Source organism: Rhinolophus hipposideros (genome assembly GCF_964194185.1).
Source record: "Rhinolophus hipposideros genome assembly, chromosome: 22".
Classification (NCBI taxonomy): domain Eukaryota; kingdom Metazoa; phylum Chordata; class Mammalia; order Chiroptera; family Rhinolophidae; genus Rhinolophus; species Rhinolophus hipposideros.
The window spans coordinates 18,545,997-18,796,436 of NC_138068.1; the positions used below are offsets into that span (position 1 = coordinate 18,545,997).

The following is a 250,440-nucleotide window of genomic DNA, read 5'->3' on the forward strand; positions in this document are numbered from 1 at the left end:
CTCAACCTGCCTCCACCTGCCCTGAAAATGTGTACACTCTCCAAGCTCCCACCTGTGCCCCTTTGCTCTTCAACGTCTCCTCCCACAGCTTCAACCACCTTCTCTGCGCTGGCCTAGACTGGACCCAACTGCCTGCTACCCACCTCCTCCGGGAGGTCCCATGCGTCCTAAAAACCCACCGCATGTAAATCAGAACTTATTGTTCCCCTTCCCTACCTGTCCCCCACCAAAGCATTGATCACCCCTTAAGGCCCCCAGCGGGGAAACGTCTGCTCGATCTCCACCCACCTTATCCTGTCTATCCTAGGCCCGTGGACCCATCTTCCAGAGCTCTCTCAAAGCATCCACCAGGTTGACTGGCACTCCCTTGGTTGACCTTGGCTCAGGCCCTCAGGACCAAAAGCCTGGACAGCTGTAAAAGCCTCCTAACAGGCCACTCCACTTTCCAGTTCCCCTCCAGGCTGCTGGCAAAAGTCTCCTCTCAGACCTGTCACTCTGGGGCTTGAAGGCCTCCCATGGGTTCTCTCCACGGAGAAGAGAAAAAGCCCAAATTCCTCTGCACAGCATTTGACACCCTGCCTGGCTTGGCCTTCATGCATTGTTCCAGAATTATTTTCTGTGTTTTCTGCCAATGAAGCCTCAGGCCTGGGTTTCTCAGACTGTGGTCTCTCACCTGCATCAGAACTCCCTGGGGTCTTGGTTAAACATGCAGAACCCTGGGCTCTACCCCAGACAAAATCTGGGGGGTCCAGGCCCAACAGACACAAAGGCCCAAGACCCTCAGTCTAGCCACATCACACACTTTGCCATTGGCTGACTACGCCTCCAGGGCTCCCGCTCACGTTGTATTAATGTTTCCCTTTTCTTCAATGCCCAGCTTAAATGTCATCTCATCTGCAAAACCTTTCCTGGTTCCCCGCGGAGCGAATTCCCCACCCGCTCTGCTGCTGCAGCACCTGCCACCACCTCCATTAGACTGTGTGTGGTTATCTGTTTGCCTGCCTACCTTCCTAGCTAAAGTGACATGGCCACCAAAGCCAGTCCACAGAATGCCTGGAACCCCCAGCACAGTGAATGGCACATAGCAGGCACTTGATAAATATCAATTAATTTGAACTGTAGCTTACGATTTCTTGGCTCCTGGATACTAAACATATTGCTTAATACATTGTTGCTTAATACAACAATGTAATCAACGTTATTACATTGATGTCTGATGGACGCATTTCACCCATCATAGGATGGGTGAAAGCCTGAATGAAGGATGAAATATGCAGATAAAGTGAAGATGCATTTTTATCATTGATTAATATTCTGGAATGCTTGTGTGTGCCTGGGACCATCTCTAACCTGAAGGATGTGTGAATTGGATCAAAGATGAGCCTGGGACTTTTGGTTCCAGATTCCCTGGTGAAATCACCAAAGTTCTGATGGCAATTAGAAACGTCACTATTACCATAATGAGTGCACGTGTCCAATCTTCCATCACAATTTCCCTGTCATCAGCCTTAGGAACCCTCACTCATTGCATCTAAGATTCCACCTCACAGGATCCACAAAGACCCTCCTGATAGTGCTGAAAGAGAAATCTGGTATTTGTTGCGAGGAGCTGGCAGAAATCAGCCGTAGACGCTGAGGCTGGGGCAGGGCCAGCTCCAGAGCAGGAGGGCTTGTCGGGAGGCAGCCATGTGCCCGTTCTAGTCCTGGCTTTCCCATTTACTGTCCGTGTGAGATTAGACAAGTTAACCCAATGGCTCCAAGACTCAGCTTCTTTCCCCGGAGAATGAAATCACTTTGTGCCCCTCACCCTTGTGGTTATTGAAGGAGATCGTGTATGTTATGTGACCAGCACGTACCTTACTAATCATCCAGAGATGTTACTGCTTTACTGCTGTGACCCGGACAACTGGACTCCTGGAAGCGATTGGGTGGTGCTGAATGAGGCTGACCCAGGGGCTGGAGACAGGAGTTAGGCAGGAAGCCACGTCTCAGCCATGGATTAGGGACGGATTCTGGGGTTTAGGGGAGAGTTCCAGCTCCCAGGGTGGGGCTGAGCGTGGAAGCTGATCTTTACTCTGTTCTGTGGCCTGGGTGTTCCAGGACCAAATGATGCAGGGGCAGGGGCAGGCAGGAGGATGAGGCTAGACCAGGAGCCTGAGCCTTGCAGCGACTGCTTCCAGTCTGGAGTGAGGGCTCTTTGGGCCTAACTCTGGAGCCCAGGTTGACTGCGTCCATGTGTAATGGAGCAGCCTTCACTGCATAGTAATCACAGAGGGGAAGTGAAGCCACATAACCCAGCCCTTGAAAATGGGCTCCCATTTCTGATGGGAAGTTGGAAACTGGAGTCTGAGGTGGGCCTTGGGTTTTTCCTGTAAGACATTCAAATAACGGCGACTTCCTCTCCCTGTGTCTGCAGGTCCTGTTGTCACAGATCCTCCAAGCGGGGATTCCCCCTCCTCACCAGGCCATGTTCTTGCCTGATGAGCCAGGCGTGAGAGAGGCTCTATACCCTGGGTTTTCTCCTGGGGATCCTGGGTGGGGGCTGAGTTTGGGATCACAGCCTCCCCTAACTGGAAACACAGCTGAGAACACAGGGAAGGAACTGGGCAAAGAAAGATGGGGGGACTGAGGGCTGAGGCGGGGGTGGCTTGACACACCTAACTACCAGGACCCCTCAGTGTTCACAAGGAACACAGGGATTTCACAAGGAACAAAGCCTGGCAGGTGGGGCCTCTGGCTTTTGTAGCAAAGCCTGATTTCGCCAATGTCTGGGGAACAGCGACATCTCCTGGCGGCTTGCCGCCACAGCTCTCCTCCCTGGTCAGAGAACCACAGGGCAAATCAAGAGACTATCTTCTTAGGTGCCTGACGCCTTTAGAAGCCTGGAACAAAGAGGGTTTAGCCTCTGATTCAGTAGGTCTGGGTGGAGCCGGAGATTCTGCATTTTTAGTAGGCTTCCAGGTGATACTGATACTGCTAGTCTAGGGACCACACCTTGATTAGAAAGCTTTATGCATGTCAATTATGTCTCAATAAAGCAGGAGGGATAAAAGAGAGAAAGCTTTAGAGGATTCCGAGATAAATCGGATCTGGCCCCAGATATCCCACGGGTCCAGGAAAGGAGACACATTTCCACATATAAAACCAGTCAACCACAGGCAAAGCCAGGAGGTAGGAGCAGGGTGCAGGGATGCTTGTCGGAGAGGTGGGACCCCAAAGGGAGAGCTTGCCTGAACGATCAGCTGGGGACAGCCTTCCTGTGCCAGCGTGCCTGGCACCTACACCGCAGCCACCAACCCAGAAAAACAACTTGGTTAACATTCATAATGACTGACTTGGGGCAGCCCCAATGATTCCAAGCAAGGTGACTTTAAAATACTCACAGGAGTAACATTTCTGAGCAACCCAGAGTCACTTAATTGATTCGCTAAGTACAATCAACTTTACCCCTTAAAAAGAGCTTCTCTAACGACCTTCCCCAATGCAGACTTTTCCAGAAAGAGACAAACTTTTGAATCACCATCCAATCACAGTGCTTGGGTAGGACGTGACGTATGAGAAAGGACCCCATTTTACAGAAGAGGAAAGTGAAGTTCAGGGAAGTTAAGTGACTTTGGCTAAGGCTCTCCAACAAGGCCAACCACTCAAACCCTGGTCCCTCACTGTGACATAGTACTCATGAGCATTCATGTGACATCTGCTGCTGCTGACGCCACAAAAAACAGGCCTAGAAGGCAGGAGTGGGGGGTAGGGGTCCAGGGAATCTGGGAGTCTGGGGTCCAGGCCTCCCCTTCCCTGCACGGTAGCTTTGGGCTGGGAAAGCTGCCATCACCCAGGGAGGGCGAAGAAAGCAGCTTTCATAAAGCAGGGTCTGAGGCCCTCAGACAGGCCCCCTTTGTCGACTTTTTCTGCCCCACCCCCACTTCTATGCCCAAGGCCTTTAGCATCACCGTTTTTGAATGGCTGGCTCCAACACACTGGAAATTTGCAATACAAATGCTTGGCTTGTCTGTCTCTTGGTGGAGCCCCACGGCCCCAGCCTTTTGGGGCTTTTTAAAGCCTGCCTTTCTCTGGGGCACTTTCTTTCCACAGCTCGAAACTCCAGCCCCTAGATGGAGGCACTATCACTAATTAACGCTGGGTTAAAAGCCATCTTGGGAGGAGAGCTGTGTGGCAAGCTGGAGCAGGTGTTCCCACCGCCTCTCAGAGGATAAGGACGAGGTGGCAGGAATTGGAGGGGGCTGGGTTTCACTCTCAAGGCTCATTTTGGCTTCCAACCTCTATCCTCTTCTTCGATGGGTTTGAGAATTTACTGCAAATAAAGCTTGTCACCCAAGAGGGCTCCCAGCTGACCTCATCACCACCCCACTTGGCTTTCAGAGCTCAGCTCTGATCATAAGAACTAGAGTAACAGTTACCACTTGCCAAGTGTTATCAAACACTTTACAAGCTTATTTCTGATAGTCACAACAACCTGGGGAGACAGGTATTGTCATGCCCATTGTACAGATGTGGTAACCGAGGCTCAGAGAGATTAAACACCTTGGCCAGAATTACACACTTTGCAAGTGGCAGAGCTGGTGGCAAATCCGAATCCACTTGCCACCCAAACGCATGCTCTTGTTTTAGGCTTCTCTCTGCTCCCATCTGATGCTCTCCCAGCTTTACTGTGACTTTTTCCTCCTCTCCATTCTTATGTCCCTCTTTGAGTGTGTCTGCCCAAGGTAATTACTCAGCTCCTCATGTGCCCACCTCCTGCAATTCTCTGAAGACAAGTACATGCCACCTTCCTCTTAACATCCAAGAAAACATGGTGCAGGGGGAAAGGCCCACCCCACTCCCCTAAGGGCAGAAATGGGACCAAGCCTTTCAGAGACGGACTGCTAATTCAGCTAGCTCTATGTGGGCCTAATTAGGTGCTTAATAGGTGTTTATGGGTGGAAGAAATTAGTGTTTATTTAAGAACTGGTAGGGGACCCTTCCATTACTGCTGGTAGGAAGGGAAATGCTACAGCCACTTTGGAAAGTAGTTTGGCAGTTTCTTAAAAAGTTAAACCTTCACTTACCATATGACCCAGCAATTTTACTCCTACAGACCCACCCAGGAGCAAAGAAAGCATATGCTCACACAAAGTACACACATGTTCATAGCAGCATTATTCATAATAGCCCCAAACTGGATAAACCTAAATGTCCAGCAAGGTGAATGGGCAAGAAAATTGTGGTACATCCACACAGTGGAATACTCCTCGGCGATGAAAAGGAACTGGCTATGACACACAGGTCACCATGGACGAATCTCAAAAACATTAGGCTGAGTGACAGAAGCCTAACACTAAAGATGACATGTTATATGATTGCATTTCTAAGAATTCTTTAGCAAAGGAAAAACTATAGAGACAAAAAGCAGATCAGCTGTTGCCTGGGGCTGGGGGCAGGTGTGAGAATTGATGACAAATGGGCTGAAGGAAACTTTTGGAGGTGATAGAAGGTGTGCTTGTGGTGATGGTAGCACAACTGTGTAAAGTTACAAAAAAATCACTGAACCATAGACTTCAAACAGGAGACTTTTATGGTATGTGAATTTTACTTCAATAAAACTGTTGAAGTTCTTTTTTTAAAAAATGTAGGAGAAGGGGCCGGCCTGGTGGCTCAGGCAGTTGGAGCTCCATGCTCCTAACTCCGAAGGCTGCCAGTTCGATTCCCACATGGGCCAGTGGGCTCTCAACCACAAGATTGCCGGTTCAATTCCTCGAGTCCCGCAAGGGATGGTGGGCTCTGCCCCCTGCAACTAAGATTGAACACGGCACCTTGAGCTGAGATGTCTCCAGGTGGCTCAGTTGGTTGGAGTGCGGGCTCTCAACCACAAAGTTGCTGGTTCGACTCCCGCAAGGGATGTTGGACTGCGCCCCCTGCAACTAGCAACGGCAACTGAACCTGGAGCTGAGCTGTGCCCTCCACAACTAAGACTGAAAGGACAACAACTTGACTTGGAAAAAAGGCCTGGAAGTACACAGTTCCCCAATAAAGTCCTGTTTCCCCCCTCCAAAAAAAAAGTAAGAGAAGAAGAACTGACAGTCCAAGGATGGGCCTTAGGAGATTATCAGCTTGGTGTGGGGCTGAATTTAGAAGTGAGAAACTTTTGTTTGAGTCCTAGCTCTACTACTGCCTAGCTGTGTGACTGTGGATAAGTGGGTAACCTCGCTGTGCCTGTTTCCTCGGTTACAACAATAACAGCAATGGTAAGAGCTAGTGTACAAGACTGACTCTATGCTAGGCCAGTATCGTATGCACTGTCACATTTAACCCTCACCCAACAGCCCATTTTACAGGTGAGGAAACTAAGGTAAGGCCTTCGGCTGGGGTTGAATTCTGACCCCCATGGGCTTCTCCAGTCCACTCTGTGTGTCCCACATCTGCACTCTGGCCTGGTGTCTATCCTGGCTACCCAGCTCTATGTGGTCCCCACCTTACATTTGCTGAGATAACCCCACACCTCCCAAGTGTATGAGAGCCCATTGGCCTGGGAGCTCCCAACTGTTCCATCTGTCTCCTCCTGCTGTGACCTACAAGCCCCCTCTTAGTCCCTGGGGGCATGGCCTTGATCGCTTCATGCCCAGGCCAGCAGGGCCACTCCCCCATGTCACTGCTTCTATAGGGAACATCCCATGTTTGTTCTGTGCTAAGAACATGGCTCCATGCAGACTAAGAAGCAAGATTATAAAATATCATTGTTAGGAGGTTCCTTCCGAAGACACTGGTTCTAACTGTGACCCAGAGAGGTGTCTCAAGGGCAGGCAAAGGAAGTCTCCACTCCTCCCTCTTCAACCAGAGCAGCCCCATATTTTAAATCTGTTTTAGATACTGTGCTTCCGTAGAAGATTTCTGAAGATAGGGCTGTGACACTTTCTATAAAAAGTTTGACAGCTGCTGTTCTCTGCCAACTCTCAACTTTCCAGGTATAGAAACTGAGGGCTTGAGGGGAGACATAACTTGCTGAGGGTCACAGAGGTCCCAGGAGGGCCAGGCCTCGGGACTCCAAGCTTTGAGCTCTTTCCACCACCTCCGTAACAGCCAAAAGGGAAAGCAGTGCTTCTGCCTCACACACTTTTATAGCCTTCTTGAGGATTCTTTAGCTATAGGCTAGAGAAATCTGGAAGCACGACAACTCTCCCGGGGTTTTCCCTCTCTTTCCTCTCACTTCACACATTTCTGAAGCGACTAGAAATTTGGCTGTCTTGACACATGACGACGGATGTTTCCCGGGCTGGCTGTCTACACCAGCCTGTGATTGCAGCAGGTGTAAATCAAATAGAGGAACTTCTTGATAATTGGACAACAAGGGAGATGGGAAACAACTTTCCTCGCTAAGGAGAGAAAAACACTTATCTGTAATGTTGACTCCCCTCGAGTGAAATGAAATTGTACATAGACAAAATGAAATCAGATGAACTTTTTAAAAGGCACATTTATCTCAGAGAGTAAATGAACCTTTGGTGTTTCACTGTTATGAGTGCTCCAATTACTAGAGTAGCAGTATTATATACTCTCTGTTCCTCTCAGAATCATAACTTTGTACTCTGTCTGCTCCTTCAAAGACAAAGGGAGAGTCCAATGTAAGTCTTAATTTATATGGGGCAAACCTCTTTCCCCTATTAGAGCTTGTCAGTGTGATGCTAAAAATGGTCCTTTGGTTGACTTGTGAGTAATTGATTCTCTGACGCTGACATCGCTTAGGAAAATGAAGGTATAAATGATGGGAGCGCCACACAGCCACCGGAACAAACGCTGAGCCTAAGGTCCGTGGAACTGGAGCAGCGCTGCAAAGCAGAGGGAGATCTTTCCGCCACATCTCAGGTGAGAGGGGGATGGCCCTGGGGGCTGGGCTGCATGGGACCAAGAAAGTGGACCTTCTCCCCAACTCAGAGACACCAACTCAAAGAGGCCCACCGCCATTCTCTTTGCCCATGGACTGGTGAGTACATTTAGGTCCCTTGTTAGGGGCCCTGAAACATGCTTTTGATGGTTGGCGCCATTTTGAGGTTGTCTGGGATATGTGGCACCTCAACCCATGGAGAAGTGGCAGGCAGACAGACATGTCCCACGTGTCTGTCGGAGGTGGGTGAGGTTCTCAAGTGTGTAGATAGGCTTCTGGAGCAAGACGTGAGCTGGCTAGATTCCCCTGTCAACAATGGGATTTGGCCATGGAGCAGAAGGGAGCCAAGTGGCTGTGCAAATCAATACCCTGCATTGATCGCTCAGAACCGATGCAGCGTAATTGCCTGGAAATTGATACCAATTTGCTTTCTTGCTCAATTGCAGCCGCACTCCTTCCTCTGGGTTTTAGACACAATTATCTGCCCTTGGAGCACTCCATTACCCCCACACTTGTTCCCTAATCCTGGCTTTAATGCTCCTGAAGTATTTGTGTTCTTCATCGTAAGCCTCCTCCATACCCTTTCTGAAAAAAGGTGGGGTGTCGCTCTTCTGAGTGACAATTCAAGGTACTTCCTTGTTAAAAACTTAGATCCCCTTTGAGTAGCCATACGATTGGTTTGTAAAATAGATCAGGTTCTTAAATTACAAAGCAGAATAGTTAAGAAAGGTAAGAGATTTTTGTTCCCTGAGGGCATTTGCGACCTGACCTCTGTGGTTAGCTGAAGGCAGGCACATCTGCAGAATTCTTGTGGCGTTCTTGCCATGAAGGCTGGCGAAAGGTGCCAACTGAAGTAGGTCAAGTGCCCATTCACCCTGAATCCAGGCTTGTAACCACTGTGGAGAGCTAACGGATGTGCATAATGATGGATAATAAATCTAAAATGCTCTGGGAACCATCACGGAGTAGTGGATGATGTTGGATTTGTGAATTCTCGCTCCTTTGAATGGTCGTGTGGAATGTGTCGGGCAACAGCTATTTCATCTATTCTTATCATAGCATAAGCTGGAAACTTGTTGTTTCCCATCTTTGTCCAATGGGATTTCTCAGCCCTGTGGGTTGGGTTCTCACAGCCCAGAGGTGGCAGTGGTGACCTGACCCACTCCTGGGACAGATGGCTTCTGGCAAATGCTGTGCCTCTTGGTTGATCAGACTATGCAGTTGCTCAGCCTCATTCTGAATGAGCAGTAGGTTCCTGGAATTACTGTGATTTCCCCCCCAAAGTCTGCCCTCTTGCCAGGTTATTTTTCAACTCCTTAAAACCATTGCGTGTGCACAGGGGTGCACCCACCAAGCAGGTGTTCCTGTTTGTCCCCCTTTTTCCTTCTTCAGAGACCCAATGACAAAACACAAAAGCTTTCAGTTTTATCGGGCCCATTTCCCACATGCAGGTGATGAATTCTGAAGGGCCCCATGAACGAGGAGCGCTATGAATAGGATATTGTATCAGGAAGGCTGCTGCAGGGAACAGGAGGTCTGCTGGCCTAGGGATTTTGAGGCCCATTCTGAAGGGCCCGCTCTGAAACTAATTTGATGGAGGACTATGGAAAAAGGCCCTTTTCCTCTCTGGGCTTGTTTCCTCGGCTATAAAATGAAGGTGGTGATACCTGCTCTGGAATGTGAGTGTGAGGGCGGGCTGTGTGGGCCAGGAGGGCACAGGGGCTGGGAATCGATTCTGCCAGCCCTGGGACAGGGGCAGGAGGTGGGGAGGCTGAGGGAGGGCTTAGGCCAAGAGCAGGGGTTTGGGCTTCGCTCTGGAGAAAGTGAGGGGATGGGGCAAGGGCTTCTGAGCAGAAGAGTGGGGTGAGTAGGGGCCTGGATATGCCCAGGTCTCTAAAAGATCAACCTCCAAGAAGGTGAGAAAGCCCAGGCTGAAGCTGGGAGACGGAAAAAGCAGTGGCTGTGTCAAGGGGCCCTACTTGCCTCCAAAGATCTCCCTGCTTAGGAAACTCTGGCAGTAGACCAGGTCAGGAAAGGGGGAGCCACACGTGTTATGGCATGATGAGGACCGAAGGCTACAGATCCTTGGTCTGGGGACAAAAGGCCTAAGTCTGAGGCAAAACACATCTAAAGGGCGTGTCATGTGGATGAAAGTGCAGAAGCTCTGGATGGATGTCAAAGGGGCAGCCCCCCGGGGCAGATGCCATGTTCTCATCTTTTGTCTAGCCCCAGTCCTTACCAGAAGAGTGAAAACTTAACAAGTATTTGCAGGATAAGGGGACATGGATTTGACATGATGAGAAAAACCTCCTAACAAGAAGAGACGCCTGGAAGTAGGACAGACTGGCTCGAAGATAGTGAATTCCCTCTCACTTACTGGCAGCAAATACTTGAGCAGGAACTGGAGGATTAGTTTGGGGTGGGGGTGGGGAGTGGGGCTCATCAAGAAAAGGCTGATGACGGAGGCCTGAACAGCTAGCTGCTCCCTCCAGCTCTGGTGGTGCCGTGGTCTCAGGTCACATGGAGCCATCCCCGTGGATGTTCCCTTGAGTCTCAAGGTATCCTTGGGTTAGTCAGGACCCGGTGTCTGGGCGAAGGGGAATGATGCTGTGAGAAGGCAGGTGAGCCCAGGAAAGGAAAACGGTTTCTTCCAGTGCAGGCACTGCTCAGCAGGACCAGGGAGGAAATGGAGCCATGGGGGGTGATCAGGGGAAAAGGGCTGCCTGAGCCTCTGGATGGGGTCTTTATCCCCATGGCGTGGATATCCTGCTGAGAGCGGGGGTACCATGGGAGATGGGAAGACCCAATTCCTAGGTAGCTGAGTCACACTAGAGCAAGTCTGGGTTGCCTGTGGAGGCACCTCTCCGGCTGAGGTGGGTTCCTTCCCCTCCCTGTCAACTGTTCTTCCCCTAATCGCAGAGCACGGTGTCAGCAGGCCCCAATTAAGGGTCATTACGTGATCTATGAGATAATTCTGTGAGGCTCCCCAGGCTCCTGGGTCTCTTCCAGGGCTCAGCTTGTTTGGTGAAATCTAAGCGTCTGGAGCAAGATTTATAGCCTTCGCTTCCCTCCATCTCCACACAAAACCAAAACAGCACATGACTGATATTACTATCTGAGCAGGTTTAACATTAAATCATCACAGCAAAAGTGTATGGAGAAATTCCCATGGGCCAGGCTACTCACTTCAGGTGCCTCATTTCATCGCATGCTTACAAGGACCCTATGCAGTAGGTATAGTTATCGACTCCATTTTGTGAATAGGGAAACTGAGGCCCAGAAAGGAGAAGCCACTTGTCCTGGGATACACAGCGAATGATGGCAGACCTTGGATATGAACTCAGATTAGTCTGACTCGGAGCCTGAGCTGTCAGTCCGGAGCGCTATGTCAATGTCACACTGCTGGGTGGGGGGGATGACATAGGGGACTAAAGGAAGGTGCTTGCATCTCCTTTTATCTCTTGCTGAGGCATGAATTCCATATTTAATGCCTTAAAGGAAGGGGCAGTTTCACCATTTTCTTTAATTTTCTGTTCAACCCTATCAGGTCAGCAAGGTAGCTTTATCACGCCCATTTTACAGATGGAGAAAATGAGGTCAGAGCTCATGACTGGCAGAGGCTAAACTTGAATTCAGGTCTGTCTGACTTCCAGAGTCTGGGTTCTTTTTCCTAACCTACAGCTTCCAAAAGACAAGGACCAAGTCTTGCCTGGAGCCAAGCCCAGGGCTGGGCACAGCCAGCAAAGAGCATCCCCGTGGCTATGGATACATCTGACCTTCCCTCCTGTCATTTTCCAGGTGCCACCACAGGGGTGAAAAATGCTGCTCTGGGTGTTCTTGCTCATGATCCTCACCCTCAGCAGCGGCTCCTACTGCTCCCCGCCCTCCCTGCCCCTCAGGTAAGCAGTCCTGCCAACAAGACCTGGATTCCCGCCACCCCAAAGCCATCCCTGCTGCTGGGCGGGTGCAGAACTGAGCCATCAACTGGCCCCAGCCATCCCCTCAGGCGGCCCGTACTGCCCATCTCTGGGAGGGGGTCACTCTCAGCTCCAGAGAGGTCACCTTGGGGTCCCACCCCCTCTGGGGATGAACAGGGCAAAGGGCAACAGGAGGACCTTACAGGGACCTGGTGACTGCAGCCTGTCTGTTCCCTTGCCCGAGCGTGCCACGCTGCCCGCTGACTTCTGACTCCTCCCATGTAGGATGCCCCGGTATGCTGATGCCATCTTCACCAATGACTACCGGAAGGTGCTGGGCCAGCTGTTTGCCCGCAAGCTGCTCCAGGACCTCATGAGCAGGCAGCAGGGGTAAGCAGGAGTTCCTGTGATTCCTTCCATACCCCACGTGCACCAAGTTTTATCTCTTCCCTTGCACAGCACCTGTCATTTCTGGACTTGCCATAACAGAAGGGCCCCAATGTCAAACTTTAGCTTACCTCTCACTATTCAATGGTCATTGAACACCTACTATGTGCTTCTCCCTATGCTGGGCTCTAGTAGGAACCATGCCAATGGTAGTTAGTACTGGGTCGCAACTCAGAAACAAAGGCTCTGCACTGGGCCATTTACATACACTTGGCACAGCGTTGGGCACACAGTAAGCCCTGGTTAGTGTTAGCCATTGTTCTTCATTTCTTGTTTGCTCTTTCTAACCACCCTACAAAGTAGGAACTCTTACCCACATCGTCTAGAGCCATTAATAGCTTCTAAAGGACACGCACCAAAGAGTGGCAGCGCAGGGATCCAAACAGCCTGACTCCACATTTTTCAGGTTTTATTTTGAAAAAATTCTAAATTTATAGAGAAATTGCAGCAACCGTACAAAGGACTTCTACATACCCTTCCCTATATTCAGTAATTCCTAACATTTTTATCGTATTTGCTTGCTCTATAACTTAGATGTATATCTACACATACAAAAACACATGTACACCTGTATTACGACTGTTATTATTAACATTAATATTATTTTGCTGAACCACTTGAAAGTAAATTGCAGTCCTCGTGACCCCTTACCCTTAGGTACCTCTGTGGGTGTCTCCTAATACCCAATGAAAGGACATTCTCTTACTTAATCACAGTACAATGATCCTTTAGAGTCCACACTCAAAATTTACCAGTTGTCCTAAAATAGCCTCTATAACAATTATTTCTTTTCCTGACCCAGGATCCAATCCAGGATCATGAGTGGCATTTCGCTGTCATGTCTCTTTAGTTTCCTTTCATCTGGAACAGTGCCTTCATCTTCCAAGCCACTGACATTTTTGTTTAGTAAAGGTCAATTGTTTATGGAATGCCCCTCTTGTTGGATTTGCCTGATGCTTCCTCACGGCTAGATTCAGGTTACACCACAGAAGTGACGTTGTGTCCCTCTCAGTGTATCGTATTAGCAGGCACGTGATGTCAATTTGTCCCATTATTGGTGATGGTAACTTTGATCATTTGGTTGACACAGTGTCTGCTAGTTTTCTCCTCTATAAAGTTAATATTTTTCCCTTTGTAATGAATAAGTAAATGTGTGTTTCATAGCCCATGCTCTTCACTGCTATATAGACTGCCTTCCTAAATTGCTGCCAAATCTAATTCAGTTGGCTGGCAGCATTCATACCAGGTACTGGAATCGGCGTAGGGACACACCCTGCTCTGCTCACTTTGTCTTGGTCTTTCCCAGGCCTCTCCACCTGCTACCCAAATACGAGCCTCAGCTGTTTCTCTTTTTCTAATCAAATAGAGAAAGAAACCAGGAGCAAAGAGCAAAGGTAAGGCCTGGCCGTCAGGCGGAGAGCATGTGGGCAGACCAAAAGCAGATGGCATTGGAGAGCATCCTGGTGGCCCTGCCACAGAAGCAGAGGTAGGAATGCATGCATGTGTGTGTATACATATGTGTATGTGTGTACACGTGTGCATGGGTGTGCACCTAGGGAGCTCAGAGGTTTCCTTCCACGAGGGTCAGCAGGAAAAGGAAAGACTCTCCCCTCCAAAGGCGTGGGGCTCTGCCAAGCAAACTGGAAACGACGTTCCTCCTTACATCAAGAACTGGAGGAAGAGGAGAAAATGTGTGATAACAATTGTATCTTATTCATTACTGTATCTCCAGTGTGTAGAAAGAGGCCAGGCTCAGCGTCTTGTCTAAAAATATGACTGACTCAATAGTTCTGGGAGAGGACCCAGGAACCTGAATTTTAACACATATCCCAGGGGATGAATGATCTGAAAAGCGTGCCTGGATCCCTTGCCAAGTTCACAAAACTATAAAGCCAAAGACCAGCCCCACCCAACACTCTCAGAAAGACGTGTGTGGAGCACTCATGAGAGGGAGAGATGAGAATGACAGTCATTCCCCATCTTTCTGCCCCTCACTTTCCCACTCGAAGTCAGGGAAGATCAGGAATGAGTTTTCCCATCTTACAGAGGAGGAAAACTGAGGCAAAGAAGGGGAAGCAGCTGCCCCCAAGTCAGGGACTGGCATGCCCAAGACCTGCTCTTCTTCCCTGGAGCCCCTGCCCAGAAAGCTCTGTTTCATGGACAAAGTTTTCCCCAAATGACACGACTGTTTGGTGAAACTCTGCTATATTTTTGAGGCCAATTTTCAACTGTGAGTACAAACATGTCCCAGCATGACTCTGCCAGGCATTTCTGGACCTATTAAGCAAATCCACTTCCCAATAGAGCTCTCTCCGTATGCTCCCTCACTCTCTTCCCAACCTAATTAGACACCAAGAGCTCAGAGACCCCAACTACAGTCCTGTGAAGATACAAGCAGTGGCAGGCGACAGGCAGGCTGCAGGAGGGGTGAGAACCAGGCTGCAAGGGAGGCAGAATGCACACCTGGGCTCCAGGTCTGGTTCTGCAGCCAACTCGCTGTACACCGCAAGCTGGCTTCCTCGTTTCCTCCTCTGCGAAAGGAGGGGCTTAGCTCCGACCACCTCTAAGGTCCCTAAGGCTAGAATTCTAAAAATAATGCCTCTAAGAATAATCCCTACCCTGCGCCTCTCGTGCTGGGCTTAAGTCATCATTTACCTGCTTTATGGCTCCCACCAGGCCTCAGCGGGGTGGAGGGGTCCCAAGGAGGGCCACATCCTACGAATGCAGGCTTTGTTTCTGCAGACTAAAAGCCAGAGGCTTCACAGAGCTCCAAGTCACAGAGCTGCAGGAAGGGGCCTGGAGGCTGCTACAGCCATTGTTCCCCCTCCCGCTCGACTGCTGCAAATACCAGGAAATCACTGGTGGGCCTGAGAAAACATAAAATAAGAGAGAGTCCTTCTACCTTGCTAGTATGTAGTAGAATGATTTGGCAGATGGCACACTTCTGCACTTGCCATTCTTCATGTCCGCCTAACAGCCCTGTGAGGTAACTGAGGTTCAGACTTATCCATCCTCCCATCCCTTGAAAACCATCCAATGACTTTCCCGGGCCATGCTCTGGGCTGGGGGGACAGCAGTGATAGGACAGCAGTGGTCCCTGCTCTCATGGCACCCATAATACACTGAGGCAGACAGAAACTAAACAAGTACTGGTATAGTGGATTGTTTAATTTGTGATAAATGCTAAGCGATGTAAGGAGTGTGGGGAATGTGTGTGCCAGAAGGAAGAACTTCATCTAACCCTGACTGGGGATTAGAGACAGGTGACTTCTTCAAGGGGAAGTGACTGGCCTGGGAGGGATCTCAGTGGGAGTGGGTTAGCAGAACTGGGGCTAAGAATGAGGTTCTTTTAAAAATGTATTTTATTAATTTTTTTCAACTACAGTTGACTTACAATATTATATTCATTTCTGGTGTACAATGTAGTGATTAGACGTTTGTGTAATTTACAAAGTGACCATGCCGATAAGTCTAGTACTCATCTGACATCATACGTTTATTACAATATTATTGACTATCTTCCCTATGCTGTACTTTACATTCCTGTGACTATTTTTATAACTGGCATTTTGAACTTTTTAATCCCTTCACCTTTTCACCCAACCTCCTAACCCTCCTCACATCCTGTGGCCATCAGTTTGCTCTCTGTATCTATGATGAGTTTGTTTCTGCTTTATTTGCTTCTTTTGGTTTTTAGATTCCATATATAAATGAAATCATAGGGTATTTGTCTTTTTCTGCCTGACTTATTTCATTTAGCATAATATCCTCTAGGACCATCCATGTTGTTGCAAATGGTAAGATTTCATTTTTTTTATGGCGAGTAATATTTCATTGTATATATATATGTACATCTTTATCCATTCAAGTATCAATGGGCACTTAGGTTGCTTCCATATCTTGGCTTCCATTATTTGTCTTATTGTAAATAATGTTGCAATGAACTAGGGATGCATGTATCTTTTCGAATTCATGTTTTGGATTTATTCGGGTAAATACCCAGAAGTGGAATTGCAGAGTTGTACGGTAGTTCTATTTTTAATTTTTTGAGGAACCGCCGCACTGTTTTCCAGAGTGGCTGCACCAACTTGCCATCTCAGCCACAGTGCGCAGGGGTGCCCTTTTCAAGAATGAGGTTCCTTTTGGAACCCAGACAGTCTTGCCACTGGAACATCCATCCATCACCTTCGTTTCAGGTGTCCTGCCCTTTCTTCAGTCCTTCCAATTGAGTTTTTCTTTCTTTCTGCAACAGGAATTCCCAAGGATGAAGATTCTGCCTGTGTTTTATGCTGCCTGCAGCCAAAGTACAACTGCATCCAATAAATCCTATTTAATTTTTGACCTACTTTTTCCTTTATAAATACAATAAAATTCCCCCATCACGGTCTGCATTTCAATTTTCTTTTATCTGCAGCCTAGTTTTTTATGCGGTTTACATAGTTACATTTCCCAAAGAGGTATCACACGGTATAATAAAAAAAAAAACAGCTAACATTTACCTTGCACTCAGAGTACCAGCTGGGGGCAGCTCCATGGCTAGAATCTCGTGTGTTCCTCACACATTGGCACCCTTCTCATTTCACAGACAAGGAACTGAGGTGCAGGAAGCTTAACTTAATTGCCAAGGTCACGACCAACAGGGAGAGAGAGCTGGGATTCAAACCCAGGCAGTCCAACCCAGAACCAGGCTCTTAGCCGTATTTGTCTCCTCTGGGCCAAAGTCTTCCTTCATCCACTGGTGACTTGTTCATCTAGGAGCTATACCATTTATTCATTCAGCAAATATTCTGAGAGGACCCACTATGTGCCATGCACTGTTCTAGGCACTGGGGACACAGTCACGAGTAAATAGACAAAGCCTCTGACCTCTTAGAGCTTCTATTTTAGTTAGGGGAAGAATAATGAAAACAGATAGATATAGAACATGCCAGATGGTGGCAATTGCAAAGGATAAAAATGTAAGGGGGTAGGGAGTACTGGAGGGCACTGTTTCATCTACAATGCATAGATGTGCCGTGTAGTGTTCAGGGAAGACCTGGCAGATGAGGTAACATTTGAGTAAAGGCCTGAAGGAAGAGAAGGCATTGGCCTGATGAATATTTGGGTAAAGAACATTCATGCAGAGTGAAAACCCAACACAAAGGCCCTGAGGCAAGAGAGGGGAAGGAGGGAGAGCAAGGAGGTCAGTGTGGCTAGAAGAGAGCAAGGGTATGAGAAGAAGGGAAGAAAGCCGAGATGGAGCAGGAGGCCAGCTCAGGAGGACCCTAGAGGCCATGGTAAGGGATTTGGATCTCAGCCTTGGTGAGACAGAAGCCATCACAGGGTTTAAGCCCAATGACATGATGTGACTTGCATTTAAAGTCACTTTGGGACCGGGTCAAATTCTGGATACATTCTTAGGGTAGATAGAACTCATTGGCTGATGGATAGAGTGTGGGGATTAGAGACGAGTCAAGAACGAACCAAAGTTTTTGGCCTGAGCCACTGGAAGGATGGAGTTTTCAGGGTGGGGGAAGAATCAGGAGATGGGTTTAGACATGGGGAGTTCTGAGCTGTTATTAAAGGTCCAAATGTGGACATCCAGTAGGCACCTGCATTTACAAGTCTGGAGTCAAGAGAGGTCTGGGCAGCCAGTTTCGTTTGGCAACTGTCATCATTTAGATGGTTTTTTTAAATCAGGAAAGTGGGATAGATCACCAAGGAAGAAATACAGAAAGAGTAGAGATGAGGTCTAAGGACTGACCCGGAAGCACTCCCACATTTAAAGTCTGGAGGAAAGGTGAAGAGCCAGCAGAGGAGACTGAGAAGGAGCAGGCAGTGAGCTAGTAGGAAAACCAGAAAAAGAGAGAAATTCCAGAAGCTGACTAGAAAGTCTTTCAAGAAGAACGGAGTGAGCTACTGTATCAAATGCTGCCGATGGGCCAAGTCGGTTGAGAGCTCACCATGGACGTGACTGTAAGAGCCACTGATGACCTTGGCAAGAACAAATGGGGTGGAGTGATGGAGGCAAAAGTCTGACTCGAGTGGGTTCAAGAGCAAATGGTAGGAGAAGAATCAGAGCTGGTGATTACAGACCTAGCTGTCTAATATGGGGGCCACCTGCCCACCAGTAGCCACAGGTGGCTACTGAACACCTGAAATGTGGCTAGTACAAACTGAGATGTGCCATAAATGTAAAATAGACACTGGATTTCAATGACAATATGAAAAAAACTATACAAAATAGCTCAAAAATTTTAATATTGATTATACGTTAAAGTAATAATTTGGACATATTGGGTTAAATAACATATTAACATTAATTTCACCTGTTTCTTTTTCACCTTTTTTTTTTTTGAGGTTACAAGAAAATTTAAAATCACCTACTGTGTTTCTCCGAAAATAAGACTGAGCCGGACAATCAGCTCTAATGCATCTTTTGGAGCAAAAATTAATATAAGACCCGGTCTTATTTTACTATAAGACCGGGTATAATATAATAAATATAATAAATATAATATGATATAATATAATATAATATAATATAACATAATAAATATACCAGGTCTTATATTAATTTTTGCTCCAAAAGACACATTAGAGCTGATTGTCCGGCTAGGTCTTATTTTCGGGGAAACAGGGTATGTGGCCTGCATTATATTTCTATCGGTCAGCGCTGGTAGAGATCATTCTTTTGAGAAGTTTTGCTGTAAAAGCCAAGAACTGAAGCCATTGACCAGAAGTATATACGTCAGTGATTACTCAATGTTTTCTATTCACGAGCCATTTCACCTAGGCCAGATATTTCCCCAGATCACCAGCCCTACGCATGACTCTTATTAGAATCTGGGAACTTTCTGGGTGGATCCAAATGTTCTATATTTTGATTTAGGAAATGATTACGCTAGTGTAGTTAGATGTAAAAACTCATTGATCTCATAAGATCTGTACATTTTACTGTAAGTAAAGTAAGTAAATTAAATCTAAAAAAAGTGAAAAGTCCGGATGATGGTGAAGTCTGTTCTGATTAAAAATACAAGAAGAATCGCAGCACTTTAGGGATTATGGGGCCTCAAGAGATAAGCAATGCCAACCCCATCATTTTCCAGCTGGGGACACGCAGTGCCTCCTCCCGGCACCAGAACAGAACCGTACAGCCAATTCGGTTCTTCACGGGTTTAGACCACCTGCTCTCCCTGGGAGCCCCCAGTTTATCCTCCAAGAAAGAATGTAAAGCGTGGGAAAGTCTCAGCAGGGGGCCGCCGGGCGGCTCTGCCGAGGAGACAATACCAACAATGGGGAAACAAAAGCCCCCTCCAGAGGAGAAGGCTGGCTATTGAGGGCCGGCAGTCCACTTCAACCAAGAAAGGCGGGCAGGCAGAGGACCTGCCAAGGAAGGAGAACAAAGGAGGAGACTGCTGAATGGGGCCAGCCTGGAGGCCCTCTTTTCCCCAGACCCACCTGCTCATCTCTTTCCTCCGCCTGTCCTAACAAAAGCAAACACTGAGGGCTCTCTCAACTTCCAATTAGTTTTTCAAATGAAATAATGGCCACCGGGACCCGTAGCTACTTGTGGTTTTCGAGGTGAATGCAATTATAAAGGCAGAAACCATGATGGCAACGATTCCGGTGCTTTGTCACCATTAACGATGACGCTAATGGCGTCTTAAAAGACTTAACCCCTCTCAGCAGAGGTTCTGGGAGCTTCCCATTCCCGTGGGTTTCCTACTTAAGACCAACTGCTATTTTTCCCCGCTAAAGAAATGCTCTAATCAATGGGGGACTCATCGCTTTTAATGATAACAGCTGATGTTTATATTAACTTAAAGTTCACAAAGCAGTTTCCCATGCATTACTTCATTTGCTCCCTACCGCAGCCCTCTGGAGAAAGGGAGAGTAGGGCGCAGACCTCACAGACAGGTGAGAGGTCAGGTGACTCAGCCAGGAGGGGGCAAAACTGGGGACTGATTCCTGATTCCAGGGCAGGGCTCCTGTGTGGTTTCAAGACTCCAGGCCCCTCAGGAAATGCGAGCTGGGGAAATCAAGTGAATTTAAGAGCACAAATAGGGGCAGCAGGTTAGCTCAGTTGGTCAACGTGCAGGTGCTCTCAACAAGGTTGCCAAATTCGATCCCCACATGGGCCACTGTGAGCTGCGGCCTCCACAACTAGATGGAAACAACTACTTGACTTGGAGCTGATGGGTCCTGGAAAAACACACTTAAAATACATAAAAGTTAAAAAAAAAAAGAGAGAGAACAGACAAAAGTGGACCTGGTACAAACTGTTTACTGGGCTCCTGCTAACAACACACAGAAAATAAGGATGATAATATCTACACTAATCAGAGCAACCAGAGTCAACGATAAGTGCCAGGCCCTGTGGCTTGGGTGTGACCTCATTTAATCCTTATAATGGATTCAGGATACCTCACAGGTAGCATCCCTGTTTTTACTGATGGGAAACGGAGGCCCAGAGAGGTAAAGAAAGGTGCCTAAGGACACAGTGAATCAGGGCATTCAGAGCAGCTCAGTTGGGCTTCAAACTGCTGTGGTTACTACTCCTTCAAGAAGGTCCTGCACCACTGTGGTGTCAAAGAAAAACCAGAGATGCACAACAGTTAAAGTGGTTAAAAACGATTTTATTCTGGACTATTGCAACAGGGGAAAAGAGACCTCAGTATAGAACTCGGCTCGACTCGGCTCGATTCCAAAATACAGCAAAGGCAAGTGGGAACTTCTAGCCAAGAAGCAGGGTGGGAATCAGTGAATGGAAAATTACTACAATAAGAAACATCAGGAGTAAAGGGGATTCTGGCTAAACCGACCTAACAGGATTCTTGCTGAAAACAAGCCAGAGTGATCAGACATCACCTGAAGAATGGTGGAGGGTGAGAAACAGGATCAGAGATCAAGGTGATCAGATACCAAGGGTGGGGATTCTGGTTAAACTGACTTCGCAGGGTTCTCGCTAAAGCTAGATTTTACAAGGAAGTTCACAGATGGGCCTAGAGGCTTCGTTTAGGAGCCTGACTCAAGTTTGATCAAGCCAAGAATCTTTGTCAGTAGCGAATAATTTGAGCAACGAATCCAGGGGATTTCATAAGTTATGAGTCAGGCTTGCTGTTGGCTCCAGCCTTCCCAGACCCACTATTAGGCTCCACGCAAGCAGATTCTCCCCTGCAGACTTGCTCCGGAGCTAAGAGCTGAGAGCCCTTCAAGAAGCTCTACCGGGTGGGAGGGCCAGACAGAGAGCACGTGAAGTGTTTCTACCTCCACTATGTCCCAGCATAAAATTCAAGTTCCCTAAAATTTGTCATTGGTCCTAAAATAAAATCTATTCCCTTTGCCACAGCCCTATTTGTTCAGGTTTCCGAGGATACTCTCCTTGCTAACTATAGCCTATTGCACTGGCCTACTTTCAGCTCAAATATGCCAAGATCTTGCCTCCGAGCCTTTGCCTATGTTGATGCCCTGCCTGAAATGCTCTTCCCCAGCTCTGCGAAAGCTCGTTTTTGTCCTTCAGGTGTCAGCTTAGCCTTCCCAACACCCAAGATAAAAATTGCTTCCTTTGAAGCCCTTCTCACATTTATAATCTCTCTGGTCCCTTTCCCCTGTCCCCTCCAGGTTGTAAGTGAACCCAGGGCAGGAAATGTATCAGTCTTGGTCACTGTTGTAGCTCTAGACACAGCACAGAGCCTGGCACGTAGCAAATGTCTTGCTGTTGCTTTATTCTCCAGTTCCCTCTGGGTCTGCAGGCCAGCCCTGAACCAGCCTTGGTGGCCCCTAACCTTGCCACCCTTTTTCCAGGAAGCTATTTCCTGGCCTCCTTTCCTCCAGGCACTGTACTTGTATTCTCAGGCCCTAGTTCCCCAACTCTACACCACTGCTCATCAGGCCTCATCCGGTCTGCCTTCCACAAGTGTACAGGTCTGGTTACAGGTGTGAAAGTCCCAGAAGGGTGGGCTCCTCATGCTCTCATCCCTTCCCCACCCCTCTGAGCTGCTGTGGTCCCAGCATGTCCCAGCATACCTAAGGGGAGACAAGGAGCCACCCAACAGCAATGGGGGACCAACATCACCCTTTCCTCTCAGGGTGGAATAAGCTAACAACTGAAAAAAAGCAAGGCTCCCGTCCCAGATGTCCACAGGAGCCAGGCAGGTATCAACCGAGCGAAGTCAGCAGGTGAACAGCACGTGTGATACGTAGAACTGACACCTGTGCGGGGTGGGGCTATGGCACACGAGTGCAGGCCCCACCCAAAGGGAGCACCTGCAGTTCAGCTCCAGCTGATTGTTCCCATGCAGGAAGCAGGCCCCACGCTGCCAACTCTGATTTTTTCAAGAGAATCCCAAACCCCAAACCTAGAGTTTTGTATGAGCTTTCAAATCAAGTTGTAAATGTTAGCAACCAATTCAACTTAAAAAAAAACAACACTATAAATCAAATAAAATGTAGCCATGGGCCACCAGTTTGCAACCTCTGGGAAAGGTGAGGCCCCTTTCCCATTTTAGAGGCACCTCTGTACCTGCCCACATGGCCCTCTTGCCTGCAGAATCCCACTCAGAAGTAGTGCAGAGTTCCAGCATCTCCTTTCCCTTTTCCTCCAAATCCCAATTTTCACTGCAGTGAAATCCAGCTAAATGGGAAAGGCATCTGAACAAAATTTCTACTCCCCCAAATTCAAAACTGTTAAGATTATCCGCATTTTAGGTTATCTAAATGTATTTGTTAGGTTTCGATAGCCTGTAATAGAATGATGGGCAATGAGCCAAAAAGAACATGACTGGGCCAGTCAGGAAAGATGCCAGGCACTGAGACAAGCCTTCGGATGCATGAAACTCCTTCAGTCAGACGAGGTGGGTACTGTTTTTATCTCTTTTACAGAAGAAAAAAAGGAGGCTCACAGGAGTGAAGCCACTCGCCCACAATCCCTCACCCGAGTAAGTGAGAACCACAGGTTGGCCTGCCACTGACGTCTATGCCCGGACCCACACTATTCGATATTACTCCTCTGAGGGATAAGATAACCTCCCTGTGACGGTGGTCCTGGGCACAACTACAAAAGGCACATTCTTGAGATGTGTGTGATCCTGAGAGCCTGAGACGACCCACGTGATCAGCCTTGTTTTAAGACAATCCCTTCCCTTACCCACCGCATACAGAGACCAAACTTTCCAGGCAAAAGCACAGGCTTCAGATACTAACTGGGCTCCTGTGCAGGCAGCTGGGGAAGAAGAAAGGATAGTGGCTTTTCTAGGCAATGCTCACGTCTGCTAAGAATGTGGGAGGGACCAATGAGAAACACCCGGGCCATTGTGTCAACAGTACTTCCCAGCTAAGTCCTCGTGTGTGTAGGGGTCCCATCAGTCCAAAAGTACTAGAATAAACTCTCAGTCAAGTCTTTGTTCGCGTTACCCTCTTTATTCCCAAACAGATTCATTACAGACTTCAACTTGTCAAAGGCAACATCTGGGTAAGTTACAAATATTCACAGCATCCCACTAGGGCACCATGCCAAAGAAACAGAGTATCTGGGTTTGCAGGTGTCGGCTCTGCGTTGGGGCGACAGAAAAACAAGTGAAAGTATAACCACAATTTCAACTTTCTTTTTAAATAAAGGGTTTTTTTCATTCCTCTTTTCAAACTGTGAATTGTTCTTGACATTCATTTCAGGTTTCAGAATTTCCTTCCTTTTTCTGGAACTAATGTGCTGTTCTGAAAGAAAATGGGGACAAATACAAAATTACTGAAGGTTTCAGATTCACTGTTACAGTTCCTAACGGGTGACAACAGAGAGACCAAGGTCCTATTAGTAAGGGAATAATTGTTTTTCTATTCTATTTATTTATGCCCCATCTCATTTCAGGAAAGAAGGTAAGACAGCTAGTTCAAACTAAAGCTGACGACAACTTAAATAAAAACAATGAAACAAACCTGCCGATAACTAAGAGAGTAGTGTGTGAAAATCTCAGGAGATCAGGTAATTCCAGGCACACCTCTCACAGTGCAAGGCCAAAAAGATAGTGTAAATTTCGACTAGATGAACAGAGAGGATGCTCATCTTCAATTTCCCAGACTCCAGCTCCGCCAACCTTACATAACTTGGAAGATAACTTGGAAGATAATTGTGAGCGCTCAGTACAGAAACGTGCGCCATATTCCTGCCATGAGGTTGTGTTCTTGCCAAAGGTCAGAATCGGTGTCTAAACCTAAGAATGATTCTCAAAAATGGCACCCAGCTCACAGAGAAATTTCAAGAGGGGATGAAAACACTCTGTTTATTCCTTCTTTCCCTCAGGCTGCCTTTCCCTAGACTCCAAGAAGTAACAGGGAAACACGACAATGGAAATGACAATCTAGACAGACACTGTGCCACCAGGAGGGGGCCAGCAGTAGGTTAGTGATTCGGGTGGCTCTGGCAAGCAGAGGCAGGGTGGTGACACACACGCTGTCCTTAGTAGGCAGCTATATCCAGTGATGAGGGCTGATGTCATGACGCCATCTTCCAGAACGGCAGGCTCTAAACCAATTTACTCAACAGTTCCAAGAGTCACACACAGGCACAGAACTCATCCTGGGGGCCAGAGTGAGTACCCCTAATTCCCTGCCAACATTCCCAGGTTCCCAGGTACTTTAACATGTGTGTTAAAATGTTCACGTGGACAGGGCAGCACGAGTATGAAAGAAGAACAGCTGGAAGGACAGTGGCCCCACAAGCCTCTATCTTGGCTAAGTTATACCGGATCAAATGAACACCTGTCCTCAGATCCAAAGCACTTAGCAACCAAGGACTTCCCTTTAAAATACGAGGTCCCAACCTCAGAAGTCCCAAGCATCCAAATGATCGGGTGACCTTCCTCTCTTTCAAGTGGTATGATGTGGGGGTAGCAGGGTGGGGGCGGACTTATCCAAAAATCAAGAAAAACAAAATCAATCCAGAGTTATTTTCAAGAATTAAAAAGCTCAATATTTAGCAGAAAGGACTAGTTCCAAAAGCAAATCTCAGACAGAGCAAGTATAATTTAGGACAAAACTAAATGGAACCACCATGGTGGGGAGAAAGGGCACACGGGGGCACTTGGTGGACTGTGGAAACAGCCTGTATCTTGACTCAGACGCTGCTCACATCACTGAGTAAGTCTGTCAAAATTCACAGAACTGTACTAAAAGGGGGGAGTTTTACTGTATACAGATTAAACATGAAGAGAAACAGAACCAAAACAAATATAGTTTCTTTCTGTGTCGAGGACTAGATGTTCCAGCCTCTGCTCACACATTAGTGAAAGGCTCTACATTCTGTGCTGTTGTTGATTTCTCCTGTTTTCAGAGGATTTAAAATTAGATGGCACTGTTGTTCTGGCAGGCAAAGCCATCTCCACAGCTAGGGACAAGAGGGGACATGACTAGAAAATTCAAATCCTCCTCTTTGTTGGTTTAGCACAGGGGTCAGCACCAAATCCAGCCCACCACCTGTTTTTGTAAGTAAAGTTTTATTGGAACACAGCCATGCTCATGTGTTCCCATAGTCACTTTAGAGTGGCAGAGTTGAGTAGTTGGAACAGAGACCGTATGGCCTGCGAAGCCTAAAACACTATCTGGCTTTTTCCAGAAAATGTTTGCTGATCCCTGTCTAGAGGGGCTGATCCCTGACGCTGACTGGACACTCTCTCCTTCCCTCCCTTCACCTTGCTTCCGTCTCCATCCTTGCACTAGGATTAATACCTGCATGGAGAATGGGTGACATTTCACATGACATTTTAGTCACACAGGGAACAGCCCTGAACCCATACCCTGAGCTCTAGGACCTGGGTTCTGATGCTGGCTTTGATCTGTGGCCAGAAATCTCACCAAACCACACTGTTTGGCCCAACTAGAGGTTAGTGTTACAAATGTCCCAGAAACAGTGACAAGGTGTGCCAGGATTTGCCATGGGACCATAATGTAATGAATGTAGATATCCTGAATGGGAACAACGTTGGATCTGACTTGTCCTCAACTCCGTTCTCCTATAAACAGAAAGGAGTTACTGTCTAGAAAGTACCCATGGGACAGAGGGAGGATGGAGTCACCCATTCAAAGCCTGGCCAAGGTTGCTCTGCTGCAGTTACCCATCAGCTGGGCTAACTCAGGGGGCTTTGGCTTTTGCCCTGGTGCAGTCACATCTGGTCCAGAAGGTGGGAAAATGGCCTCAGAATTCAGCTTTGGCTTAGGGAGGGGTGGGGAGGAGCTAGATAAATAACTGACATGCGGGGGGCGGGCAAGATGGAAAAGGCGCCCTGCTTCCGGGACCAGTCCGCCCTTCATCTTTACCGTAATGTCCTATATTTTGCCAATCTACTGCTCTGCTCTGCAGCGATCCTGCCAAAGGAAAGAGGGGTTGAGAATCAAGAAAAGACAGTGAGAAGAGAAATAAGCTGAAGAAAGAAATGGCAAACACACAACCAGAGCTTCCGTTAGGGTCACTGATTTTCCCAGTGGCAGAGTTCGTTCTAGGACTCACGTTAGACATTCTAGGCGGCAACACTGCGCAGGCTTTAACTTTCTGTACGGGATGTGTGAGGGGGGGAGGAGGAGGTGAGAATCATGGTCTTTCCCCAGAAAATGTACACAATTTTCAGATTACATATTAGGAAGTCCTGCGAAGCAGGATCTACCGTGTTTCCCCAAAAATAAGACCTAGCCGGACCATCAGCTCTAATGCATTTTTTGGAGCAAAAATTAATAGAAGACCCAATCTTATTTTAATATAAGACCGGGTCTAATATGATGCAATATAACATAATACCAGGTCTTATATTAGGGGAAACGCAGTAAATCAGGTGGTTTCCACACCCATTTCCCCGTGATTTTGTTTGCCTTGTGTGGCAACTTCCAGAAAAGAAAGAACTCAGCAGAGCACAGCCTTTTGGCTCCCTGGGGCCTGGACTGGCTGCTCTGAGGGAACAGGGTTCTGCTTAGAAAAAGCAGCTGAGTCCCTGGTGCTTTCTCAGATGCAATGCTCAGTTGCCAAGTTAAGGCTGCTGGAAAGGCAGGAAAAGGAACCAACTGCCACTGCTAGTGCTAAGAGAAGATCTGGTGGCATCTGGATTACTACAGGGACATCCAGGAGCACGGTGGGGCCAGGTCTCCATGGTGAGGAAGACAGAAAGCTCACGATGGAGATTTCAGCAGGGCTGAGACGTGTGGCTCTCCCACCCGCTAATGAATGGCCTTTCTCCGATCTGACCGACTTAACTGGCAGCCACGTTGGAGGCCACACTACTCCCAGCAAAAGTCCTGGAGAGGAGTCAGCAGGGCACATCTGAAAATGCTAACTTCCAAAGGTGAAAACAGTTCTGACCTTTTCTTATTGACCTTTCTGTGACTGAAATCACCTAAGTTCTAATAAAGTCAAATCAATGAGAAACACCTATCTGACATTATATTTGCCTTTAATCCAGGCTCAAAAGTCAAGTTGCCATCATGTTGAGATGTGACCAATGTGTAAACCTAAGATTGTCTGGTTCTTGGGGACGTGGTGTGGGCTACTGAGCAGTATTCCCTGCTGGGGACCCCTATAAAACCTGTGGCAGTTTCTGGGGGGAAGAGCATGGACCTCACGTTCAGGAGGATAACTGGGTGCCAGTGGGGGTTACAGAGGAGTCACTGTCTGCGGCAGGGGAGGAGGGCAGAGCAGGATTCTCTGTGGCAGCGGAGCACATTTTTATACAGGCAGCACATTCACAACTACTGTCTGCCACATATTCTGATTAATCCGTTTTAATTTCACAAAGCAACTATTTTCTCCTCTTGTTCTAATGTGTTGGGGCATAAAGGGCTGTGATTTTAATACATTTAAATTGGACCACCAAGGCCCTTTTCTGATTTAAAAGGCTTCTGTATTGGGCTGGATTACTGTGTCACATTTGCCCATGAGGGTATGAAACCATCTTGCCACACACTGTTGTTCAGAGAGTTGGGGGAGCAGAGCTGACAAAGTATTTCTATTCCCACTCTGGGACCGTGGCCCACCCCTAGCCTTACCTTTTGATTGCCTGCTGGGCCAGCATCCGATTGCCAGCCAGAAACGTCACACTGCCCAAGATGGCCAGGTACTTTAGGGTCTGGAACATGTTGAGTTGAGTCCAGTAGATATACATGAGCCCCAGCATAGCTGCAAAAACAGGCATTATGACAGCCAATTAAATGAAACAGTGACAACGCATGGGGGCAGAACACAGTTTGGAGCGGGAACTGCTGGATCCTGAAAAGGTCTGTGTGTCTAGACTAGCTTGTTTTTTTTTTTTTCTATATTGGGGAATATTGGGGAACAGTGTGTTTTTCCAGGGCCCACCAACCCCAAGTCGTTGTCCTTCAGTCTAGTTGTGGAGGGCGCAGCGCAGCTCAGCTCCAAGTGCAGTTGCCATTTTCAATCTTAGTTGTCGGGGGTGCAGCCCACCATCCTACGCAGGAATTGAACTGGCAACCTTGTTGAGAACTCGCGCTCTAACCAACTGAGCCATACAGAGGCCCTTCCTGAAGCTCAGTGGCAGCTCCGTGTCTTTAATCTAGTTGTGGAGGGCGCAGCTCACTGGCCCATGTGGGAATCAAACTGACAACCCTGGTGTTCAGAGTTCACACTCTAACCAACTGAGCCATCTGGATGCCCTAGACTAGCTTGTTTTATTCCTTTTGTCGGATACTAGAAAAGAGATAACTCAATATACTTGTCTCAGCCTTGGCTACAAAGAAATCCAGAGGTAAAAATCAGACCTCAGCTATTCTATCTTCCACGTTCTGGGCCCACAACTGTTTTCTTTAATGTAGTGGGGCTTTTCTTTTTTTTTAAAGGAGGGCGCAGCTCACAGTGGCCCATGCGGGAATTGAACCGGCCACGTTAGTGCTACCAGCACCAAGCTCTAACCTACTGACCTAACCGGCCATCCCAGGAGTTTTGTTTTTAAACATTACTGTCATATTATATTTGCGACTCATTTTATTTTTCAAATTCTGAATGAAAGCACATAGGATTAAGTAAATAATTTCTTTTTTATTAAAAAAATGTTAAGAATAATTTGCCACTGTGACTCGGACGGAAGCAAAGAGGACCGAGGAAGAAAGCTTAATGAAAAGGGCTCAGGCGTGGGTACTGAGAGCCTGGGGTTCTGGTCTTCAGTCAGGGAGAGGCTTTCTGGAAAGGCTCTGCCCTTCCGGCCACTTAATTTCTCTGAGCCTAAATTCTCTCACCTGTCAAACATGGATCATAATTCCTGCCCTGATCACCACCCCATCAGGGTTGCGATGAGAATCAAATGAGAGAATGTGCACAAAAAAAACTCTGCCAAGAAAAGTCATGGCTCTGAACAAATTTATATTCAGGTTTTGTTCTCAGCCTGACCCAGGAGGGCTATCACTCAAATCCAGGAACTGGGCTGGAGAGAAAGGTCATCCCGTCAATTTTGCCCAGAAGGATGACGGATGAACTACAGCGGGGGTTCTTAACCATTTTTGAGGTCATGGACCACTGTGGGAATCGGATCCAAATTACGGACTCTCTCTTTGCCCAGGAACATACAGATACACATTTGCCTAGAATTTCAAAGGATTCATCTGCAGACCCCTCCAGGAGCCACACATTCTAGACACAAGAGGGTGACCTCTGAAAGAGTCAAAGAAATTAGAAACGAATTTTGAAGTCTTAGTGAAATGTAAGGCACCACGGACTGATCCAATAGTGTCGGAAGTCTCTGGAATGCTGACTTGTGAATGTACTGTCTTGTTACGGTTAGGTCCTAAACATAACAGGACAGCATGTCTGACTATGGAAGGGACGGTCTTTATTACCGTCCAGACACAGCCGCCAGCGTATGTGAAGATCGATACAGTGGGGAAAGATAACCTTTGGAAGCTGCATTAATGCTCTTCATCCAGGAAGATGGTGCGATGTAAAGATACGATAAGTGAGTAATCTCTGGAAATGAACAGGGCTATTAAATGAGGGTAAATGCCGAGTACAATGAAACCCAATATAATGACAGCTGTTCTAAGCTGACGGCCCAAACAGGTTTATCATCATATTAACTGTCCTACAAGGCCAGGAGGAAGAGGGAAATGTTATACTATTAAGTCATTACAGTTAATAGGTTGTGGGTCTACTTACCAGGGCTTTGGCGTGGGCAGGCTAAATGTCAGAGGAGGTTAAGTGGAATTAGCAGCCTGGGGTGCTTACCCGCATGTCCCAGGTGAAAGATAATCGTGCTAGGAGCGAAAGTGAAGTTGGAGACATTGGCACCAATCCGAATCCACTAAACGATGGGGAGAAATAAATTAAAAAGACATTAGAACTTGAAAGGGAGGTAACACCTGGCATGTCAATGCTAATCCAACCAAGAGCCCTAAGGGCTTAGAAGTTGACACATACTTGGCGGACAGGGAATTTTTCCAAGTGACAACTACCCTATTTAAGTCCTCGGGAAAAACTGTTCTCTGTTTTTCTTTAGAAAGGCATTCCTTCTAACACCTGCTCTCCAATGTGCTTAGGTGACTCAAACTTGAACATCATTTTTAATGACAACGCACTTTTCTATTTTGAAACAGGTGAACCCATGAAGCTGAAAGGTCAGAAACTGCATTCACGATGAAGTAACGGGCACCCTTGCAAGTTTCTCGAAGTGTTGGTAAAATAAACCTCCCGGCAGCTGGGTGGATGAATGCTCTTGCTGTGGGTTCCATGCCTTTTGAAATTCTGGTCACTCAGATATAATAACAGATGCCCATACCCTAGGGTCTGGTTTCTGAAAGCTTGTGGCATGCTTTCCAGATTTAGATTCACCCATAATTCCTTTATTTAAATGAATGAATGAATTAGGAACACAGGCAACTTTCCAAAAGCAAGATCTAATGAATTGCCATACAGTTCTCAAAATCCTCTCAAGTTTGAGGATATGTATCTGTTTATAGTTTTTGAAAAGAGACAAAGAAAAAAAAGAGTTGGTAAAAAAAGTATTTCAAATCGTACTTTAAAGTATAAAAGGTAAAAATTTCCTTCCTCTGTGCTCCATAAAAAGTCCTCTCCTTAGAGGTGACCGACACTAAAGGAGAACGCCTTCTCAAGGTTTTTACACAGAGGTGATCATACTAAACATACTATCCTACCCCTGGCCTTCTTCACTCAATAAGACATCTTGGTAATCTTGTCATTTCAGTACATATATCTATCCATTTCTTTAATACGCTGCATATTATTCCATTGCGTGGATGTACCATAACTTATGTACCACTTGCTTTAGAGGACTTGACATTGGTCACGGTTTTATGCTCTGAACAGGGCTGAAGTGCAGGGCCTCTGTACCCATGTGGCTGGTGAAGTAGGTCTTGTGTTTTTCGCACTTGACCGAATCTGAACACCCCCGCAGAGGGTCCCAGTCCCTACACTGGCATCATTTTTAATGGCTATCAGGTACTTTCTCATGACCCTTGTTAACGGAGCGGTGATTCAGCTGCTCCCTTAGTGGGGAATTCTAGTTGTCCTACAAATTTGTGATCACTGGTTCAGGTCACAGCTGCTGGACCCCTTTGGAGCTGTGCTGAGGCCAGAGCACAAAGCCTCCTTTGGAATGGCTACATCTGCTGAGTCTGGCGCCAGCCACATGCTGCCCATGCTAATTACAGCTACTCACCAGAGCAAAGAGCAGGAGCAGGGGCGAGAGGATCAGGGCGGTGAATGTATTGGACACCACGGTGGGGGGCCTCTTCTCAGGCTCCCGGAACAGGTGCTGCCAAAAGAAGTCATCAAGAATATTTAAGAACGTGCCCTTCCCAGCGGGGACTGCCATGTATACTGGGGACCAAAATGCCAATGACAGTCAAGAGGAAACGACTCCCAGAGGCAAAAAAACCCCCTGGCAATGAGTGGCACTGTGGCCTTTTGCCTCTTCTCATGCTGGTTTCTGATCCCCGAGGTCTCCTTCCAAAGACACTACACCAGTCCCCGCTCACCACCTGGCCAGCCCTCTTTGTCCTGGAGAATGCAACCCATCAAGTGGCATTTGCCTAGTATCAAAGAGGGTGCCCAGGTATATGGATGGCTTGGGTGACACATCCAAGGCAGGTCTCTGGATTTCATAATGCTTCTGAGTTTCCAGGGTGGCACTATTGCAGGTTGCTACCCGCACTTCAGTTAGCTAACTGGTACTAACCTCACCCTCTTTTAAAATTTAACATAGTCTCACAGTATGGACAGTTCTACCCATAACTCACTGCCCCCCACCTCCCGCCGCCTCCAGGAAGGAAGGAAGCCCTAAATAAACTTTCTCCCTTACTTGCTCTGCCCGATTTCCAGAACTGAACCAGAAAGCTGGGCAAGCATTTTGTTGCTATTTTTTTGTGTTTTTTTTTTTCTGCTGAACAATTCTACATGACGATTTTTGGGAAGCTCATCTAGATGGTGTCACCTAGCAGAGCAGTGATGGACTGGGAATTGAGAGATCTCTATTTGGGCCCAAACTGATATATATTGGCTGTGCGTCAAGGGGCAAGTTGCTTTAGCAACTCTGCCTCAGTTTCTTGCTGGAAAATTGGGGTGGGACAGCGATGACCGCCCTAATAGGCTTGTGAGGATATTTTAAAGACCAAATGAAACAGGGTACCTGACAACACTTTGTAAGCTGTAACACATGCAAATTTACCATTTTTCACTTTCCTCCAACGTATAAACTTGTGGCTGTCTCTCCTGCTAGCAATGTCCAGCCAACCCAGCTCCATGACGAGGCAGCCCCACATGTGACTTCTTTTCCTCAAATTTTCACCACAGCTCCTCTTTGCCGTCACTGCCATTAAACGATTTCTAACATCGTGGCAACTGCTGCCACCAACTCCATCCTACCAATCAGCCAACACCCTTCATCATCATGGTTTATCGCCTCTGCTATATAACTATTTTACATTCTTAATGTTCTATCAACATTAGAAGGAGTTACAAAACAGAATCCTACTGCTCCACCCTCTGGGCCCTCGTCCTTTTTTCAGTGGTGAAATGTGAGTAAGGAGTCTGCTTGGAACACTTGACAACATTAATGCATCCATAGGATTCCACGTGATTACAGTATGATCATCTCTCCCGATCGCACAATAATCCACCGAGTGAATCCTCCTCAGTTTGCTTAACCAGTGCTCAAACTGTTTGAAAATGATTGTGCTTATTTTGTAAAGTGCTTTAGAAACTTTTCAAAGCCTTTCTTTCCTTATCCATGAACTATTTTAAGCCTCACCACAGTCCTGTGGGCTTGGCTAGACAGGGATGGCTAATATTTGTGTGGAGGGAAGGTAAATCCCAGGAGAGAGAAAGGACTTGCCTCGGGGAGGAAAGCCCAGGTCTCCCACTTGACTTTTCCACCTGTAGGCCCCATCAGCCCTGACTTATGCAGGAGCAGAGAGGAAGAATGCCCAACCCAGCTTCGCTATAGCTGTCAAGCAGTGATCTCAGCACTGAATCCCCTGGATGTTTAGGAAAAACAGACTCAGGCTCTGATACTATCTCCAATTATCTGCTTTCTGGGAGCTGGCCACTGGGCTCTTTGGGGCTGTTTTTTCAGCTGCAGGATAGGACTGATATTTGCTCTGCCTAATTCACAGGGTGATAAAGACCAAACTCTAAAACATCATTTAAACAAGTTATAGCAGGAACCAGAGCCACCATCCAGGGGTCTGCTGCCCTCTCTCACTGCTGCCCCATTTCACAGTTCTCCTCTGGGTTTAGTGGAGAAGCCCCTTGAACTATACCTGAATTTCCTGTTTGGGGGTGAAAAGATTCTTGGACAGGACAGTTGATGGAACATCTTCTTCAGGAAACTTGATGACCACATCAGCCTGAAAAAACAAGGACAGTTTTTTGTTTTTGTTTTTTTAAGGAGGGCGCAGCTCACAGTGGCCCATATGGGGATCGAACCTGCAACATTGGTGTTATTAGCATCACACTCTAACCAACTACCCACATAGGGACAGTTTTTAAAGGCACAGGGGCAGAGAAGGGGCTGAGACTCATCAGCAGGATATACTCCCTAACTCACATCCAGGATTATCACTGACAAAAGATCCAAGCAGTCCAATCACTTCTGATCCATTAGTTGACAAATTCAGGCAGTAAAAATTTCAAGAACAAAATAAGTATTTGTTGAAAATGATTTTTAGAGCAAGAGTTCCAATTCTCTACTGGTCTGGTAAGCCCCACAGAGCTGCTTAATACAAAAACCTCAGCGGGAATTCAGGCTGTTACAGCTGCAATCAGAAAATGCTCGGTGTCCCTGGGAAGTGTGATTTAGTCAACAGAAAAAAGGAAATGAAAATGTGCTCTCATACAAAAAGCAGCCCTAAGTCCAGGAGAAAAGGAGCTTTGAATACAACACAAGAAATGCAGCTGCTCCTTTGTCTCGCAAAGGGGGCCAACCACCATTCAAGGCCTGCAATTTGGCCTCTGCTACCTTTCCAACCTCATCGCCTACTGCTCCTGACCAGCTTCAGGTGCTCCAGCAAAATGGATCCACTCACATCGCACGGAAAACACCTCGAGCTTTTCTGTAGGCTGTTCCCCAGTGACCATCCCACAGCTCCACACACTATTCTGAAAAACCCCTGCAATTCTTCAGTCCCTAGCTCAAATGCCATGTCTTTTACGAAGTTTCCTCTCATCACACCAATCAAAAGTGAGCTACATACCGTGTTTCCCTGATAATAAGACCTAGCTGGACAATCAGCTCTAATGCGTCTTTTGGAGCAGAAATTAATGTAAGACCATGTAGTGTAGTATAGTGTAGTGTGTAAGACCTGGTATTATATCAATTATATTATATTAATTATATTATATTATTATTATATAAGACCCAGTTTTATAATCTAAGACTGGGTCTTACATTAATTTTTGCTCCAAAAGACGCAATAGAGCTGACTGTACGGCTCTTATTTTCGGGGAAACACGGTAGGAGAAAAGTACTATGGAAACTAACATGCTATGAAATTGCTGGTTATTAGTTTATTAACATTTTGCATATTCTACAACTCACTGTCCCACACCATGCAGAAATGTTACGGGAATTCAAATCTTACCCTCACCCCAGTCCCACACCATATCTCAAAGACCAGGGCTTTTATCTCTGACACCAATGTACCCGCCCCCCCATAGTGCTTTGGTGTATCATAACCTCCTTCCACTGTACCGTTACACAAATTTGCTAGAACACACGAGGGCAAATGTATACTTCATTCATTTACTCGATCACTATTTATTCAGCACCTACTACGTGCCAAGCCATGTGCATGCCCCTAAGACCACTAATGCGACAGCACACAGGCCCTCGCCTCAATGTGTACTTATTGCCCTGTGGGTGGCACAGGCAAGGCTAGGCTAAAGAGCCCCGGCCCCTGTAAAGGAGCTGACTGTGTCTGACTGTGGCACAGCCACTCTGGTCTGGGTCAAGGAACATTTAGGCACATACCACATTCCAAAGAATCGGGTTCTTCAAAGTGGCATCTCCAATGATCAAGTAAAGAGTGTAGGTGCCAGATGCTGAGTCAAATTCGATCTTTCTCTCGGAAGTATCCAGTTCAAACTTGTACACATTCTTGCTGTCTGGCTCAGCAACAAACACCACTTCTTGGCCAGTCTTCTGGTTATGGAGTCGGACAAATGTCTGGATGGACCAATAACACAACCTTTCAGCTGATAATTTCAAAAGTCCCTCTGGACCCAATATTGAATCAATGAGGCAGCAGACTATTGGCTCTTCTGGCACAGTGCGGGATCTGGGATGTGCCCGACCTGCCCGGGAGAGTAGGAGTGGCCATTCCACTCTGGTTGATAGCTCAGAGAACAGAGAGAACCGTTTGTTACCATAAGAAATTTAACATAGGGATCCAGCCAATTCTCGACTACTTGGCGGCTGAATGCCCAGTTTGGGGATGATTTAAGCCCTTGCTATTGCTGCAATTTCTTCTTCCTACCAGCCTTTTGGCCACTTCGCTGCCCAATTAACTTCTTCACTAGAGGGTGAAAAGAAGGGAAATGAGGTGGAACTGTAAAAGGTCCATTTTCAATTTCCTAGTGCCTCCAGCTAAAGATTTAGTAGAGGAGGCTTGGGGATTGATAGCAAAGCAGCGTTTTAATCGAGCACAGCAGCCTGGTGTCACCGCGAGAGCCCAGGCTCTAGAGACAGTTTTGGTTTCACTACCTATTAGCTGAGAAGAGCAGGTTATTTAACCTCCTTGTGCCTTGATTTCTTGATCTTTAAGGTAGAAAGATTAACGTCTACATGTGGTGCCTCTGTGTGAAGATTCCCGATAATGTATGCAAAGCATTTAGTGCAGGACCTGGTATATGTTAGCTAGTCAACAAACAGTAGCTGATATTATTATTAATATGAAACCAATCTAATTATCCACTCAATGGTATAAGCAATTAAGGTTTCTGAAATTGGTAGTTACTAAACAGTCACAGGGATGTAAAGTACAGCATGCAGAATATAGTCAATAATATTGTAATAACTATGTATGGTGTCAGATGGGTACTAGATTTATCAGGGCAATCACTTTGTAAGTTATATAAATGTCTAATCACTATGTTATACACGTGAAGCTAATATAATATTGTATGCCAACTGTAATTGAAAAATAAAAAATAATTTTAAAAAAACCTAAGGTTTCTGTGCACATTAGAACTGCAGCAAAACATAATATCCACTCAGAGCTTCTCTTTCAAAATAAAGAATTCACCAAGGTAGGTAGATTGGTTCCATTTTACAGATTAGAAGGCATGTGGATTAAATGAGTCACATGGTCACACAGCTAGTACTGAATCCACAGAAAAAATACAAATCTCATTTGTTACTCTACACCTGGGTAACCAAGAACCACGATCCAAGTATTTAGGGACAAGGGCCCGGAGATGAGAAGCATCCCGACCACAGCAGTCAAGGCCACGAATGAGATTTGGAGCCCAGGTGCGTGATCTTCCTTTGGTCACAGCCAAGCATAGGCAGCAGCCTGGCTCATCTGCAAAATGCCATCTCTACCTGGGAGGTCTCTAAGCCATGGTTTCCAAAACAGAATCCTGGAGGACACCAGTAGCCAGTGAAAGTTACATTTCCTCTCTAACTCTCCCTGCCCTAACCCTAGTCTCACCAGTTTAGTCTCATAATTTCTTTTCTTTGTCGTCTTTCTTCCTTTGGGCTGTTTGGTTGGCGAATGGCCTTCTAAGTATGAGCTGGGACATGCTAAGAGGCTGAGGGGCTGAAAGGTGGTTAGCCTTGGTCTTCACCAAGTACACTGACCCAGGCAGCTGCTCTGGGGCCTGGGCACAAGTGCAGCACCTGAAGCAACAAGAAAAAGGAAGCAAAGGTTTCCAAGCAAATTCACTCACCTTAGTGGTCAGCTCTGAAGCTGCCCCTTGCCATGGACACAAGTCTGTTAGTTCTTGCTAAAGCATCAGAACAAAACACCTAAACCGAGGCCAAGAGGGCCCACATTCTTTCCTGTCTTGAAGCATTCAAAGTATTCATCTGAATTTCCCTTTACAGTATAACGGGGTGGGGCAGGGCTGAGAGCAGTTTTTCTCCATCAAGGGGGATGACAGAGGTAGAGGAGGTGCCTGAGATGACAAGGGACCACACCAGGTTCTGGTGTGAAAATCTTTTAAATAATAATTATCAATACTTTATATATGAATGAAGCCTACTGATACCATAATACGAAGTTGGTACAGGTTAAAAAGCGCTATTTTTCAGATTCCCACATATAGAAAATCTGCTTTGGCCAGAAGGAAAACATGCTTTGGGGCCCACTGCCTAGGTTTTCCTTTTTTCGAAATTATTGTAATATATATATATACATATATATTATTTGTCACAAGGAAAAAAGGCCTCAATTAAGTGCTAATCTACCTTAAATATATCTTCTCAATACCAGCTAATCTTTAAAAAAAAACCATGTACTCCAGGTTTAGGGTTACAACCACTGTGAGAGAGAGCAGAGTGTCCTGTGTGAGGGGGAAAATCAGGGTTCAGAGTGAAGATCTGAAAGCAGGAATTCACAATGTTCTGTAGTCAGTGTTAGACACACATAACAACTCTCGTGTACATTAATGTTTCAGGCCAAGAGAACTGTCTGGGCTTTGTGCTGACCTGGTGAGGGGTGAGTTCGGCACCAGTGCTCACATCTACCAGCTGGAAGAACAAAGCAAAGTTCTGGTGGCTGTCTGCGATGAACGTGCCCTTGGCCTTGGCTGGGTAGGTCACCCTGAAAGAGACATTTATACAGTGAACCTGCAGAGAGGATCTGCAAATATCTAAGCACGGAGTGAAGAATACAAACTTCATCTCACTGCCTAATCCTCCCTCTCCCATAGTAACACTTTTCTGTTCTGGACAGATGCGGAGAATTAATTGTCTGTGGCCTGAGGGCAAACTGGACTGATGAAGCCAGGATTGAGAAAAAGCACGGAATACATTTTTATCAGGGTCTGGGGAAAATCTTAGTGCAGATACTCCAGGATCTCACTTCAAGGACTTAAGAATATCAACTCGACCAAACCAGGCACCAGCGGGGTTCACGTGTTCCACTGCAGACACAGGGGGACGGGAGAGCTGGGCTGGCAAGACCACAAGAAGAAATAACCAGAGGATTGATGTCTGCAGCATATGTGAGCAAGGTTGGGAGACAAGGGGGTAGGAGATGCAAAGGAAGCAAGGGGACTTACAGTTTTTTTTCTTTTTTAATGCTGTATTTTTTTCCTGGACTCTTTCAATTTATTTTTCTGCCTGAAATTGGGTTTTAAAAAGTCATTTTCTCAAAAGGCAGACTTGATGAGAGAACTGTTCTTTTCACAGCTATTTCCTGGGATTTTAGGTTAAGATGGCCCAGGGGTAAACAAGCTAAATGTTTATAGAGCTCATACTTGGAAATATTTTATACTTAGGCTTTATATTTACTTATGAGTAACACCAACACTTCATCTATACAGAACAGTAAACTTTGCAAAGCACTCTCACAGACATTATTTCAGTGGATTCCCAACAGTGCGCTCATCTCCAGTCACTATGAAAATATCCAAGCCTGAGGCAGAAGCGCCAGCCTTTTCACAGGACTTAAAAGGAGTGAATGTTTCACTTCTAGGCTCTGGATAACATCCTGTCTTCAAATAGACCAAAGAGGGTTAATTTACTTTCTTTGGTATCTATAGCAACCCCCGTTGAATAAAGTTGGGGTATGATGATATCCAGAAGTATAGGTGGGCCCCCAAAAATAAGAATTTGGGAGCTGGCTGACAAGTGGGCTTCATATAGTGTTCTGGCCCAACTGAGCAATTGCTAATGGTTACTTAGAAGGTCGTGTTAAAAAAAAAAAATTCTGAGTTCAGCAGGAAAACTGCTATGACTGATCAGTGATGCCTTCCACGGCCTTGAGAAAGGGACTCGTAGCCTAATGCTAGGTCTGCCACCTCCGTTCTAAGGACCTATGAGGCTTCCAACTTTTTTCAGACCCACTGTGGGCCAAAGAGAATTGCCATGAGGCTGCTCAAAGCAAATTCAGGGCTGTGAAGACAGAGAGACTACACCAGAATATAAATTACTACACTGCTTCCTCATTGAGAAAGTTTTGATAAGGTGCTTGGTGACATAGCTGACTGACCTGCAGGCAGTGTTTATCTCACCTGGTAACACAGTTTGCTCAAGGACTGACCACTGGTATAGACAACCCCTGAATCTGCCTTGATGCCAGGCAGCACCCCCGCTGCCATGCCAGTGGAACTACAGCCTCTTTAACTCCGAGTGCAAGCTGGGTCACTGCTGACACAGAAATGACATCGGTAGGGGCTCAGCTCAAGGCTGGCGGCCCCGGGCACAGAAAGCATCCCACCTACCGGGTGGTTTTGGGTGCAATGCTCTGGTCCTTGTCCACAGTGGAGAGATCGACATTTGTGATGCCAACTTCAGTGGAGATCTTAACTCTGAGCTAGAAACACACAAGAAAACCACCAAGGCAAGTAGTGGGTATGCCGGGAATTAATATGCACATCCAAATTTTTCTCTTAAAGGTTGAGTAAAGGCATGAAAACATCCTAGGCCAGGAAGGAGTCTTCAATTGTTTCAGTAAAACTGACCCAGCCAGGTCAGTTTTGTCACCTCTCCCCTCTTGAAAACTAAAAGCAACTCTGTATTTCTTATTCCTTCTTTGGCTTTGGTTGGATGGTACATATTTAAAAAGAAAAAAGGAAGAAAAAAAAAGTGGATCTTTTCACGTGTCCTTTAAAATAAATAAGGGGGAAAAATCCGTATGCAGTAACCTTCAAATAATTTAAATCCACAAGTACTAAATTCTAATGACAGCTAATTGTTTTTGATTGAGTGTTTACTATGTGAAAGACTTTATAAAGACTATCTCATTTAATTCCCCCAAGAACTCTGTCAGGCAGTGCTATTTAGGATGAGGAAATGAAAGATCACAGAGATGAAGCCAGTGGCTCAAGTTTAGATAGCTAGTAAGTGTCGGAGCCAGGACTCAAGCTCAGACATTCTGACTCAAGAGTCCACGTCTTTAGGCAGCTTGCTCTCCAGCTGCCCAGCAACACCTGCTCTGTGCCAAACTGACTAAGTCTGCTCACGAAGACCTAAGAAGCTATGTCAGTCACCTGTACCGTTCACCACATACTTCTGCTTCTCTGTCTGAGTATGTGCTAGAACTGTACTTCCCTGCCCACCTGGAGTCAGGTGTGGCCAATGAAATGAGCAGACGGGAAGGGTATCACTTCCAAGTGGAAGGAAACTTTTAAGAGTCAGAGTGTGATTCTTTTTCCTTTGACACGGACACAGTCAATGTGCAGAGAGAGAGGCATGGGTCCTGAGTAAGGACAGACAACCTGAAGCACAGCTTCCATGGGACACACTAAAGATACCCAGTGAGGGCAGAAAAGAAACTGGTTTTAAGCTACTGAGATTTGGAGTTTTTATAAGTATAAACCAGTCCAAACTTGACTCTTATAGTGTTTGAATTCCATACGTTCCTTATAAACAATTTCACATAGAGGAGTTAGTCGTTGCCAGTAAGCACATTTAAAAAAATTAGATTAAAATAAGTGTAAAATTCCAAAAGAGCAGAAAACATGCTAAAAGTCTATTAATGGGAATTTTTTTACTTAAAATCTAAGTTTGAATGCGCAGATTATACAAACCCAGGGCACTTTTTGTGTGCAAACATCTGTAAGACTTCCAAATATTTGATAAGCTTGAAGGTAATACTTAAGGAAATCCTTGCTAAATCCATTGGTTTATAGTCTGAGTCAGGATCAAGGAATAGAGATAGAGGGCTGGGCAAATAACTGAAGGACAGCTGTGGCATTTTTCTAAAATGCACTATCAAGGTATGACAGCCTCTAATAAAGGGCAAAGAAGAAAAATTAAAAAGGGATAAAGATAGCTATCAAGTAATTTCTTTTAACAGCCTTCTCTTCTGTCTCCAAAATAACTATTTTGTGACAATAGCCTCAGTTATCAGGTTGAATAGGGGTGTTCTGCTTTGCTTAAAAACATAACAACTTGAATGTACAAGATTTATAACCAGAAGCTGTTAAGGATACGATTCTTTCTTATTTTTGAATACACAACCACCTATTGGCAGAATTATATTTAGTATCATTGCTTGTCATTGAGTTTAGGCAACTGGCTGAATTGTGGTGGTAGGGGAGGGGGAAAGTCAGCCTTCAAGTTGAATAAACTCTCAAGGACAGAGCTGAGAGCCTCTCCTTTGGCTCTTTGGGCTCCCTGCTGAGCAAACAGCTTCACAGCTCATACAGAGCTTAGAACCAGAGCAAACTTTGCTACATATAAAGCTCAACCCAGAGAGGCACTGACACCACTTCAATTTGAAGAAAAACTCGAATGGAAGGTTCAAGCAAAGAAATAGCTAAAGAGCTTTGGTCAGGCTACTGACTTGGCAAGACACCTCACTGAGACCACTTTCCCTACACCCACTGGAGCACCTGGAGCACCTACGTACAGGGAATATACAGAGGTGGCAAGATGTACTTCTTGTCCTAAAGGGAAGCATATACGCAAAGTTAAATGATAAGAAACCAGGCTGCTGCTTTAAAGAAGGGATGTACAATGTGCTACAAAAGCACAGGAGGGCTGTGACCCAACCTGACCTGCGGGGATCCCTTGGTTGGGGAGTGGGAAATGTGTAGCCGGAAGGTTAGGCAGTCCTCCAGTTTGGGAAGGAGTAGCAGTTTAGCAATATTCCATGCTATAAAAAACATCTGTCTTCATAGTTCATTCTTCTGCAATCTTCATCAACATTAACCAGGTAATTTTAATTTCCCTCTTTACTTCTGTAACTCATTCTCTTAAGGATTCATTTAATTTGTAAATGTGATCTGGAAATCATTGCCCCATCTAAATATCCATAAACAGGAGGCTAGTTAAATAAATAATGGTACATGTGTACCATGAATTATTATGGGGCAATTAAAAAGAACAAAGTAGGTGTCTGCAGACAGATATGGAGATATTTCCTCCTACTTTTGAATACACAGCCATGAATATTTAACATCACTGCCTGTCAACTGTGTGTGTGTGTGTGTGCGCGCGCGCGTGTGTGTCCTCAAGAAGTCCAACAAGTTGAATAGACCCCCAAGGGGAAATCTAGAAGCCTCTTCTTTGTGACAAAAGCAAAGGAAGCAAAGAACACAACTGCTTATAGACTGATCCCCTTTGTCTAAATAAGGCTATGCATACATTCATTGATATAATGCATCCTTCTTTTTTCCTAAAGTGCACACAGTTAATTGTTAATGATGGATTCCCTCTGAGGAAAGGAACTGAATTGAAGGATGCGGAGAGAAGGCTCTTATATTTCATTACATCTCTTTTGGTATCTTGCATTTCTTTTTTAACTATAATTTTACTCCTTTTTTTTTCAAAATAGGGATTATCTGAGCAATGAGATTGTGTGCCACATACTTCCTTCTTTATACATATTTTTGTATTAAAAAGTACCACCCAATAAATGATTTTTAAAATAATTACTTTCCCTTTCAGCAGATGGCTATATACAAACAGACGTTTAAAGACTTGTGTAAGGCTCCTCATTGTATCCTGATTATAGTGATAAGGAAGCCATCAACTTTAGGGTTTTTACTTAGAATCTTGACTATAAACTTGTAACAATAACATGGTCACAATAATAAGGCCTGCTAATCAAGATTTAATTGTGTATTTGTTCTAAAAACACCATAAGCATTCCCAGACAATACAGACACATGGAATGACAAAAGAGCAAACTGCAGTGAACTCACGTCCTTTTGGGTTTGCTCTCAGCCCTAATTTTTGAAGGGCCCGCTAAACTGGGAAACACTATAGGGCTGTTCTTAAATAGGGAACAGTTTAAAAAAAGTCCTTCTGCTCCTAAAATCTTACTACAAATGAGCCTCTGTAAACATTTAAAAGAAAGGCATTTTTATGCTACTCTTTTAAAGCAAATTGAGAAATAAAAATCATTGTAATTTTTTTCAAAACCCTGCTGTAGAGTTCCAAATAGGATCCCGTTGGTTAGAGGCATCTTCCTTTAAAACAACACTGCAGGATTAGTTTTTATAGTAAAGAAGGGACTTGTTTAGCCACTTTAAATGCAGCTAAGCCTGTTTTACAGTGAATCGTGCTAGTCCTTTTTTGGCCTGTGCTGCATGCCACGTACACCTCAAAAAAATGTTTTAACACCAGGAAATGCAGTCTTTCAGCTGAGTAATAACCCCCTGTTTAGCTCATTACTGCCAAAAATGATGGTACATTAAGGGCAATTAATGCTAAAGACAGCTTCTAAAACCCATGCTTCCCCTGACAGCAAGTCCAATGTCAATGAGTGCTATTACAGGCCTTCCACATCAAACCACTGTGAATGCACTCTGACCAATGTCAAACATGTCTCAGGAGAGTAAACAGGGCCTGCCGACCCGCTCTGAAGTTCTAAGTGTGACTATTACTGAAATTACAAAGTGAAGTTGCATATGTGCCAGAGGTCAGGGGACGCACGCACTGTGTAAGGCTCCTCAATGTATCCCGATTCTAGCATTTGTGTAAACACGCACACATAAAGCTCTAACGTAATGGAGAGAGGAGATTTTATAATGTTTACTCCATTACTGGGAAGAAAAAGGACGGCAATGGCCTCAATGGGGGCTTATTATCATTGCACGAATAACAACTATTAAGTACAAAATAGCAGAAACAGCTAATTTTTCCAACAACCACAGAAACACTTGGACAAACACCAGATTTGATGTTTGCACAGAAAGCCAAGTTGTTAGAGTAATCAAGAAATCATAGTACTGGCATAAGGATAAAAATACAGACAAATGAAATAGAATTGCAAGTCTAGAAATTAACCCTTGCATTTATGGTCAACTGATTTTGGGCAAGGATGCCAAGGCAATTCAATAGGGAAAGAACAGTCTTTTCAACAACTGGTGCTGGGACAACCAGCTATCCACATGCAAAAGAAGGATGTTAGACCCCTACCTCACACTGTATACAAAACTAACTCAAAATGGGTCAGAAACCTAAATCTAAGAGCTAGAACTATAAATTCCTTATAAGAAAACACAGGAGGAAATCTTTATAACCTTGGATTATGTAGTAGTTACTTAGATATAACAAAGCATAAGCAATGAAAGAAAAATAAAGAAATTGAACTTCATCAAAATTAAAACCCTTCGTGCTTCAAAAGAAAACAAGAAAGGGACAAAAAGAACCTACGGACTATGAGAAAATATTTGCAAATCATGTATCTCATATGGAACTTGTACCCAGATTATATAAAAAACTCTTATAACTCAAGAACATAAAAAAAAATGTAATTAGAAAAGAACATAAGAGGTATACATATTGGGAAAAAATAAAAAGACTAAAAAAAATTTCATGGGAAAAAGATCTAAATAGACATTCCCTCAAAGAAGATATACAAATGACCAGTTAGCACATGAAAAGATGCCCAGTATCATCAGGGGAATGCAAACAAAAATCACAGTGAGATACCACTTCATACTCAGGATGGCCAGAATGAAAAAGAAAGATAATAATGAGTGCTGGTAAGGATGAAGAGAAATTGGAACCTTCATACATTGCAAGAGGGGATATAAAATGATGCAGCTTCTTTGAAAAACAGTTTGCAAGTTCTTCAAAAAGTTAAACATAGAGTTATCATACGACCCGGCAATTCCATGCCTGAAAAAATTGAAAACAGGTATTTAAACAAAAACGTGTACATGAATGTTCATAGCAGTATTATTTATAATAGCCAAATAATGGAAATGCCCCAATGCCCATCAACTGATGAATAAAATGTGATGTATCTGTACAATGGAATATTGTTCAGCCATAAAAAGGAACAAAGCACTGACACATGCTATAACATAAACCTTAAAAATAAGTAAAAAAGGCCAGACACGAAAGACTACATATTGTATGATTCCATTTATATGAAATGTTCCAAACATTTCACATGGGCAAATGAAATGATCCCAGGCAAATCGTGGAGACAAAAAGTAGATGAGTAGTTGCCAGAAGTGGGAGAGGGGTACATGTAGGTAGAGTCAGGAGCACCTATTAGTAGGCCCGAGGCTGCCTTTGGGGTGATAAACATGTTCTGGGACAGAATAACAGTCATGGCTGCACAACTCTGTAAATATACTAAGACTGCTGATTTCTTTGTTTTTCATGGGTCAATGTTATGGTATGTGAATTACATACTCAATAAAGCTATTTTTAAAAAGTCCATCTACTTTGTGTAAGGGAAAAGGCTCAACCGTGGATGATGAATTACCCTAGTTATAAGGGAATGTGAGAAAACATCTTTAGCCCATTCCATCCTTTTTTTCTTCTTAGTGGTCGAGATGGAAACTAAGCACTGAAAAATAAATTTGGTCTCCACCTACAGAGTTCCCAACCTAATGAAAGAGCAATACATAAGCAAACAATGGTAATATAACACAGTAAAAACAGTTATAGACAGGTGTAAAATACTATGGCAAAAAAATAAACTTTAAGTAGACTGAAGCCCTAAATACAAGGCAAAAAAAACCACACCTTAACAACTGTTAGAAGAAGATATTGGAGACTATCTCTTTGACCCTGGAGCAGCAGAGGATGTTTAAAAGAAGAAACAAAAAGCACAAATAATCTAGGAAAAAAGACTTGGAAATTGGGCTTCATTGAAATTAACTTTTAAGCATCAAAGGATGCCATAAAGCAACACTGGGGTAAGATACTTGATGCTTATAACTAAGGATTAGTATCCAGAATATGTATAGCTCCTGAAATATCAATAATAAAAAGGCCAATAAAAGAAAAACAGACAAAAGCTATATGACAATTCACAGAAGAGGAAATTTAAATGGCCAATAAACACAAGAAAAGATGCTCAATCTCACTAGTAACCACAGAAAAACATTAAAACAAGATACCAGTTCATATCCAGATTATTAAAAACTCATAATACCAAATATTGGTGAAATTAGGAAGAAAAGAGCAATTTGGCAATACCTAATAGAGCTGGAAGATGAGCATACCCTAGGATCCCACACCTTCACTCTAGATAAACAAAACACGCATAAGGAAATGTACTAAAATGTTCACAGCAGCATTGTTTATAATCGTGAAAATCTACATGTCCAACAATAGGAAAATAATAAAATTTGATTTATTCATAAAAGACAATTGCCTTTGTAATTATCCATATGTATGCATATAGCTCTAGTTCTGCATGTATAAATATGGCTAATTGTCAAAAAATTAATTTGAGTGAAAAGCAAATTGCAAAAGGACACATAAAGTACGATGTAATATATAAATTTTGAGAAGATGCAAATCAATGCAACATAATTGTTTAAAAATCCATACTATATGTGTAGCAGAAATATAAAAACTGGCATTGGAACAATAAACCCCAAATCTGGAGAAAGAAAGAAAAAGTGTTCAAGGAATACAGAAAGCTTCAATTCAATCCATAGGGGTTTTATTTCTTACCCCCCAAAAAAGCAAATATACTAAAACATTAGGGTTTGAAGGAGATGAGTGACTAGTAGGTTTATGAGGAGTCATTATATTATTCTCTGTTCTTTTCTGTATATTTGAAATAGTACATACTAAAAAAATAAAGTTCTATGGACGCTCAGATGTAGGGGCAACACTTCAACTAGACCTTATGGATGAGTACTTCGACATATGAGCAAGGGAGAGGAAGAGCATTTGGTGGAGGAAACAAGAGGAGAAGTCCAAAGGCATGCTCATGTAAAGAATATTTGGGGGCTGGGGGCTGGCCTGGTGGCTCAGGTGGTTGGAGCACTGTGCTCTTAACACCGAGGTCGCCAGTTCGATTCCTACATGGGCCAGTGAGCTGCGCCCTCTACAGCTAAGATTGTGAACAACAGCTCTCCCAGGAGCTGGGCTGCTGAGTGCTGCCGTGGGCTACCGTGTGCTGCCATGAGTGGCCAGCAGTCATTACGACCAGCAGCCATTGTGAGCAGCTAGCAGCCGGCTGCCGTGAGCTGCTGTGAGCAGCCGACTGGCAACCGACTGCCTCAGACGGGGGGGGGGGGGGCAAGGCCCATCACACCAGCATGGGCCAGGGAGCTGTGTCCTCCACAACTAGGCTGAGAGACAACAGCTTGAACCGGAGTGGGGGGGGGGGTGGAGGTGGAAGAAAGGCGGGGGAAATAAAAACAGAATATTTGAGGACCAGCATTCAGTGAAGAGCAGTTAGAGCTGAGGCGATGGGGAAGCACCCACAAGGAAGGCAAAGAAATGTTCAAGCGGAGGAAGACTGTGATTCTGCCATTCTGGCGGCGCTCACAGAAAATGCAAATGAACGGCGAGACTGAAGCCAGTGAAGCTAGTTAGAAACCACCTTAGTAATCTAAAGAATACAGGGCTCTACCTGAGTAGGGACACTGAGGCCGGAGAACGAAGGGCTCATGCGAAAGACATTCAAAGGACTTGGGGACTGACCAGAGTCAGATGTGGAAAGGAAGAGGTTAAGAATGATAGTGACACATGGTTATGGCACTTTAACCTGGGTATGTTACCAAGATTGTAAGAAGAGGTTTCTTGGGGGGGGGGGTGCCTTTCAAATGTGTTCAGTTACAAATAAGGACCCCTCAGGAAGGAAACTAAAATCAAAAGAATCTAGATTTTAAAGGTACGCACAATAGTTTCTACCCCCATTTTGTGTTAGGGAATGTACTAGGATCAGATGTCTCATGCACGAAAAGGTCAGCCATAAGATAGAGAAAAGGCAGAAACTAGAGTGGCAGAATATTATCCTCCTTTCTGCCCAACTTTAAATATAAGTGTGTAATCTACCTATGTTAAGTAATGTCCCACTTTTGAAAAGGTCAAACTTTCCAGCTGCCTTGTCCTTTCATTAAAAAAAGTGAGTGTCCCAGAAGCCAACTTGAGTTCCCCAAAGGCTAAATCTGGGATAAGATGAGCAACAAAGTAAATGATAGTAATGGATCATAACCTACAGAATAAAATGAACACCTGTGAGTCTAAAGTTATAAATAATTGAACAAATGGAGGGGGGAGAAAGGGACAGTTTTTTCTTACAGTACAATTCCAATTAATGAATGTAGAAGGAAAGAAAGAGAAAATCATCTTTTGACAGATACTATGTTGCAAGCAAGAACATCAGGATACTTGCAGAGTCTCAAAAGTATGCCTCCACCAGACACTTAATTACAAAGCAGAGAAACAGCAACTTGCCAGTGGAGAAACCTAGCAGACACCGCCTTAACCAAGTGATCAAGGTTAACATGACCAGCACTGAGATGTATCAACATCATATACTTCCCAATAGGATGCACTGACAAGGGCCGAGCGTCGCTTTTGGAGCATTGTTGCAAAAAAATGCATGGCATGAGGAAACTTGGGACAAACCTAAAGTTGAGGGGGAACATTCTACAAAGGCCTGGCCAGTATCCTTCAAAAGTGTTGAGGTCATGAAAGAGAAACTACCCTCAATTGGAGGAGGCTAAATGGACATGCCAGCGAAAGGACTATGTGATCCTAGGTTGAATCCTGGACCAGAAAAGGGACATTAGTAGGATAACTAGTGGAATTTGAATTAAAGTCTATGTATGGGCTAGTTAGTAATACTGTATCAGTGTTAATTTCCTGGTATTGATAAATAGATTTATTATATAAGATGTTAACACTAGGGGAAGCTAGGTAAAGTGTATATGGGATTTCTTCAGACTATTGCTGCAACTTAATATAGAAATTATTTCAAAATGAAAACATTTGATTAAAAAAAAGAAGTGAGTAGAAAATGACACTGATAGTGAAGAAAAGAGTTCTCAAAAACAGCATATATTTAATTATTCAGGAAAGGTACACTTCTACTCCAAGTTCTCCTGACCCAACAGAGTGCATGACAACGTTGTCAAGTAGACAGATGGAGCAAAGACACAGGGGCAGAAGCACTGAGAAATGACAGCTGAAAGGAGAAAGTAATGTTGTAAAAAGGCCGGCTACTGGAGCTGCACACGGCTCTGCAGCCTTTAGGCCACTAGCTCTCTGTTCACCAGGGAACACTAACTAAATGTATAGTGCAGGGATCCACCCAAGCACAGGCTGGACGACCTTGGACAAGTTACTCTACCCCTCTGAGCCTCATCTATGAGATGAAGTGTCTCCACCCATCTCTTGGGGTTGTTGTAAGAACAAAATAATGTACGCAGAAGCACACTGTACTTCTCATGTCATAGGCATTCACGAAAAGGTTCACACTCGTGATCCTAATTCAGAATAAGAAAAGGCTAAACTATACCCCATAGTTTAAGAAAGTAGGAAAAGGTGTAATTGACCTTAAACATTCATCCAAAAAGGTTAAAAAGTACGCCACACTGCCTGGAAGAGTAAACTTCAATGAGCTGAGAAAACCACGCATGTGAACTACCTCATTCCCACAAAGCATCAGATAAAGGGAGCATAGCTTTCCATGCTTAAAACCACTTGCATCTGCAACACCACTAGTCAGTTAAACATCTGAAACCCAGTTCAGGACGAAAGATTACCAATTTTCTTTTGTTCTTTACCCAGAGAGCCTAACTACAGCACTGTCGTTTGATGCTTCTCCTTGCCTACTTAGCATCAAGCACCTTTCTAAACCTGTCAAGGCCCGCCACAAAAAACATTTTCAGAGTATGTATGCCTCAGTGGAATTGTGGGTGATTTTTATCTTTTCTACTTCTTAAATTTTACGTAGAATAGTAATGCTAACTTACAATGGAAAATGAGTAATTTATAAAATAAAACTCGCTATGATCAAGTTCTTGGCTAAGTCTGTCAAACAGCATATTTTGAACCGATCCCTCTTTTAACATATTCACATTAACTCGGTTGTAAAGTGAAGTGAAAACACCAGACAATTAATGCCATGTGCCTATGTGGTTATTTCCTTGGATATAGTAACATGGCAACAGGGATGACAAGAAAAGCACTTACCTCTACGTTGTTTGCAATGTAACGGTTGTCACCCTCAACTTTGACAGAGAAGTCATAATAACCACTGGAAAACTTTGCATTCATGAAGTTTAGTTCAAAAATATCCCTGTGAATAATGAGCATGATTAGCAAGCACTCATATGGGAAAGTCATGACTATAACAAACGGGCTGCAAAGGGAGACACTCCTTAAAACAGGCCAGCCCTAAATCTCTTCACTTTTGATTATAATGTGGGAAAAACTTCAAAATCATCTAAAATGACTTCTTTCAAGTCTACAAAGTCTTCTTTTCCCTTTGGTTCCCCTCTCAGCCCCTAAAATCCCACCTCCCTGGGGTAGCCTCCCACAATTAAATGTGAATCAGGTGAGTCTACAGTATGATCTCGATTACGTTAAGAAAACAAAGAAGTGAATTCTTAACTGGAACTACATCGTAAAATCCCCAATGTCTTTTACCATTCCACTGATCATTCCTAAAAATGATTTTGCTTTTTAATTTCACATATTGCCTATATATCTTTGACTGTCTAAGAAATACATTTTCTAAAACTCGAAATTCCTTATCTTGTTAACTTACTAATTTAACATTTAACAATGTTTCACATAAAATTGACCTCTAATTTTTAAAGAATTTACAAAACAATAATTTGCAGCCATTAAAAATAAGACTGTAGAAGAATACTTAATCCTATGGGGAAAATGTTCACGACATTGTTATAGCTAAAGCACAATCTTAATTCAACTTAAAAAATGTAGCAAAACGTTAACAGCAGTTATCTCTTTGAGTGGTAGAATTATAAGTACTTTGTATTTTCTTTTTTGTGCTTTTCGGTATTTTTCCTACAATAAACATGTATTATTCATACATCAGGAAAAAACCCCAATAAATATTACATTTAAAACTGGCTACTTATATAACAATGACAAGACAGCGACAACGATAAGATTGTGATACCAGTAAGTCAAGTTTACTTAACCAAAGTGTAGGTAAATTTGGTTTTGTGATCTTGGTAATATCCACATTAAGCTGAGTTATACTGGCTGCAAGCTAACTTTCCAAAAGAAGTATAATACATCGGGGCCTGATCAGAAGATGCTCAGGACTTACCCTACAAGGGTAAAAGGGGTCTTCTGGAGAACCGTGGCTCTGGAAGCAACCGATTTCGCATGTTCTAGTTTGACAGTGGCCTGAGTCAGAGGCTGGGACAGAACATTGGTGACCTGCAACTGGAGATAGATTTTAAAATTATCTGTAGCCACAAAGGCTGAGGGAGTACAGAATTTTGTTCTGGGGTGCTTTATCCATAGGGAGTGAGCTCTGCAGGAGAAGCAACACCTCATTTTAGGAAATTTTCACTGACCTTTGGCTTATTGCCTATCAGAGATCAAAACTAGGAAAACAGACTGGGAATGGGATTGATGATAGAATGTTCCAGGTGGAGGATCTTCTAGATGATCTTGCCCAATGACCTTACTTTTCAGACAAGGAAAGAAGAGCCCAGGGGAAGAGAATGACTGGCCCCAGACCACACAGTTATGTTCCCTTCTTTCGAATCCCGGTGCTACCCATTCTACTGAAGTATCTTAAAAAAAGAAAAATGTTCGCTAGAGAAATACTTCAAGAAGATATGGGTGATGGGAAAACTGAAGAAATGTGGATAACATTAATAACTATCATTTGTTGAAAGTCAACTATTTACCAGATACCAGGCTAGGCCCTTTACATATATCTTCCCATCAATCATCTCAGATAGATACTCCAGCCTACCTAGCTTCAAAGCCAACAATTTTTTCTACTTTGCTCTCTCAGCACCCAGACTCAAGGTGAATTATGTTAATTAGGTTTTTGCTCACCCCAGTCTTTGCTGAGGAGATGTAGGTGGTAAACAGGGGGAAGAGAGGCAATTCTGAAGTACAGGGCACCTCCTCAGGAGAATATCTGCAAGGGCCACCAAAGTAGAAGAACTGATGGGACAGGTAGAACTGTTCTAAGTGGAACCCCAAGGTTTAGACATAAAATGTTTAATTTCTTATGAAGGTCTTAATTTATCAGTGGTTTCCAAATAACAGCATCAAAAGCCTCATGTGAGATGAAATCTCTCAAATTGTGCCTTTGCTCTGTTCAAAAAGTTAACACAAAAGACAAGTCTATGCTTACTGCTGAGTGAGACGGAGAGCTATGCTATGAAGAAGCAGAAAGATACACTGTTAACACGAGAGAGGAAGAGACCTGGTATTTATTTTAACAACTATAAGCACCAAAATCACTTGGGAATTTAAAAAGCTGTCTTAATACGTATTTAGAAAGTTTTAGTACTGAAAAATGCATTTTAGAAGCAAGATTTCTCTATACATCTGGAGTTACAAACCCAGAAATGCAATTTTCTTGCACTTCATTTGTTGAAAGCCTATTTAAAATTCTCTAGGGGGAAAAAAAAAGCTGTTTTTGAGATTGTGAAGGGTTCTGTGACTAGTTCACCCGGTTGGTCATGTCCCATTTCTAGGCTACAGGAAAAGAGCCTTGTTCTATACTCATTGGCATGTCCTCATGGGTGCAAATGGCTGTAGAACAGTCTGTGATTTCTGAAAGGCCTACACTGAAAACGACAACCAGGGCGGCACACTGGGGCACAGAGGTCATACCCGCAGGATGGCCTGTTCATGAGTGTCAGAAGGTGAGCCCTCGGATACAACCACAACTGGCACATGGTAGCGATTCTGGGAGAGCGCAGCGGCAGCAGAGGCCACGCTGAAAGCTTCTGAGAGTGAGTCCAAGTTCTTCTTGCTGAAGATCGCATTCGTGAGCTGGATGACCTGGTCCTGAAAGACAGGCAAACACAGCTGGAGATCGTCCCCGCCTACCTGGCTCAAGCCATTCCTTCTGTTTCTAAGTGCTCAAACGGAAGGTCTTGTAGCCATTAATCCAAGTTAATAGAGGAGGAAAAAAGGAAACATGCTGTATTTAAGCTTAAAACTTGGATTTGGTTGTTTTTTCTTCCATCTTCCAGTACACACTGAAATTCATGCATTTATTTGTCAACCATTTATTTATTGAATGCTAACTATACAAACGCAAGGTACTTCTAGATAACTAAGATATGAAAGTATATTATAAAATACATATACCAGGAACCATTTGTTCAATATACATGCCAGGCACTGATTATGTAGGTGCTTTACGTGTATTAATACAAATTTTGATAAAAACCCTGAGAAGACTGATATTATCCATGTTTTTCAAATGAAAAAACTGAGGCTAAAGAACATGAAGTAACTTCTACTAGTTATAATGGGGGAGGGGGGTACAAGACCAAAATTCACACATAAGTCTGTCTCCAAAGTCCTTCCACAATAAAATGGGTTCTTTCCAGATTCCCTTCCCCCTCCCAGTTAAGCTACCTTCCCTCCCAGCCCACGTCTAAGCAAGTCTGTATTTACAGGACAAAACCTTAGAGCCAAAATGTACATTAGAAAGAAACTAAAGTAACTCTCCATTAAGAACTAATGTGGGCTGCTTAAAGGAGAAAACAAAAAGCAATTTTTTTTAAAAAAGTAGAACCGAAAAGGCACTATTAAAATTCTGGAGGTTGTTTGCTTAGGAGGAAACATTTTCCACTCCAATCAGTTTTGTTTTTTAAAATCTACCATCTAACAAAAAAGCTCCCTTGTTCCCGACAGTGTTATTCACAGTCGACATGAAATAATTTTCTTTAATTGTACCAATTACATTTTTCCATCACTAGGCTGTTGACACCAGAATGGTAATGTCAAAAGCAGTGACAGCAAAATTACTCCTGCCAAATACCTGTTTAGTACAAGATTGGGAATAAAGTAAGAAAAAGTTCAAGTTGTATATGAAGAATATGGCCAATTTATCCACTGTACTGTGTATAAAAGAGTCTCTAAACGACTTGTATCTTGAGACCCACATTCCTGCACTTTAATCCAAAACAGAAGTTAAAAGAGTGTCTCTGTAGACCTCCTACATTTAGGCTGAAGCAAAAGACTGTATTAGCATGCCAATACATGAAAAAATTATTAGATCATATCCTCTGTAGAAAATATGAAATTCATTCAAATTATCCAAGACAGATAATTACTTACTACTTGAAGAAACTCGGCACAGAACTCATAATGCAGAAAAGAAATGAAACTTCTAATTGCAACCCAAGTCTCTCTTAAAATCAAAACAACAGGGGCTTGTATTTTAAGTCCTTTAGATTAAGGGTTGGTAACCTTCTCACAAACAAGGGGTACAAAGAGGGTCCTACTCAAAAGACTTCCCACACACATTCCAACTAAAGGTTCTTTCAGATTAACAAGCTCCTCTTGAAAAAGAAAAAGAAAAAAAATTAACTCTTGGTGGATGTCTGGTAGACATACACGCCTCTCAGTGAACTATGTCAATCAGTAAAAATTAGCTAAGATTTAGCCATTGCTAAGTTTGAATGGGGAGGGAAAAGGATAGGCAAGTTTGTAGGAGGGGGCACCTCTAGAGAGAAAGAGGATATGCATGGGCCACCAACGTGGGAAGCATTCATGAGACAAGCAGTAAGGAGGATCAGAAAAGGGAGGAGACGTAAGGGTAACACACTTGGTCTTGCCACTACCTCGCGACACGTTCGTACCCCATTTAAAGCAAGTGTAACAATTTGTTTACATGTCTATCCCACTGGCAACCAGTTCCTTGAGGACAAGCATTCCATCTTTCTGTCTCTCATTCTCAACGCCTATCCCGAAGCACTGAGTGACTATACCCAAGGCGAACTGAGCAGCCTTCTCTGATAAAAGCTGTCCTTAGCAGATAAAGCCAACAACCCCTTTGGGATTCGTGCCTGAGAATTATAAGACAGGCACCTCCTTAATGGATGGCTCAGTCCCCACGTGGTCCATGAGCTTGTAGGTGGCAGCCACAAATAACGCTGTTGTTTCCAGTCCTTCTTCAAACTGGAGGTACACACCTCCCAGTTCATCCAGGCGAGCAACCAGGTCCTGTCACAAACAAAATGCAAGCATGTTGGAGGTCAGGTGAGAACAGAAAGGAGATGCACAAACCACTGTCACCCAAGTGCAGATGGTTTTGAGAAATCTCACCCTCAATCTCGAGAGCACCTCACTTTTTTTGAGCACTTCTCAAAAAAAGGTACTTATGCAGAGAGTAGAGTGTATCGTACAGGCATTTGAAGAGAAGAGTATCTTCTGCAGCGCTACAAGCGCTCCTTCCCTGACCCCCTGTACTCAAGCCCAAGGCCAGGAGTCATGGCACTGAAGGCAGCAGCTGCTCTGCGCAGAAGGCCAGTGGGCCAGGCTGCAGAGCGCCCAGGAAGCGTCGTGGCACAGATGGATTCCACAGCCATCCATTTGGATACAACCTACAGAGCAGAGCATTTCTCTTTCTTACTCAATGACCTAAGGATGAAGAGAGTCATCCTGCTCTCCTGGGCAACAGGGTGACGCAGCTAATGTGTCCGTGGGGCATCCAGTGATGGCACTGTTAGGACTACCTGTCATCACTGGCTATGCCGTCCATGAGAGGAGACTCTGATGGGCAGGAGGTCTAGGGCAAAGGAGAGGATGGAGTAATAATAAAACCCCAGTGACCACCTGCTGAGCACCTATTATGTACTAGGCAGTTAGAACCTCACTTGTTCCTACAACCTCCATGAAAAGAAATTGAGTCTCAGACTTTAAATCATTTGCCTGAGATTATTAAGTAGTAAGTGGCAGAAAAAAATGTTTAAATTTCAAGTTTTTTGGTCTCTGAAATCTGTAGACTATGAGACTGTACCTACCAAAGCCTGGAAAAATAGTTTGTTGCCTGACTGATGGTGTAACTACACTGGCCAAACAAGTACTCCTAACAGGACATACTGCTGTGATACAAACAACCTAAGCGTGCCACGGATATGAAAAGAAATGGAACTGGCTGTAACAAATCATTCCTGTCTGTGGGCAAGGCTCTGCTAAAGGGTTTCAAAGACAAGAACTGGGAAATTCCTTTGGCAAAATAAATTCCCACCTCAATCTCCTCCACAATGCTCCTCAGGTCAGCCTGCTGGGACAGGTGGGATGCTGTCTGCAGAGCCTGGATCGTGCTGGAAGGTAAAAAGTAGACCCTAATGAATGACAAGCCTCCTTTCATCTACTCACTCCCGCCTGTATTGGGACACCTTCACAAATATCCCACTCTTACTCTTTCCAAGTATAAAACAGTCTCAACCTTTAAGGAGCTTATTTACAACCTTGTCAGGAAAGATGCAACAAAGACCATTACATTACGCAGGTCACTACGGTTAGAGAGACGGCAACCTGGGCAACAGGACTCTTACGAAGTACTGTGGGCACAGAATAGGGAGGGAGCACAAGTACACCCCCCTCAGTAAATGGGTTTTGTTCCTAATGGCATCACATATAGAATACTGAGACTAAATTAGGTTTGAAAGAGGTAAAACTCATAGGGAGAACAGGATTTCATTTGACTAACGTCTATTTGAAGTTGATTTGACTGCCTGTTCATTTTCTTACTCCAAGACCAAAGAAATATTGTAGAATCTACACATGTAGATTGCTGGGTAGAATTTGAAGCAACTTTCTGAAATCAGATTAATGCAATAGGAATAGGAAGTGTTCAGTAATCACGAGTTAAATGGCCAAGCCTGGTGCTACCATCATCCTACTGAGAGAACTGAGTCATCTCTCTTCAAGCATTAAATAAGGTGAAAGGAATAAAAGATTTGGTTCCCAAACCAGAGCCTAGTCTCTCTTTTTCTTTTCCTACTATTTATTTCTGATTATAAAAATACATATTTGGGGCCGTCCCGGTGGCTCAGGTTAGAGTTCCATGCTCCTAACTCCGAAGGCTGCCGGTTCGATTCCCACATGGGCCAGTGGGCTCTCAACCACAAGGTTGCCAGTTCAATTCCTTGATGGTGGGCTCCGACCCCTGCAACTAAGATTGAACACGGCACCTTGAGCTGAGCTGCCGCTGAGCTCCCGAATGGCTCAGGTGGTTGGAGCGTGTCCTCTCAACCACAGGTTGCCAGTTGGATTCCTCTACTCCCGCAAGGGATGGTGGGCAGCGCCCCCTGCAACTAGCAACAGCAACTGGACCTGGAGCTGAGCTGCACCCTCCACAATTAAGACTGAAAGGACAAAAACTTGAAGCTGACTTGGAAAAAAAAGTCCTGGAAGTACACACTGTTCCCCAATAAAGTCCTGTTCCCCTTTCCCAATGAAATCTTTTAAAAAAAAGAAAGTACACATTTGTCAAAAATTCAAACAACACATTCTAAACAAGCAAGTTAAAATTCCTATAACACCTATCCCTAAAAGATAACTATTCTCAAATTTATTTTTAACTTAATCATATGTTGTATACATCGTTCCATTCTTATTAATAATGACACAGTACTGCACTGCTTAGATGTACCATAATTTACTCAATCTCCAATTGATAGACATTAAATGTTAACTAGGTCATACAACTCTGTAATGATTTTATATATATATACTTTTTACATATATGTATTTTTTTAATTTGAGATTAAATCCCCAGAACAAACGAGCTATTTGAAAGTGAACAATTCAGTGGCCTTTAGTATATTTCACAATGTGCAATTACTTCCATCTAGTTCCAAAATATTCCCATCAGTTTAAAATAAAATCCTATACCCATTAAAGCAGTTTCTTCCCAATTCTCCCTTCTCCCAGTCCCTGGCAAGCACCAATCTACATTCTGTGTCTACAGATTTACCTGTTCTGGGTATTTCATATAAATGAACTCATACAATATGTGACTGTTTGTGTCTAGCTTCTTACACTTAGCATGTTTTCAAGGCTCATCCAGATTGAAGCAGTTATTAGTACTTCATTATTTTTCATGGCTAATTCATATATTTTTACCTACTTATGAGCGTATTTCTGTAAGATAAACTATTTAAGGTAGAATTGTGGTAGGTATGTGCACATAAGATTTTTTATTAGATTCTAGTCTCTTAACGCAAGTAACTTGGAAAATGTAAACAATGCTTTTCTGGGTGGAATGGAGAAAGCTGAGGACCCCTCGTGGTAGAACCAACGGCTGCTCAACCCCAGAATGATTTCCTAATTCCCAAGAGAGGACTGGGCCTTTATGTCAAATCACCATTTAGTAAGTCAGTGTTGGGGAATGTAGAGTGAGAATATGTCAGCTTTTATTGAGATCATAACAATTTGGATTCCCTCCATAGAAAACTAATTCCATTAAGATGACAAGTTGGAAAACAGAGGAGTCACAATCCACGGACAGAGAAGCCCCAGAGTATTCAATGACTCCTATGGGATGCTTGTTGTTATAATGCACTTGAGAAAATGAAACCTGCATTTCCAAACAAGATAAAAATCCCACATCTGCCCATGATAAATGCTGAGCCCAGATAAGGCTGCTAGGATACCCTAGAAAGAACTTTTCAATTAAGATATCGTTTTTCTCTTTTTTTTGGAACAAGTGTGTGTCATGTTGGTAACAACCTCAGAAGTTTCTAGAATGAAATTAATCCCCTTAGCATTTGAAAAGTTTTGCCACCGGCTTTAATTCCTTATTCCCCAGCCAGCAATTTCTTTCCCTCTGGAATACTATATTCAAACACTAAGAAAGCAGATCCTTTCTTGCTAAAATACGGCAGATGATTCAAAGAAATCGGATTATGAAGAAACCACAATGGCACTTTTTCAGATGCTTCATTCAAACCTACAAATACTTTTTTCCCGTTCTAGACAAGTTTGTGAACATTCATTTCCTAGAATCTGCCCACTTAAATGTACATGGTCCACTTAGAAGAGTTCTAATTTCTATCACATTTCCTTAAGCGGGGCAAATTAGTAGTAATATGTAAGGCACCCTGCCAGTTTGATCTTCACAATAATCCTGAGAGACAGATATCGTTCTCTGTTTTACATATGAAAACACTGAAGGTGAGGGAGGTTAAACAGCCTGCTCATGATCAAAGGTATTAAGTAGAAGAGTCTGGATTTGAACACAGTGCTCTCTGATCCCAAGGGCGTTCTCTTTCTACCTGTAAACTTTCTACAACAGACCAGAAACACAAAAGTATAGTTTCAGCCTTTATTAACTCTTTGTTGGACATCTACCACATGCCAGGCTCCATGAGCTCTGCAAATAAAGACGTTTACAATCTAACATAGAAATAACTACAATCCCACCAAGGAGGCAACCTTGGTCTCTAAGAAAGGGACCTAAGAAGGAAGCACACTAGAAGAGAAGGCACTCCATTTGTGGCATGCCCACTGAAAGCCAGGCTCTGCACTGGGCTCTTCACATGTATTATCTCACCTAATCCTGACATCTGTCCTAGGATGCAAGGATTGGTCTCATTTTAAATGAGGCTCAGAGAGGTTAGTAACTTGCCCAAAGTCACAAAGCAAGGAAGGAACTGAACTGATGTTCAAACCCAAGCCTAACTGACTCCAACATGGAGGTACTTTCTTTGTACTTTTTCCTGTTCTGGAGTTTTGAGGAGGGAGATTTCCCTTTTTGCTCGGAGGGAAATGGAAAGATTTTTCTATAGAAGGTGGCATCAGAGTGAGGCATTGACAATGACATCACGACATGAGATGGTGATGATTGAGGTGGCATTCCACAAGGGATTCTGAGAACAAATCAAAATAACGTAACCTGAAACCAAAGGACCACGAGGGCCAAGCCCTGGGGAAAGTGTGTACAAAACGTCAGCCCTGGGAAAAGAATCACCCTCCAAGTCACTGATTACTGGCCTTGTGAATGAATAGGTGTGAGTGACAAAGAAAACGTCACCACTGACTGTGATCGCTGGTCTTAACAAAGCTTCAAATTTAGAAACATTTTGGTTCTCGCAAAAAAAAAAAAAACAAAAAAAAAAAACCCAAACAACCATGGGAAGCAACTGAACTATTCTGCAATAGCGAATTTGTGTCACCAACTGCTTGCTAAACAATTAACAGGAGTCCAGGTGCTCTACTCTTTCAAGGGTTGCAATTAGGGGGACACATAGAAAATAAAAAGTACATATACAGTTTTAAATGAGTTTTTTAAAAAACTACACCTATCATACCATCACTTTTAAGTTTAGTAAACGTCCTTAGGTCTGTTACAACATTGAAACTTGTAAGAAATAGGGAAGTTGCTGAGTTCCTTTCCTGTCTGGTGCTTGTGCTTCAGCTAAGCCTTTTGCAGAACAGTAAAATCTTGGTCTGAGAATACTCTCCCCTCTGAGCACCCACCCACCTCTCCCCGCAGGTGCCGTCTCTCACAACTTGAAGGACTCCATAAGCCCTCCTCCAGTGCAGATCGTTCACTGTCTCCCTCTAACATCTCCTACCCTTGCTTCAGCCTCTGACCTCAAATGGCAACTATGTCTCCACGTGGCAGTGTGTTTATGCTCCGACTCACTATTTTCCTTCTGCCTGGGCAGCTCGGGGAAGACGGTCTAGGTGAGCGCCTGAGGACAGGGACTCTCCCTGCCTGAGTGCACTATTACCTCCAGAAGCGCCTAGCAGAGCACTGGCACATAGTAGGTACCCTGAAAATATTTGCTGAACCCATGGATGAACCCTCTCAGGACAGTAGCAGACACAAACGAAGCCTGAGAAGTACTGATGACTCACGCTAGCACAGACTCTTCCTTGCTGAGGCGAGAGGTAAGGGCGCTGAGTGCTTCTTGGGAAGCCAAGGGAAGGCCAAGCCCGCTCAGGGCTGCCACGGCGTGGTAGATCTGTGTAACAGACGAGTCTTCACTGACAGCTGCCAGAAGCAGATCTTTGGTCTCATTTGAAATAGAGATCTAAGAAAGGATCGGCAGACACAGAGTTTTAGAACAGGTGATGGCAATTTGTGGCAGGCATCCCAAAGACGGCATGCAAAGCAAGTGCCAGAGTCACACTACCTGCCTGATATCTGATCGCTCCCCCTTGACTTCTCAGACACCAAAATTAAATGTTTCCAAAACCTTAACACAACACTTGAAAAGATTCTGGGAAGTCACTTGTCTACTTACATGGTTCTCCTACGTTCAATAAAATGAATTTCCAGAAATCTGGTATGGCGTGTTCTTTCTTTACTTTGAACATTTTTAAATGTTAGAGAGAGATGGAAAGAAAAATCAAGACTTCCCAGAAGAGAGGCAACTATAGAAAAAAGTTATTTAAATACATGGAAAGTGAAAACTCAGGGGAAAAATAAACTATACTTCTTTAAAAAAAAAAAAAAACCCACAAGAATGGAATTCCCACCATCACTAATGGATTTTTACTGTTAAAAAAAAAAAAATCTGACATGACCCTCCCTTTTAAAAATTATACAGTTTAATGTACATATATATGTAGGAAGCTGGACTCACCTCACACCCTGAGAGGGCCTGGCTGGACTGGGCAGCGTAGAAAAGGGAATCCACGTTGCTGGGATCAAGGTTTGATTTGATAAAGGTGCATGCTTTCTAAATGAGGAAAAAAGTCAATGATAAGTGGTGACATGTACAGTGATAGGGAAAAGTATCCATGTGTTTTGGATGACAAGTAAAATTCTAAGCAATCTATGATCTATGATGGCTTAAAGTATGAGCTGTACAAGATTTCATTTTTTAAGCAGTTCTTTTCCATAGGACACAAAATTGCTGATTTCAAAGAAGGAGCAACAAACCTGAGGACTCTAGTCCTTCTGAATCCTAGAAAGGAAGGAAAGAAACCACTGCCACTGATCACCTGCTCTGGTTATGGCCTGTGCAGGGTGTTTATGAAGCTCTTCCATTTAATGGACATAAGGACCCTGTGGTAGACAGTATCATCTCCATTTAACAGAAAAAGAAACTCAGGGCTTGGAGTTGGTAAATAACCCGATGAAGGTGACAAAGCTAATTAAGACGCAGAGTGGTTCCTTTGATTCCAACTGTATTGGAATCTCCGCTTTGATGTCTGCGAAGCTAAGCCAGGTTGAACACATCTAAAATAACCTTGAAACCTTCTACCTTTTCACCTGGACTTTCTAGTTCACGTACAGGCATCACCAAGCACTCAATTACCTAAAGCAGAAACCTGGGACTCCTTCTTGACCCTCCAAGCCTATCGAGTCTATTTCCCTTTCATTTCTCAAACCCAATCCCTACCTTCTGGTTCTCTCATTGCCTTATTTCAGGTCTTTGCCATTTCTAACCTAGACTGTCAAAATGATCTTTTAACTGGTCCCAAGCCATGCTGCTTCAAGAGTGGTCTTTACAAAATACAAATGTGACCATCTTTCTTTGCTTTTAAAACCCTTGGGTGGTTCCTTATTATCTTCAACACGATCCAAAGTTTCTGGTACAGCATAACATGCCCTCATGACTGATCCTCACTCTGTGCCAGCTTCGTCACAGCCCCACCTCCAAAATCTTACCCTGCAGCCCACTGCAGCTCCCCAGATATACTATGCTCTCACCCTTTATGATTTTTGACCCTGCTACTCCCCCTGCCAGGAGCACTTATCTCTCGTGCTTCTTGTCTGCCAAACCCAGTCTTATCTCCATCTCTGCTCAGACTTCACTTCTTCCAGTGATTCCAGAAAGACTTCGGTGACATTCATCCCAGGACAGGCCAGTCGCCCTCCCTCCCGAGTGCTCCCCCAAAACACTTACCAGACTGTACTACCTCCCACAGTGACTAGTTACCTGAGAGCAGAAACTTGATGAACCCCCATCACAGTACCTGGCACAGAGTGGGCACATAATAAAACCCACACTACTTCTACTAGGTCAAACTCCAAGCAATATTATTTAATAGTTAGTTCTGTTGCTAAATATTTTGATTGAGGCAACATAAAATTCCACTATTAAAAATGAAATGGTAATAAAAATAGGTAAAAGTGGGTCCTCCTGGGGAGTAGGCCAGGCAGTAAGGCAAGGTGGGCCATGCAATGGACTGCTGCTTTTCACTAATAACTGTTCTGTATTATCTGATGTTTTTAATATGTGCATGCGCTACTTCAACCAAAAAACTTACACGGCACAAATTAGGGCTGGGAAGAAAATCTATTCAAAAAGTCCTTGCCTTAGAATGTGGGTAAGCTATGCTTTGTCGCCATCTGGTGTTCAACAGTGGCACGACAGCACACGAGGCCCCAAACAATGATTACGGTCACAACGTACCACTTTTTCAAGCACTGAAAATGTGTCAAGCACTGTTCCAAGTTCTTTATGTGCATTTCTCACTCAATAAGGGGACCTATGCATTAGGTCCTCTTATTATCTTAAGTTTAAAGAAAATAAAACAGGCCTTAGAGAGGCAAAGTAACCTGTCCATAGTCACTCAGCTCTTCAAGGAGACGCTGAAATTAAACCCAGGCAGCCTGGCTCGAGTCTTAAGCTAGACAACCTCCACCTCTCAAGGGACCACTAAAACTGATCTGATCTGCAGTAAACCAGCATCATGCCTACTCTAACTCTATGCACAGAAAAAGCAACGTACGTAAACAGTACCAGCGGTCAGTGGCTTCAAAGCTCAGAATGTCGACAGCCTGGTTTTAAAGCAGCAGAAGTGGGAGAAGACCTCATGAAACACGCCCTGGACTCAGGAAGCCCAACCCCTGCTTTGGTTTCAGCTGGCTACTTTCAGGGCATTTGTAACTCCAACTCCAGCTGCCCTCCCATGTTCCAGACTCATTTTCCCAACTAAAGGCTGAAAATCACCCCCTAAATGCCCATTCCTTATCTGCACCCCTACAACTTTCTGTGCCGTGTTAATACTGTTATCTAAACATCCTCCTGAGCAAAAAACAGTGCTTTCCTCTACCCACCCTTCCCTACAACTCCCTGAACTAAATCGGGAACCAAATCCTATAGAAAAGACAGTAAACTCACTCTCAGCTGCCCTTCCTCTCCCTATTTCCTCCATTAACAGGTCCCCAGTACTCGTTTCCTCTCAGACCGTGCTTTGTAATCTTTCCAGACCTGTTATTGTGTCACGTTACCGAGGATCCTGGTGGGAGCGCCCCCCACCACATCCTTTGTAACTGGGCTCCCTATAACTGTAACTGGGCAGTATTTTTCTTTGAGGCTCCTAGATCCCTAGATAAGAGTCACTTTTATTGAGAACTATAGTTTTAGGATCCCAGGTGCACTTCTTCCCACACAACTCTGCTCTAGCTGTCCTGGACAATCAACTCATTGCCCCTAAAATACAACAGGCACTTTTGTGGCCCAGGGTTCGTACAGGTTGTTCTCTCCATCTGGAGGCCCATTCATATAATTAATTCCACTTCTCCCTCCCACTTGGCAACCCCTAAAATGTATTAACTCAAGACTTATTTTAAAAATAAAACTTCCCATGATGCATCTCTCCCCGCCAGCTGCTACCTTCTTTCTCTTCTCCTACAGCTAAACTTCTCTAGGGAGCTGCCTAACGCCTAGGTCTTCATTTCCTCACATCCACTCGCTCCAACGTGGTTCTGTCCCATCACGCCACCAGTGACCTCCAAACTGTAAACGCCAAAGGACATTTCCCAATGCTCATTCCCTCAACACCTGACAGATGATTACTTCCTCATTCCCTTCACTTCCGAGATTCCCCCACACTCTCCCGGCGCTCTGCCTACTTCTCTGGTAGCTCCTCAGTTTCATCCTCTTCAGCCCGGCCATTCAACACCAGAGTTTTTTAATTCTCAGGCCCACTTTTCATGCATCCTCTCTCTCCATAGGCTATCTCATTCAGGCCCATACCGTGTATCCCCGAAAATAAGACCTAGCCAGTCTCATATTATAGTAAAATAAGACCAGGTCTTATAGTAATTTTTGCTCCAAAAGACGCATTACAGCTGATTGTCCGGCTAGGTCTTATTTTGGGGGCAACACGGCAGCTTCATCCAGAAACTCTATCCAGGTAATTCTCAGATTTGTACCCCCAGCGCAGACTTCTCTCAATCGCTATTTACATAACTCAAAGGCATTTCAAGCTCAACATGTTGAAGACCAAATTCATGATCTTTCCCACACAATCCTAATTCTCTTCCTCTGTTCCTTCACATCTTATGCCCAACCATCCATCCATGCAACAAGTCAGAATTCAGGGTGCTATCCTTTGTACCCCTTCTGCATTCAATCTTGCTCTGTACCCCCTGCCATAGTCTGTCTTCCACAAAGCAGGAGAGAAATCTTTTCAAAATAAAAATTGGATCCTGATCCTTGCTGCTTAAAATTGACTGCTTTTTAAGAGAAAGAGCAAAATCTTTCTGATGGCCACCAAAGCACCGAGGCTGGGCCCCAGCCTTCCTGTGTAGCTTTACTCCTCTCTCCCCGCCTGTTAGACACACAGAACTCCTTTCAGTCTCTCAAATGTCACCTACTCCCTGCCTGCACAGGTCCTTTGCACATGGTACTCCTCCTGCCTCAAGTCCCTTCTCCTCTGTCTCTCGAGTAACTCCTACTTTCCCTTTAGAATTCAGATCAATCTACCTTCCCTCATTCAACAAACAGCTACTGAGTGCCTGCCACATGCCAGCCGCTATTAATCGATGCAGTGAACAAAGTTCCTGCCATCAAGGAGCTGTAATTTAAGGGGACGTAGAGTAACATTTAAGTTCAGAACTTCCTCGGGAAAGCATTCCCTGACCAGGTCGAAGTCCCCCATTTTCCACCTATAGAACTCCTCTATTTATAACACCGGTGATCTCACCTCCATAAACCTTACCAGGGTTACAGATATTCATGTATATATTTGATTACATGACTAACGCCTGTCTCCACTACTAGAGTACACATTCCAAGAGGGCAGAGGCTCTCTTTTCTGTTCAACAATGAATCCAGCGCCTAGCACCATGCCTAGTGCACAGCAGAAATTCACTAAGCAAATTGTGCAGCAGCCAGGACAGATGGCAAGTCCCCTGGACAAGGCTGGGGCTTACCTAAGTTTTCTCGGCAGGCAGGATGAGTGAGCCGCTCCCACTGCTGGACTCCCATGGTACTTTCCACATACCACGTGTATCTCTTTGTACTCAGCACCCGGTTTCACTATAGTGGTGCTTGTCTCTCACCAGATAATGAGCTCTGCTGTCTTCTCTACACTTAGCACAATGCCGGCACATAACAGATGCTCCATAAATGACTACAGCCTGAGAGAATGTCTGATTCTCTGCTATCCCAGCAGCCAGCTGAGGGACAGGCCCTTAACAAGCACATAGTACTTGTCGAATTGGAAACAAATATACTCACCTTTATATGCAGTCACCATGTGACAGACACTGAGCTAAGAACTTTATCTTACTTTCTCATTTAATCTTCACAACGCTCTGAGGGATCACAAGTTTACAGATAGGGAAAGTGCTTGATTGATAAACAACCCGTGAACAGTCTAATGTTTCCTGATTTCAGTCAGGAACAAGTAGGACCATCACAATTTTTACCATAGTATGTATCCCATTTACCTATTTTCATTAAAATGAATACAAAACCCCCATTATTCTTATCTCATAAAAAGCTAAGTCATATCTATAAAATCACCATTCTCATGTGCTTATGTTTTCTAAATATGCATATATAGTAACTAAGAAAATGAAAAATGTTCACTTTTCATAACTCTTCACTCTTTAGGCTTCTAGCTGGATTTGAGCCTGAAGGCTAGTTTGTCAAACCCTCTAAAATCAACTTAAAATCAACTGTCTTTCCTCACTCTGCTACTCCCAGAGCTGCTTTCTATTCTCATTTTCTTATTAAACCCCATTCCTCCCAGTTTTGCTGCTAAAATCTCTTGTGACAAACATAACCAAAACCTCGTCTAAGGACCTATCTGTGAGAGCAGACAACTCAGGGTATCTAACAGGGCTGAGGAAATTCTTTCTACTCAGCTGAAAGTAACAGTTCAGCTGGACACACACCACTCCATGGAAGTGGCAGTAAGGGAAACTTTCTCTCAATGGACAGACTTCGTGTGTTCATCCAGTAAGGAAATGCAACAGCTCTGAAACCTCCGTGCAACTCCCTTCCTTCTATTACTTACAATGCACACACTGCAGAATCACCATGGCACATTTTACAAGCGATTAGAAGAATGAAGTGTGTGATTCACCCATTTATTTTCTGATTAAGAGGCACTTTAGAGAGTTCTCATTTCTATTAAGCTCAAGTTTACAATTCATTCATTCAATAAATATTTGTTGAGATCAAATATATGGTGATGGAAGGAGAACTGACTCTGGGTGGTGAAAACACAATGGGATTTATAGATGATGTAATACAGAATTGTACATCTGAAATCTATGTAATTTTACTAACAATTGTCACCCCAATAAATTAAAAAAATGTATATTTGTTGAACATCCTCTGTTCGTCAGGCATTAAACAATGGGGATGATAGTTTGTAAAAACAAAATAGAACTGTGATGTACATTAACTGCTACTCTATATAACACTATTGCTAATAAGAGCCAATGATTATATACTTACCACATGCCATCACCATGCTAACTACCCTACACATACCACCTACATATATCAGCTCAGTACTGTTATTATCTCCCTCTTACAGATGAGAAAACAAAGGTTCGGTAAGCTGCACAGGTCACAGTTGCGCAGCTGTGAAGTCAATATCTTGAAGCCAAGCCATTTGATTTTAGAGTCTGGATTATAAACATGAAGCCACAGCTGGCCTAATCATGTAATTATCCCAAATCACACTGTACTGCAGCTGTCTGGAGGGCTCCAATCTTATATCTTCAGCCCTAACTAATGTACCCTCAACCTCATCACGTCAGCAGAGAACACCTTTAGAGGTATGTGTTCAACCTAAATCCACGTGGAACTCCAAGTCCTGAGATAGATACAAAGGTATGACTCTGGTTAAAGTGAGGGTACCTCACTCCTCCATCATCTCCTTCAACTGAATCCTACGGTTCCACAGAAGTTTGAAAATCACCAGTAGAATTCTCATCCAGCATTCAAACCCACCAAAATTTAACAGTAACCTAATATTCCAATTTCATCTCCTACACCTTCCAATGCAAAACCTCTACTAGTCGAGACTACTCTGCTACTCTCCCAATTTGTTCTCTCTGCCCCAGGCTATCTACAGAAACTGTAGGCCTTCTGTACAGTATAGTATAGTATCTACACCAGACAGTGTCTGAATTCACCTGAATAAGTTATAAATAGAAGCAAACATGTTTCAATATTAATAATGATGAGATAGCTACCATTTGAAGAGCCTTTTGTGGGCCAATCACCTATTAGGCATGACACGATTTCACTTTATCTTTATAATGATCCAGTGAGGAAGTCATCATAACTCCTTTTTATAGAGAGAGGACACCAGAATTAAACACTTGGGCTAACTAACTCTGATGCCTGTGCTCTTTCTTTTGAGCTAAACTAATTTTATTCGGAGGTACATTCACCTAGAGGGTTTACAACAATATGATTATGAGTAAGTGTTTCCTTAATATAGTCATGCACAGGAAGGAAACGGGCAGGAGTAAGAGATAGCTGTCAGGAAGAAATATGAGTAAGTATGGATCCCATAGATCAGGGATTAGCAAACTTTCTGTAAAGGGCCAGAGAGTAAGTATTTTAGGCTTGCTGGGCACACGGCATCTTTAGTAACTATTCAACTCTACTGTTAAAAAATGTAAAAGCAGCCATTGATGATATGTAAATGAATGGGCATGACTATGTTCCAGTAAAACATTATTCACAAAAACAGGCTTCAAGTTGGATTTTACCCTGGGGGCCAGTCTGTTAATCTCTCTGCCATATGCTATTCTGATGATGGTTGGCAGACATTGGGCAATTTACTTAACCTCTCCGAGCTTCCATTTCATCCTCTATTACAACATAATATCTCTGACCATATAGAATTAAGACAATGAACTGAAGATAACATATGCAGTGAGCCGGCACATATGAGGCATTCAATAAATAATAGCACTGGTTGAGTCTAGTCTGGGACAGGAAATATAAAAGATAAACCTAGGATAGAAGAAACTGTCAAAGACTACTGGGTCACATAAAAACAAATAAAACGCGCACAGACATTTTGGCCCACTGGCAAAAATTAGACATTATAAGCATCAAAAATAATAACAGCTGCAATGGATTGAAAGACATCAATTGGGACTGCCAGCTCTGGCCATGACAAAATTAAAGGTATTGAACTTACCCTCCTGCCATAAATAACTATAAAACTGAACAAAATATATAAAGTTGAGACACTGGATAACAAGGCTATGACCCTTGAAAGAAAGTAAAAAGTATGACAATGACAGCACAAATAAGGGGAGTTTAAGTATAAAATATATTGTTATAAGGTTCTTTCATTACAAATGACAATGCAAAATAATAATTCAAAGTATACTGATAAGTTAAAATGTATATTACAATAGAGCAACCACTAAAAAAAAATAAGTAGAGCTAAAAAGCCAATATGAAGAGATAAAATGAAATATTAAAAAAAACTCAATCTAAGGAGAAAGAAAAAACTATAAATAGAAGACAAATAACAAGATGGCAGGCTTAACCCCAACAATACAGTTAAATTAAATATAAATGGATTAAACTCCCCAATTAAAAAAATAGAGACTGTCAGACTGGATTGAAAAATAAATCCCTACTATATACTGTTTACAAGAAATAGATTAGTCTGACACCTGAATTCACTGAGCCAACTTTATCATAACTGAAAAGTGAAACAACTGGATATTATGTATCCACTGATAGGAAGTATACAGTACCACCTATGAAATATTTGAATCCCTTTATTATTTACTAGCCATACACACTCGGCACTTGGCACTTAACAAGTACGTGTGGTATTATAGTCTCACTCAGAGCTGCAGTACACGTTTCTGGAGGATCTATGACTTGCTCTTCTTTATAGTCTGCTAAAACCCCTGGCATGGGCCTCAACATACATTAGGCATTAAATAAATAAAAATTGTCAGATTGATAGAAGAATTTATTATATTGTATTAACCTTGGTTATCCTCAAATGAGCAAGAGCTAGTGAAGACGTACACAAAAGGAACACAGTGAAGGGAGGAGACCAGCAAGATAAAAGCGGCCTTACCTTTACATCTGACACCTGCGCACCAAGGCTGCTGAGTCCCACGATGGAGTAGAAAGCAGATTCCAAACTGGTGAAAGGGCGGTCCAGCGAGGCTTTCAGTCTCTCCACGTCATGCTTGGTGAGGTAGTGAGTGGGTGTCAGAGCCTGGGCGCAGGCTATGATTGTCAGGGCCAACAGGAAGACAGTGCTTGAACCTTGGGAGGAAATGACTATTAAACACAAGCCACACTATTCCTGAAGTCTATATAAATAGTTGCAATGGTGACACACACCACGGTCTCAGAACCAAATCACGGAAGGCAGGGGAGGGAACCAGAAAGGCTAACCTAGAGAAGGCTTAGGGATGTGGTAGGCGAGGCCTTCTCCTACCTGAAGGGTTGTCCTCCCAGCAGCCTCTGCGTCTAAACCACAGGACTCGTCACACCATTCCCGTTCCGAGCACATTACTAACTCCTGTGCCTCTCAGGGCAGATCCAAGGCAGAATCTACATCATGGCCTTGCCCGCCTCTGAACCAGATCTCTTCTGTTACTCTTCTTTCATCGGCGGCTCTCTGGCCTCCCGTCTATTGCTCTAAGGAGCCATGTCCTTTCTACCCAGCATTTTCATGCTTCCCCCTACTTAAACTTTGCTTAATTTTTATTTTCAGATTCCAGTCCAAGTATCTCTTCCTTAAGAAGCCCCCAATAGCCCTCCCTTAGGTGAGGTCCTCAGTACCATAAAACAGTGAAGAACGTGGCCTCTGGGGCCAAGTTAAAATCCTAGCTCTGCCATTTATTAGCAATGTGATTGTGGCAGTTACAATGTGGCCAGCCTGTGCCTCAATTTCCTCAAGTGTAAAATAGGATAATAGTACCTACCTCAGGGTAATTAAGAACATTATACGAGTTAATATACAAAGATCTTAAAATATGACTGGCATTCAACAAAGGCTATCTAATCTTAGCTGCTACTCTATTATCAGTGTTATTTTTGTTGTTGCTATGTCCATTCGTAGCAAATACTATACTTCTAGACAGTATTTTTCACAACTATAATAGTGGAATGTCTGATGCCTCTGCTAAACTACAAGCTCCATAAGGATAGAGACTGTTTCTCTGGTTCATCCTAGTATTTCCAAGTTTTGCACACTGCCTGGCATGAAGTAGTACTAAATTATAAATTAGTATTTGCTGAATAAATGAAAGTAAAATTAATCCTCATCTATTATGGTCAGGGGACAGAAAGAAATTATAGGAGTGGTAGGTTCCACTTCTCATTAAACACACACACACACTTTAGAATGGGTTGTGTGATGAATTGTCTGCTATTTAACAGTAATCACCGGGCTAACGTTAATGGCCCTAAATCCTATGTGTATAGTGTAAAGCTTAGTTTGAACTACAACACTTTTAAGAAAGGCATTATTATATCCATATACAAATAAAACTGAGAACCAGAGTAGTTCGCTCATAGCCAGTCTTGGACCCAAACCAGGTCTAACAATAGTGTTCAGATTCCACTATTTTTCAGAGAATGTTGTGGAAGGGATGCCTACCTTGGGCATGAACATTAGTTATATTTAAGTCCTTGTGTGTGTTAAATACTCTAAAAAATGTGAAAGCTCTTGTAAAAAAAAAAAAAAACTAGAAAGAGACCTATCATATGGAGCATTTCACTCCTCAAATATTTATTGAATGCCTACTATGCACCAAACATTGAGTGTTAAAGATACAGCAGGAAACAGAACAAAATCCTCCAACCCCATGGAGCTTACCTTCTAGTGGGAAAAGAAAAATATCACACAAAATAATGAAGAAGCATTATTTATCATGTTAGAAGGTGAAACGTGCTAGAGAGAAAAATAAAATATAGAAGGGATATCTGAGAGGAGCTGCAATTTTAAATACGGTAAGTCTAACTAAGAAATAAAGATACTGTGGTAGCCCTGAAGGAAAAGGAGCAAATCATGAAGATATTTGGAGGGAAACAAACCCAAGGAGAAAAGCAAGTGCCAAAACCCTGAATCAGGAGTGGTTTTTTTTACATTAGCAAGGAGAACAACATGGCTAGAGAGGAGTAAGCAAAAGGTGAGATGCAGGGACAAGGTGACAGAGGTAGCAGAGGCCACATGCAAGGACCTTGTAAGTCATTGTAGGAATTTTGGCTGTTACTGAGCAAGATGGGAGCCACTAGAACGTTTTGAGCAGATGAGTGATTTGATTTACATTTTAACAGGATCACTACGTTGGCTACGCAGGAGCAAGGACAGAAAGAGGGACACCAGTTAGGAGACTATTGCCATAATCCAAGTAAAAAGATGATGGTGTGAGCCAGGTGGCAGCGGGAAAGGTGGTCAGAGTCTGACTAGAATACACAGTTAAGAGCCAGAATTCCTAACGGATAGAAAGATGTGAGAATGAGAAGTCAAGAGACTACTGCTGAATCCCCAGTGCCTTGTGTACGGGCATGTAACTCAACATATTAAGATCTAGTGAATGACTATAACCGGCATCTTCCCAGCGAGACTGCAAATTTCCCTAACACAGCATCTGTATCCGAATCCTCATCTTCCCACCTCCCATTAATGATAACAATAACTTTTTCGGCTAAAATGGGCACACTTCACATGTGTCAGGCATGCCCATACTCTGCGAAGTAATTTGCATGCATTGAGTCCTTACATCCTCAACATCCAAGCGAGTGCGGTTCACAGACCAAGAAATTGAGACGCAGAAGTCGTTACCTGTCCTACAAGACACCTACCTGGCCGAGAATCAAACTACAGGCAGTTTGAATCCAAAGTTTGTTTTCAACGACTCTTATTACCCTCAACCCCTTAACTAATGGAGCAGTGAGCCACTACCTTATTGTTACCGTGGGCAAGTGACTTCCTTTCTTGGGATTCCTCCTGCCCTCCAGTCTGTCAAGTGGAAATAACAATAGGACACGTTTTCCCATTGCAGCTCGCACAGCGTCGACACGTTACCCAGCCCAGCAGTTACCTTTCTGAGGGCTTACTTAGTGTCGTGCACTGTTCTAAGCTATGCACGGAGACTATTTCATTTACAACTCACAGCAATTTACGAGGCAGACAATGTGATCGACCCCTTTTACAGGAGAGAAACTGAGGTGCAGGGCGGCTGAGTAACCTGCGCTGGGGTCACAGAACGGATACGCGGCAGACTGCAAATTTGCACCCACTGAATGCAACTTCAGAACTGATGCTCTAAGCTCCCGGAGGGGTGATTTATTTTTATTGATTTATTTATTTTTTTTTTGCCCGTTCACTAAAAAGCAAACTACGGTCCAAAGAAGGACGACTTGGACCAAAGCTCATTCGTAGCCCGCCTGGTCCGGGAGCCCGAGAGTCAAATGAATGAGTGAAGCCAGATCTAGGGTTCGCCGCCGCCGCCGGACCCCGGCTGGGCCTCCGGGGGACCCGTAGCTCGGCGCCGCAGCCACCCCACCCCCACCCCTCCCCCAGACCCCGACAGTCCCATCCCGATCGCCCGCCCTCCCTTAGCTCCTCGACCCCAGGAAAGCCCGAGCTCATGCCCCTGCCCCACAGGGGACCGGGATCCCGCCCGGCCGGCTCCCGAGGGGCGAGCACTAGTTTCTCGCGAGCGACAGCCCACTTGCCGAGGGGTGCCGGCCGCGGGGCCCCTGGGTCGAGCCATGCGCAACGCCTCACCCGGCAGCGCCATTCCTCCGCGCAGGTCCTACCAGCGCCCGAGCCGCAGGCTGACTTCCGCTCGGGAAACCGGCTCCAGGAGCACGCTGGTGGGGACGCCGGAGACTCGCGGCTGACTCCACCTGCTGAAATGGGCTCTAAGCACAGGTTCGTCTGCGCCGTCCCGCTGGGCCCGGCCGCTCCCAGTAGCCGCGACCGGAATTCCAGTGCTTGCACCCCAAGGGTCCCCCAAGGCCTCGCGTGCAGGCCCGCTTCCCCCCCGGCGCTCAGGCCCAGTTGGAACCGACCGCCTCGCAACGGTCCTATTCCGGGCGCCACCGCGACGCGATTGGGTGAGGCTTCGTCGGTGGCCCCAGACGAGGCCGCCTCTGATTGGCCGGTTGCGTGGATTGGCCGACCGCACTGTCACTCAGTCGTCTCTCGGTGGCCCGGTCAATTTTAAAGCCGTGGGAAGGGTCCCGTGGGGAGGGGCGAGCAGTATTCCAGGGCGATTTTGTTCTGTTGTGTAGAATATTATGGCAGTTTCCTCCAGCGATTGTTTCGGTTGTTAATGACTAACCTCTGAGTGATGTTTCATCTGATTTGCAAAGCGTTGGTCTGGACTCAGTGACTTCTCATAGCAACTCTTCGAGGAGCGTCTGAGCCAAAGTTTATAGGATCGCCAAGTAACAGGCTCAAAAGGGAAAAGTGACTCATTGAGAACTAAAGAATAACTAACTCCACTTATTGAGCGACAGGACACCCCTGTAGCGTACTAAGCGCTCTAGGCACCATACACTATTTCATTTACTCCGTAATCACCATTCTGTGAGCTATGTGCTGTTATTCCCGTTTTACCGAGAAGGAAATGAAAAGATTCAAACACAGGCAGTTTGACTCCATGATCTGTACTTTTACGTAAGTGTTATGAACATATGAAGTACGCAAACTATGGTAACTCTGATTACCATATATTGTTATCCCAGTTAGAGAGGGTCAGTTCTTGCTCTGTCTGGTGCTGTGCTGCTCAGCGTGGTAGATACTAACGATGGGTGGATATTTCAATTTAAATTAACCAAAAATAAAAACTCAGTTCCTCCGTTGTACTGGCCATCTTTTAAGTGCTCAATAGCCACGTGTGGCTAGTGGATGTCGTATCAGACAGTGCAGAATTATAGAACATTTCCACTGTCGCAGAAACTGCTGTTGCACAGTGCTGCTCTAGAGTATACAAAGAAGTCTTCCAACTCAATAGGACAACCGATGGTATGCTAGAGCCGTGTCATACTGGTTTGCAAGAGTCAGTTCTGGAATTTATCAGGAATTTTGCAAATTGGTTGTTAAATGCAGCTATTTAGAAAAATCAAATCACACAAACTTACAATTAAATAAAGTCTATCGAAAACAAATCTCATCATTTCCTTGTATTTTACTGCATTTCACCATTGTCTCTTGTTTCTGTGGTTGCTTATCTCTATTGTATCTGTATAGTGGAAATATTATAGGATGGTGTACTGCTACGCATTTCCTCCCAAAGTGACGTTGAAAGCTTGATTTTGGCCACAATGGGAATATTTACATCGCAGAATCGGCAAATGCTACAAACCAGAGCTTGATTTTGTAAGCAATTATAAGCAGAGCCACTTTAAAATGGAGTTGGAGCTGCTATGCCAGACGAAATGCCTTGTATGTCTTATGTCTCAAACCTTTGGAAGGTGAAAACAGGGCAAAATAACCTTTGGATTGGGCCTAGGGCAACACTGTGCCCCAACGAGCTATTTGCAAAGATAACAAGAAAGCAGATATTATGACTACTGGATTGATGACTACCGACTAAAAATTAAAAGTATTGTTTAGAATTAATGTCACTATATTTTATCTTCACCAATAGAAATGCCTTCCTTCTATTGGAGTAGTTGTTCCCCATCCCTTTCCCATACTCATTGCCTTTCTCTCCTACCGTGTTTCCCCGAAAACAAGACCTAGCCGGACCATTCCCCGGTAATCGGTATATTATTTGGGTTTCTGTCTGAATTAATAATTCCCGAACAGCTATTCTTATTGATCTCAAATAAATGCTTGGTTGCCTTTCACTTTGAAAAATGCTTTTTATTTTTAGGTTAACAGTTTATTGCTTTGTTATTGTCTAAACCTATCGGTGGATAAAATGTTACTAGAGGTTGAACTTTAAAATGTGTCATATCTGTAGCCTTTACATTGTGAATAGCACAAAAACTTGAGGAAATATTTTTGTACTATTTGAAAACTATTTTCCAGTAAACAATGTTATAAATAAGTGAATGATATATTAGGAAGTGTTGTGTGCTATTGGGAATAAAAAGGGTAAGGAGGGAGGGAGGTGGAGTGGGGTGTTCTAGCTCAGTCTCTTTTTAACAGTGGCATTTCTTACCTGTCCATTCCCTCACTCCCCAGGAGGCTGACAATATGCTAAATGCTGGCGGTACAACTACGACTATGTAGACAAGATTTCTCCCCTCATGGAGCTTAGAGTGTAATGGGAGACAGTCAGTTAATAAACACAAATGAACTTGATAATTATAGGTAATGATTAAATACGAGGTCTGACAATTAAGTTCGAGAACTTGTTGCAACAATGTTGCTAAACTTTTTTGATATCAGAGGAATTATTCATTATGAATTTGAACCAACTGGAGAAACAGTTAACCACTTTTGCTATTTGGAAGTGCTGAAAAGGCTGCATGAAAAGTTAGACAAAAACAACCGGAATTTGTCGCCAACAATTCATGGCTCTCACATCACAACAAGGCACCAGCTCACACGGCACTGCCTGTGAGGGAGTTTTTAGCCAGTAAATAAATAACTGTATTGGAATCCTCTCCCTACTCACCTGACCTGGCCCCCAATGACTTCTTTCTTTACCTGAAGATAAAGGAAATCTTGAAAACATTTTGATGACTCAGGACATCAAGGGTAATACGATGACAGCTCTGATGGCCATTCCAGAAAAAGAGTTCCAAAATTGCTTTGAGGGATGGACTAGGCACTGGTGTCGGTGCATAACTTCCCAAGGGAAAGAGTACAAAAGGTCACCCACTTCAAAGGTGACCGAAGTGATATTCAGCAATGAGGTATTGTAGCTCTTTTTCTAAGATGACTTCGCGAACTTAATTTTCTGACGTCGTTTTATGAAAAGGATAAGAAAGTAACTATCCTTATGAGACTGGGGTGGAGAGAGGCTACTTAACCTAGATTGGTGATAAATAAATGCCTCTGAGAAGGTGACATTTAAGCTTCTACTTGGGTGATGAAACACAAGCAGTCCTGAAAAACTAATTCTTCTAATTCCCTCTTTATTCCTAGGATCTGTAATCGGGTAGAAATAGTGATCCCGTGTGCTTCTGGCAGTGATTCAGGAAGTGTGGATTTGCAGCTGAGCAACTTAGAGGATACTAAAAAATGCCCAAGTTGCCTTGAACTTACAGGTGAAAAGGGAAAAGGATTAAAAAAAAGGGGGAGGAATCTCTTTTCAAGTCATGTGGCTGGGAGACCAGCCTTTGGGTGATACACCTTGACTAGACTTTGACAATGATTTGGTCTCTGACGTTAAGACTTTGGAATACAGTTGGCAAAATGAGGTAAGACACATGATTCTAGATGTACAAGAAACTAAACTTGATCCTGAGACAAATAATCCTGCTGACTTGTATAGAGTCGTAAGTGCTAGAAGGATTCTGAGAAGGGCAAGTTAGGGGTGGGTGGAACCTGGATGGGGCTACAGAATAAGCCTTTGATTTATCCTACAAACATATGATTAAGTACCACTTACTGGGCATACAGAAATGAACAAGACCAACATGGCCCCTGCCCTCCCAGATACTATGTTATAGTTCTGAAAAGGACCAAAAGAAGTTAACAGACAGTAAATAAAGTAATTACGAGTATAAGTTGTAGTAAACACCATGAAAGAATTAAGCAAGGATCCAAGACAAAAAATAAGGGCATGGGAACCTACTTTAAACCATGTTTGTCAGAGAACACCCGTCTGAGACAGTGCTGTTTAAGCCTAGAGGAGGCACAAAGGACCTGAAAGAGCAACCTATGTGAGAAGTAGAAGCAGTCAGGGTAGGTGGAATAGCATGTGTGTAAGACAGGAAACACCATGGTGTGTTTGAGGAACTACATTCATTCATTTGTACGTTCATTCAGCAAATATTTATTGAAGCCCTACTGTGCTCTAAACACTGAGCTAGCTACTGCATATATAGTAGTGAGCAGAACAGATACAATGCACTCATAAATAAACAAGTGATTGCAACTCAGTATAATATGTGTAACTGGGCGTGGGATGGGGGTAAGGAGCAAATGCGAGTACAGAGAGGTTTGTTAGCAGCGAGGAGGATACTTCGCCAAAATGGGCAAAGAGGGGATTTAGGAAAGGCATCCTAGAGCTGAGCCCTGAAGGATGAGTAGGAGTTAGATCAGCAACAAGAGGTAAGAGAAGGTGGGGGAGAGGAAGGAGAAACATGCAAACAGAAGGAAAGCCTGTGTAAAGACAACAGGTGAATGAGAACAGGGCTTCTAGTGGACGAGAAGAATGCGACAGGGAGTGGGAGGAACTTGCAGACGAGGCTATAATTCAGGAGAACAAAAAGAGTACAAAAGTGGAGTGGCAGAAACCTTCAGATGGTGTGTTACTGGGAGATTCATACGACTATTGGCCCAATCGGAATAGGGGTTTGATATTGGAAAATAGAGGTAAGAATGTAAAGCCACAGGAAGAGGAAAATGGTACCACCCTAATCATTGTCAGTGAGCAAAGGAATAATATTTGCCAACACTTCTTTGCTGCTAGCTCTATATCAGCCAAATGAGATAGTTTCTCTTGTCATCCCCATTTTGGAAATGAAGACATAGGCTCAGAGAAAGTAAAGTTGCCTAAGGTCAGAGTGCTAGAAAAAGGCAGAGCTCGGATCCCATCTTAGGCAGCCCGACTCTGGAGCCTGTGCTCTTAGAGTAAACCCCATGTTGGAAAGGAGATCCTCAGGTACTTACTTATGCAGCCCGGTCTAATGGGAAGAGATCCGCGAGGGGCTGCTAATATAAGTTCTGGTCACCAGAGTCACAGACTTGAATTCGAATAATGCCTACCATTGAAGTGCTTACTATGGACCACATGCTGGGGGAAGTCACTTGCATGTACTTCCTCACTTAATTCTCACAATAACCCTGGTTTACAGGTGAGGGAACTAAGGTTCCAAGACGCAAACTAACTTGATAACTGTCATACAACTAAGTGGGAGAGCCAGGATTCCAGCTCATCTGAAACTGAGATGTAAAATCCATGCTCTTCACCACTCTACTAGAGCTCAGTCTTAATGGATTTTGTGGCTTACGAGGCCCTTAGAGAACAATGAATTTGTGATTGAGAAAACAGACTCAGACAGGAGAAGGGACTTGTGATCAAGGAGGCAGAGGGAACAGTGAATGTGAGAACAGGCCTTTTATTTCCTGATATCCAGCTGTCTTCCCCATTAAACCCTATAACTTTACATAGTACAGAGGCATTGTTTTTCTTTCAGTGTTAGACTCGGACATCTCTGATATCTTTGGGCTCCCTCAGGAATCCCTCACAGATAGCTTCAGACACCTGACCCACCAGAGCCCCCTCGGCCAAGCCACTGTTGAGAAGCTGATTGAATTTATCCAGGAGTTTTTTAATGGTGAGCTAAAGGTATGCAGTCCTAAAGACAAGCAATCTTGACGAGTTGTCCAATTTACTCTTCCATTTTAACACATATTTTAAACATTTGTCCTTTCTTTATTATACAAATAATTTATAAGCTATAAAACTTATTTGTATTTATACTTTTATATTTATAATATGTGTTTATTTACATTGATAAATTTTATTTATATTTATAAAAATTATAAAATTCCTATAAAAACAAAGAAAACCATAATAAAAATTAAGTTAATCTTCTCTACTCCCACTTTCCTAAAATGACTACTGTTGTATACATATGTATATATATTTTCAGATGTTTATTCTGTGCATACAAATGTGTGTATAGAAAAATAAACATCAGAGGTGGTGGGAGAAAAAATTTTCTAGGTCAATAACTATAAATCTATATTATCCTACTTCACACAATATTCCATTGCTTAGGTGAAACGTTCATTCATTCGTTTATACACTCTAGGAGTGTACATAACAGAAGAATTGATCTGGGGGTGAAGAAAGGCATTTCTGAGGAAGTAACCCTTGAGCTCAGATCTAAGGAATGAACAGGCGAAACTAGGAAAAGTTAGAATTGGAGGGAATATTCCAGAAATAGGAAATGGTGTGTTTGCAACCTTGTGGCACAAAAGAACAGAGCATGTCTGATGAACTCAAAGAAACCTGGTGTATTTAAATTATAGTGTCAAAGGTATCTGCCATTTGTCAACAGACACAGGTTGTTTTCACATTTTGGCTATTATGAATGATGGTGCAATGAACATAGGAATGCAGGTATCTTTTTGAGATCCGAATTTTATTTCCTTTATTTCCAAACCAGATATTTTGGTTTGTGAAAATTCACCAAACTTTACATTTTGTCTATGAATAATGCCAATAAATTTTTTTAAAAACCTTAAAGCCAGAATGTTTGTCTTCACTTTTGACTCAGACTATGCTTTATACTTCCTGTCATAAAGGCTTTCTTTGTAATTAATAAAGGCCTTGGGTTGCTACAGTGAATGGAGTGGGAGAAGTCCATTCCCTGCATTGACCTGGATCCACAACCAGTCAGGGAAATAGATGCATAAGGAGTTAGTTTTGTCAGAGTATTACAAATGCCATGACAGCAATATACACATGTACTTTATGGATACCCTTACGAAGAGCACCTGACCCTTCAGGAGAAAAGAAATACATGATCCAGGTTTTAAAGTAAAGGATATATAGATTAGTCAACAAAAGAAACGTAAAAAAAAGAAGTGTAAAGAATTCAGAAGGTACAAAGGCCCAGAAGTGAGAAAGGGCAGCATAAAGTTAATTTGGCTAAAGCTCAGAATGCTGTCAGGTAAGGCAAGAGAGAAATTTGAAGAGATTAGCTGGGGTCATGTTGGGATGGGCCTTGACCTCCAGGGGTGCTATTGAATGTTTTTTGATAGGGAGTTACCGAATCAAATTTGGACTTTTTAAAAGAGGAATCTGGTGAGAGCTGGGGGAATAGATTGGAGAGGGGCAGAAAAACCCAATGTTGGATTGTTATACTAATCCAGGTGAGAGAGAATCGGGCAGGCCATAAAGTCAGTTTCTTGCTATGTGTTGCTACTTGCTCTCCAGAGAGTGTATACCAGTTTACACCATCTATATGCAGGTAGGGGCAGACTGGAAGAAATTTTCTCAAGATTGTGGAATTATTGGTGTCTTTTATTTTCTTCTTATACTTTATCTTTTCCAAGTTTCTATGATAGATAGATAGTGCTTTTATATTTAGGAAAAGGGAATAATACAAAAGAGATTTTATTCTTCAAGTCAAAACTTGCATTTTAATAGGAAACCTTAAAGACTCAAAATAATGAATCTTTAATGACATCAAGAGAGGCAGAAGTAACAGCATCAGAGGTTACCTTTAAGAAGCTTACACAGTAGTCTACAGGGTGGATAGGTGGGGAAGCAAAGACTAAAGGTGGAAAAAGCCATCTTGGAGCATTCGGTAATCGCACTGAGAGAGAAAACGGGGTCCCATACCCAGGCAGGACCAGTGGAGAAGGAATTTCATTCGTCTGTAGTTTATTCATTCCTTAAATAAAAGACTGCTACTGGATTAAAACATTCCAAGAAACTTTTCAAAAGTCTTCTACAATTATCAAATGAGATTATAATGTATATTTGTGTTTTTATAATTTTTCCACAAATTCAGAGTGAACTTGAGAAGCTGACATTCCTGAGATCTTTGTCTTCTCTCAGCCGAACTTTACCTTATGATGAAACCACAGAATCATTCATTCACAGCCACACAGCAGACATTGTGCATGCCCTAAATGTAAGTATTGTGACCTTATCACAAATTATTCAGACCATGCAAATTCAATGACCTGGCTAACAAGTTTTTTAGTGGCTTCACCTATCTTAGCGCTTCCCTTATCCTCTTCACATATCAGCATCTCTGCGTGGAGGAGAAATACTCAGGGCTACTTCACGCAGTGATCACCCTGGAAAACTAATTGAAAGAGGAGTAGAAAGGAGAACAGCATTTAAATTTCTCAGTAAAAACAATGTTGCATTCTCATTCATGAAGCAGGAGGTTTGAGGTAGACTTTACAATCAAATGCCTAGGTTAGAGTACATGCTCTGCCTCTTCCTAGTTATGTGACTTTGGGAAACTACTGACTTCTCGGTGCCTCAGTTTCCTCATCCATAAAATAAGAATAACTGTATATATTTCACAGAGCTATTGAGAGTATTAAATAAGAAATAAATGTAAGACAGGTAGCATGGTACCTATCACATATTTTGCATTTGAGAAACACGATTTTATTATTTTTATTGTTTTTTGTCTTATTTGTAACCAACTCCAGCCACATTCTGCCACTAACTCATTCATTCATTGCCTTAAGTGCCTATCAGTTCCAGGCAGTGTCCTGGGAATTGGGGCTACAAAGACAAAGAAAACATAAGGCCTATTCCTGCAGCCACGACAAATGTAATCAACTATCGCTGGGACTGTGGCAAAGGTTTAAATAGGTATAGTGAGGGCACAGAGGAGTGAGTGGTCCATTCCATGTCAGGCGATCCAGAGGGCTTTACAGAGGAGGTGACACACTTAAGCATGCAACTTTTTGATGCTTTAGTTTTCTCATCTGTGAAATGTCTGTCCCCTTCAGTTTCTCGAAAGCTCTAAAATTCTGAATCTGAGATCTCCTTTACACTCCAGGAAAATGAGCAGTTCTTTTCAACCCACAGATCTGTAAGGCTGATTAGATTGATTGGTTTTCAGAATTGAAGGCTAACCAGTTAACAGGTTTCTTCAGTAGTAAACAGTTACGAAGGATCTTGTGTATCTAGAACACTCTGGTGCTTTGCTGAAGGATACACATTTCCTGGAAGTGTTAATCCCTGCCTCCCAAGAGTTTACAATCCTCATGGAAATGACCACACCTCATAAATAGGTTGAGAACTCTGCCAAATAATACATCAAAAAGAACAGAATGATATAATGCAGATTAAGAATGCATGCAGTTTTCTACTTGGCTATATATACTCTATGGAAAGAGGCTTAGGCTTATAGGCAGCCATAGGGCCCAGCCAAAATGGCATGATTCCAAAGTCCCACTTCACAAGCATTGGCAGTGGTGGGTTGCCACATGGTTTAACTATCAGCTCAGAAGATCCACGAATGCAAGTATCACTTGTGCACAGCAGAAGCACACTGAATTTCCCTATACTCTGTACCTGAAGCTGTCCAACCAGTAGTAAAATATACACTAGCTGGCAAGGGGGGTTCAGTCTAGAAGAATTAAGGGTAGCTGGTATTGAGGAGAGAATTGCATGGATCACTGTATCGTTGCACAAGTCTGCAAAATCCATGCGGTGGCTGGTTAGCTCAGTTGCTTAGAATGTGGTGCTGATAACACCAAGGTTGCCGGTTCAATCCCCCAGGGGCCACTGTGAGCTGCACTCTCCATAAAAAAAAAAGTCTGCAAAGTCCCTATAAGCCCACATGCAGGTGCTAAAAGAGTACAGCTTTCAATAACCAAGAGGAGAGGCAGTTCTGCTGAGGAAACCACAAGATGACAAAGCCAGGGTCACTATAAAGAAAGAAAAATTTTAAGGCATTGCCAGTCTTCTCATGACCCATGCCAACGCGTGGCTCTTCAGTGTCCAAATAAAAAGAGCCCAGGAGGCTAAGAACAGAGTATGGAAAGGAAGGGAGAAAAATCTGTTATAAAACTTTACCAAAGGGGCCGGCCAGATGGCTCAGTTGTTTAGAGCGTGAGCTCTCAACAACAAAGTGGCTCGTTCAATTCTCACATGGTATGGTGAGCTGCACCTCCTGCAACTAAAGATTGAAAACGGCAACTGGACTTGGAGCTGAGCTGCGCCCTCCACAACTAGATTGATGGACAACGACTTGGAGCTGATGGGCCCTGGAGAAACACACTGTTCCCCAATACTCCCCAATAAAAAATGAAAAAAAAGACTTTACCAAAGAAGATGTATAAATAAGCACATGAAAAGATGTTTTCTCATTTTGATAAGGGAAATGCAAATTAAAACCACAGTGGGATTCAACTCTACACCCACTAGAATGGCTAAAATGAAGAAAGATAATGCCAAATATTGGTGAGATATGTTGCAACTGGAACTCTTATATACTCCTGGTGGGAATGTAAAATGGCACAACCAATTTGGAAAACAGTTTGACAGTTTTTTAAAAATTAAATATACACTTACCATATGACCCAGCAATTCCACTCCTGGGTAACATGTAGTGCATGTCCACACGAAGACATGTACGCAAATGTTCATAGCAGCTCTATTTGTAATAGCTAAATGCTGGAAAGAGCCCAAATGTCCATCAGCAGATGATGGATAAACAAATTTGGTATATCCATACAATGGAAAACTACCCAGCAATGAAAAGGAATGAACTATTGATACTCGCTACAGTTTTAATGACTCTCAAAGTAATTATGCTGAGAGAAAGAAGCCAGCCAGACAAAAAAAAAAGATATACTGTGTGATTCTATTTATATAAAATTCTAGAAAGTGCAAACGTACTTATAGTGACATTACATCAATGGTTTCCTGGATATCGAAGTGAGTGGGGAGAGGCAGGAAGGAGAAATTACAAAGTAGCACGGGAAAACTTGGGAGTGATCTGTTTGTTCATTGTCTTCATTATGGTGGTGGTCTCATGGATATATACATACGTCAAAAATAAACCTATCCACTTTACATATGTACAGTTTATTGTATGTCTGTTACCTCAGAAATCAAAAAAGCTACCAAAAGAGCGGCCAGATGGCTCAGTTGGTTAGAGCGCGAGCTCTGAATAACACGGTTGCCGGTTCGAGTCCCACATGGGCCAATGAGCTGCGCCCTCCACAACTGGATGGAAGGATAACGACTTGGCTTGGAGCTGATGGGCCCTGGAAGAACACACTGTTCCCCAAAACTCCCCAATAAAAAAAATTAAAAATTAAAACAAAAGAGCTACCAAAAGTCTGTTGAGAACTTGAAAAGAAAAAAAAAAATGCAGTGGCAACTGGGATTGGTAATGATAAGATTGGGGTGAAATTAACTCAGATAGATCTCCCTAAGCCTCAAAGAATGTGGTGGATAGTGTTGAGAGAAGGGACCAGTGAGTAGGGGCTCTGAGTAGTACATTACTACCTGGCTATGCCAGGGCCAGGGTTCTACATGCTACAATATGGCAGAAGGGCCAGTGAGATGGTTTTTAGATACCCAGCAGCAGACACAGGCACCAAGACCTACTGTAATAGAATTTTAATGTAGCCAGACTTGTCCTTAGTGCCTCAGTTCTCCACTGCTAGTCTGGGACTCCACCCTAATTCTGCCTCTGGGGTCCTCCACAAAACCCTCCTAGTATGTCATTTGGTAAATAGTTGGAGTGCACTCAGCATTGAGGACACACTGTGAGGATATATAACTTGAGCACCCAGGCAGGAAGCAGATGAGACTGATGTTTCAGGAAGACTTCAGTGGTGTGGATAATATTAATAAATGTTGAAGGAGTGCCGAGGACGTTTCACAGTGGACTGAACTAATATAGAAAAGACTGTCCCGTTGTCCTAGTGAGAGTTTGAGCTCCCTGAAGCAGAAGGGTGAAGAGGAAAAGGAGCTATTTTAGGAATCGGAAGACACAATTTCTAGTTCCAGTTCTGTCCAGCATGACCTGTGTGATTTTAGCCAAATCACTTAGCTTTGGTAAACCTCTAGCTCCGCCCGGAAAATGGAGATAGTACTATTGTTCTGGTTTTCATTAAGACCTTTGAGACAGAATGTCTTGTTTTGTTAATACTGGCTAAGATTCTTCTTGGGGCAAGCAACAGAAATCAACCTTGACTCACTTAAGTTAAAAACAAAAAGGATGCTGGAATAGCTCTCTTAGAATATAAGGAAGAGGTTTAACAGTGAAGCCTACATAAGAGCAAGTTTCAGGACAACTCCGGGGGTCTCAAAGGCAAGAGAAAACCTCTAGTAGTTCCCAGTCTGTGTCTGTCACTACAATTCCAGATTCTGGGAGAGAGAATCTGATTGGCCCAGAGGGCCAATCCTGCATTAATCAGGTGTGCATTAATCAGGTATGTCTTGGAGCAGCATCATGTGGTAATAACAGGACTTCTGGACATCCCTCTCTGTGTATTAGAGGCAGTTCCCAGAGAAGGGGTGATTGCTGTGATCTAGGGAGGTACCCCACATGGTTCCTGCTACATAAATACTTTGCAAACAAAAAATACCCTCTCGGGCTGGCCGAGTGGCTCAGGCGGTTGGAGCTCCGTGCTCCTAATGCCAAAGGCTACCAGTTCGATTGCCACGTGGGCCAGTGGGCTCTCAACCACAAGGTTGCTGGTTTGATTCCTCGACTCCCGCAAGGGATGATGGGCTCCGCCCCATGCAACTAAGATTGAACACGGCACCTTGAGCTGAGCTGCCTCCCGGATGGCTCATTTGGTTGGAGCGTGTCCTCTCAACCACAAGGTTGCCAGTTTGATTCCCTCAAGGGATGGTGGGCTGCCCCCCCTGCAACTAGCAACGGGCAACTGTACCTGGAGCTGAGCTGCGCCCTCCACAACCAAGATTGAAAAGACAACAACTTGACTTGGAAAAAGTACTGGAAGTACACACTGTCCCCCAATAAAGTCCTGTAAAAAAAATAAAAATTAAAAAAAACATAGCCTCTCACTTCTGAATTTTCCATGGTAGTTGGCATAATTGTGAACAAATAATAAGCCTTTCAGACCAGGTTTTTTTTTGGGGAAAAAAAGAAGGTTATTCTGGCAGAAGCGGTCAAGTAGATTGAAGTCAGCAGGGAGTGCAGGCCTGGTGGTTTAGCCTTCATGCACCTGTAGGGTGTATGGCTGCCGGGATGGAGAGTCAGAAACTGCGGAGCAGGGAGTGGCTATTGCTGTGATTGACTGGATGTGGGAAGTAAATAAAGGAGAAAAAAGTCATAAATAATCTTTTTTTGTGAGCCCGGGGAAAAGGAACCATTGACAACAGTTGAAGACTGAGAAGGGAGGTAAATAATGAACTCACTTTTTAACACCAAATTGCCAGGTTATCGCTGTGATCTTAGTGGTGATGTCCAGCAGAACACTAGATTTGGGTGAGTAGCGCCCTGGGAGGCGGAAGGCAGAGCCTTGTGCTTTGTCCCTTCCAGATTATAAAGCCATAAAAATAACTAAGTTCCTTAAGGGAATAAAGAAGAAGAGCAGCAGGCCACCAGCAAGATCTGACCAGATAAAGAAGGGAGGCTCTAGATGAGGGTAAATAGGGTCAAATACATGATGATGGAAGGAGAACTGACTCTGGGTGGTAAATACGCAATGTGAGATATAGATGATGTATTACAGAATTGTACACCTGAAATCTATGTAACTTGACTAACAACTGTCACCCCAATAAATTTTAATTAAAAAAAAAAAAAAGATCAGACCAGAGTTGGAAAGTGTGAAAACTCAGATAAGGGCAACAATGTGAACTCAGTAATATTTACTGCCTCCTGGGCACTACCTAAGTTCCTAGTGAGGTATTTTGGTGACAGGTAAGAGAACTCCACCACGAGTAACTGAAACACAAAAGGGGAGATTTGTTCTTGGGATAACTGAATGTTCCCAGAGTCCTGTGACAGGAAGAGAAGGCAGCCTGCTCCAGGAAGGGAATGAAACCAGGAAACAACAACAAAAAACAAAAAAAGAAGAAAAAAAACCTTTCACATACTCAGAGAGAACTTTCCATCTTTTATCTTTTCTCCTTTGTATGCATTTCCATTTTTCTCTCTCTTTTCTCACTCCTCCCCTTCTCCCCTTCTCTTCCCAAAATTGGCTTTCTGTTACTTTGTCCATAGGGCCCAGTGCTCCCACATTCTTGAAATTTTCTCCTTTTGGTAGATCAGCCAGACTGAGATTAAAGCTCTTTGTCTCAATTCCAGATTCCTGAGAAACAGAATCTAATTGACCTTCGTGTCTACTCCTAGACAGATGAATTGTGGTTAGTGGGACATTCTAGAATGACAGCAGAAACATGACTGCGAGATACCCTTTCCTATGGGCTGGGAGCAGTTTCCAGAAAGGCTGGGTAGTCAGTGCAATAAGGTTTACACTACAACCATTTTACATTGATTGCTCTTTACATCAACTCCCGCGATATATTCTCATCTCCACACAGACAAGGAAACTCAGGCGTCGGGGAGGTAATACATTCAGCGTGACACAGTGAGTGGCAGAGCCACTTCTCACTCTCAGGTGCTATCCGGCTCCAAAGCCCCTGTTTTTTTGTCTCTATCACTCTGCAGATTTTTCCAGCAGAACAAGGCAGCTTTTTCCTCTGCCAATCAGGAATTTCGAAAGTTATTCCTTTTCTAGGACGAGAACTTAGAATAATGTAGAAACAGGAGTTCAGACGCCTAAACTGGAAATAGTCACTAATAATAAAAATAATGAGTAACAGACGCTACCTAAGTTATTGAGGGCTGCTAGGTATTAAGAATTAGCTCATTTACGCCAGCTCTGAGCAACAGGGTTGCCGGTTCGATTCCCACATGGTCCAGCGAGCTACGGCCTCCACAACTAGATTGAAGACAACGAGCTGCCACTGAGCTTCTGGAGGGGTGGCCGGATGGCTCAGTTGGTTAGAGCATGAGCTCTTAACAAGGTTGCCTTTCAATTCCCACATGGCATGGTGGGCTGTGCCCCCTGCAACTAAAGATTGAAAACGGCAACTGGATTTGGAGCTGAGCTGCGCCCTCCACAACTAGACTGAAGGACAACGACTTGGAGCTGATGGGCCCTGTAGAAATACACTGTTCCCCAATAAAATTTATTTTAAAAAAAAAAAAGAATTAGCTCATTTAGTACTCACAACCACCCCATGGAGGTGAGTGGCACTGTTACCTCATTTTACATATGAGGAAACTGAGGTACAGGGAGGTTAACTAACTTGTATCAGCTCAAACAGCTAGTAAGAGGCAGAGTCAGGCCTCAGGGTCTGGCCCCAGAGAAGAAACTCCTAGTCTGGCTCCCGTCCTGCTGCCAGTCCTGTGGAACCAAGGAGCAGAGCCCACTGAAGGACCTGCCATTGTTCTTCCTGATTGTTTGGCCTAATGACTTGGCACATTCGCAACTCTCCAGAGTTCTTTCTCATTGCAGATGCTGGTCCAAAAGGAGCCCCAGCATTCTCTCTTCAGCCCTGTGCTCCAGGAGGTCTTTGTCACCATTGCTGACCTCAGGTGACACCCACATGCCCTTTACACACGTGCCCTGGTTCCTCATTCAGGGCCAATACCAGAGCCAACTGACAACGTTCCATAATTTTAACTTCTCAAAACTATTTATAAAAGGGGAAGCCGAGTCCATGTTGTTTGTGTAAGAACTTTGATTTCATGTATCCTACCATCCGTATCTGAAAGACCTTATTGGAACCTCTTGGGAGTTCAGTTTTGTTGAGTATTCAGTGGGAAGTTACTCCCATATATGCTTCATAACAGTAGAATTCCACAGTCCGAGAAACTTGGAAGGACTGCCTACTGGTTAATCTTTCTTGGAGATTTATACCACACATTAACTGATTAAAATTCCCAAAGAGTCCTATAGTTAAAAAGTTCTTTAACTTGTTTTAACCCACACTAACACACGTTCACCAGAACACACTTTGGAAAATCGTGGTTTATTATATTAGACTGTAGCAGATTTCTCTCCAGGGTTGAACTAGAAGAAAGCCTGAAAAGATGTCACTCCAGTGACCTTGGGACATGGGGAGGGAAAGGGGAGAAGAATGGAGGCTGAAACTCTTCCTCTAACCTTTTGTGAGGTGTATCAAAACAGACTGGCTTTCATCAGAATGATACACCCAAGAGTCTACCCTTTCCCTTTGGGTTACTCTGATCCCTGCTTATCAATGTCAAATCAAACTCCTCCCTGCTTACTAGTCCCAAACTGTCTTTTCTTAGTTACCAAGATGTCCATTTGCTATTTGGCTCTGAAGATCGAGTTGACTTGTTCAGTCTTATCATCAAAAGTATAATCACTCTGCCCTCGGTAAAGACTCTGACCCATCTGCAGGAAATCATGCCCAGTGGCTCCTACAACTCAGAGGTAACTCACACTTTGCTTTAGCAACTTGCCATCCCAAGATCAGAGTTAATTGATCTTGGCCTTTTGAGAGTGCATTTGATTTTTTGGAAGTAGCCAAAAACTATTTAAACCAAGTCTGGTGAATAAAATGGGTGGTTAAATTAAATAGCTTTTTTCCCGTCTTTATTTTGTTGTCTTTTTTTTTTCCCTCCATTCCTTGCTTTTGGCTTTAAAATAAGGTGGAGTGTTCATATATTTAGCAGATATTTAGGGTTACCATGTGCTAAGCATCGTGATAGGCAACAGAAATACAGCGGGGAGCTTACAGGTAGTGCAGAGATACAAACCGCTGGTAAATAGAATGTCAGGTGATAATAAGTGCTGTGAAAAAAGTAGAACAGGAAAAGAAGAGGATATAGAGTACTGTGGTTGGGAAGCATAAGGGTTCCCGGTGAAGTGACAGTTGAAGAGTGAGAGTGTGGATCTCTCTGGAGAAGAAACTTTCAAGCAGAGAGAAAAGGAAGTGCGAAGGCCTTGATTTCTTTCTGCCCCTAGTAAATTAGTTGGTAAAGCAGTTGCCAAAGGAGACTTTGTTCCCCTTTATTTCAAGATGTCAGAGTCACAAGTCAAACTTTAAAAGTGCCTTGGTGGCCCTAACTAATTCCCCAAACTAGTTAGCATCAGTTAACTGTGTTCCCAGTAATGTCGAGATGTCCATGTAATATGAATATAAATTGTTTCACCTCAGGTCACAAACTGCCTACCAGTTCTTTACACTGGTTCTGCACCTCTGAGTAAAGTCTAAGATAATGAGGAGAACCTTAGCAGTGGACAGTATTGGGGAACTTCGTACAGGTGGCATCACTGACCCTGTGCCTTTTCAGTGTCTCCACAGGCAGATGTTTCAGGCGTTCTCAGAGATGCTCCAGAGTTTGGTGGTAAAAGACCCCCATTTGGAAAACCTTGACACCATTTTTACGGTAAACAGGATATCAGAAGAGAATGGGAAACTTCCTATTGACTGGTGAAAGTAGAAGAAGAAAATGTGGCAGGATTAGTTTTAATAGATAGCATAATAGTTAAGAGTATCAGCTATCTGTTTTGAGTCAGACTTGGGTTCAAATTCTGACTGCCATTCATCCATTGGTTATAAATTCAGCAAGAAATGTGATATCTCAGAGTCTCATTTCTTCACTTTAAATTGAGATAATAATTACTGTATTGCATAAGTGGCCTTCAATAAATGATTTAAATAGTTGCTGTAATTAATTCCTTAAATTATTATTGCTTACTACCATACAAGGGTTTCAATCAGTGACCAGAGAGCAGAGTCAGCCTCAAGAATGAGTAAAATAGGCAATTGCCTGCCAGGTGAGATTTAACAATTGTTTTGTTTTCTTGGTTTCTTAAAAAAAAATTTATTGGGGAATATTGGGGAACAGTGTGTTTCTCCAGGGAGCAGCTCAGCTCCAAGTCCAGTCACTGTTTTCAATCTTGAATTGCAGGGGGTGCAGCCCACCATCCCATGCAGGAGTTGAACCGGCGACCTTGTTGTTAACAGCTTGCGCTCTAACCAACTGAGCCATCCAGCTGCCCCTTAACGATTGTTAATACCTGCCTGCCCCCGTCTGTACGGGTTCTAGCATATGCCATTCCATCATTAGGGATTTATTCATTGGAGTGCATTCACTGTGGTTCAAGCATCTCGCTCTCCTGCCCCTTTTTAAGATGCAGATATCCCAGAAAGGGGTAACCCTTTACACTGTTATTAATCATTCGTGCCTGAGTACAGATGGACACCACAACTGACCTTAACATTATCTCTCCTTTCTCTCCTATGTGTACCTCAACTCTCCAGCCAGATTGGGTTTCTCCCCTTTATCCAGTTGTGCCTTGTACTTTCCTGCCTTGTCAGCTTCATTCAAGCCGTTTCTTCTACCTGAAATGTCACCTTCTTTGTGAAACTCCTACTCATGTATTTTATCTTCTCCATGAATCCTTCTATGACTGTTGCAGGCAGATGCAATTTTCCCCTCTTCGGCATTCTTTAATAGCACATCATTAATTTTCTTTCTTTCCAAAGCAGGTTTCAGGAAGTTAAAAACATGCAGAAGAACAGAGTAAATAATTGAAGAAAGTGGGAGGAAGGGAAACTAAGTCTCAAAAATGAGCCCTTGTGGAATGCGGACCACCTGATCCCCTGGGTCTTTGTGCCTTGTCACTCCACCACTTTCATTTCCAACCAAAACTGGCTTATCGCTTAGGAAAATACTGTCAGACGTAGTAGTGACAGGTGGAACTTCTCTCTCCACATTTTCTTCCACACAGAATAAGGGTGTTATCCCCGCTCTTCCTGATAAACCATTTAGACCAGGGGTGTCCAAACTGCAGCCCGCGGGCAAACTGCGGCCCGTGATCCATTGTTAATTGGCCCGCAGCAAATTCCAAAAATATATTTAGTTTACTTAAATAAACCAGGTGAGGCAATACGTACTTCACCTCGAGTGAGTGGCCCGGCTGTTTGTGTATTTTACCGCATCTGGCCCTTGGTGAAAACCGTTGAAAAAAGTTTGGACACCCCTGATTTAGACTCTCTTCATTTTCCATAGCACATGCACCCGTGGTTACAGTCGATCAAAGACCATGAGCGGGAGCGGGCTGCAGCCAGCATGACTCAGGTTCTAAAGTGCTTATCCAGACATCTCAACTTGAAGGTAAGCAGCCCTTCAGTTGCAGAGGAAGAAGGATCGAAAGCCATCCTATTACTGCCTATTTCCCCTCCTATTTATGACTCCCAGATTGGTGACTCCTTGGTGCTTGTGTCATATATGGCATTTAGCATTAGTCGCATATTTACCCCTCTCCTCAGATTCAAGCAGCTTGAGGCCCAGTACTGTTTATTAATCTTGCATACCAATTGCTTAGCACAAGAGCTGGGATGTAGAAATATACTGCATTTTTTTGAATGAATGACTAAGTAAATGTAACCTAAAAATATCTGTGGGCCTACAGTGGCCTAGTCTCTGCACAGTGTTGTTTTTAAAGTAATAAAGTCCAGCAGGTAAGTATGTCAATCAATTTACGTATCTCTCAGCATCTCAGAGAGAATGGTTCTATGATACCTCTTTTTAAATCCTCTCATTTCTATCTTTTACTCTCACTTCTCAGTTCTGAATCCTTTCCCATAACTCCTAAAAAACAATTCCCCCGAAAGATCCTTCTTTCTAGATCTATTTCTTTTTCATCTGTGAATCTCTCCCCAGGTAAATCTAGGCACTGAAACTTCTCCTGTTCTCCATCTGTCATTTCTCCAATCTGCATAATAAGGCCCCAGAATTGGAAGAGAAAATGGGGGGGTAGGAATGTGAAGTCTTTATACCAGAATTTTCCTTAGAGAATTTGTCCTCAATGCAAATATTCTAACAGTTATGCTTAAAAGGACAGTATTCCACTTTCTTGTTCCTCACATTGAAAATATATCCAAGCTTTCCACCTCCTAATTCAAGTAAATTTAATCCCTCAAACGATGCTACTTCCTTTTTTCTTTCTTTAGTCAGGGAAAGCAGTAACTTCTGGCCATCAATGACTACCCTATTGTGGTTATTCTAATAACAATAGCACCCTGTTTTTCCTTCTACATTCCTCAATCTCTAATTTTGGCAGCAAATTAAAGACGAAAAGAGTTTCAAATGACTTTTTCCCACACATAATCTCTCTAGGCCCTAAAGATCTTCCTTAGCATTTTCTTCCTCGGGAGGATGGCTAATGTAGGGCACTTAATCTAGGTGCCATTGGGGTCTGCAGGACATCCAGAAAGTTGTATGCTGAATTTTGTGTGGTGTAACCTTCTGGATTTTCCTGAGGAAGGTTCATAGCTTTTCTTAAATCAACTTTATTGAGTTGAGTTATAATTTATACACAGTGAAATCCACCCAATTTAAGTGTACAGCTTTGACAAATGTATATCCCCTGGGTCCCTAACTTTTTCATAGTCTCACATAAACCTAAAAAGATAAAGAATTAAAAAGGAGAAAGTTAGAGAACCACTTAGTGGTCAGACTAGGAACATAATTCTCCAGTGGCCTTTTTTGTCTTAATAAAGTTTAGGATTTTTGTATGTTATGCATATAAATGTGCTCATTAGCGGGGAAAAAATTGACATATTTTTAAAAAGTAGAAGGAAGAAACACTTCTTGTCGTCCTGAGAGAGCCACCGTTAAAATTTTTATGTATTCCGTTTGAGCTCTTTTTGTGCATGAGTGTGTTGGGGTGGAGGCTTCTACTTCAGGTCCATCCAGTTCATTCTCTGTAGCCAGAGTCATCTTCTTAAAACCCACGTCACTCTTGATCCAAGGATTTCCATCTGTTCTTAGAATACAAGGTCACATACGATCTAGCTCCTGTCTGCCTCTATACCCCGACTTACTCCAGCCTCTTTGACATTCCTTCCCATAGAAAGCTCTTCCTGCCTCGTGTCCTTTGCACTTACCATCTCCTCTGCTTGGAATGACCTTTCCCAGCTCTTCACATAGCTAACCCCTCCTCATTCTTCAGTGCTCAATTCAAATGTTTCCACCTCAAAAAGTACTTTTGCTTACAAAGAGATCTACCCTTGCTCTCTATCTCATCACTCTCTTTCCTTCTTAGAAGGGCTTCTTAGGATCAGAGGTTATCCTGTTTGATTATATTTTTTTTTATTGGTTTATGGCCTATTTCCCTCTAAAAGAATGTAAATTTTGGGCCGGCCCGGTGGCTCAGGCGGTTAGAGCTCCATGCTCCTGACTCCGAAGGCTGCCGGTTCGATTCCCACATGGGCCAGTGGGCTCTCAACACACACATACACACACACACACACAAAGGCAAAAAAAAAAAAAAAAAGTAAAAAAAAAAAGAATGTAAATTTCATAGTGATTATGTTTGTCTTGTATTCACCATAGCATCCTCAGTGCTTCGCATAGAATATGCCACATAGTAGATGCTCAATTAAATTTTTGTTGAATAGATGCAGGTCAGCTCATGTTCCCCTCTCCTCAGAACCCTCCAATGGCAAACCCTCCAATGGCTTCCCATCCCACACAGAATAAAATCCCAAATCCTTGCAATATGCTATAAACTGCAATACCATCTGGCCCCATCCTCATCTACCTCCTATTTTGTTTTGCTCTCATTTACTTTGCTCCCACCAACCTAGCTTACTTGTTCCTCAGAAATACACACACTCCCTTCTCTTTGCACTTGCTATTCTTTCTGCCTGGAATGCTTTTCTCCCAGACATCTACATGGCTCAATCCTTCATTTCAACATTAGTGAGGTCTTTCCAGACCATTCTAAGATGGCAATTCCTATCCTTTTCCTCTGCATTTTTCTTCATCATAGCATTTATCACCATTTGATTCTTATACTTTATTTTGGCATTTTATGTTCCTCCAACTAGAATATCACTTCCAGGGATATTATCTTTTGTATACTGTTTGTATCCCCAGTGCCAGTCCTAGTGTTTTAGCTGTAAGTGCCGTAGTCATAACCAGTTCCTGGCTTATAACTGACACTCAGTGTTCATTGATTGACTGAAGGAATGAACGTTATATCAGCGAATGAAAGATGTCACACTGCTTTGTGTATGTGTTGTTGTGTTTACGTAGGTTGTAGAGGCTGTTCACAATATCTTAGTATATTTTTCTGAAGAGCTACAGAAGAGATTTCTTTCTGCCTCAATCCAGAAACAGTTGCACTTTCTCTGCATGGCTATTTGTTTCACATTACAGACAATGTGAATCCTAGGATCTGGGACTCTGTGTACCTGTGCATTAGCCCTGAGAAAATTCAGAGCCTAGCTCTGTGGCCTAGCTCGAGCAATTGAAGATTATGCTTTCTGACTGTTAACCAAATTCTTCATTTATCTTTTCTACCTTCATTTTTAAATTATTTTAAATTGCGTTTTTTTCTGGTATGGTTTTTGCCAGCTACTTTACTTTTTCTTCCATAGTACGGCAAAATATCAATAAGCAACATTTTTAAATAGTATTAAATGATATATCTCAACTTTGCATCCACCTTTTTCAGTTAGCAGACTAGCACATTTCCCTACCTTATTATAAATTCCTGGAATACTTGATTTCTCATGGTTATTTTCATGGAGTAGCTGAACCATAGTTCTCCTTACTATGGGGCAATTATTTTCAATATGTGGTTTTTAAAAAACAGTGTTAAAACGACCATCTTTAGATACAAACTTTTTCATTTTCCAGATTGCTTATTTAGGTTAGAATTTGCCATATTTAATATCATTTGCTGGATATATTGTATCTACACGTGTTAAATGTTAACCCTAAAGAGATCCAACGGCTGAATGTGGTTCTTGTACTTCTCTGGAGTAGGGAGCGGAAGTGGAATCACTTCTCAGCAGCTTAAATGTAAGACACCAAATGCTCCTGTATTCTAATAGCATTTTTCTTTTTCTTTCTAACTAGCTCCCACTGCAATTCCAAAGACTTGGACACCTAGTGGCTCTGATGGCACTACTGTGTGGGGACCCCCTGAAAGAGGTGGCCGAGGAGGCTGCAGAGGGCACACACTACCTGCTGCATATCACCCTGAGGCTGAAGTGTAAGGCACTGCTGAAGGCAGTGAAGCCCTCAATAAATTCTCTAGCAGAACGCAAGCACCAGTCTTCCTATGCCCTCGCTCCCCACACTCTAGCAAGACTTTTACGGTAGTTTACAATGAGAAAGGTACATAGTCTGTAGGCAGAGAAGAAGCAACACTGATCTAATAATTAGAGTCATAACGCTGGATCAGACCCATTCGTGTCAGCCGTCTACGTGGCCATAGAGTTAGAGTATCTAAACACATGGCCCTCTGGACAAACTGGAGTGATTAGGTCAGAAGTGGAAGGGGTTCCTGTCATCATTTGAGCCTTCATTCATTTAGTTCTGTCATAAATGTTTACTGAGCACTTAATTTGTGTTACAACAGTAACCCGAACACAAGTGTTCCAAACTTTGTACTTGTCCTTTGCTTCAGCCAACTTAGCCTACTTTGTTCCTCAGAAATACCACACACACTCCCTTCTCTTATCAAAAAATACAATGAATGCTGCTGCCGCATGCCAGCCAATGGAAAGGCAGGGAAGCAGTACGTCCAACCTTACTTACAGTGTGTGACGAGTTTCAATTTGGTCAGTGCAGTCAGTCAGGTGTGAGCTACAGTTGAGAGAAGGTGTGTTTTAAAGTGTGCCATAAATCATCCTCCATTATGATAATATTCCATGTCACACATCACTTCTGGCATACGGCAATTTCTGTCAAATAAAAACATTGCAGTGTGTCCTCATCCACCTTATTCACCGGATCTGGCACCATGCGACTTCTGGCTTTTCCCCAAAGTCAAAATGACCATGAAAGGAAAACATTTCAAATAAATTCAGGATATCAAGGCAGCCACGACAGTGCAACTAAAAACACTCGCGAAAGAGGACTTCCAGAACTGCTTCAGAAAGTGGCAAGAACGATGGGATAAGTGTGTTGAAAACGAGGGGAATTATTGGCAATGTGTCTTTTACTGTAATTTTTTTTATTTAAGCAGTACACTGTATTTTTTGTCATACCTCATAATCTAGTGGGCGAGTCAGACAATCAAAGAACCAACAAGTAACTGTTATTCTATATAAAGATAACTACCGTGAAGGGAAATTACTGGTGCCATGAGTAAGAATTAAGCCTAGTGTGGTGTTCAGAAAAAGCCTCTCTGAAGATAATCTGAACATAATAAAGAACATTAGCCAGGTGAAGATGTAAAAAGAGCACACTAGGCAGAGGGAACAGCATAAGAAAGGGCCCTTTGCATGTATGAGCTTGAGGAGTTTGAAAAATAGAAAGAGGGCCATTGTGGTCAAGGAATGAATCAGTGACACCCCACCACCACCACAGTTAGAAGAGATGTTAGAAGATACCTGACCCAGTGTCCCCCTCCAGTGCTTAAGTCTCAGCCTACTCTATCCCCACCAAGTAGTTTCCTGGGCTAGCTCATCCCAAAGATAAGGAAGCTTTGTGCTTCCCAAAGTAGCAATCTCATCTCTGGGCTGCTCTGAGTCTGAGGAATATCTACCAAGACATACAGCCAAGGAAATATAACTGATGATTCATACAACAAATATTTATGAAGCACTTATTGTTCCAGGGGTACACTGGCAAACAAGACAGACAAGGTCCCTCCCCCCAAAAGAGCTTATTTTCACATTGGAGAGACAATGTCCTCAACCAAGGGCTCCCATAGATAAATTTCTAGTGAACATGAGTCAAACCAGTAAAGCATGAGAAAACAAGGCACTGTGAGGGAGTATTGGCAGACTCAATAATCAGCAAAACTAGACACATCAAGAGTTCTGATCAGAATTGTCAGACACAGTACAAAATTGTGCAGTGTTTTTGTGTGTGTGTGTGTGGAGACCTAAGCTTCATAGGGAAACCCCTCAAAAGTCCTCACCAATGGGGAATGGTATAGCATGTTTTGGTTATACTCCCAAATCACTCAAAAGCTCTGCTCTTACAAAAAGCCTTTTTTTCTTTCAGCCCTTCTTATTTATTGTACTACAACAGAGGGGAAACAAATCATCCTTCAGATTAACACAAAACTCCTGCCCCCAGGCATTTTTATTCAAGTGAAAAAGACAAGAGTGAGATCTTGGACTCACTTCAACCTGGAGATCAATCAGACTTGCAAAATCAAGCAGAAATAAGCCAGGAAGTATCAATATTTCATATTTTCTTCTCAGATATCACTCAGGACAAGAAAAATCACCAAAGTTTGAGAAGAGCAATGAAAACCTGTCGAGAACTAGAACTCTACAATGTTAAACAGTTCTACAGTTGTCCTTTCAAAATTGCCCAGGTAATCAGAATGGCAAAAATTATAATGACAGACAACTTGAAATGTTGGAGAGGATGGCAAAAACCAAAAGTCTCATACATTTGTTCATGGGAATGTAAAATGGTAAAAACACTTTGGGGAAAGTTCCAGTAATTTCTTACATGGGCCAATGTCACTGTTTGAATATCTCTTCAGACAAGCTCTGCTTCACCTGATTGTTCTCCTAACCCTAGCCAGCCTCTTGCAAACGTAAACCCTTGTCAGAAAAAGGAGCTGCAAGAGAATGTAGTTGATCGAACAAGCCATACACTTTTTAATTAATGTATTTATTAATTATTCACCTAATATTTAATCTTCTACTACATCCCAGGCACTATGTTAGGGGATAGGGAAAAAAGAAAACCTAGAGATCTTATTACTCATGTAGGGTCAAAGGTATCAGGTAATTTAAAGTCTCTGTGCATCAGTTTCCTCATCTGTACAAAGAGGATCTGTGAAAATTGGGATAACTCAATTGCTGTAAGGATTAAATGAGATGCTTCTATGGAAAATGCTTTGCTTAGTGCTTTCCCAAAAGCCCAGGCAATCACACCTATTACAGTCGTGTGAAAGGCTTTATACACTGCCAAGTGCCATGAAAAGCAGAAGACACATTCTTTTAATAGATTGTCTCCAGATAAGGTATTTTAGCTGTGCCTGGGACCCTGTCAGCTCTGTAGCACTGGCGTCTTTCCTCTAGTTCTATTTCTAGAAAAGTGTGACTCTTTCTGAGGATTTCAGTAATAAAGATTCTTTCTAAAACTCAGAGCTCTAAACGGCCATGACACTTGGGTTGCTTCCAGTTTTTCATTTTTGTAAACAAGACTGAAGTAAACAGACTTGGACATATTTGTATGCTTCTGACTGTTAACTTGGAATTTCTTGTTCAGGGCTCTATCCTACGATATATCTTGAAAGTTCATTATCTATAAATCATTTCAGGTCTTCGAAGTGTTTCTCAATTCAAATGAACTCTACCAGTTTGTAATGACTACCCTGGATGGCCTGAAAAATCTGCAACATGCCTGCACCCAGCAGTCAGCAGGAGAATTGCTGATAACATTGGTGAAAAATGCGGAGTCCCGGTTTGAGAAGGTAAAGGGCTCAGTGGCCATTTCCTGGGTTTGAAATATCTGCAAGACCTCTCCCCACCTGCAGCTGCTGAGGTCTCTTCTGCTCCTATTCAGCTGAGAACAACTACTGAAGGAGACTAGGGTCAAAGCCTGAGTCTCTTTGGTCAGTGTTGAACATTCTTCCATTTAACAAGCGTATAATAAACAACCATTGTGTATGCAACTAGGGAGAGCAATTTTTAAAAATCTAAGGCGTGGTCCATATTTTCCAGAAGAGTATTGTTATTCTGGGACAATATAATTAACACATATGGGAATGATACCTTCAATGTAGATCTTCATCCATAGTTAATGGTGTCAAATTTTTAAAAATCAAGCAACCGATGATCTTAAAAGGGGGCCAACTTAGTAAATTTACAACCAAGAGAAATTATTTAAATGTGATGTATTAAAACTGATACATTGAGAAATAACAATGTAATTATGTCATTTAGAAATATGGAAGGACATACTGGAAGAGAAAAGGGATGAAAGTAGTTGTCTCTGGACAGCAAACAAGAATAGGCAGGAGAGAGCCTTGAAATACCACTGGGCTTTTAAAATTGTGTGCACTTTCATAAAAATAAAAAGTAATTTTTAAATGATGAAAACCCATTTTTTTTTAGCCTATTAAAATAGCAAAGATGCAAAAAGAACAGTATAATGAAAGCATGGTGAGCTGGAGACTTGTATCAGTTGGGTGCTTTCAGCTGTTTAAAAAAACCAACTGTATCACATAATATAGTGATGGAAAGAGAACTGACTGTGTGACACAATGTGATATATAGATGATGTGTTACAGAATTGTACACTTGAAACCTATGTAACTTTACTAACAATTGTCACCCAATTGTAACTTTACTAACAATTGTCACCCCACATAACTTTAGTTAAAAAAAAAAGCCAACTGTTTTTGTAAACAGTTGTTTAAAAAACAGTTTTTTGAAAAACAGTTAAAAACAGACCAACTGTAAGAAGCTTAAACAAAGGATTTATCATCTCATACAATAATAAATCCAGAGGTAGAGTATATTTTCTAGGATTGATTTAGTGACTCAACAAGGTTATTAAAGAGACACGGGCTTTTGCATCTTTCCACTTTGCCTGTTCACATAGTCCTAAGACAGTCACCATGATTTTAGACTTTATGACCAGATAAAGACTATCCAATGAAGAAGAGAGACATGGCCTTCCTTTTGTCCCGTTCATCAAAGAGAAAAGTCTTTCCCGGAAGCCCCCAGTAGATTTTCCCTCATTTCATTGGCCAGATTTGCATCACCTGCCATCTTTAAACCAGTTTCTGGCAACTGGCGATAAGGACGGCCATTTTATATAAGGTTGTTGAGGACCGCGTCTCGGGGAAGCTGGCATTTCCACAGATCCCGGAAGCCATGAGTGTATGAACCAGAAGAATAGTTCAAGGAGAGAAATGCACCAGGGTCCAATGACCCCTGTTTCCTTTACCTGAGCATGATAGGCATCTCTAGGAGGAAAGCAGGTGTGACTCCTCTGCCATTCTCAGAGTTAGAGTGAAAAAAACTCCAGCTTTCTTGCAACACTAATTTTATTAGTTTGTCTTATAAAATCAACACTTAATCATTGAGGAAAAATTAGAAAAAATATATAAGGAAAACAATTATCACATCACTCAAAGACCCTTTATTAACATCTTTGTATATATGTTCTTCCAAATCCTGTATCTGCGTATATATACATACAGATTAAGTAGTTTTGATAATAAACTTTTTTTAAAATAATAAACATTCTGTTTTAAAAGTCACCCCCAGGACTCTTCAGAAATAACCACAGTGTCCTCAGTAACTATCAGTGTCCCACATGATTAAGATCTTAGTGATTTCTTTTCCCTCTTCAGGTGCCAGAAATTATGGGAGTTATCTGTTCCCGGCTCTCCGTAATCAGCCAGCCTAGAGTACGCCACCAAGTCATAACTACCGTGAGTTCGTTTATCTCCAGGCCCAAGTACACAGATATAGTGATCAACCACCTTCTGTGTCATCCAATACCATATGACAGGTAACAGAACCTGGTACAGCCTCTGGATTAAATTGGGGTGTGTGACAGCTCTGAGTGTTGTGGAACATGGTTGCCCTCAAAAATCTAATGATATTCTTATAGAGGAGACAAGCTATAGACAGGTGCGTGCAATACAAATCAAGACATAATGCAGAAACATAAGGAAACAATTCAACAAACCCAGAATGAAGAACATTTTACAAAATAGTTGGGCTGAATGCTTCAAAAAAGTGACTGTCACAAGAAGAAAAAAATAGGGCTGGGGCACTGTTCTAGATAAAAAAGAGGTAATTAAATGCAATAGGTGGCTTTGATTGGATCCTGGGTGAAAAAAGCTCTGAATGAAAATGTTGAGAAAATTTAAATATAGACTCTATGCTAGATTATTAAATTAATGTAATGTTCTTAGGTGTGAAATAATAATACGGTTATCCAGAAGATTGTCCTTATTCTCAGTGGATAGGTACTGATGTATTTAGGGCTGAATGTCATGATGTCTGAAATGTACTTGAGAAAGATTCAGCCAAAAAAATAAATATATACATAGAAGAGGAATAGAATCAGAGAGAGGAACAAACAAGATGCTTTAAAAAAATTTTTAGATTAGTGGTTTTCAGAGTTGGAGGCACCCTGGAATTTTCAGGTGATGCCTCATGGGAAGGCAGTGAGGCATTAAGGAGAGGGCTCCAGACCTTGACCCCCCACCCCCACTTTAACCAGAGCAGCACTCTTTTCTCCGCTTTATATATTGTGATTTTGGGTAATTACTGTATTTGAGGAAAAGATTTCTCAGCTTTAAACTGTTTGAAAACCACTTTCAGTGAATGGTTCTCATATAATGTCTTGGGGTACTGCTGATGTTTCCTATAAGCTGAACTTACACATTCTACCACTAACTCAAATAAAGGAGGACTTTTATTCTTCCAGACTTAAAAAATGAGTTAATGTAGATCTTTTAAAAAAATACTCTCTTTTGTATAGTTCTCGAATACATTGCTTTAAAATCTTTACTACTTGTTTCAGCTTAACTACACTAGATTCTTGTATAAAATATACGATTTAGTACAAAATATTAAATATATCTAGTTATCTTAAGTGTAACTTTAGCATTATTCTATTGTGTGTATTTGTTCTAGCTCGTGGAGGACTTTGAGAACTACTGCTTTAGATCATATGAGAACATGGCATCTGTTAAAAATGGAAATGACTTAGGAAACTTCAATCAGATGATACCTTGTTTCCCGGAAAATAAGATCTAGCCGGACCATCAGCTCTAATGCATCTTTTGGAGCAAAAATTAGTATAAGACCCGGTACTACTTTACTATAATATAAGACTGGGTCTTATGTAATATATAATATAATATAATATAATATATACTGGGTCATATTAATTTTTGTTCCAAAAGACGCGTTAGAGCTGATTATCCGGGTAGGTCTTATTTTGGGGGAAACACGGTAGTTTTGGTCATTTACTTGAAGTTTGTTTGTTCATTTATGTATATACATATCTGGGTGATTGTTCTTAGTAGTCTGTTCTAAGCATCTACTATGTACAGGTGCTATTAGGCACCAGGAAAATCACAGACAGGTTGCATGGACCCTGCCCTCAGGCAGCATACAGTCTGGTAGCAGACAGAGACAAACAGCAGAGGATGCTATTATGTGGAATAGAGTTCTGTGGAAGCTCCTAGAAGGAGACTTAATTAGATGAAGGACTGGGGAAGGATTTCTGAAAGTAGGGCTGCCCCAAGCTGAGTTTTTAATGTAAATTCGCCAAGTAAAGTGTGGGATGAGGGAGTGGAAGAGGCATACTAGACAAAGAATAGCAAAAATAAATTCCAGGAAGGGATGAACCAGTTTAATAAATGCCCATTCCCAAATGATGGGCAAACAAAAACCATGTCACATCTACAGAATCAGTTATCATTATAAGTGAGCCCTGTTCCATATTTTTAACAGACTCTCCAGATGATTTTTTCACACTAAAATTTATGAAGGCTGATTGTCCGATGTGTGTGTTTTCCTAATTCAAATTCATTACCAGCCCACTTACAAATGTGCATAACTAAAAAGCATTTTGAAATACTTCTTTCACAATAAATAGCTTCTCAAAGTATTTCATTTACTCCCTCAGGAACACAGAGTGAAAAACAAAAGTGAATAAATATTGGGATTTCATCCCAGGAATGAATGTTCATATTCTAGAATCTATTTCCCAAGGCAAGAGTCTTTTCAGCACTCCATCTTGCCTTTCTGGTCTTTCCTTTAGGCGTCCTCTAGAAACTTTGTTTTTATTCACAGATTAGAATTGCCAGAGTAAGGAGTGAAATACTGGAATAGTGTTTAAGCCTCTCAATTTTTAGAGTGATTCTGATGCACATAGTTGGAAGACCACACATTAGATAAACACTGACTCTAGCACGCAAAGATACCTAGCTAGGTTCTGAAAATAAAAGGATGGATTACAAGCATGAGTAATTCCCAATCTCTTCCCTCTCCCCCCCACCGCCCATTAATGTTCCTCCACAATGTTTGTATAACTCTCAGGCCCTACTTTTGAATCAATGGTAGAAGAGAAGTTATTACATGCTGTTTTGCTTGAAGAAGAGATATCTCCTAAGGAGGATCAAAGTTTCATTTCAGGGCTTGACCTTAGCCAAAATTCAAGGACCATAGACTAGATTGGATAAGTATGTCTTTGAAAGCCTTCCGTGAGCCTAGCATTGTGTTAGGCCCTGAGGGATTCATAGAAGAAAAGCTAGATATAACCCCTACCTTCAGAGGAAAGCTATGGACACACACAGAAAACTGACAATAGCATGTGTAAGATTGAGACAACCTCTATAAAGAAGTTTCTAAAGTGTTATGGGACTCGCATGAGTGACATGGTGAAGAAGCAGCAAAGGCTTCACAGAAGAAATAACATGGGAGCTGGGACCTGGAAGGATTTGGATGGGCAAAGAAGCATTTGGGCAAGGGCCTTCCACTTTAAGGAAGTGATGTAAGCAAAGATACAGGGTTTTCGAAGTCCATTGTTTGTTTGGTAAAGGTGAATGGTCTGAGGTAGCCAGAGCAGAGTCTGTGATAGGGAAGTTGTGAGACTGAAAATGTAAGTTAGAACCAGTTTGTGAGTGGTCTTGGAGTCCATGTTGAGGTAATGGGAACTTGAGTCTATAAAACCTTGGGAGTTGCTGTTATGAAAGCTGATAGTAGTAAGTTTTTGCTATGCCGAAGTTAAACAGGAAAACCACTTATAGACTGAATTCCAAACAGACTAAGAGGGTTGTAGTCATGGTAGGCCTAGGATAATCCATTCTCCTGATGAACCCTCTTACTCCGGGATTTCTAGGTATCTGGCTGAGTTTTGGAGAACGCTGGAGGTGGAGCTGCCCAGTACAACCTGGATTCTCTGGAGGCTTCTGAGGAAGCTTCAGAAATGCCATAACGTGCCCACCCAGGAGAAGATGGCCTATGTGGCTGTTGCTGTAAGCCATAGAGCTCTGTCCCTCTAACTTCAGCCTGCCATTCTCCCCTCTTGAGATGACTGGCCCAACGCCCCATCTAGAGAGTGTTTCTTTTGGTTCCTCTCAAACTTTGCTTCTGTCATCCAAATATAAACCTGCAGTGTTTCCACCAAGGGATTGACATGGAGCTGAGGAAGGTGAAGGAATCAGTATAGTTTAATATGTTTTAAACATTCCTTTGTGCTTCAAAAAATATGTATCATCATAGTTAAGAGTAACGCAAACTCATGAAATGGTTCAGAACCATTTATTTAATTATCAAGTTTTCTATTAGTGAACATTTTGACAGTTTTCAAACTTTTGTCATTGAAACAATGCTGGAGCAAAGAACCATGCAAACATAAATTCTGTTATACTGTACATACCCAATTATTTTCTTGGGCTAAAGTCCATTAAAGGGGAACTTCTAAGTCAAAGGCTGGGCTTATTTAAACTTTTGATAATGTTCCCAGAAGGTGGCCATCTACCAGTCATGTATGAGAATGCCCATTTACCCACACCCTCACCACACTGCACATTACCAGTCTTTTCATTGTTGCCTAGCTGATAGGTGAAAAAGTAACATGTTTTAATTATAATTTCATTATTGGTGAGCTTGGCCACTTATATTTCTTCTTTTGTGATTTGTCTGCTCATGTCCTATACACCAGTGCATCTCAATTTTAATGTGCATGCAAACCATAATCATTTGGGGATCTAACTGAAATACAGTTTCTGATGCAGAAGGTCTGGGGTGGGGCTTGCAATTTTTCATTTCTAACCAGCTCCCACATGCTACTGGTGTGTGGCCCATCCTTTGAGTAGTAAGCCTTTACATTTTTTTCTTACTGATATGTAAGAACACCTCATATAGTAAGAATATTGCATTGATGCAAATACTTTTCCAGGCTGCCATCTAACTTTGTTTATGATCACTTTTGCCCTGGCTTTATATGTGTACGTGGTCAAATATGATAATAGCTTCCTTTATAGTTTCCTTCTGGAAACTCCTTGGTAATTTTTAATGATCACTCCACACCTCCTCCATTTCCCCCTCACTTTCACGTCCCTGCACCGAGTACCCCTACTGTTCTGCCGGTGGGATAATGGAACCAGAAGGCATGTTCTGGTACAACAAGAAATAAAGCGACACTAAGGAGTAGGGCTAGCGTTCAGCTCTGCTGTGTGTCTTTTCTCCCACAGGCAACAGATGCCCTTTATGAGGTGTTTGTGGGAAACAGGCTCCGAGCAGCTACGTTCCGACTCTTTCCTCAGCTTCTCATGACCCTGCTCATCCAGGTTCATCACAGTGTGGGCCTCACTATGTCTGATGTCGCCATCCCACGTGGCCTGTACACAGAACAGGAAGTGTCTTCAGAGGTCACCCCTGTGTGGTACTGCCCATTGTGATTTCACTGACCTTAACTAACAATAAGCATTGGGCAGTCCCAGCTGTAGTGGACACAAGGATGGCCAGGATGTGATCCCAACTGTGGGTGGGGCTCACAGTCTGCTACCCCATGAGACATCAAGATGGCATGCCCAGAAATTATTCCGGGCTCTCATTGGTCGTCCTTGGTTTTATTGGTGCCAAGGTAAATTAGACAATCTAGGTCCAGATGCCCTGCAGAATAATGTGTGATACCATGCCTGCCCTTTCTGGGTAAATCAAGTAGAGACAAAGACAAGTGAAACAGCCTTAAACTCACCTCCAAAGCCATACTGATCCACAATTGAACAATTCCTCATGTCTGCTTTATTCCAGAGAGAGAGATTTTTAGTTCCCCGTTAGGGTCTCAGTAGAAATGTCTTAGTGTTGCTGTTGCACAGGGATTTCTTTCAGAGGAAGTGCTATAATGTATAATATTTAAGAACACCTGCCTAAAAGTCAGGAGAACTGAGTTCGAATTCTCATTCTTTAGCTGTGTACCCTGGGCAAATCTTTCTGTTTATCTGTGCCTCAGTTTCCTTATCTATAAATGAGGTCAAGCGTGGTGCTTTTCCAGGACGCTTCCAGCTTTAAGATTCTCTGATGTTGTGTCCAGGATACTAGTTCAATAAATAGTTTTTAGGAGGTAAACTTTATGCAGTATAAATGGTATCTAAATAAAGCTTTTTTAAAAAGCAGTGGGTATCACTTCAGTATCCCATGTCATTTGTTATATCATAGGTTTATTTCCAAATCCCAGGGAAACAAAACCTAGTTAGATTTCTTTATGCCTATAATTTATTGAGGAGCCTTTCAAGTTATTAGAGTATTCAGTCTTTTGGGAAATCTAGAAAGAAGAGAATGACAGTCCAGTAGCTATCAATGCATGGCCCTTCTCAGTGAGAGCAGGGAAATTGTGTGCTGGTAAGTTGGAGGGACCTCTTCTATTCACTTGTACTGTTTTTGTTTGATTTAGCTTTGCTATACAGGCTACAAAGACCCTCCTCCTCAGAACACAGTGCTGGCAGGAATTCGACATCATGGAAAAGCATAAAGGATGGACCCTCCTGGCAGGAAAAGATTGTCATCTTCAGGGAATATCTCTCCTTGCCAAGTAAGGCTTCCTTGTCATGCATACCTGCTCTAACTCAGCATTGTTTTCAGGTAGTCTTTTTCCCTTTCAGTTATCACAGAAGCCAAGTTTGGATAACCTCCTTGTCCCAGGGTGGACAAAGATCCATAATACTAGGCAGATTTTTCAGAAGTCCTGGCCCTGCCATACCTTCCTGTGCAACTGAAGCTGAGCAAACACATCAAAGGGCCCCCAGCCCTGGGGAAAATGCTGTCTATTTAGGAACATTTCTAAGAATTGTTCTGTCGGTGTTCTGTTTTACAGTGCATTGCTGGAAAGAAATCACCTCCTCGCACATAAGGTCATGTACTTGTTAGTCCCTCTCCTTAACCGAGGGAACGATAAACATAAACTCACGTCTGCAGCTTTTTTTGTGGAGGTAAGACTCACTGTTTGGAAGCTGGATTTAGGAAGCCTATAAAGCAGCAGTTCCTGCCTTCTTAGGCCCTATCCAACTTAGTGAGAGGCTGGGATCCATTTCAGACGTGTGATAGAAATAGTTTCAGATTCAAGCCAATTGAAATTCTTCTTTCCACGTATTCATTATTCCTTATGTACTTACAGTGTAAGCGGTCACCTTGTAATGTATGTGCTGTCTAGTAGAGATTTCAAAGGGAAATAGTTATTTTGGACTTGGTGGGAAGGTGGCTCCTCTCATGAAAAACGGCGTAAAGGTAACTTCTTTGGCTGATTTCTGGGTTTTTTCAGCTTCTCCAGAGTCCAGTGTCTAGGAGACTGCCCAGCATATACTCCGTTGCCCGCTTGAAAGACTGGCTACGACATGGAAATAATCTCTTTAAAACTGTTGCCCTAAAGGGACTGTGCTATCTCATCAGACACGGAGAGATGGTAGGAGAGGCCGCAGAACACTGATTCTTAAGTCACAAAGAAAACATATCCCAGAAAGACACTCAAGAAACTGTAACAGCGGACGAGGAAAATTGGGTAGCCTGAGTGCAGGAGTGGATGGGAATACATCCCTTGTACCATTTGAATTTTATACCTAGGAAATATGCAAGTACACACTAGTAAACATTTAATGAAATTAAAAGAAATAAAAAGTCCAAGTCACAGATATTCATAATATTTGAAACCTGCAGTTTGTGTAGGAGGTACCCTCATTATCATCACAACCCGACAACATTTGGGTGTCCTTTTATGCCTCATACCATCTTACCTTATCATTTAAGACAAAAATCACTGACATTCATGTTGAAAGCTCATTTTCCACAGGCCTCGCTAGAAACTAAACCTAGGTCAGAAGAGTAGATTAACCCCTGAGGCTTTAATTTTATCACTTCAGTTCTATATTTTTTAAAAAAATGTACACACACACAAACTCACTCACACACACACAGAGGGTGCCAAAAAAATGTATATACATTTTAAGAAAAGAAAAAATCTATTATAATTGTAATACTCAATATATACCGATAACAAAAGATGAATGCAAGTCACGTTTGACTTCTGCAATTACAAGAGGTGCTCAAAGTGGTTACCATCAGCATAATTTTAATAGTTTTCTTCTTTCTTATAACGTGTATACCTTTCTTTGGCACCCTCTGTATATATCTGGAACAAATTCTGGTTGATTAGATACATGAATATTGGTTGGCTTATTCTATGTACTTTTTACATGTATGTTTTAAACTTTAAATCCCTAAGACTGCTTCCTTTTGGGAGTTTCAGAAGAGCAGAATCCCAATAGGAGGACCCTAAAGGGTCTGTAGTCAATTTCTGCTTGAATTCCTGCAAGGAATCTTTAAGCCTCTGTTTGAATACCTTTCCTGCTGGGAAACTCGCTGCGACCTGAGCTAGCCATTCCACTCTCTCGCATTGTGAAGAGAACAGTTCCGTACATTAAGCCCAAGTCCACATGACTGGACCAAGCTCAGCTGGTCCCAACCTCACTCTGCTCCCTTCTCTACATATCAGCTCTACCAATACTGAGAGAGGGCAATCAAACCCTCTTCACTTCTGTGTTCTTGACTAGCCAGTGCTACCCAAAATTCAACAAACACCAGGTACTGAGTAAGGTGGGGAGCCCTGCTTTGGTACCAGATGAAGTGCTATCAGGAGAGATGGTGATGCTCTTCCTTTGGGCACACAGAGGGAAGACATTAAGAGCCTGTTGCCATGCATCGTAGACCTCTTATGTGAAACCGACGAGAAGATTGTTTTGTTGGCCATCCAGATACTCCTGCAGCTCGTTAGAACCATGGATTTCCCTACCGTGGCTGCCATGATGAGGACCCTGTTCTCCTTATTTGGTGATGTAAGACAGTGAGGGGAGAGACTTTCCTAAGGGGAGGGTAACTGGCATCACAGCAGATAAAAGTCGGGATAGTAATAAATACACTATTTTATATAGTACTTTTTATGTTCAGAACACTCAGATCTCCTTTCTTAAGACCCTTTCAGGTAACCATGATGATAGTAAGGGGTAGTGATGTTTTTCAGATTTAAAAAACAAAAACAAAACAAAAAACCTGAGACATAGAGACTTGCCAAGGTAGTCCTCTGCTTCATGGGATGGGGATGGAGTTTTATAAGAAAAGACATTATCTGTCCTTTCAAAGAAACAATCGAGATGGTGGACTATACATATGCAGTGATAATTAAGTTCGTGAACTGTTGCAACGATGTTGCTAACCTTTTTTGATATCAGAGGGATTATTCATTATGAATTTGTACCAACTGGACAGTTAACCAAGTTTACTATTTGGCAGTGCTGAAAAGCCTGCATAAAAAATTTAGACAACCTGAACTTTTCGCCAACAATTCATGGCTCTTGCATCATGACAACGTACCAGCTCACACTGCACTGTCTGTGAGGGAGTTTTTATCCAGTAAACAAATAACTGTATTGGAACACCCTCCCTACTCACCTGATCTGGTCCCCAATGATTTCTATTTTTACCCGAACATAAAGGAAATATAGAAAGGAAGACATTTTGATGACATTCAGGACATTAAGGGTAAGACGATGACAGCTCTGATGGCCATTCCAGAAAAAGAATTCCAAAATTGCTTTGAAGGGTGGACTAGGTGCTGGTGTTGGGGTATAGCTTCCCAAGGGGAGTACTTCAGAGGTGACCTTAGTGATATTCAGCAATGAGGTATGCAGCACTTTTTCTAGGAGGAGTTTGCGAACTTAATTTTCTGACCTCTGTATGTCCCTATCCCAAATCGCAAAGATTTTTCAAAGAGAAAAGAGATTTTCAAAATTTTTCAAAGAGAAAAATCTTCGCGATTTGGGATAGTGACATACAGAGGTTGGAACCACGTCCTTGGAAGAGTCAAATATGCATGGCTGGGATTTTGAATTTCAGCAAAACAGCTGTGTGAATGGTTAATACCTGTATTAGGCATACGGTATGATGACTACAGGTGGGACTGTGCCCCTTTCTCACACTTGTAGAGAGAGAGTAAACAACAAATCGTGCAAAGCAGCACATCTTGCTATCTCCAAATATATTTGGTTTATTGCCCTCAGCTACCTACAGCTAAATAGCCTCGTATTAGGATTGGCGTTTCAACCAACCTAAAGCTCTTACAAGTTAAGCATGAACACTTCCCTTTGAATATTCCCTTCATAGGTGAGACCTGATGTTCATAATTTCTCTGTGACCCTCTTTGGAGCCTGCATAAAGTCTGTGAAACACACAGATAAGAAGAGTATTGAGAACCAAGTCCTGGGCAGCTTGGTCCCACTACTTCTATATACTCAGGATGAAAATTACGCAGTAGCTGAGGTAATGCCTACTATCAACTTCTTTCTGGATTTTCCTTCAAATCCAGAGACAGATCTGCAAATAAGAGTTCCTGTCTTTGAGGGCAGGGACTTTGTGGCATCATCTTTATTCCTCGTTTTCTCTGGTACAGGCTACCTTTCAATTATTTTGCCAAAGTGAAATATGGGGGAAAAAACTTACTCTTTCTGTATAGCAATTTGTGGCCTTTTGTGGGTAAGAACGAATGTATGACACCTTTTCGTAGCCCCACCCCAACATTCAGCCTAGCACAGAAACTTAGATACAGTACCCAATCCAACAAACTCTTACTTTTTATGACAATGATAATATTCTTTTATCTTTCTTCTTTCATTCGGACTGTCTCTTGGCCTTGAGACAAAGAGATTTGTATTGAGGCTAAGTCAGCAATAGTAGCTTTTCTGACAATTTGAAGAAAGCTCTATCTTCTGAATCTTCCAGGAGTTTCTGTCTTAAGAGTTGTGGGTGGGATGTCATCATCTTTAGTCCTGTCCCACACCTCCAAACCTGTCCATTCCAAGGTGCTAACTATAATCAGCAGTGACAGCAAACCAGGGAAGTAGATTTAGGCTTCAAGGAGGCTGGGAAAATGCTAAAGCTCTCACCTATCTATGCTCCTTCTTACGGAAATGAAAGCAGGTTCAGAGACAGGATTGAAGGTTACAGTGGACCTTGGCACCTTGTTATAGGGGAAGTTTTATGGCCTTCCAGCCATAAATATGAAATATTTCAGACCGCAAAAATACGGTGCATGGGAGGCATTCTAAGAGTAATGCACAGAGAAGAGGCCCACTTAAAAAATAACGGAAAAAGAGGTCCACTTGCTAAATTTTGCTCAAGTATCTGGATTAGGAAAGGATCAATACTCTCCAGAGATCCTTCCAAGCCAGAGATTCCACAAGGACTGTGAGAAGAGGAACTATACTTCCCTGTGTAGAGTGACAGAAATATGACAGAGGAGAAACAAGTGGGCATAGGAGCCCTATCGCTAGATCGTGGGGTAGTGGGAACTCCTGTCCAAATCTGTGGTGTGGGTATTATATCTGAGAGCTCTCACCTTTGCCCTAGACCCATGGTTTCTACACCCTCCCCAGAACCCCACAGGTTTTATGGATCCCCTTTAGGGACTGTCTGGGGAAGGGGATAGAGGGCAGATTCGGGTTCTCTTCCACTCTTCCCCTCACTTCAAGCAGGGTAATTCTGAGTTTATTAGCTTTTCATATTGGACTTTAGCATTAGTTTTATTTGAAGGAAGTTTACCTCAGCTAAAAAATGGTTGAAAATACTGATCTCTGATAATCCTCTTTACAGGAGTGCAGGCGGGTCCTAACTATCTGTGCCCAGTTCCTGAAGTGGAAGCTGCCCCAAGAAGTGTACTGCAAAGGCCCCTGGTACATCCACCCTAGTGAAGTTGGAACAATCTGCAAATTCTTTGTATGTGAGAAATAATGGCTTTGTTAACTCTAATAGGCTAACTTTTTTTCAGATGTAGTTTTTAATCAGTCGTTGATATCTAGGAATGGTCTTGTACTGTGAATCTATAGTTCCCTCCCAACTGAGTCACAAATACACTTTCTATTACCACCCTGGTGAACTCTTGGGACCCCCACTATCCTTGGTCCGGCTACAGGGTCAAATTGATAGTACATACTCAAGTAACCACTTGTGGAGTGAAGTAAAAGGGAGGTACGTGTTACCTTTATAATGATCTCTAATGCTTCCCATGGATTTAGTGGTTTGTTTTACCCTCCATCAGAGCATGTTCAGGGAGCTCCAAGCAAGGGCTGCCATGCTGTTGTAGGCCATGCAGCATGGTGGCAGCTGGCATCCTTTTACCTCAGAACTTGACAAAGGCTGCTGTGCCCAATCTTAGGGGCAGGCTTGGGCCAGGGAAGCCTCAGGGGGCCCATCCATCGTTTTCTAAACAACTGACTCTAGAAGCACTGGGATCCTACTGTGAAGACCCTAGGACTGACACTGCCTGGGGCTCTTCCTTCTGTGTAGCCTATTCAGGTTCCCGGATGGGCTCCTCTGACCAGACTTAGAGGGCTAGGAAGCCCCACAGTACCCTTGTGTCAGGCTTTCCACCAGGGGTTCCTTCTCTGACCTGCAGCCAAACCTATAACTGATGCACTGATGACAGTATTCAGAGCAGGAAATTCAGTGCTCTCGGTGGATAAGACTACAGATTATCCATGTTAAATCATAAGTTCTATGAGAACAAATTCCTGTTCTCGTAAACCCGAGGTGCCTATCCCTGTGAGATATCCACTGAGAGGTGGATTCATTCATCCAATGAGCATAACACATCCAATGTGCAATAGGCCATGGAGAACTCAATAATGTGCGAACGATGAACACTTCCTAAGGGGAACTTGCAAGCTAGTAAGGGAGATAAAACTTCTGTGGAACAGTAAATAGAAACTCAAGGTGGAAAGTGATACATGCTGAGAGAGGAGTACTTGCAAAATGCCCAGAGCAGGATTAGGTCAGGAAGACAAGAGCTGTCAGGGAAGAGCTCGTAGGGAGGCAGAGCTCAAGGTGGAGCTTACAGAACAGGGAAGAGTTAGACACAGAGAAATGAAGACAGATTCAGAGGCATTGCAGGTACAGTATGCAGCATGAGTGGGTGTGAGCAAGGTGTAGTCAGAGAATTTAACTTTGTCTAGGGGGTTATTGTGGCATAACATTCATTGAGCAGCTGTAATTATTTCAAGCACTGTACTGTATACGTATGTCTGACAGAGTCCCTGAGTCTGGAAACTACAGCGAGGTTGATAAAGATAGTGCTGCTACTTCACTCCTTTATAGTCTGACTTTCTTTCCCCACTTAGGGAAAAAAATGCAAGGGGAAAGTTAACATCCTAGCCCAAACCTTGATGTTCTCCAAGAATGCAAAACTTCCTATCAGAAGAGCAGCAGTCTTGTTTGTAGGTACAAAGAAAATCTTTTCATTTCCACAGACACTTTTATCCTATACTTTCCAAAATTGTGTTGTTGAGTATCCCCATTCTTTGTGACAATGACCTTGAAAATATCTCCTTGGAGAAAGGGGCTAGGGTATCCATAGGTAACTGTCAGGCGCTTGGTAAATCTGGTTTTTCGAATCTAATTATCACAAGGCCAGTTTTACCAGCTGCTCAAAGCCAAAGCCAGATCACAGACTCACTGACTTTATTCTGCATTTAGGGCTCTTTTCGAAGTACATGGATCAGAATGAGATCAGGGTGAAGGGGACTGACTGGATAGAGGATGGTAAGTGGTAACACACTTGGGTTTGGGGTGCCCCACATTTTGGAAGGTATCTGAGGCAGTGACTGCGGGCAGGCTCTGTGGCAGAGATGAGACTCTGGAAAACAGAAAGCCTGACTTTTGTGGTAAATGGAAGCCCATGGAGACTTCAGCTGAATGATGGTCTCATCCTAGTCCAGTTGCCTCTTTAGGAAAGAACATCACCCTATTTGTCTGGGAACCACCTTTGATGAATTGTCTCAGGGACCATTCCTGAACTTTGTCAGGAAATAAGATATTACCTAGAAAGACTATCTCAGTAAATTATGATGACACCTCACAAGTACCAGAGATGACTGCACTACTATTTTCTATAAACGGTTGTCCTGTAAGGTAGTAGGACTTGATAATAAAGATGTTTTATAGTCACATAGGCAACCAATCATGCAAATGTTTTTTTGAATTGTCAGTGAGTGAAAATTTTCTTTGAGGACTCAAATAATTATTTATCCCCACTTAAGAAGTAGTCTTACAATTAAAAAGTGCCATGTATGTACTTTGAGAACCAAATTAAAATCCTGAGTAATTCACTGGTTTTAAAATAAAAATATATAAAATAGCCAGAAGCAAAAGCTTACTTCAGAAAGATCATGCTGCTTTTCTCTAAGATTTCCTACTTCCCAACAGCTATCAGAGGCAAAGAAATAGGCAGTCATGTAGATTATTTTATTCTATGTGATAGGATTCTATTCTATGGTTGATTCCATTTAATTAAAAGGAAATTATTTTTTATCCAAAATACTGGGGAAACATAGTTCCTTTTCTAAAGTTATCTGTGTAGAAGATCTAGAACATGTATATAAATTATATACATATATATTAGGATGAACAATATGGGGTGGCCAGTTGGCTCAGTTGGTTAGAGCATGGTGCTAATAACACCAAGGTTGTCCATTCAGTCTCCGCATGGGGCACTGTGAGCTGCGCCCCCCCTTAAAAAAAAATTATATACATATATATTAGGATGAACTATATAAAACTGCCATTTTTTAGGGCAAAAACAGTCAAACATCAGCAATCTCATGTGGCTCAATCTGATGGAATAATTCCACCCTCTCCCTTCCTTAACAGTAGATAATCTGTTTTAGAAATAGGATAGAACACCCTAGCACTCTTTTTTGAACAAGTTTCTGTCATTTACCACAACTTTAAGCAAATTTAAACAAAAATAACAAAATTTACAATATCAATTTAAATTAATTTCATGACAGTAAATTTCAATTCCTTTGGATTCCAAAATTGATGCCGGCTCCCTCGTACTCTGAAGAACATGTAGACAGATCTTAATGCATGAACTGGAAGAAACTAAAAACTCATAAAATATTCCATTTTGAAAATAAACACGATCAATTTAAAGGCTAAAATGCTACTGAAGAAATGAAAAGCTCCAAACAAGAAGCGGTCCTGAGCATTTTCGAGACCTTGGAGAATTAGAAATTAAGAAGAGAGCCTTTTCTCATATGATACAAATACAGATCCATAAAGTAAAAGAATGATAGATTTGTCTGTGTAAAAATTTTAAAAACCAACTTTGGAAAAAAAAATTAACACAAAACTGAAAAAAAACAATAATATGGGGGGATATATTTGCAACATGATAAAGGGTTAATATCCTTAAAAAAATAGGTACTTTCTCAAAAGAAAAGTGGGAAACAATATGAACAAGCAATTCATAAGAGACAAATTGGCCAATAAATATATGAAAAATATTCAGTATTACTAGTAATCAGAAGTTTGCAAAACAGTGGTGAGATATTAGTATGTTTTCCAGTCCAAATGGCAAAGATTACTAATTAATACTCAACATTGATATGTTAAGAGAAAACTGACATTATCATACACTGTGCAGGTACGAGCATAAATTGACACAACTTTTTTATAGAAACGTTTGGCAATATGTATCAAAACCCTTTAAATAAACATATATTTTGACTTATAAATCCCACTTCTAGGAATTTAACCTATGAAAATAAGCAGAAACCATTAAAGGAATGTTCATTTCAGTGTTACTTAACATAGCAAAAATGGGGAAACATCTAAGATTAGAAACAAGGAAATTAGTTGAGTGAATTATAGCATATCCATATTGTAGAATCATATGTAGCCATGAAAAATATTGTAGGAAAAAAGGGAGTAATGATTTAAGAGTAACCTCTTGGACCAACACAGGAACTTAGAAATTGACAGTATTAGACAAAACTTAGCAGATCCAGATAATTTGACTTTATGTAGACTACCTGGCAGTATGATTACTATAAAGGAATAAAACATTCGGCGACTCAGAAATGAGTTTTGTAGGTCAAAATTGGAACTGATCTACAAATGTACAAACTTTCAGACACAGGCTTGGAAAAAGTCCTTCATCTCGGCTGCTGTAATCATGGTGGCTGTTTGGTGTCAGAACCAGTGATCATTTCTATTGATCTTTACCTCCAACCTGGGTTTTCTTGCCACTTACATAGATCTGAGAGATCTGCTGAATGACCCTGAGCCCTCTCTGCGCATCATCGCCTCCCAGGCTCTGTTCCGAGTCCAGAAGGTGGAGGCTGACCCAGATCCCGGGCAGACCGTTTGCGGGTGGAGGAAGCTTTTGCGTCGTCTTCCTACCTAGAAAATGCAAGGCAAGCAACATCAGGTAAAAACTAATCCTTTCAGAAACCAGAGAAGCAACTAGTGCTGCTTTTTCTTTTTTTCTCTTTTTTTTTTTTAAGACTTAAAGCAATGCCAGCATGAAGCTACCTCTACCCATTCAGTTATCTCAGAACCTATTTTTTTGCTGTCAAACTCTTTAAAGAATTTGATTATGTAGGGGAGAGCAGCTCTTGTTTCAAATTGGCAGAAATAGTGAAAATCTATTTCTGAGTATTTGAGGCATGCCAGACACCCATAAAGTTCTAGTTTGATCAACATTTCTGGGACAGCTTCAAAGGAAATTTTAATTATTAATAAATGTTATTGTTGCAGTGTTTGTGTTGTTGGCTCTTTTTTCAAGGCCCAGTCTACTTGTCAATGATCTTAATAATAAAGTAACAACGAGTTCTTATAATTTGATATTGATATATTTTTATAAAATTTCTTATGGCCTTTCACCTTTCTCTCTTTCCCTTTCCCTTAAAAACCTTCCACTGAAATCTATGTAATTTCACTAACAATTGTCACCCCAATAAAAAAAATAAATAAAAAATAAAATAAATAACCTTCCAGCAATAAAAAACTTCTGAAGTGGTGTATTGCTGTCTATCCCAAAATATGGAGGTTTCCTCTTCTTCCCTCCTACAACTGCTCCTTAAATGGATCTAGGATGGGAACTATTATTTGTTGAGTACCCCCATTGTCTGCTTTAAGCTTTGATGGAGAGCATTTTCTTGCAAGCAGAAATTTTCTGAAAAAGAGATTAATTTGTACTGGATGAATACTTTGATAAGCTGCCTGTAAAAGGGTGGAAAACCCCCCAAGAGGCATGCTAGATTAATTAAAAATGGTCACTGTTGGTCTAACTCCCAGGCTCTTGTTTGGTGGAGGAACAGAGAGCCAGAGCTGAACTATTCAGGGCAATGGAGAGGCCTCTTGACGGTGGCATGGGAAAGGAGAAAGGAGATGAGGCAACTGGCACATGAAAGATAGACACATCCAGTGGGAACTGCATGAAGTTTTTGTTGTAAATCCTTATCACCCCGTCCCCCCATCCTTTCTGCCAAGACATAATTAGGAACAAATTTCTCCATGATGCATAGTGAGGTGAATGTTTTGAGGGATGTGACAGCATGTCAAATGTGGCTTCGAGAGGATCCCTGCTCAAGAGAGGTCTTTGTATTTGGGACTAAATCAGGAGTTTTAGCTAAAATGGAGGCCCCAGCTGCTGATGGACTCCACCATCACCCTCGAGCAGAACCAAGAGTACACCTTGAGGGTGACCAGTGGATGCTAAGCTTGCACATTTCAGTCACATGCATCCCTCGCTGCTTTCTCCGTGGCCTCCCAGCATGCGTCCAGCTCTACTCCACTGCGTGCAACTCCACTGTCCATTTTGTGGGGTAGCCAATAAAAAGGACTAATACTTGGCAAATGCTTACAATGAGCCAGACTCTAGGGATATTACATGATTAACTCTTTCAATCCTCATAACTGCTCCATGTATTTTATCTCCATTTTGCAGATGAGGAACAGAACCTGAAAGGGACTTGCCTGAGGTCACACAACCAGTAAATGCCAAACTCTTGTCTGGCTCCAAAGCACATATGGCCGGTCTCCTCTGCTCCTCCAATCTGATCTTTTCCCTCTAATGTGGAAAAGGCAGATTTATTCTACTGTTCATCTCAGTTGCTGAACTCATGCCCCAAACGCTTATATTCAAACAAATGTTATGTTATTGAACCTCAAATAATGAATACAAAGTTTGAGCACCTCTTACCTAAAAGTTAGTGTACCTCGCTTTATTTTTTTAATGGGATTATAATGCACATCCTTCACTGTGGAGAGTGGAGTCACAGCAAAAAGTGGTGGTTTTTCTTGAGAAATATTTTTTGAGTCCTTGGTTTGATTTCATGAACTATCCCTGTCTCACGGAAGAAAACAGGCCTCCAGTTTAGGATGCAGTTGAAATCTCTAGTGACATATAAAATGTTGAATAAATGAATCCTTTCTCTTTACTCCTATTCGTGCTAGAGTCCCTTTCCCTCGAGGCAGACTTTTATTTTTTGAGAAATACCACCAACAGGGAGTAGCAAGCACAATGCTTACTTTATCTTATTTATGTTTTATGTTAAAATTCACAGAGAGAAGTATCCATTAAGAGACAGAGGACTGCTCTTTACTGAACTACCTCAGCAGTTTGGGAAGGGCTGAAGAAGTACTTAATAGTGATTATATTAACAAGTCTATTCCAAATAGCTCCATTATTTTTATAGAAAGCTCTCTTCAGAGATAGGTTTATGTTTTTATGGAATTTCAAAAATTCACAAAAGTCTCTGGACATTTAATTTTGTTATATGTTGCAAGAAAAGTTCAATATAATTGAGTATTATTTTGGCTTTATTTTCCTTATATACTATTAAAATGTATTATTCATTATCTATTACTGGCCCAGCTGTGTCTTTATTTTTTTAGCTTTTCGCATTTTAAGATTTGAGTATTGCTTTCCCTCCTTATACTGAGAAACCTATCTTACAAGAAATGTTTTTTTTTCTCTTATTGAAAGATTATACTATCATGTAAGTAAAAGATGGCATTGGGGAAGGGAAGAATCTCTCAGGCATCAGCCCTGGCAAGTAAAAATACACTAGGTACAATTGTAAAATAGGTGAAATTTCTCTGCCAGTTCCAGGGGAACCTCCTTCCTTCTCCCAGATTCTAGGCTTCATGCTCCTTTTTCTAGCTCTCCCTCTCAGGAAAGGATCTGGTGAACTCACTATTAGTGTAAGTGATTAATAATGCTAGATTTAATAAAGTTAACTCTTCCAGAGATTTTTGTTCTGTTTTGTTTTGAATTTTTATGAATTTATTTGAAAATGGACAACATATGCTGGGGAGCAAAATCTCAAATACTCTTGAGATTTTTGCTTTTTAACAAAGTAGAATTTTTAAGCCAAAGGTATGAACCTCTAATTGCGAAATTTTAGGCATTACCGAGCAGGACGGAGAGAGGAGGTATTGGGAGATGGGGCTGGAGGTGATGGTGGGATCATGAAAGCCTTTGAATATAAGGCTACGGGCTTCATAGCGGAAATACACTCAATCACAATTCTATCTCGACACTGGGCTGATGCTTGCCTTACTATCATTACCTGGAAAACAGGTGTAACACTCCTCTGCCATGTGCACAGGGCTGTCATGAGGGCTAAATACAAGAACGACTAGGAAACATCTAATGATGATTGTCTACATTTATTTATTTTATTATTTCGTAGATGTGTCCTCAATGCTAAGCTGCCTAAATTTGATTGAACTGGTAATAACGAACCCCTGAAGAGTTTTGAGAAAGTGACATGCTAGAAATGCTGCTTGAGAAAAACTAGACTAGTAATAAATATAAAATGGGTTGGAAGAGAACATATAAAATGTTGAGACAGCTAGAAACCCGGTGGAGGAGGAATCCACAAGATTTAGTGTAGAGGATGAAGGAATGGGGTGTCAGTGATCACACAGAGGACAGCATGGGCTGGGTTTTTTTTTTTTTTTTGGTGAGTGTAGCAGTACTGTATATTGAAAACTAAAGACATTGTTCAGGTACCATCCAAAACGGGGGGTGGGGGAGAGGCCAGTACTGTTTAATTCTGCTTTAAAGGAAATAAGGGAACTCAGGAGTATTTTCCTTTTATCTTGGCTTCATTTGCAAGGCCTGTACTTTCTAATAATTCAATTCAGGACAGTCTGAGAATGACGACATGGCAAAAGGAAAAACCACAGAAGCAAGTGATTGGATGTAAAGGGTAACAGGTCAGGTGAATCAAGAGATTGGAGGTGAAAATGCAAGACTTTACATAGACAGGATATGACTTATTCAGAGTCCAAGTTGAGAGTCCAGATTCAGCCCCGAAGAGAAGAAAACAATAATGTTTAATGTTTCTCAGTTTTTGTTTGGTGGATGACCTTTGAGAGGTGTTTCTTTTGTTCTTGGATCATGTTCAATTGAGCCATGCCTCTCAGTTTGTATCTGGATGATCTGAAAGTAACAGCAAAGGAAGAATCAGGATCTTGCACACAGGAGACACTCAGTAAGCGTTTGTGGAATGAAGAAATGGTTTTTAGGAGTTAGTACGCGTGAAGTGGGAAAAGAATCAGGAGGATCAAACCTAATAGCAGAGAAGAAATGGGCTATAATACATATACAGCAACTCACTGAAATCCAAACCATCTCTTTAGAGAGATGAAAAATGGGGCAATGAGTCCCTGGTTTTGTTGGTTTATCATCCCTGACAGCCATTTCCTTTTGTATTGGTTTCTTTTCAAGGCCAGAATCATCCTCTGCAGTTCAAATCTGGATAAAAAAAAAAAGAGATTGATTAGTTATGGCAAAAAAACCTGAGGCTTCTTAGCTCTTGTGATCTTGTCCAGGACCCGCTGTGAAAGCCAGGATTGCATGCGGAAGACTCATTTTTTTGTGTTTCCTCATCCTAGAAAATACCCTTCCCTTTGCCTCTCCTCCACCAAACTTCTTAAAGAAAAGTTTTTACTTTCTACTTCAACTTTCTGACCTTCCTCCCCTTAGCCTCTTGGCGATAGTAATACGGCTTCCAGCCCCAGTGGGCTAAAGAAAACTGCTCTGGCTAAGGTCACTAAAAATATATGAATGATAATATATGAGGTTTTTGAATTCCTCATCCTATTTGAATTCTCTGCAGTGTTGGACTTATTTCCTGACCTCTGAAATACTGCTCTCGTTTTTATAGCTCTCTGGCCAGTGTTTTTTTTTTCATTCTCTCTCCAAATTCTGCCCATCCCCGAAATGCTAGTGTTCCTAAAGATTCTACCCTTAAGTCTCTTCTCATGCCATCACTCCCTCATACGAACCTGCTCCCTTTGCTTCATGTACTGCCTGAATATTCCCCAAATCTTTCTGTCTAGGCTGTGTCCCCACTCCTGGACCGCTCTCTTAAATAAATACAGTAGGTTTATTAGGAAACAAATGAGCCACTGCAGAAGGACTTGCAACCATCTCACCTGCAATAATCCTGACATCTCTTTGCTGATAGGAAAGGAAGTTAGGATTGATAAGCCGTTACAGACCCTTGGGCACTGGAGATAGACCTGGTTCGGTTTGAGTTTGAGCTTTTGTGGGGAGTTTGAGTTTTTCCTCATTGGAGACCCAGCTTGCAGCTGGTTCCCTAATCCTAAAAGGCCACCTTCCGGAGTCCAATAGCCTCTCCTTAAGCTTCCTGCACGTATCATAAACACAGCAGTTCTAGAACTGGTCTGATCCCTCTGCTTGCACTCTCATAGTTCACAGCATCACCTTTCACCCTTTTGGCCCAGATGGAAACGTGGTACAGGGGCTCCTTCCGCATCAGCAGTGCCCCCCTTCAGTTCTAGGCCAGAGACCTGTCTCCAGGTTGGCTCTTTCATATACTGGACCAGTCTTCTGCCATCTCCATACCTCTAGTCTCTACCCCACCCAATCCATGTGTCACACTGCAGCCCGAGGAACCTGTCCAAACACCGATCATTCACCACCTTTCATTAAAACCTTCACTGATAATGTCCAGGCTTTTAGTGGAGCACATGAGGGGCTTTGCAACCTACCTTGCCCTGTCTTCCATTTCCATCTCTGGTGACCTCTTCCCTCATCCAAGCAACAATGGGCTCTTTGTAATTTTTCAAATACAACATGCTAAGTATTGAGTACCAACTACCAGTCAGGCGCTAGTCTAAACTTTGGAATATAGTGAATGTGAAAGGAAGGCCCCTGCTCTCATGCAACTCACATTTGAGTAGGAAGAGCCCGTGAATAAACAAGATAACTTCAGATAGTGATAAGATACTCTGAAGACAAACGGGGTTGGGGATAGGGTCAGCTATTTTAGGTACGGTGCTCAGAGATGGCCTGAGAAGGCCACAATTAGCCGTTGAACTTGAATGATGAGGAGAAGCCAGACAAGCAAAGATCTGGTGTAGAGTATTTGGGGCCGTTTGATCAGTGTGTGACAAAGGCCTTAACGCAAGAACTTAGCTTGGTAGCTTGGCAATTTCAAGGTTCCAAAACAAAGCAGTGAGGCTGGACCTTATGACATACCTGGGAAGGGAATGGAGAACATGAATGAGGCCAAATCACATGGGGCCTTGTGGCCATAGAAAGGAGCTTGGATATTTTAAAGGCAAGACAAACCTATTGAAGAATTTTGAGCGAAGGACTGACATGCTCTGATTTACCTTTAAAAAGATCACTCGGGCTCTTCATGAAGAGGGGGTTTTGCTGGAGCAGAGGGTAAGCTTCAAGGCCAGTTCCATGCCCTCAGGCTTATGCTCAGGCCATTCCTAAGACTGGAAAGACTGTCTTTACCCGGACGGTCGCCAGCGCCCAGGGAGCGGAGAAAGCACCTCCTTACTGCATTTCTTAGTCCAGATCAAGCCTCATTTAGCGATCAAGACATGGTGTCGTGCGGGGAACCCTGCTCGCTGCGCCATTTGTCGTGCAGGGCGTCCGGCGGGGTCTCAGCTCCCGCTCCCCACATAAGAACGCAGGACACGGTAAGGCCAAAAAGGAACACCCACGGCGCCATAGATAGGGGCGTCAAACCAATATATTCTCGCTGGCGGTTGGCATCCGCCTGTCTGCAGTCCGCTCTTGCTAGCCCCCATTTCTTTTGCTAGTGTAGCCACAGCCGTTATATTAGTGGCCAATGGCTCACTGGTTACAGCTGACGGCCAACTAGCCACAGCTGCTGGCCATCTGATCACAGTTGATGGCCATTTACTACCCGAGCCAGCACCTTTCTATGTGAGGCCGAGAGCCTGGAAACTGTTTTTTGGGGGCTTTGTCCCCACACATGGCGAGGTGTCTCCGGCCATCCTTGCTTCACCAACCCTTCAGTCATTCAACAGACCACTCACTGGGTGCTGGAGTCACTGAGGAGACTCCAACGAGCCCCCATTCCCAACCCCTACTCCCCCGCTGTCAAGGGACCACTTTTTTCGGTTCCCTACTCCATCTCTAACACAAGGGGTAAGTCTCAGACTACGTTTGGCGCCACGAAGCAGTAACAAACCAGGTCCATGCGTTGGCGGGACAGAGGAGCCTTCTTCCTAAGATGAACAAGGCCACCTAGTAATAGCCCCAGCCCTACCCCATACCCAAGAGCCGCGGAGACAGGAGTGGCGCCGCGGGCTTCGCGGTAGCACATGGACTACAACTCCCAACAGACTCTGCGCGCGGACGGCTGATCCCTCCGCTCCCAATTTGTCCCGCCAGCTGTGCCCACAGCTGCCTGCCGAGGGCCAAGACCCGGTTTTCTTCCAGCACCCGAGGTCCGTCTTCTAATCACATTTCCTGCGAGGGGCCGCTGGGAGCCCCGGAGGAGGGACGGACTTTTTCCGACTAGAACGCGGATGCAGACTATCGTAGAGACGTCGCTCTAAACCGGCCGATTTTCGCGCGCTTTGGCGCGGGTAGTTGTGGGTAGGGCGCCCAAGAGGGAGAAAGGAGCCGGGGGCTGTGATTGCGCCGCCCGCCGGGCCTGGGGGGATGTTCCAGAACAATCCCCACGCGGAGGGGGCGACGGTGGTGGCCGCGGCCGGGGAGGCGCTGCAGGCCCTGTGCCAGGAGCTGAACCTGGACGAGGGAAGCGCGGCCGAAGCCCTGGACGACTTCACCGCCATCCGGGGCAACTACAGCCTAGAGGTGAGCGGCGGCAGGTGGGACGGCGGGGCTCGACCCTCGCCAGGCCCCACCTCCGCCCCGCCCTCCCCTCCCCTACCCTAGGGGGCGGTGGGAGTTTCCCCACCGAGAAGGGTCGCCGCCCAGCCGGGCGCTGCGGAGCGCGAAGCTGGAAGGGCGAGTGTAGATCAGGCTATCCTTTTTTTTTTTTTTTTTTTTTTTTTTGAGGCGGGAAACTGAAGTCCGGAAAAGGAGGGGTTTGCCCAAGGTCACACGCCACTCAGGGGGTCCCATAGACTCCACCCCGGAGACGTCCCCCCGCCCCCCGTCCTGCCAAGCGCCACAAACGTCACGTTACTGCCTTTAAATCTATTACAAATAATGATAATCTATCACTATAATGATAAAAGCTAAAGTGAACCAGCCGTGTGCCAAGACATCACTGCCCAGCGCTTTAAACGTGTCATCCCGCTTAGTTCTGGCTACAGCCTCTGGAAGCCGGTGTGTGATCCCCGTCCTCCCAAGTGAGAAGCCGAGCCCCGGACAGGTTACGTTACTGGCCCCGGGTCACGTGGTTGGAGCCGGAGCCCGACTCCTCGGGAGTCGGAGCCGGTTCACCTCCCCACCCTGGCGCCTCCCCGGGGCGGAGGTGGGCGGCGCCCACTTGGAAGCCAGTGTCCGTCCGTGCGGGGCTGCCTCCCCGCTCCAGGTGCCTCCTCTCTCCGATGGGGACACTGAGATTATCCTGATGCTTCCGCAGGATAAAAGCCCGAGATCTGGCCGTGCTACGAAATAAATAAATGTAGACAATCATCATTAGATGTTTCCTAGTCGTCCTTGTATTTAGCCCTCACGACAGCCCTGTGCACGTGGCAGAGGAGTGGTACACCTGTTTTCCAGGTAATGATAGAAAGGCAAGCATCAGCCCAGTGTCGAGATAGAACTGTGATTGAGTGTTATTTCCGCAATGAAGCCCGTGGCCTTAGATTCAAAGGCTTTCGTGCTCCCAGGGGGGCTGGACTCCAACGTAGAGTGCTCCACGGACTCACCACCCAGTGAAATAATTAATTGATGGACTTAAAGGCAGAGAGCTGGAAATTTGGAGTTGCGTGTACGTGTCTATATGTAAGGGAAAAGTACCCAAGACTCTTGGATGTCCCCGGCGTAGGTCTGGGTAGACTGGGTTAAAAACAGTGATCTGCATCCATGGGTAACGTGGCGGGAAAGCTGGGGAAAGAATAAGGAAGGTTATGAATGATTGTCTCAATGAAAGCAAGTGATTTTTAAAAGCCCGAGAAAGCATCTCTGACATCCCAGGTCCTCACTTAGTCTCTTAGTGAATAAGCATTTACTGAGTGCCAACTGTAGTCAGGCCATTAAACTACGCACCTCTTTCCGATTCTTGAATACGCCAAGCTTGTTCCCACTTGTGTGCTTTCTCCATGCCATTCCCTCTACTGGGAAACTTTTCCCTCACCGACAACTCCGGGGAAGATTGAACAGCTAGATCTCCAGTTAGGCAGAGTTGATCGGGACCTCTTAAATTTTAGATTTAGTAAGCCCACATGTGTGGATTAAGATTTCATGAGTGTTGATTCTATCCACAGTGTTTTATTTTCCCTTTTTTCATTTTTGTTTGTTTTACGGTGAAGACTCTTGCAGTAGGCATTTTCGTATATCTGCTGCTTCCTAAGACCCCCCCCCCTGCAGCCCGTACGCCTCTCTAGTCTACCTGACAATCTCCTGCATACATTTTCCCCTTGCTCTTCCCCTGCTCTCCTTACATTTTGGTGATTTACCACTTACCAATTTTAAGTCTCCCTCTGTGAATCCTCCCCTGACCTCTAGTCAAAATTATACTCACTACACTGTATTTTCCCACAACACGTTATTTTCATTTCCTATAGCATATATCTGATCAATAATAATAATATCTGTTCTTCTTAGCGCTAGACTTGAAGGTTGAGGTTAGAAACTGTTTGTATTTCTAAGATCTAGCATCAAGGAATTAGAATAAATAATATAGGGAAAAAATAATTCCAGTACTTAAATATTCTTCATCTTAGTGTTGTTTTCATCTAGTGCGTGTATACAAAGGCTCTATAATTCTTGGATACTGTTTCCAAATAATTCATTACTCAAGGCTTCCAAAAATATACAGCATTAAGACTACCTGCCTCATTTAATGCCTCAAGCAAATAAGACTTCTCACTAGTTTAATGTAGGAACGCTGGGTTTTAGTTTAGCTTTATTGACGGCCACCCATTTCTGTCCACCCCTTTCGGATTATTGCAATCTTTTTATCCTTCTAGAGTCTAGTCTTAAAGAGGATCTGTGGAACAGTAATAGGAACAGTTATATGTTACTCTGTGAGATTTGTGTCTAACTCTTAAATTTCACGTATAGTTGAGCAGTGAAGTCATGAAGTGATTCTAGCTTGGAGATAGCTCCAGTCTATGTCAGGATTAAGTGTTCAATTCCCAAATGTCACCTTTTTTGTAGCATTGTAAATTGAGATATCTGCTAAGATAGACATCTATACTTACTATAACATTTTAAAGATTGGGGTAAATAATTCCCCAAATTTTTACCTTATAAAAATGAGTCTCTTTTATGTTGTGCAAGATAGGTATTAATATTTTATGTGTGATTCCCTTGTCATCATTCCACTCTGTTCTTACCTTTCTCTGCCAAACTGGTTAAAAAAGAAACATGAAACTAAAACGGTAGAAAGGGGAGCAGCCGGATGGCTCAGTTGGTTAGAACACGAGCTCTGAACAACAGGGCTGCCTGTTCGATTCCCATATGGGCCAGTGAGCTGTGCCCTCCACAGCTAGATTGAAGACAGAGCTGCTGCTGAGCTGTCAGAGAGGCGGCCGGATGGCTCAGTTGGTTAGAGCGTGAGCTCTCAACCACAAGGTTGCCGGTTCAATTCCTGCATGGGATGATGGGCTGCGCCCCCTGCAACTAAAGATTAGAAACGGCGACTGGACTTGGAGTTGAGCTGCGCCCTCCATAGCTAGACTGAAGGACAACGACTTGGAGCTGATGGACCCTGGAAAAACACACTGTTCCCCAATTAAAATTAAATAAATAAATAAAATGGTAGAAAGGAACTTCAGCATCATCAAGGCCGTGACTGGTGTTTTAAAATCGAGAAAGCTCATGCTGAGAAATTTTAAGAGAACTCTTTCAATAATATTAGATTTGAGGTATAGGTGAGAAATCTGTCTTTGAATGAATTCTGATTTAGCATGTTACACAGGACTGAGAGTAAGAAGTTTTATACCCATTACTGCAACCAACTAAGCTTTATGACTTTTGGCAAATATCTTTACCTCTCTGGCCTTTGATATACAGAATGAAAATTAGAACTGATAATTCTAAGGTCTCTTCTGGTTCTAGAATTCAAGCATTTTAACATAATATATTCATTTTGCTGTTTGTCTTTTGCCTGGCAGGGAGAAGTTATACACTGGTTGGCATGTTCATTATATGTTGCATGCCGTAAAAGCATTATTCCCACAGTTGGAAAGGGTATCATGGAAGGAAATTGTGTTTCACTTACCAGAATACTGCGTTCAGCTAAATTAAGGTAAAGCACTTTTATTTTTCAAATGTATTTTATAAATCCTAAATTTAATTTTAGAATTTAATTTCTCTTTATTTTAAATCATTTAACTTCATTCCATTCTAAGTTTGTTACCATATAGATATTCTTTCCCAATTCTCCACTGCCTTTCTTAAATTCTGACTTCAACCTGAGGCCTCTGTACTAAACCTTTTTTGTCTATAATTTTTCATTAATTTTTTTTAAAATTTGAAAATAATTTCAAGCTTTCAGAAAGTTGAAAAATAAAAGCACAGAGAGCACATATACCTATTCACCTATTATTTTATCCCATTTACTTTCTCATTTCATCTTTCTCTCTTAAGTAATATTTTTCATCAACCACTTCAAAATAAGAAGTGTACATTATAGTCCTTTCCCCCTAAATACTTCACTGTGTGTTTCCTTTAGTAGCTACAGTACAGTTGTCAACTCCAACAAAGTTAACAGTGATACAATAATTTAGTCTATCATCTTTATTCTAGTTTTATTAGTTGATCGAGTCATAAGTGGTTTTGTGTCCTCAGTATATCATCTCTGGAGGCACATGATATCCAAGTGCCTGTCATTAGTGATGTTTTGATCATCTGCTCAAGGTGTTGTCCAGTTTCTCTACTGTGTCCTTCATGTTTTTTCCCTAGCAACTACCAGGCCATCCGTGGGTCCTGGCTATAGCTTCTACTTGCTCTTGTATCAATCATATGATACTAGTTGCCTGGATACACAAAAGAAAAGGAGTGATCCATATTTAGATAGTTGCTAATGTTCTCTGTTGCTGGGTTTTTTACCTGTGACAAAACTATTTGAAATTGCTGTCTATTTGCTATCCTGGGTATCCAGGATAGAAGAGAAATACACTTTAAAGCCCTATCCAGGGAGGGCAATTATGTTTCAGTTCATGGTAAGTTAAAAAAAAAAAATTTATCGGAATAATTTCGGTTGCTATAAGTGGAAAAATATAAAGTCAAGACAGTTTTTAAAACTGATATCAATTTTTGTCATTGATGATAAAAATTAAAACGTATAATTAAGATTGATGGAGTTCAAGTATTGGTGTGTGTGTTTTTTTAACTTTTATTTATTTTAAGTGTGTTTTTTGAGGACCCAATAGCTCCAAGTCAAGTAGTTGCTTTAATCTAGTTGTGGAGGGTGCAGCTTACAGTGGCCCATGCGGGTATCAAACTGGCAACCTTGTTAAGAGCACCGCGCTCTAACCAACTGACATAATAGGCCACCCCTCAAGTAATTTTTTAAATTGAGCAAAACCTTATCTGTTATACTATAAAATAATCTGATCTATTTCTATCAATGACTCATCAGTGACTATATAAAAAATTTTAAATCCTTGTAATACTTGTTTGTTAGAGAAACTGAACAAAAAATAACTTAAAATTTAGAGCAGTACAAGCTCATGGTAGATATTTCGAATAATGAAAAGCGTTTTGGAGATGATGGTGACGGTTGCACTATGTGAATGTACTTAATGCTACTGAACTGTATACTTAAAAATGGTTAAAATGGTAAACTTTTTGTTCTATAGGATACTTTACCCCAATGAAAGAAAAAGTTTAGGGGTGGCCTGTTAGCTCAGTTGGTTAGAGCATGGTGCTAATAACACCAAGGTGGCTGGTTCGATTCCTGCATGGGCCACTGTGAGTTGCACCTTCCTTAAAAAAAAAAAAAGGGGGGGGGATTAAAAAATTTCAAATAATACAGAAGGGTTGAAAGTAGAAAGATGTATCTTCCTTTTCTTAACTTTCCAGAATTAACCACTGTTAATAATTTACTACTAATAAATTGTTAAATAGGAAAAAAATCTGTTTTTCAGTTGTTTTTTTGTTGTTTTTAATGAGATCCTACTATATGTATTGTTCTGCAGTTGCTTTTCTTACTTTATATTCTAGAAATCTGTATCACTATACGTGACTCTACCTCATTAATTTTTTTTTAATGACTAGAATATTTTAAGATATCAGGATTTTCATATATTTAACCAGCTCTGCATTGATGGACATTTAGGTGGTATCCAGTCCTTTGTGATACAGATAAATGAACAGCATTGTAATATGTATTTTAGATAAAGTCCTAAAAGTGTAGTAGTGATGGGGCAAAAGATACGTTTTTAAATGTAGATTGTTATAAAAAAATTTTTTAAGTGTCACATTCTTAGTTGCTAAAAGAACAGTAGACCAGCAACATTATGTTCATTCAGACAAAAAAAAAAAAAAAGAATTGCAAATGATGATGTTATTTACATTGATTTGTAATAATTTGGGCTGTTTTCAAAATTTCAACTTTAAATGTAATTTTAAATGATTATGTAGATCTTTGTAGACATGGGAAAATACCTGTCAAATCCTGTCAATAAATCATACTGCAAAATACTATATAAGTATAGATTATAGATACACATGTAAAATTGACAGATTTTTATTAAGTGCTTATCTGTGTGACAGGTATTATTTTTGTGCTAAGGATTTTCATGTCTTTATTCATTTAACCCTCATAGGATTATTCATTTGTTAATCCCATGAAACAGATCTTTTGTAGATAAGTAAACCCAGTCACCAAGAGGTTAAATTACTTCCAAGAAGCTATATACCTAGTAAGTGGCAGAGCCTCCGAAGTCCATGCTATATTACACATGTATCTACACACAAATGTATATGAGTATGTCTCTGTTTTGAACTTTATTTATATTCAATTTCAGTTTGCAAAAAAACTCAACCAAAGCAACATCCAATTTAAAAACAGTTTCATGTAAAAAATTTTTTGCTATTAAGTGTGGTATTAAAAAGTAGTATCTGTTGTGCAATTTGAACTTTTAATTCATTTTAATAAAGTCATCTGCATCTCTTTTTTTAAGTATTGAGAGGTAATTTTTCCGCATTTTTTTCCATAAGTTTTTCAGCAACTTGTGATTTTAATCAAGATGACTTTCATTTATTATTTTCATATTGTAATAGAACCCAAATGAAAATTTAGTTCGTGAAAAATTATTTTTCATGCATTTTAATTGGAACATTGATGATATTAAAGTTTCTTTTATAAAGAAAAAGTAATTCTTTTTTTTAAGTTTTTTTTTTTTTTTATTGGGGAAGGGGAACAGGACTTTATTGGGGAACAGTGTGTACTTCTAGGACTTTCTTTTTTTTTCCCAAGTCAAGTTGTTGTCCTTTCAATCTTAGTTGTGGAGGGCGCAGCTCAACTCCATTTCTAGTTGCCGTTTGCGGGAGTCGAACTGGCAACCTTGTGGTCGAGAGGATGCGCTCCAACCAATTGAGCCATCTGGCAGCTCAGCTCAAGGTGCCGTGTTCAATCTTAGTTGCAGGGGGCTCTGCCCACCATCCCTTGTGGGAGTCGAGGAGTTGAACCGGCAACCTTGTGGTTGAGAGCCCACTGGCCCATGTGGGAATCCAACCGGTAGCCTTCGGAGTTAGGAGCACGGAGCTCCAACCGTCTGAGCCACCGGGCCAGCCCCCTAGCTGATGATTTTTTAAAATTTTTAAAAATTTTACAAGTATTTTTTTTTTAATTACAAGTATTTTATATATAGTGCTAGACACTAAAATGAGCTTTAACATTACAAATTTTCAGTCTAAGACCATGCTAACTAACATGGGGACTTAAAAAGTATACCCAGAATTGATAATCTATTAAGTGATTTTCTGGGTATGTACTATCTTAGCTTATATTTGATGGAGGAACCACACATTAGAACACAAATACTTGAATTCCATTCTAAATCTGTAACTGGTGCTTTGTGGTCAACTTTTAGAATCCACAACTTGGGAGAGTCTGTCTTCAAACTTATTTTGTGAATGCATCAATCTGTTGACTAACATTTACTTAATGTATAGGTGGATTATTGTCTAGGTGCTGTGGGGAATAAAAGAGATAGGTACTGTCACTCCCTGCGTAGTGGAAGACATTGTATATAATAACCGCTAATTCAAAAGCTAAGTTTCCATGGTGATTCTGGGAACCAAAGTCATTTCATAGCACTTCAGAATGAGTTTTTTTAGATATTTGCTTTTTTTTTGTTTTTTAATAAATTCAGGCTTTTAAATTAAAAGTCTTAGGCATAAATGTTTTCTTTTCTATCCATTATATGGACTCATTTTAAAGTTGCTTTTTTTCCTATTTGTTTAGTTTAATACAGTTTTTTAGTAAAATGAAGAAGTGGATGGACATGTCAAACTTGCCACAAGAATTTCGTGAACGTATAGAAAGGCTAGAAAGAAATTTTGAAGTGTCTACTGTAATTTTCAAAAAATTTGAGCCAATTTTTTTAGATATATTTCAAAATCCATATGAAGAGCCACCAAAGTTACCACGAAGCAGGAAGCAGAGGTGAGACCCTTAATCCTTATATAATTGGCATAAAAATTGTAATATAAACTTACTACGGGAATTTTCATTTTTAAAAGTTGGCTTTTCACCAGAGGTAGCCATCTGCAAAAAACTTAAATTTCTGTTAAAATCCATTTATAATTACCCATATCTGGAAATTCAGGATAATACTTACACTTATTTTTGTATGTTCTGATTATTTTATACAGATTGAAAAGGCTTATTTAAGTATATTTAAATGAACCATAAGTGAATGGAATTTTGTATGTAATTTGACTTTACAGTTTATTTGTATTTGTTATTTCAATTTAAGTGACAAATGTGGAGTGATATTTAGCAAGTTAGTCATATAAAAATTACATTTTTTTTCTTTTTTAGGAGGAGTCCTTGCAGTGTTAAGGATCTCTTTAATTTCTGTTGGACACTCTTTGTTTATACTAAGGGTAAGGTGATACTTTCAGTGATTTTACATTTCTACTGTGGGAACTTAGTGCTACTTGTTATAAGAGGTTTCTTGTTTTTGTGTCTCTTTTTTTCTTATAAAGGTAATTTTCGTATGATTGGAGATGATTTAGTAAACTCTTACCATTTACTTCTGTGCTGCTTGGATCTGATTTTTGCCAATGCCGTTATATGCCCAAACAGGCGAGATTTGCTAAATCCATCATTTAAAGGTAAGACCTTACTTATTTTTGAAAACTGATGATCAATTTTTAGAAAAAAATTTTTTTAAGTTGACCATAGTCTTTCCCTCCCCATGGCTCTTCATACCCTGTCAAACTAGGTTTACCATCTGATTTCCATACGGCTACCTTCAGGGCTCCTGATGAGCCTCCCTGCGTCATTGCTGTCCTGTGTGAACTGCATGATGGACTTCTCGTAGAAGCAAAAGGAATAAAGGAACACTACTTTAAGCCATATATTTCAAAACTCTTTGACAGGAAGGTACTGTACTTATAATTAAATGACTGAGAGTTTTAGGGGTCAGCAGCAGCAACCTCAAAGGAAAAAAACAATGTTTTAAGCAAATTCCCAACATTATAGGACTCAGGGTCCAGGTTTCAGTCTCTGCTGTGATGCAGAATTGGCCTGTAGTCTTCTGTGGTGGGAGAAACTGAGCTGTTGAAGAATATGACCAACTGTATGTACTGTCTAGTAAATACAGTGTCAGAGGTAACTGTTAGGAGGTTCTGATAGAGAAGCATGAAAAGCAGGAGGTCAGAATAAGCTAATTTACTGGCACAATTTGAACAATTACTGGCTGTTGACTAAAAGTAGGATGATGTATAACAACTGTAGCTTTAACTCCATGTAGGAGAGCAGAAAATCCCTTAACAGTTTTGTGGCCACTTATAGGCTACCTACATGCATTTCTGGTTCTCTCAAGAATTATTTGGCTATTTCTGTATTTATGAAGTGGCTTTTTCCTTTGGGTCTCAATCTCTTATTTACCCAATATTGAGCCACTTAATTCAGCTAGGCCTTGAGTTTTCTCTTTGTTAACAAGAGAAGATTTGGATTAGATCATCACTGGTCTCTCTCTTTGCCAATATTATGAGATGTTCCTTTAAGCATAAAGTCTTCCCTAACTGGGTTCTTTGTCTCTTACACAAATTTTTGTATTTAGTCTTATCTTTCCTAAAAAATACATATATACATATATATTTGTATATGTATTATGTATGTGTGTGTATGTATATATGTGTACACACAAACATACACACACACACACACACACACACTTTTGTCTCTGTCTGTGTGTATGTATCATGGCTCCTTATCTGTATGTTAATCATCTCCAGTAAACTTTTAAAGGAACTCAAAGATTATGTCTGTTGTGCTCTGCAGAAGCAGCGCACTAGTGGCCTCTGGGTACGCTGACCATACACCTTGGTTTATCTAGGTTGTCGAATTCTTGGCTGTTGTCTTAGCACACTGATGACTGCAGCTCCTTTCACTCCAGAAGTACCCTGGTTTGGACAATGGTCCTCCTGTACATGGGCCACAGGTGTTTTATTTGGCTTGTGTAGGGTGTTCTTTATTTCATTTTTGTTTTGTTCAATTTCTAATTGACACATAAAGACCCTTTATATGAAAACCTTTCAAAAATCAGAAGCTATGGCAATACTGGATTGGAATTTCTACATGACTTTGCATGGGTAATTGTTGTCAAGCTAAGTGATGGTCACCTCTTTTAGGATGGGAAGTGTGCTTCTGCTCTCTTCATTTACGTATGTTGAACCCTGACCCCTGAAGGCATTTGAGTTTGCAGCCCCTGATGTGTAGTAATCTAAGTAGTGTGGGTAAACAACTGTCTTAATAACTGTAGTTTTCCTCTCTCACCAGTGACTTACATTCCCTTTGAATCTTTTGCTTGCCCAACACATAATCATTCAATGTACGTTAGTTTTCCTGTTCCATAGACCTGTATTTAAAATTGCCCAGTTTTCATCAGAATTACTTTGGGAATTTGTTAAAAACGCTGCTTCAGCTCAGTCCTTGAGGTCCATCAGTTCGTATTTTTAATAAGTTCCCCTAAGTGATTCTTATATTACTAAAATTTGGAAATCACTACAATAGACTAACTTTAAAGTATTTTCAAAACTTGACTTGAAACGTTTTTAATATTTTATTTGCATGCTAACGTGATCTGAAAGAAATATTTAGTAATTCATTTTTATGGGTGTCTGATTTATAACAACTATCAATTTGAAAATTTAGATGTCACGTGTTTATGTGTATGTTAATATGCTTAATTATATGATACCACAAAATGACTTTTTCTTCCCAGATTTTGAAAGGAGAATGCCTTCTGGACCTTTCCAGTTTCACTGATAATAGGTAAGTTATCTAGCACTAGTGGTATCTGGTATCTGGTATATTATAGGCTATCAATAATGATTTGTTGTAATTTATTAAGTGAAACATTATATCAAGGTCACTCCTCCAAAATCAGGTTCCTACTGCTTTAGTGGCATTGAATGGGTGTTGTCACTAAGACTTGTTGTCTTTAAGTGCATTTATTTTAAGAAACCATTGTCATTTAAGACATTTAGTCTTCAAAAGAAGTCATAAACAAGACTCAATGATTTCTGTTTTTGAGTTTATACTATATTCTTTTATTAATCAAATGTTGACAAATTCCAAATGTGCCTATATTTGAAAGCCACTATTGTTTCCTCAGTAATCAGATCTTAATTAGGTTCAACTAGTTTTCAGATTAGTACATATGCTCTTTTGCTCACCTTTCAAAGTAATTTATTGCTGTATATGTGAATGTGAAGAATGTCGATCAGATAGGAACCTCTGATATTGTCAGATGAGCGGATTTAATAAAAACTAGGGAGTTATCAGCTTTTCCAGGCTGTGAAGTCTAAATCTGTCTTCAAGTCAAGATACATTTATTGTGTTGTATTTTATTACTTGGTTTTATTCTAGCGGCTTAAATTAATTCTCTTTTCAGCAAAGCAGTCAACAAGGAGTATGAAGAATATGTTTTAACTGTTGGTGATTTCGACGAGAGGATCTTTTTGGGAGCAGATGCAGAAGAGGAAATTGGAACTCCTCGAAAGTTCCCTGGTGACACCCCATTAGGGAAACTGACAGCGCAGGCTAATGTGGAGTGTAACCTTCAACAACACTTTGAAAAAGTAATATAACCTAGCCTGGCCCCAGTCTTGAATGATCTTTTTTCTCTCTGTGTGTGATTCTACTAACAGCAGAAGCATCTTTCAAGTTAAATCTTGAGTTTCTTCTACTAATTCATATTTCCCATGAAAGCCTTAAAAGGTAATTTTTAAAACTATGATGTTTAGTATTTTTACCTCATTTCTTGCTATTTTTTGTACTTTGGATATTATCCCAGAGCGCCTGGGATTTTCAGTATACTATGTGTCTTTTGACAAAGGAAGGATTTATGCTTTCTTACCATTCTTTCTTTGCATCACTTTAGCCACTGTTCTGTTTCTTAAAATTTAGTTTGCTTTTTAACCCATGTCAAACTGTGTACTCTTCCCAATTTCAGCTTCGTAACTCTGGACTTGATTATTAATAGCCAAGGCTTAATCTGTATTTATGTGTAAAATGGGATGGAGGATGAGGTTTAATGGAAAATTCACTGGTCTAGAAGATGGAAAACGTATGTTTTAGTCCAAGCTCTGCCATTTGCTTTGTCAGTTTAAACAAGTTTTTGAAATTCTCTGTGCCTGTTCCCTCACATGTAAAATGAAAATGTGTATGTTCTATTTCAAATGAATATTAGGAAGAGAAAATGAGAGTATACATATTAAGTACTTTGAAAAAGCTACTCAAATATAAGGATGTTATTAGCATAATATTGCTAAAAATTTGGTGGGTAACCAGAAGAGGGGGGAAAAGTAACCTATTAAATATGTGCTGAATTAAACGTATAATGAGGGGAAAGATAACTTTAATCTCACAAATTTTTCTCTTTTGACAGAAAACGTCATTTGCACCTTCTACCCCACTGACAGGACGGCGATATTTACGAGAAAAAGAAGCCGTCATTACTCCTGTTGCTTCAGCCACCCAGAGTGTGAGCCGATTACAGAGTATTGTAGCCGGACTGAAAAATGCACCAAGTGAACAACTTATAAGTATTTTTGAGTAAGTACAGTACTATTATTTTTCCAAATGTCCTTTTTAAATTAGATTATTTTATTCTGTTTTCGGTATACTCAGAATTCTTAAGATAGTGGATATACAGCTGGTAAGTTTTACCATTTTAATCAGAAAGTATGTTTACCTAAAACTGTATAGGAGTACCTTTTAAAAGTTATATATGAGTATTATTTCATATTATTATAGACTTTCAAGTTTAAATATATCTTAAAGGTTATTTAGCTCTGACATTCCACTTTTGTAACTACCCCTAGTTTATGCATTATTGTTTTCATTTTTACATTGACTTTAAATGGGTTCAATCCAAACATCCATTAAATGGGGGACTAATGACATATTGGTGGTGCAGCCATAAAATGGAATTTTATGCAATTATTTAAGAAAAAGAATCAGGTTTCCTAGTAAAGATGATAGAATGAAGCCAGATCAGAGCACCTTCTTTCCTAATACTTTAATGAAATAAGAGAATAGTAAAAACCAGCAAACTATTTACCAGCAGCAACCAAATGAGGAGAGGGATATGATTTCATGGTATAAATTTCCAAAGTGGTGGTCAACAAAGGAAATGGATGATTCTGGTATGCCCATCCCCAAGTAGCATTACTAAGGAAAGAGGGTATGTTGCTAGGATCTTGAAAATTCTCATTACTACCCCAGAGGTGGAGAGAAACAAATGTTATAGACAGGTGGGTAAAAAGTCACAGAAACCTCTCCAAGTGAAAGTGTACATACCACCACCTAGATTGAGGGAAAAATATGAAGAACTCCCAGGGCCTGCTGTTTTCCAAAATACCATGCTAACTTGGAGACAGATCCTCATAGAACTAGAAGATATCCCTGACTAGGTATAGTAAACCCTGGAATGGGGACATTTAACTAAATCTCAGAACAGAAAGCAAAGCCTTGGTCCTCCAACAGAACCTGAACATAGCACCAGCTGCGCTCTACCCCTACTCCTTAAATCTTCAGTCTTCTTAAAAATTGAAAGAATAATCCCCAGCCTCAAACACAGCAGATAAGCAGTGCTTATCTTCTCAAACACAGAAGATAAGCAGGTTGCAGGTAAGGTAGGAAGACTATTATGAAGATCTTCCTTTGAATAAATGGATCTGGAATAAACTAACCATTTAAATGAACAAGGTGAAAAAGTGGCAAGGCAATGATATAAACATTTTATAGCAACAAGAGAAGGAAGAAGGGGCCGGCCCGGTGGCTCAGGCGGTTAGAGCTCCATGCTCCTAACTCCGAAGGCTGCCGGTTCGATTCCCACATGGGCCAGTGGGCTCTCAATCACAAGGTTGCCAGTTCAACTCAAGGGATGGTGGGCTCCGCCCCCTGCAACTAAGATTGAACATGGCACCTTGAGCTGAGCTGCGGCTGAGCTCTCGGATGGCTCAGTTAGTTGGAGCGCGTCCTCTCAACCACAAGGTTGCCAGTTCCACACCCACAAGGGTGGGCTGTACCCCCTGCAACTATAAACAGCTGGACCTGGAGCAGCTGAGCTGCTCCCTCTACAACTAAGATTGAAAGGACAACAACTTGACTTGGAAAACCAATAAAGTCCTGTTCCCCTTCGCCAATAAAATCTAAAAAAACGGAAGGAAAAAACTGATAAACTTCCAGATTATACCTTAAAAAAAAAAAGAGAGAGAAGGAAGAAAACAATGCAAAAGACAAAGAACCTAAAAATAAATAAATGGGAAGACATTTCATGTTCATAGATTGGAAGGTTTGATATTGTTAAAATGTCCATATTACCCAAAGCACTCTACAGATTTAATGCAATCAATATCAAAATCCCAATGGCATTTATTACAAAAATAGAAAAAAAAATCATAAAATTCATTTATACTTTCAAAGGACCTTTAATCGCCAAAACAATCTTGAGAAAGAAGAGCAAAGCTGGAGACCTCACACTTCCTGATTTCAAAACATTACAAAGCTACAGTAATCAAACCCATTTGGTATTGACATAGACAGACATGTATACCAATGCAACAGACTAGAGAGCCCCAAAATATATTTTCATGTATGTGGTCAAATGATCTTTGACAAGGGTGCCAGGACTATACTATGGTAAAAGGATAGTCTCTTCCACAAATGGTGTTGGGAAAACTGTATCCACATGCAAAAGAATGAAGATGGACTCTTACCTTACACCATAAACAAAAGTTAACTCAAAATGGATTAAAAAACTAAACATGAGACCTGAAACTATGCAACTAGAAGAAAACATAGGAGAAAAGGTTCTTGACATTGGAATGGGCAATGATGTATTGGATATGACACCAAACGTACAGGTAACAAAAGCAAAGATAGACAAATGGACTGCATCAAACTTAAATACTTCTGTATACCTAGGGAAATAATCAACAAGGTGAAACACTACCTAGTGGAATAGGAGAAAATAGCTGTGAACCACGTATCAGATAAGGGATTAATGGCCAGAGTGTATAAAGAACTACAATTCAAAACAAAACCTCCCAAAAGTCACCAGATTAAAAAAATGGGCAAACAACTTGGATAGACATTTCTCCAGAGAAGATACACAAATGACCAAGAAGCATATGAAAAAAAATTCTTAACATCACTAATCATCAGGGAAATACAAATTAAAAGCAGAGTGAAATATCCTCTCATATCCTCACATGTTAGAATGGTCACTGTCTAAAACACAGAAAATAACAAGTGTTGGTGAATATGTGGAGAAATTGGAAGTCTGCTGTACTTTTGGTGGGATTTTAAAATGGTGTAGCTGATATGGAAAACAGTACAGAGGTTCCTCAAATAATTAAAAATAGAATTTTTAGGACCTAATAATCCCACGTCTGGGTATATATTCAAACAAATTGAAAATAGGATCGCAAAGATATTTGCATACCTGAATTCATTATAGCAATATTCACGATAGCCAAGATATCGAAGCAACCTAAATGTCCCATCAGTGGATGAATGGATAAAGAAAATGTAGTATATACATGCAGTGGAATGTTCAGTCTTGAAAAAAGAAAATCCCATCATGCTCCAACATGGATGAACCTTGAAGACATTATACTACATGAAATAAGCCAATCACAAAACAGCAAATACGACGTGATTCCACTTACATATAATATTTAAAGTAATCGTACTGATAGACACAAAGTAGAATGGTGGTTGCCAGGGGTTGAGGGATGGGGAAATGGGGAATTGTCTAATGGGTATATGAGTAGAGTTTCAGTCAGGCCAGATGAAAAAGTTCTAGAGATCGATTTTACAACAATGTGCATATAATTAACAATAAATTCGTTGTTTGTTTTGGGTTTTTTTTTAAATTAAAGTTAATTGGGCTGACAATTGTTAGTAAAGTTACATAAGTTTCAGGTTACAATTCATCTGTATATCATCTGTATATCACAGTGTGTGTTCACCACCCAGAGTCAGTTCTCTTTCCATCACCATATATTTGCATTACTTGTATTTTACAACATAAGAATAACAAAGAACCTAGTTGGAAGAAGAGCAAAGATAGACAAAACTCAAGAGGCAGTGTTTTGCATTAGAACTTGATAAGAACATAAAGTATTTTTGCCACATGTACTACCTACATCTCTGCATATGATACTGGTCCGTTTGAACATGGGATTGGGAGTCCAGAACCCTGCGCTAGTTATTTGGCTTTGGGCAAGACACATTCTTTCTCACAATTGTGGATTTGTTAGTCATTTCTGAATTAAGACCTATATTCTGTATTTGAATGATAGAAAGGGAACAATAATATAAAGGTAACAGGGTTAATTGCTTCTTGACCAGTATCTTCCCTTTTAGTGCTATATTTGTCTATTTGTTATTGTTTTGGCTTAGATAAGAACTACATGCAGTTTATTATTCAGCATAGTGTGGGGTGTGTGTGTGTGTGAAACAGAGAGAGAGAGAGAGAGAGAGAGAGAGAGAGAGAGAGAGAGAGAACTCTGCCACATTATCTTTCTATTTTTTTTAAAATCAGGTTTATGGAAGTATAATTTATATGTAGTAGTTCTTTTTTCACTGTGTCGTTGTATGAGATTTGACAAATATATACAGTTAATGTAACCACCACAATCAAGACATAAAACAGTTTCATTATCCCCCCAAATTGATGCCCCTTTGTAGTCAACCCCTCCATCATCCCCAGCCTCTGGCAACTACTGATAATGTTTTCTGTCCCTATAGTTTTGCCTTTTCTAGAATGTCATATAAATACAAGCATAATACAGAGGACATCAACTTTTCTAATATTGAAATTCCTAAACAATATGCCAAATGATTTTATTTAGAGGCCGTAGACATGTTTGAAATATACTGTGTTTATCTGTCTAGGTTTACAAGTGAAAATAGAACTTTGGTCACTAAAAACCAAACTAATTCTTGAAAAAAGAAATATTGGTAGTCTGGGGCGGTTTTTTTTTCCTGGTAATTGCATTTCTGTTGTATTTTATAGATCTTGTATGCGTAATCCTATGGAAAACATTATGAAATTAGTGAAAGGAATAGGAGAGACTTTCTGCCAACACTATACTCAATCAACAGATGAACAGCCAGGATCTCATATAGGTAAGAAGACAAAACTAAACTTGATACAGCATTGAAAGTAGACAGATTGTCCCCGTAAAAAGTAGAAATTCAAGTTTTTTCTTTCCCTACTATTCTTAATTTATCAGATTTAAATTTATGTGTTTTGTTCGTCAGCCCTTAACAGCTGCCTTCATTAGCATGTTTTCCCTTTTTTTCCCCTGTAGACTTTGCTGTAAACAGATTAAAGCTTGCAGAAATTTTGTATTATAAAATATTAGAGACTGTAATGGTTCAGGAAACACGAAGACTTCATGGAATGGACATGTCAGTAAGTAAATCTACTCTCTCAGTCACTGACAAGGTCCACAAATCCTAAGCCTGGAAGCAGCGTGTTGAGAGGCTCTGTGATGCGTTGTGGGGATCAGCGGTTAATGGCAAGCTTAGCCAAGATGACATATTACTTGGCCCTAATAATCTTTGGCACATTCACAGCTAGCCACCTCTAGGCAGAAATGTGAAATACATAAATTTCGTCTTCGGTACACCATCCATATCCTTTTCATTTAGGTCCTTTTTTTCATCCTTCATTCCCAGCTAGCTAATAATGAACCTCCCTCCTCTGACTATTAAGCCAACTAATAATTAAGATACTTGGCCATACCTCCGAAGGATTTTAGAGGAATAAAATCTTGGTGTTTATTTTTAAATTTGCTTATTTTCTTTGAACATTTGATCAAATCTGACCACTCTCTCCAATAGCTATGTAAAGGAATTTTTCAAAAAACTCATACCTATCATGTGATGTGTCAGTTTCTTCCCTCTTTTCACTCTTACAGTCTTCTGACCTTCAGCTCCGATAGGAACAGGTTGACATCTAGGAGTGCTACACAACTATCATAATGAAATTTCTCTTCGTTTTCATCCTGGAAATTTTCATCTCCCTTCTGTGTTGGTATCCCGTTTTCCTAGAGTCCGTGTCTTTCACTTTCATGATACATGCTAATATTTGTTAGAGCATATGCTCCTCTAGCTTCCTACGAAAGCAGTAACTTTTCAACTTTTTACTTTGCAATAATGATAGATTCACAGACGGTTTTAAAAGGAGCACAGAGAGGTCCTATATACCCAGTTGTCCCAAGTAGTTACATTTTACATTATATCAAACCAGGAAATTGACACTGAAACAATGTACGTGTCTCCCTCTTTACCATTGTATCACATGTGTAAATTATACATATAAACACCACCAAAATCAAGGTACAGAACTGTTCTGTGACCACAAACTCTCCCTCATGCTACCCCTTTATAGTCATACTTCAGGCACCAATCTGTTTTCCATTTCTGTGCTTTTATAACACACTGTATGAGTTCAGTTCTTTTAAATTTGTTGAGGTTTATTTTATGACACAGGACATGGTTTATCTTGGTAAATTCTGAGCACCTGGAAAGTATGTATATTTTGCTGTTGTTGGGTGCAGTGTTCTATAAATGTCAATTCTGTCTTGTTCGTTGATGTTTTTGAGTTCTTCTATATCCTTGCTGATTTTCTGTCTAGTTCTACCAATTGTTGAGAGAACCATATTGAAGTCTCCAAATAGAATTGTAGATTTATCTATTTCTCCTTTCAGTTCTATCAAATTTTTTTAATTCACATATTTTGAAGCTCTGCTGTTTGATGTGTACAAATCAAGGGCTCTGTCTTTTTAGTAAATTGATCCTTTTATCATGGTAAAATGTCCTTCTCTGAACCTGGTAATTTTCTGTATTCCGAAGTCTATCTGATGTTTACATATAGCCACTTCTGTTCTCTTCTGATTAATGTTTGCATGGTATATCTTTTTCCATCCTTTTGTTTTGAAGCTACCTGTATTATTATCTTTGAAATGAGTTTCTTGTAGGCAGCATAGAATTGAGTCATTTGTTTTTGTGATATCCTGTCAGTCTCTTTTAATCAGTAAATTTAGAGCACTTACATTTAATTATTGACGTGTTATGGTATAAATCTACCATTTTATTTTTTGTTTTCTATTCTTTCTGTTTTTTGTTTCTGCGTTTTCTTTTTTTCTGCCTTCTTGCAGGTTATTTGAACATTTTTTGGACCATCTCTGTATCAATTTTTTTTAGTGGTTGCTCTAGGTATTACATTATACATACATAACTTCACAGTCCACTGGTATAGACATTTTACCAGTTCAAGTAAAGTGTGGAAACCTTACCTTGCCTTAAGTCCCCTTTTTAAAACTGCATAAATGTCTTTTAGACTCACATTTGATTGATAGTTGTCTATATACAGAATTCTAGATTGACAGTCATTTTCCTTTATGATTTTGAAGGCGTTGCTCCATTATCTTCTCAATTCCAATGTTGCTAACTATAAGTCCAATGGCATTCTAATTCTCAGTATTGGTATGTGGCCTGAGTTTACTTTTTGGAATCTTAGTATCTTCCTTTTACCACTGATGATCTCAAATTTATAGTAAAGTACCTTATTGTGGGTCTTTTCATTTGTGTGTTGGACATTCCTACAGAGTTGCTCTTTTAGTCCTGAATTTATGTCCGCGGTTTTGGATCATTTTACAGCATTATTTCTTAGATAATATTTTGTCCATTGATTTATCTCTCTGGAGCTTTTATTTTTCAGATGAGAGGCCTTCTGACTTGATCCTTTTATTTTCTTCTCTTATTTTGCATTTCTTTGTCTTTTTGTTCTAATTCTAAGGATATTTATTCAACTTTTTATCATCCTTTCCTAATGAATTTTTTATTTTATCTATATTTTCATTTCTAAGATCTTTTTCTTTCTGAGATTATTAATTTAGATTTCTTTGGAGTTTTCTTCTGTTGGCTGCATTGTCTGTTTCCTCAGAGTTTCTTTTTTGTTTTGATCTTTGTCTTTCAGTTGGAGACTTTCCTCAAATGTTGGGTTATTCTTGGATATTCGCTATATTTGATGAGGCACTAACAATGAGACATTAATAAACCCTTATGTTGATAAAATAATTTGGTGCAAAGCTCTGTGTACAAGAGTGGGAATAAAAGTCTAACAGCCTCAGGTCATCATGTAGTAAGTAGTATTAGGGACCCTCAACTGTTGGTGTCTAAAGGCTTTTTGGGAATATTTTGTTTTTTTCTACAGAAGTATCTGCTAATCTGTTGCCTCGCTGTTGGTGTTGAGAAGCAGAACAAGGAAGGGAAACTTGGTCTCGCAATTCAGTCTGCAGACTTTCACCTAAAACCTCACTCTCTTCTCTTCCTAGTGTTCTCAAGTTCCAAGTCTCTCTAGTTCAGTAGTGTAGAAAATAGTTCTCCAGATCCCTGTTGGGATAGACTAAAGGCCTATCATCTGACTCTTTAGAGTGGGATTGGGTGGGTGTAGTTCTGACTACTGCAAACCTTCAAATCATCCAGGTTGGCCCCTTGCCCAACTCCTACTTTCTATTATGCCTGTGCCTTCACTTGCTTGGTTTCTTCCGAGGGTGCGTAGAGCAAACTCATCCGTTTTAAATGTCTATCTTCAGGCCCTTGTGTTTGATTTCCCTACTTTCTACTAAGTAATTTGTCATCCTTCCATCTACTTCCAGTTTTCATGTTATGGTTTGCAGTTACAGATGATTTCTAGTTTTTTTCCAAATAGTTTCTAAAGCTTATTCTCTTTGTTGGTTTGGACTGATACTTGAAAGAAGGCTAGCAACAAGCAGCATCTTTAAAACTTAAACCTGATGTTAAATCTTAAACTCAGTGATAAAACAGGACTTTATCTTCTTAGTAAAATATTTCTTTCTCTAAACCTTTTTTTAAAGTCTTAGCTGTGACATTATAATACCTTTAACTTTAGTCTTTTGATTTAATAAAGCCTTATATTGACAAAACACCTGTCAAAACTATCATTTTTCAAAAAAGAACCAGGGGTGGGCAATTGGCGCAGTTGGTTAGAGCGTGGTGCTAATAACACCAAGGTTGCCAGTTCAATCCCCACATGGGCCACTGTGAGCTGCACCCCCCTTAAAAAAAAAGGAACCATCCTAATGCTTTGTCTTGACGGGAATACTGACTTGTTATTTGTTCAGTTTTCAAAGCAGATTGTGGTATATATCTACCACTGAGCAGGATTATATATTATAAGAAAACTCCTTACCAGTTTGTGAACTCAAATTTTTATCTCTAATAATTTAGTATAATATAATATACACAACTTATTTTATCTTGTTCTATAGTCTTCTTTATAGAATGGCAGAGACTGAACATGCTAGAAATATTAAATTGTGGTCTTTCTCTTCTCCAAGGTTCTTTTAGAGCAGGATATATTTCATCGTTCCTTGATGGCCTGTTGTTTGGAAATTGTGCTCTTTGCCTATAGCTCACCTCGGACTTTTCCCTGGATTATTGAAATTCTCAATTTGCGACCATTTTATTTTTATAAGGTGAGATGAAAGCAAAGTTCTGTTACAGTGTACCCCACAGAAGCATCCTATTTATCTTAGTGCTAAAGGAACAAGCTGTAGCGACGTTGGCAAAATATTTCCAGAAATATTGTGAAAACATTACTTTTGGGTGAAATCAAGGACAAAATCGAAAGGATGAGGGTATATGTAAATTAAACCAATCTCACAGTTTCAGTTCTTTTTCCATTACTGACTTGCAAATGTGATGAAAAACTAGTTAACTTTGAATTTCCCATATTTATGAACGAAAATCATAATCCTGTTAAATAGATGGCATGATAAAGAACAATGAGAATGAAAAGAAAGAAAAGGTCTGAAATTGATTGGGTTATCCCCTAGATAATGAAGCTGTCATAACAGATCATGCTCCTTCCCCAAATTTGAGTTCAGTACGGATGAATCTTATTTAATCACCCTGTTTTTCTGCTGGAACTGTTTTTTTTTTAACCTTTTTTCATAGGTCACAACATAGAGGTCATAGCTGCAATCACATTTAATGTTACCCAGCATCCGAATTTAAGACTGATGCTACTGTTACACTTATTGGCATGACTTTAGTTAATATTTTGTCATCCGTGCTACTTTCAAGCTATTAATGATAGAAAATTAGTTTGAAGAGTTAAAATTTTATACCTAATATATGTCTAAAGTTGTAGGAAGTACAGATCATTGAAAAGTTTATCCCTTTGAATTGTTGACTGAGTGGGATTGAAATCTTTTTTTTATTTCTTAGGGAAAGTTGTTTCTGTGTACTTACTTTAATGTTGATGTGTGTTCAGCTTTTCTATTAGGAAATGTATGTAATTTTGTTCAAGGGAAAAGTTGTTTTTGCCTTCACCTAATAGCAATTTATTTTTATTTATAATATTCTTTTCTCATTTAAGAAGTTAAATCCCTTTGTTTTTAATGACATAAATAATATATACGCTTTGAAGAAAAACAGAAAATACACATAAATGTAAAACCACATATTATAATCCTGATTACAAATAATAATAATCACTATTAATACTCGTGTGTATACTTAGACTTTGTGTTAGATATTTACCCTTATTAAAATGGAATTATAGTATATATTTAAAGTTCCTTTTAAAAACGTTATTCATTCTGTTCTTTTAAGCTACTGGAAAAATAGTCTGAAAAAGGGCAGTAAATTCAAAATAGCAGTGGACTGGGAACCCAATACCTACCTGACTTCTACCACTATTGGGCTGTTCATCAGTTTTCACTATCATTGCTTCAGTTTTCCAGGTATAAAAGAAAACTTGAAAAACAAATGTATGTGAGAGTATTTTGAAGATCTTAAAAACCCCTTTATAATTTAAAATATATTAATAAGCCATGGAATTGTGGTTCAAAGATATCCTTGGTGCTGTGTCATTAATAAGACCAGAGCTAGTCATACATGCAAGCCCAGTCTAGAACTGACTGACTGAGACTACCTTACCTTCTCAATTTTCTTGTCTCTAGGTTATTGAAGTGGTGATCCGCTCAGAGGAGGGACTTTCCAGGGACATGGTGAAACACCTGAACAGCATCGAAGAACAGATTTTGGAGAGTTTAGCATGGAGCCATGATTCTGCACTGTGGGAGGCCCTCCAGGCTTCTGCAAACAAAGTTCCTACTTGTGAAGAAGTGAGTCAGGGCAAGGCTGATAATCCCATCATTTTATAAAATAACAGTCTTGTTGAGATGTAATTCGCACACCACACAAATCACCCATTTAAAGTGTACAAGTCAGATGTGCATTCATCACCACTGTCAATTTTGGAATATCACCTCAACAAGAAACCATACCCCCATCTTCTCCCTAGCCCTAAGCAACCAGTAATCTACTTTCTTTTTTTCTTTTCTTTTTTTCCTCCCAGTAATCTACTTTCTGTCTCTATTGATTTGCCTATTCTGGACATTTCATGTAAATGAAATCATACTATATATGATATTCCTTTTTGATTGGCTTCTTTCACTCAGGATAATGTTTTCAGGGTTTATCCATGTTGTGTTATGTATTGTATTCATTGCTTTTTATGGCTTAATCATTCCAGTTCATGGATATACCATTTTATTTATCCATTTATCAATTGATAGGCATTTGGATTGTTTCCACCTTTTGACTGTTATGAATAATAGTGCTATGAACAGTCATGTATGAGTTTTTGTGTGGATATATCTTTTCATTTTTCTTGGATATGTGTGTGTGTGTGTGTGTGTGTGTGTGTGTGTGTGTGTGTTTAGGAGTGGAATTTCTGGGTCATATAGTAACTGTCTAGCTTTGAGGGAGCTGTCAAACTGTTTTCCAAAGTGGCTACATCATTTAACATTTCCACCATCAGTGTGTGAAGATTTCAATTTCTCCATGTCCTCTCCAACCCACTTATCTTTTTGATTCTAGCCATTCTAGTAGGCATGAAATGATATCTCATGGATTTTACTTGCATTTCCATGATAGCCAATGATGTTCAACATCTTTTCACATTTTTATTGACCATTTGTATTTTCTCTTTGAAGAAATATCTATTCAGATCCTTTGCCCATTTTTCAATTGGGTTATTTGTCTTTTTATTATTGAGTTACAGAAATTCCTTATATATTGTAGATAGAACTCCCACACCCAGTGTATAATTTGCAAAACTTTTCTCCCATTCTGTGGGTTGTCTTTTTACTTTCTTGGTACAGTCCTTTGGAACACAAGTTTTTAATTTTGATGATGTCCAATTTATCTGTTTTTTCTTTTGTTTATGCTTTGGTGTCATATCTAAGAAACCATTAATTCTGTCATTTTCAATTTTTCAAATGTCCATGTAAAGAATTAAATCCTTTTCATTGTAGCATTTAGAATAAAAAAGTCAGAAGTTTGTTCCTACTGCATACAAATAGCATATTTAACATTTTGGTGTCATGTAAGAAACTGCTTTTCCCTCCACCTCTGTTATTCTGTTGTGACTACTGTCTTTTCATCTTTCTTTGTCTCCTTATACTTTAAACTTCTTGAACTTTTCCCTAATCCCAAACCACTCTGTCCAAGACCAAGAACTTAAACGAAAATGGTTTCTTGAAATCTCTTCCGTGAGTTTTTCATCTTTTGCAGCACTGTGATTAATGGGACAGTCTTCAGTATTCATCATCATTTCCGTTGTAGAATCCATTGGGAAAGTGAAAAAAAACTATGAACTTGAAGGAAAAGGATTCGAGTTGAAGCTCTTGCTCTATTAGTACTGGTCAAATTTCACATTTTGAGCCTCAATTTTCTTATCCTTCCGTGGAGAACGATAATGCCTACCGCATAGGTTTATTTCTAATGGTCAAACTGAAAAAAATGTATACACATGACTTGTATTCATGTTTTTTATAAGTATATATTGAGTATTACAATTTTAATACAGTTTTTTCCTTTCTTAAAATGTGTATACATTTTTGGGGGGACCCTATGTAGATAAACTATCAGATTAAGTGAGATGAACTCTTTACATGCATTCACCAACATTAACTATTGAGCACTTTATGCAAGTTACATTTCGTGGAGAGAAAAGAAGGAAACAGAAATAAAATAGTAAAAGAAGTTAAGACATTTTTCTCATTTTTTTTCTCTTGTAAGTTTTCATCAGTGGGTTTATCTGTATGTAAAGTAAAGGACTTTTGTTTTCTACAGGTTATATTCCCAAATAACTTCGAAACAGGAAATGGGGGAAATGTACAGGGACATCTTCCCATGATGCCAATGTCTCCTCTAATGCATCCAAGGGTCAAAGAAGTTCGGACTGACAGTGGGAGTCTTCGAAAGGGTAGGTTCAACATTGGCAAAACAATGAAAAATAACAAGGATCTTTTTTTTTTCAGATAAAATTTCAAGTCTTAAATTATTAAGAAATCTAATTTCTTCATCAGGATTTGAAAGGGGGCTTAATGCTTATGTCAACATCCTAGTGTGGCTCATTCTATACTTTTTTATATTAAAGGAATAAGATTTCCAATCTGATTTTGAATATAACAGTTTTGTTAATTGCAGTGTCAATTATTGTGAAAATAGCATTTTGGCCTTTTAATAAACACACACTACCTTTCCTAAATGCTAATGGAAAACTAAATAAGCTAAATACCTACTTTTCAAATGTGACAAAACTTATATTCTTTCTCTGTCTATGTGTGTGTCTATAGAAAGATAAATAGTTAAAGCAGAGCAAAGAACTCCTTGGGATGCTTAAGTTCATCTAATAAGTTGCTTATCCATACTTTCTTAAAATAGTTCATTTGAGCCTTACTACTAGACAGATTTCAATTTTAATGCATTCTTCCTTATTGTCTCTTGTGACATAGCAAACTGATGTGTGTATCTTCCGGATTATGTAGGTCCTAAATTTTTTTGTAATCAGTTAAGAAAATCTTTTGACCACAGAAAATCCCGAACAAACCTCAGATGAATAAGTATTCAGCATACATAGTAAAGTAGCTCTAGATCCATTTTTTTTTTAAAGATTTTATTGGGGAAGGGGAACAGGACTTTATTGGGAACAGTGTGTACTTCCAGGACTTTTTTCCAAGTCAAGTTGTTGTCTTTTCAGTCTTAGTTGTGGAGAGTGCCGTTCAGCTTCAAGTTGTTGTCCTTTTAGTCTTAGTTGTGGAGGGCGCAGCTCAACTCCAGGTCCAGATGCCGTTGCTAGTTGCAGGGGGCGCTTCCCACCATCCTTTGCGGGATCCGAGGAGTTGAACCGGAAACCTTGTGGTTGAGAGCCCACTGGCCCATGTGGGAATTGAGCCGGCAGCCTTTGGAGTTAGGAGCATGGAGCTCTAACTGCCTGAGCCACTGGGCCGGCCCTAGATCCATTTTTGAAGTATCGTTTTGTATGTGTGCACACACAGATGTGCACATGCTTTGATTTACATGTAGTGCAAGGTTATAAAAAAGTGCAAGCTGTGCATGCCAGACAATCTTCATAAGCAATGGAAATAATTAGGATTGTTTTATGACCTTTAAAAAAAATCTTGCTAAAACTTTAAAAATTCTCTCTATTTATGTTTAAAGAAATGAGAAAAACAGTAAAAATACCTTCCACAGTGTAATTTAAAACATTGGAAACATTGAGATATGTGTTTTATTTGTGTGATTTTTTTAACTTACAAGAATAGTTTAAATAGTGCTTGCTGTACCTTCATCTCATATAATTTATAATATTAAGTGAACATCTTTTCATCTTTTCTGTGCTTTGTTCCTCTTTCTAAAAGGAAGTGTCATGTTTCTTTTTCTAAGTTTGGATCAGCTTTCAAAATTTTATTCTCTGTGTTTTCGATGCTGTGAAATATCTCTGAGAATTCCTCTAATTTTAAGTTTTTGCCATCATCGCTTCCTGCTGGACATCTTCATCTTTGATGTTGCAACAACTTTTTTTTCTTTTTTTTTTTTTAATTGGGGAAGGGGAACAGGACTTTATTAGGGAACAGTGTGTATTTCCAGGGCTTTTTCCAAGCCAAGTTGTTGTCCTTTCAATCTTAGTTGTGGAGGGTGCCATTCAGCTTCAAGTTGTTGTCCTTTCAGTCTTAGTTGTAGAGGGCGCAGCTCAGCTCCAGGTCCAGTAGCCGGTGTTAGTTGCAGGGGGCACAGTCCACCATCCCTTGCAGGAGTTGAACTGGCAACCTTATGGTTGAGAGGACGCCCTCCAACCAACTGAGCCATCCGGGAGCTCAGCTACAACTCTGCTTAAAGTGCCGTGTTCAATCTTAGTTGCAGGGGGCGCAGCCCACCATCCCTTGCAGGAGTCGAACTGGCAACCTTGTGGTTGAGAGGACGCGCTCCAACCAACTGAGCCATCGGGAGCTCAGTGGCAGCTCAGTTCAAGGTGCCGTGTTCAATCTTAGTTGCATGGGGCACTGCCCACCATCCCTTGTGGGAGTCAAGGAATTGAACTGGCAACCTTGTGGTTGAGAGCCCACTGGCCCATGTGGGAATCAAACCTGCAGCCTTCGGCATTAGGAGCATAGAGCTCCAACCGCCTGAGCCACCGGGCCGGCCCCACAACAACTTTTAATTGATAAATTTCATCTTCACAAAGTCCTTCTGGCTACCTATGTAATCTCTTGAAGAGAGGCAGTGTCAACATTTGCAATCAGCTTTACTTCTGTAACTTCATTGACACTTAATTGCACTTTTAGTAATATCACCTTTCATTTTTTTGGAGCACTTTCATCTTTTTTTTTTCATATTTCCCTCTTTCATTTGTCTGTTTTGTAAAATGTTATGTGGGTTTATTCCTGGGAGACAAGGAGGCAACATAACGACATGCTTTGCTTTCTGCATGAATCAAATAACAGATGTGCCCTGACCAGTCACAGACAGACTTGATGCTCATCTATTATTTACATAATGATTTGTGGATCAAAGTTTGTAGTTTATGCATTTTCTCGCAGTTAATATACCAAGGTAATTGAAATTTGAACTGTTTTGCTAGGGCTGTTGTTAATTTAAACTGTGGTAACTGAAATTTCTGCATATTGGAACTGTACAAAGCATGAACTCTGTGTGTGTGTGTGTGTGTGTATCTAGATAGAGTCCTGTTAAGGAGTAATGGGAGATACAATACAACTTTCCACATGTTTATTGAGGGCAGGAAGTCAGACCCGCTTTCATAACTCCCAGATTTATGCAGAGATGTTTATTAAACCATGACCATTTCACCATTCAGCTCAGTAGTGCAAAGAGCGTCATTGCCACAGGTAATTTTCATACCTTTTAAGCATATTTTGAAAACAGATTATGTGGCTATTATTTAGTGAATGTAAAAATAAATAATGAAATGCTTTTAATAGCATATTATAACCTTCATTGACACATTATCACAACCAGTCCATACTTTACATTAGGGTTCACTCTTGATACTGTACATTCTATGGATTTTGACAAATGTCTAATGAGTTGACGGAAGCGGGGAAGGCCTGTGGAAAGACGTAGGGTTATAAGAGGCTAGGAGAACCTTTGCGGCTAGGAGAGGGAAAGGAGAGCATCTCCTGCAGGATAGCACTATAGGAGAGACATAGTCCATACGCTTTCTCTCTAATCAACATGTAACTGCCAACCCTCAGATGAAGGCAAGTTGGGCTACTACCTTTACTCATCTTCGTCTTCTCGTGGGCTTACAAAAGATGATTCTGTGCTCCTTTAATATAGACAGAAGTTCAAGAAACCAGGAAGGTGAGCTGTCACAATAGCGACATTTTATTGTAAAGACTTATTTCAAGCCTTTATCTCCCACTAGACTTGATATGAGGACAGAGGCTATGTTATGCACGGCTGGATCCCTAGTGCCTAGCATAGTAACTCAGTGTCTATTTGTTGGATGAATGAGTAGACCTGCTTTATTATTTGAAATACGTATCAAACTTTTATTTTTCTCTTTATTAGATATGCAACCATTATCTCCAATTTCTGTCCATGAACGCTACAGTTCTCCTACCGCAGGGAGTGCTAAGAGAAGACTTTTTGGGGAGGACCCCCCAAAGGAAATGCTAATGGACAGGATCATAACAGAAGGAACAAAACTGAAAATTGCTCCGTCTTCAAGCTTTACTGCTGAAAATATATCAATTTCACCTGGGCAAAGTCTTCTAACAATGGCCACAGCCATAGTAACAGGGACAACAGGACATAAAGTTAAAACAATCCCATTGCACGGTAATGTTTTCATGCATTTATTTTATATTTTTTCTGAGTTGGATAAAAATTTAAGAAATTCTTACTGTATTGGATCACTTGGTGTTTCTAATCCAGTATTTTTTAATTTTTATTTTTCAGAGAGGTTTTTAAGTCCATAGCAAAATTGTGTGGAAGGTACCGAAATTTCCCATATCCCCTCTGTTCCCCATGCAGCCTCCCTCACCAGCAACACTTCTGCACCAGAGTGGTACATTTGTTATAATTGATGAACCTACACTGACACATTATCTCGACCAGTCCATACTTTACATTCAGGTTCACTCTGGATACTGTACATTCTATGGATTTTGACAAATGTCTAATGAGACATAGCAACCATTATAGTATTATGAATAGTTTCACTGCCCTAAAAGTCCTGTGCTCCACCTTTTGTTTTGTTTTGAACCTACACTGTTTTTTGAATTTGAAAATTTTATAAATTTACCACCCTTTTTGTAAGCGCTTATTGTATTTTCTTATCTGAGTTTTACAGATGAGTATATTGAGCAAGATTTTGTTTTTTGATTAAGAACATCTCCCTAACAGCTCAAAACAAAACAATATTATTTCAGAGCAGAAATAGAAATTGAGAATGTTCTAACCTAGAATTACTATGTTTGTGGCTTTCCTCTCCTTTTCTAACATACTCCTATGCTTAGGTAGGTAGGTAGATAGGTAGACAGACAGACAGACAGACAGATTTGACAACTTTTCTGGAACACATGAAGCTTATTGCTAACACTGAGAACTCTTGCTTCTACGTTTAGGTATTGCAAATGATGCCGGAGAGATCACACTGATACCAATTTCTGTGAACACAACTCAGGAGTCCAGAGTCGAGAATCCTGTATCACTTACGGCTCAGTCATTACTTGATACATCTCCAAAACAAACCCATCTTACTAAAGCACAAGAGGTACATCCAACTGGAATAAGCAGACCAAAGAGAACTGGGTCCTTAGCACTGTTTTATAGAAAGGTATGTGTTTTTATAACATCTAGAAAGATCTCATTTAATCAGTATAAAAAAGAGTAACAGCAGTTTTAGCTTTCTTTTGTGTGTGTGTGGTAAAATGCACATAACATAAAATTTAACTATTTTAACCACTTTTAAGTGTACAGTCGTGTCATTAAGAATACATTCACATTGTTGTGCAGCTTTCACCACCATCCATCTCTAGAACTTTTTTATCTTCCTAAACTGAAACTCTACTCATTAAACTGTAACTCCTCATTCCTCTTACTCTCCTCTGGTAACAACCATTCTTCTTTCTGTCTCTGTGAATTTTGACTACTCTAGGTACCTCACATAAGTGCAATCATACAATATTTGGCCTTTTGTTACAGGCTTAACATAATGTCTTCAAGGTTCATCTGTCATGTAGCATGTCTCAGAATTCCTTTCCTTTTTAAGGCTGAATATATGCCATTATGTGTGTGTGTATATGTGTGTGTATTTTTGTTTATTTTGTTTATTCATTCATATGAAGATTAATATTTGGGTTGTTCTTCGCTTTTGATTATTAGGCATAATGCTGCTATGAACAACACTGGTGCACTACTCAGGTCTCTGCTTTCAGTTCTTCTGGGTGTGTACCCAGAGGTGAAATAGTAATTCTAAATTTCGTTTTTTGAGGAACTGCCATATTACTTTCCACAGTGATTGTACCATTTTTTTTTAAATGGGGAATATAGGGTAACAGTGTGTTTCTCCAGGGCCCATCAGCTCCAAGTTGTTGTCCTTCAATCTAGTTGTGGAGGGCGCAGCTCAGCTCCAAGTCCAGTCGCCGTTTTCAATCTTAGTTGCAGGGGGCGCAGCCCACCATCCCATGTGGGAATTGAACCGGCAGCCTTGTCGTTGAGTGCTTGTGCTGTAACCAACTGAGCCATCTGGCCACCCCACTGGCCAGACAACGTGCAGTGGCAGCACGTTGTCTTCAATCTAGTTGTGGAGGGGGCAGCTCACTAGCCCATGTGGGAATTGAACCGGCAACCTTGTTGTTCAAAGCTCACACTCTAACCAACTGAGCCGTACGGCCGCCCCTGATTGCACCATTTTATATTCCTGCCACAGTGCACAAGGGTTCTAAGTTTTCCACATTCTTGCCAACACTTATTTTCTGTTTTTTTAATTTGTTTTGTTTTGTTTATGATAGCCATCCTAATGAGTATGAATCACAGTAGCTTTTGTGTTTCCCTAGTGATAATGATTTGAGCATCTTTTCATGTGTTTATTAGCCATCTGTGTATCTTTGAAGAAATGTCTATTCAAGTCCTTCCCCCATTTTTTATTTCAGGTTTTTGTTGTGGATTCGTAGTTCTTTATATATCCTGAATAATAATCCTTTATCAGATATATGATGTGCAAATATAGTCTCCCATTCTTTAGGTTGCCTTTTCACTATGCCGATAGTTTTTTAATTTTAATGAGGTCCAACTTATCTGTTTTTAATTTTAATGAGATCCAATTTATCTGTTTTGTTGTTTTGTGCTTTTGGTGTCAGATCCGAGAAATTATTGTCCATTCCAGAGTCATGAAGCTTTTCCCCAATGTTTTCTTCTAGAAGTTATATAGTTTTAGCAATTACAGTTAGGTGTTTAATCTATTTTGAATTAATTCATACATGGTCTAAGGTAAGGATCCACTTTCATTGTTTTGCATATGGATATCCAGGTTTCTCAACACTGTTTGTTGAAAAGACTATTCTTTCACCCACTGAATGGTCGTGGCACCCTTCTCAGTACCCATTCAACCATATATGTGAGGGCTTATTTTGAGACTGTCTGTTCTATTCATTGTCTGTCTTTATGCTAGTGCCTTATAGTTTGATTACTGTAACTTTGTAGTAAGTTTGAAACCAGGAAAGGAGAGACCTCCAACTTTGTTCTTCTTTTTCAAGATACTTGGCTATTCATTCCCTTGAGATTTCATATGGGTTTTAGAATGGTTTTTCTATTGTTGCAAAAAACATCATTGGCTTTTTGATAGGGATTACATTGAATCTGTAGATTGCTTTCAGTAGTGTTGCCATCTTAACAATATTAAGTCTTCCATCTATGAACATGAGATGCTTTTCCATTTATTTGTGTATTTTTTCGTTTCTCTTGCCAATGTTTTGCAGTTTTCAGCATACAAGTCTTTTGCCGCCTTAGTTAAGTTTATTCCTAAGATTTTATTCTTTTTCATGCTATTGTAAATGGAATCATTTTCTTAATTTCATTTTTGGATTATTCATTGTTAGTGACATAGGAATGCAAGTGGTTTATGTGTGTTGATTTTGTATCCTGAAACTTTGCTGGATTTGTTTATTAGTTCTAACATTTTTTATGGACTCTTTAGGGTTTTCTGGTTTTCTACACATAAAATCATGCAATCTGTGAATGGAGGTGATTTTACTTCTTTTCCAATTTGGATACCTTTTATTTCTTTTTCTTGCCTAATTGCTCTGGCTAGAACTTCCAGTACTATGTTGAATAGAAATGCTGTAATTGGGCATTTTCATCTTGTTCCTTAGAGGAAATACTTTTGTTGTTTCACTTTGATGTTATATGATGTGAATATGATGTTAGCTGTGAATTTTTCACATGTGAGGTAGTTTCCTTCTATTCCTATTTTGCTGAGTGTTTTTATAACAAAAGGGTGTTGAATATTTTTTATTATTATTTTTTATTGGGGAGTATTGGGGAACAGTGTGTTTTTCCAGGGCCCATCAGCTCCAAGTCGTTGTCCTTCCATCTGATTGTGGAGGGCGCAGCTCAGCTCCAAGTCCTTTCGCCATTTTCAATCTTAGTTGCAGGGGGGGCGTAACCCACCATCCCATGTGGGAATTGAACCAGCAAGCTTGTTGTTAAGAGCTCACGCTCTAACCAACTGAGCCAGCCAGCCACCTAAGGGTGTTGAATTTTGTCAAATGCATTTTCTACATCAATTGAGATTATCATATTCTTTCTTTATTCTATTAATGTGTGTATTACACTGATTTTCATATGTTAAACTATTCTTACATTCCAGGAATAAATACCGTTTGGTCATAGTGTAAGATCCTTTTAGTGTATGCTGTTGCATTTCAGTTTGCCAGTATTTTGTTAAGGATTTTCACATTACTATTCACAGGAGATATTGGTCTATCATTTTCTTGTCGTGTCTTTGTCTAGGTTTGGTACCCGGTAATGTGTCTTTAGCCTATTTTAAAAACATATTTGACCTCTTAGGAGAACATGATGATCTTGGTGAGCTATGTTTGAACTCAGACTCATGGTTTGACTCCATTCCCTGAAATAACTTAGGTTTCCTTGTATTCATTCTTACATAACTTTGAGCAGTTGACCATTGTCTGGAATTTACCAAAACTCCATTTGGTCATGTTGCTCTAACTGGAGTTCACTGGGGGACAAGTACATCTTAGATCTCATGGATAAGCTTAAATTACTGAAGACTCATTATAAAGATGGGTAGGATACGGTGGAAAAGACTACGTAGCTTTTTTTTATCATAATTCCAGTGTGTTACCTTGTAAATAAAAATTTGAGCAGTTCCCATTATAATGTCTAAATTATTTTAGTATTAATGAAAAGGGACTGAAAGATTTAGCATAGAAGTTATTTCACCATTTCCTACCTCTCTTTTACGAGCACCATCAGCTAGCTCCTGATAAGACAGACATGTTAATCAAATATTTGTCGCTGAATATGACGCTTAAAAAAATCTCAGAGCTGGAAGATACCTCTCCAATCTACCCCACAACTAGATGGCTGGCTAGCCCATTCTTAGGAATTGTAAAGGAAAAATAAGGCACTGGGTTTTTTTGTTTGTTTTGTTTTTTTTTTTTGGGGGGGGGGTTCTACCCTTGTGCTTAGAGTTTAAGACTTAAGTTTAAGAAATTTGTGATTTATTTCCAAAGAATCTCTTGATGCAAATCTAAGTTTATTTCCTTTAGTCTTTCTTGTAGTGTTTCTCGAGAGACTTCTCCTTTTCTGTACCTCCCACTGCCTTCTCTACTCTGCCTCTTACCCAACGCCTGCCCACATCTTGTGCCTAAGGCCCATTTTAAAAAGTTTCAAAACGTAGTATTTTTTCTATTCCCTTTTTGAAAATGCCATATTCCTGCCTTGGATAATGAATCTAAAATTAACAAAAATGAGGCTTTATTTTTGCATTTTTAATGCAGAGTTTGTTTCAGAATTTTATAACCTACTCAATATAGATTGGAAGTAGAAAATTTTTATCCTAAAAGGGAATGTGATCTCTATATCTATAATAAATATAAATGTCACATATATAATGAATTCAAAATAGCTGTTCCTTGAGTAAATTGCAGCTATTACCCATGTTGAACTCAGTATAATGCTGGCGTTTTATGCCTGAATAGAATTTACTGTGATTTTTTTGTTAGAATTCCAGAATATGTATATCTTTAAGGTATTGGATCTGCTCTGTAAAAGACACCTAACAAGTATTACTTAATTAGATATTATGTAATCCTTCTGCATCTTTCCTGCTGCTCTGACCCCAGTGGTTCCTGTTTATCTTTTGGCCAGCTGGACCAGATACAAAGGGGTGGGATGCAGAAAATGAGTTGGCTAATAAAATGAATCACGGGTGGCTTTGGAGTCAACCACTTGTCTCTCTTTCTGTAACATTACTGTACTGGATATCTTACAGTTGTTTTTAAGCTGTAATTCATGGATTCTTTTTCCTGTCAAAGATACTTTTCTGTAAGGGATGCCTGTCTCGTTTTCATTTGTTTTTCCCTGAACATTAAAGACAATTGGACTAGAATAGTCTGATCTAGGAATACCACAGCAAGGTTAGCAATTCTTTTTATGGAAGTGAGTTTTTATTGTGGAATTGATGTTTCTTAATGAATATAACCTAAAATTATAAGAAAAAAACAACACTTACATGTGAAACTTATTACTATGGTAAAGTCATTTCAATAACAACTAGTGTTGTTTGAATCACATGTAATATCAAGCTGCTTTATACATTTCCTGTGCTGTCAAAAGTTAAAACAAAAAGCAAGGTCTCCATTTCCACACAAATGTGCACCAGATATAGTTTTGGAACCCAAATTACAGTTCCAGTTGTTTTTTTTTGGAGCTTAATGAAGTGCAAACAAGATTTTCATATTTAAGAATTCATTTAAGTATGCAATTGAGGAGCTTCCACCTACCCTTCAACTAAAAGTAGTTTAATGACATGCTAAAAGGCAAATATCAAGAGAAGAATTGAATAAAAATCTTTAAATAGTTTCCAAGCAATGAATGTGCTCAATTAAAATCATATGCTCATGGACAGATATTAGTATTTGAAGATTAGCAATTCTTAAAATAATAAAACATAATGCTCCGGGATGATCAGAAACCATTTTAGAATCTTGTAGGACCTTCCAGTCATTTGCATTAGTATCAATTCATATAACAACCGTGTAAATAAAAAATTCAGGACACTAAACTGAATGTATTCTGACACACTTAAAAACAACAAAAACGGGGTGGCCAGTTGGCTCAGTTGGTTAGAGCACGGTGCCCTTAGCAGCAGGGTTGCCGGTTTGATCCCCACATGGGCCAGTGTGAGCTGCACCCTCCACAACGAGATTGAAGCAACTGCTTGACTTGGAGCTGATGGGTCCTGGAAAACAAAAACCACACTTAAAATAAGTAAAAGTTTAAAACAACAACAACAAAACCAGGTATCTCATTTAACATTGCTTTCATGTGTTTGAAAAAACCGTGTAGGATATATGGGGAATTTTTTTAAATGGTTTTGCTTTCTGACTCATTTTTGGAGTTGAACATTTTAGTTCTTTATTTTCAGACATTTGGGGTTTTCTAGCAATTTTACCTGAACCAAAAAATAAAAAAATGAAGACCTTTGAACACTTGAAAAATTATGTATTCATAACGGTCATGAGGCAAGTAAATTCTGCATTTTACTGTTTCTCACTTTATATAGATGGCAGCATAGAGTAGCGATGATGTCTTTGCAAAAAGAATTTTTAAGGTAGTTTTCCAATGAAAATTTTGCTTTAATTTACATTCTTCTGACCTTGCAGTGAATTAGTGGTATAGAATAGAAATTTCATGTAATTTAATGTATCAACTGCCTAGGTGTTTGTTAACCTTGGCCTAAAAGTTCATGTTCATAGTAAGACACGTATTTGAGAAATTATTTTTACTTGTTTTTTTGCATCAATGTGCTGTCTTCCATCTTAGGTGTATCATTTGGCAAGTGTACGCTTACGTGATTTATGTTTAAAACTGGATGTTTCAAATGAGTTACGAAGGAAGATATGGACGTGCTTTGAATTCACTTTAGTTCACTGCCCTGATCTAATGAAAGACAGACATTTGGATCAGCTCCTCCTTTGTGCTTTTTACATCATGGCAAAGGTAATGTGTAAGTTGGGGGAAGCTCTTTACCAGCTGTCTATATACGAAGCATGAGGTGAAAATCTGTTGGACTTAATCGTTAGTTTGCCTTAAGTGCTATAAGCCAACAGTGCCCACCATTTTTGACTAAGTAGTAAATTCCAGGAGCTGCTGATTACATCTGTTCTCTGGATTTTCCATTTAGTTTTATAATCGGCATTCCCACTTCATAAGAATACATTGGTTGTAAAGAAGTTGGGAAAGGTCTTAGAGACCATTTGTAGTAAAGTGGCCTCTCCACACTATTAATGTGACACCATTTCCACCCCTGTGACACTGCTAATCTGGTACTTTAAAATAACAGGATTATTACATTGTAGGTGAGTAACTGCGGCCCAGAATTGAAAGTAATTTGGCCAAAGTTACACAATAAGTGGCAATCTAGTACTTCCTGATTCAGATTATAATCTGGTGTAAAATAGCTTCTCTAACATATGGTTTTTTATTGACTTACTGTGCCACCTCAGAAGAGCATTTAACTTTCTAGTTGCTACACTATGTTGTTAGTCATAAAATACCATGTCTTGTTTTTTAAAATTCACATATATCTGAAACTGTCATCTGTGACTTTGGCCTTGACCGTGTTGGCCACACTGGCTGTCCTAGCGGATGGACATACAGTTAAGACGTAATTAGTAAGCTTTTTGAGACAGAGAATGATTTCAAATTTCTTTTTTGACAGCCTTCTTACAGTACTTCTTTAAAATCTCTATGCAAACGTAGATGTTGGGGGTCAAATATATGGTGATGGAAGGAGAACTGACTCTGGGTGGTGAACACACAATGGGATATATAGACGATGTAATACAGAATTGTACACCTGAAATTTATGTAAATTTACTAACAATTGTCACCCCAATAAAATTAATTAAAAAAAAAAAAAAAAAAAAAAAACGTAGATGTTAATAAATGCTGTTAACTAATTTGTGCCTTCCAAAGAACTATCAGAACTCAGGCTTTGCAGTGTCTAGCTCAGCATCACGGAGAACAGGTTTAGTACTAATGGACAGTGAAGCAGATGAAAGGAGTAATTTAAGTGAATTTTATGATAACAAGTAGGCCAGAAGGTATTCCTTTATGGATCACAATCCTTTTTTTTTCATTTGGCCACTACTGTGACTTTTCTGTCTAAGCATTAGAAACCACATGATCTGTCCTGAAATGTTAAAAGCCTAATCTATAATAAACACTCATTTTTATTGTGACTCACCACAAGACTTGTTCTATCCATTAATATGTGGTTAATTTACTTTCAAATAAGTACTTAAAACTAATAAAACTGGAGACTGTAGGGGATTCACCAGATCTGAGTTTTCTTATTCTTTTTATAAAGAAATGCATTTTCAGCAAAGTTATACTACAGCAATCTCAGTACTTTTGATTAATGAAACTATTAGTTGAGTCCCCACATGACACAAAGCCTGAGCTTTAAAGGCAGTAAAAATCATAAATGGTAGTGGTTTTTAGTCATGCACTGACCTGGGGTACATGGCTTTCTGCAAGACTGCTCTCACTACCAGACTATAACTGAAGTTTCTGTTCAGAGACATTTTTCTTTTAGGAGCAATTGATAAGTGCAATTTTTCTTTTCTTTAGGTAACAAAAGAAGAAAGAACTTTTCAAGAAATAATGAAAAGTTATAGGAATCAGCCCCAAGCTAATAGTCACGTGAGTTACATTGTTTTTATTCCTGTCCAAAAATAGATTTGTACTATTTCTCTGATGACAAGTCATATAAAAGTAAACTTGGGCCAGCCCAGTGCCTCAGGAGGTTGGAGCTCCATGCTCCTAACTCCAAAGGCTGCTGGTTCGATTCCCACATAGGCCAGTGGGCTCTCAACCACAAGGTTGCCAGTTCAACTCCTTGACTCCCACAAGGGATGGTGGGCAGTGCCCCATGCAACTAAGATTGAACACAGCACCTTGAACTGAGCTGCCGCTGAGCTCCCGATGGCTCAGTTGGTTGGAGCGCGTCCTCTCAACCACAAAGTTGCCAGTTCGACTCCTGCAAGGGATGGTGGGCTGCGCCCCCTGCAACTAGCAACGGCAACTGGACCTGGAGCTGAGCTGCGCCCTCCACAACTAAGACTGAAAGGACAACAACTTGACTTGGAAAAAAGTCCTGGAAGTACACACTGTTTCCCAGTAAAGTCCTGTTCCCCTTCCCCAATAAAACATTAAAAAAAAAAAAAAGTAAACTTCTTTTATAGTTTTACTATATTTTAGATTTTTAGGTTTAATGGATATCATTAAATTCAAGAGACTGTTTCAGGAGAAGCCAGGAAATTGGCTATTCCTAATTTACCCATATATTTGCATATACTTCTCACAGGTTCTCCTATTGCATTTGTTCATTTGTTGAGTGGGAACATTTTTCACTGAATGTTTAATGAAAAATATAATAATAATATTCTTTAATTGTTTGAAATTTGATTTTCTGATGATGTTTAAATTCAGTGAAATTTCAGGATTTATTAACTTAAATCCAGCTGCTTTTGCCATCTGCTAAGATCTTAATGTTTGTATCTTGGAATAGATGTCAAGCATTTCTGATAACGTTGTTATCATAGCCATGGTGAGAATCCTGTACAATTTTTCAGTCATGGAAATATGAAATGTTAGCATAGTGGCCTGGCACACAGTAAACATTAATGACTGTTAGCACCATATTATTATAATTGTAGCTGAAAAACACAGGGTTAGGTTACCTTAAGGCTTGAACCGTTCAAGAGCCTGGTTGCTCTGCTCTAAGGGAGCATATTGGCCTCTTCTCTGTCCCCGGGGATCTGCTATCTGAGACAGGAAGAGAGATATGGTGGCTCAGATATCCCAGGCTGGAGTACTGGTAGTTTACACCCCTTCTAAGAGAGCTCCACAGATAGTTTCACTTCTTTGTTTCAGCCCCGAAATATACTGATAGTGATACAAAGATATTAGAAGAGCCAAGTACATCCTGTGACAGGCTGGGAGTTTCTTGGACTCTTCAGAAAAATCCCTCAGGAACAAAGCCTAGCGAGGTCTAGATTGTCCCTAAAGATCATTAAGGTGAAGTTAGAGTGTGTCAAAAATGGGCCAAGCCAGAGCTTCCTAAATATCTTCTCAATACTAATATCGACAGGATGATGGGAAATGGATCATACCTGTCAGCTGTCTTGGAGGTACGAAAGAGTTTAGGGGCAGGGAGAAAACAGATTTGCATGTGGCCATCTGAAAGGAGATGGGAATGGGATGGGAGCAGGAAAACAAACCCAATGAGAGCAAATGATTCTCAGGTAAGGAATTGAAGGCAGAACAAGTTCAGATCTTAGAAGTTACTTCTATGAGTATGTGGCAAAACCTGCTCATCAGTGTTTAGTTGCTGCTTACTTAATTCTTCTATTTTGTAAACTTCTGTAATAACTTATTTTAGGTATAGGCTCTGTTTCAGTATTCCTTCTAAGATGTTTGCCATAATGTACATTTACCAGGCCAATAACATCATGCCCTTGATTATCATCCAGACAGACAAATACTTTTAAATTGACTTGATATTTTGTACTTATTTTGGTTTTGCTTAATCTGTGCCTCTTTGTGACTCAGCAGTCCTTTTTTTCCCCTCTGACCTACAGGTCTATAGAAGTGTATTACTGAAAAATGTTCCAAGAGAAGTTGTGGCTTACAATAAAAAAATAAATGGTGATTTCGAAATGACAGATTCTGGTAAGTTACCCAAGTTACCATTCTGTTATGAAATACATCTTTGATTACATTATACATAATACAGTGGATGTCAGGCAACATGGAGTCAAGGATACAGGTGGTGGATAATGCGTATGTGTTTTGGGAAGAAACACATAAGTTTGAGATAAGTATGGATCACGTGCCTCCTCCGAAGAAGTTATGTATCGAAACCATTAATTTGTCCCATTAATTGTATTTTAGATTTGCTAGTCTACATATACACATTAATAAAACACATAAAAGGCACTTAAATTTGTAAAATACAGTAGTTCCCCCTTATCCATGGTTTTGCTTTCCTTGATTTCAGTTACCCACAGTCAACTGCAGTCTGAAAATATTAAATGGAAAATTCCAGATATTTTGAGTAGAGAGACCACATTTACATAACTTTTATTATAGTATATAGTTATAAGTGTCATATTTTGTTATTAATATTGGTTACGGTTGCTAATCTCTTACTGTGCCTAATTTATAAATTAAACTATATCACAGGTATGTATGTATGTATGTTTGTACGTATGTATAGGACAAAACAGTTATATATAGAGTTTCAGGCATCCGCTGAGGGTCTTGGAACATAACCCCTGTAGATAAGTGGGAAATACTGTAAATCTGAATAACAAGGAAAGTAAGATAGCTGTCAGTGATCTGCCTGGAGAGATAATTAAGGATGTAATTATTATTAAAAAGTATGTAGATAATTCTGTCACTATTGACAGGGCTGCTACCCTGTTGCTACCATCATGCTAAGACTTGAGGCACTAGTAATTTTTTTCAAAGAAAGGAAAATCAAGTGTTCAGTATTCATCTCCTTTTCCTTGACTCATATTTCCATTACTTAATGTGTGTGTATATGTGTGTGTGTGTGTGTGTGTGTGGGTGTGTGTGTGTGCATGTGTATTATATGTACAATATGGGACATTTAGATTGTTTCCAGTTATACACAGCTTTGTGAGGAAATCATTGTAGCTTAGTGTTGGGTCCACACCCCTGTGATAAATTCTTAGAGAAAACTGGCTGGGTCAAAGATATTTTTTTATGTTACATAAATACCCATTTTATATTACATAAATATCATTATGGTCTCTACTAGGATCTGAACTCTTGAGATCTTATCAAAAAATTTTTTAATGATAATGGCCTAGAATCTGATCCCATTTAAGGATACATAGGCCAAACTCAATATTTTTTACATAAATATATTATCCCTGAGCCCTTTCAAGACAATGAGAAATATATTAGACAGTAAACCTGATCCCCAAAAAAGTCTTTTCTATTTTTGTTACACATGTTCCTTATCTGTCCTTGGCAGGTTTTCTGTACCTACAAAACCAGGCATCAGAAGTTAGATGGGAAAGAATGTGCTCTATGAGAAATAAAGTAACTGCTAGCAACTATATGGGATACAGGACTGGTGAAGTTCAAGAGAGTATAAGTAAGCAAAGGGAAATACATCATGGTTTCTTTTTGGTACAGAGTCTACCAATGAAGTTTGAGGCGAGTGAGGGTTAACTACTCTCTACAACCTAAAGGTTTCAGATCAAATTGTTATATATACATTTATTAGCAGGCAAACAAAAAATGCATTCTTAAGATCTTATCTAGTCGTGATGGCACAGAGCAGGGAGAGTACCCAGTGATAATGGTCTCAGGAATTCTGGCACCAAAAAGGGGAGAAAGTTACAGAGGATACAATCAGACAAGTCTATGTTCAGATAATACATGTTCCAGTTCCTGGAGCTATGGCTCGATGCAATGACCTAGACTTAGACACATCAAAGAACACAATCTTGGAAAGAACAGTCCTAGTTCTATAAATAAATTCATAATTAGGTATAACATTATTACTATTCAAAAAGCACACACAGTTTATGCATTTTGTACAATTAGCTAAAAGTTCCATTCGTCTGTCCAGCCACCACCTCACATAAAGGGTTCACTCAAGGCAGATGCCAAGGTTCCAAGTGTAGGATTCTGTTAGCCTTCAATCCAGGGTCAAACCAACTGCAAGCGTCCGAGTTCGGGGATGGGCTTCATCCATAATAGAAGTAAAGCCCCACAGACCTCACTGGATCTCTCATCCCTTTCATGATATTGTGAATAGTGTCTCAAATATTTTAACCATTCTGCTTACGTTAAATACTTATTTCTCCAACATGAGCCAATTTTTAGTGTTAGGCATACTTAATAAATGGTCACTATTTTCATCAATAAAAACTTGTTTCAAATGTTGAATATGTCAGTTAGAAAGCTTTGACCATTACGACAGCCTAACAGAAACCCTTGTAATAGCCACCTGTGGAGAATGAGATTCCTGATTAAAACAGCAATACACTCAGGGACCATGCATCCTTCATTCTCATGTTAGCAGACCACCCCGACTGGCATTCTTGAGTATGACATTTGAGAAACCCAGATTATAGCTTAATCTAAATAACACAAACGTAATACTCAAGTGTATAATGATAAATTTAAAACTTCACAATAATTCTACAGAGGTTTATTTTAAGGATTCTAAAGAATGGTGTGTGTGTCTGTGTGTACACACACGTGTGGTTAACACAAAGTCTACTCATAATAAGGCCTCAGTAAATAGTGGCTATTATATACTATTTTATATAAGCAATATAAACTTTATTATGTTGTATTAATAAGTATGGCTCTTTAAATTTGTTTTCACTTTTTTACTTTATTTTTATTTATTTTTTTAAGGAGGGCACAGACTCTGGCCCATGCAGGGATTGAACTGGCAACCTTGGTGTTATTAGCACCACACTCTAACCAACTAAGCTAACAGGCCACTCCTTTTTTTCACTTTTTTAAAAACTAATGTATCTAAGGCCATATTCCTTAAAATTCTTTAAATGTTGAAAACTAGGTCACACACATACTACAAAAAAGAAAAACAGTTAAAGCAAATTCTCTCACGCAACAAAAATTCTGTGTACACATGAGATGTTTAAAGTTGGTAACTGCAAATTGATAATTAGGTGACTTTATTTCACATTATACACACGTTACAATCACCAGATACGGAACCAAGATATTATTTGGCACATTTTGACTTGTTTTTAGAGTGTAGTGATGCCTTTTCGACCTCATAGGAAACTGCCAAAACCACTGAAGTTTAAATTGGTCTGTGGTCAATGGCTTTTACATAACTGGAGGTAAACAACACTGCTCTCACAATCAGAAAGCCAGTGTGAAATATTTACTGTATAGTGATATTGTGAGGAGCAAAAAGAATGCGTGAGGATGTGGTAGGAGAGAGAAAACAAATATTCAGTGCCTACGCCAGGGTTGTGCGTACCTCACCCAGATCTTTGATTTATGAATAAATTCAGATCTTCTTTCTTATTTTCATCTTAAAATAATTTTGCTTCTTTACTTTCTTCATTTTTAAGTAATGAGAATCACAATATATGCCTTTTCTCAATCAGAAAACTAATGGACAGTGTATTGACAGACAATCTCTTGGTGCTCTGAGTTGGCCACAGGGCTCAGGAAATGAGGGATTAAATCCTAGACTATTCATGTGTGTACTCAGTTGAAGATTACCCTCATGGATCCTCTGATCCTCCTTACCCTCAAACTGATCACCGACAGAAAATGACCACAACATGATTTGTAGGAAACTTTCAACTAGTGGAAGAATGGCTCCCTTCCTTAATACCTGAAAAAAATGCTGATATGATGATGTACAGTTTTTCTTGCATGTTCTGCTGTAGCTGGTTCTGCATTGTGATCTCCTTGGTGATGGAGGCAATGGGAAAACTTCACACAACTGCTTACCAACTATAGGAAGACAGGACACAGACTCAGCAATAGCACTGTACAGCTCGTTTCTAGAGTCTCTGCTGCTCATTTCAGCAGCCTCTGCTGGAGAAATGTATTTTGAGAGGACAATGCCCAGGAATGCAGTGAGAGAAAATGCCATGATTCTAGAATCACATTCATTAATTTTATTGCATGGCAATTGAGATAATCTTTTGAGATAATCTTTTCCCAGAGTGGAGGAACTGTCATAGCCTGTCTGCCTTCATCCTATTTCTTCAGCCTCTGTATGACATACAAGATCACCTGGTTTAAGGCAATCTTACAGAAAGGGTCGGTTTTATACAGAAAAAAAAGTATCTTCAGGTATTGAAAAGACATCCACATGGGCATGTAAAGTACAGCACAGGGAATATAGTCGATAATAATATAATAACTATGTATAGTATCAGGTGGGTACTAGACTTATTAGGATGATCACTTCATTAAGTTATATAAATGCCTAACCACTATGCTATACACTTGAAACTACTATAATATTGAATGTCAACTGTAAATGTAAAATTTAAAAAATTTTTTTAAATAGTTCATTGGTTCATTTAACAAATACATATGTCAAACATAAACCATGTGCCTCAAATTCTATTAGGCAGAGGTGTCTCCTACCGTCTGAGGGGAAACAGATTTGTAACAATTATAGAACCAGTCAGGAAACCTTTGATCGCATTCTCTCTCCCAATCTTTCCTAAGTCCCATGTCCTGATATATATGTGGGAAGATAGTTAGTTACCAGGCCTACTAAGGCTTTAATTTAAAGCTTGCTAGAGTCCTTAAAGAGGTTGAAAGGTAGAGATCTTTCTCCTGCATAAAGGATGACTGGCATTTTGTTTTCTGTTTTGAAATGAAAAATATACATAGCTAAATAAAATCATGTTTAGTTAGAATCCAAGGTGCCAGAGTTTTAAATATTTAGTTCCTTCAAATTTGGTATAGTCCCTTACTTATGTAAATATTAATAACTGGAATTGGAATGACAGAAGTATGAAAACTATAGTCTCTGCCTCCAGAAATTTCTAATTCAAGGATGTTAAATAATTTTAATTGATCCATATAATGAGAATAACCTGCAATAGTTGTTACCAAGCCAGTATACCTTGGGACAGTGTTCCCCAGGATGGTAATAAGTGTTAGGGGAAGAAAGACTATGCGTAAAAAATTTGAGAAATATGGAATTAAAGTGAACATGTGGTTTTCTCTCTTCTCAAAGCCTTTAATATACTAATATGTATTCTGAATTTCCAAGAGGAGGATATAATATGCAGCATTTCCTGAACTTATTCAACCACATAGTTTTTTAACCCCCCTATTAAGATCCTCTAAAAATAACGAGTGAAAAAGATATCCAAATTGGGACCGAGATCCCTTTGGAGATTCCATGGGGCTGCTTGGCCTGTGGATCATGTTTGAGTATTCTGGTTTTCCTAAAGTGGAAGCATACTTCTATCCATGTTCTGAGTGTTTGCAGGCCAATGTATTTTAAGAATGAGAACTTCTTTTCATATGCTGAATTCTTTTCAATTGCCAGTGGTTTTCTTAGCTCCTATAAGCACATGATTCTTGTATGTAGACAATGGTTTGTAATACTCTTCTCAAAAAAAAAAAAAAGAATAGAATAAAGTTTTGCGTGGTGTCACAAGCTATCCCAGAGTTACACCAATAAATAGAAAAGTACCTTGGGGCAAGCTGTCATTTTACAACTAAGGATGTTAGCTATAAACTGAGCACTGAGATTCCTGTTGTGCATGGGAAAGTTAGGCTCTTTGAATACCTGTCACCTGCCATGTGTTTGCAGAAAAACAAACACATGCAGTTCATCTGGCTTCTTCCTTAACCTATGAGGATATGCCTTACCTATTAGAGTCTTTCCACCTTTTCCAAAGAGCGAATATGAATATCTGCAGACCCTTTCATTATGTGAATCTCAAGGGTTTGCCACTGCTACCCATACTCTGGAGCTTAGTTTAGCTAAACCCCAACCCAGGGAGCTAAACCCCTCCCGGGACTACCAGAGACAGTGAGCTCAAAAGGTATGGTTGTGAAAATATTCTTGCTGAAGTGGTATCTAGAGAAAAGAGTACTCCCTGAAATTTACATGTTTGCATTTCTCAAGATTTCCAATTTAATTTATGTATAAAATATAGATGGATTTCTGAACCTTTTCTAAAAACATTAATTGCATTACACAAAGATTTGTGTTTGATTTTTTTTTTAAATTGTAGAGAGAGTTATAGGTAATTCGTATCACCAACTTATATGTTAGAGTACATCTGTTACGACGCTGAATTCTTTTAACAGATTTGGAAGAAGCTACAAAAACACCTGACTGTTCCAGTGGCCCAGTAAGAGAGGAAAGAGGAGATCTTATCAAATTTTACAATACAGTCTATGTAGGAAGAGTGAAATCATTTGCATTGAAATATGACTTGTCAAATCAAGACCATATGGTACGTTTTGTATTTTACTACTCTATTCATATCTGTAGTCTTAGTTGGATTACTATGAGTTTATTTTGCTAGACAAGAGTTTCAGAGTTAAAGCTTCACCAATGCATTACAGGGGAGAAAACATACTAATAATCAGAGAGTGATTAGGATATGATACAACAGAAACCAGAGGAAGTCATGAACATTTTATGGGTACTGTGGTTATGTTAGAAATTATGTATATACCTGGGCAAGTATTAGATGGAAACAGGAAAACGGAAAAAAATTTTGGTAATTTTTTTTTAAACTTTTATTTATTTTAGTGTGTTTTTCCAGGACCTATCAGTAGTTGTTTCAATCTAGTTGTGGAGGACGCAGCTCACCGTGGCCCCTGTGGGGATCAAACCAGCAACCTTGTTGTTAAGAGCACTGCGCTCTAACCAACTGAGTTAACTGGCGGCTGCCCCAATTTTTTCTCATGTTTGATTTCTGTTATTATAAGTGTTTTACTCAACATAAAGAGAAAAGGAAATAAATAGGCCTGAATTATAAATAGAGGCAGCACTAAGAAATTTTCAAGCAGACCCTATCTTTGGCAGTACCAGCAGGCCTATGAAACTAGTATTACCAGTATATAAACTGAGTTGGTTCCCGGTAGCTCAGACTCTAATTATAAGAAAGAGGCACCTAGTAGAAGCTGCATCCAGCCAGTAGCTATGTATGTTTATCTCTGTGTGTCTCTACATTTCTGTTCTGGTTCTGTTCAAGGAATATGGTCTGTGATTATATCCTCCGAGGCCATACATGACTGCTCATCCTACTCCATCAGCCTAACCTCCCATCATGTGCTATACTGTGAATATCTCTATCATCAGCTGATTGAAACTAGTTTTATTAGCTTCAAGTACGGATGATAAATGAAATAATAATTAAGGAGGCATCTCCATTTATTCTTGGATTGGAAACATTGTACAGAATATTAAAGAAACATACAGTTCCCGCTCACCTAACTCTATTTCTAAATCTTTTGTATTTCAATATAAAGTCTTAACCATTTCATTAACCGATTCGTTCCATGTTGGACCCATCCTGCTGGCTCATAGAATTCTCTGCCTCTTTTTTATTTTCTCTGCTCCTGCTTCGGCCGTGGGTTGTGTGTGTAGGAGAGATTCTTATCTCTCCTACAAGTGTTAGGATGTTGGTTACTCTTTGCCCCTACTTTCTGAGTGTGGATGCAAGGTTCCTGTGCTCCTGGCTTACTGCTTCTGGTTTCTTACCCAAATTCTTCAGGAAAATACATTTTAGTTTATCTCTGAGTAACTGTTGAAAAACGAGGAGTAATGGACCATTTCTTTGCTTTTTTTCAGCCATAAATAAGCTCTTACGATATAATTGACTCCTAACTAGGAGGTGCCAATAAGAATAAAAAATGGGGTGGAATTCAAAAAAAGAAAACTTTTATCTTAAAAAAACTTACTTTTGGGTTATTTCAGATGGAAGCACCACCTCTTTCTCCTTTTCCACATATTAAGCAACAGCCAGGCTCACCACGTCGCATTTCCCAACAGCACTCCATTTATGTTTCCCCACACAAGAATGGGTCAGGCCTCACACCAAGAAGCGCTCTGCTGTATAAGTTCAGTGGCAGCCCTTCTAAGGTAAGGCGCACACAAACTTTTCTCCCAAACAACTTATGTACGTGTGTGAAAAATTGAATTTCGTATTATCAGTTAATAATCTTTAATCTTGCCCTTTTTTTTGCCAAGTTACTGGTAATAAATATGAACCATTACTACCATGTTTCCCCGAAAATAAGACTTAACTGGAGAATAAGCCCTAGCATGATTTTTCAGGATGACATCCCCTGAACATAAGCCCTAATGCGTCTTTTGGAGCAAAAATTAATATAAGACCCAGTCTTATTTTCAGGGAAACACGGTATAACAAGTGATCAAGAGCAGTGTATTCTGTTGGGGTAGTTTAAGCCATCACTACTGACATGGTATCAGGGGAGTTTAGTGCAAGGGCCCCCCAGTGTGTCTCCTGCTCAAGCATGATCTTGAGAAGGGACCGGTAAGGCAACACCTGCTAGTGGTCAGACATGGGGAACATTAAGTTTAAAGAAAGGCCTTGAAAGGAAAGGTTCATTTGAAAGATGACAACAAGGATAGTAAAATGTCTGACAATAAGAGGCCTCCTCTTATTTACACAAACAACTCTGGCCTTGTCGCTAGCTTTATTCCTGTACAATGAAGATGTGACAGGCACATGATGGCTATTTTCAGATATTTCAAGGGCTGTGAAGCAGATATATTCAGTATGTCTCCAGAAGCCAGAATCACTACCAACTGGAAGAAATTGTCATGGGACAAATTGTAACTCAATTCAACTACAATGGCAGCTCCTTAACTCATTTGTTTCTCATTCAGTTTCACAGACATCTATTGAGTTCCTACTAACCATTTCCCTGAAAATAAGACCTAGCCGGACCATCAGCACTAATGTGTCTTTTGTAGCAAAAATTAATATGTAGCAAAAATTATATTAAAATAAGACCGGGTCTTACATAATACAATATAATATAATGTAATAATAATATAATATAAATCGGGTCTTATATTAATTTTTGCTCCAAAAGACGCATTAGAGCTGATGGTCCAGCTAGGTCTTATTTTTGGGGAAACAAGGTAGCAAACAAAGCTAACTGAGATATAGTACCTCACAGATTTGCATTTCCTATAAGGATGTTTAGAAGAGATTCTTGCGTAAGATCAAAGATGGGACCAATTGACTTCTAAGGCAGTGATTTCAGAACTGTAGGTCAGAATCACCTGAGGAGCTGGCGAGCTTGTTGAGCACAGATACCTGTCCCATGGACCTGCTGAATCACAAAGCTATGGCGGGCAGGTTCCCTAGACGACAGTGATGCACAGCTTTCAGGAAACACTTCTCTAAGACTTTGCTACCGAAAGTGTGGTTTGCAGACTAGCAGCCTCAGCATCACCTGGGAGCCTTTTAGCAACTCAGATTCTTGGCCTCACCAGCCTCACTGAATCTGAATCTGCATTTTAACAAGGTCCCCAGATGATTAGCAGGCACATTACAGCTTGAAAAGCATTGCTCTGCAAGGAGGATCTCAAACTTTAGGGAGCATCAGAATCCCCTGGAGGCGGGGTGAAACGGATCACTGGGCCCACCCCCAGAGAGTTTGAGTCAGTAGGTGTAGGGTGAGGCTTGAGAGGTGGCATTCCTAATACGTAAGTTTCTAGATGCTTCGGCTGCATCCGGTCTGGTGACCACACTCTGAGAACTACTTACTGCTCTACTGGTAAATTCAATTTTTAAAACCACCTAAAAAGGTTGGTTCTAATTACCCTTATTAGGTTGGCCTTGATTCAGAAAATAGTCTCTACCCCAGTATTTAGTCTTGGAGAGAGGATAGAAGGCAGAAAGAAGCACTTAGCTTAGTTCTTTGCTGCTGTTTCCCTTATTTTCCCCATTTACTCATACATGTCCTCTATTTTTGCACAGAGTTTGAAAGATATCAACAACATGATAAGGCAAGGTGAGCAGAGATCCAAGAAGCGAGCAATACCCATTGACAGTGATGCAGGATCGCCTGCCAAACGCCTCTGTCAAGAAAATGATGATGTTTTACTTAAAAGACTACAGGATGTCGTCAGTGAAAGAGCAAATCATTAGTGCCCTTCCTGTTTATGTAATAAAAGCACTTTCAGGTTGTTTTGCAGAAGGTTGGGGCTCTGTCCTTCAAAACTTTCAGCCCTGTAAATGGTAAATATCATTGAATTATAAGAAAAATTGTACCAGAATCATGTGCTTTTAAAAAAAAAAAAAAAAACATCTAAAATGTAGTTGCCAGAGATGTATTTTCAGTTGGATTGGAAAGAAATGTTTTACGTACCTTTTAAACCAGCGGTGTCCAAACTGCGGCCCACAGGGCAACTGCGGCCCGCAATCCATTTTTTATTGGCCCGCAGCAAATTCCAAAAATATATTTAGTTTACTTAAATAAACCAGGTGAGGCAATACGTACTTCACCTCGAGTGAGTGGCCCGGCTGTTTGTGTATTTTATCAAATATGGCCCTTGGTGAAAAACGTTGAAAAAAGTTTGGACACCCCTGTTTTAAACATAATAATAGCCCTAGAATTTTTTTAATGTTTGTTCCTTGGGATAGTTTTTAAGATGAAGTAAGGAAAAACCTCATAATTTTTTAGCTCACTTTTTTAAATAATGAAATGTCTCCTCCTGTGCTTTGTGTTGAGGGTAAATAATCTATTTTGGGTAAGTGCGCTTTGAGATATTTGTGTTCTCAATTTAATACCGAGTAAGGGTTGGCTCCCACAGCACCTAGACCAGAGGCGGGTGCACCAGCCCGTCTCTGACCCACTGTGGCCCCCCCACATCTGGGCGCCACTAGCATTCTGGGTTGTCTGGATCCCTTCCTGCCCTTCCTCTCCTTGAGCACATGCAAATTTGTACCTGAGCCCATGCATGACCCCCACTCTTTGCTTTCCAACCCTAAGCCCTCTTAGCCTGGTATCACAACCTAATACAAGGAGTATTAGCTCCTTTTTTAAACTACTACCATTTTGTTTTTCTGAACCATTAACTTAATTATTCATGATTGTATTACATCATGTGATTCTCAAAACAGGATGCTGTTTCCCAAGCCAGTAGAATAAAATACAAGAGTTGTCAGAAGCTAAATTTGCTGTTAGTGAGAAAGCGCTATGATAATATATGAGATACTGTTCTGAGGTCATCATAAGATTAGTCATTCTCAATATGTAATTGAGTCCCTAAGAACAGTTAAACGTTTTTCAGAATCACATTAACATCCATCTCTTTGTTCTCAGCATTGTTGGTGCAATGTGAGTTTCCCATTGGCGCTGATCACTGGGGCCCCTTAAGGAAGTTTTACGGTACTAGGTAGGCGGATGCGACTTTCCAAAGAATCAGCTGTTCAGTATTCACTTTTTCTAGTGTGTTTGTGGAGTCTGGAAGGACATGGACAAGCCATTCTTAACTGTTTTTGAGAAAATGTTATCAAATGTATATTTTTTGACTAAAAATCTTATTTTTTAAAATGCAAAGTGTTTGACTTAACCTACGTCTAACCCTGGCTAATTTGAATTAGTCTAATATTTTGGCTGTAAATTAGTAATTACTATTGTCAGAAATTTTATTTTTAAATTGTAAGAAGAAAAGTGATTTGGGTCACATTTTACTTTTCTGTAAATTACATCTTTGTGTGTAGTATCTACACATGTTACAAGCCAAATAGCATCATGTGTCTCAAATCCTTGTATATATTTTTATGTGGCTACAACTTTTCTGTTGTTTTCATCTTCTATATTAATGTGCAGAATATAAGTGAGCATTTGTACATTGACTATATAAGAAACGCTCGACACGTTTTTATCATTTTCAAGACTTGATATTAATGTACATAAAACTGTTAATAAAACATTGGAGTTTTTGAGATTATTGAAAAGACTATACTTGTGCTCTTTTCTGTGTGGTTAGAAGCAATTGTGCAGCTATCTAGAATCTACATCTCTTTAAATATCTGCTTTATATTTTTTAAATGTTTAATGTAACTTAAAAGTTAATGTTCCTGGTGGTTTCCAGGGCCTCCAAAGAGAGTTGGGAGTGACTGACTACTTGATGAGTACAGGGTTTATTGGGGGGGTGATGAAAATATTTTGGAACTTAGTATAGGTGGTGGTTACCTAATTGTGAATTTACTAAATGACTTGAATTTTACACTTTGAAATGGTTAATTTTATGTTAGGTGAATTTCACCTCAATTTTAAAGATGCCTTAGACACATAAAGAAACAGTTATTTCAAAGCCTGACAATGAACATGTGGATCACATTATGATACTGAATTAGGGAAAAGATTTATTTCTCTCAGGAGTGCTTTCAGGTATATTTCTCCAAATGAGACTCACAGTATCATGCAGGGTGACATGCAGGGTCTCAGGTCCCGCTCCCCACATAAGAACGCGGGACATGGTGAGGCCAAAAAGGAACACCCACGGAGCCATAGATAGGGGAGTCATACCACTATCGTCTCGCTGGCGGCTGGGTTGGAAACACACGAAGTAGGAGCCACACTATCCGTAACCTGCCGTCCGCTTCTCTGCCAACCAACCTCCCTTGCTAACTGCAATCCGCAATCTGCGCTCGCCAGCTCAGCCACCATCCACTGCTAGCGTAACCACGGCAGTTATATTAGTGGCCAGTGGCTCACTGGTTACAGCTGACAGCCAACTAGCCACAGCTGATGGCCATCCGATCACAGTTGATGGCCATTTACTACTACCTGAGCCAGCACCTTTCTACATGAGGCTGAGAGCCTGGAAACTGCACTCCTGGCTCTGTTCCCACACACAGCTTTAAAATCATTTTTCTAATTAAGATTTGTATGTGGTTAGAGTATACTAAATTAGGTTTTCTAAAAATTAATATTCCTATTTGTTTTGATTTTGTTCCTTTACAGTACTTTCACTGTAGCAAACATTAGCTACCTACTGTATTTTTGGCTATTGCTAGAGATATAAACATGAAAGAGGCACAGTTCCTGTCCTAAAGATATAATATTTGTAGCCATTAATGTGATAAGTATAGTAATAGAGCTCTATGCAAAGAGGAATGGTGTTAGCACAGAGAAGGGAATGATTCACTCTGGGCAGCTGTGTCAGGTAATCTAAAAGCACCCTAAAGGGGAGGCTAACGGGTAATTTAGTCCTTAAGGGATGAATAACTATTTTCCAGGACAGCGAAAGTATTCAGAGCACAACCTGTACAAAGGCCCAGAGGCACGAACACACTATAGGTTTGGGAATTGCAGGTAGTTTAGCGAGGCTGAAGTGCAGTGTGCATGTGGAAAAGTGTGATGCAAAATAGGGCCGGAAAGGTAGGTAGGGGCTTCCATAATTGGGCTTTCTAAGCCAGGTTAAGGAGCTCAGGCTTGATCATTTCCACTGGTTCTCAGCATGAGCTACAACTTGGGAGCTTTGAAAAACACACTGATGGATGATGGGTCACTCCCCCAGAGATTTCTGATTTACTTGGTTTGGGGAACTGTCTAGCATCAGGATTTTCAAATACTCCCTAGGCAAGCCCCTAAGGTTGAGAACCACTGCCATAGGCATGGGGAGCCTCTAAAGAGATTGTACTTTTAAGTGGATAATGACGAAATCTGATGTTTATTTTAGAGCAGCATTTCCCTAACTTGCCCAGAGACAATGATTACCTGAGATACATATTAACAATACAGATTCCTAGGCCCCTCTTTTGACCAGTGGAAGGATAATCAGAGGAAGGACCTAGGAATTTTGTTTTTAACCTCAGTTCCAAGAGATCTTTACCCTTAAGCAAATTAGAGACCTTCTGGCAGTGCCTCTCAAACTTTAATGAGTTTAGGTATCATCTGGGATTGTTAATCTTGTTAAAAACACAGAGTCTATAATTCAGTAGACCTGGGGTTGGGCCTGAGATGGTGCTTTTCTGACAAGCTCCCACATAATGCCAATGCTGCTAGTCAAAGGACTGCACTTTAATAACAAGGCTTAGAAATCTGGAAGATGTGCAAGGAATGAATTAGAGGATGATTAGACTGATGCGAAAGACAAATTAGGTTCGTAATTCTTAACATGGGGTAATTTTGCAGCCTTATGGGACATTTGGCAATGACCAAAGACATTTTTGCAGTTTTGGTCATCATAACTGGATGGAGGGGGTGCGGGGTGGGGGGCACTACTGATATCTAATGGATAGAAGCCACAGATGGTGCTAAACATCCTACAATGCACAGAACAGCCCCCCACAACAAAGCATTATCTAGCCCAAGAGGTCAATACGGCCAGTCCCTAGGCAAGAAGTATATAAACTTTAAGACACTGGTAGTGGGGACAGAAGAACCACAGAGGGTCACCTAACCCTGGGCCTGTATGGAGTCCCTGTCAGGGGTGGCTTCATAAGGAAGACAACTTTCCAAAAAGGATTAATGGGGGCCGGCCCGGTGGCTCAGGCATTTAGAGCTCCATGCTCCTAACTCGGAAGGCTGCGGTTCGATCCCCACATGGGCCAGTGGGCTCTCAATCACAAGGTTGCCAGTTTGATTCCTCGAGTCCTGCAAGGGATGGTGGGCAACACCCCCTGCAACTAAGATTGAACACGGGACCTTGAGCTGAGCTGCCCCTGAGCTCCCGGATGGCTCAGTTGGTTGGAGCGCATCCTCTCAACCACAAGGTTGCCGGTTCGACTCCCACACGGGATGGTGGGCTGTGCTCCCTGCAACTAGAAACATCAACTGGACCTGGAGTTGAGCTGCGCCCTCCACAACTAAGACTGAAAGGACAACTTGAAGCTGAATGGCACCCTCCACAACTAAGATTGAAAGGACTTGGAAAAAAGTCCTGGAAGTACACACTGTTCCCCAATAAAGTCCTGTACCACTTCCCCAATTAAAAAAAAAAAATTCAAAAAGGATTAATGGTGATAGGTGGGGTAACTAATACACAAGTGAGATTATTTGGCATCAATGACAGACCCTTAATATATTAAGAGCAGAAAATACTCCTGAGGGTTTGGATCCTACATCTAGGCAGTGGTTCTGTCAAATTCCCCATTGGTAAGATTCACCTTTGAGGGCTTATTAACCAACAAGATTCACTAGTATGTCACACAAACAGTTTTGTTAAGTAGCCCAAGAGGTTCTTACCAGGGAAGTTTGGGAAGTACTTGTCTAGAGTCGAGCTAAGAGTATGGACATCCAGGTTCAAATATCCTCCCTGACAGTACCACCAAACCAAGTAGGACTTCACTATTCACTTACTTCAGTTAAATCATCAGCACTTCAGGAAATAATTGATTAATTGTGGAAAATAATGTCCGTGTAGAAAAATTAGAATAGAAGCAAAGACTAACAACTATATTCCCACCACTCAGAGGCCACCTTATGTTTTTTTAAACTTTATTATTACAATTATTTTTCACACAAAGCAAATTGCAAATCTTAAGTTGTATACTATGATGATTTTTTCCAGCTTTCCTGAGGTAGAATTTACATAGAATAAAATGCACCTATTTTAAGTGTATAGCTGGGTGAATTTTAGTAATTATATGTAGTTATGCAACTACCACCACAATCCATAGGTGGAACATTTCCATCGCTTTAAAAAGTTTCCTTGTCGGGGCAGCCGAATGGCTTAGTTGGTTAGAGCATGAGCTCTGAACAACAGGGTTACCGGTTTGATTCCCACATGGACCATTGAGCTGCGCCCTCCACAACTAGATTGAAGACATGAGATGCTGCTGAGCAATCAGAGACGCGGCCGGATGGCTCAGTTGGGTAGAGTGTGAGCTCTCAACAACAAGGTTGCCGATTCAATTCCCACATAGGCCAGTGAGCTGTGCCCCCTGCAATTAAACATAGAAAAGGGCGACTGGACTTGGAGCTGAGCTGCGCCCTCCACAACTAGATTGAAGGACAGCGACTTGGAGGCGATGGGCCCTGTAGAAACACAGTTCCCAATATTCCCCAATTAAAAAAAAAAAAGTTTACTTGTGCCCTTGGATCTTCCCCTCTTTCCTCACATGCTCCCCACCACACACCCAAGGCGACTATTGGTCTGCTTTTTGTCACTATACTTCTGCTTTTCTAGAATTTCATATAAATGTATGTAGCCTTTTGTATTTAAGTTCTGCCACTTTCTATGTTTTTGAGATGTATTCCTGTTGTATGTGTAAATATCTTTTTATTGCTGACTAATTTTCCATACTATGGGTATACCACAATTTTTATTCACCTGTTGATGGACATTTGGGTTGTTTCCACTTTTGGTCTATTAATAATTATGAACATTTGCATGCAAGTCTCTGAACATATATTTTTATTTCTCTTTTATTCTCTTATGATTTGGGTTGCTAGGCCAAAGGTAAGTATTGTTTAATTTCATAAAACCTTGCCATATCTTTTTTCAGTGTGTTACTGGAAAAAATCGTTCTTGGTACATAAATGTCTCAGGAAGGAATTCGAATACAGACCAGGTAATCAACACAAAGCCAAGCAGGCAGAGGATTTATTAAAAGAAAGGAAATAGTATAGTACACTCTCAAGATGGCATGAGAGTGGGCAGGCCCAGAAGAAGGGCAACTGTGCCCCAAGAACAAAGAGGCTTAGGATTTTATTAGAATGAGAGTATGTAATATTCAAGATTTAGAGGTGGAGTCGCGGGTGTTCCCAGGAGGGTCCTTGCTGACTACTATTTCCCATCAGGAAGTGAGTGTCCCTTGTTCTTATTTGGCCCTTGTTGGAACTGATGACTCCAAATGGAGATTTCGCCCTGCCTGCAATGCTAATAGCGTTATAGTCCATTAGGCTTAACTGTAGCCTTTTTAAAAGAATGATCTCATCGCCTCTTTCCTGTACTTGCTCCTTCCCAGCCTCCCAGCTCTCACCCCGTGTGGCCCTGATCTTTCTGCCTACCTTAACAAGTGGACCATTTTGCAGTCCCACAGCAGCGTGTAAGAGTTCCATTGGCTCCATATCACAGCCACCTCTTGATTTGAATCTTCCTGGACTTTTTTCAATGCATATTATGGTTTTTTTTTAAGTGAAAATGGATTATATGTATCATGTAATATATCATAGTCATCTTTGCAATGTCTAAATTATATTTCTATGACAATTCTAGTGCTTCTGTTCTGATGTATGAATGTACCGTTACTTATGTTATTTTATCAACAAAGAAAGATTAAAAGCATTTGGGATGTTTTTGTTTTTTTTCTTGGTTGAATTTGTTTCCGAAAATGGCATTTGGAATGAATTATTTAGTGAGTCTAACGTTTGCAAAGAATCAGGCATTATAGATAACATTATGAGGCAGGGTTGTTAAAATACTAAAGACATTCATCACAACACAGGCTTCCTTACTTCATTTGGGTCTCTGCGCTAGTCTCAGATCACAGCACTTCTTAAACCAATCCAACCTTCCTATACTCTTAGCTTGTTTTATTTTTCTTTCCAGCACTTCTGCTCTACTCATGTATCATCTGCATTCATCACTAGTAATTTGGTAATTGCATATAGTTGACCATAGATACTTCACATGTATTTATACACTCCATGTACGAGATGGGACTTTTTTTCCTCTGGAGTTTTCTCAGTGTGTAGAATGATGTATAGGCTTGACAGTTGAATTAATGAATTGAAGGAGACTTAGAGATTTTTTTAATAATAATTATATCTCACAAGTATTGATCATTTTCTATGTGCCAGACTCAATTTTCATGAAACCCTACAATAAAACTGTTTTATAGAAGAGGAAATTAAAGCTAGAGATTTTTTACATGACTTGCCCAAGGTCTCACATTCCACAGCTCAATTTTTTTCTTAAATAAAGTTGGGGTTTTTGTGTGATAAAATACATATAACATAAAATTTACCATTTAACCATTTTTTTAAGTATATAGTTCAGTGGCATTAACTATATTCATATTGTTGTGTAACCGATCTCCAGAATGTTTTCCGCTTGCAGAACTGAACCTCTGTACCCATTAAAGACCAGTTCCCCTTTCCCCACTTCCTCTAGCCCCTGGCAACCACCAGTCTACTTTGTCTATATGAGTTTGACTACACTTGATACTCACATAAGTGGAATCATACAGTATTTCTCCTTTTGTGACTGGCTTATATCACTTAGCATAATAAGTTTCATTCATGTTGTAACATGTCAGAATTTCCTTAAGTCTGAATAATAAATACTCCATTGTGTATGTGTGTTTGTGTGATACCGGCCAAGTGAGTAAGCCCTCCTCACCCCCCCGGAAAAACTTTTAAGTTTCCCTTTCCTTAAGTTTCCTTTCCCTGGGTTTCTTAGCTCCCTAGTTCATGATCTTAATCACTTTCCAAATCAGCTTTTTCATCTTACAAAGAAGATTGTTCCTCGCCTGACTCACAGGAAGCCTTCTGCCCCCTGATCCAGGCCATTCAAGGCCCAGCTCCTGGCTGAATACTACGACCTGAATGACCAGATTAACCAAAGGAAAAGACCACAGGCTCCACGAAGCTAAACAGAATTTCTATTACACAGCCACCTTGTGTCGATGGCTTTGGGTCCTGCGTCTTAGGCCAACACTTTTAACTCTGTTTAACCAAACTCTATTTTTCCTCATTTAGGGGCCTTAGAGGTACAGATGATACCCCAGCAAGATTACCAGTCCCAACCAAAGAAGCCAACACGGCCTTTCAAATAGATCTTGATCTTCCAGGTGGATCTTGAGGCCCTTTCATCTGACATCAGAGAGAGTGAGAGTTCTGTGAATCCCCCAATAGTTAGGGACAGCTCTATGCCCTGGCCCAGCTGGTTGCAGATACAAAAGAAAAGAACCCCTGTCCCTCAACTTCCCATAGAAATTTTATGGGGATCATGTCTCTTAAGGGGAAAACAAGACAGGCAGTTAGATAGGGATCGGGTCTCTGCATTCTTGCACGTCCACCCACACAACCCACAGAATGTGACCGCCCAAAAGACCTCTCCTCTCCACCCAAAACTTCCCCTTTTCACTGTAAGTATCTACCCCTACTAGGAAACAAATAAGTACAAAATACCCAACTAGATTAGACCAGTCACTCACACCTGCACAGTGAAGGCCACAATGACCTTCATTTCACCTCTTGTATATAATGGGCCTTATTATACTATCTTTATAATATCATACATATGCCTGGAAGTTCATTAATATCATTATAACAGACTGATTTCTGGGAAGGAACATGCGCAGTCTAAAAAGATGAGGTAATAGCCTCTTGTCAATCACAGGTGTCGATCAAGTGGTCCCATACCTGGAAAGGAACAGCCCATTCTAGAGAAAAAAGGGATAACAACTTCAAGTCCTCGCCTTGAACTTCAAGTCAGCGCCTCTTAGTTTTGCCTTTGCTCAGGGACTGCTCTAATCCCTTTGGAGTGTACTATCTCTTCTAATAAACTACTCTTTCACCACTTTATTTTTCACTGCTTTATTTCCGTGTCTCGTTCAATTCTTTGTTCGAGACACCAAGAACCTGGACATCGCACGAGAAGGGACCATCCTTCAATTTTATATATAAATACATATATATACATATACATATATATACACACACACACACACGCACACATCCCATTCTTCCATAGATGATGGCAGCCCAATTTTTAATCTGTAACCATGTCTTTTTTTTTTAATTTTATTGAAGAATATTGGGGAACAGTGTTTGTCCAGGACCCATCAGCTCCAAGTCGTTGTCCTTCAATCCAGTTGTGGAGGGCGCAGCTCAGCTCCAAGTCCAGTTGCCATTTTCAATCTTTAGTTGCAGGGGGTGCAGCCCACCATCTTAAGCGGGAATTGAACTAGCAGCCTTGTTGAGAGCTTGCGCTCTAACCAAGTGAGCCATCCGGCTGCCCCCCTACCATGGCTTTTGATAATAGTCTTGGGGTGATTCAGATGTACATAAATATCCCAGGCTTATTCTGGTAAGTCCCTGGCTGTCTACTTTCTAAAGCTTCTCTCTCCCTTTGTCTTGGGAAACATCCTCATTTATTGTTTCTACTTTGGAGCCGATCTTCCCACGCCACCTCCCATCACACACAGAAACTGAGCTTGTTGAAAAATTTCCATGGTCCAATGACAATCTTCTTTTGCCCTTTATTCAGTCCTCCTCTTCCAAACCCTCTGTGAAATTGTAAGGGTGACACTGTAGTTTCTGTTTTGAGATTTAAACCTCTAGTATAATTCGATTTAACAGTGTAGTTTAGCTTGGGATTTTTTGAGTTTTTTTCTTTGCTCCCCTCCTTTCCAGCCAAACCTTAATGTCTCTGTTTACTGTACATTTACTATGCATTCCAGTTTCAATGATTCTGTTTACTTTAGGCCAAGACCCCACCCACCCACCCTTTTTCTTTGTTCTGCTTCTTAGGTGCCTATAAAACCTTTTGGCCATGCTGGGGAGAAGGAGGGAGAATGTTCACCTTCCTCCCAGAGTACCTGCATTTTGAATAAACCTGCTTTTCTTTCCACCAACCTTGTCTCTCGATTTTTGTCTTTCGTCCAGCAAGCAGCCGGACTTTTAGCACAGTAACAAAATGTGAAATAAAATGAAATCACTTAAGGGCCTTTAAAACGGGGTTGGGAGGCCATTAAAGAAGTGGGACTTCTGCACATCCTCACCAGATGAAACATAACCTTTGACCCCGGGCAAAAGCATAAATTTTCCAGAACAGGAACATCTGCCACCTGTCACAGAGACGGACTTTTACTTAGAGATAGCCCCAGCAACCATTTCTGTTTAAAGCCAGCACCAATTAAAACCCTTTGTGAATGACTCATGCAGACTTCCCCTTTTTGTCTTTAAAAACTTCTGGCTTTTGTTCCCAAGAAGGACATGTTTGGATTATGTGCTCTGATGGCTGTTCCTTTTAATAACACATAAACATTTTTCTTTGCGTGATTTTTGCCTCCTGACAATTTAGGTTAACACCTCTCTCTAGTTGCCTCCTGGGAACCTCTCACATCCTTCACCTTGGCTGTACCTTCCATAAACTTCCCCCTTTCGAAGGCTTAGCACCAGCTTCTACCAGTGTTCTGAGGATTCGGTGCCACCTTAACTATTTCCTCAAGGAAAGGGTCGTATCCTCAAGGAACACTGCTATCCTCAGAATCTAGGGGAGTTTCCTACAATACCCAGAACACACTAGGTCGGTGAAGTTCACTTCCCTGAAGCCACCTCAAATTTAAATAACACTTATCCCTGTGAAAGGGAGGTTTTCAGTTATGCAAATGCCACTCCAAAGACAAATCCTTCAGTCCCACCCAGGTTATGGGCTTAAACTCCAACTTTATAGAAGTTCTGAAACTATTTTCCTTGTTAACCACAGTGATTAACAAGTTTCAAGCATCGGATGGCCTTCAGACCTTCTCCTTGAGGTGAGGGTCAAGTTTTTAAATAAGAAGTCTCCCTATGTAAATAAGATATTTAACTTTGAGGAAGGAATGTAAAAAAAAAATGATGGAAGGCTCCTGTTGACACAGGTCAGCTAGCATGTCCCTAGGTAGACAGGGAGATCCCTGGTGGAATAAACAAGTACAGCCATACCCTAAAACTCCAGGTTTTGAAATCACTCCTTTGCTCCAGGACATAATGTAACAAGGCCTTGAGGTTAATCATAAAATTCCTTTTGGCCTGACAAACGGAGCTGATCTGATAGATAAGAGTGGGTTACTTTGCTAATTCCTTTAGGATGGGCACGCAGAACAAACCTGTTAGACAAATACCATTAGGAGGCTGGGGGCACCAGTTCCCTTCTTCAACAGCTCCCCTTCCCCGAACAGGCAAGGGAAGGTATAAAAGAGCTTTTGCCTCAGTCTTGGGGCTACCCCCATTCGGGACCCCCTCCCGCTCTGAAGCTCTGACTCTTTGCTTTCAATACTCTATCTATCCTCCTTTTAAAACTCTTCGCCTCTCCTGGGTCCATGTTTCCATTGTTCTGTCTCACGAGACACAATCCCAGCCCACACCCAGAAACTGCCCACAGATCCAACATCATCTACATTGTCTGGGGACTCACAGGGAAATATTCCTCCATCACTGTTACACTTAAATCAACATGTATTTTGTCCATCATGATAGCACACTTAGAGTGGAGAAATAGACAAGTACGTGTGAGACTTTATTTTGCATGATATCTAATAGCACAGGGGTTCTTGGTAATCACCAAGTAACCCCATGGCCATCAAAAGCTTGGGGCATGAAGATTGGGAAACTATGTCAAAATGTCCAACCTTAGGCCATCAACACAGGAGTGGATGTCACATAGTACAAATGTGTTGGCCGTGTGTATTAGTCTGCTAAGGCTGCCATAACAAAATACTGAAACTGGAGGGCACCAAGTCCGGGGCTCGTGCTGCCTGCACCGCTCAGCCAATAGACCGACACAACAGTTGGGCTATAGGATAAGTGTCAGAGCATCAGTGATCAAGAAGGCAGCAGGTTAACACCTTCAAAACTGCGTTTGTAACCGGAAGCCAAGGGAGTCTGGGCTCATGCTGCCTGCCCTACTCAGCTAATAGACCCTGTCATGTAGGGTGTCATGCGGGGTCTCAGCTCCTGCTCCCCACATAAGAATGCAGGATACTAGCCAAAAAGGAACACCCACGGAGCCATAGATAGGGAAGTCATACCACTATAGCCCCGCTGGCGGCTAGGTTGGAGACACAAGAAGCAGAAGCCACATTATCCGCAATCCGACCTCCGCTTCTCTGCCAACCAACCCACCTGCTAACTGCAATCCGCGTTTGCTAGCTCAGCCATGGCAGTTACATCAGTGGCTAATGGCTAACTGGTAACAACTGATGGCCAACTAGTCACAGCGGATGGCCATCTACCACTCGAGCCAGCACCTTTCCACGTGAGGTCGAGAGTCTGGAAACTGCTCTCCTGGCTCTGTCCTCACAGACCCACACAGGAATTGGGTCATAGAGTGTGTTTATTATCAGATAACAAGTGGTTTGAGAAGGCAGCAGGTTAACACCTTCAAAACTGCCTTTGTAACTGGAAGCCAAAGGTGTCTGGGGCTCATGCTGCCTGCCCCACTTAGCCAATAGACCCACACAGGAGTTGGGTCATAGAGTGTGTTTATTATCAGATAACCCCTGGTTTGAGAAGGCAGCGGGTAAACACCTCCAAAAACTGCCTTACATTCACAGACCAGTTGGGGGTATTTAAGGGAAAATCTGGTCACTCTCCCAGAGGCTGTATGACATCTCAGAAGTCTGTTTTCCTTTCATGATGCCCCCTCTGTCATCGTATCTCTTGTGGTGCCAGCAGTCCGGGAATGGTGGGGGAGTAACCTGGAAAAATGCTAAGTGATAGAGTTTGTAATTAGCAAGCATCTACAAGCTGATTCTCTGGGTCCAGGAGCCAAAACAGGGCAGGGCACCCCGGGGACGTTCTGAGCTCAAGCTGTAGGGGTGTGATTTACTGTTTCACTATAGGCCAAATAGAGTGAAACCAGCCCGGATGGGGGGCAGGGCATCCCGGAGGCATGCTGAGTACAGGGGGCCCAGCGGGGCCCTGCTTCACCTTCACAGTCTCAGACCAGCTTAGGGATTTAAAGGAAAATCAGGGCCTTCTTCCAGAGACTGCAGGACGGTCCTGGGGGATTGTTCTTCTTCATGGTGCTTCGCTCTGTAGTAGTAACTCTTTGGTGGCCTCAGCAAGCCAGTGACGGTGAGGGGAGTAGCCTGGGAAGAATGCTGGGCTATGAGGTTTGTGGTCAGCAAGCATACAGGCATTAATCATGAGGGTAATCTTCTAAGGCAAGGGACCAGGACAGGGGTGGAGCATTCCGGGGCATTCTGAGCTCAAGCCACAGGGGAAGATTTATTGTTCAACTATAGGTTAAGGAAAGGTGAGGCTGGGGACACAGCGAGACCTCTATTATGGAGTCCCAACCAGACCCCTGCTTCAATACCACAGGCTGGGTGGCTTAAACAACAGAAATTTATTTTCTCACAGTCTGGTGCTGGACATCTAAGATCAAGGTGCCAGCACAGTTGGTTTATGGTAAGACCTCTCTTCCCGACTTCCAGATGGCCACCTTCTTGCTGTGTCCTCACGTGCCCTTTCCTCTATGTGTGCACAGGGAAAAGAAGAGATCTCTGGTGTGTCTTATGGATTACAGCCCCACTCATATGACCTCATTTTACCTTGATTATTTCTTTAAAGACCCTGTCTCCAAATACTGTCATATTGGGGACTAGGGCTCCAACATATAATTTGGTGAGGGGGGGACACAATTCAGTCAGTCCATACACTGAGGTCCACTCAGTGAGTGGCAAGGGATTTCTCAGAGAAAAGAATCCTTGTGAACTTGGCTGACGTTGGTATTCACTAGGGACAGTAGGGCATGAGTGATGAGGAATCAGACTAGATTGGACTGGATACAAGCGTAACTACAAGAAAAAAATCAGTCAGGTAACACTGGATATCTGAAGAAAGCCCTGTCAGATGTTGAAGCTGTGAAGTGTACCAGCGATATTTTCAGCTAGAAATGAGAGAAAATTCAAAACACATACACCAGAGACAATCCAACTCACACTGCCTTAAAAACTAATTTTCTTCTTCCTGATACAAGACCTTGCCCTCTAACCCAAGGAGTCACATGTGATCTGATGGATTGAATACAATCCAAGCTTGTTGAAGTCATCCCCTTACAATTTTCTGTTGGAACTGGAGGAGCAGAGTCTTTCCTTCAGCTCGAGATGTGGAGCCGTGGAGCTGCTTGCAGCTTGTAGCCCTCATATTCCTACATGGTTTGTACTCTCTTTGTACTCTCTTTTTTACCTTGTCTCTTTGTGCTTTCTCCTTTACTCATTTTGCCCATCCACCCAGGCCTCCTTGCTGTTTCTCAACTCTGAGTGTGCTCTTGCTTCAGAGCCCTTGCACTGTAAACTTTCGCAGCTGTTGCTGTTCTCTTTGGAGAGGTTTTCCTCCAGATACTGCTGACTCCTTCATTTCCTTCAAGTTTCTGCTTAAATGCTACTTTCATAAAAGGCCTATTATGACTACCCTATCTGAAATTGTGACCCTATCCCTCTCCACTCCTCTTTTAAAAAAAATGTTTTCCATAGCACCAACTTCTAACATGTTTATTATTGTTAATTATATTATTATTCACTGCCAGTCTCCCCTCACTAGGATATAAGTTTCACTAGGGAAGGGATTTTTGTTTCTTTTGCTCATTGATGTGCCAGGCAAATTACTAAGTACCCAGTAAATATTAATATTTATTGAATGAATGAATGTATTAATGACCAAATAAGCCCAACTAGTATAATATCCATCTAAGGAGGTTGTTAAGAGGATTAGAAATTATGGATAGAAAGTAAAGCACAAGTAGAATATCTGACTCATAGTAGGTACTCAAATATGGTAGCTATTGTCATTTTGCAAGGTCTCCTTTTTTCAAAGACTTGCTAGACCTGGAGATAAGTTTCTATACCTACAAACAGAAAAAGACTTATGAGGGAAAAGGAAAAAAGAAAAAGACTTATGAGGCACATGCCAGGAGGTGATCTTTGGACCTGCATGTGCAGATATACACATTTCTTTCTTGAGCATTATTTGTAGGAAACAAGAAAATCAATTAAAAAAAATCAAATTCTTTTGGAATTTGGGAAGATGGAAAAAAAGAATGTCTTGAGGTTAGGTTCAGTAAAGGATAAAAAAGAAGTAAACGAAGGACCAGGTAATGGTGATAGCTGGCATTGAGAACCAACAGCACTGATTGAAGAGGAAGCTGTGGAAAGATGTGAAACCACAAAATTAATGCTGCCAGAAATAAAATTGTTTACCTCATCTGGGTGGTGGAAGGCAGCTGGGGAAGAGCAGAGAAGAATCACTGGGAGTGTTCAAGGTTATTAAGCAACGGGCCTTAAATGAATTGAATTCAAAGTCTTCTAGTCCTAACATGGTGAGGTCAGAGGAGAGCTTAAGCATTCATTTCTATCACTAGGACCAGAGAACAGGGCCTGTGTCTGGTAGGTATTTGTTCCCAGGTTGGAGAGTGACTGGATGGATTAGGATCACCAGGACTGTATGGAATTAAATGAAGTGGAAAACTGGAAAGTGTTCAAGTTTTAGAATCAGCTTGGAATCTTGATTCTGTCACTTACCAGCCAGGTGACCTTGAGCAAGTAATCAACCACCTTGTATAAATCTATGGCCCCTAGAAAGTAGGGGATTAGAGGGAAAATAATAAATATGGCATTAAATTATGATCTTTAACAAAAACAAATAGAAAAGTCAAGTTCTCAAAAGCAATTGCTTTTGAGTAAACCCAGTTGATTAAACATAAAACCCTACTTCTATTACCTACTGCCCAGGAAACCTTGCTGTCAAGGCAGGCTTTCCCACGGGTCTGATGAACACAAGTTTTCAAACCAGCCATTTATTTGCAAGTTCAAATATAAGTCTTTCACGCTTATGCTATTTGTGGTCTCTTGTTTTGGTTTCACAAATCTTGACAATTATCTTGTCTTTCCTCAAATTATTCTGGGACTTAAGGGTGTGTTTTTGCAGGCCTGGCCCTTCTGTGCAGATAGAGGGCAAGTACACCTCTCTATACTTTCCCCCATGGGTCTATGGGACAAAGAAGCAATTAAAAAATTTGGGTTAATTAATATAAAATACTTTTATGTTGAAACTGCCATTAACAAGCAATTGTTGGCAAGAACATGGATTTTGGAACCGGGCTAGATTGCCTGGGTTTGAATCCAGGTTTCATGACTTCCTCGCTCTGTGACTTTGGGCAAGTTACTTATTTCTCTGTACCTCAGTTCTTACATCGTAATGTTATTGTGATACTTAAATGAACAAATATTTGTAAATCCCTTAGATCATTGCCTGGCACACAATAAAGCTTTAAGTGTTTGTTAAGAATATTTTGCTTACCACTAGCCTACTTGTTACTACTGCTTGATAATTATCTGCCTCATTCATCCTTTATGCCCTAGATGGGTCTATGGCTGGGTGAATAGGAAGGTGTATTGGCTTTAGTAGTGGTGGTTAATTGCATGGACCAGGATTTATAGGGAAGTTTGGATACTGCCCCAGAGCAGTTAAAGTGAGGGGGAGATGCCTGCTGTTTTCACAGGCTGTTACCACCAGGTAGTATTCCTTTCCTCTGGGAAGGGAGTTGGGATGGAGAGGGGGTTGAGGATTCTTTTGGAGAGAAGCTTGAAGTCAGCTCCTATATGGAAACCTGAAGATAGGCTAAAATACACAGATAGGCATCCCTGGGGCCCTCTCACTGCCCAGCAATACCGCAGAACTTGTAAAATGCAAGAGAACATCTTCACATCAGATTTGAAATCATTCCAAGGTCTTCCATTTCAGCTTCTTGACCATTTTTCTCTTAATTGGGAAGATGCTGGCAGCCTGATGGCCTTTTCGGTTTAAGTTTGGGGCACAGGAAACACAAGTACACCTGGGGTACTCATTTGGAGGAAGGTACCCTTACTTCACCATAAGAGCCCCTGCTCCCGGTGGTGGTTGGACGTCCACGGCTTCTGAGAACACTCTCTCCTCGCTCTCGCCCTTATTAGCACCACCCTTTGTTCTGCTGCTCGCTGATCAGTTTCGCGTAAACACCGGGGCCACATTTAGGACCATGGGGCTGTCATTGCGCCTGCGCAGGGGCCAGGTGCCTTTAGTGGCTAAGCTGTCTGGCCCCAAGGGCTGAGCTGTCTGTGCGCCTGCGCGGGAGGCCAGTAGGCTGGCAACGCGGAGCGGACTCGCCGCCAGTGTCGGGCTGCCAGTGCGCCTGCGCGCGAGCCGAGCACCGCGGTTCTTGAGTGTGCGGCGCCGGGCGCGGGGTGTAGCCATGCAGCGAGCCGACTCGGAGCGAACCCCCAAGCGGCCCCGACGTGATGGCAGCCCGAGAACCCAGCCGAACACCCCTTCCGCGGTTGCGGCGGAGGTGTCCCCGGCCCGCACACTCCACCCGGACCACAGGACCTGGGACTCGGAGCAGGTGTGCGAGTTTCTAAAGCGCGGTGGCTTCGAAGATCCGGGACTGCTGGACCGCATCCGAGGTAGCAGGGCTGGAGGGCGGCGGGGCGGCGGGGCGGCGAGCCGAGGCGCGGACGGCGGGCCTGCGGGAGCGCGCGCCGGGCCGGGGAGCGGAGGCCCTCCGGGAGGACCCGAAACGGAGCCGCGAGACCTGGCGCGGGAGGCGCCCGCGGGGGTGGGCCTGGGGTGGGGGCGGGGTGCGGCGGAAGAGGGGCGCGCCGGGCGGGGTGACCTGCGGCGAAGGGCCGGCCTGCGGCGCGGGCCTGCGGTGGCGCCGGGAGACCTGACGCGAGCGACCCCGGAGGAGGGGGACCTGCGGCGGGGGGGCCGGGGGGGCCGAGGAAGGCAGCAGCCTTTGGGGCGGGTGGACCCGCGGGGGGCACTCTGGTGGGTGTCTTCAGGCACGTGCCGCCGCGGCGCGGACAGGCGACACGCGGGGCCCTTCTCTGGGTAGAAGAGCGTCCTCCCCGGAGTGGGCGCGCGGGCTGCGGTCCTGCAGGCTGGCCTGCGCTGCGGCAGCGCCTGGAACCCTTGTCCGGGATGCTTTCCAGCTTGTTTCCTCCGCAGACCCACCCCCCTTTTCCCGAAACTCGGGGATTTCCTGAAAGGGAAGGAAGGAGCGTGTTGGTTTCCCCCTAAATCTTCTCAGCCCACCATTGCCCCCCACGTCAGGGCGCAAGCCATGCTTCTTCCCTGTACCAGCGGAGCTTGGCGGCCACCATGGTTTCGTGTCCAAAAGCACTTTCTTTTTTCCAAATCTGGACTCGGGGGTGGTTGGGTTGACCACTGACTCCCCCCACTCGGGGGAAGCGTGCAGGTGGTGCGTTCCAAGTGACCTGGCTGGTCACGTGAAGTCTCCGCGGGTCCCCGCGATGGGTGTGCAGCGCCCGGCCTCGTGCTCCGAGGGGCTCCCTGCGGAGACTGGCGGGGTTTGCACGGTCTGTGAACGTCTGCAGTCGGGTGTGAGGAGCTTCAGCGGCGCAAGCCGTCACGGTCACTCGAGGGGTACATAGAAATGGTGCTTCTCTCTTTTCCCTTCCCCCCTCTTATTTGCCTCCACGGCTGGGATGGACACTGCTCGTGAAGAGCCGCAGGTGGGGGCGAGGTCGTTTTATAGGTTCCGTCTCCTAAGCGTGATGGGCTCTGTGGGCCCCCCGTGCCCGTGGCGGGCCGCAGGTGTTCGTGCCCCGGCCTCCAGAGCGATCTGTCCTCCGGAGCCCCTGGTCGGGTGGTAGCAGGACACGCTGCACGCCTGTCGTTGGTGACAACTGACCAGTCGCTCATTCCTGACCGCCGGCTTTGTCTTGACCAAACTTCAGTCAGGCTCCTCTCGCTCCTGGAGGCCCCTCAACTCTTGCTGGCCTCCAAAACGGAGCAAGTACTAAATAAAAAAGTGGAACATGTCAAATATATGGTGATGGAAGGAGAACTGACTCTGGGTGGTGAACACACAATGGGATTTATTGATGATGTAATACGGAATTGTACACCTGAAATTATGTAATTTCATTAACAATTGTCACCCCAATAAAAAAAAAAAAAAGTGGAACATGCCCCCTGATCGTGTTCTCCTGGGAACCAGCTGACCACAGCAGGACACTGTCCTATCAGACCCCATGGAGGTTGCTTTCTCCTGGAATACAATCTCACAGGAACCCTGACATTTAGAGACCATAATCCATAGTTTTTTTTACAGATGATGTGATTGAGATCCAAAGATGTTAAGTAACTTACCAGAGGTCACACGGCTAGAAAAAAATCGGAGCTGGATTTTAAGGTTAGGTCTGTGGATGCCACAAATCATGCCAGAATTCATACCTTAACAAGTGTTCTCATCAAAAACCATTGGATTCCCCTCTACAATAAGAGAACAAACAAACCAATTAAAAAAAAATACATTGGAGAGCATAACCAAAGTTAGAAAATCAACTAAGAGTAAGAGGAAAACAAAAACAGAAAAATAAGCAAAACATAGGAGCAAACAATTGACAATCAGCCAGTGTAAACACAGAAAAAGACATTGTCTCAAGAGTAATTTTAAAAAAATACTGATTTTTAAATTTAGATTGGAAAATATTTAATGATCGATAATAGGAGAAATGGGTAACTCAGTAAAGTTGATGAAAATGTCATTGGCTCAACCGAGGGAGTTTGGCAATACCGTTTTACTTATAGGAAATTTCACTTATAAAAATTTGCGGGTATAATTTGACAGGTGTCCAAAGAAACTTATTCAAGATTATTCTTTTAACCATTGGTTATAAATAGCAAAAAAAGTAGAAATGATCTAAGTATCCATCAGGAATAGTGGTAAATAATAATGATGGCTAACATTTATTGAGTGTTTACTTTGTGTGAAGTACTATTTTATGCATTTCACATATTTTATAAAATCTTTACAACAAATCTATAACTCTATGACATAGGTTCAGTAATACTTATTCTAGAGGTGAAGAACATAAAGTTCAGAAGAAAATGATTAAATATGTTATGGTACATCTATATTGTAGAACACAAGACAGCCATGAAAAATGCTGTAGGTTGGGGCAGCCGGATGGCTCAGTTGGTTAGAACGCAAGCTGTCAACAAGGTTGTGGGTTCAATTCCCGCATGGGATGGTGGGCTGCGCCCCCTGCAACTAAAGATTGAAAACAGCGACTGGACTTGGAGTTGAGCTGCGCCCTCCACAGCTAGATTGAAGGACAACGACTTGGAGCTGATGGGCCCTGGAGAAATATGCTGTTCCCCAATAAAAAAATTAAAAAAAAAAAAAAAGAAGCACAGAGTAGTGTGTGCTTTACTTGGAGGTTTAGAACTAAGTCAACACTTTGGGACCTGCTCAGGCTGTGGTTTTGACCTGAGTGTTCTAAGAACACTCCCTACCCTCACCCCAAATCTCACCTGCTTTAGGAGAAAGCGCCGGTTTTACAACTGGACTTCCTTGCAAATAATTTACCCAAGTAATTAAAAAATTTTCACCTGATTTATCAAAAAAAAAAAACACCTCTTGATATAGTTGTCTAATTAAAATTAAGACATTCCTAGTGGAAAATCAGAAAAGTGGTATTTGGCGCTGTCCATTGTCTATAGTGGGTGCACGCAGTTGATCTGAGTAAATTCTGGTGGATTCAAATGGAAAGAAATCGAAAAGCATAACTATTGAAATAATCTCTTTCTCCCTTTTCGTCCATAGAAAAGAAAATCACAGGTTCATTACTGCCCTATCTTGATGAGTCTCATCTTGAAAATCTTGGAGTGGGGTAAGAATGATAAAATTCACATTGTAGTCACGCACACTTGTGACTTTTTTATTCCCCTTTGAGGGACAAAACCTAAGATTGCTGATATTAACTGTCCTGTCCTCATTTTAAATCTAGGAAGTGTTTTGAAACAGCCCACTCCCTGCGGTTAACACAGTTGTTTTTGCTGTGTAGATCCTATGTTTAATACTACTAATGATTCCTATTTTTTTTTTTTGAGAGCCCACTGGCCCATGTGGGAATCGAACCGGCAGCCTTCGGCATTAGGAGCATAGAGCTCTAACCGCCTGCGCCACCGGGCCGGCCCAAAATGATTCCTATTTTTAAAAATTTTGCTGACAAGCCTTCATGAAGTTGGTAGTGACTAACTTTTTACTCTCAAGTTCAGAATAATTGAATTATACATGCCAGAAAATATATAAGAAACTGATAGGGGGAAAAATGTTGGCAAGAAAAATCAAGGCTCCCACCCTCTCTTGAACATATTTCTAGGTCTAAAGCTATCAAGACTGGAATGTATCCCAGCTGTTGGATTTAAAGACATTCTTCAAATTATTTTGACACTTTTTAGTTGTATGATTTGAGACAAGTTGTTTAACCCTTGGTTTCTGTACCTGTGAAATGGATAATAATAATGAGACAATGTACATCAAATGATTAGCACATGATAAGCCCTTAATAAATTATATTGGTAGAGACCCTTAGGTATGGTTGGAGGTTCTAGGGTCTGGATTAGTGTGAGTCCACTTAAAGATCTCAGAGGATGATGCAATATTTAAATATTCCTTAAGATGAAGACTGTTTCTTTTAGAGAATTGGCAGCAGTGGTGAAATATGGTCTTTTCTCCTGGAATTCCACTTAGTTGCATGTTTGTGGTAACAGTAACCAAAGAATCAAAACAAAGGATTATACTGAATTCATGTACTGTTGGTTAGTAATTGATAATGAAAGTAGATTGTGAAAACAAGATCACTTTTGACTGACTTTTAATAAATGTCCTTTGGATCAGAATGTTCAGGGACTTCATCTTGCCTCTTTGATAATCACATTTCAGCCCCTTCACAGTCGCCCTTACTACCAATTTTTGTGTGTACAATAGTTGCTTACTATTTTAATTGAATGGAATTTGTTCTAATAGAGTCTTTTAAAGGGAACCATGTACTTTGTGGACCCAAATATTATTGATTTATTCAAAAAATATTTATAGAGGTCTCATTCTGTGTTAGGCACTCTTCCAGGAACTTGGGACACATGAGTGAACAAAATAGACAAAATTCCAAAAGGAACACTATATGGTACACCTTTTGTGACCGCCTCATAACTCTGAGATAGATTCTGCAGGACTCCTCAGCGCTGTTTTCCTATACAGCAGCCACTAACTACATGTTTAAGTTCATTTAAAATTAAACTAAATTAAAACGTCAATTCTTCCGTTACGTTAGCCATATTTCAAGTGCTCAATAGCCCCTTACGGCTCCTGGCTACTGCATTGGACAGAACCGGTACAGAACATTTCATTTCCATCATGATGAAGTTCTGCTGGACAGATAATACCTTTGCAGATCCCAGTGAGATCAGCTGAAGTTGTTTGCAGTGGTACCAGTGCAACCAACTTACTAATGTACCCTTGTACTTTGTCTTTCCTCGTTTCTTATTTCACGTTGCGTAGTATCCCACTCCTATTCCCAGGATTCATATCCTGTAATAAATTACCTTTATGCAAGCTCTTGTCCTAGACCCAGTTTAGACTTACATTTCTTCAACTTTATCAACTGTTGATTTAAAAGGTTTTTCTAGGAAATAAGAAGCATTGTCACATTAAACGTGCACATCAGGTATAAGAAACATTCGATTTCAGAACATTGTCGGGTATAACATCAGGTATAAGAAACATTCGATTTCAGAAATGATGAAATACAGAAATTAAATCTTATTAGAGTCTAACTATCCTGGCCCATGACTACTGTAAATCTTTGTTTAAGGTATTTATTTTGCCATAGCCTTTGCCAAAACAAAAGAGAAAAAAAACACCTCTAGGTTTTAGGTGGTGAGTCATAAAGAAATCATTTTAATCCGTTAATACTTTAATCAATTTAATAGTTTCATTTGGTCTTTTAATTAATTGATGAATACTGAGTATCAGTTCAGGAAAATACTGGGCAGTGAGAGAGGCTGGTTTAGGTTTGGTATTATTTTATGCTGTGACTCCTGATTATGCTTGACTATGCGACTAAACTTGAGTCAGTTATAGCTCATTTATAAGTCCTCCAAACCTGGCCTTTTACCTGTGCTTCTTATATCAAACTGATGAGGAGGACAGGGGAAAGTAAAACACAGGTATGCTGCTTTAATGATTTTATCAAGCTGTAATAATGCTTCTATACATCCCAGGAAAATCATTCTTAGATTTTGTAGTCATCATAGGTCTCAGGGTACAACATAGAAGCCAATTGTTGTGCTTCTGACTCAAGTGTGTCTAGGACTTTTAGCAAAAGATGTATTTTTCAGTCTGATTAGCTGGTGGATCAGTAAGGCAAATGCCTTGACTGCTGCTTCTGTTGACCCTCAGCCAATTAGTAAGTGTGAATGAAACAGGATGATGAATTACAGGATTTTGAGCTGTGTAATTCCTATTCTTTCTCAAAACTGGACTCTTCTGAGGGATAACTAACAAAGGAAGATGGGTATGAATAAAGCTAAAACCTTCGTATATATTTGATTCATGCATAAGTCAGACCTGGTGCTCATAAGCCAGACTTGGACTTTTGCAGCCTATCCCTGTAATCAATAAAATAGTCCATTCATGGATTGATGATGTGACTGACTACCCCTGCCAAGGAGTTTTATATTGTCCTGCATTTCCAAGACTTTCATTGTATCCTAGACATTTGCATTTGATTTAATTGCACTAAACAGTCGTTACTTCTCTCTGAAAGTTATTTTGGTATGACAAAGACTCAGTTTGTTAAACAAATGTATTCTTCCCATATGTAACATCTCTGGTCAGTTTAGATAACTTTGTTTACATATTCACCACTTGGTTATACTAGTAAACTCCTAGATTCTTGTAGTTAAAACACTGCTGATAGGTAAATATTGAATTTATGATCAGTACTAATTTCTATATTACCTGTAATCATAGTTAAAATTCTCTTATACTTCTTGAGGGCAAGAACTGAGTACGGTAACCCCAGCGCCGAGCACACTGTTGAATCCCTCCCCAGCCCTGTGAGGTAGATGGTGTTACCCCTAAGCTACAGATGAGAACATCAGCATACCAAACAAGGTTAAATGACTTTTCCAAGGTCACTTATAGACTCCATGTGCATATGTGAGCCAGTTTTGTTTGATTCAAAAAGTCCTTTTTCATTACCATTATGCTCTATTTCAAAGAATGCTATCTTGAGTTTTCATTTAAATAAGCCATGTAAATTCAGGATTGTGAGTATATATGTTGACGGCAGTTAGGTTTTAACTAAGTCTGAAGTATAAATTGAGCATTCAGTAGAGAGGTAGGAGAGGTTGAAGTCTGCGTTTACCAAGAGAGAAAGAAGATGAAGGGCAGAAGCCTACAGGGAGAGTTTCATGTCTTAGAAGCAAAGGAAGGAATAAGTTTCCAGGAGGAGTAAATTTAAGTTATTGTTCCTTTTCATCTGACTTCTCTTTCTATTAGTGTAGATAATCTAGAGTTGATTATATACTATTATATATTCTAGCAATTATTATGAAGAAAATAACGATAGATTTGCTTATCCTGTTATAATTTTAGTTCCTTGTGGGAGAGAAAGAAGCTGCTTAATTCTGTCCAACAATTGAGTCAAACTCGTGTTCGTGGAGTGAAGGTGAGAAGAATCTAAGTTTATTATCATGTTTTTTTTAATAAAGTGGTATAAGTCAATTATCTAGAATTCATTTTAAAAAGAATGGAAGGAAATCTTTTTTTTTTTTAATAAAAACAATTCTTCAGCATTTATTGTCATCTGGTAATAACATAAGAGTATTCGGAGCAATGTGAATAAACGTTTAAAAACTATGCTCCTAACAAAGGAGACCTAAAAAACACAAACTGTATTGCCTTCTCAACAATTTCTCACTTCGTTAGTCATTTCTAGTTGGAGACACTTTGAAGCAGAGTAATATTATCTCCTTTTAGCATGATCCAACCCAGCTGTTTTCTTGACTTTGTTTTAGAATGAATCTCTTCTGCATCATTAATACGAGGTTCATATATTCATCAAAACCAATGATACAGCCCTCTATCCACATATTCACTTGCTCATATGCCACACCTGAATCCGAGATCTATTTTGCAAGTATCTGAAGATCAGGTTGATGGGCTGCACCTTCACCTTCTGCACTTTTTGGCCCTGGCCACGGTACACCATGGTAGAAGTTGACCGGAAATCTGCTTCTTAGTAATAGGATTGTGAATAATGGATTTTGACTTTTCTAAACTTTCTGTATTTTCTAAAATAAACACAGAATATTTAAATCGAAGAAAAACTAAAATATCTTAAGCATACAGAAAAGCAGTAGGCTAGAACCCAGCTTGCAACATCTTAACATTTTTCCAAAATTGCTTTAGATCTGTTGTTTTTAGAACAAAATGTTAGAAATAATGGAAGACTTCCTTTGTACCCCTCCAGGATTCCATTTCCATCTTTTCTTCTTCAAAAGTAATTGCCATCCTGAATTTGGTGTTTAATAATTTTCATGAATGTTTTGTGCTTCTACTACATATTTGTGTATAGCCAGAAACAATGTATTGTTTTACATGTTTTTAAAACTTTTTATATAAGTTGCATCTCACAGTAAGTAACTTTCTAAACTTTCATTAACATTATATTTTTGAGAATTTTTTTATATCAACACAAATAGCCCTAGTTACTACCCTCAGTCATAGAATAGCTTTTAAAGTCGTACTAAATTTTCTTGTCAGTTTTGGTAAACTTTTTTGTCAAATATTAGTCCAAAGTGTGGATATATTCTTTAAGTTTAATCTATCAATAATTGTTTATTTCTCATCCCCTAACCGCTTCCAGACATCAAAAGCCCTGTTTTTCAGACTCAATATCCCAAGGATCATTTTAACAAGCCCAGTCCCCATTCCAGAAATTCTGATTCTGGGAATTTAGAGACCCAGGAATGTGCATTTTTTTCACGATCTCTTCAGGGTGATTCTACTACCATAATTAAAGAAAGGTTTCTTAATTGTTTGGGAACAGGAAATGTACCTTATTGTTTAGCCTTTTGACATCTGTCTATAGGTGAAGAATGCTTAGTTTCAGACCTGGAAGAAGGTGTAGGGTATCTCATTCCCCTTTTGCACCCTTTTGCATGACCATCATTTGCATGTTTCATCAGAGGTGTTTTATGTATTTAATGTACAGTATTTGAGTTATCTCAGATCCCGATGAGAATATATATTTCAGTTTTACTTTTGCATGTTAGCCTGCTTATTTTCCATTGAAAATAATGTTTGAAAATGTTTAATGAATGTGTTTGGTTTGGTCCTACAATAATTCATTTTTATAGACAAAGTCGTGATTCTTACAGCAAATTTCTTTTATTTGAAGAATAATCAGATCCCATCCCTTTCTGAAAAAGTTACCTACTATTAAAATATTCATTCTTTTCATGAAGAAGAAATAGAGTCATCACCTATCAGGGACAGTATCGAAGTGTTTTGTCTTGCAGTTGGAAGGAAGTTGCTATCCTGTATTCTGTTTTCTCCTTCCTCAGTAGCAGCAGCATAGCGTGTTTTCTTCAGGTATGGCAGAGATGAGTTGGTGAGATCATCTCAGAGGATCTCAGAAATCACAGTTTCACAGTTCTAATTGGCAACACTAATATTTTTGAAGTAGTATTCAAGGCAGGCAGTGGTTTCATTTGCCCACTTTTCTTCATTTTTTTTCCTATTGTTTATCAAAAACAAACTGCTTCACCTCATTTATAAATTATACATTATAGTTGTTGAAAACAAATTTTAAATCTACCAAGTACTTGAATCAGTGAGTCACTGTATAGTAATGACATTGATACCTTATATGATCTTAGTTTAGTTTCACCACCAGTACAGTTGAACAAAGGATTGATTCCTCCCCTAATTTTATTGTTGTAGTTGTTTTGTTTTGAGGCCACTCTTCATTCCTTCCCTGTCCCGCTCCCCAACAGCCTGCCCCATTCCCAGCCTTGCCAGCATACAGGTCACCCCCAGGGCTCCGTAGGTGGTACAAGAGTCTTGCCGATGATCTCGTTGGTACAGTCCAGCAGAGCAGTGTCAGTGTCCTCGGCACGAGCTGTTTGGGCTTTGGTGACCACCAGGTACTGTGGGTAGGGCAGGCTTTCAGGCTGCACTGCACCTAGCTAGGTGGCTGTAAGCACCAGCATCAGAGACTGCTTGGCACTATCGCAACTCTGTGACGGGCATTCGTGTGCCAAGCACAGGCAGAGCTGCAGCCTGTCACAGAATGCGTAGAACTCCTCCATACACTTGTCAAAGCGCTGTAGGGCTCTGACACTGCTCTTTTGTCCATTGTCAGTGTTCGTGTTCTGAATCAGGTTCTAGGCTGCAACTTTCAGCAGTCTGAAGACTCTGCCTCAACTGCGGGATGAGCATCTTACAGCGCTGCACAGGGTGGAAGTCTGGTTGCTGTTGCTGCAAAAGCCCGCTCAGGGCAGGCCCCACCAGTTGTGTTGGTGGTTGCGGCTGCGGCTAGGTCCTCAGGCCCAGGCCCAGGCGAACCTGGGCCCCACCTACCAGCAGCCGAGGAAGCCACTGAAGCCCGCTGCCGGGACGCAGCTGTCTTCCTCACTTAGCGCGCCAGAAGTGCGTCCCATACCCTAATTTGATATCCACATGTTAAGTCTTTAAACAACAACAACAACAGCATAACAGCTTTAGCGAGATATAATTCACACACCTTAAAATTCACTCATTTCAAATATCCACATCACTGTTTTTAAAAATTCCACAAGGTTGTTGTTCAGTCATCAACCACAATCTAATTTAAATTGTAAGGTTCTTTATATACGTGTATTCTGGATACAAACCCCTTATCAGATATATGATATGCTGACATTTTCTCCCATTCTCTGGATTGTCTTTTTTACTTTATTGGTGGTGTTCTTTGGAGACAAAAGTTTTAAATTTGGATGTAGTCCAGTTTATCTATTTTTTCCTTTTGCCTCTTGAGCTTTTGGTACCTAAGAAACCATTGCCTAACTGAAAGTCACAACCTTTTTTCTTGACTCAGTTTTCTTCATGCTAAATTGAGTTCATCTGGCTTCAGAAGCCAGGAATTGTATAACGGTGAGGAGGAAATACAGTGTTTGATATAACAGACACTACTTTGTCAAACATATTAATGAATCTTAAGAGAGTGCAATGCCTGTTTTATGTACTTTCTCTTACCTAATACGTGTTAAATTGTAGAATTACTACCTCTGAATCTTTTTCTGATGTCTTCCTCTTCCCTTTCTTCTGGGTAGAACTGACCATTCCTTCTTTTGTTTCTTTTCCCCCATTCTCTTTCCCCACCACTCTGGACATAGATTCTATTATCTTTCCAGGAGGGCAGAAATGATGCCTTACTCCTTAATCCCTGTGCTTGGCATATACAGAAGACACTTAATAGACAATAGGAATGTTTCATCTTGCTTGATTAGTAACACAATTGAATATCAAATCGCCTTTAAAAGGAACAAGTAAGTGGACCATGTGACAAAACAAAGGAGCAGTTTATATTAAGTAATATTGGGAGAACAAAAATAGCAGATTGTAAACAAACTCAAAACACCTGAATATCACATATACATATTAAGAGTTAGGAAGGGAATATGAAATAATGTAACTAGAATTCCCAACAATTTTTTGCCCAACATTAGGGGAATGGTTTTAAAATGTTGGTTCATCAATGAAATGGAACTAGTAAACTGATAATTATTAAGATTTGTAAAAACATGAGAAAGGGTTCATGATGTATTTTTCGGGGAGGGGAGGGGAACAGGACTTTATTGGGGAACAGTATGTACTTCCAGGCCTTTTTTAAAAGTCAAGTTGTCCTTTCAATCTTAGTTGTGGAGGGTGCCATTCAGCTTCAAGTTGTTGTCCTTTCAGTCTTAGTTGTGGAGGGTGCAGCTCAGCTCCAGGTCCAGTTGCTGTTTCTAGTTGCAGGGGGCGCAGCCCACCATCCCTTGCGGGTGTTGAACCGGCAACCTTGTGGTTGAGAGGACGCACTCCAACCAACTGAGCCATCTGGCAGCTCAGCGGCAGCTCAGCTCAAGGTGCCGTGTTCAATCTTAGTTGCAGGGAGCAGAGCCCACCATCCCTTGTGGGACTCGAGGAGTTGAACCGGCAGCTTTGTGGTTGAGAGCCCACTGGTCCATATGGGAATCGAACCAGCAGCCTTCAGAGTTAGGAGCATGGAGCTCTAACCACCTGAGCCACCAGGCCGTCCCCTCATGTATTTTTGACATGAAAAGAGTGTGTATGTATTATGATATTAAGTTGAAAATAATTTTTAAGTTCTTATTTTTTCATAAAGTTGTTTAAATTTATTTTGTAGCAAACTTAGGGTGAAATAAATGTTTTAAAAACAGTTATTACCCCACCACAAAAAAACCCCAGTTATTACACCTGAGAAATTGACAGTGAAGACTTTTAGGCCTTTAAATGGATTAAAAGTAGACTGTAGAATTTTTCTTTGGTGATGTTTAACAATAAAATAGATTCTCATTTGTTTGTGATTGTTACATTGATCTTGTATAAAGGGGAAGAAATAGACCAGTACAGTAAGTCCTCATTTGATGTTTTCAGTAATTCCTTGGAAACTGCAACTTTAAGTAGAATGACATAAGAAACCAATTTTACCAAAGGCTAATTGATAGAAACAAGGTTTAAGTTCCTATGGCATATTTCTAGTCCCAAAAACATTACCAAACATCTAAATAAGGACTCAGAACACGTATATAATAATAAATATTGAAATAAATATGAGCTATACATACATTTAAGAAAGATTAGTACAAACAGGAGAATGATTTTCTAATCCGCTTATTCCAGTTCAGTGTTACAGGAGGCTGGAGCCTGTCTGGGCAGCTCAGGGGAATGTGAGAAGCAACCCTGGACAGGATACCGTCCCATTGCAGGGCTCACTCATACACACATCCACATTCACTCAGATTGGAGCAATGTAGACACGCCAGTTCATGTGTGCATTTCTGGGATGTAGGAAGAAACTAGAGTACCCAAGAAAACACACACAGACATGGGGAGAATGTGCAATACTCCTGGGTTAAATTATTTATCAGGCTTTTTTATTCTGTAGCTTTCTCTTTAAAATGCAGTTGTGGACAGTTAAGAAAGATGTTGTCTTTATTTTAAAAAAAACGGGTATTAAATCTTTCACCCATATTTAAGGCCCCTGTTTAAACTTAGAGAGTAATGAATAATTGTGAAAGTTATCTTTATAAGTAAGCATTTCTGAATGATGGTATTATAGAATTTTATCTTCCTTCTTATGATTTTTATCTATATGGCAAGGAAAGTTCTTTCCTTCTTTCTTTTTTCCTTTCTTCCTCCCTCCCTCCTCCTCTTTCCTTCCCTTCCTTTCTAAGGATTCTAGTGATGGGTATTATATAGAAACATTTAGAAAAAAAATTAGACACAATGCTGGTCGTAATATGATTTATATGATCTGAATGACTGTGTTAAAGGAATATGTTTAACTTGAATACGAGACTAACTTGTTGAAGGCTAATTAAATCATATACATAATAAAAAGATTGAAATCTTTATTTTTCTGTTATTAGAATCCATTAGGAAGACGTGAAATATACCCAGATCCAATGTACTCCATCTGTCTGGTAGTGATACCTAAACAAGATAATGATATTAATATCTTGTCATTTCCCTTTGTGGTATTCTCACTGCACAAAAGTTTTAGATGGAGTTATGTATTATTATGCATATTAATTTAAACGTAATTTTCCAGGTAATTAATGATCCAATCCATGGCCACATTGAACTCCATCCTCTCCTCATCCGAATCATCGACACACCTCAGTTTCAGCGGCTTCGCTACATTAAACAGTTGGGAGGCACTTACTATGTTTTTCCAGGAGCTTCACACAATCGATTTGAGCACAGTCTAGGGTAAGATGGGAATTGGAGTAGGGAACTTACAATTACTGAGTACCTTTTCTTGTCTCGTGAAATGATTGTCTCATCTTTTAGAGAATAGTTTTACAAAATGGTAACAATATCCTTATTTTGTTGATTAAAAAAGTTGAGGCTCTAATTTCCCTTGCTGTGTTTTACTTATTTTATGTATTCTTATAGACCACTTCAGAGCCTTCCTGGAAAGAGAATGAAAATGTCTGTTGCCAGGTCATTTGGATGAAATATTTGTGTTTAAATATTATTTAAAAGCTAACAGGGTTGGTTACTGGTGTAATTAACTTTGTAAGCTTGATTATTTAATTTCCTGTAGTCCTTATTTAGTCGTGTTGTTCTTCAAATCGCCCTTGGAAACCAGAAAATGTGTAAATAAGAAAAGCATCCACAAGCTTAGAGAGGGTGGCACTTCTATTATGTACGACTAAGATGAGACTTTGGTGTGTTTTTTCATTATAAAATGTAGAGCCAGGAGGACATGGGCAGGGAAGATCTGGACAGTTTTCTAGATCCTCATGAAGTACTCACAGTGTATTACTTTGTTTTTGTTTGTTTGTTTGTTTTGAAGCATTTTTAATTATCCAGAACACACGTATCCATTCGAATGTACATTCATTCATCAACAAATGTTCCCTGAAAACTTACTAGGCTCTACCAAACCAACAAGGTAGAAATTGCCTTTATCCTCATGGAGCCCAGAGTTTAGAGAAGAAAAAGATAACTATATTTATTTAGAAATTACTTTCAGGGAAGTGCTAAAAGTGCATTTAACATTTGTTAGGCATTTTATCTTCTATCTATGTTGTAAACAATACAAAGCCAGCAATCCTGCTTAATTTTTTAAATTGTGGTAAAATACACAATATAACGTTTATCATCTTAACCATTTTTAATTACACAGTTCAATAGCGTTAAATATAGCCACTTTATTGTGCAACCAAACTCCAGAACTTTTTCATCTTGCAAAATTGAAATGCTATACCCATCAAAATAACAATTCCCTATTCCCCGCCTCTCCCCAGCCCCTGGTAACCACCATTCTACTTTCTGCTTCTATGAATTGGACTATTCTAGGTAACTCACATAAATGATATCCTACAGTATTTGTCTTTTAGTGACTGGCTTATTTCACTTCATATTTTCTTCAAGGTTCACCCATGTTGGAACTTGTGTCAGAATTTCCTTTTTTTTTTAAGGCTGAATAATATTCCATTGAATGTATCTATCACATTTTGTTTATCCCTTTATTTGTCCGTAGACACTGGGTAAATAGTGCTACTATTGTTACCGGGAAATGATGTTGAAAACCTCGTTCTTCGTCTTCTTGAAGGAATGAATTCAATCAAGAGACAGAAATTTATGCAGCACGAACAGCAGAAGTTTATTAATAAAAGAGAGTACACTCCCAGACGTGGAGCGGGCTGACCCAAAACAGGGAAGCAGCCCCGCCTTATACTGAATTAAGGCTCTTATTTCTATGGGTAGAATCGCCCCCCCATCTCCTGTCTCTTATCACTCTTTCTTCCCCTGAGGTGCCTAGTCCTCTGGCATTTAGCAATGCATTGCTTTGATTAGGGGCATGAGTAAACATATCCCTTTGACTTAGGGGCATGTGTAACTACATCCCCTTGATTTGGGGGGGATGAAAAAACATCTCTTAGTGGTGTGTGAAAACCTGGAATCCTGTTGGGCTAATAATGTTTTGATGGTCCTGACAAACAGCATGGGTTTCCCCCTTCTCTGACTTAACATATCTCTTTGATTTAGAGGGATCTGTAAGCCTAGAGTCCTGCTGGGCAGCTGCCGGGTCCTGACCCAAGTAGCTGCAGCGAGGGGCTTTCTAACTGGGGCTAAATTTCTCCTTCTGGTCATTGCTATCTATCTATCTACCTACCCTATCACTATGAGCATTAGTGTGCAAATATCTCTTCGAGATCCTGCTTTCAATTGTTTGGGGTATATACCCAAAATTGGAATTGCTGGATAATATGATAATTTTGTTTTTGATACAGTTTTCCAGTAACCACACCATTATACATTCCCATTAACAGTGTATAAGGGCTCCAATTTCTCCACATCCTGGCCAACATTTATTAGTTATAATTTGGGGTTTTGTTTTGTTTTGTTTGGATACTAGCCATCTTAACGGGTGTGAGGTGGGACCATAGTGGTTTTGATTTTGCCTTTTCCTAATGATAAGTGATGCTGAGCCAAGAGGCCCTGCTTTGGGGATTCTGTTTGTGTGTTCCTGCCTGGTTCTGAAAACAGACCATTCTGTTAAATTGCCCTAGAGATCTATTACAACCTTTGAGAAGCATTGACGTTCCTGAGGACCGGAAGTATCACTCATCTTGAAAACAAAAGTGACTCTTTTTTTTTGCTCTGCAGCGTAGGTTATCTAGCAGGATGTCTAGTTCGTGCACTGAGTGAAAAACAACCAGAGCTGCTGATAAGTGAACGAGATAGTCTCTGTGTTCAGATTGCTGGGCTGTGTCATGACCTCGGTAAGCTGTACAAAGAGCCAAAGCTCTTATGAAAAATCATAACATGTTACCTCTCTTTGAAATTAAAAAATTCAGCTAACCAAGAGAAATATGAAGGTTGTGTTTTAATTCTTTAGTTAACATTAACATAAATGTGCCATTGGGTCTTTTTAGAATGATTCATAAGACCAAGGTGTTGCTTTTTTTTGAGCCTTTCAGTGAATTTCCCATGTTAAACATCGTTGCTACAAGGTATGTGAAAGGACTTCCTGATAGTGAGGTTTTCTGACTGCTCTGTTTAGGATGATGTGAATTTGATTTTTCTCTTATCCTTCTTGTTCAATCAAATTGCTGTTTATTTTTTCCTTCCATTACTTTGTCAGATCCATTCTTACACCTAAATTATATAATCTGCCCTAGCAGATTAAGAATAGATTTAGAGAGCTCCTTTTCTTCCCTGACCCATATGAGTTCTTGGGCCACTGAAATCAAAGTAGAAGAATATCACCCTTTTCCTTTGACAAAGAAAGAGAAAAGAGACTGGACTGTCTTATCACAGGAACTTCCCCCCATCTATGTAGTTCAGTCTACTTATAGAGGACCCTGAGAGTTTGTGTGTGCCCTCTGGGCAGTCAAGGGGAGGCTGCTGTGTTTCAATAGCCTGTTACTTAAAGTGGTAGAGCACTCTTCAGCATGTCCCCTTGAAGATTTCAGTAGATGATAAATTTAACAGATTCTTGGTATTTTGAGAGGGAATCATTGGGAAACCTTTGCCAGTCCCTGGGAATCTGAACACTACGGTAATGAGCCTGTACATACAGATTGCGCCTTTATGTACAGATTTAACCTTTATGTACAGATTGCAACATGCAAAAAGCCCCACGGCTCGTTCAGATGGGCTCCTCTCCAGCCAAGTAAAATTTCTGCAGAAATTCTGATAAATTCCAAAGTTGTGCCTCAACAAAATTTCATATTATTAAATGTTGTAGAATGATTAAAATCACTTACAAATAAGATAAACTTCTGATTTCCGCTTTTTCTTTTTTAAGATTTTTATTGGGAAACGGGAACAGGACTTTATTGGGGAACAGTGTGTACTTCCAGGATTTTTTCCAAGTCAAGTTGTTGTTCTTTCAATCTTAGTTGTGGAGGGTGCCGTTCAGCTTCAAGTTGTTGTCCTTTCAGTCTTAGTTGTGGAGGGCGCAGCTCAGCTCCAGCTCCAGTTGCCATTGCTAGTTGCAGGGGGCACAGCCCACCATCCCTTGTGGGACTCGAGGAGTTGAACTGGCAACCTTGTGGTTGAGAGCCCACTGGCCCATGTGGGAATCGAACCGGCAGCCTTCAGCATTGGGAGCCCAGAGTTCCAACCGCCTGAGCCACTGGTCCGGCCCCGACTCTTTTCCCCACTTTTGATTGCTCACATCATCAGTTAAAACCTGAGATAGACACAACACATGTGTATTTATTATAAACATGTATGTTATAAAATTTACATAACAATAGATGCTTTTAAGGAATGAGAGTAATAAAGTTCTAATATTTTATTCTTGCATCCCAGGGGATTGTCTTAAAACTGCTGTTTTAATAAAGATATTCAACCTGAAATGCCAAAAGTTCTTATTAACATTCCTTTAAGTTACACAAAGCTGTCCTTTCATCAGATTTATGTAAGCTATTGTGACTCAGAGACCCCTATATAAGAGTTTCCTTTCCTATATGGTTCTGCTTCCTGTACTCTTGTTTTACAAAATAGAATTTGTCCCTTTTTGTGATGTATTTGTAGATTATTGATTTCTATTGATAGTCAAGTTAAAACTAAAAACATCAAAAAGATCGACTCACTTTTTACCATTTCACAACCATTTTTTTTGGTTCTAAGGCTGCTTTTGTTTTTAAGGTCATGGGCCATTTTCTCATATGTTTGATGGAAGATTTATTCCACTTGCTTGCAAAGATCTGAAATGGAAGGTATGTATTTATATGTTCAATAGTCAATAAATGTTCCATTCAATAAAGTAAAGGCTATTTAAGCAGCCATTGCTGTGTTGTAGTATACTTCCCCATTATAGTTTTCAGGGTACTTTCATATATTTTATATATATACACCTATATATGCCAAAAAAGTATATACACATTTTAAGAAAGGAAAAAACTGTGTTAAAATTGTAATACTCAATATATACCGATAACAAAAGATGAATACAAGTCATGTGTATACATTTTTTGGCACCCCAATATATATGTTTTCTTTTGATTCTCACAGCCTGTAAGGAAGGAATCATTATCTCCATTTTAACAAGTGTAAAAGAACTTGAAATTCAGAGGTGTACTGATGCACCAAAAATCACAAAGCTGTTAAATGGTAGAGCCAGCACTAAAAAAACAGGTTTTAAAAGTGTTAATTTAATGCTCTTTCTACTCTATCATAGTACTGTAAAATAATTTTTTTTTTAAAAAGGCCAACTCCAGTTTTGATTCATTTTGTATGACCATGAATGAAGTAACTGATAGCTACCAAGTTTCATCATATATGTTAAATGAACCATTTTATAATTAGGGATTTGCAGGTGGCTGACCCATATTTTTGGAATCAGTTTTTGAGAAGTAAAGTTAGTTTCAATAAACTTGGATTGGCTCCCATTTTTGGTCACACTGTATTTCTGGAACCTGGGAGTAGAAAAGGATATTAATATATGTTGAATGTGTCTTACATGTCAACCACTATTTTCTCCCTTCCTCCCCCCTTGCTTCCCTTCCACCACCACCAACCCCCCCCCACCCCCAAGCCGTTGTTTCTCAGTCTAGTTGTGTAGGACACAGCTCCCTGGTCTCTGCTGGTTTTATGAGCCTTGCTCTCCCTCCTGGCTGAGGCAGTCGGTTGCCGGTTGGCTGCCGGCCGCTCACGATGGCTGCCTGCCACTCACACTGGCCACCGGCCTCTCATAGCAGCATATGGTTGCCCATGGCAGCCTACGGCAGATCACAATGGTTGCTGGCCACTAATGCTGGCTGCTGGCTGCCAGCCGCTCATGGCGGCATACAGTAGCCCACAGCAGCACACAGCAGCTGGCGGCAGCACCCAGCAGCCCACGGCAGCTCACACCAACCCACGGCAGCTCACGCCAACCTCCAGCTATTCACGGCAGCCCAGCTCCAGAGACAGCTGTTGTTCATGATCTTAGCTGTAGAGGGCTCAGCTCACTGGCCCATGTGAGAATCGAACCAGCAACCTCTGAGTAAGGAGCACCGTGCTCCAACCACCTGAGCCACTGGGCTGGCCACACCCTTTTTTTAAAGATATGATTGACGTACAATAAGTTGTACAGATGGTAAGTGTATATAGTTCAGTGAGTTTTGACAAATGTGAGTATCCATGTAACCACTACCCAAGTCAGGATAAGAACATTTCCAATTTTCCTGGAAAATTCTCTTGTACCCCTTTTCAGTCAATTTCTACTCCTCCCCTTGCCATCAACTTCTTATTTTTATAAACATAGCTTGGTTTTGCCTGCTTTTAGACTTGATATAAGTAGAATCATAGAGTAGGTACTCTTAGTCTTGCTTTATTCACTCAGTTATTTTGAAATGCATTCATGTTAGATGCATCAGTGGTTGACCCCTTTTTGTTGCTGAGGTATTATTCCACTGTATGAATAAGTCATAATTTGTTTATCCTTTCTCCTTTTCATGGGATTTGGGTTGTTTTCATTTGGGGGCTATTAGGAATAAGTTTGCTATGCACAAGCTTTTTGTGGAAAATGTTTTCGCTTCTCCGAAGTAAATACCTAGGAGCAGAGTTGCTGGGTCATAAAGTAGATCCATATTTAACTTTATACGAAACTACCTGAGCTTTTCAGTGTGGTTGCACCATTTTACCCTCCACCAGCAATATATGCGAGTTCCTGTTGTTTCACAGCTGCACCAACATCTGTTTTTGTAGATAAGCCTTTCTAATGAAAGTGAAATAGTATCTTGTGGTTCAATTTGCGTTCTCTGATGTAAGTTGAGTACCATTTCCTGTACTTTGTAATTGATCAGTGATATATCTTCTTTTGTGAAGAGTTCTTTCAATGTTTTACCCATTTAAAAAAGTCAGTTGCTTGCCTTTTTATTATTATTATTATTTTTAATTTTATTGGGGAATATTGGGGGTCAGTGTGTTTCTCCAGGGACCATCAGCTCCAAGTAGTTGTCCTTCAATCTAGTTGTGAAGGGCACAGCTCAGCTCCAAGTCCAGTTGCCATTTTCAGTCTTTAGTTGCAGGGGGCGCAGCCCACCATCCAGTACGGGAATTGAACCAGCAACCTTGTTGTTGAGAGCTCGCGCTTTAACCAACTGAGCCATCCAGTCGCCCCGCCTTTTTATTATTGATTTGAGAAATTTTTTATAAGATGTATAGTGAATATATTTTCCTCAGTCTCTGACTTGCCAATTCATTTTTCTCATGGTGACTTTGACAAATTTTAAATTCTAATGAGTACTTTCTGATTTTTTAATCCAGTAAGAGGCTAATGTCTTTCCCATTTAGCTACCTTGGGGCATGCCCTCAGGCTAAAAGCCATAGAAGAACGAATATTGCCCAATGCCTTTCTTTTTCAAGTGTTGACTTCCCTATAACATCTGCCTGCTTTTGACCACCAATACCTTGAAGGAGTTTTCCAAAGTTTATAGTTGTTTTCTCCAGCAGCATTGATCTAGATAGGATGTATTTAGCCATTCCCAAGTCTTTTCTTTAAATATTTTGCCTTTCATACTTAAATCCTTATTAAGTCATGTGGAGTTTATTTTTGTGCATGTGTGTGGTAGAAGTCTAATTTCCTTTTTTTGAACTGTAGATAATTTTTTATTGAATAGTTCTTCCTTTCCCCACTGATCTGTAATACCAACCTCAACATTTATTGATTTTTAAAAAATGTTTTATTTTAAGTGTGTTTTTCCAGGACACATTAGCTCCAAGTCAAGTAGTTGTGTCAATCTAAGTTGTGGAGGGCGCAGCTCACAGTGGGCCATGGGGAGATCGAACCAGCAACCTTGTTGTTAAGAGCACCGCGCTCTAACCAACTGAGCTAACCGGCCGCCCCAACATTTATTAATTTTATATGTGATGAACCTTTCCGGATTCTGTTCTATTCCATACTTTCTTAATTATTATTACTTTATAGTAAGTCTTGAAAGTTTGCAGGACAACTGTTCACACCTTGTTCTTTTATTGAGTATCTTTGGTATTTTGTTCTTTTTTTATTTTACCCCCCCTTTTTTTTTTTTTAATAAGGGTGCAGCTCAAAGTGGCCCATGTGGGGATCGAACCGGCAACCTTGGTGTCAGTAGTACCACACTAACCTACTGAGCTAACCGGCTGCACATTTATTTTTTTTTTTACCCTTTTTTAAATTGAAGTATGATTGACACACAACATTATATTAGTTTCAGGTATGCAACGTAGTGATTCAATGATTACATATATTATGAAGTGATCATCACAGTAAGTATGGTTACAATCTGTCACCATACAAAGTTAATATATTATTGACTATATTACTCATGTTGTACATTATGTCCCCGTGATTATTTGTTCTGTAATTGGAAGTTTATACCTGTTGATTCCCTTTACCTCTTTTGCCCATCCCTTGACCCTCGTCCCTTCTGGCAACCACCAGTCTGTTGTATCTATGAGTCTGGTTTTGTTTTGTTTTTTAGATTCCACATGTAAGTGAAATCATGTGGTATTTGTCTTTCTCTGTCTGACTTATTTCACTTAGCATAATGCCCTCAAGGTCTCTCTATATCATCACAAATGGCAAGATTTCATTCTTTTTTATGACCAAGTAATATTTCATTGTATATAGACCATATCTTCTTTATTCATTCATCTATTAATGGGTTCTTAGATTGCTTCCATATATTGTCTGTTGTAAACAATGCTGCAATGAACACAGGGGCGCATATATCTTTTCAAATTAATATTTTTTTGTTTTCTTTGAATAAATACCCAGAAGTAGAATTGCTGGATCGTATGGTACTTCTATATTTAAGTTTTTGAGGAAACCCCATATTGTTTGGGTACATCAATTTACATTCCCACCAACATTGCACAAGGGTTCCCTTTTTTCCACATGCTCACGAACACTTGTTATTTCTTGTCTTTTTGATAATAGCCATTTTGACAGGTGTGAGGTGATATCTCGTGGTTTTAATTTCCTTTGCTCTTCTATTATAAATTTTACAATTTTCCTCATAAAGGTGTTAACTTCTTTTGTTATATTCACTGCTAAGTTGCTTATAATTTTAGTTGTTATTGTTCATGCTATCTTTGTGGAACTTAAATTTTTCTGTATATATAAATTTTTTTCTGAACCATTTGAAAGTAAGTTCTAGACATACCTCTGCATTCCTAAAATACCTCAGGGGGTATTTCTTAAAATCAAGAACATTCTCTTATATAACCTCAGTACAATTATCAAAATCGGGGTATTAATATTGATACAGTACTATTATCTAATCTGCAGACTTTTTCAAGTTTCACCAGTTGTTCATATAGAAAAAGGGGAGGGGGCAGCTGGATAGCTCAGTTGCTTAGAGCGTGAGCTCCGAACAACAGGGTTGCTGGTTCAATTCCCACATGGGGTGATGGACTGCGCCCCCTGCAACTAAAGATTGAAAAAAAGGCAATTAGACTTGGAGCTGGGCTGCGCCCTCCTCACCCAGATTGAAGGACAACTACTTGGAGCTGATGGGCCCTGGAGAAACACACTGTCCCCAAATACTGCCCAATAAAATTTATTAAAAAAGAGAGAGAGAGAGAGAAAGAAAAAGGGGAGAAAATTTTTTTTTCCTGATTCATACCTGCATTGCGCTTTTCACCTTAGTCTTTGTTGATCTGGAACAATTCTTTAGACTTAAATCTTTCATGACCTTGTTAGTTTTTGAAGAGTACATAGAGGTGAGTTAGTTTGTGGAATGTCTCTGAATTTGAGTTTGTTTGTCTAATGTTTCCTCACAGTATGGACTATGCATAATGCCATGTTGTATCCTTTACTCAGTGTATCACATCAGAGGTACATAGAATCTATTTAGCCATTACTGGTGATATTAACTTTGATCACTTAATTAAGGCAATGTCTGCCAAATTTCTCTATTATAAACTTACTATTTTTCCTCTTGATAATTAATACATTGATGCAATTTTTAAAAAATAGTTGTAGTACCATTCAGTTTTTTTGTTTTCATCTTAAGTCATTCTTTTGGTAATAACTGCAATAGCGGGATAGGGAAGATGTCTCCGGGGGGTCATTTCATTTTTACAATGGTTATGAATGAATGAGCAGGAACTGATGAGCGAAGGGAGCCAGTTTGAGATTCCCACCCAGGTCTTTACTTCAGAGCTCTAGAACACTTTTGTTTTTATTTGCAAGATTGCAGTTACTGTTTTTTATCACTAGGTGGAAATGATAACAGAATTTGTAACTTCAGTTTCAAGACTGATCAAACAATACAACTGATTTTATTGTGATCTCCATCCAAATGGCATTCTATCTGTATGGCCTGGTAATATTCCACTGTACTGTACTTTAGTTCTGTGCTATAAATGATTATATCTCATTAAATATATTTATGAAATAACGATGAATATGGTTTGTAAAAAGTTTATAGACTAGTAAAATATAGACAAATTTGGCAGGTTTTTAGAAATATCTGTAGGACTGTAGTTGGAAAGCAGATAATTAACACGTAATAGAATCTTACCTCTGAATTACCTGAAATCGAGAATAATTTGGATAATCAGGGATCCCTAATGGACTAGAGTCTATAACAGACCATATTGTGCTGACTTTTCCTAGCATGAACAGGGCTCGATTGATATGTTTGAGCACCTGGTTAATTCTAATGGACTCAGAGCTGTCATGGAACAGTATGGTCTCGTCCCTGAAGAAGATATTTGCTTTATCAAGGAACTAATTACAGGACCACCTGAATCACCAACCAAAGATTTGTTGGTAAGTTTGTGTACAACTTAATTTGTAGTGACTCATACTTTTCATATGGTCTTTTCTTGATTCCTTCCAAGGTATTAGAAGAGGGGCATTTGACTGGTTTAAAGGGACTAAATGATAAAATATGTTATGTATTTCTACTAACGAATGAAAAAAATGAAAGGCTTATATATGTGTGTGTGTATATTTTTTTTTACCTCTTAACTGAGTTCTTTAGAAGGTGCCCCCAAATTAAAATACATATAAATATTTTTAATGAATATGTATGCACTAATGAATATGTATGTAGTAATTAATATATATAAAGTAACTTTTTTGGAATATGTATAAGTATGTGTCTTGTTTATCCATTAAAATTAATATATTTAAAATATTTAGATATATGAAGACCTAGAAAAAAGTTGAATTAGTTCAGAAGAAAATCTGTTTTGTTTCCTTTTTGATCTTTTTTTATTAAAAAAGTGGAAAAATAATTTCACGTATGAATTCAACCATTAGCAGATACGGAACATTCTTACTAGTTCATAATTAGATCACATGTTTTAAAACACTTTTAAACCAAGGAAACGTGAAAGCTGATTGGTTATGGTAAGTGTAGTAGAGTTAGGATCCTTTCAATGGCACAAAAACGTTTATTATAATATTAACAGGATATATACCTTAGCATTTCTTTTTTTCTACTAATTTACGAATTAAATAGAAGGAAAGAGTAGAATCTTCTAACTTATCTACACATTCTAACTTATACATTCTATACGTTATCTATACATTCTAACTTATCTATACATTCTAACTTATAACAAATGCATTCAAGTATCTGTTTATAATTTTCTGATTAATATAATTGCTTTGTTTTGCTTGTAAATGGATTTGGTTCCTATCCTAAAACTTTCCGTGGGTTGTCTTGTCTTCTAGTGGGCATACAAAGGGCGTCCTGTAGAGAAAAGCTTCCTTTATGAGATAGTGGCCAATAAAAGAAATGGTATTGATGTGGACAAATGGGATTATTTTGCCAGGTACGTACTGAACACTTCAGAAAATTTGGTTGAAATCCTTCTGTACTTTAAATATATGCAATTTTTATTTAAGCAAACAAAAATAAAATCCATATGTAAATTTAGTATTGATATTTAACGTACAGTTTTCTTGTTGAAAAATTTTGTCTCTCTGCTTTGGAATCTTTCTAGGGACTGCCATCATCTTGGAATCCAAAATAGTTTTGATCACAAGCGCTTTATTCAGTTTGCCCGAGTCTGTAAAGTAGATAATAGGCTGCACATTTGTACTAGAGACAAGGTAAGCTATGTCAGAGGAACAACAGTGAAGGTGTATTCCCTACTTTGAAATCTAGAAATAACCATTCAGTAATTTGGAAAAATCAGTACCTGGTAAATTGTCAATCTCTTTACTTCATGCTTAACATTTGTAAGTTTCTTAGGGCTCTTTTCACTTCTGCATTATTATATAATAATAAAATTATAATAGGTATTTATTGAGTGTCGTGCTAGTCACTGTTTTAATTGTTTTAGATGGATTAAGTCAATCCTCACAACCCTGTGAGATAGATATTATTATTATCCCACTTAACAGATGAGCAAATTGAAGCACAGAGAGGACATACAATTAATGAATGGCAGAACTGGAATTTCAACTCAAAGTTTGGCTCGAGTCTCCTCCTTAACCACTGTGTTAGTGTTTCATAATAGCTAAAATACTGAAATCATTAATTCCCTGCTAGATGAGAGTCAAGTAACTAAAGAGTGGTATAGTATTATACTTACAGAGATACTTTCTTTTGAGAATGAAAAATATTAGAATAATAATGCCTAACTTCTAGAGTTATTGGGAAGATTAAAAAATATATTTAAGATGCCTAAAACAGAACCTGCCACAGAGTTAAAACACTCAATAGGTTTTGGTGTACTGAGAATGAAAGTTGTAAACCAATGAATAGTTTTACTAATCTGCCTTGAGGTTTTCTAGTGGGCTCAGGGATTTTAATGAAGTAGCTTCTGGGCATTGCCTTCTTGTCTGCTGCCACCATCCCTTTTCTTTGTCTTATGTACTTGTCTACTAATATGCGTAACATATTATCTGATCCTACATTAATATTTATTTCATGTTTTCCTGCAGGAGGTTGGGAATCTGTATGACATGTTTCATACACGCATCTGTTTGTACCGTAGAGCTTATCAACACAAAGTTGGCAACCTCATTGATATAATGTAAGAAATTCAATAGTTATTTCCCTATGAAAATGTCCATGATACTTTGCTAGAGTATATCATATGTGGATCAAGTTGAGATTCCTAGATAAATTCAAGTGAATTTTAAGTGAATAAATCTAAAACAGTTATTATAAATAAATAAAACAAAAACTAGCATAAACTAAACTTAATTGAAGGAAGAAGAGGAGAATGGATAAAGGGGATAGATGAAGGGCAGAAGAGCTGGCTTATGCTAGACATGAACAGGCAATGCTGGAATGGCTTAGGACCTCTGCATAAGCAGTCACTTACGTACCAGATACTAGTGATCAAGGTGAGAGATAGGACATGGATAATTGACATTTTGAAATTAATGACAAACATTCATTTTAAGGATTAAGATGAATGTCTGTCCTTACCTTCTTGATTATTTATCAAAATAGGTAGCAAATAGTAAAACTGATAGGAATTTCAGGAATTTTACCTTTTCTCTATGATCCAGTCAGAACCATTGCATGAACGTATAGCCAAGTCTCCAGTGACTCAGACCCCAAGAGGAGTTATCAGAAGTTGGGTGTGAGTCAAGTTAATACCATGTCTCTAAAATAGGTTTAAATTGTTTTATTATAAGCCTTTCATGTTCATGTTTACATTTGTGTTGAGGAAACTGATCTTTTTCTCTCTTTTCCCATCTTTTGTCATGAGCAGACTAGTTAGAATATATTCTCCTATTTGTGTGGTTGTTACCTTGGTAGGAGATTTTGTTTGTTTTTAATTTGGAAAGTCCCTGAGACCTAGGTTCAAAGCCTGGTACTGCTTCTTCCTAACTTGGTAAAATAAAAATTTACTTAATTTCTGCATCTTTAAAATTGAGGTTGATTACACCTATCAGTCTTACTCTTGGGAAGATGAAACAAGGTAATATATTGAAAGCCCTGCCCTGATGCCTGGAACACAGTAAATATGGTAACTCACAAATCACCAAACACTTACTTGTGTGATAAAGAAGCAGTTGGTTTTAAAACATCATGTCTCAAGATTTTATTTCCCTAAAGCAGAAAGATTTTCTTAGCTTGAAACAAGGCCTAAAGCACATATTTCAATTTTGTCATAAGCATAAATATTTATAAAATTATTTTTAGGATTTCAGAGGCTTTCCTCAAAGCAAACCGCTACGTAAAGATTCCTGGTTCTGAAGGCAACACGTGTAGCATTTCTACAGCAATCGATGACATGGAAGCCTTCACTAAGCTAACAGGTAAGGACTAAAAGGTAATATAGATGGTCCGTCTCAGATAAAGTATAAGCTGTCCCTGGATTGCAGATGGGTTATTTTTCAAACATTCCAGTGGATTTCGCTTCTCAAGTGATTATATACGTTTGGATTTGAGTTTTAGCTCTGCTTTGTACTAAAAAGATAACCTTAACAAAGTTGTTTCACCTCTTTGAGCCTTAGTTTCCTCATCTATAAAATGGGAGTAATGATACCTAACGTAGTTGTGTTGTGAGGCTTAAATGATGCACAGCACCTGGTATAGTACATGACACATAAGTATTTAATACTTACTATTATTGAACATATAATACACCTAGACTAATACCAGACTAATACCAAAAAAACTGACTCGCCCTTTTGACATTATTTTTGTTTGCAAAACACATGATGCCAGGATCATTTCTTCACACTTAAGCAGAAACAAAACCTGCAGCTTGGGGTGGAGAGGAAGTGAGGTGAAGGCGTCACAGCTGGTTCTTTCATGTGTGAAAGTGTCGACCAAGAAATTGTCAGTCAAGCAAACGAAGTAGACCAAAAAGTGTATGCCAGCCACAGCTCTTAGTTGCAGATCTTGAAACTGACTCTGTGTAGCTAAAAATAAAGTGAGATAGCAATCCCATAGCTGGTAGAATCAGGGGAGAGGCTGGAGGTTCTGAAAGTGAGCAAAAACAATGGAAGCTGAGCAGCCTAAGATACAAGAGCACTCTGCATCAGCTTCCTGTTTGGGGGGCTGCTGCTGTTCCATCACTGCTACATTCTGTCTGCAGCATACTGCCAGAATGAGACCTAAGCCAGTTTCTCGCAAACTGTTTTGAAGAGCCACATTCTTCATTTCCAGCCCCTCACAGATTGATACTTCTCTAAAATATGATAAAAACAAATTACTCAGAAAATTAAATGGGGGAAACATAAAATACAAGCCCCAGTTTTTATTATTGAAGTTGATAGACTTACCATACACGTCAATAAATGTAATAAAAAAAATAATAGAGAAAAAAATTAATTATAAAAACTATTATTCTTTAAAAATATAAATGTAGACAAATTAATAGAGTCCCTCTTACACTTGTAACTTTTTTGTCGTTTTCTGATCATAACTAAGTGAAAATTAGAAGGAAATAGTGATTTCCCCATATTACATGTCTGTGCATTGAGAACACTATACATCATTATTTAAGGTTTAAATTAAAATATATATATATTTAAGGTTTATAATGTGGCAAGTGAGTTTCTTCTTAACCTAGGTTGGATTGATGACAGAATTACTCACAGGGGATAATATATATCTAAATTGTTTCTATGTTTTGTTTTAATACCATCACAGTTGATAAACTAGTCTTCCATTGTTATGTTAACAGGAATTGAAGAAGAGATTGTAGACAAATCGAGCATGCAAGGGATGTTTATTTTTAACTTGGTTCATAATGAAGCAGGTGGTGCTGTGTTTTAAAAAGTAATCTTCAGTCTTTATCAGAAGCCACCGTCAGTTCTAACAATTTATCCTGTAACATTATATTACATTTAGACTGTCTTTTGGCAGAAAGAATCCAGTTCTGGATTTTACACACTTTGGGGTTAATTGACAAACCATACAATGTCATATATTTTCACGTGGTCTTACGGCGCCTGACTCTATACATAGCTCTCGCTCACCATGGAGATGCTGTAACACCCAAATTGGCTTTTACCCTGTTCAATATGAGTCCACTGACCATGCACTTAGATGTAGCAATGTCAAAAATCCCAAACAAGAGATTAGGTCATAGTTTTGTGCTTTATCGGCCAGACTATAGGGGAATAAGCATGTGGCCTTTCCAGCTTTCATCATTTGAGGCAGGGGTAATCCCATCCTTCCTGTTTATTATTCCCGGCTGTCATATAATCCTTATTGTCCTTAATTACGTGACCTTGAAGGAATAGGACCGTGTGAACCTTCATTACCTTTGCAGCTTTTCCAAAAGGCAACTCACTCTCTCTTTATTTTAAAATCTCCACTTCTTATTTTTTAATTTTTTAGTATATGTTTATACATTTTATTGGAAGCACTGAAAACATACGGCAATGCTGAAAGAATTTTACAGTGAACATCCGTATACTCACAACCTAAATCTAGCATTTACTGAACTTGCTTTATCACTTATCTCTATCCATCTATTAATACATCTTAATTTTGATGCATTTTAAAGTAAATTGCAGATATCAATACACTGTACCCTAACTCTTTCAGCATGCAGATGAATTAAAGTTCAATAATTATAGATTTTTCCTTTTGATGTAAAGAAATTTTACATGCAGTTTTTATTGTAAGTGTATATTTGCTAGAGTTTTGACAAATGCAGGACACAGCACATTAGCTTCTCCTTAGAAAGTTCCCTAATGCCCTATCCCAGTCAGTTCCTGCCCCCATCTCACCCCTGGAGGCACCCACTATTTGCCTTTTCTAGACTTTTCTATAAATGGAATTGTACAGTGTTTACTCTTGTGTAAAGCTTCTCACTCAGCGTTATTATGTATTTGAGATTCACCCAAATTGCATGCCTCAGCAGATCATTCCTTTTTATTGCTGAGTTGTGGTCCATCATATGACTATGCCACAGTTTATTTGTTCTCTCTGCTTCCTAAACTCCTATTTCTGATAAACATTTTAGCTTATCTGGATGTAGCCATCTTAAGCACTGCAAATGTTATGACGACTGTCTTAGGTGACCGGTTTCTTACCTTGGTTTTTATCCCTCAATATTCCTAAGCAATAGATGGGCCTTACCCCTAAAAGCCCCTAAACCCCAAATGCCTTAATTGAATTGGAATCATAGAATGTTAAATTTCAATTTAACTCCTGTATTTAAAACTCCTCTATTAAAAACTTAGGGCTCATCTATTTAAAACTCCTCAAGTGAGGAAACTAAGGCCAAATGAGGGGAAGTAACTTACCTAATAAATGGCAAAGTTAAACTCAAACCAAGTCTTCTCACTCCCAAGTTGAATCTTGTTTATGCTATTTTAGAGGGATATTTTATCCATGAAATTTAATAGACAAGCAGTTTCCTTTATATAAGTCTTTTCTGAAAACATGTATGTGGAACAAATAGAACTCTCATACATGGCTGGCAGGAATGCAAATGGTATAGCCATTTGTAAAAAAATTGGATGTTTTCTTATACACTTTTCTTATGAACATACACTTATCCTATGATCCAGTAATCCCTCTTCTACCTACTTACCCAACAGAAAGGAAAATCTAAGTTTCCCCCCACCCCAAACCTGTACCTGTTAAAATAAGATGAAAGGCATAAGAAAGATATCAGTAGAGTCCTATGGTGTTCAATGGAAGGAGGAGTCACATCTCTGGTTTGGATGGATTGGGGAAGGTTTCACAGCTGGGTGCCTTTTGAGATGAATCTTGGATTAGATAGGTTTTCCAGAAGTGAGATTCTGTAATGGGAAAAGCATTTCTCGTTAATTCGGTTGGGAACAGGATAGATGAAGGCATGGATTGGAATAGTGTGGGCTTATGATAAAATTGCTGTATTTTAAACTGTATTGTAGTTTATAATATATATATAATAACATATGCAGAAGTAATGAAAACTGAAGATGGAAAAATTGTAGAAAGCATCACTGAGAGGGTGAGGAATGTGTTAGCCATAGATTGAGAAGGGGACAATGTATACACGTCAGTGAGTTGAATGACATAAGGTTGCTAATATTTTATTTTGCCAAGAGAAGGCATTTTAATAAAACGCATTTTATACAATGCAAAAATGGATTCAGTCAAGGATTACCAATGAGTGTTAAACCATTGGTTGAAAACTTACTGGGATAATGTTGCAGTCTCAGGATATCACCCTGCAGATTATTTAATTACAAAAGGAAAATCTATTTATGATAGAGAAAGCTGGGGATTAGTGCCCTAACCGACGGCTAGATCATAACATATCCAGTAGTGGTAACAGAACTCGTATATGTGACTCCTGATGTGATACAGTGAGCCAGCGCATTCCTAAGAAGTGTTCTTGACGACAGTGTTTCACCTGAATCTAATGGTGAAGAAACAGCTGGACAAGTTCAAAGTGTGGGACATTTCACAAAACGACTGCCTGAACTTTTCTAAAATGTCCACATCATGAAAAGCAAGAAGTCTGGGGAATCATTCTAGTTCTATCAAAGGAGACTGAAAAACATGATAACTGATGTCATCCATAATGCTTGATTGGTTTCTGTATTCAGCAATAAAAATCCACAAATTACATTATTGGAACAATTATGCAAATTTGAATATAGACTATGTTAGATATTTTTATATCAGTGTTAAAATATTTTGGCATGATTGTGGTTATGTAGGAGAATGTTCTTTTTCTTGGGAGATACATGCTGAAGTATTTAGGAGTGAAGGGTCTTTTTTTAAGATTCATTTTTTAAAATACACACATGCACAATTTTTTACTTTTATTTATTATTTGTTTGTTGGTTGGTTGGTTTATTAAGTGTGTTTTTCCAGGATCCATCAGCTCCAGGTCAAGTAGTTGTTTCAATCTAGTTGTGAAGGGCGCAGCTCACAGTGGTCCATGCGGGGATCGAACCAGCAACCGGCTGCCCCTAAAAAACTTTTTATTAATGAAATGTATATCACTTAGCTTCCGCAGTTATCAACACATAGCCGTTTTGCTTCATCGCTTTACTCCCATTAGACACTGGACCATTTTGAAGCAACTCTCAGACATATTTGTAATAACTTAAATATCATTCTCTTTTAAAAACATAACAACAATAAATTAATGCACCCCTGTGTACACATAACTCAGTCTCAAATCAACTCCAGTGCAGCCTTGTTTTATCTCTACCCTTTCCCACTCACTAGATTGCCTTGAAGCTAATCCAAGACAGTGATTGGAACATTTTTACAAATACTTTTTTTTTCACTTCAGTCTTTTACAAAAGGTTTTCACAGTGTTATAGTCATAGCATACCTATATTTGTAAACTGCTTGAAATCACTTTAGAAGTACAGCAATGTATGAGTCTTTATACATCTTGTTTTTTCATTTTAATGTAACTGAAATTTCATCAAATTGGCAGATAACATTTTCCTGGAGATCTTACACTCTACTGATCCCAAATTGGATGCAGCACGAGAGATATTGAAAAAAATTGAATGCCGTAATCTGTACAAGTATGTGGGTGAGACTCAGCCAAGTGAAGGCTCAGAGATTAAAAAGGTAAGTTGATTGCTAAGCACCTTCTCATTAGTGAAAGGTCCTCTGTCCTCCAAGAGGAAATCCATTAACTTGTCACAGTACCACGACTCTGTTCTAGCCTTTTACATTCATTCTCATTTAATCTCATTCACATCAATCCAGTGTTCATAGATCTGTCCTGTAGATGAAGAAACTGAGGCTTGGGAAGAGATTAATTAGATAACTTGCCTACAGAAGCCCAGGTAGTGAGCCAGAATTCAAAGCCAAGTCCAATTTACTCCACACCTTTACTGTCTCATCCTGGGCGTGAGAGGGACCCCCAAAGTAAGGTATCTGCATGAGCTTCATTGAAACTCTAAGGACCTGCTATTACTTAACTTCTTTCACAGTTTATCAGGTTCTCCCAGATGGTACATGCCAGTTTTTTAGTTTATAGATCTGTTTTCCTCTCTTGCTTGTTGAAGATTTTACTCTTTGCCAGAAAGCTGGTAACACAAGCCATGCTGATAACCACACCCTGCCTTATGATACTTCCTTGGGTTATACTTTACTTGCTCTTGTTTTACTAATAGGTTAATACCACATATTTTTAAATGTGAAAATCCTGTTAGGAAAAATCTCTCTATTGTGATTTGATTCAAGGATAGCATAGGCACATTTCTCATGTTTCCTGAATGATCCAAATTAGTAGATAATTAGACATAAAGTGTTCTTACATATGAGGTCTGACGATTAAGTTCGTGAACTCATCCTAGAAAAAGTGCTCCATACCTCATTGCTGAATATCAGTACGGTCACCTTCAAAGTACTCCCCCTGGGAAGCTATGCACCAAGCCAGCTCCTAGTCCACCCTTCAAAGCAATGTTGGAACTCTTTTTCTGGAATGGCCATCAGAGCTGTCATCCTATTACCCTTGATGTCCTGAATGTCATCAAAATGTCTTCCTTATAATATTTTCTTTATCTTCAGGTAAAGAAAGAAGTCATTGGGGGCCAGATCAGGGGAGTAGGAAGGGTGTTCCAATACAATTATTTGTAACTCCCTCACAGAAAGTGCCCTGTGAGCTGGTGCATTTTCGTGATGCAAAAGCCATGAATTGTTGGCGGAAAGTTCAGGCCATTTTCGTCCAACTTTTTCACGCAGCTTTTTCAGCACTTCCAAATAGTAAACTTGGTTAACTGTTTGTCCCGTCGGTACAACTTCAAAATGAATAATCCCTCCGATATCAAAAAAGGTTAACAACATTGTTGTACCAAGTTCACGAACTTAATTGTCAGATCTCATATGTAGAAATCATTTTGTAATGCACTGTTTTTTGCTAGTTTAGTTAGGGATGGAGAAATTGTGAAGGAAAGAAGGAAAGTAGAGAACTCTGCTGTCCAGTATGTCACTGCCAGTCACCTGGGCTATTGAGCACATGGGGCTCGTCCAAGTTGAGATGTGCCATAAGGGGGAAATACACACCAGACTCTGAAAACTCAGCACCAAAAAAAGAAAGTAAAATACTTCATTAATATTTTCATATTGGTTATACAATAACAATTGGATAAATTGAAATAAATAAATATTTAAAATATCAAAAGGATGGCATAGGCAGAAGCTGTATATTTGTTAGGGATATATCTCTGCTCACTTTTCTTAAAGTGCCCTTTTTCAGAGAAGGAACCTCTTCATGGCACCAAACACTGGTGAAGAACTGGGGTTCTCACACGAGGAGTCTTGTCTTTTCTAGGAAGACTATCAGAGACTTCCAGGAGAGATTGCTGAAGCCAAACCTGATGGGATGCCACTAGTTAAACTGAACGCTGAAGATTTCATAGTGGATGTAAGTAGTTTGCCCGATAATATACTAAGCAAAGATTTTTTTTTTAAGACAAATCCCCCCACCCCCGTTATAAAAGTAGTACGTGTTCGTTATAGAAAACTTGGAAAATACAGAAAGAGGGAAGGAAGAGAATCACTGTGAACTCACAGAACCAACATTAATCAGTTTTTAAAATTTCTTTGACGTGTTGTCAATATTTTCAATGTAGTTGTGGCCAAGTGATTAGAACATTGTATATATTGATTTTTGAGTGTTTTCTTGATCAGAAAAGTGATACATGCCAATTACTTTTTTAAATTGCCTATATACAAGGAGTTAAGACTTTTTTTTTTTTAAAGATTTTATTGAGGAAGGGGAACAGGACTTTATTGGGGAACAGTGTGTACTTCCAGGATTTTTTCCAAGTCAAGTTGTTGTTCTTTCAATCTTAGTTGTGGAGGGCGCCGTTCAGCTCCAGGTCCAGTTACTGTTGTTAGTTGCAGGGGCCACAGCCCACCATCCCTTGCGGAGTTGAACCGGCAACCTTGTGGTTGAGAGGACCCGCTCCAACCAACTGAGCCATCCGGGAGCTCAGTGGCAGCTCAGCTTAAGGTGCTGTGTTCAATCTTAATTGCAGGGGGCAGAGCCCACCATCCCTTGGGTATAGTTGAACCGGCAACCTTGTGGTTGAGAGGACGCGCTCCAACCAACTGAGCCATCCGGGAGCTCAGTGGCAGCTCAGCTTAAGGTGCTGTGTTCAATCTTAATTGAAGGGGGCAGAGCCCACCATCCCTTGCGGGAGTCAAGAAGTTGAATCAGCAGCCTTGTGGTTGAGAGCCCACTGGCACATGTGGGAATCAAACCGGCAGCCTTCGGCATTAGGAGCATGGAGCTCCAACCGCCTGAGCCACTAGGCCGGCCCCGACTCTTGTTTTTTAAGGAGAGCACAGTTCTCAGTGGCCCATGCGGGGATCAAACTGGCAATCTTGGTGTTAACAGCACCACACTCCAACCAACTGAGCTAACCAGTCATCCCTCTTCTGTTTCGTATAGGAAATTCTTTTCAGAGTTCTACTCCTTTGAAATCTGGGGACTGTGTTCCTTATGTATTTTTTTCATAAGCCTCTCATTTGTTATTTTCTTATTGACACATCTTTGAATGAAGAGCGATCTCTCAATAACCATCTTTGCCAAGGGGTAAATGAGAGGGCCCATCTCTATTCACTTGGCTGCATGTTATGGTGCCTCAGAGCTGCAGATCAGCTTGCAGTTTCCTGTTTCATCAGATGAGGTTCAACTAGAATAAAGGGATCTCACATCCTGACTTCCTGAGACTCTGAAAGATTTCACTTTCCAGAATGTTTTCCCTGGCTCTCAGGTGTCTGCCCTTGCCCTCACCTCAGTGTGTTACTGGGGCCACTATATCACCCTCAGCACAGTGCACTACTCCTGGTCAATTCCAGACCTCCCATCTGGCTTTTCTCTCAAAGTGCAGTCTCCCAATGGATGTAGGGTCACAGGTACCCGAGGAGGCCACACATAGGAGAAGATGACACACACTTGGCTAGTAGACATGGAAAGAAGATTAACCTCTTTAACCTAAAGGCAAATTGCAATAAATAAGTAAATAAATGAATGAAAAATAGAGGCAAATTGATGCAGTAATGAAAGATTTCATTGACTACCAGACTTGAAAGAACAACAACAAAATATTGTATAAGATTTTGTGATGACACAGGTATGTGAAAATGAGAGTGTAAATTGATACCAGAGACTAAACTAGGGTCAATTTTAACTGGCCCAGCAATTTCATTCTAGGGATCTGTCCTAAGGAGATAATCAATTTTGCAAAACAGAGCAAATATATTTCTTGTGCCATCATTATAGTGTGAAATTAGAAAAAAAAATGTATATGTCTCTCAAAGGAAATACAGTGGAAAAATGCAGACATTAAAAGTTGTTTTTTTAACATGGAAAGATGTTTGTAGTAAGTGAAAAAAGCAGTACATACAGAATGATTTTATTTTTGTTTCCTTAAATATATACATATATGTATACAGGGAGCACATTGAATAATTTCTGTATATATTAATAATAACATATTAATATTGTTTCTACCTGGGTGGTGGAATTGCAGATAATTTTTTTTATAGTGAGTATGATACAAGAGTTATAATCCGGAAAAAAAAAACTTTCCATTTTAAGATGGGTAAAGCCCTTCTATATTCTTAGAAAGCAAGTAAAATTGTTAATTAAATGTCTTATCATGTATTAGCATTTCAGTTTTAGTTTGGCAGTATAAGATACATATTTATGTGGTTCATTTTACCATACCTGGTTCTGTTTAGGACTGTGTGTAGTAACTTTTATGATTATTTAATGAGCTATAAAACTTAATTTTATTACTTAGAATTAAAGATTCATAGTCGTTTGTTGAAATGGGTGCAACCCTCAATAAAATTTTTACTAGTGGGGCCGGCCCGGTGGCTCAGGCGGTTAGAGCTCCATGCTCCTAACTCCAAAGGCTGCCGGTTCGATTCCCACATGGGCCAGTGGGCTCTCAACAAAGAAAAAAAAAAAAAAAATTTTTACTAGTAACAGTGGTTAAAAAAAAAAAAAGATTCATAGTCGTTGGTCTGTAACTATTTTTTGGTCTTGAGTCCTTGGGTAAGAATGAGATCTTCAACTACTATAACATTGCCCTTCTGGAAAAGTAACTGTTTTATCAAATCTGCTTTAGGGTGGAATTTACAGTTGTACATTATAGAGACAATAGGGATTGTCCTTTATTCCCATTCTAAAGCCAAGGAACTAAATAGCGAAGAGCTAGTGGCGCTTTTGAAAATTTGATTAGTGTAATGCCATACTATGATGTGTGAAACTGTCAGAGCTGCATCGAGTCCCTCCCCACATGAAACAGCACCCAGGAAAGAAGCCTACGGTAGCACTGGGATCAAGGGGGAAACTGAGCATGCTCTCTCCCGGGTGAAGGGCTGAGCGTGCTCACTTTTGCACCACCGCCAAATCTCAGCTGTCCACCGTTCTCTTACAGGCTACTGATGGTATAGCCACCAAACCTCATGTATTGGTTTTCTTCAGTCACTGCGCACAGGATAAGTTCCTCTTATCATCTGTTCTTTTCTGGACCGTGATTGCCACATTATTTGTTTTCTCCTTACTTCATTTCCAGTCTCTCCCCTTTTCCCAAATCTATCCATGGCGCCCTTTGGAATTTTCACTCCTTAATTAACAAACTCCCCTGTAGCCTCAGCCTTTTGATCCTCTCTGCCTTTGTTGCAGCCTGGCTGTCCCCTGAGAACCTGCTTCCCCTGCAGCTAGTTCAGGAAAAGACATTCTTCAGGGTCAGAAGATCTTCTGTTCATCAGTCCTCTTGGTCCCTAGGACCATTTCAAGACCCTATACAGCATCCCTGTTCCTCTGAGTCTGACAGCCTCAAACCATCTGCTGCCCTCTTGGTGAAGATGTCGGCATGGTTTAGAGTCTTTCTGTCTACTCCAATTCCTGCCATTCTCGTTAGTGACTTCACAGTCCACAAGGCTGGCCACCTCTGATCTCTTCCTCCTCATCCTCAGTGACCTCATCCTCTCTTCCTCAGCTAACACTCTTGGCAGATTATACTCTGAACTTGATCAACATTCGAAAAAACCTTCCCTCTAAAAATCATTAATTTCAGCATCCCGTCTCTATCTACAAACCCCATTCTTATTTGCTTGTTCCTAGCTCATCAGGACCTCCAGTATATTGTTTCCTCAATTTCTTCCAGCTTGTCAATGACTTCTATCTTTATTTCTCAATCTAACTGAGATGCTGTGAATAAATGAATTCAGTCCTTTGCTGCAGTTACCCTCAACTCCCTTGCCTCTCTTTGCATCTGCCTAGCATAAGGCTGAATATCAGTTCATGGTCACCAACCTTAGCTGGGCTCTCTGAACTTTCTGGCACCCTTAGTATAATTCTCCAGTCTCCATGACTACCTCAAACCATCTTCACTGCTCTCAGACATCCAACACTGCTTCCCACTCAGAGTAGCTAACCCCACTGTGGCTCATCTTTCAGAGATAAAATATAGGTAGGAACTCTCTCAACCTACACCACCAAATAAGCAAGCTCGTTTCCATCTGCTGCTGTGTTCAGCCTTCCCTCTGATAATAGTGGGGAAACGTCTCTCTTCTTATGGAAGGCTAAGGGTAATCCTATTTGTGTTCTAGACCAGGGCTGTCCAACAGAACTTTCCGATGACAGAAATAGTCTCTATACTGGCCATTTTGGTAGCCACGAGCCACACATGGCTATTGAGTGCTTGAAATGTAGCTACTGCAACGGAGGAACTAAATGTTTTATTGTATTTAATGTTAATTATTTGAAATTAAAAAGCCATAGGTATCTAGTGGCTGCCACATTGGGCTGTGTGGCCGTAGAACCATTTGTCTCAGCACTTCTGTGGAACCTTACGGTATCTGTTCTCTCCTGCCTCTTTCTGACTTTCCCATCAACAGTTAAATAGACTTTCATCTTAAGAAAGTCACAAGCACCACACTTCTCTTCACCCTCTCTTCTTTAGTTGTCTCCCCTTACCTTTCCAAGGAACCATATTCCTCTCTCTTGTGTCTTCATAACAGCCAAACTTCTAAGAGTTGTCTTATCTCTTTCATTTCTTATTTACCTCTGTACCTTTTTTGTTTTTTCTGTTACCATCACTGTACTAAAATTACTCTCACCAAGATCATCAATGACTTCAGTGTTACTAAATCCAGCATCCAGTTTCAGTCCTCTTTGCCTCAGAGCTGTTTCTTCTGCGTGGAATTTTTTTCTTTCTTACCCAGGGCTGGCTGATGCCTGCTCACTTAGTAGAATCATTTTCCCAGGAAAACATTTCCAGTCATTCCTCAGGAGTGCCACACTACTAGGTTTCCCGGTTACAAACTTTCATAGCACCATTTGCTTTTCCTTGGTAGCTCTGATAATAAATCTGGTGAGATAATTACTTTTTTTCCCCAGAATTTTTATAAAAATGTATTTGAGCCCAAACTGATGACATACGCTGGGAAGCAAGACCTCAGATGCTTCCAATAATTATTTTTGTAATTATTTGTTCAACCTCAGTCCAGGCCACATGGTCTGTGGGGCTGAGATTGTATCAGGTTTCCTTATTGTGTCTCTAATGCTTTCCACAGCGCCTATCACAGCGTAGGCATTTGCTTCATACCGTCCTTATGTTGACAGCACAAATACCCTGCCCCCACCCCACCACAGATTTGAAAACCAAATCCCTATGGGTCATGTACCATTTTTATTCTACTATGAGCCACCTTACCAGTTCTCTTCTTTACCTCCAGAGAGCTCTGCTCCATTTCTTGGTATGACCCTACAGCCCTGAATTCAATGCTCATTGTTGTTAAATATGTAAGTGATCATTTATTTATTGCTTTTATTAAGGTTGTCAACATGGATTATGGCATGGAAGACAAGAACCCTATTGATAATGTTTACTTCTATTGTAAGAGTAATTTCAACCAACCAATCACGATTACTAAAGATCAGGTAACTACATAAAAAAATATATATGTGTATACTGTAGTGGCATTTGGCAAATCTGAATAGTAAATTTACATTTTACATGCAGGCTAGGTCCTAAAGTCAATTTGTACAGTTAAAAAAATAAACATTTTAAAAATTAAAATGTACCTGATTTTACGGAAACTAGACCATCTTAAGAGCCAGTTTTTTTCTGTTTGCTGAACGTAGATAAAAGCATTGTTTTTGGTTTCGAGGTGAAATATCTGTTGGGGAGGGAGTGTTGTATGGTGAAAGTCATGTAAGTTAAATGTGCTTATTCACCTATCTTTTGTATGAGAGTCTGTAGTCTACATAATACACATCATATAAACTTTTCGTCTTTTATTAATTGACATAAAATTGTGGGACATTTCGCAATATGACAACTACCATGAATTCTTTTCTTTGGATTGTAACTGGGATAAATAACAAAACAATGTGGTGCTTTTAATATACTAAAAAGAGAGCTTAGGAACAGCTGATCTCTCTTTAAGTGGGAATGCAAGGAGACAGTGAAATATTCTTCTTTATGAAGGTTTCACAGTTTTTGCCAGACAAATTTAAAGAGCAGCAAATTCGAGTATATTGTAAGAAGACAGATGAAGAGAGTTTGTATGCAGCACAGCAATATTTCGTTAATTGGTGCGCAAAAAAAGAGTTCAACAAGCCACAGGTGGGTGTCTTACTGTTCATATACTATGCACAATTTTTTTTATGTTTAAGTAAATGACCAAAAGAGATCCTTACTTCCCTCTGAAAAGTTCTCATTTAAATTATTGTCATTTGGTTATGGTTTTGGGGGGGGGGAAATGTTTTCCACTTGAAGCTTTTTTAAAATGTCTGAATCCATGTCAGCTGGTGATTTCTTCCTATACCAGTTGTGAATGGGTACTCTGTTTATCATTACTGTCCTAGTAATAAAAGCTTAAAATGGTGAGCATGTGAATAGTACTTTATAATGTTCTCACCAATTGTTTCATCCAGTCCTTTCAAGTGATCGTGGGAGTGAGTCATAGTGTCCTTATCTTTCAGAGAGGGTTACTAACACTGAGTTAGTTAACTCACTGAAGTCCACATACAACTCCTTCTCACTTTCCTCTATGTGTCAGATGCTGAAGGAAACAGAAACGAAAGGGCAGACGGGAAAGAGTAGCTCAGGCCGTCCTTTATCAAGTGCCAAACAGAAGGATTCAGGTGCAGAGTGATTCTGTCAGGACTCGGAGTGGGGAGAGTGGACAGGAAAGCCTTCTGCAGGAGACAGGATTCTACTTGATCCAGAAGGCCGATTGTGTTTAGATGAGTAGCCGAGAGAAAGGTGGACATATTTGGCAACGGGGGCAACACAAATGCATGAAGCTGGGACAAGGTGAGCGTGTCTGGGGAAGCACGAGGAGACCTGCTGACGGGAATAGAACATTCTTACTGTTGAGTGGTGCGAGGTTAAATGGGAAGAGTAGACTAGACTACAGAGAACCTCGGATAATCAGCAAAGAAAGATTTTTTTTCTATGTTCAGTGGGAAGGAATCATCGAGAGTATTCAAGACTTACCATGCTGCCGTAATTATTATTGACTTCTGTGTTTGTCATCACCAACTGGAGTGAGACCCTCGGGAATGAGAAAGGATGTCTAATTTAAGTACTGTAACACATAAGGAAACTAAATCACTGATTAAAGAAGAACACTATCGGCAGGCAGATGGATTGGAACTCAGAGAGGCTGGAAGCAGAGGCAAGAGGCTATTAAAGTTCATCAATGTGGCGATAACCACCTTAAATCTGGATAATTCACTCGTTGAATGAACTTTGAATGAGTACGTCTGCCAGGCGCTGTGTTAGGTATCAGGGATGGAATAGTACCTAAGACACATGTAGTTCAAACGGATCTCGCTCTAGTTGGGAATAACAGATGCACAAATGAATAACAATTACAGTGGCGTGGTAAGTGCTTTGGGGTGGGAGCATAGAGTCTTGCAGGAGCAAAAAAGGAGGAGGATTTAAGCCAGACTTGATTGGTGGGGAAAGACTTATGTAAAGAAAGATTTAGAAGCTGAGACCTGAAGGATGGATGAGAAGGAGTCAGCTGGGGTGAGGGGGTGAGAGTGTGGCCGGAAGATGAGTGAGAACATGGTGCATGTAGGGCAGGGGTCTGTGGCACTATGCGTAGTCCTGTTAGCCAACAGCAGTGGGAACCATTGAAGTGTTTTAAGCAGGTGACATACTCCAGTTTGCATTTATAAAATTCACTAGAGTTGAAATGAGAATAGGTAGAAATAAAGAAGTTTGGAAGAAATAGAGATGGATTTAAAGACCAATAATGTTGACTTTGAGATAGACGGGTCTTCTAAATATGAGCACCGTGGTCATTGAATGCCTGCTTTTAATAGCTCAATCAAGTCAGATCCAGTGTGGTTCAATGCAGGACATTAAACATGGGGGATGGGATACAAAATTTTGGGCAGAGCTAAATGAGCAACAGGACAGTGAGACAACAGTCAGAAGCTGCCCCTACTTCTAGGGTAGGAGATGGGGGTCCAGGTTCTGGGTCACCTGTAAAAGCTAGAACCACAGAAGAGTCATGGCACTGTTGTCTCTGCCAGAGGGACTGGGGAAGAAATACCCAGGCTTCTCTGCCCTTCTCTTTTCCAGTCTTCCACCTTGCCTCCCATTGGCCAAACCTAATTGGAAGCCAGTAGGTCTGGAGCTGGGAAATGTAGTTTACGAGCAGCTCCTATTATACCGAGCAGAGCAGAGGAAGGGTGAAGGGTGGGTCTGAGAGCACAGTACGCCACCACAACCATCATATTCCCAGTGTAATAAAAACTCGCAGACGTCCTATGCCCTCGTGTAACCTGAGAGTATCTAGCCACAAATTCAAGAACGGTTTAAGCAGTCAAGTCTTAAAGGGCCTTGCTTCCTACACTCTTTGCTTTCTTTTCTTTTTTGAGAGACAACAGCCTTTATTTGAGATCTAAAACAATAGCTATTTGGGAAACCCCGATTGAGGCAGAAATCCAAATGGTGTTCCTCACACTCTTTGGTCTTGAGTCATAGTATCACTTCACTTTGAGGCCAACCCTCATTTGGGGTAGAGTCTATGCTGATGGGCCAGTTATAGCTTTGGGGAGAAAAGTTCAAGTTCTGCAGGTACATACTGTCCTTCCCCCCCACCCCTTTTTTTTGCCATCTTGTAGACCACGGTCCTGTATTGCAGAGGGGACCAGGCAAGGGAGGCTCAGTGGTCCAAGGAAGTCCTTCTTTCTCCCAGACAAACAGGACAGAGTTTGTGTTCTATGGAATTGTATGAAGGCAGAGGTCGCAGAACTGGGCAGCATGTTGCCCTGACCGTCTTTGAAAAGAATAGGTCTGGTGGCTGTTGCTCTGAAGGCTCTTACCTACTTAGGGCTGTGGTGTTTCTGATTTGACCCAAGCACAGAGCGTATGTATATATAATTTGATGTTTCCCAAGAATAAGTATTTCTAGAAGCAAGCAATAAGTAACACAAGATTATGTGTACCTGAGACTTTCACTAGAATTATGAAAACTGGCTTTTCTCTGTTCCTAATTTTTTGCTTCTTGACAGGATGGCGATGTCATAGCCCCACTTATAACACCCCAGAGAGGTGCCTGGAATTACCAGAAATCAGCCCAGAGTCCAGCTACCCCCCAGGAGACATCCAAAGCCCGACAACGGCTTTTTAGAGATGGTTTGATGTGAATGTCTGCAATCATTTGTTTACAAATGTCCCTCTCCCCCAACACAATTAATTAACTGAGAGAATTTAATCACAGACATCTACTAATTTAGTGACAACTAGTGCTTTTTATTTTGTATTTTAAATGTGCACAAATGCTGAAGCTAAGCAATTTTTATTCAAAGGAACATAAAGGCATTAGGCAAATCTTGCTATCCATGCTGTGAGAAGTATTACCTTGCCTATTTTTAATATTAACAAAGACTTTCTCTTTTAGTACTCTATTTTCTTAGAAAAAAAGTTATGACATGTGATTGTTTTTTTAGAAAGAAAATTGGAAATAAGACAAGGGTGCACATTGGAATTTGAAGTTGGGATTGTCATGAATAGCCATGGTTAAAAACAAAATATAAAATCCAAACCCCCTGAGGAGGTGCCCATCACCCCGAATTTGAAGACTACTCTCCTTAAGTGGTGTAAACGTTAGTGAAAGATCTTGTCCCCTTAGACTTTGGGGGTAAACCGTAGATGAGTACCAGGAGTGGGCTCCAACTCTTTGGTGAGCAACCTGATTCATTTATTCAGAAGATCTGAGGACTCTAGCCTCCTCTGAAGGGGGGCATAAAACTACCTTTTAGGAGACTCCTACCCCCAGTGGCAGAGGGATCCCCCAAACCAGGCTTTCTCTAGGTCAATTGTGGCTCCAGCTCCAGACAGTTGCTTTCCTGAATGCTCACCGCCCAAGTCCCAAGGGTTTTACCACTGCTCAGCCCAGAGAAGGAGTCTCCCCTCCGACCTGCTCCCTGTGTCTCCCTCAGGAGCTGAGCAAAGGCCGGCCCAGGAACCATCGTCAGGGCCACTCGGAGCTGGGACTTGGTGCTGGCTCGGTGCGTTTTACTGTTTCAGAGCAAAGGCGGCCTGCCTGTGCCCACGTGTGATTACCCTGGGAATTCCAGGTTCCCCTTTGTAAAAGGATGTTCTGCACCTCCAGCAGAGAAGTAGGCACCAGTGTGGTTGAGCAGTGCTCCTGTACCGAGGGGCCCCCTCCCCCACATCCCTAGTCCTGCAGAAATTCGCCAAGAGCAGAGTCTGGAGGTAGAGCCGAAGCCAGTGGTGGCCAGGGGGTCCTGAAGGTGCAAGGCAGTGAAGAATGGGCATGTGGAGCCCCTAACCTCTTACGTCCTGGCACTCCCTGTAGCATTTGGGAGTGGGGAGCCAGCGGGGCTCTGGGCAAGAGTGAGTGGAGGAAGGGGAGAACCCAGACCCTAGACAGCAGATTATCCAGACACTTAGGGCTGCCACCTCGCAGTGTGTCACCAGGTTTTTGTTTTGTTGACACAGGTGAAAAGTATTTGGAATGTCTGCCATTCTGTACTGTCACCACCCTCCTTCTCCATCCCTCAGTAGATTATCAAGAGTTGACCCTAACTCACGGGAAAATAGTTAAAACCCTTCTCTCACACTCTGATTCCATGCAGACGGGGTGTGTTCACCTGCGGGTCCAGACAAGCTCAGGTAAAGGCAACCGTGGTACTCGCTCATATCTGTTTTGGCCAAGGTGCCTCTAAAACATGCAGTGGGAGAACTATAGGCCTCAGACTTTGTGTACCCAGACATAGGGTCAAGAATGTAATGTTTTTCTGCTAAGATTGTTTTATTTCTGCAATTCCTCCCTGTAAATCACTGTGGTTTACTTTGGAATCTTGTAGTCCCAAAATTGTATCATTGTGCTATCTGAGAAACAACTTGAATCTATTTTGTTTGCATATAACGCAGCTGCACTTTATGCTCTTTCCAACTGTTTTCATTATGAGCACCATACGCAATTTAAAAGTTAGATTTATCTTAAGAAACATCTTTACTGTTTGTCTTAAGATGGAGACTTTAACACCTTAGCCTCTCGAGTTACTGAATGTTACATATCACCTTGAGAATGTAAGTAGAACTGCAAGTTTAAATGACTAGTTACTTTATTTGGGTGAGGGAAACAGCTGCAATAAAGCTTCATGAATGTATCTCCATCTTGAAACCAAAGGTGTCTTCCTTAATGACTCATCCCTGTGTGCCCAGGGAATGGGTCTAAGAACTATCTACCTCAACTCTGTTGGGTCTATGAGAGAAGGGATGGTATTGGACAGGGCCTGTGTTATTTGGTTTTCCTCATTCAATCTTGGCGAATAATAGCATAATAAAGAATCTTCCTTCTGGCAGAAGGTAGGCACTAGCATGGGATGGGGTATGGATTTTTCTTAGTTTTCTGAGCTCTTGTACCAGAACATATATCCTCCCTCTCCTTTAACCTTCCTGAGATTCCCATCTACAGAGTTTTAGCTTCTTTATTAAATATGCATATTGTTCATTAGCTGCATTCATGTCTTCCATGAAATTAGAGTTTGCAAGCACCTGGCACATTGGTGGCAGAAAGCTCTGAGTTTCTTGAAAAAGAATGATACTGTTAGAGTCTTTATTAGTGTCACTGGTTCAGCCCAGATGTCTGTGGTTTGACAATATTCTTTAAGTTAAAATAATTTCCAAAACACAGAGTAGAATCCCATTTTTGTAAGACATACATACCGTGTTTCCCTGAAAATAAGACCTAGCTGGGCAATCAGCTCTAATACATCTTTCGAAGCAAAAATTAATATAAGACCTAGTCTTATATTATTATAAATATATTTACTATGTTAGACCTGATCTTATAGTAAAATAAGACCTGGTATTTATTATATTATATATTATATTATATCATATCATATCATATTATATTATATTATAAAGACCCAGTCTTGGGCTGGCCCCGTGGCTCAGGCGGTTGGAGCTCTATGCTCCTAACTCTGAAGGCTGCCGGTTCGATTCCCACATGGGCCAGTGGGCTCTCAACCACAAGGTTGCCAGTTCAATTCCTCGAGTCCCGCAAGGGATGGTGGGCTGTGCCCCCTGCAACTAGCAACGGCAACTGGACCTGGAGCTGAGCTGCGCCCTCAACAACAACAACAAAAAAGACCCAGTCTTATTTTACTATAATTAATTTACTATATTAATTTTTGCTCCAAAAGATGCATTAGAGCTGATTGGCTAGGTCTTATTTTCGGGGAAACACGGTATATATTCCCATGGAAAATCATCTGGAAGGATATACATGAAAATGTTAGTGTTTTTTGGGGGGGTGTTGAATTTTAGGCAATTTAAAATTTTAAACGTCTTATGTTTTTTTTCTACAATAAACATGTATTAGTTGTATAATTCCTAAAAAGTTAGTTTTCCTGAGGGACTTTGCACTGCTCCGATGAGGTATAAATATCTTTCGCTCCCTTAGTCACTTCTCCAGGAGAGCACTTCCTGCCCCCATGCCTGTCCTGGGTCGCCAGGCCACCGGGAGGCTGGCCCACGGCCACAGTCAGTGCCAGGACACTTTGCCACCTGTGTTTCGGACAGAATGGTCTGCCCTGTGCAAGGGAGGCCCAGACGGCACCCATGAGCAGGCCGGAGGCCCTGTTGCCTCAGGAAGCTGCCCAGCAGGGGGTGCTCAGCTCAGAGCCCAGGCCTCCAGCTCCGCGATGCAGAACTGCTCCTGCCGGGCCAGCACCTCGTTGTTGAAGGTCGCACAGGGGTGGCTTCCCCCGCGATACAAGTCTCCGTCCAACCACAGCCCGAACCGGCCGCTGAAAAGAAGAGGAAAGGCTTGGCGTGGCTCACACCATCAGCCCCTGGCCACACCATGCCCACAGCCCAGTTTTGCCTGCGTTTCATCGTCCCTTAAGCTGATTTATCCTGAATTGTTGGGGACTCCACACGTTGTCCCCCACAGGATGTACAGTGTTGATTTTTTACAGTTCAGCGATTTTAATAACTATATACAGTGGTGCAACCCTCACCACAATCCAGTGTTAGAACATTTGAACGTTTTTAAGATGGGAATCGTTAACCAAAGGAGTGGATCTCGCAGGCGTGGACTCTGAGCCCAACAGGCTGCCTAGAGCTTCCATTCGAAGCTGGGAAGTGAGTTACTGCAAGTCATTCATGGCTGGTGTGTTCTGTACCAGGCTGCCTCTCAGTGGAGGCTTTTCAGGCAGCTGGGAGAGCAGAGATCTTGCCTGGTACTAACCAGTGTTGTCATCTTTGCCCTCAGGATAAGGTTGATTCTGCCTGAATATGCAGGTCACACCCCTGGTGAGTGAGAGTAACCTTCCTCCAGAGTTACATTCCCTAGGATTCCAGGGCTGGTAAATGTGAGGCTAGTCCATCGCTGGACTAGCCTCATCCAACCACGTGGAACCCTGTTCCCAAAGATACGTAACATTCTGACTAAACTGTCACCACCTGTAAACACTTTGGGGAAGAATCCTTGCCATCCTTCCCCCTCAATGTTGACTTAGAAAGGGGCTGAGGGGGCTGGCTGGGGGACTGGGCAGCACCCTGGGGCTGCTGAAGGAAGAGCTCTGAATGTTGACCACCAGCCTCCCCATTTTATCTGAGGCAACCCAGCCCAGCATTTCTGGCCAGGAGAAGGAACCAGAACACAGACGACCCCGAGTCTCAGGGAGGACTAAGCCACGTACCTGCTACTGCCCATCATCAGTGAATCCAAGTCTCCTTTCACAAAGAAAGAGTTGTTTCCTGTCCACTTAAAAACCTGAGGTGACAGGAAAAGGTTCGGGTTACTGGGCGCGTCCCCCCTTGCAGTTTGACTCTGCAGCACTGGGTGGCAGTGTTGTGGAGGGAACTGAACATCCAGGCCCGGACTAAGCCACAGGATGTGCTGCGGGCTCCTGGCTCTTGAGATTTCTTCCCGATCTCTGTGGCGTTCACCTCCTTTTCCCCTCCGGTCTGAATTCCCACAACCCCAAAGCCCCTCTGTTCTAGGAATAGACCAAAACCCTTTGAGGTTTCCTTCTTCTAAAACTGGAAAGAGAAGAGGAAAATCCAGGAGTTGGGTCCTGATTCTGCCATTAACCAACTGTCTCCTCAGCCTCACTGTCCATCCCCCGATGCTGCCTCAGCTATTTCTCAACAAGTCTTTCAGGCTCCACCCCAAAGAGACCCCCTGACTGCCACCATTTTAGTCCCCTCCATCTCCACTCACTCTTGCCCACCCCACCCAAGCCACCTTCACTCCTCGCTGGATCACAGCTTCCACGGTCTCCTGCCCACAGCCCATCTCCACACTGCGATCTGAGTGGTCTATTCAGAATCGAATCAGATACTATCCTTCCTCTGCCTAAAGCCCTGAAAATAAAATCCAACTCCTTACTGTAGCGGAAGGCCCAGCCTGCTCTGACCCCTGATTTTTCTCTCTGACCTCTTCTCCCCCTTACTGACTGCACTTCAGCTACACTGGCCTTTCTGTCCCTGGGACAGCCAAAGCTATTTCTACTTTAACCTTCACATTGCTGATCCCTCTGCCCAGAATGCTCTTCCTGCTGATCCTCAAATGACCCACTTTTCATCTTTTAGCTCAAATGTCATCCCAAAGAAATATCTTGGACCACGCTGTCTAAAGTAGCCCTTCCTCCCAGACTCTGTTTTCTTTTCCTCACTGCAATGATCCTGTTCATGTGTCATGTACCACTGCCTGCACCCTAACACGCAAGCCCCGTGAGGGCTGTCTTGATTCCCGGCTGTGTTCCCAAGACACAGTATAGACGTTTGTTGAATGAATAAATTATTCAAAAGTCAATCTATGTAATAGAAGTATACGATGTCAGAGGGGCAATAGATTGGGGGAGGGGTTATCACTTTGTGAGGGGTGAAATGTCTATTACATTGTTTTGTACACCTATAATGATTTTTAAAAGGAAGACAAAAAATAGGATGCTAAAGAGAAACTTGATAGAAATGAACTTCACAAAAACTATACAAAACCTACTTGAAAGAAATTATAACACGTGACTGAAGGCCAAAAAAAAAGCTCTTACTAAATGAAGAGAATGAAGAGACGTAACTATTTCTATATGGGGAGGCATTTTATGCCAAAATTATGAGGATCGTGATTTTTATCTTCTTTGTACTTCACTCTCAAGTTTTTCTACATTGAGCACATTACTTTCCTATTTCCAATTATTTTGTAATTTTTAAATGGGAGCTTTAAAAATCTTAACAATGGCTTTTTAAAAAAGTCAATTTAGCTAATAAAAAGATTTTTAAAAGGCCACAAAAGTCTAGTAGTATATTATTGCCAATAATTAGTTGCAAAAAAGTATGAACAACCAAAGGGTTTTTAGGGGGGGGAAGGACTAATAAAAGATAAGCCGTGGGCTCAGAGGAGATGAGATAATATTAACAAGTGACCACGAAAAAACAAAACTGTTCAAGTCCTCCTCTATTTTCATCAAGGAACATGACCTTGAAGGAGTAAGATAAACATTGCTACAGAGGAAATCATTACCATGTTCACGGTGCTGCTTGGAATAGTGATGAAGGAACTGCTGGGAATTTATAAAGAACACGAAAGGTGCCAGAAGACCAAAGACGGGAAAAATTAACCAATTTTTGAAAAGGTGAGATTCCTTAACAGTAAGCTAAAAAGACAGACAGCAAGCCCCTGGGGAAAAAAAAAAATCATTGATTTCACTGAACATTTTTCCCCCCAGCGTTTAACACCAGGCGCTGTTTTAGGTACTGAGGAGAATAATGAACATAACAGACACAAATTCCTGCCTCAAGGGACTCTAAGTGAGAAAAGGCAGATAGATAAGTAAAATAGTTTGTTAGGTGGTGACAATTGCTAAGGAGAAAAAGAGAAGGGCAATAAGGGTTCCCAGGGGATGGAGTATTATGCCTTTACATCAGGTGGTCAGAGAGGGCCTCACCGAGATGGTGACATGACAGAAGAGAACCGAAGGAAGAGAGAACTGAGCCATGTGAAGATCCAGTGGTGGGTACTCTAGACAGAACATCATGTGCAAAGGCCCTGAGGTAGGAGCCTGCATGTTTAAGGACCAGCTCGGAGGTCAGTGTGACTAGAGCAGAGCGAGGGAAAAGAAGAGTAGCAAGAAACAACAACAGAGAGAGGCCAGAGACATAGGGACTTGTGGGTTAGTTACCTATTTAAGGAACCACTCCAGCTACTGTGATGACTAAAGGTGGAAGCATTAGGAGGCTAGAGCAAGAACGCAGGCAAGTAACAATAGTGGCTTGAACTAGGGTGATCACAAAGGACATGGTGAAAAGTGGTAGGTTCTGGATATAGATAGAAAGAGAAGGCAGGGCTGTCAGGATTTGTTGACAGCTCAGATGTAGGGTATGAAAGAGATGTTAAGAACAACTCCAGAATTTTGGGTCTCAGCAGCAGGAAAGATGGAGGCACCCATTAACTTCATTGGGGAAGATGGCAGGAGGAGCAATTTTGTGGGGGCAAAGTCAGGAGCTCAGCTTTGGACATGTGAGGCTTGAAATGCCAGGTTTAAGATCCAAGTGGAGAGAGACACTGGGTAGTGGTTGGATATATGTGAGTTTGGAGTCGAGGGGAAGGCGCCATCCACACATGGATGGCATGGAAAGCTGTGAGAATGGATGAGAACTTGAAGGCAAAGAGGGGGGTCCGAAAAGAGACGAGAACCCAAGTTCTAGGACCTTCTGACATTATAAGGTTGGGAAGATGAGGAGGAACCAGCAAAGGATTCTGCCAAGGAGTTGTCAGTGCAGTAAGAGGAAAATTCTAGAACTTTAGAATTCTAGTACGTACACCCTGAAAGGCCAGTGGAGATGACTTGTATCCAGCCTGGGGTTACTATGAACACTGACCCTTCCCTCTTTCCTGATAAGATTACCGCTGCTGGCTGATAGAGGCCATGCAATAAATACGGTGTGTTTTGCCTTTAGCTAGACAGTCCATAGCTCCTTGTGACCTCGTCATGTGGCCAGGCGCTTGTGTTGCTGGATGTATCTTTAGGGGTCTAGGTCTGTGCATTGGAGAGGACATGTCAAATCGCAAACCAAAGCACTCCAAACTAGTTCTCTATTCATTGTGTATTTCCATTCCCTTCCATTTCCTTTCCCTTTTCCTCCCTCTGTTAAACAAGCTTGGCAAAATCCTAGGCATGAATGAACCATCTCCTCCACTCTGTCCCTGCCTGAACCTGAGAAGCTGAACGTTGCTGGAGGAAAGCACACGCCAAATAACTGACTGGCTTGCCTTTAAATTCGTAGTCTCAAACCTCCAATCAACACTGCCTGGCTGTCTTCTGCTTCTCTAGTTTTCTCTCATAGGCTTCCCTTTCCACTCCTGTGATAACTATTTGATACCTTCTGTCCCCTCAACCTTCATACTCTTTCCTCCATCCTCACTCACAGCCAATGACCTTACCTCATACTTCATAAGAAAATGGAAACCATTGGATATATCTGTCTTCATCTTCCTACCCCAACACCCGCAGATCTACCTTCCCATGGCCCAGTCGTATCTTTCTAGCCTGCATCTGGTGAGCAACAAACTTCCTCTCAGAACCAGTCATTGGTGGCCAGGGACCTACTGAGCAATTTTTGGAATGAAAACAGGCAGCCCACGGGGGATTCTCTGCCTGCCACTGCCCTCCTGCATTCCCTCTGTGGAAAGATGGAAGGACACCAGGCACCCCAGCACAGGGGATGGAGCTGGGGGCCACTGAGACCCTGGGATCTTTGTCCTGCCCTAGATCCCACTCACTCCCAGAAGGTTGGGAACATCACCTTCAACTGTGGAGAGAAGGAGAAGAGGAATGTCTCGCCAGTACCATAGAAGCCTTTGCTGAGTCGAAGAGCCGAGGAGGAGAAGGCCCCAAACATCTGGAAAGCAGAAGAGCTTGCAGTTTGCAGCTGGAAAGGAGTTGGAGGTCCTCTAGCAACCCTGCTTTCCAGGCTTGGTAATATAGACTTATCCTAGAGGGGCATCTCGGGAGCCTGAGGCAGAGCTTGAGGGTGGAGAGACCCCCATGGGCATCCTTTCCCTAACACTCCCTAGGCTGGGGCCCCAGCCCAGCTCACCTGCCCATCCTGGTCCCTCAGCACCAGTAACACCGGCCCACTGTGGCCCTCCATCCGCCGGTACAGGCTGCGCAGACTGAAGCCGTCCCTTGACGTGCAGAAGGCGAGGCTCCAGGAATGTCCCGTGACTCTCGGGGGAAGGTGGAGGCTGAGCTGGGAACAGGACCAGAGGTGAATGAAAAAGCCTCATCCCCCCAGCCTCCTTGCACCATATCCTTGGGATCCCAGGAAGACGGAGGTTAAACAGCCATCACTCACACAGGCCTGGTGCTTTACAGGGTATAGAGTAATTTCCTATTTCCAGGGGACTTTCAAGGCCCTCAGAGAGGGGCATTATTAGTCCCATTTTCTAGATGAAGAAACTGAGGCTCAGGGAGGTGAAGCAACTTGTCTAAAGCTCCCATGGGGAGCAACTGTTAGAGTCAGGATTTGAACCCAGGTCAGGTCTCTCTAAGGACTCTCTCCCCTTGGTCACCTTGGCCCCTAATGGCCAAAGAACAGATGAGATGCTGAATCCCTCCTTCTAATCCCGCCCCCCACTCCCACCCCAGCTTTGGCTTCACTTCCCAATGGCTGGTTCTACTTAAGAATAAGCTTATTTCATTGTATCCTTAACCTCCTGGCCCAGTGAAGAAGATGGCGGTAGTAACACTAGATCATTTTATAAGAAAGGAAAAGAAAGCCCAGAGGAGAAATGATTTGTCCAAGGTGACACAGTGAGCGGGGGACAGAGCAGGAATGACCTCAGGTATCCTTGAACCTGGCTGGGGTAGGACAGGCAGGCGGGACCCTCAGGCTCAGGGTTGAAATCCTTGCTCCCTGGGCCGTGCCCAACCTGCCTAATCTCCGAGGCTCCCATAACCTGGCTGGCTTCTACCAGCTGGGGCTCCATGGGGTCTTCAGGAGCTGGGGCTGCCTCCTCCTTTTCCTCTTCCTCTTCCTCACCCTCCTTCCCAGACAGATCATCCTCTGGCTGGCTGGGCTGCGACACAACACAAAGGCCTGCTGAGTCAAGGGACAGGAGACACCGGCTTTCACAACTCCCAGGTCTGAGCGTCTTAGCTGGCCCCTGCCCAGATCCCTGCAAATGCCAGCCCAGCCAGAGGAGGCTGGGAAGCGTCCACCGCAGATAAAGCTCGGCCCTGCCTCCAGGCAGCTCCCTCCCTGGCCTGTGCCAGCCAAAGGTTGGAGATACACACACCCATTAGCTGTGGGCCCTGTGGTTTGTCTGCCTGTCTGCTCTGGAGCCAGAGTGGGTGCCAGGGATCCAGCTCTCAGTTTGGGGGAAGGAGAGAAGGGCAGGAGACAGCCCAGCCCATGGGCGCTGCAATGTGTGCACTTGTACATGAAATAATGATGATAATCATAGCGATGAGAGTGGTTGACATTGATCAGCACACACTTGACCAGGCCTGTGTGAGTGCTTGCTGTGCGTGGTCTCTCTGAATTTCCCCAAGAATCCTAAGAATGTGCTTCCTTATTATCTCTATTTTTAAAAAGGGAGAAAATGAGGCCTGGAGGCTTCCCTGTCAATCAGTGAAATGATCCTGCAGTTGTAGGTGAAGCGTGTGCAGGTTCGCGTAAAATGTGTGCTCATCTGTGTGCCTGCGTGTGTTGGCGGAAAACAGAGTTGCTTAGGCCAATCAGTGTGAGAAGGAGCTGAGGGTAACTTCATGTGTTTACCTGTCAATGTGTTTGTGAGTGTGAGTTTGGATTGTGTAAATATGTGTGTTCAGTAGGCGTGTAGGTTGGTATATTCATGTATTCATTCGTTCATTCATTCATTCATTGAATTGAGCTTCCACTTTGTACCAGTGTGTGTATGTGTGTGTGAGTGTGTGTGCGTGTGTGTGTGTGAGCGCATGTGTGCCTACACACAATGCCTTCAGGGCTTTTCATAGGAATGAGACACCTCCTGAAGGATGAGAGATGAACAGGACACTGCTTGCTTTCCTATTCCCCAGGTTCCAGCCTAAAGAGGGGGTCCTAGCTGTGTCGGGTTTCTGGACAGAACTCCATCTGGCACCTGTTCCAGGGAGGAAGGGAAGGAGATGGCATTCTGTGCTCCTCGAGGGTCTCAGGACCATAGGGCTGGGAGGTAAGGCCCTGTGATCCTGAATCCTTGTTCTGAACCCCAGGCCAGCTGGGGAGGGACTTGAAAGAAGAACAAATCACCTGCCTGCATCCACCCCCAGTCTAGGCCCCACCCTGACAGAGAGCTCATCTCCCCCCCACCTTTCCTGACATAACCCCTAGCCCCAGCGGGACCCCTTACCAGCCACCCCTTACCAGCCGAGTGTAACGCCAGCGAAGACCTTTCATTCTTCTGTCCCAGCGGAGCAGCGGGCAGTGAGCGAGGCCTCAGTCCTGCCAGAGGAGAAAGCACCACTGGGTGAGGTTTACAGATGAGAGGAAAGGGCTGTGACACACCTGGCTGAGTCCGCACCCACCCATCTGCCCTTTGCTCCCCTCACTCCCAGCCCAAGGTGTCACTGACTGGGTAGGTCTGTGAGGTCGGCTGCACTCGGCATTCAAGACCTCACTTTCAGTTAGTAATAAATACAGTAAATTGTAGGTGTGATTTCCTCCCACCTCCTTCCCTTCTAGCAGACACCTTGGGAGTATGGCCCTTTGGGCAGATGCTTAAGCCCTAGGCTGGGGGTCTAGGGCTTCTGATTCCTTGTATGACCTTGGATAAGTCCTTGCAGCCCTGACCTTCAGTTTCCCCACACGTAACATGTTGGGCCAGATCATTCCAGAAGTTCTCACAGTACTGACAGCCTGAAATTCAGTTCCTTCCTAAAGCCAATGAGTGCATTGTAGCTGAAGCTTGAAAGGAGCCAAGCCTAGACCAAAAGAATAGATCTTTAAAAAACAAAACAAACAAAAAAACAAGAACAACAAAAAGCAAAACCAAAAAATCTTTTGTTTTTCTAATTAAAAAAATAATACAGGCCGGCCCGGTGGCTTGGGCGGTTAGCTCTCCATGCTCCTAACTCTGAAGGCTGCTGGTTCGATTCCCACATGGGCCAGCGGGCTCTCAACCACAAGGTTGCCAGTTCAAATCCTCGAGTCCCGCAAGGGATGGTGGGCTCTGCCCCCTGCAATTAAGATTGAACACGGCACCTTGAGCTGAGCTGCCTCCCGAATGGCTCAGTTGGTTGGAGCGTCCTCTCAACTACAAGGTTGCCAGTTTGATTCCTCAACTCCCGCAAGGGATGGTGGGCTGCGACCCCTGCAACTAGAAATGGCAACTGGACCTGGAGCTGAGCTGCGCCCTC

General features: G+C 41.2%; 6 protein-coding genes and 2 pseudogenes across 12 annotated transcripts; 4 read left to right on the plus strand and 4 right to left on the minus strand.

Moving 5' to 3' along the window:
• Nucleotides 1-7,802: 7,802 nt before the first annotated feature.
• Nucleotides 7,803-13,730, plus strand: GHRH (growth hormone releasing hormone; the record flags this gene model as incomplete). Its single annotated transcript, XM_081034104.1, has 4 exons — nt 7,803-7,857; nt 11,675-11,775; nt 12,079-12,183; nt 13,607-13,730. Exons 2-4 carry the CDS (start codon nt 11,696-11,698, stop codon nt 13,728-13,730), a joined length of 309 nt encoding a protein of 102 aa, XP_080890230.1. The 5' UTR covers nt 7,803-7,857; nt 11,675-11,695.
• A 9,888-nt stretch (nt 13,731-23,618) lies between these two features.
• Nucleotides 23,619-74,771, minus strand: RPN2 (ribophorin II). 2 transcript variants are annotated; one of them, XM_081033861.1, is made up of 18 exons: nt 74,463-74,771; nt 70,791-70,984; nt 62,111-62,206; nt 61,380-61,555; nt 56,758-56,833; nt 55,596-55,730; nt 53,382-53,558; nt 51,847-51,965; nt 50,739-50,844; nt 40,106-40,197; nt 38,367-38,481; nt 35,688-35,882; nt 33,979-34,065; nt 31,878-31,973; nt 30,428-30,503; nt 28,243-28,372; nt 26,530-26,577; nt 23,619-23,934 (listed from the first exon to the last, which is right to left on the minus strand). In XM_081033861.1, the coding sequence occupies exons 1-18, from the start codon at nt 74,473-74,475 to the stop codon at nt 23,922-23,924; spliced, it is 1,944 nt and encodes a 647-aa protein (XP_080889987.1). In that variant the 5' UTR covers nt 74,476-74,771; the 3' UTR covers nt 23,619-23,921. The 2 variants fall into 2 exon arrangements, with proteins under 2 accessions (XP_080889987.1, XP_080889988.1); XM_081033862.1 differs by lacking the exon at nt 26,530-26,577 and having other exon boundaries at nt 74,463-74,766.
• On the plus strand, nt 74,266-120,243 carry MROH8 (maestro heat like repeat family member 8). Its single transcript, XM_081033860.1, has 24 exons — nt 74,266-74,609; nt 77,784-77,905; nt 80,009-80,154; nt 82,334-82,456; nt 89,808-89,887; nt 90,608-90,752; nt 91,616-91,711; nt 93,341-93,445; nt 97,202-97,337; nt 99,505-99,620; nt 100,581-100,733; nt 102,624-102,784; nt 106,136-106,271; nt 107,493-107,683; nt 108,695-108,832; nt 109,115-109,229; nt 109,559-109,699; nt 110,961-111,125; nt 112,450-112,605; nt 113,935-114,057; nt 115,458-115,557; nt 115,813-115,878; nt 118,377-118,549; nt 120,071-120,243. Exons 1-23 carry the CDS (start codon nt 74,323-74,325, stop codon nt 118,523-118,525), a joined length of 3,150 nt encoding a protein of 1,049 aa, XP_080889986.1. The 5' UTR covers nt 74,266-74,322; the 3' UTR covers nt 118,526-118,549; nt 120,071-120,243.
• A 5,756-nt stretch (nt 120,244-125,999) lies between these two features.
• On the plus strand, nt 126,000-177,964 carry RBL1 (RB transcriptional corepressor like 1). 2 transcript variants are annotated; one of them, XM_081034292.1, is made up of 23 exons: nt 126,000-126,247; nt 129,685-129,818; nt 133,986-134,186; nt 134,565-134,629; nt 134,732-134,860; nt 134,971-135,131; nt 136,978-137,027; nt 137,650-137,836; nt 138,646-138,812; nt 143,287-143,399; nt 143,585-143,688; nt 147,644-147,781; nt 149,273-149,437; nt 151,452-151,584; nt 155,193-155,462; nt 156,251-156,462; nt 162,699-162,875; nt 164,511-164,582; nt 166,523-166,613; nt 172,764-172,912; nt 174,385-174,549; nt 176,423-176,456; nt 177,771-177,964. In XM_081034292.1, exons 1-23 carry the CDS (start codon nt 126,092-126,094, stop codon nt 177,845-177,847), a joined length of 3,150 nt encoding a protein of 1,049 aa, XP_080890418.1. In that variant the 5' UTR covers nt 126,000-126,091; the 3' UTR covers nt 177,848-177,964. The 2 variants fall into 2 exon arrangements, with proteins under 2 accessions (XP_080890418.1, XP_080890417.1); XM_081034291.1 differs by lacking the exon at nt 177,771-177,964 and having other exon boundaries at nt 176,423-176,860.
• A 16,233-nt stretch (nt 177,965-194,197) lies between these two features.
• Nucleotides 194,198-240,213, plus strand: SAMHD1 (SAM and HD domain containing deoxynucleoside triphosphate triphosphohydrolase 1). Of its 2 annotated transcripts, XM_081034608.1 has the most exons (17): nt 194,242-194,557; nt 197,728-197,794; nt 201,565-201,637; nt 207,791-207,951; nt 210,361-210,476; nt 212,353-212,423; nt 218,294-218,449; nt 219,362-219,462; nt 219,634-219,742; nt 220,580-220,671; nt 221,796-221,911; nt 227,005-227,144; nt 228,856-228,948; nt 234,385-234,489; nt 235,040-235,177; nt 238,087-239,219; nt 239,320-240,213. In XM_081034608.1, the coding sequence occupies exons 1-16, from the start codon at nt 194,347-194,349 to the stop codon at nt 238,219-238,221; spliced, it is 1,884 nt and encodes a 627-aa protein (XP_080890734.1). In that variant the 5' UTR covers nt 194,242-194,346; the 3' UTR covers nt 238,222-239,219; nt 239,320-240,213. The 2 variants fall into 2 exon arrangements, with proteins under 2 accessions (XP_080890733.1, XP_080890734.1); XM_081034607.1 differs by having other exon boundaries at nt 194,198-194,557; nt 238,087-240,213.
• On the minus strand, nt 201,904-202,180 carry LOC308491288 (small nuclear ribonucleoprotein E-like; annotated as a pseudogene). Its single transcript has one exon. The product of its transcript is annotated as a small nuclear ribonucleoprotein E-like (transcript).
• Nucleotides 204,003-205,296, minus strand: LOC308490720 (mediator of RNA polymerase II transcription subunit 29-like; annotated as a pseudogene). The gene is made up of 2 exons: nt 205,240-205,296; nt 204,003-204,601 (listed from the first exon to the last, which is right to left on the minus strand). The product of its transcript is annotated as a mediator of RNA polymerase II transcription subunit 29-like (transcript).
• Nucleotides 240,214-241,358: 1,145 nt separating the features above from the next.
• On the minus strand, nt 241,359-249,606 carry TLDC2 (TBC/LysM-associated domain containing 2). 2 transcript variants are annotated; one of them, XM_081034609.1, is made up of 6 exons: nt 249,449-249,606; nt 247,995-248,141; nt 247,160-247,312; nt 246,866-246,961; nt 242,758-242,831; nt 241,359-241,860 (listed from the first exon to the last, which is right to left on the minus strand). In XM_081034609.1, exons 1-6 carry the CDS (start codon nt 249,479-249,481, stop codon nt 241,725-241,727), a joined length of 639 nt encoding a protein of 212 aa, XP_080890735.1. In that variant the 5' UTR covers nt 249,482-249,606; the 3' UTR covers nt 241,359-241,724. The 2 variants fall into 2 exon arrangements, with proteins under 2 accessions (XP_080890735.1, XP_080890736.1); XM_081034610.1 differs by having other exon boundaries at nt 246,866-246,991.
• Between the last annotated feature and the right edge of the window lie 834 nt (nt 249,607-250,440).

Bases quoted from the DNA above. Each gene is read 5' to 3' on its own strand.
- MROH8 (XM_081033860.1), top strand. From the start codon at position 74,323: ATGCCCCTGCCCCACAGGGGACCGGGATCCCGCCCGGCCGGCTCCCGA. The intron at 93,446-97,201 runs GTAAGCAGCCCT...CTTTCTAACTAG, and splicing joins CCAGACATCTCAACTTGAAG to CTCCCACTGCAATTCCAAAG. The intron at 112,606-113,934 runs GTAATGCCTACT...TCCTCTTTACAG, and splicing joins AAAATTACGCAGTAGCTGAG to GAGTGCAGGCGGGTCCTAAC.
- RPN2 (XM_081033861.1), bottom strand. The intron at 51,966-53,381 runs GTATGACCTCTG...ATCTATCTCCAG, and splicing joins ATGAACAGGCCATCCTGCGG to TTGCAGGTCACCAATGTTCT. The intron at 50,845-51,846 runs GTAAGTCCTGAG...CATTATTCACAG, and splicing joins ACCCCTTTTACCCTTGTAGG to GGATATTTTTGAACTAAACT.
- RBL1 (XM_081034291.1), top strand. From the start codon at position 126,092: ATGTTCCAGAACAATCCCCACGCGGAGGGGGCGACGGTGGTGGCCGCG. The intron at 143,689-147,643 runs GTAAGTAAATCT...CTCTTCTCCAAG, and splicing joins TTCATGGAATGGACATGTCA to GTTCTTTTAGAGCAGGATAT. The intron at 155,463-156,250 runs GTAATGTTTTCA...TTCTACGTTTAG, and splicing joins TAAAACAATCCCATTGCACG to GTATTGCAAATGATGCCGGA.
- SAMHD1 (XM_081034607.1), top strand. From the start codon at position 194,347: ATGCAGCGAGCCGACTCGGAGCGAACCCCCAAGCGGCCCCGACGTGAT. The intron at 210,477-212,352 runs GTAAGCTGTACA...TTTGTTTTTAAG, and splicing joins TGGGCTGTGTCATGACCTCG to GTCATGGGCCATTTTCTCAT. The intron at 219,463-219,633 runs GTACGTACTGAA...GAATCTTTCTAG, and splicing joins AAATGGGATTATTTTGCCAG to GGACTGCCATCATCTTGGAA.
- TLDC2 (XM_081034610.1), bottom strand. From the start codon at position 249,481: ATGAAAGGTCTTCGCTGGCGTTACACTCGGCTG. The intron at 246,992-247,159 runs GTGAGCTGGGCT...ACTCCTTTCCAG, and splicing joins TGAGGGACCAGGATGGGCAG to CTGCAAACTGCAAGCTCTTC. The intron at 242,832-246,865 runs GTGATGTTCCCA...CTGTCACCTCAG, and splicing joins CCTTCTCTCCACAGTTGAAG to GTTTTTAAGTGGACAGGAAA.